The sequence below is a fragment of the Ascidia mentula genome, chromosome 7, assembly GCF_947561715.1.
Source record: "Ascidia mentula chromosome 7, kaAscMent1.1, whole genome shotgun sequence".
NCBI lineage: Eukaryota > Metazoa > Chordata > Ascidiacea > Phlebobranchia > Ascidiidae > Ascidia > Ascidia mentula.
The window spans coordinates 9,533,891-9,777,683 of NC_138572.1; the positions used below are offsets into that span (position 1 = coordinate 9,533,891).

Genomic DNA, 243,793 nt, shown 5'->3' on the forward strand with positions numbered 1-243,793 from the left:
TGATGCGACGTCTAATCAAAAAGGTCGTGTGTTTGCTTCATATAAACACAAATTTACTTTTCATTTTGGAAAACCAAACATTACATCCTTATTCATGTTCGTGAAAAGATTTAATTAATCTGAAAAGAATTACAATGATATACACATGTAGGCCAATAATGCATTCAAACCGCAATATTTTTACCACACATGCGCTGCTCTAACTAAATAGAAAGAATAAACGCCTTGGTGTTCTCCTGGGAATATATGTGCTTTGATAGCAGTTTACACTTACAAGGAAAAAATGTATTGTCGTATTTCTTATACATACGTGATCTACATTTTATTTCCAGTACATTGTACTAAGCCTCGAAACTAAAGTTTTTATTTGCCCTCGGTAAGCAAGAACCGCACACGTTGTAACTGTCATGTGCTACTAGACAGTTGCCGTCAACCATTTGGTACAAAATAGGTGCAATCCTCCGAAGACAAACCAAGATGGAAATACTATAATAAACTTGTACAAACTTGTAAACTTACCATTTAATTAATGCAATGTGACAAACTTAACAAAACCTCACACCTTAAAAACCGCTTGTATTTGTCTGTTCTCCAAGTAACATGAAAACAAAGGGTATTCAATTCCATCCTTAGAACGGATTGAGCGCGAGAGCAATTGAGTGCGCCCGCGCTCCTCGTGCGCATCAAACGGAAGGAGCGATTGAACGAAGTTAATTAGAACTCGCTGTATTTGTTTGTCGATACCTGGGTTTCGATTCGAATTCTTTCTCGAATGAACCTTTATTGCGCGTGTCAAAAAACAAAAAGGAAAGAAGGCACTAAATCCGCTTCGGCACACCCTCCGGCAAACCACAAGCCCCACACTCGTACAATAACGTCAGTAAGAGTGAATTAAAAGTACAAATTTACGTGTGCAGAACATCCTAGATGCTCCATAACGGGCTTAGCGAACGGCCATGTGCCAGACTCATATACCAAGAAGAAAACCTGACCGGGATTCGTGGTTAAAATCTCATCGCAAATCTTAACGATATTTCTCTTTACAACACACGATAATCATTCGTAGTTATATAATGCGATAGGTATTGTAAAAAGGTACAGCACAGAAAAAGTAACCGAACTAGAATAACCTTCCATAGAGGATACCGATTCTTGTCTGTTTGCGCTAGGGCAAGCTATAGCACAATTACCTTAAAACACTGGAATATTTTATTTGGTATCATTATCGTGCAATACATTTTACGGCAGCACTAACGATAAACAGTACATCAGCTTAAGTGAAACAAACGTTTTGTTGGCAACATTTTTTACAGCAAAAAAGTTCGTCGTTCCGTCGCATTTTGGTTGAAAACCCTTTACATAAAATGCGCTATAGAATATGGCACTAAGCTAATCTTTTTTCAAAACAACACGTCTATCGCAGCAACATGATGTTACCTTAATTATTTGAGCTTTGTAGGTTAGGGAAATGTTTCTAAACTATTGTTTCTTTGCTTATTGCTAGAGACTCCATTTTATTCCTAATAACTCCGCAACCAAAACACGTAAATAAGGTAAGTAGTATTATACAAACTACTCGAAGCAAACAAAATATTTCGACAGTGTAGCAAACTTGTTACACAATAGGTACCCAAAATGACTCAGGCTGGGACGATAACTATGTTACAACTACTTACTGATAAACTGTTTTAATAACGTAACTGCAGAGGCTTTTCTCTGCATCAACCCGTGTGTGTAAATCTACATCTGTAGCGCTTAAGTTACGACAAGGTTTGATCGTAAAGATTGACTCAACGCTGAATTGTATATTTGTGTACGGTACGAAGTCCGTTAAACACAGTTGAACTAAGTTTCCTTGTAGCGACGAAACAGAGATTTTTATTTGCGCCGGACAAACAATTCGTCCGACGCCCAACTCGCAAGCTTCAAGACAAAATCGACTGATGCATAACAGGAATTTATTCTTCTTCACTTGCCCATCACACATTTTTTTAACAACACAACGACCCACAAAGTGCTGGAATTTCTGCCACTTCGCTATGTCTAAATATTTTGCAGGAGTGAGCGCTGCCACCATAAATTATATCCGCCACTACGAAACCTTTGTTTCTATTTGTACCAAGCAAACATGATCTCGTTACATACGACGGTGGGTCGTCGTCGTTTAAACGGCAATTGGTTATTTAGTGCTTGATGGAATGCGTTTACCGTCTGACTTGCAACATCCCAACCTTTACTTTCCGTTATAGGTTTATCGCATTGTCGTCGGGCATAAGACCATTTTACAACGGCCGGACACGAAGCGTGATTTGTCTTAAAAAATCTTTAGAAATCTGTTACTGCACTCGCAAAAAATTACCGATGTTTCAATACACGTGACCAGATGGTCATTGTGGGTTAAACGGATAAAAATTTCAAAAGATATTCTCAGTACTTTGGCGCTAACTATCTTACAAATGATCAAAACGTCACGTACACTAGACTCGAGAGAGAGACAAGGAAAAAAGGCACTAAATCCGCTTCAGCACAACCTGCCGGCAAAACACAAGTGCTACACAGCTCCCCTCCGAAAGGGGATGTGGGGTAGATGGTCATCTCAAAAACATACACATAAAAGAAATTGTTGCCTCTACGTAGGTGGCCCTCTGCGGGGTGGTTGGTCCAAAGCTGACACAACGTGGTGGTGCTTCGGCCGATGCAAATTGTGCCTCTGCTCGGCTAAACCAAATACAAGGCTAAGTGGTTTTAGTCATTTAGAAGGAAGTCATTATACATCACCATATGTTGCTCCTGAAAATTTTTATAGTAAGGTAGATATTGTGGCATACTGCATTTGCATACAGTTATATATCACAGGGCTCATTTGGAAGCGCTGGCAGTGTGATTGTGAACATGAGATCAATTCACAGCAAAATAGAGCTTCTGTAACTAATAATGAGGTGTTTAAATAAAAGTTTTGGACATATCACATAAAGATGGGTGTCCTAAGCTAGAGTTTTTTTACTAAATAACTATTGCCGTTATGTAAAATTTTCAACTTTAACTCATTAAACTCATGATTTTTGGATGTCGCTTTAACCCGTCAAGAAAAAAAAACGCTTCCACCTAGAATGGGTGAAATGCCAGTGAAACCTGAAAACATCATATATAATCAACATGTAACTCGTCTATGCTTGACTCCCAGCAAAGTTCTTCAATATTTAAATCCCACCACTGCTTAAAATATACACAACGCTATACAGCTGTAACTGGTATTGGTGGCAAAAAGTAGCAAAACGACAACATACAATAACCACAACAAATTTGCAATATCTTTTGCAACCCTTTCAGGTAACTACTGAAATGCCGAAATGAAAAACTAGTTGGAATTTCTTTTTCCGTTCGCACACCTACTTCCTTTTCGTGCAAACCAGCTCTGTCGAAATTAAGGATACACTTGACTGCATGGCGTGGGCGACTGTACAAAACCACGTTCAAATAAATTCTACGTCGTACCTTGCGCAGCTGGATTTCCTCGGTCACGATCATATACGACCAACACGTCAACGATTGGCATTAAAGCTATGTAACCAATATGTTTTCAATAGTGAGCCGTAACCAAGGCCACTGTTTCTACATAATAGGTCCTACAATGATCTTGTATGTGAGCAGTCAAGCAAGACATCCAATTTGTGGTGACTACAGCACAGTCGCCGTCAACCATTGGGTACAAAACTAAGCGCAACCCGCGGAAAACAAACCAACATGGTAGTGCTAAGAAAAACTTGTACAAGCTATAGGGCCTAAAAAACAACTATAAAAGCAATTTCAAGCACTTCTTGTCTTTCAATGTTTATCATTTATCTGATGCAATGTGACAAAGTTAATAACCTAAAAACCGGTTGCATTTGTTTAAAAGCGAAGTGGTTTGAAAGCGATTCGAATTCAATACACCTCATTCGAACCGGTTAAACGCAAGAACAATTGAGTGCGCCAGTGCTCCTCTTGCACATGAAAAGGGAGGAGCGATTGGGCGAAGCGAATTCGAATTGGTTCTTCACGTACAAATTTACGTGTGCAAAACATCTTAGATGCTCCATAACAGCACGTTCAGCGAATGAAAACACAAAATCAATTACCCGGACGTGGGGGCTGTTAAGCTGTTCTAGTTATGAGTTAATGGTCGATGAGCAATTGGGGCGGGTGATTGGCAGCATTGGCCATGTTCCTGACCCATATACCAAGAAGAAAACCTGATCAAGATTCGTGGCGAGGATATCCTATGGGTTAAACCTCGATGTGGTAAAAAAAGATAATCAATTGGCAGCATCATTTAAGAAGCCCCGACCCATGTAGACTCGTAGCCGAGATAATCTGGATTCGAATCTCGGTGTGGTCGAAAATTAAAAAAAATAAAGAATTTTTAACCTGTATTTACTCACGTTAAAATCGCATCGCATAACTTGACGTTATTTCTCTTTACCGTTCACGATAATCATTCTGTAGTTGTTTGCGATAGGTATTGTAAAAAGGGACAGCACAGAAAAAGTAACCGATCACTGACGATAAACAGTACACCAGTTAATGTGAAACAATCGTTTTGTTGGCAAGATTTTTTACAGCAAAAAAGTACTTCAGTCCGTCGCATTTTTGTTAAAAACCCTTTACATAAAATGCCCTTGAATTTCTTCTGACGTTTTTCCCTTGTTGTCGGGCACGTAAAAGATTTGGAAAAACAAGAAACAAGCATGAAAATCTATCGCTTTGTAAAAAGTACTACCTCGCGATATTAACAAATTCAGAGTGTATTTGTATGTTGATGTTTGTGTGAAACACATGCACTGGTAAGCAACCAGTCAACTGCAGGTGCGCGATTGAATCATTTTTCTCAGTCGGACAAACATTAAACATGTGCTCAAAATTGATTTCTTGAAATCTCAACGCAGTCTATTTTGTTCGTTCGCGTGGAATTCTCTTGCGATTGTTAGCGTTTGTGTTATCGCGCGAAACACCTTTTGTTGTTGCTCAACCATTTTGTCAAGTTATATCCTCCACATCGCGACAATGCGCAGATCTTCTTCAATAACTTGTTTCCTACCGAGATTCTGGAAACTGGGAAAAACTAAGCAGTCGTTTGTATTCAAAAAAACAGTGTCTGCCTCTTTGCTGTGCTCCCTTTTTACCCTTTTCCAAATATGCAACCTCCTGTACCGTTTTGTTCTTGTGCGTTTCAGCGCTTTGCAGAGATCATAAAAGTACGATTTGATTCTCCATGTTGTCAACAAAAAGTGCAGAAATGACAATTCTTATCTTCCTGACACAATTAAATGAACAAAAAGTCAAAAAGCAGACAGAGAACTTCACAAATCTGTTTATGTCGATAATCCAGCACGAAATGCATTTCACACATTCCATAGAAAGCAGCAACACAAAACCAATTTCATAAGTATCGCACAAAAAAACACCTAAATCTTAACCAAGTTAACATCAACTTTAGTTATTAACTGCAATCTTGCCGATTACATAATATATAATTTTACCTACGACATCTAGGCACGGTCGCCAGAGCCCACTTCTGACCGGTTTGCTGGCCTTTGAGCGCCTCTAGTGGGCTTAGTTCTCGTTTTAAGGCCGGGTCCACACTCAAGCTTTGCGCCGGCGGATTCTTTGTTCGTTTCATTATACGCCGGCGTGCGGGCGTACACTCGGGACAAATCAACAAATCAATAAGTCAAACTACCGATGTTAAAACTAATGTATATCAAAATGTGCAGTCAAACCTTTAGACAATAGTCTTTAAATTGTCAAATCTAGGTTTGCATAAACCCATTACTCGCTGGAGCGACCATTCTTTCGGTTTTGTGACGAAGCGCATTTTCTGCACATCCGCTTCGACAACCCAAGATTTAAACCATAGTTTAACATTCCTGAAGAAAACGTGGGCGTCTTGAAGGGTTTGGACATAGATTGTTTTGTGAAACAAATTCACTTTTTCCCATTTTGCTAAATTAGATTTTAATTCCGATTTTAAAGCTGCATGTTTTTCCTTCCTAATATCAGCTGGTAAGTTTTCTATGAAAGCTTTGCCTATGTTTTCCACTTTGTCACGAAATAATCCCATTTGGGAACCGGTCATTTTTGTTCCAGAAAGCATCTAATAAAGATTAGGAGTTTTAAATATTACTTTTTTTAAACAAGTTTGGACAACAAAAGATGTTATTGTGGAATTTAAGGAGTGGAAAAGTAAACACAAAAATATTCCCACCCATTGCATTTCTTCATTCCATTTCTTCAAATGGAGTTGTAATAGAACTGATGATCTTTTTCGTTGAAAATTCTGGCATAAATAGATCAGCGTCTAATTATTAAATTACAAATAATTTACACAGTATGCCAATTCTCACCAAGTACAATTCATTGTATTTTTGCTGTGTTTCTATCCAATTTTGAACAGTTTCCTTTGGACAAAGAGAAAGTATTTCCTCGGTATTTGCCGAACTTCTCCATTTATTTAAACTTTTCTCGGAAATGGAAAACAGGGCCTCAAGTCGAAACATCTTAAAATTATACTGCAATAATCTGTTTGGCAAATGAACAGAAATGTTTTTTTTTATGTTTACTTACCGATTTTGTACAAGCAATGTTTTGCTTGCACAAAGAATGAATGCTTTGCATTGCCTTTTCCAATTCAACACGATTCTTTGTCTAGGAAAAATACATGTAAGTACTTACATTTTTGCAAAAATGAACACAGGAATGTAATGCCCCACGTATTCTTTCAGTTTAGATTCAACGTCATTATGATCACTGGAGGTTAAAAACTGGGCGAAGTAGTGTTTAACGATGTTGTCCATCGCAGAATCAAGTTTTCCTTTGAAATAATCCTGCCACGTTGCTGGAAGGTTCATCAAATGATCAACAACAAAATTGCCCATCATTTTATTTTTTATACTCAGGACGTTTCTCTCAAGTATGCCTTTACTTTTTACCTGAGTAAGCGAAAAGGAAAAAATGCAGCAAGGCCTTTAGCTTTTCATGTACAAAGTTTTCTTACCTTTTTTTGAAAATTTTGAAGCACATTTTCAGATTCTTTCAAAACAGCGATAGCAGTGTTTACCTACAATATACACAGTTACTTGCATTGGACGTGGCATAAAAAATTCGTAATTGCTGCCAATCTTTGATAAACGTGTGTGTGTTTGTCTGAGTGAGGTAAGTTTCGTCACCCTACTGTTTTTCATGTTTGACTGAACTTGTTTTCTCTTGCAATACACTTGTATCATCGTTTATGACACTTTAGGCTACACACTCAAATCCATGTAACAACTGATAAAAGAAAAAAGTTTGTTTGCTTTTACCTGTTGTAGTTCATTATCCTCCAAAAATATCCTTAATAATAGGTCAAGTTTCTTTCCCAGTTCAATCAGCAGTTCTGTTTCGAAAGTTTTGTCCACCACATTGTCGGCTGCAACGTCCTTGAATAATTGTATTGCGTTGTCTTTTATTTTACCAAATTCTTCCTTTATTTTATCAGCAGACAAGAAACAACGTTGGTTCACGTGTCTTCCGTATATTCTCTAAAGTCATTTGATTAGCGTTAAGCTGTTTGTAACGTACTGTTCTGTCTTCTTCACACAAACCTTAAACTCATCAAGGCATGCATCGAAACAGTCTTCCATCAACAAGCGGTATAGCTCCCACACACCTTCCTGTGCGTGAAAAGATAACAACAAATGTTTCGTTTTGTTAGAACAAACATCAAATAAATTAAATATTATCTTATGATGTTAATGAAAATTTTTTTGAATCACAACGATAAAATAACGTCCCGGCTTATATACTAAAGTGTGCAAAATGCAAAGGCAGCACAATGCCGCATTGCCAACAACCTTAAAATATATACAGCCAATATACCCTTGAAATATTGTTGAGATTTTCTGCAATAAATATTCTTTCTTCAAGACTCTTTTTCAAATCAAGTCGACTTTGTAAAACAAAGTGCTGTAATCCAGGATTTAGTCTGTTGTCAAACAATTTCATCACTTTATTAACAATTTTTGAATGAGTATCCTTTAAAACTTCATCGGACATGTATTTGTTTTCATGTGAGGCAACCTGAAAAATATACATCCTTAAAAGTTCACAGCAGTAATGATTAAGCGCAAGTCTGGGACGGACCTTTATTCCTGTGTAGAAAACATCTTCACTGCTCTTCAGAAGATTTGCAACAATTGTGGTTGATAATGCCTGAATATAGTCTTAAAATTTAAAGGAATAGTTTTAACAACGTCAGACAAAAAACCTGCAAGATTTCCTTCGGACCGAATAAGTTTTTTTCAACTGTTTCCGAAATTGCCATTGCCATATTGATAAAATCCTCTCCCTTGAGCGTCGTACCATTAAGTTTCTTCACTTCGATATTGTCAAACATTTTTTTTAGAATATTATCAGTTGCTTCCAAAAACATTGAGTCAATATCTGTGTTTAAAAAAATTTTGAAATAGTTTTTTAAACCGAAACAAACTTACAAAACTGTAATTGATGTTACAGAAATATTGGGATACAGCAAATAAAATATGGTGCTTCGTTTTTCAGCTTGGGAATTTGGTAAAACGTTTGGCATGAAAATGCATAAGAATAAAAAACATACCTTTTATACAAGCTCTAGTGTTGGTTTTGTTTCTGTATCCTATATTATTTCCAGGGTGCGGAAGAAGAGCGCAATTTACTTCTTTGAAAGATGTTTGGATATTTCTGCATAAAGATTGGTACTCTGCAGACTTTTCTTCATGTTGTTGCATTGCTTCATTTAGATGAAGTTTACCACCTTCAAAACCGAGTTCATAATCTGCGGTTGACCAGTCCCTCACAAGAAAGAGCAACGTCTACCGATTTTAACAATGCATTGTTAATGTTTTTGGTGCGTTGAAGGCAAGATTCGTCGCACAATATTACTTAAAGCAACCATCTTACCTGGTAACTTTCACACAGGTTTGCACCAAACACATGACTTCCACAATCTGAAAACGTCTGAATACAAATATTAGATTAAAAAGTGAAAGTTAGTTACGAATATTATCAATATATGTAAAAACCGACCTTCAGTTTATTCAAATGTGATGAATCTATAATGCTCATTACATTGTAAATCTGACATGAGCTTAAAAAAGTACTTAAATAGAAGACAACAAAATCGGAAAACTCCGAATTTTTCCCGTCAAAAACACCTTGTGTATCCATGAGAAACACAGCTATCTGTAGATCCAAAAACATACATATAACCGCAGAATATTTTTTTTAAGTGTTTGTTTAATGCTGTTGTTGTTTATGGTAACTACAACACTAAACAAGGAACAGACCCACAAGGTGAAACTACACATTATAGATTGAAAATCGTTTATATTTATTACCCTGAGGAAGCCCATAGCTGAATAGCAAGTAAAACGTCGGTCAATAAAAGTTACGTTTAATTGTGCCAGAAGGACAGATTATTAGAATAAATTCAATTCAGCTGCAAACCTTTGGGTTTTCGTTACTTTTTAGCCAAAACGGTTCACTCCAAACCAATATTCCTTCAGTGTGAGACTCAGTTCCCGGGCGCCATTCAAAATTCTTGTTTAGTTCGGCATTTTTGTCCTTTGTCCACTCGTCTTCCTGTATCCGAGGTTCAAGTTTAAAGGAAACTGAGGGAAATTTAACAAAAGAAATGTACAAAACATTTTTGGAAATATAATGCACAAACTTTCTTTAAATGCATTTGACGGTGATGTCCTGTTTGATAAAATATATTGTCATATGAGCTAACCTGGTTTTTCACAAGAAAGTCCAAGTATCTTGACACCAAGTTCATAAAAAAGGACTTTCCCTTTCTTAAGCATCCTGCAATTGAGTAGATTGCAACAGGGGAGTTTCGAACATCGTTTCTTCCAAACACTTTTTCGATTTTATTTTGGTCAATCACGTGCACATATTCCTTGTTTACTTCTTTCTTCTTTGTTATTGTAACCGCTTAAATACGACCAGACTAGTTTAAAAAATTTATTTAGTGTAGTTATTAAGAAGGAAGTCATTATACATCCACATATTCTGCGCCCGAATATTTGTTCGGTAGATAATGTTTAATACTGCATTTGCATACAGTTACTTACCACAAGGCGCACTTGGAAGCGCTTGCAGCACGCTTCGGAACATCAGATCACTTCACAAACTAAAGCTTCTGTAACCAATAACATAAGTTGCTTAAATAAAAGTTTTGGACATATCACATAACGATGGATGTCCTTTACTAATAAGCGAATTGCCGTGATGTAATATTTTCAACCTTAATCGACAGAGCACAGTAGCCCTACGTGTCCAGGATAATATGATTTTTTGGATTTCGCTTTAACCCGTCAAGAAAAAAACACTTCCATTTAGCTTGGGTGCAATGTCGGTGAAATCTGAAATATCTAAAGCTATATCTGCAAATACCAGTTCGCGTACTGGTTTAGTCACTCTCCTTGTAGGGTGCAAAGGTAAATATATATAAACGCATGTGACGTCATATCAATCCAACATGCAACTCGACTTTGCTTGTTACCGTTTATGGGTATGAGTCTGAACTAAAGTACTGAAGCGAGCAACCCTTTATTCTACAAGCGTGTTTTATAAAACTATCGCAAACCAGGAACACGTAACACAAAGCAAGGGAACGTAAGAAAGAAGGCAACATATCCGCTACGTTACACTCCGCCACACAACCCACCTCCAGAAACGACTTTAAGACTCAAAAAGGAAAACGCTCAGGAGGAGGAAGAACAATACGACCAAACCCTTAGATACACAATAGGGAAAATACGTTCGAGCAGTACGAGGTGGAAAATGATGATTGAGCGTTTCGCGCATGTCATTCTTCTGCAACTGGCACGCTTGCGAGGGTTTACCCTGTTTAGGCGGTTGTGCCACTGCAACCGGCTCGGTGAGGTCCACGTTAGCCGGTTTGATTGCGCCCCGGAAACTTTGTGGTGGCGTCCCGCCAAATCAAGCGTGAAGGTGTTTCGGTCCCTTTTCACAACGCGAGAAGGTCCTTCGTAAGGCAATGTTGAAGGTGGGCAAAGTTTGTCCGTTGGAAGAAACTTATAACGACACGTTTGTGGGTTCTGTATGTGATTGTAACTTGTACTGTGGCCACTTTTATTACAGTCAGTAGCGTAAGGTGCTGTATTTGAAAAGGTTAGCGCAAATTTATTGTACCTTTTATGTTTACAGTTGAGACAAATACGTGTGTCGTAAATCATTTAAAAAGGTAAATTGACGTTGTATAACGTTGTATAATTTCTCCTTTAATGGACTTGCGTCATTTAGCAGCAATGTTAAAACTGCACTGAATTTCTACCATTGTCCTATTTCATATAAGTTTATTATCAATATCATGTAGAAAATGTGTTTTGGATATAATACAGTTTGAAGTTTTCCTTTTGTTGAACACATTTAGTAAATTTGCATTTAATCGAAGTGTTCAGGTTTGATTGCTGGTAAATGTTGCTCACATTGAAAATCTATGTACAGGTGTATGTGAAACTATGCATAGACATGTGTGATTTGGTACGGTTATGTTTAAAGCTGTGCACAAAACTCTGCCTGGTTACAAGGTACTATATATAAAAAACCCTACAGTAGTGGTTCTCAACTGTGGTCCTCAGTAAAGCTGAAGCCATATGACCCCTGCACATCCATATAAAGGATTTTTAACACAGTACGGGCACCCTCCGTGGCCCCCTTAAAAACGATTCGTGGCTCTACAAGTTGGCCATAGACCACCGTTGAGAAATCTTATGGCTCACAGACAAACGTTGCACAGAATATAAAACTAATTGTCTTTTAACGCAGGATGTACCGTAAAGGGCAATGAAACATCATTCGAAAATGAATGGAAAAAATTATGGACAGTATTGCAGATAAAAACATAATTGTAAATTGCACGAGCAAATATTCAGGAGCACACACTCCTGTGGTGATCGAGACATAATACAGTTCAAAATAAGGGGCCTGTCTGAAGCTTCCGTAAACATTATTAACTCTATAATTGCTAATGAATAATAAAATCTGACGCGTTTCTCAACTATACTGAACATTTTAATTTTGCACTGCCAAAGATCCTGTGAAAAGCATTCAAAAAAATTGATCGTTGTTTTAACGTTATTGGTGCGCTATCTGACTCAAGCTAACCGCAGTAAGTCGCGAAAAAAACGAACCATCCCCTCGACTCAACATAGGACGGAAGTATAATTAAAATTTTTTATCTGTTTCTAACCAGGTTTATATCTGCCAATATAAATTGATCAGTACATATAATCCAACCTGTGCAGAGACTGTGCATTACAAATGGATCAGCGTGTATATTACGCAGGCCCATATTTATTACGTTTAAGTGTCGGTACAAAGCGATTACCATAAATGCACCAAAACAACTTCAGAAGCCTCACTGCAACATTGCTGTAATTTGTGAAACCACTAAAAACATCCCACAAAAAGCAGGCAACGCATATACATAATGCAACGCATCATGCATCGACCGATTTGTGTACTAAACTACTTTGGCATGACTTGTACACTGACACTCCCTACGGATGGCTTTTGTCGTAAAAATAAATGACTATAGTTCCATGTACGTGCGAAACCAACGAAAGTTTACTCTGGGTTGTTACAATGAGTTTGTCACTATGACCTTATAAGGACGTTTTGCGCTGTGACCTGATGCATACAATGCTGTCGCACCTACTGTACAAGGAAGAATTTACTGCGCGGTTTGGTGGTAAACAGAAATCGAATGTTTGTCATTGCAATAAAACCCAACATACAAGGCTCTGTTGTTGCGCAGTGTGATTAAAAGCAGTTTGATACTGACTGTACCATGCACTGCCCAATATACGATATCTCGAAAAATGAATTCAAAAGCTTGATTGTAGGCAATTATTTGTCGTTACGCTTTAATGTATATTTGGTCAAGTAATGTTTAATGGGTGACTGTCGCAAATAAATTTGCACGCATCAAACGAACCTCAGTCCAAATACGCTGCCCATGTTTGGAACTTTAATGGATGACTTTGGTTTTTCGCTTTATGTGAACAAAAATAACGTTATTATTGTCATAGAAACCGAACTTTCGTCCACCATCCGGCGAGATGTCTTGTAGCAACGATATGCATATATTTATCTTCGTTACTTAAATTCCCAAGTCGTAAAAGAAACCTTTGACCACACATATAAACTTTTAGGGATGGGTCAACAAGCGGATCCAAACCACTTCCTACCTTCACAAATCAAAGCAAATTAAATCTTTTTTTTTGACGATGAAGATTCAAAGGAATTGTGACTCATTGTTTAAACTCGGAATGTGATATCACTCCCTGCCTGTGGAGCTGGACAAGCTGCTCACGACCTTGTGGAGGTGGTTGGCAATCTCCAAGAATAACCCGGAGTAGGGGAGAGTGCGGTTACTGCAGATTGCCAAGCTCGAGATCGTGCAACATCCAGTGTTGTCGAGGTAATGAAATAAAGAGCTGGTCCCCCTTATTTGTTGTTTAGTAGAAAATAAAGTTAAGTTTGCTTTTAATTGATGAAACTGATCATTGTGATTACCAAACCATGTTGTTGTGTTGGTACTTTCGCCAATAAGTTACAGCGATACAGATATTAGCTGCATATCATTAAACGCACTGTCACGACGAATCAGTTCATATCTGTGCAGCTGCTGACTGGCAATTGCCTTTTCGCTAACTGGCCAGACTATTTCACTTTGTTGTGTCTTTGCATAGGACACGGTTAGGTACCAAACTAAGTAGGAACTTCCGGAGACGAATAACAGCAAAACACACTATGCCATCGTAAACAACAGGACTTAAAATTGTTTCGATTCGACTGAAAACAATCTCAGTGTTTCTTTGTGGGTAAACTCACGACCTACTGCCAGAGAAGGATGGTGTGAAGTTTTTTAAATGACAACCCGGAAAGACCTTATTTTTTTCATCATTGCATCTTATACGATTTATCATCTCTTAATACATTTTGATGAAGCGTGCAATTATCAATGTATCGATTTTGTTTTTGAAAACCTATGAAGTCAATTGAAAAACTCGAAATTTTCGCATGTTGTGGTCTAGTTTTATGAAGATTAATACTTTATGACAGATTGTAACAGGATTTCAATTCTTTCAGTTCGCAGTTCAAATTTCGCGGTGACACATTTTAAATCATTGTTCATTGTGATGAAGTTGCTCGCTAATACAATTTGATGGAAATGTAACAATATTTACGGAGAATCGTTTTCAGCTACGTTTTAACACCTGAAACGTTTGACACCAGTTTTTGTATAGATTTACGAACATTATGTTGAACAACATGACCAACAAAATTGGATCCTATAAATTAAAGTGCTCATAATTTTTTTAGCCCTCGGTTAGGCGTTGTTTATTTATCTGCAACAGCATAATAACTGTAGTTGATGTATGTAGTGAAGCAACAAGCCTTTGATTTACGTCAGCAGATTATATGCAGTGAAACTTATTTTATTGTTAAATTTTCGGTAATCATGGATCACAAGGCAAGTTTTGATCGTAAAATACATTCCTCAACTAATAAATAGAGTTTGAATCTATTAATAATTTTTTTATTTTATTCTTATTATTGCACCTGGAACACAGTTTGTCCATTCCTTTTTTTAACCATTCCGGGATTCGAACCCGGGACATCCTGGCCACGAATCCCGATCAGGTTTTCTTCTACGTATGTGGGTCGGCCGATAAACCAATTTTATTGGTCTGCGACTGTTAATCTTTTACGTATCCATAGGGATATAGGTCCTTCATGCGGTCGGTTTATTTTTGACAATATGTCGATTATTTTGTATCAGAGCGTAAAATATGACTTGTTTTCTATTATTTCTCCCACGACCTCAAGCGCTTGTATTACAACAATTTTAGGTGATTGATGTAACCACATTAGATAAAATGCTACGTGTTGACTAATTTTGCTTTGTTCATATTTTTGGCCATTGTCACGAGGGTGAGGTGCGCTTGCGGTTGGGCTGCTCTGCTGAGGTATTTTCCAACTGCACAACTTCCTAAATTTCTATGTACAACATCCGTTGTAGTTATATTTGGGCGATGTCCAGTGTATTGAAATTGTAAAATATCGTTTTTCACATTTTCTTGTAGTGTAGCACTGTAAGTTCATTCACTATTCTGTTTATTATTTTTGTTTACACAATCCAAGGTCATCCATTTAGTTCGCAAGTCGTAAAAGAAACCTTTGAGCACAAGGTGTGTGTATGTTTTCGAACACTGTTTAATGTGGATAGGTCCCTGGTCTATTTAAGAGGAATATTTTCCAAAAAAATTAGATCTTAGAATTGAGACTTAAACGTGACGCCATGGGGTGCGATTTGAATAATTTTTTAGTCATGTTGCAAGTTTTTGGTCACTTTGCATTTCTTGATCACGTATATAGATTTCTATGGGTTTCTTCTAGGATTCTGTAGGTTGTATTCCATTATATCTTTAACACCGTTCATTACGCTGGTTAACAAAACGTAAAGAACACTTTTGCCGATTAATAAAAAGAAGTCAACAACAACAACAGGTTTTGTGCAAACTATCATAAGGCGCAAAATCACGGCTTTGATTTCTTTGAAAGGTATTTTTTTCGAATAATTGTTGATTTTTGACGCCAGGACCAATTGAAACAGAATGGGGAATGATTGCCAAAATCACTTAACAAACAATGTCGATGTGTCAAATATTTTAGAGACAATGTCAGTTATTTGTTATGGTGTATATTAAACATGCTGCAAAATATCAGGAAACTCCCTGATTTGAAGGAGGATGATTCATGTTTTGTAATGAACGTCTTGTTTTCCCACATTATAGCTTTCAGTAAATGTCGATAAGAAACTGGTTGATTTGAAAAAAAAAGTGTCAAAAAACAACGATATGGGCGAAAAATATACAAAAGATTTATTTGCAAACAACACATGCGAGGTCATCTTTCAATGTCAAAAGTGTCACAGTCAGATGTTAAAGATCTTCGTCATTAATTTCATCGTGAGATGGATTTGTCAACAAATTGGTCTTTGAATTTGCTAATCTTTTGTACACCTTATACAATATATTGGTTAAAAGCACTACATAACATGGCTTACAAAATTACAATCTGTTACAGTCGGCAAAAAGGGTACTGGAATACATAGTAACATATCAGAGGCCTTTAGTAGTCAATATATATCTAAGATTTCATAAAATAGAAATCGTAATTTGTTAAAATATAAAATGTGCAACTATGCAACTAAGGCGTTCAATCCCTGTGATTTACCCAATATTCCATTTGCGTTAATCTATTGACTCTTAAAGAAATCCATACAATCATTCTCCATACAAATTCATGTACTATTTATGCCCTTGAAATGTTACTTTACCTGCAATGCCCCAAATACGAGCAGTAGGACCACCACGCTTCCTGAAAGCACGTAAAGCAACAACATTTCAATTCTGGTTCTGCCAGACGCTGACGGTTCTTTCTTTTTCTCCCTCATCCTCGAAACAAAGTTTGGCGGAAGTTCTAAACCGAAAGTTTGTCACATGCCAGTTGGGGTAATTAGATTAGATTATTAGATAAAAATAATTAGATTATTCAACAATGTCGCATGATTTGTATTTGTAAATCAATATACATTATTACACAAAAGGTTTATGATAGCTTTGGTTGTAAATGTCTACGCTAAATCCACGCTTTTTACACTGAAATAAAAACTTGCACAGTAATTCTTACCAACGCAGTTTCCACCTTGCAGGTCCATGTATGCTGGACAAGTACATTGAAAACTACCGACTGTGTTTTGACATTCCATGTAATTACCGGTGCAAGGTTTCTTCTGTAGGTCGCTACATTCGTCAATGTCTGAAAGGCAAAAGCGTTTGAATAAATCTTAACTGAAGCCAACCAGCAAAACCCTGATAAACCACTTCAAAAAATGGATGGTGGCATAGGTGTGGCATGCACATACTGGACTGTATTTACATCATTACTACGAAAATCCCCAATAAACCGTGATATTTGTGATGAATGAAACGCGAACTTAAAGATAACGTGTGTTGTCCAGCAGATGTTTAATTTTTTTTGTTGTTTCATGTTGTTGAGGCCTGAAATATTTTATCAAAAAATATGATATTGGTGGTTCTTTATACCATTCTTTACATATTCAGTTGAATATTTCGTTTCAAATCACCAGTAGCCGAACAAGCAAACATAAGCAAGTTTAATTCTTACCAACGCAAGTCCTTCCGTCCCCGTGCATTCCTTCCTTGCAGAAGCATTTGTACGAACCGAATATGTTTTCGCAAGTTGCGTTGACAGCGCACCCGGCATTTCCTTTCTGGCAGTCGTTAACATCTGTTCAACAAAATATAACAAGCTAATATTTCTGAAATAATGCATACTTTTTCCATGCTAAAGTCGCCCATATGACCAACGCTTAACTTGGCTATTACAGCTATTACTTGGCATGTGCTGACAAAACAGTCTCCAAAATTGTTCAATGCTTTACATATTGAAAAATGGTGAACTGTTTTTATTTTAAAAACTAACATTAACTAACAAATAACGATCACTATTTTGTTACTACGAACCTAAACATATCCCCAATTGAGACACGAAGCCAGTTAGACAAGTACATGAATAATTTTCTTTAGTGTTGACACATATGGTGTTGTCTGGGCAAGTTTATAGCTACCCGAAAAAAATACATAAATTTAAACTTTTTTTATTAAGTTTGGTTTCCTACAATTAAAAGCAAGGAATCTGTATCATGAATGCTTGTTCTTGATTTGTTGTCTTACTTAAAATTGCTATTAACATTTTGTAAGTGTTCTGCAGCCGAGATCATTGAAGGAAGGACCAAGGGCATACCTGAACAGACTGTTCCATTTCCTGTAAATCAAGGCTCGCATAAGCAAAGAAAACTTCCATCAGTGTCAACGCATCGACCGTTTTGGTGGCAATTTGAAATTTGGCTTGTACATTCATAAACATCTGTGACTTACGTTTAAGAATTTGTGGTTGTTCGAGACAAGTGTGTGTCACACTAAACTTTTGTTGCATGGACGCTAAGAACAAGCGAAATATTGAGTGCTTAAACACTAAGTAACCAATTTGGAAGTAAACATGTATTTTCAAACACTGGTTCGGGTGCAGAAGTTTCGGTGTTTTTCACAATGAATTGCAACACGAGCTAAAAACCTACTTTCACATTCCATGTTGCTGTTTTTCTGGAAGCCTGAGACGCACACATATCGGTAACTTCCTTCTGTGTTGACGCAGACTGAATTCAAGGGGCATGAACTACTTCCTTGTTTGATGCACTCGTCAACGTCTGGAAAAACAAACAGTGACGTTTTTGTATTTTACTATTGATAACCACCAAGAAATGGCTAAGGAGATACGATATTACTACAGAAAATATGTACCTTGATCACAACATAGACCGCTCCACCTTGGTTGACATAAACAACCTGTAGCATTCGCAGTGGCTCCATTGTAACAATCTTCAAGGAAGTAAAATTTAATTAAGTTCGCGTTCCAGTTCACAAGACTGCGTTTTGGTGCCAGCAAGCCCTCGTTGCCAACGGACACCAAAAGACTAAAGTCAGAAGAAGTTAAGATGCCAAAAAGTCACTAAGCGAGTTTTTAATTTCCCAACAAGCTACATAATATATTTAACTTTTTGTTGAAATATGATTTATCCATCGCAAACAAGTATATATGCAAAGGAGTTTTGACATCTTACCATCTTGGGACTAAAACCTATAAAAAGAAATTTCTTGTGTTTTAATGGATGACTTTGGTTTGCCGCTTTACGTGAACAAAAATAACGTTATTATTACTATTGTAACCGACGTATCGTCCACCATCCGACGAGACTTCCTGAGTGTCTTGTACAACTATATACACATTATTTTTCGCATACATTTTATTTTCGTAAAGTAGTAAACGAAAAATTTGATCACACAAATAAATTTTTAAGAATGGGTCATGGCATCAACAAATGGATCCAAACCACTTCCTACCTTCACAAATCCAACCAAATTAAATATCGACAACGCCTAAAGATATTATGTAACAAAAGTGGTAAAATTCCCTAAAATGTGGTTGCATTCAATTTAATAACATCCATAATTTTGCGAACAACTTGGTTCGTGACTTGTGCAGGACTTGGAGGTGGTGGAGGTGGTGGAGGTGGTGGAGGTGGTGGAGGTGGGGGAGGACCACCTACAGCCACAGAAGGAGTGATGTGAAGTCTGACCTTTAAATCACAACCTGGAAAGACCCTCATTTTTTTTCATCATTGCATCTTATATGATTTATCATCTAATTAAGCGTGTCATTATCAGTCCATCGATTTTAGTTTATAAAAATCTATCAGGTAAATTGACAAACTCGAACTCTGCGCAGGATGTGGTCTAATTCTCAAAAAATGGATATTTGATGAGCATCCAACTGATTGTAACGAATTTCAGCTCTCTCATTTCACAGTTCATATATCGCCGTGAAACAGTTTTAATCTTAATGCATTGTGATGAAGTTAAACTCGATAATAAATATGCTGGAAATGTAACAGTTTTAAGGAAAATGTTTTTATCTACTCAAAGGTTGGTTGCCCACGAAAAGTTGAAACATAGTACGCTGCTGTAAAACTATGAACTTTTTTCCGAAAAACAATGACAACTGTTTAGTGCGAGTTCTCAAAAAAATGCCCTAAAGTTTGCAAACCATAACGTCCATGTGTGCAGTGGTTTTTGAGACATCGCAGTTTAGGAAAGTTTGTGATGTATGAAAAAGCGGCCTTGATATATATTTTTCTCATCGTACAGGGACACAGGATATCCTGGCCACGAATCCCGATCAGGTTTCCTTTTGCGTATATGGGTCGGGCGCTAACCCGATGTTAATGGTCTGCAATTGTTGATCATTTACATATCCATACAGCTATAGCTCCATCATGCGATCGGTTTATTTTTGACAATATGTCGGCAATTTTGCAACAGAGCGTAAAATATGATATATCTGACAGGTTTTCTCCCACAACCTCCAGCGCTTGGATTCCACAAATTTAGGTGCTTTCTGTGACCACATTAGAACGAATGTTCCGTGTTATTAGATGGCAATGTAAGAACTAGGTTTTGCTTTGTTAATTTTTGGCCAATGTCATGAGGGTGATGTGCGTTTACGGTTGGGCAGCACTGTTGAGGTTTACTACCAATCTCACCCCATAAACCAAATCTACAATCTATGGGACACGGACGAGTATTGCACGAATAATAGGAACATGGAAAGCCAAAACAATAACCCTTACAGGATTCCTGTGCCAATTTCATGCGATGTCATAGATTTGTTCTCCGCCGCATCTTGTTGAGCATGTTCCAACGCTGAACGAAGCACGCCACACATACGACTGGACAGCAGCTCATTTTACAGCTTTGCAACGAATCTCAAGAGTTTGACGTCAACTGTAATAGTTGATAAAATGCTCATGGTTTGGTGCTTTAGTAAATGTGTGTTAGGAACACTTCATATTGCGTTAATGATATAAAGCAGAACGTTTCAAATTATTAACTTTTAATCCTTTAAATTCTGACCAAATTAAGGAACCAGTCCTTCGTATTGCGTAGGTTTATTACGTCGAATATTAGTTTATAGGTTTAAACGAGTGATAGCTTTCTAAATGTCTTGCCATTTTTTAAGTTTGAAGTGCAAGTCTAATAGTAATTGAAAAATTTAATCATCGATTTCAAACGATGGAAGACATACCATGAGAAACCTTGAATATGGACGCAAAGCAAATATAAACGTAAACTGCTTTGAAGGTTAACATTACAGATCATATATTTCTGCACCTACTTGCCAAAATATTTTTCGAACACTACTTGGTCTAGCTGGGTGCCTGATCAGCCACCTTTTTTACAAAGAAAAATTTCCAGGAAGTTAACCTTCAAGTTTTGTGCCTGAGTTTCTTCTAGAAATATCTGTGTTGCATTTCCCAACGACGAAATTGACAAAACCAAGGAATAGACGAAAATTTTTAGCTTTTTTTTGGCAAACAATACATGTGGGGTCATATTTCAATCTCAAAGGTGTCTCAGTCAGACGTTAAAGATCGTTGTCATTAATTACGTCCGGTTTCATCGTGTTGTCTTCACCGTGAGATGGATTTGCCATACTTTCGGTCTTTGAATTTGCCCATTTTTTGAACACCTTATACAATATGTTGGTTAAAAGCACTACATGACCAGCATGGCCTACAAAATTACAAGGTAATACAGTTGGCAAAAAAGGTACTGGAATACATATTAACATAACAGAGGGCTTGAGCCTAATATGCAACATTTCATCAATAGATGGTTGCTAAAAATAAAATATGCAACTATAAAATTAAAATTTAATACTTGTGATTTACCCAATATTTAATTTGCATAATCAATCAACTCTTAAAGAAATCCGCACAATCATTCTGCATAGATATCCCAGTACTATTTAAGCCATTTAAAATGTTTCTTTACCTGCAATGCAACAAATACGAGCAGTAGGATCGCCACGCTTTCTGAAAGCACGTAAAGCGCCATTTTTAATTCTGGTTCGGCCAGACGCTGTGAAGGTACGCCGCGCTTTCTGTATATCTTAAACCAGAAGCGGTTGATTAAATGTTAACTAATGTCAATTAGCAAAACCTTAATAAAACATTGCAAAAATGGATGGAAGCATATAGGCTTGACAGGAACATATCTGGACTGTGTTTGCTCCATTACTATCAAAGGGTTATAGAAATCCCCAATGAAACGTGGTATTTTTGATGAATGAAACGCAAATTAAACTCAAGGATTCCTTTATTGCAGAAACATTTCTACGAACCGAATATGTTTTCGCAAGTTGCGTTGACAGCGCACCCGTATTTCCTTGCTGGCACTCGTTAACATCTGTTTATTAATAAAAAACAAAAAGCAAAAATATCTGAAATAATGCCAACCAACGAGACAGCATACTGTTTGTTGATTAGAACTTTTAATATGAGCTTTCGTAAACATCTTACCGATAGTTTTGAAAAGCATCGAATGACATAAAATACCATATGCAGCTTCCTTCTTTGACTTCGCTACGCAAACTGTTTGCTTAAAATATCTCATGTGAAGTTAATTAGAAGACATTGCTGGATAACAATTATTTAACGTAACGTTTGCCAAATTTATCACTATTAACCCATTTCAGCAGCTCTTACACGAAACGACCAAAAAGCGTTTGAGAGCAGCTGCAAAATTTTAGCTTGTTCTAGGTCTAGAATAAAGTTTCACATAAAATGTGTATTTGAAAATTGTTATTTTTGTTAGGCCGATCTCTGATTAAAACCAATTTGACATATTAAATAAGCAAATACATAGACTTGATGTACAAAAAATATCAACTCGTGGTATTGTAGCGCAAAAGATATTGCCCACTTTCATTTTCAAGTAGCACGCTTTGTTATATCACGTATTCTTTTACGCCACGTTCTTTTTCACCTTTTGTTATTTCACCTTCCACCTGTTCATTTAAATGTTTTGTGTTGATTTATATTTTTATTTACGAAGTGTCTCGAACGCACCAGTCACCGCACGTTGATTTTATATCGCAGCGCTAGCTCCCTTCCTCTCACGTGACACGGTTGGGCCAATGACGGGGGAGACAAAAGATAAACCGGGCTAACACGAGCCTCTAAGAGAAAATCGCGACACAGACCGTTTTTGGCAGATTGTGATTGGTCTGTGGTATTTTTAGAGTTTTTATGAACAAGATTGAATTGAATTGTTTAACCGTTGTGCTGGAACAGGCTTGTGGTTGGCCGTTAATGCAGCGTCCTGAGGACCTTGGAAAGCGTTTATTTAAGAAGCGTAACAGTATCTCTGAAATAAGATAAGGAAGATAAGAAAATCATCTCAAACATAACACGTGACATGATTCACGATTTCAAGTCCAAAAATGCAGAGCAACACAAAATTTATATGCTTTAAGTAAGTTATATTACAACATGAGAACTACTGTATTCTCAATTTTAGTTAACTTTAATTTTGAAAGCCATCATAGTTACTGACATTAAAATGCGATTGCACTTTTTTCTATTTTTTGTTTTGCTGATATAGCAAATTATTTTGGGAATGTTATGAAAACAATATTTTTGAACAGGTAGACTCAAAGTTTCAAAAAGAATGTTTTTGGAGTTAATTAACGTAAATTCGCATGCGTCGTTGTTTCAGGACAGAAAACAATGTAAATAAAAAAAATGTAAAAGATAAAAAACTATGTAAATTCGCATGCGTCAAATGTCAATCGGTTACACGCTTTTCGTCGCAACTCTTATAGATTATTGCAGTTGTATAGTTTTGTGGTGGCTTCTCGTTCGTTCTTTTGACTCTTGCGTATTTCGCAGTTCTACCTTCCCACGATGTTGGTTCACATTTTTCAATACATCCTGATGAAGGTTGCTGTACGACAACCGAAACGCCGGAAAAAACAAGTAAGGTGTTTTGTATTGTCAGAAGAGCTTTTTAGAATTGTCAATATGCGTGGTAGTGTGGTTTAATCTAAACATTGACAAGTCATATGCAATGTAATTTTAAACCACAGCCGCGGGCAATGCAAAATGCCGACGAAATGGGCACTCCTCGGCCTATGTTCACTGTGGGTATCGGGTTACCCTCGCTACTTATTGCATCTCACACGATTTATCATCTATTAATACATTTTGATAGACTTTTAAGTTACGGCGGAGAACACAGCTAAGACATCGAATGAAATTGACATAGGAATCCTGTAGGGACTATTGTTTGACTTACCATGTTCCTATTATTCGTGCAATACACGTCCGTTTCCTATAGATTGCACATTTGGTTTATGGCGTGAGCTAGGTAGTTGTTCAGCAACCTGTGTGGAGAAAAGAAATGGAGAACAAAGAATGTGGATATCAAACTGCAGCCAAAAATGGCAAAACATTGCAAATGTAACGCAAAATTGCCAAAATATTGCAAATTTATTATGTGAGGTAGGTGTGGTTTTGATCCAGTTGTTGATGCCACAATAACCCATTTCTTTGTGTGTTCAAAGGTTTCTTTTGCGACTTGAAAACTAAGTGGATGACTTTAAATTGTCGCATTATGTAAACAAAAATAATAAACAATCAACCTCAGCTTGGATATCGTCCCAATATTAATGCAACGGATGTTGTTCATACAAATTCAAGATTCTGAGCAGTTGGAAAATACCTCAGCGGAGCTGCCCAATCTCAAACGCACCTCACCCCCTCATGACAATGGCCAAAAATTAACAAAGCAAAACGTAGTTCTTAAATTGTCTTCTAATAAGACAAAACTTTCTAATGTGAGATAAACCGACCGCTTGTAGGGGGTGCAGCACTATAGATATGTAAAAGATTAGCGATCGCAGACCATTAGAATCAGTTAAGCCACGACCCATATGTACGAAGAAGAATACCTGATCGGGATTTGTGGCCAGGATATCCTGGGTTCCGGTGCGATGAGAAAATTTATATTATGTCAGCTTTTTCATACTCAACAAACTTTCCTAAACTGCGAAGTCTCCAATACCGCTGCACACTTGGACGTTGGTTTGCGAACTTTAAAGGGCATTTTTTTGGTTTGCGAATTTTAGGGAAGATTATTACATTTCCAGCATATTTATACAGACTTAAAACTGTGTCTCCGCGATATATGAATGAAATGGGAGAGCTGAAATTTTGTTACAATAAGTTGGATGCTCACAAAATTTTAATCTTCTGAGAGTTAGACCACAGCCAGCGCAGAGTTCGAGTTTGTCAATTGACTTGATAGGTTTTTATAAACTAAAATCGATAGATTGATAATGACACGCTTCATTAAAATGTATTAATAGATGATAAATCATATAAGATGCAATGATGAAAAACAAATTAAGGTCTTTCCGGGTTGTCATTTAAAGGCCAGGCTTCACATCACCCTTCTCTAGCAGTAGGTCACAAAGTTCTGAAAAGAAAATCTTGAGTTTACCCACAAATAAACACTGAGTTTGTTTTCAGTCGAATCGAAACAATCCTGTTGTTTACGTTACCATAGTGTGTTCTGTTGTTTTCATCTCCGGAAGTTTCCACGTAGTTTGGTACCTAACCATGTCCACTGAAAAGTCACCACAAAGTGAAATAGTCTGGCCAGTTAGCGACAAGACAATTGTCAGTCACTAGATGCACAGATGTGAACTGATTTGTCGTGACAGTGCGTTCAATGAAATACAGCTAATATTTGTATCGCTGTAGCTTATTGGCGAAAGTACCAACATGGTTTGGTAATCACATCGATAAGTTTCATCAATTAAAAGCAAACTTAACTTTATTTTCTACTCAACAACAAATAAGGAGAAACCAGCTCTTTATTTCATTACCAGGGCAACACTGGTTGTTGCACGATCTCGGCCTCGGCAATACGCAGTAACCGCACGCTTCCCTACTCCGGGTTATTCTTGGTGATTGCCAACCACTCCGCTTGTTCAGCTCCACAGGCAGGAAGTGATATCACATTCCGAGTTTAAACAATGAGTCACAATTCCTTTGAATCTTTATTGTCAAAGAAAAAAGATTTAATTTGCTTTGATTTGTGAAGGTAGGAAGTGGTTTGGATCGACTTGTTGACCCATCCCTAAAAGTTTATTTGTGTGGTCAAAGGTTTCTTTTACGACTTGGGAATTTAAGTTACGAACATAAATATATGCATATCGTTGCTACAAGACGTCTCGCTGGTTAGTGGACGAAACGTCGGTTTCTATGGCCATAATTACGTTATTTTTGTTCACATCAAGCGGAAAACCAAAGTCATCTATTAAAGTTCCAAACATGAGCAGCGTATTTGGACTGAGGTACGTTTGATACGTGCAAGTTTATTTGCGACAGTCACCCATTAAACATTACTTGACCAAATATACATTAAGGCGTAACGACAAATTATTGCCTACAATCAAGCATTTGAATTCATTTTTCGAGATATCGTAAATTGGGCAGCGCATGGTACAATCAGTATCAAACTGCTTTTAATCACACTGCGCAACAACAGAACCTTGTATGTTGGGTTTTATTGCAATGACAAACATTCTGTTTCTGTTTTCCAGGATACCGCGCAGTAAATCTCTTCCTGATACACTAGGTGCGGCAGCATTGTATGCATCAGGCCATAGCGCAAAATGTCCTTATATGGTCATAGTGACAAACCCACTGTAACAACTCAGAGCACACTTTCGGTGGTTTCACGTACATGGAACTATAGTCATTAATTTTAAAGCCGTCCGAAGGGAGGGTGTAGGTGTACACAAGGGAAAGGCACACCAAAGTAGTGTAGTACACTAATCGGTCGATGCATGCGTTGCAGTATGTATATACGTTGTTTATGCCGTGATTGTTTCCTGATTTTTGTAGGATGTTTTCAAATAGTTTCAAACATTACAGCTATGTTTGCTTCTGAAGTTTTAGTGCATTTGTGCTAGTCGTTAAAAAAATTGAACTATATTTCCGTCTTATATTGAGTCGAATGGATGATGGTTCGTTTTTTTCGCTACTTACTGGAGTGAGCTTGACACATAGCGCACTAATAACGTTACAACAACGATCGAATGTTTTAAATGCTTTTCACAGGGTCTTTGGCAGTGCAAAATAAAACGTTCAGTATATTGGGGAACGCAACAGATTTTATAATTAAAACCAATTATAGAGATAATAATGTTTACGGGAGCTTCACATGGGCCCCTTATTTTGAACTATATTAGGTGTCAATTAACACAGGATTATATAGAGTGTGCTGCTAAATATTCGTTTGTGCCATGCACAACTATGTTTTTTATCTGCAATACTGTCCATGAATTTTTTCAATCATTTTCGAATGTTATTTCATTGCCCCACTTCACGGTATATTCTGCGTTAAAAGACAATTAGTTATATTCTGTGCAACGTTTGTCTGTAGGCCATAAGGTATCTCAACGGTGATCTACGGCCAATTTGTGGAGCCACGGATCGTTTTTAAGGGGGCAACGGAGGGTGCCCATTCTATATTAAAAATCCTTTTTATGGATGTTCAGGGTGTCATATGGTTCAGCTCTACTGTAGAGAGGACCACGGTTGAGAATCACTGCTGTAGGGTTTTCTATATACCTTGACGTAAAGTTGAAATAACATAACTCCCTCAGAACTTAGCACAAAAACAGTGACATTAATCGGCTGTCTGTGTCGGGGGTAGGATATACCGGACCGATTCCGAATATTCGGAATAGGCCGAATAGTATTCGTTTTTTAATATCCAATTTCGAATTCTACATTATTGTGTTTATTCAAATTTAAACAAGAATACTTAGAATCGCGCTTTGTCGTTGGGATTTAAACACAATAATGGGATTATGTGAAGCAAAGACTGGCAAATTTAACGCATAAACAATTTTGATATAAAATTAAGCGGAAACATAAACGACGCATGTGATTTTTTACGACCAGGATGTAAACTTATGACGTCATTGAATATTCTGATTCGGCCGAATATTGGGTGCAGATATTCGGATTCGGCCGAATCTGAATCGTTTTTGTTTGAGCACATTAATAGCCTACATGGCTGAGGTCATACTACGACAAAAAAGACAGAATGAAAAAGCACTTACATGATCCTTTACAGAGAGGCAAACCATGAGCTATGAACACGTTTTTTCAAATATTTCATTGATTGACAGGTAACAGATGGTCATAGAGTTGATCAGTTGGTTATATAAGCCTTGTCACTCCAAGGCACCAATCATCAATGATGCTAATTTCCACTAACGCTACTTAATGATGTTACATAATAGCAAGCAAAATAATTGAGATTATTGGTGAGGTGGGGTAAAGCGTTTAGTAATCGTCCATACCGGTGTGCTAGTAGAACTCCATCAAAAAATAGGGAATCAATTAACTACAATAATGGTCATACTGCAGTATACACTGATCTGAAAGAGTTTAAGCATATAAAAATTTTCTTATTATTTTCCAGTCTTTTTGTCGGAATCAGCAAACAAATGGAGTGCCTTGAAGCCGTTTACTCTTTTATCAACAACTTTGCTCTAAAAATGTATTTACAGTAGCACATTTTAAATTCTTCCATGTAAAATTGAACTCATGGAAACACAATAAAAAACAGTTCAAAACGTTTGAATACAGCATGAGTAAAACGCAGTTATGATTTTGTCACCATATTTAAAGGTTTGTGTGAAGAACACAAAATATGAGGTATCTGGTTCAATGGACATGTCTTATGGTTTTTCCTGTGGTTCTCAAACTTTTTGCACTTACTTTTTGCATCGTTAATGTTTTAAAAATTGCTTTTGCGGCCCCGGAGGTTTATTAAATCAAAGTTAAAATGCACCGAAGTGAACATTTAAACAAAAAAACTCAAAATTGCACACCGCATCAAGAGAATTCGTGTTAAAATAATATATATAGGACAAATGGTAAAAAATATCATTTAAATACACACACAGTTATTTTGTTGATTTTAGAATAGGAGTGTAGATCAGAGCTTATCAACCAAGGTTCCGCGAAAACGTAGTGTTCTGGGAAGCACTCCCTGGGGTTCCCATTGAATCTCACGGACGGATGTTAGTTGTTGAAAACAACCGATCAGAGCATCACACCTCTGTCACACAGGCACGAAAACTCGAGCATACAAAGTAAAACGTTAAACAAATTCACATAAAAAACATCAATCTATGTAGATTACTCATTGTCTAGTTCATAAAATGAATGTGGTATTCCACTATCAGGTTCATTGTAAGGATTATCCTCGCGGTGGATATCGCAAATGCGTTCAGGTGTATCGTAAATGTGATCAGTAAGATTTTCTTTCCATGTAATTGCACTCAGCGTTTGTTCAAGGCATTCTGTCAAAATTATCAAGAAGTCACGACATGCTTCTTCTTTGCAAGGTTGAGATTGGCATTCTTGCATGAGTTTTCGATATCGTTCGAAGTAAGGGCAAAAATCCATCGCCTGTTCAAGATAAAGCCAGGCTTTCTCTAGTTTCATTTCCATCATGCAGCACTGACTAAGGTTCTTTAAGCACCACGCTTTATTCCTAAAATAAAAATATTTTTCCGTCTTTATACCCAATGTTAGACCTTTCACGACTGTTTGGATTTTTGTAATGCACTTTTAACTGGTAAATACAGCATTTGCATCATGTTGCCTAAAATCGCAGCCAATTTTACAAATTTGCTCAGTTCCAATAATACTTGCCAGTTGACGTTTGACACCACAGATTCTTCTTCGTCTATTAATCGCCATAAAGCAAAATTCAGGCAACTCTCAGCATCGGCATAAAATTTCATACTCTCGTACATCGTCGCTATAGCCAAAAGAATATCCAGCACGATTACACGGTGTTTCATAAATGACACAAACGCCTGAAAAATTGATCAGTAAAGGCATTTACATTGCAAACAGTGATAAGGAAACAATTCAAAATGGTTTCTGCGTAATGCTAAAAGTATAGACCAACCAGACAGCTCTATGGATGTTTAATTGTAAAAAGGTTGTTTAGAAAGAGTGGATAAAATTTCAGTTGACTCCCACAACACATTACAATGCGCCATTTATTTATTAGGTAATTTTGAGTGACAAACAATTTGTTTGCAAATGTGACTTACCAGTGCAATTTCAACTTTCGGAACAATTGCCAATGAAATTAGAGGATGTTGGCATATTTTCTACAAGGCTGCCCCCAAAGGTACAAAATCCATTTCTTGCACATTTTCTTGCGGAAACATAAATATTATTTTGATCAGTAATGTAATAACGTCTCTGGTGATTGCGGTGTCACTTTCGTCTTTTATCCAACTTTCAAGTGCAGGTGACAAACTTATTTGGAATAAAATCCTGGATAGGCATTCTGCTATATCATCGCAAGGTGGACTAATAAGTCGGAGAAGAACATATGTGTAACGGATATCAAGCGGAACAACGAAACTGGGATGGTTTACCAAAATGTTCTTTTGAATCCGCAGATCATATGAAATTTCAAAATATTCCAATCCCAATGCAATTCCCAAAAGTACTGAGCTATATTTGCTAAACGTGGTTGTTACTGAAATTTCATGCAAGGTTTCAAGGTAGCCCAGACCATGTTGATACGCAAGTTTTGCGTAAATCGTTACGTTTTGTTCTCTCCAAAATCTTCCGCATGTTTCCATCAAACCAGCTAAATTGAGTTTTCTGTCTGATACAGAAGCTTTATCAAGATCACTGAGGTTTACAGCAAAACAGAAACTTGCTTCGAGCAGTTTGTCGTAATTTTCAACACATGTGATCCTGCATAATGACATCAACATAATTTGTAAAACATACATGGAAAACATGTTGTTGTCATTTTTCATCAGAGTTTCAATCAAAAGACTAAAGAGCAAGTCATGAAACTCACTTCTGTCGTAGAGTTTGTTTGAAAATTCCAACACTTTCATGAAGAGTTCCAATAGATCTTCAGATGTTAATAACCCACAAAACTTCGTTGATTGTCTTAAAATGGAAACTACATTCGATCCCATTTGTATCACAAAATAATTTTGGACAACAACGTTTACAGTCTTTGTTTAGCATTGAAAAGGTGTGATAAATTTTACCATAAATAAACCTTTCTTTCAAAAAGCTAACGTATGCTTTGCTGTACAAGTTGGCTTCTTCATACACCTTACCCAAAATTGAACAAAAATTTGCCAAAATTCTATCCCGTAGAACACGATTTTTTTCGTTTAAATTCCATGAATCAAAGAAGCAAACCAGTTTCTCACAAATACTAATCCTAGTGTCAAGGTTCTTTACCCCATATACAGCCGCCTTAATTTCACATATATTTTTTCTCACTGATGATAGCGGACTATATTCCCTTTGAACCGAAATATTTATTGTTTCATCGATTGACATCGTTTTCAATCTTTGCAATAATTCCAACCACAAATCAACAGCCGTATCAAAATGACCCATTTTTCCTTCGCAAATGGCGACAGATTCCATGACATAGAAATAAAGTATTACGTGTCTTTCGTCTTTGTAATATTTGTCCATCTGGTAGAGTGCGTTTCGGTATTGCTGAAGAGCAACAAACGGAAGCTTGGCTTCTTTTAACAAACGATCCCCGGTAATAACCATAACTTCAATCAATTCCGGCACCAAACCTGAATCTTCCTGGCAAACTTGTTGCAGCATTCCAGCAAATGATTGTATGTAGTATTCATCTTTATTTTCTGGGTCACTATCAGATACTTTAAAACATTGTTGGGCTTCTTTTAATAAATGTTCAGTGTCCACTCCTTTCAACTTTCTCTCGGCTAAAGCTCGAAAAAGCAATATTCTTCCTCGAGAAAAACCTCCACTTTGACAAAAGTGTTGAGCTTTTGCAATATGAAAGCAAGCTTTATCAAATGTTCCCAAGCTATAGTAACATCTGCCAAGCATTAGGTGTGTATGAGATTTTTTCTTCAGATTATTATAATCCTCTTCTACTGTATTTTTCAGTTCTTCTAGAAAATGTCTAATCGCTTCATCATACTGCTCAAAACGAAACAGCAAATTTCCCAGTGAAAACTCTTTGCCACTTCGTTCCAGAATAAAATGTTCTTTTTCATTCATTAAATTGCTATTACGTATCGATTCGTGAAACTCAAATCCTACACGATACAAATGTTGAATTGCAGGCATGGACAAAGTGTCCAGGATGGAGGTTTGATTATCCGAACGTGTAAGAGAAATTCCTCCAGCTACTGTGTCCCATTGTGCACCTTTTTCGAAGTAGGTTTTAGATCTAGCGTAATTTGCAATCGCGACGGCAGTCATGAGATCATGATAAAAACTTTGGTCGATTGCCCGGAAATCCGCAAACTGGCGAACAATGTCGTAGGAGGATCTAAGAGGCCGGTCTGACATCAGCATCGCCAACGAAGGAAGCAAAATTGTGATGCCACGATATAAATTCTTTTTCACGTGAACAGCTTTGCCGTGCTCTAACGAAAGATAGCTGTATGTCCTAATGTCTTTCAATAGGCCTTCAACTGCTTTTTGTTTGTAGCTTTGCAACCTCATTTTGTTACGAATCTTCTCCCACACAATATCTTGAAATTTTGTTCCCACACTTTTACCATCTGGTTGTCCTTCCCTATTTCCACCCGCGACAAAAATCGACTGAACAATTATTTCAGCCAAGTGATATCCTTCCTTTAGCTCGAGATCCTCATCGACAAAACGCAACATATTATCAACTGTTTGAATGAGTTCTGTGCTCCACGGTTTTTTTTCAGTTGGCATTCTGCCAAGAGGATTTTTACAAGCATGTGGAATAAGGCCGTCAAATGAAATACCGCGTTTTGTGATTACATCCACAAACCAATCACCTCCTTCTTTTTCAAAATCGTTCAATGACTTTATCGCCATTGACGGAAGAATAGTTTCCCCCAATCCGATTACAACAAGCTGGGCTAGCATTGCGTAATTCCGAAAATACTCCATATCTGACTCGTTTAAATCACTTTGGTTTTCTAGCACAATAATACTTTCAAAATCAGAGTAGGGCGTCACTTCAAATCGAGCCAAAGATCCCAAACCCACCAGTGCAAATGAACAAGGTGGTTCGCCGCTTAAAACTTTTGCGGAACATTCAGTAAAGATATTTCTCACTAAATCTGTGAACTTAGTTGTCACTGAAATTTGATACTTTTCCATCAGGTTGTAAAATGTTGCTTGAACATTTTTTGTAGTATTTTTTCCTTCCGCAATAAACGGATTTTTAATTAAATTAAAATCTGTCTGAGTTTCATTCCTCAGGTTTTGCACAAGTTGTTTAGTTTTTTCAATCATGGAAAACAATATTAAAGGATTTTCAATTATTTTGAAATTTTCAAATATAGCTTTGTAAAGACTTTGTAACTTTGTTTGTGCTTGTGTAATGCAATAATATTTTTTCAGTATGTTAAACCTTTCCATGGCAGCTTGGTATAATGCAGCACATTTCAACGCATCAAACCTCGATTGTAGAACTTGTTGGTTACGAAAAGCTTTCTGGAACTTCTCAAAATAAATGTCTCCCAGTTTTTGTATAGTGAAAGCTGATTGATCAATTACGATTTCTCTTCCATCGTCGCCACAGGAAGCTTTCAACTTAAGTGCAAGTTTGAGTTCATGGGAATCTAAAATACATGTACAAGTGCAAAAATTACCACCTGGCCAAATATAATTCATTAGTTTGTTGCTGATGCTGCCAGGCATATCACTTGGTAATGTAAGGCTCTTCTAGCAAAAAGAAAAACTTGTTCGGTCGACGATTCGGTCGTTATTCTACTAAGTTTTGAAAGGAACACAATAATTCATTTAGTTCGTATTCTCACAAATAGGTGAAGTATATCATTTTCGATTCGTCTTACCTAAATCGTCTCCTTCCATTTTTATTGTGTTCCTTTTAACTTTCCAATTTTATAGTAAATGTGGGTTTAAAGACTGATCACTTCAAAATAGCAACACGGAATCGGGACATTTTCCTGCTGCGACAAAGTATAGCGACAGAGATATATATATGTACATTGAAATTCTTCATTAAACTTCATCGGTCTATAAACATAATAATAATATGTAATGTGATGCAGAACTAGCGTCAAGCGAAAGTCAGTTCGAAGGAAATGATTAAACATAAAAAATTACTGCTTGCAAAATATACACGTTTAAAAGTACACTGAATCACGCAGAAGTAATGCCATGCTTACGCATAGCGAGCTGTGATCGCCAAATATAAAGGGCCTGCGCAGTGGGGCGATCCCGCCTTGCTATGCGTAAGCATGGCATTACTTCTGCGTTGTCTGATTACGGTGGTGGAGATCCTCTACGCATGTGAAGGTCGCCTGACAAGTTGTGCGCTTGCGCACCAGTGTACCTCGGCCACAATATACCCCGTGAAGCCACTGAGCTCCTGTAGCTCAGTTTGTAGAGCGTTGGGCCTGGTTAGCCCAGGGTCGTGAGTTCAAACCTCACCGGGAGCTTGATTTTTCAGATCTCGCTCCGACTTGTCGGGAAAAGTGGCTGATCCAGCTTGGCTGCAATGCCTTGGCTGCGAAGCCTGTGAACCTCATACACTGAATCACAATACAAAAATTTTTTTCTTGGCTTTATTAAAACACTTTTGACTGCTCTGACCATCACTAAACAGTAGTCAATTGAAGCGTTAAACTAAGAACGGTGATAGATATGCCGCTATCAATTGAATAAAATAATAACAAATCTAGCTCGTCGTCCTGTAGTGCACTGTCTCTGAAGCGTTGGCGCAGCTCTTTTCAGCATCACACTTCTTTCTGTCATTGTTTGGAACTATTTTGCGCAGGAGGAGTGCCAGAGCGCCTAATCGCTCTCGCGCTCCATCCGACTAAATTAGCTTCGCTTTCAATCCACTTCGAGAACAGGCTAATGTGTATCAACCACGTTACAATAATTGTTGCGGTGACCACAAATTCACAATCTTTGTAAGTACGTTTCGTGTCGTGCATTAAATACAACAAAACATTTCGATACATAATGCTAACGTAGTCTTGCCGTTTTTTCTGGGAACAAACTGGTAATTGGCACGAACCCGTTCATTTTCGTCGTCCGAATTACGCCTAAAAGTGACTAATTGTTTTAAGCAGTTATAATGTAAGGAATGAACTGTCTGACGTCACTACATGCACATTCATGGGCGTATACAGGCAGTGGCGGGATCAAAATATTTCAGCATCCGGTTCTCCCAATAGCAGCATGTCATTACACGCGGGAATACGGTGCAGGAAGTGAAACACATGCCTACACATACGGTTGTTAACAACGGGTTCACTTAGGTCATAAATTTTCAAAAACAGGTTCGCGAACCGGCTAAATCCCACCTCTGCATTCGGGCTTGAATCAGGCACGATTTGTATCTAAGCCTCTTCTATCAATTATATCAAAGGAGTGTGCAGGGCAGGCGTTATGTATTGAGGTTTTAGTCTAGAAGTTTTGGTAAACTATCAGGTAAACTTGATGGTAATTGCTAAAAACATATGAAGTTATTTTTTTAATTTTCCCTACCAGCAGCGTTACTGCCACACATTCAACCACGAACACGAGAGGAGAAAAATAGATTCCTAAATAAAGTATGTAACGGTTGTTGCACCTATAGCGTAATTTAAAACTTTAAAGTCTGGTGTGCCGTAACCCCCCAAAATTTCCCCTGGTTTATAGGATAGTGTCAAAACTAGCATAGTTTCCCTCATATGACAACCACATCGGCTCCAAACCAAAAACAAATTTAGGGATATCGTTCAACGTTAAGTGTCACTTGTGATAAAGTTGAAATACTTTGAAGTTGGAACTTCTGGTAAATTTTGTATATATATATGGTACTTGCTGGTGAACTGTTTTGATAAGAGACTGAATGTTAAGCAACTCTATTTGCACGAGCTTTCGCGAGTGATATCTTCAAGGAAGTAAATTTAATTAAGTTCGCGTTCCTGTTCACAAGACTGCGTTTTGGTGCCAGCAAGCCCTCGTTGCCAACTGTCACTAATAGACTAAAGTAAAAACATGGTATAGATGCCAATAAGTTACAAAAAGATTTATTTTAGAAATTTCCCAACAAGCTACATATTTAACTTTTTGTTGAAATATGATTTATCCATCGCAAACATGTATATAAGGAGTTTTGGCATCTTACCATCTTGTTGACTTTAGTTTTTATGGAGAAGCAGAACACATTACGGGCCAAGTTTCTAATCTTGATTTTATTCTTCTCGATTTTACGTAGCTTTGATTTCGTGTTGAATAAAATCCGCTGGATTAATTTTGTTGTTATCGCGTAGAAACTTTTTGAGGTCGACACCGAATTGCAAACTTATTGTGCAAACCAAACTAAATTTTTTGCTGCTTTTAAAGTCGACAAAGTTTCAAACTTGTGGGCAAATGCCTCCGGTCTAACAGTTAGAGCAATGAACTCTACATAATTTTAACCCCAGTGTGCAGACAAGTGTCGGGGCCAAAGCAAAACCGAAAAAGAAGAAATTTCTTGTGATTTAATGGATGACGTCAGTTTGCCGCCTTATGTGAAAAAAATAACGTTATTATTGCTACTGTAACCGACGTTTCGTCCACCATCCGGCGAGACTTCCTCAGCGTCTTGTAGCAACGATATGCACTTTATTTTCGTAACTTAAGTTCCCAAGTCGGAAAAGATACATTTGACCACACAAATAATTTTTAAGAATGGATCATTGATGGCATCAACAAGTGGATCCAAACCACTTCCTACCTTCACAAAGCGGAGCAAATTAAATATCAACAAACTCCCAAACATATTATGTAACAAAAGGGGTAAAATTCCCCAAAATGTGGTTGCATTCAATTAAATAACATCCAGAATTTTGTGTAGAACTTGGATCGTGACTTGTGTAGAACTTGGTTCGTGACATGTTGCCAGAAAAATTCAACGCGTCGCTGTTTCCACAGATGAGTCATATGGTTTGGCTTGAGTTGCAATTCATAACTCAAATTCCGTCTTTTTTCTTTGACAAAGAAGATTCGAAGAAATTGTGACTCAATGTTTAAACTCTTTAAAAACTAACGCGGACAAGTTGATGGTTAGTTCATGTTTTTGAGCAAAACTTTCCACAAATTACAAGCAGCAAAAGTTATGTTGAGAACTCTTTGCGTTTGCCTATGTTTGCTTGCAATTATTCACGGGACATCGGTATGGTAAGTACTTCCAAAATTGTATTGATATTATTTGCAGATTATTTTAATACGTATAGCAAATAAAAATCATCTTTGGGTTTTATAAGTTGTACTCTCCTAAAGCCGCCTATAATTAGCGTAAATAAACCGGATGAAGAAAGTTTGATTGTTACTGGCATAAATATCGAACTCAATTACGTAATTTTGTAGTTGTACGGAGTGAGGTTAGTGATGTTTCTGTACATCTAATTTTGTCTTCAAATAAAAATGCAAATTTCAACAAAATGTTCATTTGCAGGTACGCTAGTGGAAAAATGCCGGAATGTAATACCAATCCCTGCCTATGGAGGTGGACAAGCTGCTCACGACCTTGTGGAGGTGGATGGCAATATCCAAAAATAACTCGGAGTTTGGGACGGTGCGGTTCGTGCAACTTGCCGAGCCCGAGATCATGCAACAAACAAAGTTGTCCAGGTAATGAAATAAAGAGCTTGTTTCTCCTTGTTTGCTGTTGAGTAGAAAATAAGATTAAGTTTATTTTAAACTTTTGAAACTAATCGATGCGACTACAAAACCATGTTGTTGTGTTGGTACTTTCGCCAATAAGTTGCAGCGATACAGATATTAGCTGCAGTCCGTTCAACGCACTGTCACGACGTATCAGTTCACATCAGTGCAGCTGGTGACTGACAACAGTCTTGTCGTTAACTGACCAGACTATTTCACTTTGTGGTGACTTTGCAGTGGACATGGTTACGTTAGGTACCAAACTAAGTGGGATCTTCCGGAGACGAATAACAGCAGAACACACTATGGCAACATAAACAACAGAACTTAACATTGTTTCGATTCGACTGTAAACAATCTCAGTGTTTCCTTGTTGGGTAAACTCACGATTTTCTTTTCAGAACTTCCGCCTGACTTACTTGACCTAATGCTAGAGAAGGGTTTGGTGAAGTCTGGCCGTTAAATCACAACCCGGAAAGACCCTAGTTTTTTTTTCATCATTGCATCTTATATGATTTATCATATATTAATACATTTTAATGAAGCGTGCCATTATCAATCTATCGATTTTAGTTTATAAAAACCTATTAAGTCATTTGACAAACTTGAACTCTGCGCAGGCTGTGGTCTAATTCTCGGAAGATTGATATTTTATGAGCATCCAACTGATCGTAACAAAATTTTAGCTCTCTCATTTCACAGTTCATATATTGCCGTGACACAATTTTAATCGTGATTCATTGTGATGAGGTTAAACTCGGTGATGAATATGCTGGAAATGTAAAAATTTTTGCGGAGAATTTTTTTATCTACGAAAATGTTGGTTGCCCGAGAAAAGTTGAAACATAGTTCGCTGCTTTGGAACTATGAACTTTTTTCCGAAAAACAATGACAACTGTTTAGTGCGAGTTTGCCAAAAAAATGCCCTAAAGTTCGCAAACCAACGTCCAAGTGTGCTTTGGTTTTTGAGGCTTCGCAGTTTAGAAAAGTTTGTTGAGTAGAAAAAAGCGGACATAATATAAATTTTTCTCATCGTACAGAGACCCAGGATATCCTGGCCCCAAATCCCGATCAGGTTTTTTTCTACGTATATGGGTCGTGCACTTAACCGATGTTAATGTTCTTTTACATATCCATAGAGCTATAGCTCCTTCATGCGGTCGGTTTATTTTTGACAATATGTCGGCAATTTTGCATCAGAGCATAAAATATGATATGTCTGACAGATTTTCTCCCACAACCTCGAGCGCTTGGATTTCCACAAGTTTAGGTGATTTCTGTGACCACATTAGAACGAATGTTTCCTGTTATTAGATGCTTTGTTACTTTTTGGTCATTGTCATGAGGGTGAGGTGGGCTTGCGGTTGGACTGCTCTGCTGAGGTACTTTCCAACTGCTCAGGTTGTTGAATTTCTATGTACAAGATCTGTTGCATTTATATTTGGGCGATGTCCAAGCTGAGGTTAAATTGTTTATTATTTTTGGTTACAAAAAGCGGCAATTCAAAGTCATCCATTTACTTCTCAAGTCGTAAAAGAAACCCATGAGCACACAAAGAATTTGTTTGGATGGGTCATTGTGGCATCAACAACTCGATCTAAACCACATCTACCTCACATATTAAATTTGCAACTTTTTTGGCATTTTTGGCAATTTTGGATGCAGTTTTGACATCCACATTCCTGTTCTCCATTTCTTTCCTCCACCACAGGTTGCTGGACAACTACCAAACTCTATAGAAAACGGGCGCGTATTGCACGAATAATAGGAACATGGAAAGCTAAAACAATAGCCCCTACAGGATTCCTATGGCAGTTTCATTCGATGTCATAGCTGTGTTCTCCGCCGCAACTTAATGAGCATGCTCCAACGATGAACGAAGTACGCCACACAGTCGACTGGAAAGCAGCTCGTTTTACAGCTTTGCGACGAATCTCAAGATTCAGTGCAATATCTGCCTCCGCAAGAAAAGGATCGGGTTCTAATACGGCTCCATGTCTGTGTTCCCCATCCACAGGTCTTGGAGCATTGTCCCCAACTATTCCAAGAGCTCCAAACACTTTCGACAGGAACACAAATGTATAACAGACTTCTAGACAACGATAAACCTACATAGGATTGCATTGCTTAACAAAATAGTTCAACAAATGCTGAGTATAGTCATTACGTCCACACTACGTGTAGAATATTAATCATTATATATATTGATAACTATCGCTTGCAACGTAGGCCACAGTGTTTGCCACTTTTCAAATCCCCTTGTTTTGTCTCATATCCCAGAAGTTTGACGCCACCTGTAATAGTTGATGAAATGCTCATGGTTTGGTGTTTTGTTAAATTTGTGTTAGCAACATATTCCGTAAATAATATAAAACAAAACGTTTAAGATTATTTTAATTTATGATCCTGATATAGGTTGGTGTTGCAGGTGGGAAGACAATGCTCAGTACAGAACTAAATTCTGGCCAAATTAAGGAACCACAGTCCTTTATATAGCGTCCTAGGTTTATTGCATCGAATTTTACTTTATAGTTTTAAACGAGTGATAGCTTTCTAAATATCTTGCCATTTTTAACGTTTGAAGTGCAAGTCTAAATAGTAATTTAAAAACTTGTCAAACTTTGATTAAAGTTTTTAATCAACGATTTCAAACGATGAAAGACATACCATGAAAATCCTTGAATATGGACGGAAAGCAAATGTAAACGTAAACTGCTTTGAAATTTAGCATTACTGTTGCTCATATACTTCTACTCCGACTTGCCAAAAAATTTTCGAACACCACTTGGTCTAGCTGGGTGCCTGATGAGCCACCTTTTTCACAAAGAAAAATTTCCAGGATGTTGACTTTCAAGCTTTGTGCCTGAGTTACTTCTAGAATTCTGTGGTTTACATTTCCCGACGACGAAATAGACGAAAAATATTCCAAAGCTTTATTTGCAAATAACACATGTGTGGTCATATTTCAATGTCAAAAGTGTCACAGTCTGACGTTAAAGATCTTTGTCATTAATTTCGTCCGGCTTTATCGCGTTGTCTTCATCGTGAGGCGGATTTGTCAACCTTTCGGTCTTTGAATTTGCCCATCTTTTGTACACCTTATACAATATATTGATTAAAAGCACTAAATTACTCTGGCCTACAAAATTACAACATTTGGCAACTATATATATGCAAGATTTCATCAATAGAAATTTGGTAAAATATGTAACTCTAAAGTTAAGATTTAATCCTTGTGATTTACCCAATATTTAATTTACGTAAATCAATTAACTCTTAAAGAAATCCGCACAATCATTCTGCTGAATTAAAAATGCTTTTTTACCTTCACTGCAACAAATACGAGCAGTAGGACCGCCGCGCTTCCTGAAAGCACGTAAAGCGCCAACATTTCAATTCTGGTTCCGCCAGACGATGACGGTTCTTTCTTTTTCTTAATATCTTAAACCAGAAGCGGATGATTAAATGTTAACTAATGTCAACTAGCAAAACCTTAATAAACCACTTTGTAGCTTACAAAAAAATGTCATTTTATTTATCGCGCATAGCACAAACAACGCTCTAAATTTCTAAGAAACCAAACAACAAACTGTAAAAAGACTTGTTGTTTTATATAAGTTCAATATAGGTTTAGACCCTTCCTTTAAAGTATTGGAACACAAGCCAAAATCCTACTTTCACATTCCAAGTTGTTGTTTTTCGTATATCCAGGCTCGCAATTGCAGCGGTAACTTCCATTTGTGTTGGTGCAGATTGAGCTGGTTGGGCATGAACTACTTCCTGGATGGCTGCATTCGTCAACGTCTGCCAAAGCAATTCTGTCAATTGCACGATTGCATTGATCCACTAGCCTTTATTTAGCCAAATGTATGCCCTATTCTTCAGCACTCTTCATTGCAATGACCGAACATGTTTGTTTGCTCCATGGTATTAGTTACAAATCATTGCAAAATTCTATTTTCAGATATATTTTTGTATTCAAACCCTCGAAGATGTATTTTGCCAGTTGGCTCAATGCCTAGATTAAATAATTTACCTTTGTTACAACACAGACCCCTCCACCCTGGTTGACATAAACAACCTGTAGCATTCGCAATGGCTCCATTGTAACAAATCACTTCACAACTCTCAACTTCCTGCAGGGTCGGACACTTCTTCTATTTGAATAAGTTTCAGGAAGCTAGAGTTGCATAATTATATGTGTTTAAATGTTACACAAAATGCCACATACACCGAAAAAAATGACAGCAAGTTCAACAATAAACAACAAACTTGATATTCTCATCACACAATTTACGGAATACAAGGAAAGTAATTCATTGAAATTAAACACTGTGCTAAATGAACTTGAAGACATAAAGCACAGTCAAGAGTATTTGGCGAAAAAATATGAAATGATAGAAAAAAGAATGGAAACAACATCACAAGAAATCAAAGAACTTCAAAAAGAAAACATGGAACTGAAAGAAATATCTACAAAACTTCAAAAAGAAGTGGAAAAGCAAAAAAGTGACATAAATAATCTTGAACAATACAGTAGAAGAGATTGTATTGAAATTAGAGGAATACCTGTCACAGACGAAGAAAGCACAGATGAAATAGTAATTGCAGTTGCCAAGAAAGTGGGAGTTGCAATACAAAGAAACGATATTAGTATCTCACACAGGATTGCAATGAGACCATCTAGTGTTCCAGTCAAACAAGCCCCACCAATTATCGTGAAGTTCATCTCCAGGAAAACTCGTGATCAGGTCTACTTCAATAAATCAAAGCTCCGTAGCTCCAACATGACAGGCTCCAATTCACAAAAGGTATTCATAAATGAGAGTCTCACAAGAGAAAACAGAAAGATCTTCAGTATTTGCCTACAACACAAAAAGAAAAACGATTTCAAGTACATTTGGACAAGGAATGGAGCAGTTCTACTTCGCAAGTCGGAAACAAGTAAGGTTATGGCCATAAACTCATTTGCTGATTTGGAATCTAATAACATTGAATTTCAACTCCACGAATAAAAAAAACGCATAAATCATATTTTGTTGCCTCACATAGAAGATGAGTGATAACATCGAAACTGCAAGTTACTACACTACATGTGAATTGTTAAAACTTTATCAAAGTGTCAAATCAAAGTTGTGCATGATACACATGAATGTGAGGAGCCTAACCAAAAACCTTTCAAAAATAACAGACTTCTTGCGTCTTTGTGATATGTGTCCTGAAATTATAGGAATTTCTGAAACAAAGCTAAACAGCAAAAACTGTGATAGTATATCATTACAAGGATATGATTTTCTTTATTGTAACTCACAAACCAGAGCTGGTGGTGTGGGTATATTTGTAAAACAGTCCCTAAATTACCACAAAATCACTGGTGAACTCTTTGATAACATGATAGGTGAACAAATTTGGGTTAAAGTAAAATTGTCCAACAAAGTAAATGCCATCTTTGGTGTAGTTTATAGGCATCCTGGTCCACAGTTAGATGACTTCTTAAATTTCTTTGAAAATGTGCTTTTTCAAATCCATAAAACAAAAAGTGAGGTTTATATATTGGGTGATTTCAACATTGACGTAAGCAAACAAAACAGTGCTGCAGTTCAACAATACAAAAACATGGTAAGTAGTTTTGGTCTAAAAATATCAATAAATAAGCCGACACGCATTACTCACACTACACAAACAACTATTGACAACATTTACACCAACAATACTACTGATAACATTGTTCCAGGAATTTTATACTTTGATATATCAGACCATCTTCCCTGCTTTTTAATTGCCAAAAATAAAACTGTACATCACCATATCCCTCACATACAATGCAGGCAATACTTAAATTTTCAAATTGATGAATATTTAGAAGAAATTTCACAGTCTCAACATCAATTAAACACAAATTTAAATGCGGATCAAAATATGTACAACTTCATTACAACATTCCAAAATATCATAAATACTCATGCACCATACAAATTATTATCACGTTCACAACAAATGCGGAGAGACAAACCCTGGATCACCAAAAATATATTAAAACTTATAAGAAAGAAACATAAGCTTTATAAATACAAAATTGAGATGAATAACAATATTTCCAGTGAATTATATAAAAAATGTTGCAAAGACATAAAAAAACAAATCCAACTTAGCAAAAAACTATACTATCATCGTGAATTTGTAAAACATATTCATGACTCAAAACGAACATGGTCACTAATCAATCAAATAGTGTGCAAATCAAACAAACACACCTCCAATATCAAAGAACTTCAAATAGATGGCAACAAAATCACAGATCCACATCAAATAAGTGAAGCACTAAACCATCATTTTGCAACAATTGGTGAAACAATGGCCCAACAAATCCCTGACTCTGATAACTCCTCGATATCATACCTGAAACAAATTAGAAATTCCTTCGTATTTTATGATATTGATATAAATGAAATTGTGTGGGCCATTTCCTGTCTCAAAACAACCAAAGCCACTGGTGTACATGATATACCAGTTCAGCTTGTAAAGATTGCTGCTGAACAGTTAGCACCCACCTTATGTTCTTTGTTCAATCACTGTCTTGAAACATCCTGCTTTCCTAAATGCCTAAAAATATCCAAAGTTATACCACTTCATAAAGGTGGAAATAAGGATGATATAAATAACTACAGGCCAATATCATTGCAACCAGTATTTGCAAAAATATTTGAAAAAATCATACACACCAGAATGGTCAAATACTTGGAAAAATTTAATTTAATTACCTGTCATCAACATGGATTCCGATCAAAACATTCAACAATAACAGCATTGACAGAGTTTCACAATCACATCACTTCAGCACTTGATCAACGGCAGCACTCCCTGGCAGTTTTTCTAGACCTCGCAAAGGCATTCGACACCGTAGATCACTCAAAACTGTTACTAAAAATGCAAAGCTATGGTTTTCGAGGTAAGGTGTTTCATTTCTTCAAAAACTACCTACAGGGCCGCAGTCAATATACCACAATAAACTCGGAGCAATCCACATTAAAAGATGTATTATATGGAATTCCTCAAGGCAGCATCCTGGGGCCATTGCTTTTCATTATTTACATCAATGAAATACCTGACGTCACCTCCATGCACTCAACCATATTCGCTGATGACACCTGTCTTTGGTTATCAAACTCAGACCCAGTAAAATTAAGCCAAGAAGCTAATTTACAAATGAACCGCATACACCAATGGCTTTGTGCTAATAAATTATCATTAAACTGTAAAAAAACAAAATTCGTGATTTTCACAAAAAACAAGAATTACAACTGGTCAACTGTTCAGGTGCTTGTAAATGGGAGTCCTCTCACACAAATATCCAATGTGCAGTATCTTGGTATAACAATAGATAATAATCTAACATGGCAAAATCATACAACAAAAGTTGCAAAAAAGTTGGCACAGTCTGCAGGAGCTATGACAAAGCTGAAAAATTATGTAAATAAATCAACGCTTCGTACAGTTTATTTCACTTTAGTTCATCCTCATTTGCTTTACGGACTGCGAATTTGGGGTTTTGCACCCTCCACATACTTACAACCAGTTTTATCCCAACAAAATAGAATCATAAAAATAATGTCAAACAGCCCTTACAGAGCACATCTTGGGCCCTTGTTTCACCAACTCAACATATTGCCTCTTAAAAAAATGCACATCTTAGAAATCTCTATGTTTGCCTTTAAATATTTCAACCATACCTTGCCGTCAGTTTTTAATGAAAAATATTTGCGTATCAAACAAGTCCATCACCACAACACACGTTTCGCCACAGCAACAGCTCTACACCTCCCCAGTGTGCGAACAACCACCTGTCAAAAATCATTAAATTATTTTTCAGTTATTGTTTGGAATCACCTACCAGAACAAATTAAAAAGTACAGCTTACATAGTTTTAAAAGAGGGGTTATTTCATTGTTGGCCAGGGATGCCTTACCACACATTGTTATACAACCTCATTTCCTGTAATTTCCACGTGGTCTTGTTTCAACTTGTTTTTGTTTTGATTACGAAATTCATGCTTTAGGGACTATTTACTTTGTTTACTTCATTATTGCCTTGTTGTACTCGTTGCCTCCAACTCTACTTTACATCAACTGCTAATTATTTGATTATACTGGATAAGAAAATTACTTTCGCTTCAGGCTGTATTTTAAACTTAAACTGATGATTTCTTTTTCGCAAAGTGAGTTTTCACAACGATTCGCCAATGCAATTATTTGTGCTTTGTTTTTTTTTTTTTTTTTTTTTTTTTTTTTGTTTTTTTTTCTAAATTACTGTGCTTTATTCAGCAATTATGATGCTTTCTTTATTTTTTTGCAATTTATTCTTGTAATTTTTTTCTGTGCCTCATTTTGGAATTATTGTGTTTGTTTTCTTTTGAAACTAGCGTAATATCTGCTTCCTAGAAATCAGTGGTGCTGGCGGTTGATAAAGGATTTTTGTGTCCTATAGTCAGCATCACCCGCTGTACACAAAATATGCACATTACTTTATTTTATTTTAATTCGCGGAAATAAACTGACTGACTGACTGACTGACTTCTCCCCTCCACACGTGTTATTAGTGATCACTGATCTGTTCCTGACTTTGTTGTTCGTCACACCACATGTTTGTGGACAAACGCTCCAGTTTTCCCAATCCGATACAATGCAATCGACTAAACAAAAATTTGCCCAGCAGATTTTTTAAAGCGAGGTGGTTAATTAAGTTACAATAATCGGACTAGTCAATCACACAAGGTTTTTAAAAGAAAATCGTACTCAAAGAATTGTTGCAATGTTTTTCTGAGGGAAACACTTTTAGATTATACGGCATAACACAGAAAATCGTATCACGTCATTGGTCATATCTTTAAAACAAGAGTGAACAAATCTAATTGCTAAGCATTTAGCACGAGATTCTGAACTGCCATTTAAATATTCCGAGACAGCATACCTAGGCAACACTGAGAGTTGCATTCTCTTTCCTCCAAGTTATCACCAATGCAATCCTCTCCGTTGCAAGTCATGTTCAAGTGAATATCTCTTTCCCGTACCTTCAAGCCAGTGCCGCAAGTTTTGCTGCATCTGGACAAATTATCATCCAGTTTTTAGCATAACTTCAACTTCATTACAGTTATTTTATACATCCTATGTAACAATGCTGTGTCAAACTTAGGCTTCGGGGAAAAACGAATCATTATGGTATCAATTAGATGGTACAACAACCAAAACCATTACTTACTCTCCCCAAGCTAACCATTGGCCCCACACACAATCTGCAGGACAGCAAACATCATTGCACGTTCTTTCTTCCGTGAAGCTGCCATTGCAAGGAGAACCACCGCAAGTTTGCGTCACGCTGACATTTCTAAACCTTGATTGTGTTCCTTTAAACAAAATATTTTATTAGGTATATTTTTAGTAGATACTAGGAAGCACACCGAAGCACAACCAACCGTTTTCGCACGTTTTGGGCATTGTCCAAACACTCCAATTGGTCCAGACACAGTCGACTGGGCAACAATTTTGATTGCAGATTCTGCAAATAATTGTTTATAGTTGTAGAAAGAAGCAATGAGCAATGAACTTTACTAGATTTAGCGAATTAGGAACGGGGAATTTAGCGACTGGGAAAGAAACATGTTTAGTGATATCTGGTGCCAACACGAAATTATATTATGTTGTTGGCAAATCACCACCTTCCCACTTAGAAATATGACAAAAACTTCTTGCATTTCGATTAAATAAATACTTACTCTGACTCATCTGAATGGCCTTCACATTCGAATCCCCCATACTGAGGTTTTAGGTCAACCTTTCTTGATCTTAACCTAGATCCACCACCGCAGGTAACATTGCAGTTACCCCACACACCCCAGTTACCCCAGACACAATCCACAGGACATGGGTGTGTGTTACACGGTGTTGAGTCAATATCAGAACCATTGCAGGATTTTCCCCCACACGCGAGCTCCATGGAAATTTGGCGTTGACGATGTTTTTTGCCTCCACCGCATGGGACAGAACACTCGCCGAAGTAGCTCCACTCTCCCCATTGACAATCGATGGGACAGCAGTGAGTGTTACAGAATTGTGACGAGGTATCTTCGCCCATACATGCTTCACCACCACAATTAGCTGCAACCAAAACCTGTCGATTGCGAAACTGTGTACCATTACCACATTCAACAGGACAATCGTTAAATTTGCTCCACTGTCCCCACTGGCAGTTAACCGGGCAACAATGGGTGTTGCATCTTTGCGACTCCTCGGTTGTTCCTGTGCAATTTAAACCCCCATACCTTGGGAATCGAGCAATGTTCCTAAGTTTTGTTTGAGCTCCCCGACCACAACTTACAGAGCATTTGCCGTAATTGCTCCATTCTCCCCATAAACAATCTATAGGACAAGGCCGAGTGTTGCAGGATTGGTTAAAGGATGTCTCGCCCGCACATGTTGAGCCACCATGTTGTTCCTTTACTTGCACCGATCTTGTTTTCATCTCATTTCCACCGCCACAACTCACAGAACATTTTCCAAATTCGCTCCACGCTCCCCAGATGCAGTGTATTGGACAGGGGTGGGTGCTACAACCTCGTACGGATGTCGACAAGCCGAAACAAGTTACTCCTCCATGCCTGGAACTTACAGAGATGTTTCTTGACCTCACCTGTGTTCCTCCTCCGCAAGAGACAGAACATGTCCCGTATTCACCCCACGAACTCCAACGACAATCGATAGGACAAGGCTGAGAGTTACAAGTTTGGAATAACGTTGGCGACCCAGAGCAAGATGCACCTCCGTTCCTAGCACTTACGGCGACAACCCTTGATCTCCTCTGCGTTCCACCACCACAAATTGCTGAACAATTACCGAACTTACCCCATGAACCCCAAAGGCAATTTACAGGACAGGGGTGAGTATTACACGAGCGAGACGAAGACGAAGATCCAGGGCAAGAACCTCCGCAAGCATGAGATCTTGTTTTAGAGCGAGATCTAGACTGTGTTCCTCCGCCACAATTGGCGGAACATGATCCGTAACTCCCCCATGGTCCCCAGGTGCAGTTCACCGGACAACATGTTGTGTTGCAAGTCTGCGACGTAGTTGAGCTCCCAGAGCACTGTCGGCCTCCGCAACTAGCACTCGGACTGTGTACCCGGGTCCGTGTCCTGATTCCACTTCCACAGCTCGTAGAGCATCCTCCCCAACTCCTCCATGATCCCCAATGGCAGTTCACTGAAACATCCGTGATATTAATAGTCGAAATGCGATCTCTATAAATAAAGAGGTGGAATAAAATTTCATTGCGGTACAATTCAATGTACATATGTTGTCAAGCAGTACTACTAACTTCCAATAGGAGTCTATACTATAACTATCATTTTCACAACTACTTTATATCAGGTGCAAGCAATGAGCCAATGATGTTTTTGATACCAAACCGACAACACTATTGGTTCCCAAGCAGTTGCTTGGCCGTAGTGTGTTCTGCTGTGATTCGTCTCCGGTCGTTCGTACCTAGTTTAGTACCTAACGGAACGACACCCAGTGCAAAGTCACCGCAAAGTGGAATAATTTCTCTCTGGCTAGTTAGCCGATAAGACTGTTGTCAGTCACCAGTTTCACTGATGTGAATTAACAGGTCGAAGCAGTGCGCACAATGGTCTGCTAATATCTGTGTCGCTATAACTTATTGGCGAAAGTATCAATACAGCAATATGGTTTTGTAGTCGCATCAATGAGTTTCATAAATTTAAAACAAACTTAACCAGAGGAGAAACCTGTTCTTTATTTCATTACCTCTACAACACTGGGTGTTGCACGATCTCGAGCTTGGCAATCTGCAGTAACCGCACTCTCCTCTACTCCGAGTTATTCTTGGAGATTGCGTTCCACCTCCACAAGCTCGTGAGCAGCTTGCCCAGATCCATAGGCAGTCCCTGCTATTACATTCAAATAACCTGCAATCGTACATAGAGTTTTTGCTGAAGTTTGTAGTTCTCTTTTGCAAAAACATCATAAACCTCACTCCGCACAACAATAAAAAATGTAATCAACTACAAATTCATGTGATTCAGTGTGATGCATATATCAGAAACAAACACCCGTTTATTTACGCTAATTACGTTCTGCTGGATCAGCTTGATGCTAGCGCAATGAGTCTCAATGAAGGTCGGTCGAGCGGTTTGCTAGTTGCCACTGAATATTCTATTCACCTGTGCTCTCGGCTGATACAGAATAATTCAAATTATAGGTTATTGACAGAATCAAATAGAATAGAATAGAATGGTCAGAAAGGCGAAAGCATTACCTTATAAACTGGAAGTCACGTGATATGCGATATTGTGAGAGAAAGGCAGTGTGGTCGTAAATACCACGTGGATAAGTCTCTAGGGCATCATTTAAGATAAAGTGTCTTATCAAAGCAGCTTCCAGTTGTGGCGTTGTCCCACATGCGGCATTGTAATGCCATTGCTCCCTCAAAACACTTACTCGCACATCAAAGGACCACACACGACCACAACTCCAAACGAATGACGCTGCATGAGCAAGCGCACAACTTGCCAGGCGACCATCACGTACGTAGGGGATCTCCAACACCGCAATCAGACAATACAGAACTACTGCCATACTAGACAGGCCCGACCCTCTGCGCAGTCCCTTTATATTTGGCGATCTCAGATCTCGTATTTTGATCATTAGGTTCAAAGCGATCCTGCCTTGCTATGCGAAATACTTTAACGCTAATGAAACGGTTTTAGGGAAGTCCAGCTTACAACACCAAAACATGATTTGTTTTTGCCCATGTACGTATACATCCTAAAACAATGCACAAATAATATGAATAAAATTTTGGATTTAAACGTGAATGATTCATCCATCAAATTTCTTTTTGCGATCAAATGTTTCTTTTACGACTTTGTAACTAAACAAAAACTTTTGATGGTCACATTATGTGAAAAAAAACTGATAAACAGAAGTGAATGATTTTGCAGTGCCAGAGTGCAAGAAAGTGTGAAGGAAGATAATTCACAATTTTAATAGAATAAACCGTAGCTTGGACATCGTTTAAATATTAATGCAACGGATGTTGTACATAGAAATTCAAGAACCTAAGGAGTTATACCTCAGTAGAATATACCTCAGTAGAGCAGCCCATCCGCAAACTTACCCCAACCTCATGATACAATGGCCAAATATGAACAGCTAACATAGTCAATAAATTGCCACCAAACAACATTTGGTCTGGTATGGTAACATCAAGCACCAAGCGCTCGAGGTTGTGGGAGAACAGGCAAACAAATCATATTTTTAAATCAGATGCAAAAAATCGACTTACAATAAAAAATAAACCGAACTCACGAGGGAGCTCGATATGTAAACATAGCCTTCTAGATAAGTGTCTAACTTTAATGTTTAAGGCGTAAGCCTAATTTAAAAAAAATAGTTTGTCGTAACTTCGTTTGTAGCATCACTACTGTTGTGTATGTTATCTATGGAACATTGTAACGGTATTTTTGTTTTAAACAATTCATTAATTTTTTTATTAACGATGGTGCAAATTTTCAAATTAAAAAGAGAGTTTGCACACCCGACGCTTTTCTGCAACCAGTTCATTGTAGTAGTACTGATGATGAACCCAGTATGAGTTCGAAACGTTTACTTAGAATATGATTAACAGCATTCTAGTTTTGGCTTTCCTTTTCAAAGTTTGCACACTTGCACATTAAGAGAATTTCCATTAAATTACAAATTTAAGAAATAAAAAACAATCTTACCATGAGGCTCCAGTGTTGATAAATGCCAAAAAGCAAAGAACAAAGCAAAGAACTTTTAAAGCCAACATAACGACCTTGCAGAAACTACAGTAGGCTTTGCAAAGTTGGTCCTTTGCTGCACTCTCACCCAATAGTAAACTCATCACCTTACTAGGGCTTATTTCAAATACCATTTGGCCAATGAGTCATGTCATGCCATGCGCGCGATGCATTGTTATAAGTTTCTTTGCAATCTCGTGCCAATCAAAACATCGGAGTCGGTTAAGGAAACGGTGCATTCGTCTCGATTTTGCCTCGATATATTTGCTAGTGCGTGGACACAAACTTTCCCAAAGACTGTATTACGTCACTGTACCACAGAACGCACAGATTGATTCAATCTTGGAGTTTCCACATTCACCGTGAAGGAAGTTATGACGTTTGAGAAATATTGAAATTTTTAGTTTCACCTTCTTTTGCGGCAGCGAAACCGCAAGTATGTGATTTTTTTAAATCTTCCACAAACTTTCAAATAACCCCAACTCGTTCTTCACGGTCATTTCGTTGAACGTTACTTCAAAGCCAAATTTTTCGATGAGTGTGCGTATTGGCACATCTGTAAATAGAAAACAGCCGTAAGGTACTTAATTGTATTTACAATTTCCGAGTGCAATAAAGCAGCTCTCCCAGGTCCATTCACAAGGCGTGGAATCGCATCATCGTTTTCTTCGACGACGCCACCTGCAAAAGTATATTGAATGCATATAATCTCATTTTTTAAGCGCATGGTTTCTGATGGTTGGTGGAAGGACACCTTAGAAATTTGTAAATCCGCAAGTCGTTTTTTTATTGACAATTAACTATGTGTGTTTTTTTCTAAAGCAAATGAGAAATATAGCCCAAGCAGGGTCGCCAACCCCAACTTGGTAAACGTCCAGGTTACTCTGCACTGACGGCTTACAGCAAAGACCTGAATCCGCGTGTTCAATGTAGCTACATTTGTATTTGAAAAAGGACACTTACACATATAAAAGGATAAAAAGATAAAAGCGCAAACAAAACAATGTTTGTTCTATGGTTTACACACAACGGTTAATTTAGCACCCGACAGGAAATCAAAAAACAACCAAACGGTTGAACAGAAAATGGATAACATTCTGCTATGTGTGTTTGTGTTATTTATCGCAAGGTGTCGCCCCGTTAGCAGCACAAAAGCGCCCGACCCATATACCAAGAAGAAAACCTGATCGGGGATTCGTGCCCAGGATGTCCTTGGTTCAAATCCCGGCATGGTCAAAAAAAAGAAAAAAAAAATTGAAAAAAAATATACCAAGAAGTAAACCTGATCGGGATTCGTGGCGAGGATATCCTGGGTTCAAATCCCGGTGTGGTAAAAAAAGCTGTGCAATTTAAAGCACTCATGTTTGAGAGTTACAACAAGTTTTTGCATTCATAACAAAAATATATGTAAATTTTAATGATATGCTGCTCATTGATCACGAATACCCTCAGTCATCCAACAGAGCCCTCTGTGTCCGCCAACCGTAGGTTGAACACCACTATATTGGATTTTGATCATTCCCAGTCGACTTCAAACAAACCATCATAAAAAAGCAATAGAAAAATTCATGCGGATCGAACAGTTGAAAATGACATTGCAGAGTTCTAATTTGGCTGGCACGACGAAGAAGATTCAAGAAATTTCCAAAGAACATCATCTTATTTGGTATCAATCCAGAATGACAGTTACTGTAATGTCTTGTCTACGTAAAATGTTCCTCATCTGGCAAGAATGTCAGCCAAAACGTGGGTAGTGACAATTTGAACTGATGTAACTTGAAAAGTCAAACAAATGTCACTGTCTTCTGTTCTATTTGCCCTGCGAATTAAATTTTTTGAATTAAAACCAAACAATAATGAAGACTTGCGTTTGACCTACATGCACCCTAATGACAATATGTATTAAAACATCCAAATAAGACTCTCTGGCAAATCTAAACGTGTTTAGGCCAAGCAAGGACCTGAGCATTGGGGCGATACTGCCAATCATGCCTTTGCATGGAATATAACTGCGTTGTCTGATATGATGGTAGAGATCCCCTACGTATATGTGAAGGTTGCCTGGCCAGTTTACCTTGGCCACAATATACCACGTGACACCACTGAGCTCCTGTAGCTCAGTTGGTGAAGCGTTGGGCCTGGTTAGCCCAATGTCTTGAGTTTAAACCTCACCGGGAGCTTGATTATCCAAATCTTGCTCCGACTAGTCAGGAAAAAGTGGCTCATCCAGCTAGGCTGCATTGCCTGGGCTGCCAAGCCTGCAAACCTAATGTTTCCGGTAATATATATATATATACCTTATCTTAAAAAGATGGAACTTTAAATAAGTAACGGAATTGCCAAATAGTGTTATGGGCAACAAAGATTTTATCGATCAGAATTTTACGAACACAATGGTGAAACCAAGGCAGAATAATAATAAGGACATGGCATATAATTGGTACTAGGGTTATAAAAGCGGAAAGCAAGGCAAGGAATTGGTCTATTTCGTCCCAATATCACTGTTCTGTTTTCCTGGATATCGTGTATCAAACTTATGTAAGGGCGTCCTGAAGTATTTTGATCGGTTTTGTTCTAAAGTATTTGTTTATTTAACTGGACAACAAACCAAAAAAGTAAGGGAATAAACCTATGTTGCCAATTGCCACGAAAGGCGCTTAACCTATGTTAATAGTCTGCGACAGTATATATTTTTTTTTATCTATAGAGCTATAGCTCCTTCATGCGGTCGGTGATAAAGTTCTTGGATTTCAATGTAAAAATTCCGTTGCATTAAAATCTGGGCAATGTCCCAGCTGGTGGTCATTGTTGGCATCAACAACTGGATCGAAACCACTTTTACCTCAAAAATGGAAGCAAAACAAATCTTTTTGAAATCAAAAAACGGCTGAAAACGTATTATGTAACAAAAGCGGTGAAAGTCCCTAAAAATGTGGTTGCATAAAAATAAATAATACCGGAAATTTTGTGTAAAACTTGTTCAGTGTCTTACCCAGCAAAAATTCCAAGTACGATTTACTCCAGGTTCCATTGCGGGTTTTGGATATGTGGCACCACGCCCTGTGAATGGAGCTGGGCAAGTTGCTCACGACCTTGTGGAGGTGGAACGCAATCTCCAAGAATAACTCGGAGTAGGGGACAGTGTGGTAACTTTGGATTGCCGAATTCGAGATCGTGCAACAACCAATGTTGTCCAGGTAATAAAATAAAGAGCCGATTTCTCCTTATTTGCAGTTCAGTAGAAAATAAGTTTAAGTTTGATTTAAACTCATGAATCACATCGATGCGACTACAAAACCATGTTGTTGTGTTGGTATTTTCGCCAGTTATAGCGATACAGACATTAGCTGCAGATTGTTGTGCGCACTGCTTCGACCTATCAATTCACATCAGTGCAACTGGTGACTGACAACAGTCTTGTCGGCTATTTAGCCAGACAGAGACTATTCCACTTTGCGGTGACTTTGCACTGGGATTCGTTCCATTAGGTACCAAACTAGGTACGAAAGACCGGAGACGAACTGCTATGAAACATACCATCGTCAAACAACTTCTTGGATACCAATAGTGTTGTCGGCTTGGTATCACGAACATCATTGGCTCATTGCTTGTACATGATAAGTTGTAATTGTCAATATAACAATTGTAATCTACACTCTAAGTTGGAAGTTAGTAGTTCTGTTTGAGAACATATGTACATTGAATTGTACCGTAAAGAAATTTTATTCAATCTCTGTTTTCAAAGATATCGCATTTCCACTACTATCATCATGGTTGTTTCAGTGAACTACTATTGGGCATCCTGGGGGAGTTGGGGAGGATGCTCTGCGAGCTGTGGAAGTGGAATCAGGACACGGACCCGGGGATACAGCCGCAGTGCAAGTTGCGGAGGCGGAGGGTGCTTCGGGGGCTCAACTTCGTCACAGACATGTAACACAAGATGCTGTCCGGTGAACTGCGCCTGGGGACCATGGGGGCGGTACGGATCATGCTCCGCCAATTGCAACGGAGGAACACAGTATAGATCTCGCTCTACAACACGATCTCATTCTTGCGGAGGCTCTTGCTCTGGTTCTTCTCGCTCGTGTAATACTCACTCTTGCCCTGTAAATTGCCGTTGGGGTTCGTGAGGTAAGTTTGGTAATTGTTCAGCAACTTGTGGCGGTGGAACGCAGAGAAGATCAAGGGTTGTCGAGGCAAGTGCTAGACACGGAGGTGCATCTTGTTCTGGGTCACCAACGTCATTCCAAACTTGTAACTCTCGGCCTTGTCCTATTGATTGTCGTTGGAGCTCGTGGGGTAAATACGAGACGTGTTCTGTCTCTTGCGGAGTGGGAACACAGGTTAGATCAAGAAATATCTCTGTAAGTTCCAGGCATGGAGGTTTAACTTGCAACGGTTTATCGACATCCGTAAGAAGTTGTAACACCCACCCCTGTCCAATACACTGCTTCTGGGGAGCGTGGAGCGAATTTGGAAGATGTTCTGTTAGTTGTGTTGGGGAAACTCAATCAAAACTTAGGTAAATAGCTCGATACATAAGGCACGGGGATTTAAATTGCACAGGACCAAACGAGAAGTCGCAAAGTTGCAACACCCAATGTTGCCTGGTTAACTGCCAGACAGTGGAGCAAATTTAACGACTGTCCTGTTGAATGTGGTAACGGTACACAATTTCGCAACCGACAGACTCTGGTTGCAGCTAATTGTGGTGGTCAACCATGCATGGGCGAAGATACCTCGTCACAATTCTGTAACACTCACTGCTGACCGTCGATTGTCAATGGGGAGACTGGAGTGATTTCGGCGAGTGTTCTGTCCCATGCGGTGGAGGCGAAAAACACCGTCAACGCCAAATTTCCATGAAGCTCGCGTGTGGGGGAAAATCCTGCAATGGTTCAAGTATTGACTCAACACCGTGTAACACACACTCATGTCCTGTGGATTGTGTTTGGGGTAACTGGGGTGTGTGGGGTAACTGCAATGTTTCCTGCGGTGGTGGATCTAGGTTAAGATCAAGAAAGGTTTACCTGAAAGCTCAGTACGGGGGATTCGAATGTGAAGGCCAATCAGATGAGTCAGAGTAAGTGTTTATTTCTTGAATGGAAATGCAAGGTGTTTGGTTCTTGTCATATTTATAAGTGGGTTGGTGGTGATTTTCCAATACAATTTTTTTGATTTTGGTGTTGACACCAGATACCACTAAACATGTTTCTTTCCCAGTCGTTAAACCCCGTTCCAAATTCGCTAAATCTAGTAAAGTTTATTGTTCATTGCTTCTTTCTACAACTATAAACAAATATTTGCAGAATCTGCAATCAAAATTGTTGCCCTGTCAACTGTGTCTGGTACAATTGGAGTGTTTGGACAATCTGCTCCAAAACGTGTGAAAATGGTTGGTAATGATATGGTATGATTCCTAGTATCGACTAAAAATAAACAAAATATTTTATTTGAAGGAACGCAGTCAAGTTTTAGAAGTGTCAGCGTGTCGCAAATATGCGGTGGTTCCCCTTGCAATGGCAGTTTCAAGGAAGAAAGAACGTGCAATGATGCTTGTTTTCCTGCAGATTGTGTGTGGGGCCAATGGTTAGCTTGGGGAGAGTAAGTAATGATTTTGGTTGTTGTACCATCTAATTGATACCATAATGATTCGTTTTCCCCCGAAGCCGAAGTTTGACACAGCATTGTTACATAGGATGTATAAAGTAACTGTAATGAAGTTTAAATGATGCTAAAAATCCGCTTGATAATTTGTCCAGATGCAGCCAAACTTGCCCAGAAACAGCCAAACGGGAAAGAGATATTCACTTGAACAAGAATTGTAACGGAGCGGATTGCATTGGTTATAACAGGGATGAACAAAAGTGCAACTCTCAGTGTTGCCCAGGTATGCTGTCTCGGAATATTTAAATAGCAGCCAAGAATCTCGTGTTAAATGCTTGGCAATTAGACATGTTCACTCTTGTTTTAAAGGTATGACCCATATCGTAATGCGAACTTTATGTTGTTATACCGTATTACATTTGACTTTGAGTAAAAGTGTTTCATTCTGATAAACACTGCAACAATTCTTCAAGTGGGATTTGCTGTTGGAAAACCTTGCCTGATAGACTAGTCAGATCACTGTAATTCGAATCAGTAACACAAATTTTTGTTACAATGGAGCCACTTCGACTGCTACGGGTTGTTTATGTGAACCAGGGTGGAGTGGTCTGTGCTGTGACACAGGTAAATTATTCACCTAAGCATTGAGTCAAATGTTGCTAAATGTTAAGATATTTCTGAAAATTGATTTTTGCAATGATTAGTAACTAATAGCCACCAGTTATGTAGATTATTACGTGGGTCATAGAGAAAATAAACACTTTCGTTCATTGCAATGATAAGTGCTAAAGAATAGGGCATACATTTAGCTAAATAAAGGCAAGTGTATCAATGCAATGCTGAGAATACTTGACAGGCTTGCTTTGTCAGACGTTGACGAATGCATCCAGCCAGGAAGTAGTTCATGCCCGGAGAGGTCGAACTGCGTCAACACGGATGGAAGTTACCGCTGCGATTGCGAGTATGGATATACGAAAAACAACGACTTGGAATGTGAAAGTAGGATGATGACTTGTGTTCCAATGCTTTAAAGGAATAAGGGTCGAAACCTAATGGAACAGATCCCACTTCTAAAACAACACGTATTTTTACAGTTTGTTGCTTGGTGTCTTAGGAATTTAGTACGTATGGTTTGAGTTTTGTTCAAATAAAATAACGTATTTTTGTAATAACACTTCAAGCGACAATATAATTAATGAAAACTCTGGTTTAGACATCGATGAATGCACAGTGCAGATTACCAATTGCCACCAGGACGGTCGATGCGTTGACACTGATGGAAGTTTTCTTTGCATATGTCAGGCTGAATATTCAGGAAATGGAACAGTCTGCTCAGGTATATCGCAACTGATAGAACATTAAAGCATCCATGATTTAAATTCTTTGTTGCTTTGTAATATAGTTTGTGTATGTTTGGTTTAATTTGTTTAGCATCATTTCTGCCTATATGCTTACAATACAAGTTCAGAATTATATTTTATCTTGCAGATATAAATGAGTGTGAAACGGGCATTGCTACCTGCCCAGACAACACCGTATGTGTGAACAATAAAGGAAATTACTTATGTCCGTGTCTAACTGGCTTTGAGTCTGAAGACGGACTGTGCCTGGGTTTGTATTGACAAAATGTTGATCTTTATTTTCGTAGAACCAATATATATAAATAAATACAACTTTTATAACTGTGTAAAGTATTTGAAACACTTTTCGGCAGCGTTTTGGCAGTTTGAAGATTAACGGTGCCTACTTTTTTGTTTATATGCGGTTTTTACATATAAGTGGCTTTAATCAGATTGTCTGCGATTCCAAATCATTGGCTAAGAAGTATACTGTTTGTGGGTGATCCAATTGTAGCTTGCTATTTTTGCTAAGTTTTTCATCCAACAGATGTCAACGAGTGCCAGTCAGGAAATACCGGTGCGCTGTCAACGCAACTTGCAAAAATACCTTCGGTTCGTACAAATGTTTCTGCAATGAAGGAATGTCCGGGGACGGAAGGACCTGCGTTGGTAAGAATTAAACTTGCTTATGTTTGCTTGTTTGGTAACTGATGTTGTAAACGTCTACTTAACGACATTCATTACCCTTAAGTTTAGTTTGCGTTTGTTCTTTCATCAAGAAAAACATTACTTTTTTATCACTGGATGCAAATACAATCCGGTATGTGAATGTCCACCTATGCCACCATCCATTTTCAAAATGGTTTATTAAGGTTTTGCTGGCTATGTTCAGTTAAGATTTATTCAACCGCTTTTACCTTTAAGGTATCGACGAATGTAGCGACCCAAAGAAGAAACCTTGCACTGGTGACTACATGGAATGTCAAAACACAGTCGGTAGAATGTACTTGTCCTTCCTACATGGACCTCCAAGATGGAAACTGCGTTGGTAAAAATTAATTTGCAAATTTTCATTTAAATATCTGAATAATTTGGCATGAACGTTAAAATTTAGGGACCAAAACAAACATAAACCCATAGTGTAAATTGATTTAAAATTTTGTACAGACATTACAAGTACAAATCAAGCAGCATTGATAGCTAATTCAATTGTGTCACACGCAAGTATTTGCCATCGGTTGGTATGCTTTAGAAATGTTCAATTTTGCAACTTAAAAACAAACTATTCCAACCTTCAAAATTATCAAACTTTGTTAAATATTAGCCTACACGCATGTTGCTCCTAAACTGACGTGAATCACATGTTGTTGTTGCAACATTCGTATTGGATTCACTTCCAACTCGTATGTGACAAACTTTCGTTTCAGAACTTCCGCCAAACTTTGCGTCGAGAATGAAGGAGAAAAAGAAAGATCTGTCAGCGCCTGGCGGAACCAGAATTGAAATGTTGGCGCTTTACGTGCATTCAGGAAGCGTGGTTGTCCTACTGCTCGTATTTGCTGCAGTGCAGGTACTTGACTTTCTATGGAGAATGATTGTACGGATTTGTTTAAGAGTCAACTGATTTGCGCAAATTAAATAGTGGTTAAATCACAAGAATTAAACGCCTTATTTGCATAGTTACACATTTTATATTTTTCATAAATTACGATTTCTATGTTATCTTTCATATATAAGTTATATAGGTTCATACAGCCCTCTGTTATGTTACTGTGTATTCCAGTACCTTTTTTTGCCGACTTTGACAGTTTGTAATTTTGTAGGCCAGGGTCATTTAGTGCTTTTAACCAATATATTGTATAAGGTGTACAAAAGATGGGCAAATTCAAAGACCGAAAGATTGACAAATCCGTCTCACGGTGAAGACAACGCGATGAAAACGGACGAAATTAATGACAAAGATCTGACCGTGACACTTTTGACATTGAAATTTAGTACAACATCACAACAACACTTGGCCTCCGGCCTAATTGCTCTCGTCGTGTGTGCGTGCACTCGCCAAACTTAAATTCGCAACAATTTACCAAAATACAATCGTGCGCTACAAAAAATAAACAAACAAATTCTTGCTATTATTTTAGTTCTATTTGTTTCGTTAAATGCATAATGATTGTTGATTTTCTTTTCTACACTCTGAAAAACAGCCAAATTTTCCTTGCAATATCGCCTCACCCAAGGGTCGGTTTCAAATAACCATTGCGATTTTTACCGGCCCCACGTCCTTATCCAATCTGTTCCATTTATCGTGTTTAACTGTGCCGAGTTTTTATTGTTGTTTCATGTTTATTGTCACCATTAAACATGTTTTACAATGAATTTTAAAAAATTGATTGGTTGTTGTCCGAAAACATCGGAAAATGCATACTTAAAATTTTGGATTAGAACAAGTACGTAACATGCCGATGCGCCGTGAATAATTGGCAGCAAACATACGCAAACGGAAAGAGCATAACAATTGCTGTTAAAAATTTCTGCAAAGTCTTGCTAATATATACGTTTGAACACTCTTTGGTCTAAAATAAATGCACGAACCACCAGCTTGCCTTCGTTAATTTGAAGATTTTTAAGGGTGAGAAAAATATTTATTCTGCTCCGATATGTGAGGTAGACGTGGTTTTGATCCAGTTGTGAATGGCACAAAGATCCATCCAAACATATTCTTTTTGTGCTCAAAGGTTTCTTTTACGACTTGGGAACTAAATGGATGACTTTGAATTGCCGCTTTATGTAAAAAATAAAATAAACAGAATAGTGAATGAATTTACAGTGCTACACTACAAGAAACACGATATTTCACAATTTCAATACAATAAACCTCAGCTTGGACATCGTCCAAATATTAATGCAACATATATTGTACATAGAAGAACCTGTGCAGTTGGAAAATACCTCAGCAGAGCAGCCCAACCGCATGCGCACCTCACCCTTATGATACAATGGCCAAAAATATGAACAAAGCAAAATAGTCAATTGCTTTCCTAAACTGTGAAATCTCGAAAACCACTGTGCACTTGGAACGTTAAGAAAACTTGCATATTTGCAATTTCGCACTAAACAGTTGCCATTGTTTTTTCGGAAGAAAAGATATTTTGTGTACTTGTTTGAACAACATCAGTTGCCGAACAAGAAAACATAAGCAAGTTTAATTCTTACCAACATAAGTCCTTCCGTCCCCGAACATTCCTTCATTGCATAAACATTTGTACGAACCGAAGGTGTTTTCGCAAGTTGCGTTGATATCGCATTTAGCATTCCCTTGTTGGCACTCGTTAACATCTGTTTACCGAAATAGAACTAGCAAATATTTCTGATATAATGCCAACTTTTTCCATGCTAAAGTCTCCCGCTTTACAAACGCTTAACTTGACGATTTCAGCTATTACTTTGCATGTGCTGACAAAACAGTGTCCAAAATTGTTGAATGCTTTACATTATTAAAAAAGGTGAACTGTTTTTTACAAACCTAACATTAAATACCAAATAACGTTCACTATTTCGTCAGTACGAACCAGAACATAGCCCCAATTGAGACACGAAGCCAGTTAGACAAGGACAATAATTTCTTTTAGTGTTAATATTTTTGTGAAGGTTCGGTAGCCATTTGTATTTCGAGGATTGAAAAAAGGACCATTGGCATACCTGAGCAGACTGTTCCATTTCCTGAAAATCCAGGCTCGCATACGCAAAGGAAACTCCCCTCAGTGTCAACACATCGACCGATCAAGTGGCAATTGGTAATCTGCACTGTGCATTCATCGAAGTACAAATCAGAGTTTTCATTGATTTTATTTATCACGCATAGCACAACCAACGCTCTAAATTTCTAAGACACTACACAACAAACTGTAAAAAGATTTGTTGTTTTATATAAGTTCAATAGGTTTAGACCCTTTCTTTAAAGTATTGGAACACAAGCCATAATCCTACTTTCACATTCCAAGTTGTTGTTTTTCGTATAGCCAGGCTGGCAATCGCAGCGGTAACTTCCTTTTGTGTCGACGCAGTTCGATACAATGCAATCGACTAAACAAAATTTGCCCAGCAGATTTTTTAAAGCGAGGTGGTAAATTAAGTTACAATAATCCGACTAGTCAATCACACAAGGTTTATAAAAGGAAATCGTACTCAAAGAATTGTTGCAATGTTTTTCGGAGGGAAACACTTTTAAATAATACGGCATAACACAGAAAATTGTATCACGTCATTGGTCATATCTTGAAAACAAGAGTGAACAAATCTAATTGCTAAGCATTTAGCACGAGATTCTGAACTGCCATTTAAATATTCCGAGACAGCATTGTACCCTGGCAACACTGAGAGTTGCATTCTCTTTCCTCCAAGTTATCACCAATGCAATCCTCTCCGTTGCAAGTCATGTTCAAGTGAATATCTCTTTCCCGTACCTTCAAGCCAGTGCCGCAAGTTTTGCTGCATCTGGACAAATTATCATCCAGTTTTTAGCATAATTTCAACTTCATTACAGTTACTTTATACATCCTATGTAACAATGCTGTGTCAAACTTCGGCTTCGGGGGAAAACGAATCATTATGGTATCTATTAGATGGTACAACAACCAAACTCATTACTTACTCTCCCCAAGCTAACCATTGGCCCCACACACAATCTGCAGGACAGCAAACATCATTGCACGTTCTTTCTTCCGTGAAGCTGCCATTGCAAGGGGAACCACCGCATATTTGCGTCACGCTCGCATTTCTAAACCTTGACTGCGTTCCTTTAAACAAAATATTTAGTTTGGTACCTAACGGAACGACACCCAGTGCAAAGTGGGAATAGTCTCTCTCTGGCTATTTAGCCAACAAGACTGTTGTCAGTCACCAGTTGCACTGATGTGTATTGATAGGTCGTAGCAGTGCGCACAATGTTCTGCTAATATCTGTATCGCTATAACTTATTGCCGAAAGTAATAACGCAACAACATGGTTTTGTAGTCGCATCGATGTGTTTCATAAATTTAAAACAAACTTAATCTCATTTTCTACTCAACAACAAACGAGGAGAAACCTGCTCTTTATTTCATTACCTCGACAACACTGGGTGTTGCACGATCTCGAGCTTGGCAATCTGCAGTAACCGCACTCTCCCTTATTCCGAGTTATTCTTGGAGATTGCTTTCCACCTCCACAAGGTCGTGAGCAGCTTGCCCAGCTCCATTGGCAGGACCTGCTATTACATTAAAAAAACCTGCAATAGTACATGGAGTAAATTGTACATGGAATTTTTGCTGAAGTTTGTAGTCCTCTTTGACAGCAAAACTCGATTTACAGACACATCATAAACCTCACTCCGCACAACAACAAAAATGTAAACAACTACAAATTCATGTGATTCAGTGTGATGCAAATATCAGAAACAAACATACATCCGTTTATTAACGCTAATTAGGTTCAAAGGCATTGCAGCCAAGCTGGATCAGCCACTTTTTACAAGTCGGAGTGATATCTGAAAAATCATGCTCCCGCTGAGGTCGGACCCTGGGCTAACCAGGCCCAACGCTCTACCAACTGAGCTACAGGAGCTCAGTGGTTTCACGGGTATATTGTGGCCAAGGTACACTGGTGCGTGCAGGGTACGCGGCTTCCCTGACAATTTGTCTCGATGATGCTAGCGCAATGAGTCTCAATGAAGTTCGGTTGAGCGGTTTGCTAGTTGCCACTGAATTGTCTGTTCACCTGTGCTCTCGGCTGAGATTCGGGCAGATAGAATAATTCCAATTATAGTTTATTGATAGAATCGAATGGAGTTCAGAATTAGACTGGTTAAAAATAGAGTAAAATCGAATGGAATAGAATGGTCAGAAAGGTGAAAGCGTTACCATATAAACTGGAAGTCACGTGATATGTGATATTGTGAGAGAAAGGCAGTGTGGTCGTAAATACCATGTGGATAAGTCTCTGGGACATTGTTTAATATAAAGTGTCCTGTCAAACAAAAACTCCCCGAATGATGGAACACGGGAAAAAGTTCTTATCAAAGCATCTTCCAGCTGTGGCGTTGTCCCACATGCGGCATTGTGATGCAATTGCTCCCTCAAAACATTTACTCGCACATCAAAGGCGGTTGACCACACACGACCACAATTCCAAACGAATGACGCTGCATGCATGGGACGTATGTTATAAACAACACATGTTAAGCATATTTGAAAAATTGAAAATATCACAGTCGGACGTTAAAGTTCGTTGTCATCAATTTCGTCAGCAACAAACCCGGCGTTGTCGGAGGTCTTGTTCGTCCCTTTGTGTCAATCCATCGTTTGATATGGCATTTGTCCGTCTTTTGTGCACCTGGAAAAAGAGTTATTGTTAATTGGTCTGATAAGCAAAGTGGAGCCAATAATATGCATTGTGTAAGCTGCATACAGAAACAGATGGCCACTGTTTCTGTATGCAGCTTACACAGTTAATTGGTTTGTTCGGCAGTAGTATGATGATATATCTATTGGTGGCATCAAATACATTGAGGGTTAAGCTCAGTTTCTGGCATTCAGCTTGAAGTTCGAAATTCGAATCATTTTTAAAAAGGAAACTTTAAATTGTCAAAAACATAAGTTCTTTCAACATGATGTTTGCAATTGCTCAGCCCTAATGGACATGCTCAATCGATTAAAAATACAAATAATTTGCTCTTCAACATAAATACTTCCATTAAAACCGCAACTTCAAACACATAAACACGTGCAATTATTGTCTGTGTCCAAAAAATAACATTCTTACTATAAGTGATACTAAGAAAGACTTTAAAAACTATACTTTACCCGCAGTGCAATTAGGACGAGCAACAGAACCGCTGCGCTTCCTGAAAGCACGTAAAGCGCCAACTTCTGAACTTTGATTCTTCCAAGCATTGAAGATTCCTTCTTTTCCTCCCGTATTCTCAAACCAAAGCTTGAAGGAAGTTCTGAAATGAAAGTTGTCACATGTCTGTTGGAAAGAAATCTAATTAGGTTGTTTCGCTGCAACCGAAACTGAATAACAATGGATGTGTCATTTTAGCTTGGAAAATAATTAACATTTGAGGCATGAAAATTTGCATTTAGAAAAGTAAATGCTTGCATTTCGACTATCTTTGTGTTGTTAAATACCAACGTTCTGGACAGTGTTTTTTGTTTGCAATATCCAATATTCAATTAACGCTGTTTGCATAACATATGTTAATTTGTTTTAGATCTGTTAACGCCCGCAATCACTCCAAGTATAATTTACAAAGATTAAATGAAAATTCGCTGACAGTTTTACCAACGCAGTTTCCATCTTGAAGGCCCATGTAGGAAGGACAAGTACATTGAAAACTACCGACTGTGTTATGGCATTCCATGTAATCACCGGTGCAAGGTTTCATCTGTGGGTCGTTACATTCGTCGATGTCTTGAAGGAAACATGTGTTGTTTTCAACCTTGCAGATCTCAGTCAAACTTAACCAGCACCGTTCTAAGCCCTTTAAGTTATTGTAGCGACGCAGAATAATATTTTATTGGTGCGGATCTTGTCTAACGTTTCCGCCCACAAATTTACAACAGTTATTAGATTTAATGTTGAATGCGTTGTTAATTTTTTTCCTCCGCATAGTAATTAACATGGTCTCTTATGTTTATTGTTGTTAACTTGCACATGTTAACTACTCGAAATCAAAAGGCTTACCGCTGCATTCCAGGAAACCATTGCCGGTAAAACCTGCCATGCAGTCACACTGAAATCCAACCGGTAGATCTGTACATAGGGTGTTTGGTAGACATGCTTCGTCATCGAATTCAACACATTCGTCAATCCCTGTGCACAAATGAGTTTTAACATTTAAACGTATATTTCATTCGTGGTATATGCACAAAACTTTGATTTGCATGCTGTGCACCACGAGTTTTCTGCATGTCTTAAAATTACATTTTAACAAAAATTGATAAGTTTGTCATAAATTTAGTTCTAGTGACCCGGAAGCAATATTGTCAGGAATGTCATAGGTGTAGTGAGCTGAATTCTCACCAACCAAGCCTCGACATACAATTCCAGAATTATTAATGTTCAGTTGTTACGTTAAGTTCTTACCAACACAAGTCTTTCCGTCTCCTGACAACCCTTCATTGCAAAAGCATTTGTACGAACCGACGCTGTTTTCGCAAATAGCATTGGTATCGCATTCAGCATTCCCTTGTTGGCATTCGTTGACATCTGTTGGTTCATAAGTTTCAGCAATGATCAGTCAAATTATTTATGAACAACACGTTTCGTGCGCAAGGTCATATGAAAGAGCAACCAGATTAACAAATGTTTATTTTTAAATATGTGTAATTTTATTCTGATGCTAAAAACTTTATGTTTTCGAAATCTGACGGTGTTTATTGAACATAGTTTTGAACAGAATGTAGTTCAAGAATAAATAACAAACAAAATTCCAACAGAACAAACCAGAACATTGCCCGTCTTTTAATACGAAGCCAGGCAAACATGGGCAGGAATAACTTCCTTGAGTGTTGACGCATGCAGTGTTGTCTGGGCAGGTAGCAATAATGCCCGCTTCACACTCGTTTATTTCTGCATAGTGAAAAACGTGTGATTTAAAATTTGTGTCATGTCATATGATGTGAAACAAGAAAAACACACTCTGCTACTAATTAAAATGTCAAGAATTCTTGATGTTGAATGTTGACATGAACTTATTTTTTTCTACAGCCTCATTGTTCTATGTGGAACATGAACAAAGTACGAGATATTTAACAACAACGGAAAGCAATAATTGATCAACCATATTCCGACAATATTTCTGTAGCCAATATAAATTAGACTAAAGACAAAATAGGCAATTGCATACCTAAGCAGACTGTTCCATTTCCTGAATATCCAGTCTTGCACACGCAAAGAAAACTTCCCTCAATGTCAACGCATCGACCGTTTTGGTGGCAATTTGAAATCTGGTTCGTGCATTCATTAATATCTGTAACAAAGGGTTTAGAATTTGTTGTTGTTCGAAACAAATGTATGTTATACCAAACTTTTATTGCATGGACGCTAAGAACAAACTGTATGCTTAACCACTAAAAAAAACAATTTGGAAGTAAACATGTATTTCTCAAAAAAAGTGGTTCGGGTGCACAAGTTTCGAATTTTTTACACGAGCCAGAAACCTACTTTCACAACCCAAGAGGCCGTTTTTCTGGTAGCCTGGGTCGCAATCGCATCGGTAACTTCCTTCAGTGTTGACGCAGACTGAATTCAAGGGACATGAACTACTTCCTTGTTGCGTGCATTCGTCAACGTCTGGAAATGCAGACAGTCACGTATTCACCCTGCTTCATTGCTGCAGATTATACTTGTTACGCCTTTGCTGATTTTTTTTTTTTGATTTAAAGAAATTTGTTGTTTTTGGTTAAAAAGAGATTAAAACACCCCCAAAAGCTTCAAAAGCTTTTATTACATCACAAAAGTATACATTACCTCTTGTCTAGTGCAAATAACAAATAAAATAATTTGAAAAGTACCTTGATCACAACACAGACCGCTCCATCCTGGTTGGCACAAACAACCCGTAGCAGTCGCAGTGGCTGCATTGTAACAAATTACTTCACAACTCTCAACTTCCTGCAGGGTCGGGCACTCCTTCCCTCCACACGTGTTATTAGTGATCACTGATCTGTTCCTGACTTTGTTGTTCGTCACACCACATGTTTGTGGACAAGCGCTCCAGATTTCCCAAACCGAAACGGCACAGTCAACTGTGAAACGAAATTACGTTTTAGTCATTTTTGTACGGTGTGCGTTTCCCTGCTTATATTTGATATAGAAAAAAAAATGGTGTAACATATTTTTGTGTTCATTTGACATTTGCAATGAAAGCTAAGTGCCATTAAAAATTACATTTGAATCAGTTTTACGATAATCAGATAATATTTAAACTAACCAGGACAACATTGAGTGTTGCACTGTTGTTTCTCCCCGTGTTCGCCAATGCAATCCGCTCCGTTGCAGGTTTTGTTTGAAGAAATATCTCTTGTCCTTACCTTTAAACCAGTTTCACAAGATTTGCTGCAGCTGCAAGTACAATATAACGTTAATGCCAATGACCAACAAATTTTGGGCGGTATTTTGATCAAGCATATCGACTTTAAGTAGCATGTGGATCTCAAATTTTTGTTAGTATATCTACTTGTATTGGAATTGAGCAAACCCGGAAAAAATCAACTTACTCTCCCCAAGCCGACCACTGGCCCCACACACAATCTGCAGGACAGCAAACATCATTGCACGTTCTCTCTTCCGTGAAGCTGCCATTGCAAGGGGAACCACCGCAAAATTCAAATATGCTGTTGCTTCTGAACCTGGACTGCGTACCTGGAAACACATTTATATTTGTGGTGTGTTTGTTTTGACATGGGTAATATTGTTATGCCACTAACCCCTTTCGCAAATTTTTGAGCAGCTTGACCAATCACTCCAGTTCTCCCAGACACAGTCGACAGGGCAACAGTTATCGTTGCATGGTCTGCAGGAAAGTCAAAAACATAACAAGTTTAGAATCTAAATATTATGACAAAATAAGATTTACCTGTCTAGATGCAATGAACATTCTCAAGTTTATTTAAGTTCAACATTAGAAAACAAACGAAACCTTCGCGTTAAAAAGTGGCAAATAACCGCTTACTCTGTTTCCGCCATTAGGCCCATGCATTCGACTCCGCCATGTTGGGCGGTCACATCGAATTTCCTCGATCTTTTCTTCGTTCCGCCGCCACAGGTGACATTGCAGTTGCCCCACATACCCCAGTTATCCCAAACACAATCCACAGGACATGGGGGTGTGTTACACGGTGTTGAATCAATATCAGAACCATTGCAGCTTTTTCCGCCACACGCGACTTCCATGGAAACTTGGCGATGGCGGTGTTTTTCGCCTCCACCGCATTGGAGAGAACACTCGCCGAAATCACTCCACTTTCCCCATTGACAATCGACAGGACAACAATGAGTGTTACAGAATTGTGACGAGGTATCTTCGCCCATACATGCTTCACCACCGCAATCAGATGCAACCACAACCTTACGATTGCGAAACTGTGTACCACTCCCGCAGTTAACTGGACAATCATTAAATTTGCTCCACTGTCCCCACTGGCAGTCAACTGGACAACATTGAGTGTTGCAACTTTGTGTCTGATCACTAGGTCCAGTGCAATTTGATCCCCCGTGCATGAAATTTCGAAAGATATTCCGAGATTTCGTTTGAGTTCCCCCACCACAACTCACAGAACATTGGCCGTAATCGGTCCATTCTCCCCATAAACAATCAACAGGGCAAGGCTGAGTATTACACGATTGGATAAACGACGAAGAGCCAGGGCAAGGAATGCCACCATGCAGAGCATTTAACAATACCGACCTTGTTTTCCTCTCATTTCCTCCACCACAACTCACCGAACAGGCCCCGAATTCACTCCACGGTCCCCACGTACAATGTATGGGGCACGGATGTGTGTTGCAACTTCTTCTATTGGTCTTTGATCCAGTGCAGGCAATTCCCCCGTGTTGCGCGATTACGGTAACCTTACGTGTACGTGTCTGACTACCTATGCCACAAACAGCAGAGCAAACGCCAAACTTGCTCCAGTTTCCAAGCTCGCAGTCTATAGGACACAGATGGCTGTTGCAAGTACGCGATGACGTTGTCGAACCACTGCAGGGAGTTCCACCGTGTTGGGATTGTACAGCAACGCTCCTTGTCCTTGCCTGTGTTCCAATTCCACATGTGAGAGAGCAACCACCATATTCTCCCCACGAATTCCAGAGACAATTTATTGGACATGGCTGAGAGTTACAACGTCGTGAGGACGTTGAAGAACCTGGACATTCTGCCCCTCCGTGCCTAGCTCTAACAGTGACACTCCTTGACCTTCGCTGCGTTCCAACGCCACATGGAAGGGAACACGAATCAAATCCGCCCCAGTCGCTCCAGAGACAATCAATCGGACAAGGTTGTGTGTTGCAATCTCTTGAAGAAGAAACCGATCCGGAACAAGCAGCACCTCCGTACTGAGCGTTAGTTGCAATGCTTCTTGACCTCGTCTGTTTTCCTCCACCACAACCTGCGGAACAGCTTCCAAACTTACCCCATGAACCCCAACGACAATTTATGGGGCAAGAGTTGGTATTGCACGGGCGAGACGAGGCAGAAGAGCCCGAACAAGAACCTCCGCAAGAATGAGATCTGGTTTTAGAACGGGACCTTGATTGTGTTCCACCACCGCAATTATCGGAGCACGATCCGTAGTTTCCCCAAACACCCCAGGCGCAATTTACTGGGCAGCATCCTGTATTGCACTTTTGCGACGAAGTTGAAGACCCAGAGCAACCTCTGCCTCCGCAAATAGCGCCCCTGCTGTGTCCGCGACTTCGTGTCCTGGTTCCGCTTCCGCATGTTGTTGAGCATCTCCCCCAATTTCCCCACGATCCCCATACGCAGCTGACTGTGTGCAGAAGTATATTTGTGTGATAAGATTCTTGCGAAAAGTGTATTTAAAGACAGTACAAAAGCATAAGAAAATTATCCACAGAAAGGAATTACTCGAAAGAATGATTAATTACTGCACAAACCTAAGTATATATTTAAATGTGTATAAAGTTTGCGCAACACTGTATATAGATGGCGTAGTATTCATAGAATTTCTCTTGCACTTAATTTGTTTCTTTTACCTATGAAAGTCAAAACATACACAAAAAAAAGATACACACAAACCTGGGCAACATTGGGTGTTGCACGACCTCGCGCTGGATAAATTGCATGCGCCACACCATCCTTGTCTTCTAGTTACTCGGGGAGATTGGATTCCACCACCGCATATCCGTGAGCAGCTTCCCCAACTCCATTGACATGGCGTGGAGTCGCATCTTGGTACGATTGAGGGCAATGGATAAGTTTCCCTATCTTCTTCGTGTGTGTAATCCAATATGTTCTTCGCACGTTTACTTGTCAAATCACCTATAGCCCTGTTTACATAAAATGGTTTGCGAGCGAGCTTGCGCCGTTGAACCATGAAAAACAAACAGACCATAACGAGTGAGCTTCGGTCATCAATTTAGCTCTGATGTTTTGAAAAATGCGCAAAATGGGGTTTATAGTAAAATTACTGTTGTAGTTCATAATCATGCCGGTTGGAAAAAGTTTTTTTTTGCTTTTGTAACGAATTTTATTTCCTCCACGTCACCTTACACTTTTGTTAGTTATGGTTATAGTTTGTATTTCATTGTTTTCACCTTTCTTCCTGACACCTAACAATTTCACTGTTTTCTTTCGTTGTTACCACTTTTATTTATTATATTTTTTTACCCACGTATATCGCTTTTAGGGCTCGCAATTCACTTTCACCACACTATTTTATTACCTTCGTCTCCCCTCCCTTTCCTATTATTTAACGCTCCACTTATTTTTGTATGCCCCGGATGTGCCGCGTGTCGGAGAGGCGCATCCTGATTGGTTAGCGTTTGTATGTAACGAACGATTGCCCTAAAACGGGCGAGTCTTCTTCTGGGCGTCGCGTTGTGAACATCTCTGGTACAGTGTTGTATGTGAGTTGTCGGGATCTTTGCCAGTAACGTCTCGTATTGTTTTTGGTCTCTTTGAGTTTAACACGACGTCCAATAAGTTAAATCAGCCTGGGTAACTTTGGCTTTGTGGTGAGCCGTTATTGCAGGGTTCTGGGCAGTATCTGAATTAGGGAGGCAGTTTTGTGCAAAGTACCGAATTAGGTAGAAGGGTTAATTGGGGGATAACATCGCCACCCAAAAACATCTAACCGCATAATTGCGAAGCTGCCGAAATAATTCCTTAACACTTTTGTTACATCCTGGTACGTAGCATTCTCTAAGGCGAAGATTTTGGCGACCTTTTTGTAGGCAAAGGTATTTTTGCTTGGAATGACTGCACCTTTTCAGATCTGTAGTTAAACATTTGCTTCTGTTTTACGTCAGGTCAGTTGTTAATTTCAGAATAAACAAAGTATGTTTGTTTGTGACGAAATAAACCTAATTTATGCTAAATTATGCAATCAGAACCAACTTATTCAATGATCAAAAGTATATTACTTCGGCATTCCTATATGTCTATGCAATATGTAACTAAAAGCTGGTTGTGGTACTTTAATGCAATTTATCAATACAATTTTTACCTACTCCTTTTTGCTGTTTTTTTTGACATACCTGATAGTTAATAAAAAGCACTACTTCAGAAAATCTAAATCAAATTGTTTTGTACGTGTGGTAGAGGTAAAAAGTTGTGAAACACAAGAACATAGCAATAACACACACTTCGTATAAATAGTCTTTCCATCATAGCCTCAGCATTCTTTTGCAGTCAATTGTTTCAGGTGATTCATTCCAAGTGTCCAAGTCGCAGCCCATTTTTACTTGCATTTAGCTCAAATTCGTGACAGAAATCTAACCAAACTTGACTTTTTCGCCATATTTTTTGCTGACAGGCAAAAAAGAAGCTAGTTCGCTCAACTAGCTTGGGCTGTGCTGTGTAACGCCTTTTCCGATAATTACGGGAAGCGGGTGAGAAGCGTGCCGCGAACCCGCATTAGACGTCCATGTAAACAGGGCTTACAGTTGTTTTTGGATCATTGTAGCAGTAATTTTGATTTAAACAAGTGCCGTAATTAACGATAGTGCGAATTTTGATTTTGATACGAATTAAAATTGTTTTTTACTTTGCAGATATTTAGAATATTCATTTAATAACCAGTTTAACAAATAAAAAACAATCTTACCATGAGGCTCCATTGTCAATAAATGCCAAAAAGCAAAGAAAAAAGCAAAGAACTTTCAAAGCCAACATAACGACCTTCCAGAAACTACAGTAGAGGCTTTGTAAAGTTGCTCCTTTGCTGCACTCTCACCCAATTGTAAACGCATCACGTTACGAGGGTTTATTTTAAGTACGCTTTAGTCATGCCATGCGCGTGATGTATTGGCATAAGTTTTTTTGCAATCTCGTGCCAATCGAAAACATTGGTCGCCAACCCCAACTAGGTAAACGTCAAAGTTACTCCGCACTGACGGCTTACAGCAAAGACCTAAATCCGCGCGGCCAAAGTTGCTGCATTTGTATTTGAAAAAAGGACACTTACACATATAAGAGGATAAAAACGATAAAAGCGCAAACAAGACAACGTTTGTTCCATGGCTTACACACAACGGTTAATTTAGCACCCGGCAGGAAATCAAAAAACAACCAAACGGTTGAACTGAAAACGGATAACTGTGTTATTTATCGCAAGGCCCGACCCATTGGCAGCATTAGTCAAGCGCCCGACCCATATACCAAGAAGAAAACCTGATCGGGATGCGTGCCCAGTATATATATTATATTGATATCGTGAAATATCGTCTTTTGCAGTGTAGCAGTGTAAAATTATTCATTATTCTGTTGATTATTTGGCGACAAATTATTTATTTTCATAATTCGACAATCCAAATTCATCCATTTAATTCTCAAGTCGTAAAAGAAACCCTTAAACACACAAAGAATTTGTTTGGATGGGTCATTGTTGGCATTAACCACTGAATCAAAACCGCTTCTACCTCATATATTTGAGCAAAACAAATACTTTCTAAAACGTAACAAAAGCGATAAAAATCCGTAAACAGGAGTTGCATAAAAAAATAATACCTGGAAATTTTGTGTAGAACTTGTTCAGTGTCTTACCCGGAATTTCAACGATGGCAGAGAAATTAGATGCCGTGTTGTTTCCAGACATGTGTCATAAGTTTGGCTTCATTTGAAATTCGCTTCCATGCTCAAGTCACGCATTTTTCTTTTAAGAATAGGTAAAAACGTGACTTATTTTAGCAAAAACGTAGCAGAAATATATAGCAGCAACAGTTATGCTGAAAACTATTTGCGTTTGCATATGTTTGGAGGCAATTATTCACGGCCCATCGGCATGGTACGTACTTGTTGTGTTTTTTTTGGATGTATACGTTCATGGGCAGCAACTAATCATTTTTATAATTGAAGTAAATAAACTAGGTGACGGGTGCAAGATTGTTACTGACATGTGCTTCAAACTGAATTACAGGATTTTGTAGTTGTTAACATTTTTTGTTGTTGTACGGAGTGAGGTTGGTGATGTTTCTGTAAATCGAGTTTTGCCGACAAACAGAAATGCAAATTCCGGTAAAATCTCCATGTATTATTGCAGGTTGATTTGGAAGAATCGAATGCGTGCATGTAGCACCACGCCCTGTCTGTGGAATTGGGCAAGCTTCTCACGACCTTGTGGAGGTGAGAGGCAATTTCCCCGAGTGAGTCGGGGTAAGGATCCTGCAATTTGCCGGAAACGAGATCGTGTAATATAGATGTTGACAACATAGTAAATATAATCCACATTCTGAGTGGACGTAAGTAACACTGCTTGGCAAATTATGTAGTACATTGAATTGTTTCGTAATTTACTTGTTATTCAAAGTCTTTGTTTAAAGATATCGCATTTCGACTATTATCCTCATCGGTGCAAGTAAAGGAACAACATGGTGGCACAACATGTGCGGGAAAGACATCCTTTAACCAATCCTGCAACACTCGGCCTTGCCCTGTTGATTGTTTATGGGGAGAATGGAGCAATTGCGATAAATACTCTGTAAGTTGTGGTGGGGAACTCAAATAAAACTTAGGAGAATCGCTCGATACGTAAGGTTTGGGGGTTTAAATTGCACAGGACCAACCGAGCAGTCGCAAAGATGCAACACCCAATGTTGCCTGGTTAACTGTCAGTAGGGACAGTGGAGCAACTGCAATGTTACCTGCGGTGGTGGATCCAGGCTCAGATCAAGAAAGGTTGATATGGAAACTCAGTATGCGGGGTTCGCATGTGAAGGCAATTCAGATGAGTCAGAGTAAGTGTTTATTTGTTGAATAGAAAAGCAAGGTGTTCGCTTCTTGTCATATTTAAGTGGGAAGGTGGTATTTTTCAAACAACATAATACAATTTCGCTTATTTTTGTGTTGACACCAGATACCACTAAAAATGTTTCTTTTCCAGTCGTTAAATTCCCCGTTCCAAATTCTAGTAAAATTTATTACTTATTGCTTCTTTCTATAACAATGAACAATTATTTGCAGAATCTGCAATCAAAATTGTTGTTCTGTGTCTGGAACAATTGGAGTGTTTGGACAATCTGCTCCAAAACGTGTGAAACCGACTGTTAGATTGCTTTGGTATGTAATAAAATATTTTTTTAAGGAATGCAGTCAAGATTTAGAAGTGTCAGCGTGACGCAAATATGCGGTGGTTCCCCTTGCATTAGCAGCTTCACGGAATAGAGAACGTGCAATGATGTTTGTTGTCCTGCAGATTGTGTGTGGGGCCAGTGATCAGCTAGGGGAAAGTAAGTATTGATTGGACTGTTGTACCTATTGAAATGATACCAAAGTGATTCTTTTTCCGTCGGAGGCGATTTTCTTGACCAGAATTACTGTCAAATTTTGACACTGCATTGTTACGTAGTATATATAAATTAATTTAACGGTAATGATGCCAAAATCTGGTTGATAATTTGTCCAGATGCTGCAAAACTTGCGGCACCGGCTCTAAGTAACAAGAAAGAGATATTCAATTGAACAAGGCTTGTAACGAAGCGGATTGCATTGGTGATAACTGGGAGGAAAAGTATGCAACTTTCAGGGTTGCCAAGGTACAATGCTGTATCGGAATGTTTTAATGGCAGCTCAAAATCACGTGCTAAATGCTCAGCAATTAGTCATGTTTATTCTTCTTTTAAAGATAAGACCAATGACGTAATACGAACTGTTTGTTGTTGTGCCGTATTACATTTGAGTTTTTAGGTGCGATTTGCTGTCAGAAACCTTTCGTGTTAGACTAGGCAGATCACTGTAACTCTCATCTGTAGAAAAAAAAATTATTTCACAGTCGATTGCATTGTTTCGGATTGGGAAAACTGGAGCGTTTGTCCACAAACATGTGGTGTGACGAACAACAAGGTGAAGAACAGATTAGTGATCACTAATAGCACGTGTGGAGGAAAGGAGTGTCCGATCCTGCCGGAAGTTGAGAGTTGTGAAGTGATTTGTTACAATGGAGCCACTGTGACTGCTACGGGTTGTTTATGTCAACCATATATCACCTAAAACATTGAATCAAATGTTGCTAAATGCTAAGATACTTCTAAAAAATGAATATTTGCAATGATTTGTAACTAATAGCCACCAGTTTGTGTCACACGCAAGTATTTTCCGTTGTTTGGTATGCTTTACAAATGTTCAATTTTGTAACTCAAAAACAACCTATTGCAACCTTGTTCAAAGTCATCAAACTTAGTTAATTATTATCCTACACGCATGTTGCTTCCAAACAGAGGTGAATTATATGTTGTTGTTGCAACATTTGTATTGGATTCACTTCCAACTCGCATGTGACAAACTCGTTTAGAACTTCCGCCAAACTTTGCGTCGAGAATGAGGGAGAAAAAGGAAGAGCCGTCAGCGTCTGGCGGAACCATTTTTCAGTTGGCGCTTTACGTGCTTTCAGGAAGCGTGGTTGTCCTACTGCTCGTATATGTTGCAGTGCTGGTAAAATAGCATTTTTAATTCAGCAGAATGATTGTGCGGATTTCTTTAAGAGTTAATTGATTTACGCAAATTAAATATTGGGTAAATCACAAGGATTAAATTTTAATTTTATAGTTACATATTTTATATTTTAGCAATCATCTATTGATGAAATCTTGCATATTAGGCTGTAGCCCCCTGTTATGTTATTGTGTATTCTAGTACCTTTTCTACCAACTGCAACAGCTTGTAATTTTGAATGCCAGTATAATGTAGTGCTTTTAACCAATACATTGTATAAGGTGTACAAAAGATTGGCAAATTCAAAGACGGAAAAGTTGACCAATCCGTCTCACGGTAAAGACAACGCGATAAAATCGAACGAAGATAATAACAAAGATCTTTAACATCTAACCGTGAAACTTTTGACATTGAAATTTAGTACTAGTTCACAACAAACAATTGACCTCCGGCCTAATTGCTCTCCCCGTGTGTGCGTGCACTCGCCAAACTTAAATTCACAACGATTTGTCAAAATACAATCGTGCGCTGCATAAAACAAACAAACCAATTCTTGCTATTTTTGTAGTTTTATTTGTTTCTTTAATTACATAATGATTGTTGATTTTCTTTTCTATACACTGTAAAACAGCCAAATTTTGCTTGCAATATCGCCACACCCAAGGGTCAGTTTACCAGCCCCAAGTCCTTATCCAGCCTGTTCCATTTATCGTGTTTAACTGTGCCTAGTTTTTATTGTTTCCGGATAACGACGAAACAAAAATGAATTGAATTGAAATTGAATTGAAAGATGACCTCGCATGTGTTGTTTGCCAATAAATCTTTGGAATACTTTTCGCTTATTTAATTTGTTTTTTGACATTATTCTTTTCAAATCAACCAGTTTCTTAACGACATTGACCGAAAGCTATAATGTGGGAAAACAATGCGTTCATTACAAAACATGAATAATCCTCCTTCAAATCAGGGAGTTTTTTGATATTTCGCAACATGTTTTAAAATACAAAATGGCAAAGAATTTTACAAATTTGATTGGTTGCTGTCCGAAAACATCGGAAAACCAACATCCGAAAATGCATACTTAAAGTTCGCCGTGAATAATTGCCAGCAAACATATGCAAACGTAAAGAACATAACCATTGCTGCTATAAATTTCTGCAAAGTCTTGCTAAAATAAACGTTTGAACTCTATATGTCCAAAATAAATGTACGAACGCTAATTTAAGGATATACTGCTATTTTTGTTGCTAGGCATACTAATTAATCGGAATTGCTCTTCTGGCACTTAGTTTCTAAAGTGTTTCTAAAGCTAATTTAAGGAGTTTTAAGCTTGAGTCACGCATCTTCCTTCAAAGTAAAGGTGGAATTTGAGTATGGAAGCATTAAGGTAATTAAGAAATCGAGATTCAAGAGCAAGGAAGTGAAATTAAAATGAATCCAAGCATATGACGCATCTTTGTAAACAACGACTCATTTAATTTATCTGGCAAAGTTGAAATTCAGGGTAAGAAACTGATCAGTTCTACACAAAATTTCTGGTGTTTTTATTGTTACATAATATGTTTAGCCGTTTGTTGAAAAATATTTATTTTGTTCCGATGTGTGAGGTAGACTTGGTTTTGATCTAGTTGTTAATGGCACAAAGACCCATCCAAACATATTCTTTGTGTGCTCAAAGGATTCTTTTGCGTGTTAGGAACTAAATGGATGACTTTTAATTGCAAAAAATTGTCAACGAAAATAATAAACGGAGTAGTGCCCAAAAATATGAACAAAGCAAAAAGGAGTCAATCACTTTCCTAAACTGTGAAGTCTCGAAAACCACTGCGCACTTGGAACGTTACGAAAACTGGTTTTGGGCATATTTACAATTTCGCACTAAACAGTTGCTATTGTTTTTTCGGAAGAAAAGCTCATAGTTCCAAAGTACACATTTAGATTTTGAGGAATGTATTTTACAATCAAACGTGCTTTGTGATCCATGATTACCGAAAAATTAACAATAAAATAAGTTGCCCTGCAAACTATACGAAAACGCTAAATTCATGACATTTAATTCCTTTAAAATTATGAGCACACAATTCAACTTTGTTGATAATGTTGTTCAAAATAATGTTCTAAAATCCATACAAAAACTGGTGTCAGACATTTCAAGTATTAAATCGAAAAACGATTCTCCGTCAATATTGTTACATTTCCAATAAATTGTTTCCCGATTTTAACTTAATCACAATGAATCACGATTAAAATTGTGTCACGGCGTAATATGAACTGTGAAATGAGAGAGCTAAAATTTTGTTACATTCAGTTGGATGCTCGTAAAATATCAATCTTCTGAGAATTAGACCACACCCTGCGTAAATTTCGAGTTTTCAAATGAGTTAATAGGTTTTCATAAACTAAAATCGATAGATGGATACTGGTACTTTAAAACTACATTAAAATGTATCAATAAATGATAAATCATATGAGATGCAATGATGAAAAAAACTAGGGTCTTTCCGGGTTGTCATTTATAGGACAGACTTCACCGTTCGCTAAAGTAAGTCAGGCGGAAGTTCTGGAAAGAAAATCGTGTGTTTACTGTACAAGGTCTGTTGATGTAGTTTTGGCAATCACAACACCAAAAAGTATTCCCAGAAACTTTCGAACAGTTTCTTACCTATGCATTCGCCACTTTCCAATTCCATGTGATCAGGACAAGCACAAACGTAACTACCAACCGTGTTTGTGCATTCCATGTGGTCCACTGTACACGGATCTTCATCGCATTCGTTGATATCTTCACATAATTTTCGCCAAGAATCATTAGGAATCGTGCAGCATAGAATCTCATATATGGTGGGCTGACTAACTTAACATCACAAGCAATATATAATGCAGTGTACGCTGATTTGCCTAAAGGATTTCGATGTGAATGCAAACCCGGATTTACATTTACACCGGAATCCTTGAGGCAAATTACCGCACACGGCGTTATCTGGACACGCATCTTCGCCAAATTCAGCAGAAATCCTATCATAAATTTTAAGCTTTCAAACAAAAGTTTACTTTTAATTTGGAAACTTATCGATTCTGTATGACCACATAACAAATTTGGGTCATAGAAAGACTTGTCATCAATGTGTATGACAGAAAAAACAAATAAACATGTTTGTTTATTTCTCACCAACACAGGTCCTGCCGTCCCCTTTGAAACCTTCAACACATCGACAATCGTACGACCCGACTTTATTTTCACAAATCGCTCTGATGTGGCAATTTGCGGTTTCTTCGGTACATTCGTTGATATCTGTAGATTAACGTTAAAAATAAAAGGCAATGCGCATATTCCATATGTTTATCATCATTTACATGTTTGAGATAAAGAATAAGTGTGAAGGGTTATTTACACGAGGAAGTGGTTTACACACGAGTGAATAACGTTGAGACACGTTTCTTTTTTTCATAGCATAATTATCTATTACCAACACAGCTATATTGCAATTGGCTGCTATATTTAATATTAATTTGCGCGTGAGACGAAGATGAAATAAAGTTTCTCATTAATTCGAACCAGAGCATTGTCCGTCTTGGGATACGAAGCCAGGAAGACAAGGACAAGAAAAACTTCCTTCAGAGTTGACACATTCAGTGTTGTCTGGGCAAGTAGCTGTGCCCGCTTCACACTCGTTTATTTCTGCAAAAGTAAGTTTCGGGCGCAATTTGTACGTATCAACGTAGCGCAATTGAAAATTTTTATCATGTAACCTAATGCCTAATATTTGTAGAATTTAATTTTGTATGTATGTCTACACAAAGAGATGGGACATGAGATGCAGTCCTTTACCTGAGCAATGAGTACCGTTTCCTGAGTACCCTTGATCACAAGCACAGTAGAAGCTTCCATCAGTGTCGATACACTGTGCGTTTTGGTGGCATGTGTAACTCTGATCATCGCATTCATTAATATCTGAAACAGACATCATTGAATGGGTCTTATGGGCGAATATATCAAACTATGTAATGCAAAGTTTTTATAGTGGATTTTTGGATTTCGGAAAACGCAATTTTTTTTCTAATTTGGTTTGGACATGTCCTTGTTAACTGCTGTGTTCTAGCAATTTCCTGATGACGTACTTTCACATCCAAAATCGTTGTTTTTCTGGTAGCCTGGGTCGCAATCGCATCGGTAACTTCCTTCTGTGTTGACGCAGACTGAATTCAAGGGGCATAAACTACTTCCTTGTTGGGTGCACTCGTCAACGTCTGGAAAAGCAAACAGTGAAGTTTTTTTTGTGACCACCAAGAAATGTCTAAGAAGATACGGTTTCACTACAGAAAATATGTACCTTGATCACAACACAGACCGCTCCATCCTGGTTGGCACAAACAACCCGTAGCAGTTGCAGTGGCTCCATTGTAACAAACCACTTCACAACTCTCGACTTCTTGTAGGGTCGGACACTCCTCCCCTCCACACGTGTTTTTAGTGATCACTAATCTGTTCCTGACTTTGTTGTTCGTCACACCACATGTTTGTGGACAAACGCTCCAGTTTTCCCAATCCGATACAGTGCAGTTCACTAAAACCAAAAAAAATTTAGTCACTGGGGAGTTATATATTAAATTCCACAAAGCGATATGTGGACAGCTCAGAAGGATTTTTCTTGAGAAAGATATATTTCGCCTAAAAAGGCATCATCAGTTTCTTTAATTTAGCTGTCAACACTTTGTGGAATTTAATATATAACTATAACGATATGGTGTGCGATCGACAGCCTGTCAGGGGACTTTGGCTTTTAAATAGATCCAGTTTTTTTATCTTTAATCATATTAGCCACCGGGGATATCGTACAATGTTACGTGTAACTTGTGTTTAATTTGATTACTTGAAATTTTTTGTTCGATGCTAAAACGGTTTTAACTCACGGGAAGGATTGCTGCACGAGCGAGACGAAGTTGAAGATCCAGAGCAAGAACCTCCGCAAGAATGGGATCTTGTTGTAGAGCGAGATCTAGACTGCGTTCCTTCGCCACAATTGGCGGAACATGATCCGTAACGCCCCCAAGGACCCCAGGCGCAGTTCACCGAACAGCAGTTTGTGTTGCAAGCCTCCGACATAGTTGAGCTCCCAGGACACTGACTGCCCCCGCAACTAGCACTCCGGCCGTATCCCCGGGTTCGTGTCCTGATTCCAATTCCACATATCGCAGAACATGCTCCCCAACTACTCCATGCTGCCCAATAGCAGTTCACTGAAACAATCATGAGAAATGTGATATCTGGAGTTTGAATAAATAGTACATTACGGTGCCGCACAAGGTACATACGTTCTCAAACAGTTCCACTCGCAGTGTAGATTATAATGATTACACTGACAGCTACAGTATATCATGTACAAGCAATGAGCCAATGACTTTCGTGATACCACGCCGACAACACTATTGGTTCCCAAGCAGTTGTTTGGCCGTTATGTGTTCTGCTGTGGTTCGTCTCCGGTCGTTCGTACCTAGTTTGGTACCTAACGAAACCGTGTCCACTGCAAAGTCACCACAAAGTGAAATAGTCTGGTCAGTTAGCGACAAGACTGTTGTCAGTCACCATCTGCACTGATGTGAATTGATAAGTCGTGACAGTGCGTTCAACGGAATGCAGCTAATGTCTGTATCGCTGTAGTTTCTTTGCGAAACTACCCACACAACAACATGATTTGTAAACGCAATGATCAGTTTCATTAATTAAAAACAAACTCAACTACTAAACAACAAACGAGAAGAAATGGGCTTTATTTCATTACCTCGACAACACTGGTTGTTGCACGATCTCGGGCTCGGCAAATTGCAGGAACCACACCGTCCCTTATTCCGAGTTATTTTTGGAGATTGCGTTCCACCTCCACAAGGTCGTGAGCAGCTTGCCCAGATCCATTTGCAAGAAGTGGTACTACATTCCCGTCTTCTTCGTCTATTCCAAAACAACCTGCAAATGAACATTTTGCTGAAATTCGTATTTGTATTTGACGGCAAAATTAGATGTACAGAAACATCAATATTAACTCACTCCGCACAACCACAAAATCAGGTAACTAAGTTCGATGTATATGCCAGTAACAATCAAATTTTCGTCATCCGGTTTATTTACGCTAATTATAAGCGGCTTTAGGAGAGTTTAAATATAAGCGGCTTTAGGTGACTTATCAAACCCAAAGGTGATTTTTGTTTGCATCTATACGTATAAAAACAATGTACAAATAATACTAATAAAATTTTGGATTTGAACAAGTACGTACCATGACGATGCCCCATGAATAACTGCAAGCAAACATAGGCAAACGCAAAGAGTTCTCAACATAACTTTTGCTGCTTTAAATTTCTTAAAACTCTTGCTAAAATAAACGTTCGAACACTCAAACACATGTACTAACCACCAACTTGCCCGCGATAATTTTTAAATAGTTTAAACAATGACTCACAATTCCTTCGATTCTTCTTTTTTTTAAAGAAAATACGGAATTGGTCTCATGAATCGAAACTCAAATGAAGCCAAACATATGACACATCACTGGAAACAACAACGCGTTTCTCTGGCAACGTTGGAATTCCGGGTAAGTCACTAACCAAGTTCTACACAAAATTTTCGGTATTATTTTGTTTAATGCCGCGACGTTTTTAGGGATTTTTACCGCTTTTGCTACATATTATGTTTAGGATTTGGTTGATATTTAATTTATATGTGATGGTAGAAGTGGTTTGGATCCGAGCAGCGTACGATGTTTCGTCTTTTTTGAACAACCAACTTTTTAGTAGCTAAAAACAATTCTCTGAAAAATTGATACATCTCCAGCGAATTTATAACCAAATTTAACATCATCACAATGAATTACGACTAAAACTGTGTCAACGCAGTATATGAACTGTGAAATGAGAGGGCTGAAGTTCTGTTACAATCAATTTGATGCTCACAAAATAATAATCTTACGATAATTAGACCACAACCTTCGTAAATGTCGACTTTGTCAATTGATTTAAGGAGAGACAAAAAAGATTGTTTAAAAATTAATTTTTTATCAAAAAAACAATGACCACAGGTGTATCTTTTAAATATGTAGGGTTTTGTGGTTTAATTTTTTTTCTTTTTTAATTTATCCACCAATGGTCACAGTAACCACAAGACAAAATTGGTTTTATCAACAAACTTACGCACAAAAACATGTGTTTAAAACTTATTTGTTTGTGTCTGGTTTGCAAACATGACATAACGCATGTAACTACTGGCAACACAAAACCACATCTTCCAAAATAGAAACGTGTTGTTGACTGTATGTTCTTTAAAAGTAGACAGATGGGCTGAAATGGATAAAGAAGCATGTCCCAAGAATATATTGTATGCCCTGCATTTTTATTACTAATACGGTCCTTGTTCAAAGTTGTCAGACTTATTTAAATATTAGCCCACACCCATGTTGCTTCCAAACTGACGTGAATCACATGTTGTTGTTGTTGTAACGAAACATCCGCATTGGATTCACTCCCAACTGGCATGTGACAAACTTTCGTTTTAGAACTTCCTCCAATCTTTGCGTCGAGGATGAAGAAAAAAAAGAAAGAACCGTTAGCGCCTGGCGGAACTAGGATTGAAATGTTGGCGCTTTACGTGCTTCCGGGAAGCGTGATGTGAAGGTAAGTGGGGCAGTTAAAGGGCATAAATAGTACTTGGTTTTCTGTTAAAGAATGATTGTACGGATTTCTTTAGTTGTCAATTGATTTAAATACTTAAATTACAAAGATTACAAGGACCTGAATTACGTAGTTATTATGGTTGTAGTTTTTTGAATATTTATACTTTACTCAAATCATAAATTCAAAAAAATCCTACAAACATTTAGGCTACCAAAGCCATCTATTATGTTACTATCTATTCCAGTACCTTTTTGCCGACTTTAACAGCTTGTAATTTTATAGGCCAGGGTCATGTAGTAGTGCTTTTAATCAATATATTGTATAAGGTATCATAGGGCAAATTCAAAGACCGAAAGTTTGATAAATCCGTCTCACCATGAAGACGACGCGATAAACTTGAAATTCGAATACTCCGGTTTCGTTGCTAACGAAATTACTGACAATGATCTTTAACGTCTGATTGGGATACTTCTGGCATTGAAATATTGCTTTACATGTGTTTGTTTGTCAATAAATCTTTGAATTTTTTTCGCCTATTTCGTCACTCTTTAGACTTTTTTATGTTTTCATATCAACCAGTTCCTTATCGACATTGACTGAAAGCTATAATGTAGTAAAATAATTTTCGCGAAAAATGTAACTTGATACGACCACTAGATTCTGAGATACAGCTGATCAAACTTACATTTAAACCGCTGTGATCGTGCAAAAGCTAGATAATTATTGTGTGACGTCATAAAATGCGCTATAGTTGTGTAGGAATGGGAAACAGTGTGGGATTAACTAACAGTAAACAACAAGTGAACAGTGTAATGAACGTTGCCATCATGGAATTAAACTTTTGGAAATCATGCACAAAGCTTGAAGTTCAACTTCCTGAAAATTTATGTACGTGACCAAACATGATTAAATCATCACTTTCTGGTCTCGTGCTCGTCACGTTCAAGTCTCCATTTTAACTTCGCTTGCTTCACTTGTAAGTTTTTTTGGATAATATTCTGGCTCCACGCTCAATAGGCCAGGGACTCAACCAGAACAAATAGTGTTCGAAAACATTTTGGCAAGTTTGAGCAGATAGATATGAGCAACAGCAATGCTAACGTTCAAAGCAAGTTTACATTTGCTTAACGTCCACTATTCAAGGCGGATTTTCATAGTGTGCCTTCGACTGCTTTAAATCGATGCTTCAACAGAAGTTACGACAAATTCAAATTTTTTTGTTTAAGCTCACGCTTAAAAAGTTAAAGTTAAAACAGTCGTTTAGAAAGCTATGTTACCATGCGTTTAAATAACTAAAACTGAATACAATGCACCTAGGTTTACAGGCTTAATTCGCAGCCCAGGCATTGTAGCCTAGCTGGATCATCCACTTTTCGGAGCGAGATCTGAAAAATCAAGCTCCGGTGAGGTTTAAACTCACGACCCTGGGCTAACCAAACCCAACGCTCTACAAAATGAGCTATCCCTGTAGTCGGCAATGCCTGGACTGCGAAGCCTGTGAACCTAATGATCTTGATATGATAGCTGAGATCGCCAAGTAAGGACCTGCGCAGTGGGGCAATCCTGCCAATCCTGTCATTGCATGAAATATTACTACAATAAACCTAGGACGCAATTTAAGTACAACACAAAATTATTAAACAATGCGCATATTTGTTTACAGATATTAGTTGGTGGGGATTGTTATGGTCACCACCAAATCACTGATATTCTGAATCACTGTAACTTTTACACGTCGTGCAGGTTCGTCCAAGCGCACCGAAACTAATTAGTGTTGGATACTTATTCACATTATTATCAATAATGAGCTCCATAATGATCGCTTTGGGGGGTGAATAATCACAAGTTGCGCTGATGATACCGAAAGTGTTAAGTGCTGGATATTTGTGCACATTACGGTATTGTCCATAATGTGCTTGCCCTATACCTATGGAACCAAAACAGTTCGGTAAAAGATTCACATGGATCCTCTGTCTTAGTAAAAAATTAGTCGCAGTTAAAGTTGTTGTCGGAAGGTGTCGCTACAGAGCATTTTGGTTCCGGCTGCGTGAGGAATCCTGGGTTCAAATCCCGGTGTGGTCAAAAAAAAAAAAAAAAAGATAGTGCATTCATTTGTTTAGGCTGAAAATTTGAATTTTTGTGCAGCTTTTTTAACTCTGAGAATTACGTATCAAGCCTTGTATTGCACATATGGCTGCTGCATATTTGGATTAAGAAAGCTAAATAAATTATGTAGCTTAAGAAGCCTAAATTTTGATATTTGGTGTGCAACTCCTTAGTGTCTTGGAAGCAATTTCATCGTGAAGAAACATGTTTAAGTTTTGTGACCAGAGATGCCTCACGTTTTTGGCATTCATTATGGCACGTGCTACAAAATCGGGTCTCAAAATATGAAATATAATATTCACTTACTTTTGTTGTCCAAGAACATAAAGCATTAAAGAACAAGTCCGTCAACTCATATGGTTTAGAATTCCAGGTTGTAAATGAATATTTCTTCAACGCACTGTAGAATGCTGAACTAACGTTTTAAAGTTTTTTAGGTGCTCTTGGGTTTTGATCTTCCCTGAGGCATGCTCCGTGCTTATTGCCGATTGGTTAATCCGGTATTGGTTAGCAATTCCCACTACAGCACAAACGGCAAACTTATATTTTTGTTCACTCTTGATTCAACCAAAAACAGACCTAGTGTTTCCTTGTGTTTAAAAACATTAATTCCTTTTAATAACCATCGTCTAACTTACTGTAGAGGAATGGAGGTTTCAGAACCGATGTATTTCCGAGATGTTTTTGAAACATTTTCGTTGGTGCATTATGAAGCATTTGTAAATATTGATGCAATATGCAATGGCAGTGATAATGCAGATGTGTCCGTTTTGTGGTTTTGACTGTTAGTTCACATTAGTTCAATTTGTGACAGTTCACGTTTTAATTTTCGAAACAAACTCCATTTCACGTTTTGGTGACTTCATTGTCATTTCAAATTCTTACTGCACGTCGTGTAAAAGCTTCGGGACAGACTGGGGCCATGCATGTTCTTGGAACCGACCTTGTCGCATTCCTCCAAAAAAGTCACTGGTCACGAGCAACGTTCAATTGTCTGTACATAGGTTATTACGGTGCACTGGACAGATTAATACAAATATTGAGACGAATAGTAATACGCAATAAACGTTGATTAACACTCGCCATCGCAACAAAAGATTGTCCGCTTAGACATTTCTCAGTAGCATTCCGTTTTCTAATCGGCAAAATATTGTGGAAACAGAAACTGTAAAAAACTGTGTTTAAAAATCGAGTCTCGCAATTATTCCCAATTCTAATGCAATTATCGTAATAATGTCTACCTCTTACTTTATATCACAAAAATGGAATCATTAACCCATTATTTTTTTCGTTTGTTGTCAAGTGAAAAAAAACAAATACTGTTAAATAAAACCAAAACAAAATACTTAAGGTTACCCTTACACAAGCTTGATACACGATTTCCAGGTAAATTATCTGCACGATTTTGGTGTCTAAGAAAGACCTTGCAACGTGACCAAAGGAAGATTAATTGGCTTTCCTGTCGCCTGGTGTGCGTCACGTTTAAGCACGATTTCAACTTCACTATTTTGTGTGTAAAAATCTTGATTTGATCAAATCTGGCTAACCGATAAAAAGCTTTAAATGGGGACTGCTTTGTTGTGATTCATACATTTGCCGAAGACGAAATACCTTACGTGGACATTTACAATCAATAACTATGCTGAATTTAAGATCGGTCTGCGTTTGCATTTGTATGCTGGTTCTTCTTCATGGTGGGTTGGCAAGGTATGTTTTTAGAGCCTTTGCTTTGATTAAATTTGATGACCTGATATAAAATAATTTTTTTCATTAATAAATGATCAAAAGGCAAAATCGAAACAATTTTTGTTCATGTAACGATTTAGTCTGTTTAATTTTCGTTTAAAATTACGAGAAACAATTAAAATCATTTGTTGGTTATACCTAATCGATTTTACGACTTTTGAATTGCTAACGGTTTCGCCGGCTGTAAAGTTTGGTTCCAGATGTGAATGAGTGCGTCAAAAGAGGAAATCTGTGCCACTCTTATGCACAGTGCTATGAAAAGGAAGGAAATTACTATTGTTTATGCAATCAAGGGTACACTGGGAACGGCTTTGCCTGCATTGGTATGAACCAATGGTTACTGGTCATGATTCATAGAACATAACAGACTTTACAGCGGTTTGATGTATGATCGACCATACAATACAATATAATAGATCATCATAGATACTGCTTGGTACATCTTGTATCTTTTAGTTACAAACGATTTCCAGCTTTGATTTTTGTTCATTCCTGTGACTACGCTTACATGTAGAAGCGATTGGACACACAAGGTTACTAAACAACATGAAGCACAAAAGTCCATGCTTTAACTAATCTTTATGTATCGGATTTCCAAACTCTCTCACCTATAGAACAACATTTGTCTTGCAATAGATTAGCACGTGAACATGAAACGGAATTGAAGTACATTTTGAACTTCATTTTTCTAAGGAATAGACAAGTGTGCAAAATTGTGTGATGATGCATTTCCAAAAACATAACTTCGTACAATACATTATTGACAAGACTATGTCGACCAAAACATCTGGTGTTTCATTAAACACATCGAATTTTCTTTGCAGCATCTCAAGGCTGACGTTCAAATGTCCTTCCCAGAATGTTCTTGATACAACACCCCTTCATCATTCATGCATTTAAACATTTTGATGTTGTGCTAAAATTATCGTGCCATTCTGTACCCATGTTTAGGAAGGATTATTAATTGAACTCTAAGCAATAAACATGAAAAATCAGTTACATTTCTCAGCAGTTTTTTTTCAAGTAAACGATTGTAATAAAAATTTCTTCATCTCACTGAATGTTTCACATTTCATAAACATATGTGATTCTTTGTGATTACGTTACACCATTATTAAACTGTTGGCAGCATCATTCTAGTCACACAGTATGAGACAATAACGCTTGTACTATATGTAAAAGTGTTTTGGGATTTTTTCGCTCACGCAAATACAACAACTGTTCTTTTGTCAAGTTATAAGCCATCATCAAACCATGCAGTCTACTTTTTCATTTAACCACAGGCGTTTATACGTCAGTGAAGCAATTGCAAACCAAATTTAAATCTGTTTTTGAAATATATCTATATTTGCGTTATTAGTTTGAGAGATCAGTCCCTCAGAAATGTTACCACTATTCGATGACTTAATAATTTCAAGCATATGACTTTAAATGGCATGATAAAAATGAACATTAATTGCTCTTTGGTTTACTTTACGTTTGCTAAAATATCACCCCCAAAAATCGTTATTATTGCGTTACAAACCGCCCACAACCGCAAAGCATTGTCAACTTGGGTGATCCCTAAATAGGGCCCCGCATCGACATATTTTAAATCTTCCCACGTGCTCTGATCATGAGTACGACTGGCGGGTCATATTCGACTGACAGCGGGAATGAAATGCAGTTGAACTTATTGAGCATATCACAAATAAACGAAGTGTCACTTTGCGATAGAAAATGTTGATTAAGGCGCAAATAGTGTATAAAAGGCATTAACTGCGTTGTTCTTGGGATTAATACCTGAAACTTATTTACTATAGACTTATTTACTATTAGTTTTGTCGACCCGTGCACATAAAGGTGATATTGGGACGAAATAGACCAATTCCATGCCTTGCTTTCGACACTTTAGATTTAACCTCCATCCTGCAAAGTTTCATAACGCTAGATATACGAAGTGTGTTCTGCCTTTGCTTTCACCACAGTTTATGTAAAAATATGATCGAAAAAAGGTCTTTGTTGCCCATAAGACTATTTGGCAATTCCGATACTTACTTAAAGACTATATTTTCCAGGTTAAGGTATATATATATATTACCTGAAAAACGTTTAGATTCATCAGAAAGATTCAGTTGGATGTTTTAATATATATTGTCACCAGAGTCTTAGATTATTGTCCTTTGATGTTTCATCACGTATTCATACATTTTTGATTCAGTGTTAAATTCGCATGGCAAGTAGAACAGAAGACAGTGACATTTGTTCGACCTTTCATGTTACATCAGTTCAAATTGTCTCTACTCACGTTTTGGCTTAACTTCTTGCCAGACGAGGAACATTTACGTAGACATGACATTACAGTAACTTTCATTCTGGATTGATACCAAGCAAGATGATGTTCTTTGGTGATTTCTTTGAATCTTCGACGTCGTGCGAGTCATACCGTGCGACCGACCGCAACTCTGCAATGTAATCTTCAACTATTCGATCTGCATGAAGTTTTTCTATCGCTTTTTTATGCTGTGTTGTTTAAAGTCGATTGAGAATGATCAATATCCAATATAGTGGTATGTTGGCGGACCTATGGTTGGCGGACTTAGGGTGTTCCGTTGCATAACTCAGGTATTCGTGATCAAGAGCAGCATAAAAGATGCATATATTTTTCTTTTAACAGCAAAAACTTGTTGTAACTCTCAAACATGAGTGATGTAAATTGCACGAATCACCAGCACTAATATTTTGTTCTGCTACCGGGGCGACACCTTGCGATAAATAACACAAACACACATAGCAGAAATTTACCCATTTTTGTTCACCCATTTGGCTGTTTTAACATATCCTGTTGGGCGCTAGATTAACCGCTGTGTGTAAGCCATTATCTACACGATTTTGGAGTCTGCAAGGACTTTGCAACGTGACCAAAGAAAGAATAATTACCTTCCCAGAATTTTGTGCAGAACTTGGTTCGTGACACGTTGCCTGAAAAATTCAAAGCGTCGTGGTTTCCTGAGATGTGTCATTTGTTTGGCTTCATTTGAGTTGCAATTCATCACTCAAATTCCGTGTTTTTTCTTTGACAGAGAGCATTCGAAGAAATTGTGACTCATCGTTGAAACTCTTTAAAAACTAACGCGGGCAAGTTGGTGGTTTTGACCACAGAAATGAATTCGTTAGACTGGATCATTGATGGCATCAACAAGTGGATCCAAACGTCTTCCTACCTTCACAATAGAAAGCAAATTAAATATCAACCAACGCCTAAACATATTATGTAACAAAAGCGGTAAAAATGCCTAAAATGTGGTTTCATTCAATTAAATAACATCTAGAATTTTGTGCAGAACTTGGTTCATGACTTGCGTAGAACTTGGTTCGTGACACGTTGCCTGAAAAATTCAAAGCGTCGTGGTTTCCTGAGATGTGTCATTTGTTTGGCTTCATTTGTGTCGCAATTCATAACTCAAATTCCGTCTTCTTTCTTTGACAAAGTAGATGCGAAGAAATTGTGACTCATTGTTGAAACACTAAAAAAACCAACGCGGGCAAGTTGGAGGTTAGTTAATGTGCTTTAGCAAGACTTTTCACAAATTACAAGCAGCGAAAGTTATGTGGAGAACTCTTTGCTTTTGTCTATGTTTGCTTGTAATTATTCACGGGACATCGGCATGGTAAGCACATACAAAATTTTATTGGTATTATTTGTACATTGTTTTAACCCTACGGATAGATGCAAATAAAATCAGCTCTGGGTTTTATAAGTTGTACTCTCCTAAAGCCGCTTATGATTAGCGTAAATAAACCGGATGAGGAAAGTTTGGTTGTTACTGGCATAAATATCGAACTCAATTACGTAATTTTGTAGTTGTGCGGAGTGAGGTTAATGATGTTTCTGTACATCGAATTTTGTCTTCAAATAGAAATGCAAATTTCAGCAAAACGTACATTTGCAGGCTTCTGTCGAGAAGAGGAAAAATACCGGAATGTGATACCACTTCCTGTCTATGGAGCTGGCCAAGCTGCTCACGACCTTGTGGAGGTGGATGGCAATCCCCAAAAGTAACTCGACGTAGTGGAGAGTGCGGTTCCTGCAGATTGCCGAGCCCGAGATCATGCAACAACCAGAGTTGTCCAGGTAATGAAATAAAGAACAGATTTCTCCTGATTTACTGTTCAGTAGAAAATACGGTTTTGTTTGTTTTTAATTGATGAAACTGATCATTGCGTTTACCAATCCATATTGTTGTATTGGTACTTTCGCGAATAAGTTATACAGCAATACAGATATTAGCTGTAGTCTGTGGATCGCATTGTCACGACGTATCAGTTCACATCAGTGCAGCTGGTGACTGACAATAGTCTTGTCGCTAACTGGCCAGACTATTTCACTTTGTGGTGACTTTGCAGTGGACATGGTGCCGTTAGGTACCAAACTAAGTGGGAACTTCCGGAGACGAATAACAGAAGAACACACTATGGCAACGTAACAGAACTTAATATTGTTTAGATTCAACTGAAAACAAACTCAGTGTTTCCTTGTGAGTAAACTCACGACTTTCTTTTCAGAACTTTCGCCTGACTTACTTGACCTACTGCTAGAGAATGGTAATGTGAAATCTGGCGTTTAAATGACAACCCGGAAAGACCCTAAATTTGTTTTCATCATTGCATCTCATACGATTGATCATCTATCAATACATTTTAATGAAGCGTGCCATTATCAATCAATCGATTTTTGTTTTTAAAATCTTATTAAGTTAATTGACCAATTCAAACTCTGCGCAGGCTGTTGTCTAATGCTCAGAAGATTGATATTATATAAACGTAACTTATTGTAACAAAATTTGAGCTCTATCATTTCACAGTTCATATATCGCCGTGACACAATTTTAATCGTAATTCATTGTGATGAGGTTAAACTCGGTAATAAATTCGCTGAAAATGTAACAATTTTTACGGAGAATTTTATCTAAAAGATTGGTTGCCCAAGAAAGGTTGAAACATAGTACGCTGCTTTGGAACTATGAACTTTTTCCGAAAAACAATGACAACTGTATAGAGCGAGTTAGCAAAAAATGCCCTAAAGTTCGCAAACCAACGTTCAAATGTGCAGTGGTTTTTGAGACTTCGCAGTTTAGGATAATTTGTTGAGTATAAAAAAGCGGACATAATATAAATATTTCACATCGTACCGGAACCCAGGATATCCTGGTCACGAATCCCGATCAGGTTTCCTTCTACGTATATGGGTCGTGCACTTAACCGATGTTAATGGTCTACGACCGTTGATCTTTTACATACCATAGAGCTATAGCTCCTCCATGCGGTCGGTTTATTTTTGACACTATGTCGGCAATTTTGCATCAGAGCTAAAAATATGATATGTCTGACAGGTTTTCTCCCACAACCTCCAGCGCTTGGATTTCCACAAGTTTAGGTGCTTGCTGTGACCACATTAGAACGAATGTATCGTGTTATTAGATAGCAATGTGAGAACTACGTTTTGCTTTGATAAGTTTTTGGCCAATGTCATGAGGGTGAGGTGCGCTTGAGGTTGGGCTGCTCTGCTGATGTATTTTCCCTGCCTCAGGTTCTTGAATTTCTTTGTACAACATCTCTTTTTGTTTGGATGGGTCATTGTGGCATCAACAACTGGATCAAAACCATATGTACCTCACATATTAAATTTGCAATTTTTTGGCAATTTTGCGTCAAGTTTGCAATTTTTTGGGCATTTTTTGCTGCAGTTTTGACAGCCGCATCCTTTTTTTCTTCATTTCTTTCCACCACTACAGGCTGCTGAACAACTATCAATCTCACCCCATAAACCAAATCTTCAATCTATAGGACCCGGACGTGTATTGCACGAATAATAGGAACATGGCCAAAACAATAGCCCCTACAGGATTCCTATGTCATTTTCATTCGATGTCATAGCTGTGTTCTCCGATGCAACTTAATGAGCATGCTCCAACGCTGAACAAAGAACGCCACGCAGTCGACTGGACAGCAGCTCATTTTACAGCTTTGCGACGAATCCCAAGATCCTGTGCAATATCTGCCTCCGCAAGAAAAGGATTGGGATCTAATACGGGTTCATGTCTGTGTTCCCTATCCGCACAGACTTCTAGACAACGATAAACCTACAGAGGATTGCCATTGTTTAAGAAAATAGTTCAACAAATGCTGAGTATAGTCATTACGTCCACACCACGTGTAGAATATTAATCATCATATATAGACAACTATCCCTACATCGTAGGCTACAATGTTTGCCACTAATCAAATCCACTTGTTTTGTCTTCAATACCGTTTCTTGTTAGACACCAACATGTCGATAACGATTTTTCTTGATCGTGCAACAACCATGATTGTGACTCGGGCCCGGCAATTTACAAACTCCACGCTCCAGTCCTCCTTGTCATACGAGATATTGGATTCAATTACACGTTCGTGAACAGCTTTACCAATCCCATTCACATGATGAGGTATCACATATCCCAGAAGTTTGAAGCCACCTGTAATAGTTGATGAAATGCTCATGGTTTGGTGCTTTAGTAAATTTGTGTTAGCATCACTTCATATTGCGTTTATAGTATAAAGTAGAACCTTTCTAGATTATTAACTTATGATCCTGATGTAGGTTGGTATTGCAGGTGGGAAGACAATGCTCAGTACAGGTATAGATTCTGGCAAAATTAAGGAACAAGTCCTTCCTAGGTTTATTGTATCGATTTTTAGTTTATAGGTTTAAACGTGTAATAGCATAGCGTTCTAAATGTCTTGCCATTTTTAACGTTTGAAGTGTAAATAATCATTGAAAAATTTGTCAAACTTCCACGTAAGTTTTTAATCATCGACTTCAAACGATTGAAGACTTACCATGAAAAACCTTGAATAAAGGAAGGAAAGCAAATGTAAACGTAAACTGCTTTGAAATTTAGCATTACTGTTCATATATTTCTACTCCGACTTGCCAAAATATTCTTGGAACACTACTTGGTCTAGCTAGGTGATTGATGAGCCACCCTTTTTCCAAAGAAACATTTCCAGAGCTTGCCTGAGGTTCTTCTAGAGTTCTCTGGGTTACATTTTCCGACGACGAAATAGACAAAACGACGAAAAGCATTTTTGCGAACCTACGTTATTTTCGCAAGTTGCGTTGACAGCGCACCTGGCATTTTCTTGCTGGCACTCGTTAACATCTGTTCCACAAAATGGAGCGAGCAAATATTTCTGAAATAATGTATGCAATTTCTTTACAAATGCTTAACTTAGCGATTTTAGCTATTACTTTGGGGCTGTCAAAACAGCGTCCAAGATTGTTAAATTATTTACATCATTGAAAAAGTTGAACTGTATTTTTCATACCGACCATGAACGATCACTATTTTGTCAGTACGAACGAGAAAAAAGCCCCAATTGAGACACGAAGCCAGTTAGACATGGACATGAATAATTTCCTTTAGTGTTGACACATATGGTGTTGTCTGGGCAGGTAGCAGTGTTTACTTCACACTCGTTAATATCTGCACGAATAAAATATATAATTTTGAACTAGTATCATTATCTGTGGTGACCTACAATTAAAAATAAGGAACTTATATTGTGAATTCTTGCTCTTTTTTGTCGTCTAACTCAAAATTGCTGTAAACATTTTGTAAGGGTTTTGTATTCATTGAAGGAAGGACCAGTGGCACACCTGAGCAGACTGTTCCGACCGTTTTGGTGGCAATTTGAAATATGGTTTGTGCATTTATCTACATCTGTATCATACTTTTTTGAATTTGTGGTTGTTCAAGACAAATGTGTTTGTTAAACTAAAGTTTTATTGCATGGACGCTATGAACAAGCCACATAGTGAATGCTTAAACATTAAATAACTAATTTGGAAGTAAACATATTTTTTCAAAAAGTTTCGGTGTTTTTCACAATGAAATGCAACACGAGCCAAAAACCTACTTCCTCATTCCATGTTGCTGTTTTTATTGAAGCCTGGGTCGCAATCACATCTATAACGTGTGTTGGAACAGACTGAATTCAAGGGGCATGAACTACTTCCTTGTTGGGTGCACTCGTCAACGTCTGGAAAAGCAAACAGTGACGTTTTTGTATTTCACTGTTGATAACCACCAAGAAATGGCTAAGGAGATACGATTTTGCTACAGAAAATATGTACCTTGATCACAACACAGACCGCTCCACCCTGGTTGGCATAAACAACCTGTAGCATTCGCAGTGGCTCCATTGTAACAAATCACTTTACAACTCTGTATTCCTGCAGGATAGGACAATCCTCCACTCCACACGTGTTATTAGTGATCACTGATCTGTTCCTGACTTTGTTGTTCGTCACACCACATGTTTGTGGACAAGTGCTCCAGTTTTCTTAATCCGATACAGTGCAGTTCACTAAAACCAAAAACAAATTTAGGGATATCGTTCAACGTTAAGTGTCACTTGCGATAAAGTTGAAATAATTTGAAGTTGGAACTTGTGGTAAATTTTGTATATATATATGGTACTTGCTGGTGAACGGTTTTGATAAGAGACTGTATGTTAAGCAACTCTATTTGCACGAGCATTCGCGAGTGATATCTTCAAGGAAGTAAAATTTAATTAAGTTCGCGTTCCTGTTCACAAGACGGCGTTTTGGTGCCAGCATGCCCTCGTTGCCAACGGACACTAAAAGACTAAAGTCAGAAGAAGTTAAGATGCCAAAAAGTCACTAAACAAGTTTTTAATTTCCCAACAAGCTACATAATATATTTAAGTTTTTGTTGAAATGTGATTTATCCATCGCAAACAAGTATATATGCAAAGGAGTTTTGACATCTTACCATCTTGTTGACTTTTTGGAGAAGAAAATATACAAGTTTCTAATCTTTCGATTTTCATTCTGCTCGATTTTACGTAGCTTTGATTTCTTATAAAATAAAATCTGCTGGATTTCTTTCGTTACCGTGGCGTAGAAAATGCTTGGGGCCGACACCGAATTGCAAACTTATTGCGCAAACCAAACTATATTTTTTGCTGCCTTTTTAAGTCGGAAAAGTTTCAAACTAGTGGACAAATGCCTCCGGTCAAACAGTGAAAGCAATGATATCTCAAGTAATTTTAATCCGAGTGTGCAGACAAGTGTGGGGACTAAAACCTATAAAAAGAAATTTCTTGTGTTTTAATGGATGACTTTGGTTTGCCGCTTTACGTGAACAAAAATAACGTTATTATTACTATTGTAACCGACGTTTCGTCCACCATCCGACGAGACTTCCTGAGTGTCTTATACAACTATATACACTTTATTTTTCGTATACACTTTATTTTCGTAAAGTTTCTAAGCAGTAAACGAAACATTTGATCACACAAATAAATTTTTGAGAATGGGACATGGCATCAACAAATGGATCCAAACCACTTTCTACCTTCACAAATCCAACCAAATTAAATATCGACAACGCCTAAAGATATTATGTAACAAAAGCGGTAAAATTCCCTAAAATGTGGTTGCATTCAATTTAATAACATCCAGAATTTTGCGTACAACTTGGCTCGTGACTTGTGCAGGACTTGGTTCGTGACATGTTCAAGGCGTCGTTGTTTCCAGACGTGTGTCATATGTTTGGCTTCATTTGAATTGTAATTCATGACTCAAATTCCGTCTTTTCTTTGGCAAAGAAGATTCGAAGGAATTATGACTCATTGTTTAAACTCTTTTAAAAACTAACGCGGGCAAGTTGGTGGTTAGTTCATGTGTTTGAGCAAGACTTATCACAAATTACAAGCAGCAAAAGTTATGTTGAGAACTCTTTGCGTTTGCCTATGTTTGCTTGTAATTATTCACGGGACATCGTCATGGTAAGTACATCCAAAATTGTATTGATTTTATTTGTACATTGTTTTAATATGTATAGATGCAAATAAAAACCACATTAGGGATTCTAAGTTGTACTCTCCTAAAGGCGCTTGCAATCAGCGTAAATAAACCGGATGAAGAAAGTTTGCTTGTTACTGGCATATACATCGAACTTAATTACCTGATTTTGTAGTTGTGCGGAGTGAGGTTAATGATGTTTCTGTAAATCTGCCGTCAAATAGAAATACGAACTTCAGCAAAATGTTCATTTGCAGGTTGTTTCGGAATAGACGAAGAAGACGGGAATGTACCACTCCTTGTCAATGGAGGTGGGCAAGCTGCTCACGACCTTGTGGAGGTGGAACGCAACCTCCAACAATTACTCGGAGAAAGGGACGGTGCGGTTCCTGCAGCTTGCCGAGCCCGAGATCATGTAACACCCACGGTTGTTCAGGTAATGACATAAAGAACCGGTTTCTCCTTATTTGTTCTTGAGTAGAATTGATGAAATTGATCAATGTGATTACCAAACCATGTTGGTTTGTTGATATTTTCGCGATACAGACCATTTCACTTTGTGGTGACTTTGCAGATGGTGGAGGTGGTGGATGTGGTGGAGGTGGTCGAGGTGGTGGATGTGGTGGAGGTGGTGGAGGTGGTGGAGGTGGTGGAGGTGGTGGAGGTGGTGGAGGTGGTGGAGGTGGTGGAGGTGGTGGAGGTGGTGGAGGTGGTGGAGGTGGGGGAGGACCACGTAATACCACAGGAGGAGTGATGTGAAGTCCGAACTTTAAATCATAACCTGGAAAGACCCTCATTTTTTTCATCATTGCATCTTTTATGATTTATCATCTAATTAAGCGTGCCATTATCAGTCCATCGATTTTAGTTTATAAAAATCTATAAAGTAAATTGACAAACTCGAACTCTGCGCAGGATGTGGTCTAATTCTCAAAAAATGGATATTTTATGAGCATCCAACTGATTGTAACGAAATTTCAGCGCTCTCATTTTACAGTTCATATATCGCCGTGAAACAGTTTTAATCTTAATGCATTGTGATGAAGTTAAACTCGATAATAAATATGCTGGAAATGTAACAATTTTAAGGAAAATGTTTTTATCTACTCAAAGGTTGGTTGCCCACGAAAAGTTGAAACATAGTACGCTGCTGTAAAACTATGAACTTTTTTCCGAAAAACAATGACAACTGTTTAGAGCGAGTTCTCAAAAAAATGCCCTAAAGTTTGCAAACCATAACGTCCATGTGTGCAGTGGTTTTTGAGACATCGCAGTTTAGGAAAGTTTGTGATGTATGAAAAAGCGGCCTTGATATATATTTTTCTCATCGTACAGGGACACAGGATATCCTGGCCACGAATCCCGATCAGGTTTCCTTCTGCGTATATGGGTCGGGCGCTAACCCGATGTTAATGGTCTGCAATTGTTGATCATTTACGTATCCATAGAGCTATAGCTCCATCATGCGATCGGTTTATTTTTGACAATATGTCGGCAATTTTGCAACAGAGCGTAAAATATGATATATCTGACAGGTTTTCTCCCACAACCTCCAGCGCTTGGATTCCACAAATTTAGGTGCTTTCTGTGACCACATTAGAACGAATGTTCCGTGTTATTAGATGGCAATGTAAGAACTACGTTTTGCTTTGTTAATTTTTGGCCAATGTCATGAGGGTGATGTGCGTTTACGGTTGGGCAGCACTGTTGAGGTTTACTACCAATCTCACCCCATAAACCAAATCTACAATCTATGGGACACGGACGAGTATTGCAAAGCCAAAAGAATAAACCTTACAGGATTCCTGTGCCAATTTCATGCGATGTCATAGATTTGTTCTCCGCCGCATCTTGTTGAGCATGTTCCAACGCTGAACGAAGCACGCCACACATACGACTGGACAGCAGCTCATTTTACAGCTTTGCAACGAATCTCAAGATTCAGTGCAATATCTGCCTCCGCAAGAAAAGGATTGGGTTCTAATACGGGTCCATGTCTGTGTTCCCCATCCACAGGTCTTGGAGCATTGTCCCCAACTATTCCAAGAGCTCCAAACACTGTCGACTGGAACACAAATGTATAGCAGACTTCTACACAACGATAAACTTGCAGAGGATTGCCATTGCTTAACAAAATAGTTCAACAATTGCTGAGTATAGTCATTACGTCCACACCACGTGTAGAATATTAAACATTATATATTGACAACTATCGCTTGCATCGTAGGCTACAATGTTTGTCACTAATCAAATCCCCTTGTTTTGTCTGTCAATACCCTTTCTTGTTAGACACCAACATGTAGATAACGACTTTACTTGATTGTGTAACAACAATGATTGTGACTTGGGCCCAATTACAAACTCCACACTCCACTCCATCCTGTCATACGAGAATATTGGATTCCATTATATGTTCGTGAGCAGCTTTCCCAGGTCCACTTACAAGATGAGGTATCACATATCCTAGAAGTTTGACGTCAACTGTAATAGTTGATAAAATGCTCATGGTTTGGTGCTTTAGTAAATGTGTGTTAGGAACACTTCATATTGCGTTAATGATATAAAGCAGAACGTTTCAGATTATTAACTTTTAATCCTTTAAATTCTGACCAAATTAAGGAACCAGTCCTTCGTATTGCGTAGGTTTATTACGTCGAATATTAGTTTATAGGTTTAAACGAGTGATAGCTTTCTAAATGTCTTGCCATTTTTTAAGTTTGAAGTGCAAGTCTAAATAGTAATTGAAAAATTTAATCATCGATTTCAAACGTTGGAAGACATACCATGAGAAACCTTGAATATGGACGCAAAGCAAATATAAACGTAAACTGCTTTGAAGGTTAACATTACAGCTCATATATTTCTGCACCTACTTGCCAAAATATTTTTCGAACACTACTTGCCTGATCAGCCACCTTTTTTACAAAGAAAAATTTCCAGGATGTTGACTTTCAAGTTTTGTGCCTGAGGTTCTTCTAGAAATATCTGGGTTGCATTTCCCGACGACGAAATTGACAAAACCAAGGAATAGACGAAAATTTTTAGCTTTATTGGCAAACAATACATGTGGGGTCATATTTCAATCTCAAAGGTGTCTCAGTCAGACGTTAAAGATCGTTGTCATTAATTTCGTCCGGCTTTATCGCGTCGTCTTCACCGTGAGATGGATTTGCCATACTTTCGGTCTTTGAATTTGCCCATCTTTTGTACTACATGACCAGCATGGCCTACAAAATTACAAGGTAATACAGTTGGCAAAAAAGGTACTAGAATACATAGTAACATTACAGAGGGCTTGAGCCTAATATGCAAGATTTCATCAATAGATGGTTGCTAAAATATAAAATAAAATCAACTATAAAATTAAGATTTAATCCTTGTGATTTACCCAACATGTAATTTGCATAATCAATCAACTCTTAAAGAAATCCGCACAATCATTCTGCATAGAAATCCCAGTACTATTTAAGCTCTTTAAAATGTTTCTTTACCTGCAATGCAACAAATACGAGCAGTAGGACAACCACGATTCCCGAAACCACGTAAAGCGCCAACATTTTAATTCTGGTTCGGCCAGACGCTGTGAAGGTACGCCGCTTTTTCTGTATATCTTAAACCAGAAGCGGTTGATTAAATGTTAACTAATGTCAATTAGCAAAACCTTAATAAAAACATTGCAAAAATGGATGGAAGCATATAGGCTTGACAGGAACATACTGGACTGTGTTTGCTCCATTACTATCAAAGGTTACGGAAATCCCCAATGAAACGTGGTATTTTTGATGAATGAAACGCAAATTAAACTCAAGGATTCCTTTATTGCAGAAACATTTGTACGAACCGAATATGTTTTCGCAAGTTGCGTTGACAGCGCATCCGATATTTCCTTGCTGGCACTCGTTAACATCTGTTTAAAAAACAAAAAGCAAAAATATCTGAAATAATGCCAACCAACGAGACAGCATACTGTTTGTTGATTGGAACTTTTAACATGAGCTTTCGTAAACATCTTACCGATAGTTTTGAAAAGCATCGAATGACATAAAATACCATATGCAGCTTCCTTCTTTGACTTCGCCTACGCAAACTGTTTGCTTAAAATATCTCATGTGAAGTTAATTAGAAGACATTGCTGGATAACAATTATTTAACGTAACGTTTGCCAAATATATCACTATTAACCCATTTCAGCAGCTCTTACACGAAACGACCAAAAAGCGTTTGAGAGCAGCTGCAAAATTTTAGCTTGTTCTAGGTCTAGAATAAAGTTTCACATAAAATGTGTATTTGAAAATTGTTATTTTTGTTAGGCCGATCTCTGATTAAAACCAATTTGACATATTAAATAAGCAAATACATAGACTTGATGTACAAAAAAATATCATCTCGTGGTATTGTAGCGCAAAAGAATTTGCCCACTTGTTCCGTTTCATTTTCAAGTTGCACGCTTTGTTATATCACGTATTCTTTTTCGCCACGTTCTTTTTCACCTTTTGTTATTTCACCTTCCACCTGTTCATTTAAATGTTTTGTGTTGATTTATATTTTTATTTACGAAGTGTCTCGAACGCACCAGTCACCGCACGTTGATTTTACATCGCAGCGCTAGCTCCCTTCCTCTCACGTGACACGGTTGGGCCAATGACGGGGAAGACAAAAGATAAACCGGGCTAACACGAGCCTCTAAGAGAAAATCGCGACACAGACCGTTTTTGGCAGATTGTGATTCGTCTGTGGTATTTTTAGAGTTTTTATGAACAAGATTGAATTGAATTGTTTAACCGTTGTGCTGGAACAGGCTTGTGGTTGGCCGTTAATGCAGCGTCCTGAGGACCTTGGAAAGCGTTTATTTAAGAAGCGTAACAGTATCTCTGAAATAAGATAAGGAAGATAAGAAAATCATCTCAAACATAACACGTGACATGATTCACGATTTCAAGTCCAAAAATGCAGAGCAACACAAAATTTATATGCTTAAAGTAAGTTATATTACAACATGAGAACTACTGTATTCTCAATTTTAGTTAACTTTAATTTTGAAAGCCATCATAGTTACTGACATCGAAATGCGATCGCACTTTTTACTATTTTTTGTTTTGCTGATATAGCAAATTATTTTGGGAATGTTATAAAAACAATATTTTTGAACAGGTAGACTCAAAGTTTCAAAAAGAATGTTTTTGGAGTTAATTAACGTAAATTCGCATGCGTCGTTGTTTCAGGACAGAAAACAATGTAAATAAAAAAAATGTAAAAGATAAAAAACAATGTAAATTCGCATGCGTCAAATGTCAATCGGTTACACGCTTTTCGTCGCAACTCTTATAGATTATTGCAGTTGTATAGTTTTGTGGTGGCTTCTCGTTCGTTCGTTCTTTTGACTCTTGCGTATTTCGCAGTTCTACCTTCCCACGATGTTGGTTCACATTTTTCAATACATCCTGATGAAGGTTGCTGTATGACAACGGAAACGCCGGAAAAAACAAGTAAGGTGTTTTGTATTGTCAGAAGAGCTTTTCAGAATTGTCAATATGCGTGGTAGTGTGGTTTAATCTAAACATTGACAAGTCATATGCAATGTAATTTTAAACCACAGCCGCGGGCAATGCAAAATGCCGACGAAATGGGCACTCCTCGGCCTATGTTCACTGTGGGTATCGGGTTGCCCTCGCTACTTATTGCATCTCACACGATTTATCATCTATCAATACATTTTGATAGACTTTTAAGTCACGGCGGAGAACACAGCTAAGACATCGAATGAAATTGACATAGGATACACGTCCGTTTCCTTTAGATTGCACATTTGGTTTATGGCGTGAGCTAGGTAGTTGTTCAGCAACCTGTGTGGAGGAAAGAAATGGAGAACAAAGAATGTGGATATCAAACTGCAGCCAAAAATGGCAAAAAATTGCAAATGTAACGCAAAATTGCCAAAATATTGCAAATTTAATATGTGAGGTAGGTGTGGTTTTGATCCAGTTGTTGATGCCACAATAACCTATTTCTTTGTGTGTTCAAAGGTTTCTTTCACGACTTGAGAACTAAGTGGATGACTTTGAATTGTCGCATTACGTAAACAAAAATAATAAACAATTAACCTCAGCTTGCATATCGTCCCAATATTAATGCGACGGATGTTGTTCATACAAATTCAAGATTCTGAGCAGTTGGAAAATACCTCAGCGGAGCTGCCCAATCTCAAACGCACCTCACTCCCTCATGACAATGGCCAAAAATTAACAAAGCAAAACATAGTTTTTAAATTGCCTTCATCGTCAAAGAAAAAAGATTTAATTTGCTTTGATTTGTGAAGGTATAGGATGTGGTTTGATCCACTTGTTGACCCAGCATCCTAAAAGTTTATTTGTGTGGTCAAAGGTTTCTTTTACGACTTGGGAATTTAAGTTGCAAAAAGAAATATATGCATATCGTTTGCTCTCGCCGGATGGTGGACGAAACGTCGGTTGCTATAGCAATAATAACGTTATTTTTGTTCACATATAGCGGAAAACCAAAGTCCTCTATTAAAGTTCCAAACATGAGCAGCGTATGACGATCGAATGTTTTGAATGCTTTTCACAGGGTCTTTGGCAGTGCAAAATAAAACGTTCAGTATATTGGGCAGTATATTATATTTTATTATTAAAATTAATTATAGAGTTAATAATGTTTACGGGAGCTTCAGATGGGCCCTTGTTTTGAACTATATTAGGTGTCAATTAACACAGGAGTAGTGTGTGCTCCTAAATATTCGTGTGTGCCATTCACAACTATGTTTTTTATCTGCAATACTGTCCATGAATTTGTTCAATCATTTTCGAATGTTATTTTATTGCCCTACTTCACGGTATATTCCGCGTTAAAAGACAATTAGTTATATTCTGTGCAACGTTTGTCTGTAGGCCATAAGGTATCTCAACGGTGATCTACGGCCAATTTGTGGAGCCACGGATCGTTTTTAAGGGGGCAACGGAGGGTGCCCATTCTATATTAAAAATCCTTTTTATGGATGTTCAGGGTGTCATATGGTTCAGCTCTACTGTAGAGAGGACCACGGTTGAGAATCACTGCTGTAGGGTTTTCTATATACCTTGACGTAAAGTTGAAATAACATAACTCCCTCAGAACTTAGCACAAAAACAGTGACATTAATCGGCTGTCTGTGTCGGGGGTAGGATATACCGGACCGATTCCGAATATTCGGATTAGGCCGAATAGTATTCGTTTTTTAATATCCAACGTCGAATTCTACATTATTGTGTTTATTCAAATTTAAACAAGAATACTTAGAATCGAGCTTTGTCGTTGGGATTTAAACACAATAATGGGATTATGTGAAGCAAAGACTGGCAAATTTAACGCATAAATAATTTTGATATAAAATTAAGCGGAATCATAAACGACGCATGCGACCAGGATGTAAACTTATGACGTCATTGAATATTCTGATTCGGCCGAATATTGGGTGCAGGTATACGGATTCGGCCGAATCTGAATCTTTTTTGTTTTAGCACATTAATACATGGCTGAGGTCTTACTACGACAAAAAAGACAGAATGAAAAGCACTTACATGATCCTTTACAGAGAGGCAAACGATGAGCTATAAACACGTTTTTCAAATATTTCATTGATGGACAGGTAACATACGGTCATAGAGTTGATCAGTTGGTTATAGAATCCTTGTCACTACAAGGCACCAATCATCAATGATGCTAATTTCCACTTACGCTACTTCATGGTGTTACATAGCAGCAAGCAAAATAATTGAGGTTATTGGTGAGGTGGGGTAAAGCGTTTAGTAATCGTCCATACCGGTGTGCTACTAGAACTCCATAAAAAAATAGAGAATTAATTAACTACAATAATTGTCATACTGCAGCATACACTGATCTGGAAGAATTAAAGCATATGAAAATTTTTACAAAGTCTTATTATCGGAATCAGCAAACAAATGGAGTGCCTTGAAGCCTTTCACTCTTTTATCAACAACTTTGCTCTAAAAATGTATTTACAGTAGCCCATTTTAAATTCTTCCATGTAAAATTGCATTCATTAAAACACAATAAAAAACAGTTTAAAACGTTTGAATACAGCATGAGTATCATTGAAAAACGCAGTTATGATTTTGACGCCATATTTAAAGGTTTGTGTGAAGAACACAAAATATGAGGAATCTGGTGCAATGGACATGTCTTATTCCTGTGGTTCTCAAACTTTTTGCACTTAGTTTTTGCATCGTTTATGTTTTAAAAATTGCTTTTGCGGCCCGGGAGGTTTATTAAATCAAAGTTAAAATGCACCGAAGGGAACATTTAAACAAAAAAACTCAAAATTGCACACCGCATCAAGAGAATTCGTGTTAAAATAATATATATATAGGATGGTAAAAAATATCATTTAAATACACACACAGTTATTTTGTTGATTTTAGAATAGGAGTGTAGATCAGAGCTTATCAACCAGGGTTCCGCGAAAACGTAGTGTTCTGGGAAGCACTCCCTGGGGTTCCCATTGAATCTCACGGACGGATGTTAGTTGTTGAAAACAACTAATCAGCGCATCGCACATCTGTCACACAGGCACGAAAACTCGAGCATACAAAGTAAAACGTGAAACAAATTCACATAAAAAACATCAATATATGTAGATTACTCATTGTCTAGTTCATAAAATGAATGTGGTATTCCACTATCAGGTTCATTGTAAGGATTATCCTCGCACTGGATATCGCAAATGCGTTCAGGTGTATCGTAAATGTGATCAGTAAAATTTTCTTTCCATGTAATTGCACTCAGCGTTTGTTCAAGGCATTCTGTCAAAATTATCAAGAAGTCACGACATGCTTCTTCTTTGCAAGGTTGAGATTGGCATTCTTGCATGAGTTTTCGATATCGTTCGAAGTAAGGGCAAAAATCCATCGCCTGTTCAAGATAAAGCCAGGCTTTCTCTGGTTTCATTTCCATCATGCAGCACTGACTAAGGTTCTTTAAGCACCACGCTTTATTCCTAAAATGAAAACATTTTTCCGTCTTTATACCCAATGTTAGACCTTCCACGACTGTTTGGATTTTTGTAATGCACTTTTAACTGGTAAATACAGCATTTGCATCATGTTGCCTAAAATCGCAGCCAATTTTACAAATTTGCTCAGTTCCAATAATACTTGCCAGTTGACGTTTGACACCACAGATTCTTCTTCGTCTATTAATCGCCATAAAGCAAAATTCAGGCAACTCTCAGCATCCGCATAAAATTTCATACTCTCGTACATCGTCGCTATAGCCAAAAGAATATCCAGCACGATTACACGGTGTTTCATAAATGACACAAACGCCTGAAAAATTGATCAGTAAAGGCATTTACATTGCAAACAGTGATAAGGAAACAATTCAAAATGGTTTCTGCGTAATGCTAAAAGTATAGACCAACCAGACAGCTCTATGGATGTTTAATTGTAAAAAGGTTGTTTAGAAAGAGTGGATAAAATTTCAGTTGACTCCCACAACACATTACAATGCGCCATTTATTTATTAGGTAATTTTGAGTGACAAACAATTTGTTTGCAAATGTGACTTACCAGTGCAATTTCAACTTTCGGAACAATTGCCAATGAAATTAGAGGATGTTGGCATATTTTCTGCAAGGCTGCCCCCAAAGGTACAAAATCCATTTCTTGCACATTTTCTTGCGGAAACATAAATATTATTTTGATCAGTAATGTAATAACGTCTCTGGTGATTGCGGTGTCACTTTCGTCTTTTATCCAACTTTCAAGTGCAGGTGACAAACTTATTTGGAATAAAATCCTGGATAGGCATTCTGCTATATCATCGCAAGGTGGACTAATAAGTCGGAGAAGAACATATGTGTAACGGATATCAAGCGGAACAACGAAACTGGGATGGTTTACCAAAATGTTCTTTTGAATCCGCAGATCATATGAAATTTCAAAATATTCCAATCCCAATGCAATTCCCAAAAGTACTGAGCTATATTTGCTAAACGTGGTTGTTACTGAAATTTCATGCAAGGTTTCAAGGTAGCCCAGACCATGTTGATACGCAAGTTTTGCGTAAATCGTTACGTTTTGTTCTCTCCAAAATCTTCCGCATGTTTCCATCAAACCAGCTAAATTGAGTTTTCTGTCTGATACAGAAGCTTTATCAAGATCACTGAGGTTTACAGCAAAACAGAAACTTGCTTCGAGCAGTTTGTCGTAATTTTCAACACATGTGATCCTGCATAATGACATCAACATAATTTGTAAAACATACATGGAAAACATGTTGTTGTCATTTTTCATCAGAGTTACAATCAAAAGACTAAAGAGCAAGTCATGAAACTCACTTCTGTCGTAGAGTTTGTTTGAAAATTCCAACACTTTCATGAAGAGTTCCAATAGATCTTCAGATGTTAATAACTCACAAAACTTCGTTGATTGTCTTAAAATGGAAACTACATCGACAGCTTTGTCAATGTCATTAGTTTCAATTCCATTTGTATCACAAAATAATTTTGGACAACAACGTTTACAGTCTTTGTTTAGCATTGAAAAGGTGTGATAAATTTTACCATAAATAAACCTTTCTTTCAAAAAGCTAACGTATGCTTTGCTGTACAAGTTGACTTCTTCATACACCTTACCCAAAATTGAACAAAAATTTGCCAAAATTCTATCCCGTAGAACACGATTTTTTTCGTTTAAATTCCATGATTCAAAGAAGCAAACCAGTTTCTCACAAATACTAATCCTAGTGTCAAGGTTCTTTACCCCATATACAGCCGCCTTAATTTCACATATATTTTTTCTCACTGATGATAGCGGACTATATTCCCTTTGAACCGAAATATTTATTGTTTCATCGATTGACATCGTTTTCAATCTTTGCAATAATTCCAACCACAAATCAACAGCCGTATCAAAATGACCCATTTTTCCTTCGCAAATAGCGACAGATTCCATGACATAGAAATAAAGTATTACGTGTCTTTCGTCTTTGTAATATTTGTCCATCTGGTAGAGTGCGTTTCGGTATTGCTGAAGAGCAACAAACGGAAGCTTGGCTTCTTTTAACAAACGATCCCCGGTGATAACCATAACTTCAATCAATTCCGGCACCAAACCTGAATCTTCCTGGCAAACTTGTTGCAGCATTCCAGCAAATGATTGTATGTAGTATTCATCTTTATTTTCTGGGTCACTATCAGATACTTTAAAACATTGTTGGGCTTCTTTTAATAAATGTTCAGTGTCCACTCCTTTCAACTTTCTCTCGGCTAAAGCTCGAAAAAGCAATATTCTTCCTCGAGAAAAACCTCCACTTTGACAAAAGTGCTGAGCTTCTGCAATATGAAAGCAAGCTTTATCAAATGTTCCCAAGCTATAGTAGCATCTGCCAAGCATTAGGTGTGTATGAGATTTTTTCTTCAGATTATTATTATCCTCTTCTACTGTATTTTTCAGTTCTTCTAAAAAATGTCTAATCGCTTCATCATACTGCTCAAAACGAAACAGCAAATTTCCCAGTGAAAACTCATTGCTACTTCGTTCCAGAATAAAATGTTCTTTTTCATTCATTAAATTGCTATTACGTATCGATTCGTGAAACTCATATCCTACACGATACAAATGTTGAATTGCAGGCATGGACAAAGTGTCCAGGATGGAGGTTTGATTATCCGAACGTGTAAGAGAAATTCCTCCAGCTACTGTGTCCCATTGTGCACCTTTTTCGAAGTAGGTTTTAGATCTAGCGTAATTTGCAATCGCGACGGCAGTCATGAGATCATGATAAAAACTTTGGTCGATTGCACGGAAATCCGCAAACTGGCGAACAATGTCGTAGGAGGATCTAAGAGGCCGGTCTGACATCAGCATCGCCAACGAAGGAAGCAAAATTGTGATGCCACGATATAAATTCTTTTTCACGTGAACAGCTTTGCCGTGCTCTAACGAAAGATAGCTGTATGTCCTAATGTCTTCCAATAGGCCTTCAACTGCTTTTTGTTTGTAGCTTTGCAACCTCATTTTGTTACGAATCTTCTCCCACACAATATCTTGAAATTTTGTTCCCACACTTTTACCATCTGGTTGTCCTTCCCTATTTCCACCCGCGACAAAAATCGACTGAACAATTATTTCAGCCAAGTGATAACCTTCCTTTAGCTCGAGATCCTCATCGACAAAACGCAACATATTATCAACTGTTTGAATGAGTTCTGTGCTCCACGGTTTCTTTTCAGTTGGCATTCTGCCAAGAGGATTTTTACTAGCATGTGGAATAAGGCCGTCAAATGAAATACCGCGTTTTGTGATTACATCCACAAACCAATCACCTCCTTCTTTTTCAAAATCGTTCAATGACTTGATCGCCATTGACGGAAGAATAGTTTCCCCCAATCCGATTACAACAAGCTGGGCTAGCATTGCGTAATTCCGAAAATACTCTATATCTGACTCGTTTAAATCACTTTGGTTTTCTAGCACAATAATACTTTCAAAATCAGAGTAGGGCGTCACTTCAAATCGAGCCAAAGATCCCAAACCCACCAGTGCAAATGAACAAGGTGGTTCGCCGCCTAAAACTTTTGCGGAACATTCAGTAAAGATATTTCTCACTAAATCTGTGAACTTAGATGTCACTGAAATTTGATACTTTTCCATCAGGTTGTAAAATGTTGCTTGAACATTTTTTGTAGTATTTTCTCCTTCCGCAATAAACGGATTTTTAATTAAATTAAAATCTGTCTGAGTTTCATTCCTCAGGTTTTGCACAAGTTGTTTAGTTTTTTCAATCATGGAAAACAATATTAAAGGATTTTCAATTATTTTGAAATTTTCAAATATAGCCTTGTAAAGACTTTGTAACTTTGCTTGTGCTTGTGTAATGCAATAATATTTTTTCAGTGTGTTAAACCTTTCCATGGCAGCTTGGTATAACGCAGCACTTTTCAACGCATCAAACCTCGATTGTAGAACTTGTTGGTTACGAAAGGCTTTCTGGAACTTCTCAAAATAAATGTCTCCCAGTTTTTGTATAGTGAAAGCTGATTGATCAATTCCGATTTCTCTTCCATCGTCGCCACAGGAAGCTTTCAACTTAAGTGCAAGTTTGAGTTCATGGGAATCTAAAATACATGTACAAGTGCAAAAATTACCACCTGGCCAAATATAATTCATTAGTTTGTTGCTGATGCTGCCAGGCATATCACTTGGTAATGTAAGGCACTTCTAGCAAAAAGAAAAACTTGTTCGGTCGACGTTTCGGTTGTTATTCTACTAATTTTTGAAAGGAACACAATAATTCATTTAGTTCGTATTCTCACAAATAGGTGACGTATATCATTTTCGATTCGTCTTACCTAAATCGTCTCCTTCCATTTTTATTGTGTTCATTTTAACTTTCCAATTTTATAGTAAATGTGGGTTTAAAGACTGATCACTTCAAAATAGCAACACGGAATCGGGACATTTTCCTGCTGCAACAAAGTATAGCGACAGAGATATATATATGTACATTGGAATGCTTCATTAAACTTCATCGGTCTATAAACATAATAATAATATGTAATGTGATGCAGAACTAGCGTCAAGGGAAAGTCAGTTCGAAAGAAATGATTAAACATAAAAAATTACTTGCAAAATATACACGTTTAAAAGTACACTGAATCACAATACAAAAATTTTTTTCTTGGCTTTATTAAAACACTTTTGACTGCTCTGACCATCACTAAACAGTAGTCAATTGAAGCGTTAAACTAAGAACGGTGATAGATATGCCGCTATCAATTGAATAAACTAATAACAAATCTAGCTCGTCGTCCTGCAGTGCACTGTCTCTGAAGCGTTGGCGCAGCTCTTTTCAGCATCACACTTCTTTCCTGTTATTATTTGGAACTATTTTGCGCAGGAGGAGTGCCAGAGCGCCTAATCGCTCTCGCGCTCCAACCGACTAAATTAGCTTCGCTTTCAATCCACTTCGAGAACAGGCTAATGTGTATCAACCACGTTACAATAATTGTTGCGGTGACCACAAATTCACAATTTTTGTAAGTGCGTTTCGTGTTGTGGATTAAATACAACAAAACATTTCGATACATAATGCTAACGTAGTCTTGCCGTTTTTTCTGGGAACAAACTGGTAACTGGCACGAACCCGTTCATTTTCGTCGTCCGAATTACGCCTAAAAGTGACTAATTGTTTTAAGCAGTTATAATGTAAGGAATGAACTGTCTGACGTCACTACATGCACATTCGTGGGCGTATACAACCAGTGGCGGGATCAAAATATTTCAGCATCCGGTTCTCTCAATAGCAGCATGTCATTACACGCGGGAATACGGTGCAGGAAGTGAAACACATGCCTACACATACGGTTGTTAACAACGGGTTCGCTTAGGTCATAAATTTTCAAAAACAGGTTCGCGAACCGGCTAAATCCCACCTCTGCATTCGGGCTTGAATCAGACACGATTTGTATCTAAGCCTCTTCTATCAATTATATCAAAGGAGTGTGCAGGGCAGGCGTTATGTATTGAGGTTTTAGTCTAGAAGTTTTTGTAAACTATTAGGTAAACTTGATGGTAATTGCTAAAATATGACAAAAAGCATGACATATGAAGTTAATTTTTTAATTTTCCTTACCAGCAGCGTTACTGCCACACATTCAACCACGAACACGAGAGGAGAAAAATGGATGTCTAAATAAAGTATGTAACGGTTGTTGCACCTATAGCGTAATTTAAAACTTTAAAGTCTGGTGTGCCGTAACCCTCCAAAATTTCCCCTGGTTTATAGGATAGTGTCAAAACTAGCATAGTTTCCCTCATATGACAACCACATCGGCTCTGTTTGAACGTTTTTAGTTGCGAAGGCAAATAGCATAGTTTCAAACGTGGCAATCTTGGCGTATATTAAAAAAAATCAAAAAAAAAAAGGTTTATTCTTGTTTCGAATGTAGCTTCATTTCTAGTTTTCAGGAAATTAGTAATTTCAATATAATACAAACACTACTAAAAATATAGTTGTTAAAGCGGCGAATTGAGAAGATACAAGAGGGATTTACTGCACAATCTGAAAGATATATTAGCTGAAGTCGGTGAATCAATTTAACCCCGTTTACATAACGGTTTTAAGACAGACCCTCTCGTTTTCGGCGAAAAGGCAAGCAGTTTGCGGCAAGTGCATGCATAAAATGAAAGTTACATTTACATCAAACATATTTCCAAAGTTTTTCGGATCTACGTTAAAGAAAGGAGAAAACAGCATTAAAAGTCGACAAATAATCGTAAACCTTTTTCGCTGTTGCGATTTGGACGTCATACAAGCAAAGCGCCTTTTACTGTAGATATGAGCGTCAAAATTTAATTACTTATCTTTTGCCGGGAGTAGACAAAACGACAAAATAAACCAATAATGGTTTGTCTTAGTCGTGTTTTTGAAAAGTTTATACATGACATTAGCAATCATGTCTTGACTTTAAAAGAGTGGAAAAATATAAAATCATAAATGCTTTGACCACAAAAACACCTTGTCGTCTGAAGCCCAAATAAACAATCAAAATCCGTTTGTTGCAATAATTAAGCTTCGTTGGCAGATCTGAAACGACTAAAGTGCCTTCTATGACGTCACGTAACTATATTCTTTGCGTTCGCAACGGTTAAAACGTAACTGTGATCGGCTGTATCTCAAAAACCTGTGCGTGCCCGCAACGAGCTTTTTATCGCCAAAATTTCTTAATAGTTATGAGTAATATTTCATGCAATGGCATGATTGGCAGGATCGCCCCACTGCGCAGGTCCTTGATTGGCGATCACAGCTAACGTACGTGTGAAGGTTGCCTGGCAAGTTGAGCGCTTGCGCTTCCAGTGTGCCTTGGCCACTATATACCCCGTGAAACCCCTGAGTTGCTCAGTTGGTAGAGCGTTGGGCCTGGTTAGCCCAGGGTCATGAGTTCAAACCTCAACAGAAGTTTAATGTTGAACTCTGAAATTTGACGCTGCTGGCGAGCAGACCAAGGGTCGGCAGCCTTCCTGAATGCGAAAGTAAGGGGTTTGTGGTCGGTGTACGCAGTAAACTTGCGCCCTTCCAGAAAATAGCGGAAGTGCCTGATAGCCAGATGCAGCGCAAGAAACTCGCGGTCAAAGGCGCTGTACTTCGTTTCGTCTGCTGTGATCTTCTTTGGCGCAAACTGCGCCTCGGCTTGTTGCAACCAAACACGTGGTTGGGTGGGCCAGAACGTGGGGAGCTTGAACGCGACAGCGTGTTCAGTCTGCATGACCTCCATATAACGATTTTGGAGCCTCGGGGTCACCAATAAAGCGGTTGATGCTTTATTGCGAGAATTAGAAGAGCGAGCAACACAAAAAAACACGAGTATATAAGTCGGCAATCGCGACACGAGAAAACGGCAATATCACGCTTCAATGCACAGGCGAACACTACAGTTCGGTCGCCACAACTTACACATATAAAGGGATAAAAAGATAAAAGCGCAAACAAAACAACGTTTGTTCCATGGCTTACACACAACGATTAATTTAGCACCCGACAGAAAATCAAAAAACAACCAAACAGATGAACTGAAAACGGATAACATTCTGCTATGTGTGTTTGTGTTATTTGTCGCAAGATGTCGCCCCGGTAGCAGCACAAAAGCCCCGGACCAATAGGCAGCATTGGTCAAGCGCCAGACCCATATAAAAAGAAGAAAACCTGATATATTATATCGTAAAATATCGTCTTTTGCAGGTTGCAGTGTAAAAAAAATATATGATCTGTGGATTATTTGGCGACAAAGTTATTTATTTTCATAAAGCGGCAATCCAAAGTCATCCAATTTAATTCTCAAGTCGTAAAAGAAACCCTTGAGCACTCAAAGAATAAGTTTGGATGGATCATTGTTGACATCAACAACTGGATCAAAACCGCTTCTTCCTCATATATCCGAGCAAAACAATTATTGTTTAAAACGACTGAAAAGGTATTATGTAACAAAAGCGACAAAAATCCGCAAACAAAAGTTGCACAAAAAATAATTCCTGGAGATTGTGTGTAGAACTTGTTCAGTACCCGAAAAACCATGCCAGAAAAATTAGATGCCACGTTGTTTCCAGAGATGTGTCACAAGTTGGGCTTCATTTAAAATTCGCTTCCTTGCTCAAGTCACGCATTTTTCTTTTACGAATAGGAAGAAGAGTGATGACTTATCATTTAAACTTTAAATTAACAAGGGCAACGTGGTTGTCTGACATGTATTTGAGTGTTCGAACGTTTATTTTAGGAAAACGTTGCAGAAATATATATCAGCAATAGTTATGCTGAAAACTATTTTCTTTTGCATATGTTTACGGCCAATTATTCACGACACATCGACATGGTACGTACTTGTTCAAATCCAAAATTTTAATGATAATATTTGTGCATTTTTTTCGGATGTATACGTTCATGGGTAACAACTGATCACTTTTGTGTGGTGTTTGTATATAGTCGTTTATAATTAGCATAAATAAACTAAGTGAGGGGTGCATGATGTTACTGACATGTGCTTCAAACTGAATTACAGGATTTTGTAGTTGTTTACATTTTTTGTTGTTGCACGGAGTGAGGTTGGTGATGTTTCTGTAAATCGAGTTTTTCCGACAAACAGAAATACAAATCCCGTTAAAAACTCCTTGTATTATTGCAGGCTGATTTGGAAGAATCGAATGAGTGTATGTAGCACCACGTCCTGTCTATGGAGCTGGGCAAGCTGTTCACGACCTTGTGGAGGTGGAAGGCAATCTCCCCGAGTGAGTTAATTATGAAACCAATCAAACTAATCAGTCTTTAAGTATAACCAGACAGAAAATATTCCACTTGTGGTGACTTTGGAGTCGACGTGGATCCGTTCGATCGATACCAAACTAGATGCGAACTAATGGTAGAACATTGGAACCAATAGTGTATTCAGTGAATATACTCCACATTCTGAGTGGACGTAAGTTACACAGCTTGACAACTTCTGTACACTAAATTGTTTCATAGTGTGCTTGTTATTTAAGTCTTTGTTTCAAGATATCGCATTTCGACTATTATTCTCACGATTGTTTCAGTAAATTGCACGTGGGGACCATGGGGGCGTTACGGATCATGCTCCGCCAATTGAAACGGAGGAACACAGCATAGATTTCCCTCTAAAACTAGATCCCACTCTTGCGGAGGTTCCTGCCTTGGGTCTTCGTCTTCATATCGCTCGTGTAATATATACTATCGCCCTGTAAATTCCCGTTGAAGTTCATGGGGTAAGTTCGGTAATTGTTCAGCAACTTGTGATGGTGGAACGCAGAGGAGATCAAAGACCCAAGAACACTCTTGCCCGTCGCCGTAAGTTCTAGCCACAGAGGTGTATCTTGTTCTGGGTCGTCAACGTTATTCCAATCTTGTAACTCTCAGCCTTGTCCGATCGATTGTCATTGGAGTTCGTGGGGTGAATACGGGACATGTTCTGTCTCTTGCGGAGGGGGAACACAGGTTAGATCAAGAAATATCTTCCAGGCATAGAAGAGTAACTTGCTCCGGTTCGTCGACATCCGTACGAGGTTGTAGCACCCACCCCCTGTCCAATACACTGCATCTGGGGAGCGTGGAGCGAATTTGGAAACTGTTCTGTGAATTGTGGAGGCGGAAATGAGATGAAAACAAGATCGGTGCAAGTAAAGGAACAACATGGTGGCACCGCATGTGTGGGCGAGACATCCTTTAACCAATCCGGCAACACTCGGCCTTGCCCTGTTGATTGTTTATGGGGAGAATGGAGCAATTACGGCAAATGCTCTGTAAGTTGTGGTGGGGGAACTCAAACAAAACTTAGGAAAACCGCTCGATACGTAAGGCATGGATGTTTAAATTGCACAGGACCAACCGAACAGTCGCAAAGATGCAACACCCAAGGTGGCCCGGTTAACTGCCAGTGGGGACAGTGGAGCAAATTAAACGATTGTCTTGTTGAATGTGGTAACGGTACACTGTTTCGCAATCGACAGGTTTTGGTTCCAGCTAATTGTGGTGGTCATGCATGTATGGGCGAAGATACCTCGTCACAATTCTGTAACACTCACTGCTGTCCCATTGAAAAATTTCACAATTTCCTAAAAAATATTGCTCATTGCTTCTTCTGTCACAATAACCAATTATTTGCAGAATCTGCAATCAAAATTGTTGCCCAGTCGACTGCGTCTGGAACAACCGGAGTCTTTGGACAATCTGCTTCAAAACGTGTGAAAACGGTTGGTAGTGCTTTGGTATGTTTCCTAGAATCGATTAGAAATGAACCTAACAAAACATTTTTTACTGGTCATGATTCATAGAACATAACCGACTTTACAGCGGTTTGATGTATGATCGACCATACAATACAATATAATAGATCATCATAGATACTGCTTGGTACATCTTGTATCTTTTAGTTGTAATCCATTTCCAGCTTTGATTTTTGTTTATTCCTGTGACTATTATTACATGTAGAAACGATTGGACACACAAGGTTACTAAACAACTGAAACACAAATGTCCATGCTTTAACTAACTTTCATGTATCGGATTTCCAAACCCTCCCACCTATAGAACAACCTTTGTCTTGCAATAGATTAGCACACGTAAACATGAAACGGAATTGGAATACATTTTGAACTCCATTTTTCTGAGGAATTGACAAGTGTGCAAAATTGTGTTATCATGAATTTCCAAAAACATAACTTCGTACAATACATTATTGACACTACCATGTCGACCAAAACATTTCATTAAACACACTCAATTTTCTTTGCAGCATCTCAAGGCTGATGTTCAAATGTTCTCCCCGGAATGTTCTTGATACAACACCCCTTCATCATTCCTGCATTTATACATTTTGATGTTGGGTTAAAATTATCGTGCCATTATGTACCCATGTTTAGAAAGGATTACTAATTGAACTCTAAGCAATAAACATGAAAAATCAGTTACATTTCTCAGCAGTTTTTTCAAGTAAACGATTGTAATAAAAATTTCTTCATCTCACTGAATGTTTCACATTTCATAAGCACATGTGATTCTTTGTGATTACGTTACACCATTATTAAACTTTTGGCAGCATCATTCTAGTCACACAGTATGAGACAATAACGCTTGTACTATATGTAAAAGTGTTTTGGGATTTTTTCGCTCACGCAAATACAACAACTGTTCTTTTGTCAAGTTATAAGCAATCATTAAACCATGCAGTCTACTTTTTCATTTAACCACAGGCGTTTATACGTCAGTGAAGCATTTGCAAACCAAATTTAAATCTGTTTTTGAAATATATCTATATTTGCGTTATTAGTTTGAGAGATCAGTCCCCTAGACACATGTTACCACTATTCGATGACTTAATAATTTCAAGCATATGACTTTAGATGGCATGATAAAAATGAACATTAATTGCTCTTTAGTTTACTTTACGTTTGCTAAAGTATCACCCAAAAAAATCGGTATTATTACGTTACAAACCGCCCACAACCGCAAAGCATTGTCAACTTGGGTGATCCCTAAATAGGGCCCCGCATCGACATATTTTAAATCTTCCCACGTGCTCTGATCATGAGTACGACTGGCGAGTCATATTCGACTGACAGCGGGAATGAAATGCAGTTGAACTTATTGTGCATATCACAAATAAACGAAGTGACACTTTGCGATAGAAAATGTTGATTAAGGCGCAAATAGTGTATAAAAGGCATTAACTGCGTTGTTCTTGGGATTAATACCTGAAACTTATTTACTTTAGACTTATGAAAAAACAATAAACAACACCGGATCGGTGAACCAAGCCACCCTGGTAGGCTGTCGATCGATACCGTATCTGTAGTAGCTGAGTAAAACTTTCAAATCAATCTTTCAGACAGCTCTTTTAAAGATTAATACCTGAAACTTATTTACTTTAGACTTATTTACTATTTCTTTTGTAGACCCGTGCACATAAAGGTGATATTGGGACGAAATGGACCAATTCCATGCCTTGCTTTCGACACTTTAGATTTAACCTCCATCCTGCTAAGTTTTATAACGCTAGATATACGAAGTGTGTTCTGCCTTTGCTTTCACCATTGTTTATGTAAAAATATGATCGAAAAAAAGGTCTTTGTTGCCCATAAGACTATTTGGCAATTCCGATACTTACTTAAAGACTATATTTTCCAGGTTAAGGTATATATATATATTACCTGGAAAACGTTTAGATTTATCTGGAATATTCAGTTGGATGTTTTAATATATATTGTCACCAGAGACTTAGATTATTGTCCTTTGATGTTTCATCATGTATTCATACATTTTTGATTCAGTGTTAAATTCGAAGGGCAAGTAGAACAGAAGACAGTGACATTTGTTCGACCTTTCATGTTACATCAGTTCAAATTGTCTCTACTCACGTTTTGGCTTAACTTCTTGCCAGACGAGGAACATTTACGTAGACATGACATTACAGTAACTTTCATTCTGGATTGATACCAAGCAAGATGATATTCTTTGGTGATTTCTTTGAATTTTCGACGTCGTGCCAGTCATACCGTGCAACCAACCGCAACTCTGCAATGTAATCTTCAACTATTCGATCTGCATGAAGTTTTCTATCGCGTTTTTATGCTGTGTTGTTTAAAGTGGATTGAGAATGATCAATATCCAATATAGTGGTATGTTGGCGGACCTATGGTTGGCGGACATAGGGTGTTCCGTTGCATAACTCAGGTATTCGTGATCAAGAGCACCATAAAATATGCATATGTTTTTCTTTTGACAGCAAAAACTTGTTGTAACTCTCAAACATGAATGATGTAAATTGCACGAATCACCAGCACTAATATTTTGTTCTGCTACCGGGGCGACACCTTGCGATAAATAACACAAACACACATAGCAGAAATTTACCCATTTTTGTTCACCCATTTGGCTGTTTTAATATATCCTGTTGGGCGCTAGATTAACCGCTGTGTGTAAGCCATTATCTACACGATTTTGGAGTCTGCAAGGACTTTGCAACGTGACCAAAGAAAGAATAATTACCTTCCCAGAATTTTGTGCAGAACTTGGTTCGTGACACGTTGCCTGAAAAATTCAAAGCGTCGTGGTTTCCTGAGATGTGTCATTTGTTTGGCTTCATTTGAGTTGCAATTCATCACTCAAATTTCGTGTTTTTCCTTTGACAGAGAGCATTCGAAGGAATTGTGACTCATCGTTGAAACTCTTTAAAAACTAACGCGGGCAAGTTGGTGGTTTTGACCACAGATATGAATTCGTTAGACTGGATCATTGATGGCATCAACAAGTGGATCCAAACATCTTCCTACCTTCACAATAGAAAGCAAATTAAATGTCAACCAACGCCTAAACATATTATGTAACAAAAGCGGTAAAAATCCCTTAAATGTGGTTGCATTCAATTAAATAACATCTAGAATTTTGTGTAGAACTTGGTTCGTGACTTATGTAGAATTTAGTTCGTGACACGTTGCCTGAAAAATTCAATGCGTCGCGGTATCCTGAGATGTGTCATTTGTTTGGCTTCAGTTGAGTTGCAATTCATAACTCAAATTCCGTCTTCTTTCTTTGACAAAGTAGATGCGAAGGAATTGTGACTCATTGTTGAAACACTTAAAAAACCAACGCGGGCAAGTTGGAGGTTAGTTCATGTGCTTTAGCAAGACTTTTCACACATTACAAGCAGCGAAAGTTATGTTGAGAACTCTTTGCTTTTGACTATGTTTGCTTGTAATTATTCACGGGACATCGGCATGGTAAGAACATACAAAATGTTATTGGTATTATTTGTACATTGTTTGAACCCTACGCATAGAAGCAAATAAAAATAAGCTCTGGGTTTTATAAGTTGTACTCTCCTAAAGCCGCTTATAATTAGAGTAAATAAACCGGATGAGGAAAGTTTGGTTGTTACTGGCATAAATATCGAACTTAATTACGTAATTTTGTAGTTGTACGGAGTGAGGTTAATGATGTTTCTGTACATCAAATTTTGTCTTCAATTAGAAATTTCAGCAAAACGTACATTTGCAGGCTTCTGTCGAGAAGAGGAAAAATACCGGAATGTGATACCACTTCCTGTCTATGGATCTGGCCAAGCTGCTCACGACCTTGTGGAGGTGGATGGCAATCCCCAAAAGTAACTCGACGTAGTGGAGAGTGCGGTTCCTGCAGATTGCCGAGCCCGAGATCACGCAACAACCAGAGTTGTCCAGGTAATGAAATAAAGAACCGGTTTCTCCTTATTTACTGTTCAGTAGAAAATACGGTTAGGTTTGTTTTTAATTGATGAAACTGATCATTGCGTATACCAAACCATATTGTTGTATTGGTACTTTCGCGAATAAGTTATGCAGCAATACAGATATTAGCTGTAGTCTGTGGATCGCATTGTCACAACGAATCAGTTCACATCAGTGCAGCTGGTGACTGACAATAGTCTTGTCGCTAACTGGCCAGACTATTTCACTTTGTGGTGACTTTGCAGTGGACATGGTGCCGTTAGGTACCAAACTAAGTGGGAACTTCCGGAGACGAATAACAGCAGAACACACTATGGCAACGTAACAGAACTTAATATTGTTTCGAATAAACTGAAAACAAACTCAGTGTTTCCTTGTGAGTAAACTCACGATTTTCTTTTCAGAACTTTCGCCTGACTTACTTGACCTACTGCTAGAGAATGGTAATGTGAAATCTGTCGTTTAAATGACAACCCGGAAAGACCCTAAATTTGTTTTCATAATTGCATCTCATACGATTTATCATCTATCAATACATTTTAATGAAGCGTGCCATTATCAATCTATCGATTTTTGTTTTTAAAAACCTGTTAAGATAATTGACCAATTCAAACTCTGCGCAGGCTGTTGTCTAATTCTCAGAAGATTGATATTTTATAAACGTAACTTATTGTAACAAAATTTCAGCTCTATCATTTCACAGTTCATATATCGCCGTGACACAATTTTAATCGGAATTCACTGTGATGAGGTTGAACTCGGTAATAAATTCGCTGGAAATGTAACAATTTTTACGGAGAATTTTTTTATCTAAAAGATTGGTTGCCCAAGAAAAGTTGAAACATAGTTCGCTGCTTTGGAACTATGAACTTTTTCCGAAAAACAATGACAACTGTATAGAGCGAGTTAGCAAAAAATGCCCTAAAGTTCGCAAACCAACTTTCAAATGTGCAGTGGTTTTTGAGACTTCGCAGTTTAGGATAATTTGTTGAGTATAAAAAAGGGGACATAATATAAATTTTTCTCATCGTACAGAGACCCAGGATATCCTGGCCCCAAATCCCGATCAGGTTTTTTTCTACGTACTAGGGTCGTGCACTTAACCGATGTTAATGTTCTTTTACATATCCATAGAGCTATAGCTCCTTCATGCGGTCGGTTTATTTTTGACAATATGTCGGCAATTTTGCATCAGAGCATAAAATATGATATGTCTGACAGATTTTCTCCCACAACCTCGAGCGCTTGGATTTCCATAAGTTTAGGTGCTTTCTGTGACCACATTAGAACGAATGTTTCCTGTTATTAGATGCTTTGTTACTTTTTGGTCATTGTCATGAGGGTGAGGTGCGCTTGCGGTTGGACTGCTCTGCTGAGGTATTTTCCAACTGCTAAGGTTGTTGAATTTCTATGTACAAGATCCGTTGCATTTATATTTGGCCGATGTCCAAGCTGAGGTTAAATTGTTTATTATTTTTGTTTACAAAAAGCGGCAATTCAAAGTCATCCATTTAATTCTCAAGTCGTAAAAGAAACCTTTGAGCACACAAAGAAATTTGTTTGGATGGGTCATTGTAGCATCAACAACTCGATCTAAACCACATCTACCTCACATATTAAATTTGCAATTTTTTTGGCATTTTTGGCAATTTTGGATGCAGTTTTGACATCCACATTCCTTGTTCTCCATTTTTTTTCCCCCACTACAGGTTGCTGGACAACTACCAAACTCTATAGGAAACGGACGCGTATTGCACGAATAATAGGAACATGGAAAGCTAAAACAATAGCCTCTACAGGATTCCTATGTCAGTTTCATTCGAGGTCATAGCTGTGTACTCCGCCGCATCTTGTTGAGCATGTTCCAACGCTGAACGAAGCACGTCACACATACGACTGGACAGCAGCTCGTTTTACAGCTTTGCGACGAATCTCAAGATTCAGTGCAATATATGCCTCCGCAAGAAAAGGATCGGGTTCTATCCACAGGTCTTGGAGCATTGTTCCCAACTATTCCAAGAGCTCCAAACACTGTCGACTGGAACACAAATGTATAACAGACTTCTAGACAACGATAAACCTCCATAGGATTGCCATTGCCTAACAAAATAGTTCAACAAATGCTGAGTATAGTCATTACGTCCACACCACGTGTAGAATATTAATCATCATATATTGACAACTATCGCTTGCATCGTAGGCTACAGTGTTTGCCACTTTTCAAATCCCCTTGTTTTGTCTCATATCCCAGACGTTTGACGCCACCTGTAATAGTTGATGAAATGCTCATGGTTTGGTTCTTTAGTAAATTTGTGTTAGCAACATATTGCGTAAATAATATCAAACAAAACGTTTAAGATTATTTTAATTTATGATCCTGATATAGGTTGGTGTTGCAGGTGGGAAGACAATGCTCAGTACAGAACTAAATTCTGGCCAAATTAAGGAACCACAGTCCTTTATGTAGCGTCCCAGGTTTATTGCATCGAATTTTACTTTATAGTTTTAAACGAGTGATAGCTTTCTAAATATCTTGCCATTTTTAACGTTTGAAGTGCAAGTCTAAATAGTAATTCAAAAACTTGTCAAACTTTGATTAAAGTTTTTAATCATCGATTTCAAACAATGAAAGACATACCATGAAAAACCTTGAATATGGACGGAAAGCAAATGTAAACGTAAACTGCTTTGAAATTTAGCATTACTGTTGCTCATATACTTCTACTCCGACTTGCCAAAAAATTTTCGAACACCACTTGGTCTAGCTGGGTTCCTGATGAGCCACCTTTTTCACAAAGAAAAATTTCCAGGATGTTGACTTTCAAGCTTTGTGCCTGAGTTACTTCTAGAATTCTGTGGGTTACATTTCCCGACGACGAAATAGACGAAAAATATTCCAAAGCTTTATTTGCAAATAACACATGTGTGGTCATATTTCAATGTCAAAAGTGTCACAGTCTGACGTTAAAGATCTTTGTCATTAATTTCGTCCGGCTTTATCGCGTTGTCTTCATCGTGAGACGGATTTGTCAAGCTTTCGGTCTTTGAATTTGCCCATCTTTTGTACACCTTATACAATATATTGATTAAAAGCACTAAATTAGTCAGGCCTACAAAATTACAACATTTGGCAACTAAATATATGCAAGATTTCATCAATAGAAATTTGCTAAAATATGTAACTCTAAAGTTAAGATTTAATCCTTGTGATTTACCCAATATTTAATTTACGAAAATCAATTAACTCTTAAAGAAATCCGCACAATCATTCTGCTGAATTAAAAATGCTTTTTTACCTTCACTGCAACAAATACGAGCAGTAGGACCGCCGCGCTTCCTGAAAGCACGTAAAGCGCCAACATTTCAATTCTGGTTCCGCCAGACGATGACGGTCCTTTATTTTTCTTAATATCTTAAACCAGAAGCGGATGATTAAATGTTAACTAATGTCAACTAGCAAAACCTTAATAAACCACTTTGCAGCTTACAAAAAAATGTCATTTTATTTATCGCGCATAGCACAAACAACGCTCTAAATTTCTAAGACACCAAACAACAAACTGTAAAAAGACTTGTTGTTTTATATAAGTTCAATAGGTTTAGACCCTTCCTTTAAAGTATTGGAACACAAGCCAAAATCCTACTTTCACATTCCAAGTTGTTGTTTTTCGTATATCCAGGCTCGCAATTGCAGCGGTAACTTCCATTTGTGTTGGTGCAGATTGAGCTGGTTGGGCATGAACTACTTCCTGGATGGCTGCATTCGTCAACGTCTGCCAAAGCAATTCTGTCAATTGCACGATTGCATTGATCCACTTGCCTTTATTTAGCCAAATGTATGCCCTATTCTTTAGCACTCTTCATTGCAATGACCGAACATGTTTATTTGCTCCATGGTATTAGTTACAAATCATTGCAAAATTCTATTTTCAGAAATATTTTTGTATTCAAACCATCGAAGAAATATTTTGCCAGTTGGCTCAATGCCTAGATTAAATAATTTACCTTTGTTACAACAGAGACCCCTCCATCCTGGTTGACATAAACAACCTGTAGCAGTCGCAGTGGCTCCATTGTAACAAATCACTTCACAACTCTCGACTTCCTGCAGGGTCGGACACTCCTCCCCTCCACACGTGTTATTAGTGATCACTGATCTGTTCCTCACCTTGTTGTTCGTCACACCGCATGTTTGTGGACAAACGCTCCAGTTTTCCCAATCCGATACAGTGCAATCTACTAAACAAAAATTTGCCCAGCAGATTTTTTAAAGCGAGGTGGTTAATTAAGTTACAATAATCGGACTAGTCAATCACACAAGGTTTTTAAAAGAAAATCGTACTCAAAGAATTGTTGCAATGTTTTTATGAGGGAAACACTTTTAGATTATACGGCATAACACAGAAAATCGTATCACGTCATTGGTCATATCTTTAAAACAAGAGTGAACAAATCTAATTGCTAAGCATTTAGCACGAGATTCTGAACTGCCATTCAAATATTCCGAGACAGCATTGTACCTTGGCAACACTGAGAGTTGCATTCTCTTTCCTCCAAGTTATCACCAATGCAATCCTCTCCGTTGCAAGTCATGTTCAAGTGAATATCTCTTTCCCGTACCTTCAAGCCAGTGCCGCAAGTTTTGCTGCATCTGGACAAATTATCATCCAGTTTTTAGCATAACTTCAACTTCATTACAGTTATTTTATACATCCTATGTAACAATGCTGTGTCAAACTTCGGCTTCGGGGAAAAACGAATCATTATGGTATCAATTAGATGGTACAACAACCAAAACCATTACTTACTCTCCCCAAGCTAACCATTGGCCCCACACACAATCTGCAGGACAGCAAACATCATTGCACGTTCTTTCTTCCGTGAAGCTGCCATTGCAAGGAGAACCACCGCAAGTTTGCGTCACGCTAACATTTCTAAACCTTGATTGTGTTCCTTTAAACAAAATATTTTATTAGTTATATTTTTAGTAGATACTAGGAAGCACACCGAAGCACAACCAACCGTTTTCGCAAGTTTTGGGAATTGTCCAAACACTCCAATTGGTCCAGACACAGTCGACTGGGCAACAATTTTGATTGCAGATTCTGCAAATAATTGTTTATAGTTGTAGAAAGAAGCAATGAGCAATGAACTTTACTAGATTTAGCGAATTAGGAACGGGGAATTTAGCGACTGGGAAAGAAACATGTTTAGTGATATCTGGTGTCAACACGAAATTATATTATGTTGTTGGCAAATCACCACCTCCCCACTTAGAAATATGACAAAAACCAAACTTCTTGCATTTCGATTAAATAAATACTTACTCTGACTCATCTGAATGGTCTTCACATTCGAATCCCCCATACTGAGGTTTCAGGTCAACCTTTCTTGATCTTGATCTAGATCCACCACCGCAGGTAACATTGCAGTTGCTCCACACACCCCAGTTAACCCAGACACAATCCACAGGACATGGGTGTGTGTTACACGGTGTTGAATCAATATCAGAACCATTGCAGGATTTTCCCCCACACTCAAGCTCCATGGAAATTTGGCGTTGACGATGTTTTTCGCCTCCACCGCATTGGACAGAACACTCGCCGAAGTAGCTCCACTCTCCCCATTGACAATCGATGGGACAGCAGTGAGTGTTACAGAATTGTGACGAGGTATCTTCGCCCATACATGCTTGGCCACTGCAATCAGCTGCAACCAAAACCTGTCGATTGCGAAACTGTGTACCATTACCACATTCAACAGGACAATCGTTAAATTTGCTCCACTTTCCCCACTGGCAGTTAACCGGGCAACAATGGGTGTTGCATCTTTGCGACTCCTCGGTTGTTCCTGTGCAATTTAAACCCCCATACCTTGGGAATCGAGCAATGTTCCTAAATTTTGTTTGAGCTCCCCGACCACAACTTACAGAGCATTTGCCGTAATTGCTCCATTCTCCCCATAAACAATCAACAGGACAAGGCCGAGTGTTGCAGGATTGGTTAAAGGATGTCTCGCCCGCACATGTTGAGCCACCATGTTGTTCCTTTACTTGCACCGATCTTGTTTTCATCTCATTTCCACCGCCACAACTCACAGAACATTTTCCAAATTCGCTCCACGCTCCCCAGATGCAGTGTATTGGACAGGGGTGGGTGCTACAACCTCGTACGGATGTCGACAAGCCGAAACAAGTTACTCCTCCATGCCTGGAACTTACAGAGATGTTTCTTGACCTCACCTGTGTTCCTCCTCCGCAAGAGACAGAACATGTCCCGTATTCACCCCACAAACTCCAACGACAATCAATAGGACAAGGCTGAGAGTTACAAGTTTGGAATAACGTTGGCGACCCAGAGCAAGATGCACCTCCGTTCCTAGCACTTACGGCGACAACCCTTGATCTCCTCTGCGTTCCACCACCACAAATTGCTGAACAATTACCGAACTTACCCCATGAACCCCAAAGGCAATTTACAGGACAGGGGTGAGTATTACACGAGCGAGACGAAGACGAAGATCCAGGGCAAGAACCTCCGCAAGAATGAGATCTTGTTTTAGAGCGAGATCTAGACTGTGTTCCTCCGCTGCAATTGGCGGAGCATGATCCGTAACTCCCCCATGGTCCCCAGGTGCAGTTCACCGGACAACATGTTGTGTTGCAAGTCTGCGACGTAGTTGAGCTCCCAGAGCACTGTCGGCCTCCGCAACTAGCACTCGGACTGTGTACCCGGGTCCGTGTCCTGATTCCACTTCCACAGCTCGTAGAGCATCCTCCCCAACTCCTCCATGATCCCCAATGGCAGTTCACTGAAACATCCGTGATATTAATAGTCGAAATGCGATCTCTATAAATAAAGAGGTGGAATAAAATTTCATTGCGGTACAATTCAATGTACATATGATGTCAAGCAGTACTACTAACTTCCAATAGGAGTCTATACTATAATTATCATTTTCACAACTACTTTATATCAGGTACAAGCAATGAGACAATGATGTTTTTGATACCAAACCGACAACACTATAGGTTCCCAAGCAGTTGCTTGGCCGTAGTGTGTTCTGCTGTGGTTCGTCTCCGGTCGTTCGTACCTAGTTTAGTACCTAACGGAACGACACCCAGTGCAAAGTCACCGCAAAGTGGAATAATTTCTCTATGGCTAGTTAGCCGATAAGACTGTTGTCAGTCACCAGTTTCACTGATGTGAATTAACAGGTCGAAGCAGTGCGCACAATGGTCTGCTAATATCTGTGTCGCTATAACTTATTGGCGAAAGTATCAATACAGCAATATGGTTTTGTAGTCGCATCAATGAGTTTCATAAATTTAAAACAAACTTAACCTCATTTTCTACTCAACAACAAACGAGGAGAAACCTGTTCTTTATTTCATTACCTCTACAACACTGGGTGTTGCACGATCTCGAGCTTGGCAATCTGCAGTAACCGCACTCTCCTCTACTCCGAGTTATTCTTGGAGATTGCGTTCCACCTCCACAAGCTCGTGAGCAGCTTGCCCAGATCCATAGGCAGTCCCTGCTATTACATTCAAATAACCTGCAATCGTACATAGAGTTTTTGCTGAAGTTTGTAGTTCTCTTTTGCAAAAACATCATAAACCTCACTCCGCACAACAATAAAAAATGTAATCAACTACAAATTCATGTGATTCAGTGTGATGCATATATCAGAAACAAACACCCGTTTATTTACGCTAATTACGTTCAAAGGCATTGCAGCCAAGCTGGATCAGCTTGATGCTAGCGCAATGAGTCTCAATGAAGGTCGGTCGAGCGGTTTGCTAGTTGCCACTGAATATTCTATTCACCTGTGCTCTCGGCTGATACAGAATAATTCAAATTATAGGTTATTGACAGAATCAAATAGAATAGAATAGAATGGTCAGAAAGGCGAAAGCATTACCTTATAAACTGGAAGTCACGTGATATGCGATATTGTGAGAGAAAGGCAGTGTGGTCGTAAATACCACGTGGATAAGTCTCTAGGGCATCATTTAAGATAAAGTGTCTTATCAAAGCAGCTTCCAGTTGTGGCGTTGTCCCACATGCGGCATTGTAATGCCATTGCTCCCTCAAAACACTTACTCGCACATCAAAGGACCACACACGACCACAATTCCAAACGAATGACGCTGCATGAGCAAGCGCACAACTTGCCAGGCGACCATCACGTACGTAGGGGATCTCCAACACCGCAATCAGACAATACAGAACTACTGCCATACTAGACAGGCCCGACCCTCTGCGCAGTCCCTTTATATTTGGCGATCTCAGATCTCGTATTTTGATCATTAGGTTCAAAGCGATCCTGCCTTGCTATGCGAAATACTTTAACGCTAATTAAACGGTTTTAGGGAAGTCCAGCTTACAACACCAAAACATGATTTGTTTTTGCCCATGTACGTATACATCCTAAAACAATGCACAAATAATATGAATAAAATTTTGGATTTAAACGTGAATGATTCATCCATCAAATTTCTTTGTGCGATCAAATGTTTCTTTTACGACTTTGTAACTAAACAAAAACTTTTGATGGTCACATTATGTGAAAAAAAACTGATAAACAGAAGTGAATGATTTTGCAGTGCCAGAGTGCAAGAAAGTGTGAAGGAAGATAAGTTCACAATTTTAATAGAATAAACCTTAGCTTGGACATCGTTTAAATATTAATGCAACGGATGTTGTACATAGAAATTCAAGAACCTAAGGAGTTATACCTCAGTAGAATATACCTCAGTAGAGCAGCCCAACCGCAAACTTACCCCAACCTCATGATACAATGGCCAAATATGAACAGCTAACATAGTCAATAAATTGCCACCAAACAACATTTGGTCTGGTATGGTAACATCAAGCACCAAGCGCTCGAGGTTGTGGGAGAACAGGCAAACAAATCATATTTTTAAATCAGATGCAAAAAATCGACTTACAATAAAAAATAAACCGAACTCACGAGGGAGCTCGATATGTAAACATAGCCTTCTAGATAAGTGTCTAACTTTAATGTTTAAGGCGTAAGCCTAATTTAAAAAAAATAGTTTGTCGTAACTTCGTTTGTAGCATCACTACTGTTGTGCATGTTATCTATGGAACATTGTAACGGTATTTTTGTTTTAAACAATTCATTAATTTTTTTATTAACGATGGTGCAAATTTTCAAATTCTAGTTTTGGCTTTCCTTTTCAAAGTTTGCACACTTGCACATTAAGAGAATTTCCATTAAATTACGAATTTAAGAAATAAAAAACAATCTTACCATGAGGCTCCAGTGTTGATAAATGCCAAAAAGCAAAGAACAAAGCAAAGAACTTTTAAAGCCAACATAACGACCTTGCAGAAACTACAGTAGGCTTTGCAAAGTTGGTCCTTTACTGCACTCTCACCCAATAGTAAACTAATCACCTTACTAGGGCTTATTTCAAATACCATTTGGCCAATGAGTCATGTCATGCCATGCCATGCGCGTGATGTATTGTTATAAATTTCTTTGCAATCTTGTGCCAATCGAAACAGCGGAGTCGGTTAAGCAAACGGGGCATTCGTCTCACTTCTGCCTCAATATATTTGCTAGTGCGTGGACACAAACTTTCCCTGAGACTGTATTACGTCACTGTACCACAGAACACACAGATTGATTCAATCTGGGAGTTTCCACATTCACCGTGAAGGAAGTTATGACGTTTGAGAAATATTGAAATTTTTAGTTTCACCTTCTTTTGCGGCAGCGAAACCGCAAGTATGTGATTTTTTTAAATCTTCCACAAACTTTCAAATAACCCCAACTCGTTCTTCACGGTCATTTCGTTGAACGTTACTTCAAAGCCAAATTTTTCGATGAGTGTGCGTATTGGCACATCTGTAAATAGAAAACAGCCGTAAAGTACTTAATTGTATTTACAATTTCCGAGTGCAATAAAAGCAGCTCTCCCAGGTCCATTCACAAGGCGTGGAATCGCATCATCGTTTTCTTCGACGACGCCACCTGCAAAAGTATATTGAATGCATATAATCTCATTTTTTAAGCGCATGGTTTCTGATGGTTGGTGGAAGGACACCTTAGAAATTTGTAAATCCGCAAGTCGTTTTTTTATTAACAATTAACTATGTGTGTTTTTTTCTGAAGCAAATGAGAAATATAACCCAAGCAGGGTCGCCAACCCCAACTTGGTAAACGTCCAGGTTACTCTGCACTGACGGCTTACAGCAAAGACCTGAATCCGCGTGTTCAATGTAGCTACATTTGTATTTGAAAAAGGACACTTACACATATAAGAGAATAAAAACGATAAAAGCGCAAACAAAACAATGTTTGTTCTATGGCTTACACACAACGGTTAATTTAGCACCCGACAGGAAATCAAAAAACAACCAAACGGTTGAACAGAAAATGGATAACATTCTGCTATGTGTGTTTGTGTTATTTATCGCAATGTGTCGCCCCGTTAGCAGCACAAAAGCGCCCGACCCATATACCAAGAAGTAAACCTGATCGGGATTCGTGGCGAGGATATCCTGGGTTCAAATCCCGGTGTGGTAAAAAAAGCTGTGCAATTTAAAGCACTCATGTTTGAGAGTTACAACAAGTTTTTGCATTCATAACAAAAACATATGTAAATTTTAATGATATGCTGCTCATTGATCACGAATACCCTCAGTCATCCAACAGAGCCCTCTGTGTCCGCCAACCGTAGATTGAACACCACTATATTGGATTTTGATCATTCCCAGTCGACTTCAAACAAACCATCATAAAAAAGCAATAGAAAAATTCATGCGGATCGAACAGTTGAAAATGACATTGCAGAGTTCTAATTTGGCTGGCACGACGTAGAAGATTCAAGAAATTTCCAAAGAACATCATCTTATTTGGTATCAATCCAGAATGACAGTTACTGTAATGTCTTGTCTACGTAAAATGTTCCTCATTTGGCAAGAATGTCAGCCAAAACGTGGGTAGTGACAATTTGAACTGATGTAACTTGAAAAGTCAAACAAATGTCACTGTCTTCTGTTCTATTTGCCCTGCGAATTAAATTTTTTGAATAGAACCAAACAATAATGAAGACTTGCGTTTGAACTACAAGCACTGTTCCAGCGAGGCTGCATTGCCTGGGCTGCCAAGCCTGCAAACCTAATGATCACGATACGTTAGCTGTGATCGCCAAGCAAGGACCTGAGCATTGGTGCGATACTGCCAATCATGCCTTTGCATGGAATATAACTGCGTTGTCTGATATGATGGTAGAGATCCCCTACGTATATGTGAAGGTTGCCTGGCCAGTTTATCTTGGCCACAATATACCACGTGACACCACTGAGCTCCTGTAGCTCAGTTGGTGAAACGTTGGGCCTGGTTAGCCCAAGGTCTTGAGTTCAAACCTCACCGGCAGATTGATTTTCCAAATCTTGCTCCGACTGGTCAGGAAAAAGTGGCTCATCCAGCTAGGCTGCATTGCCTGGGCTGCCAAGCCTGCAACCTAATGTTTCCGGTAATATATATATACCTTATCTTAAAAAGATGGAACTTTAATTAAGTATCGGAATTGCCAAATAGTGTTATGGGCAACAAAGATTTTTTCAATCAGAATTTTACGAACACACTGGTGAAACCAAGGCAGAATAATAATAACGACATGGCATATAATTGGTACTAGGGTTATAAAAGCGGAAAGCAAGGCAAGGAATTGGTCTATTTCGTCCCAATATTACTGTTCTGTTTTCCTGGATATCGCGTATCAAACTTATGTAAGGGCGTCCTGAAGTATTTTGATCGGTTTTGTTCTAAAGTATTTGTTTATTTAACCTTACAACAAACCAAAAAAGTAAGGGAATAAACCAATGTTGCCAATTGCCACGAAAGGCGCTTAACCGTTGTTAATAGTCTGCGACCGTATATATTTTTCATATCTATAGAGCTATAGCTCCTTCATGCGGTCGGTGATAAAGTTCTTGGATTTCAATGTAAAAATTCCGTTGCATTAAAATCTGGGCAATGTCCCAGCTGGTGGTCATTGTTGGCATCAACAACTGGATCAAAACCACTTTTACCTCAAATATGGAAGCAAAACAAATCTTTTTGAAATCAATAAACGGCTGAAAACGTATTATGTAACAAAAGCGGTAAAAATCCCTAAACATGTGGTTGCATAAAAATAAATAATACCGGAAATTTTGTGTAAAACTTGTTCGGTGTCTTACCCGGAATTTCAACGATGCCAGAGAAATAAGATGCGACGTTGTTTCCAGAGATGTGTCATAAGTTTAGCTTCAATTGAAATTCGCTTCTTGACTCAAGTCACGCATTTTTCTTACGAATAGGAAGAAGCGTGACTCATCATTTAAACTTTAAATTAGCAAGGGCAACATGGTGGTCTGACATTTATTTGAGTGTTCGAACGTTTATTTTAGCAAAACTTTGCAGAAATTTATAGCAGCATTAGTTATGCTGAAAACTCTTTGCCTTTGCATATGTTCGCTGGCAATTATTCACGGCGCATCAGCATGGTACGTACTTGTTCAAATCCAAAATTTCAAAGATATTATTTGTGCATCGTTTTAGGATGTTTACATCCTGGCAAAAACAAATAACTTTTTGGTGTAATAAGTTGTACTCCTTAAGTTGTAGGCGTTTATAAATCGCGTAAATATATGGGTGTATGTTTGGTTCTAACAAATGCATCACACTGAATTACATGAATTTGTAGTTGTTTAAAAATATAGTTGTTGTGCGCAGTGAGATTGGTGAAGTTTCTATAAATCGAATTTTGCCGTCAAAAAGAAATACAAATTGCAGCAAAAATTCCATGCACGATTTACTCGAGGTCCCATTGCGGGTTTTGGATATGTGGCACCACGCCCTGTGAATGGAACTGGGCAAGTTGCTCACGACCTTGTAGAGGTGGAACGCAATCTTCAAGAATAACTCGGAGTAGGGGAGAGACTTTGGATTGCCGAATTCGAGATCGTGCAACAACCAATGTTGTCCAGGTAATAAAATAAAGAGCCGATTTCTCCTTATTTGCTGTTCAGTAGAAAATAAGTTTAAGTTTGATTTAAACTCATGAATCACATCGATGCGACTACAAAACCATGTTGTTGTGTTGGTATTTTCGCCAGTTATAGCGATACAGACATTAGCTGCAGATTGTTGTGCGCACTGCTTCGACCTATCAATTCACATCAGTGCAACTGGTGACAACAGTCTTGTCGGCTATTTAGCCAGACAGAGACTATTCCACTTTGCGGTGACTTTGCACTAGGATTCGTTCCATTAGGTAACAAACTAGGTACGAAAGACCGGAGACGAACTGCTATGAAACGTACCATCCTCAAACAACTTCTTGGATACCAATAGTGTTGTCGGCTTGGTATCACGAACATCATTGGCTCATTGCTTGTACATGATAACAAGTAATTGTCAATATAACAATTGTAATCTACACTCTAAGTTGGAAGTTAGTAGTTCTGTTTGAGAACATATGTACATTGAATTGTACCGTAAAGAAATTTTATTCAATCTCTGTTTTCAAAGATATCACATTTCCACTACTATCATCATGGTTGTTTCAGTGAACTGCTATAGGGCATTCTGGAGGAGTTGGGGAGGATGCTCTGCGAGCTGTGAAAGTGGAATTAGAACACGGACCCGGATGCACGGCCGGAGTGCAAGTTGCGGAGGCAGTCGGTGTTACGGGGGCTCAACTTCGTCACAGACTTGCAACACAAGATGCTGTCCGGTGAACTGCGCCTGGGGACCATGGGGGCGGTACGGATCATGCTCCGCCAATTGCAACGGAGGAACACAGTATAGATCTCGCTCTACAACAAGATCTCATTCTTGCGGAGGTTCATGCTCTGGTTCTTCTCGCTCGTGTAATACTCACTCTTGCCCTGTAAATTGCCGTTGGGGTTCGTGGGGTAAGTTTGGTAATTGTTCAGCAACTTGTGGCGGTGGAACGCAGAGAAGATCAAGGGTTGTCGAGGCAAGTGCTAGGCACGGAGGTGCATCTTGTTCTGGGTCACCAACGTCATTCCAAACTTGTAACTTTCAGCCTTGTCCTATTGATTGTCGCTGGAGTTTGTGGGGTGAATACGAGACGTGTTCTGTCTCTTGCGGAGGGGGAACACAGGTTTGATCAAGAAATATCTCTGTAAGTTCCAGGCATGGAGGTTTAACTTGCAACGGTTTATCGACATCCGCAAGAAGTTGTAACACCCACCCTTGTCCAATACACTGCATCTGGGGAGCGTGGAGCGAATTTGGAAGATGTTCTGTTAGTTGTGGTGGGGGAACTCAATCAAAACTTAGGTAAATAGCTCGATACATAAGGCACGGGGATTTAAATTGCACAGGACCAAACGAGAAGTCGCAAAGTTGCAACACCCAATGTTGCCTGGTTAACTGCCAGTGGGGACAGTGGAGCAAATTTAACGACTGTCCTGTTGAATGTGGTAACGGTACACAATTTCGCAACCGACAGACTCTGGTTGCAGCTAATTGTGGTGGTCAACCATGTATGGGCGAAGATACCTCGTCACAATTATGTAACACTCACTGCTGACCGTCGATTGTCAATGGGGAGAGTGGAGTGATTTCGGCGAGTGTTCTGTCCCATGCGGTGGAGGCGAAAAACACCGTCAACGCCAAATTTCCATGGAGCTCGAGTGTGTGGGAAAATCCTGCAATGGTTCAGGTATTGATTCAACACCGTGTAACACACACCCATGTCCTGTGGATTGTGTTTGGGGTAACTGGGGTGTGTGGGGTAACTGCAATGTTACCTGCGGTGGTGGATCCAGGTTCAGATCAAGAAAGGTTGACGTGGAAGCTCAGCATGGGGGATTCGAATGTGAAGGCCAATCAGATGAGTCAGAGTAAGTATTTATTTCTTGAATGGAAATGCAAGGTGTTTGGTTATTGTCATATTTATAAGTGGGTGGTGGTGATTTTCCAATACAATTTTTTTGATTTTGGTGTTGACACCAGATACCACTAAACATGTTTCTTTCCCAGTCGTTAAACCCCGTTCCAAATTCGCTAAATCTAGTAAAGTTTATTGCTCATTGCTTCTTTCTACAACTATAAACAATTATTTGCAGAATCTGCAATCAAAATTGTTGCCCTGTCAACTGTGTCTGGAACAATTGGAGTGTTTGGACAATCTGCTCCAAAACGTGTGAAAACGGTTGGTAATGATATGGTATGATTCCTAGTATCGACTAAAAATAAACCTAACAAAATATTTTATTTGAAGGAACGCAGTCAAGTTTTAGAAGTGTCTGCGTGTCGCAAATATGCGGTGGTTCCCCTTGCAATGGCAGTTTCAAGGAAGAAAGAACGTGCAATGATGCTTGTTGTCCTGCAGATTGTGTGTGGGGCCAATGGTTAGCTTGGGGAGAGTAAGTAATGATTTTGGTTGTTGTACCATGTAATTGATACCATAATGATTCGTTTTCCCCCGAAGCCGAAGTTTGACACAGCATTGTTACATAGGATGTATAAAGTAACTGTAATGAAGTTTAAATGGTGCTAAAAATCCGCTTGATAATTTGTCCAGATGCAGCCAAACTTGCGGCACTGGCTTGAAGATACGGGAAAGAGATATTCACTTGAACAAGAATTGTAACGGAGCGGATTGCATTGGTGATAACAGGGATGAACAAAAGTGCAACTCTCAGTGTTGCCCAGGTATGCTGTCTCGGAATATTTAAATGGCAGCCAAGAATCTCGTGTTAAATGCTTGGCAATTAGACATGTTCACTCTTGTTTTAAATGTATGACCCATATCGTAATGCGAACTTTATGTTGTTATGCCGTATTACATTTGACTTTGAGTAAAAGTGTTTCATTCTGATAAACACTGCAACAATTCTTCAAGTAGGATTTGCTGTTGGAAAACCTTGCCTGATAGACTAGTCAGATCACTGTAATTCGAATCAGTAACACAAATTTTTGTTACAATGGAGCCACTGCGACTGCTACGGGTTGTTTATGTGAACCAGGGTGGAGTGGTCTGTGCTGTGACACAGGTAAATTATTCACCTAAGCATTGAGTCAAATGTTGCTAAATGCTATGATATTTCTGAAGATTTTTGCAATGATTTGTAACTAATAGCCACCAGTTATGTAGATTATTACGTGGGTCATAGAGAAAATAAACACTTTCGTTCATTGCAATGATAAGTGCTAAAGAATAGGGCATACATTTAGCTTAAGGAAGGCAAGTGTATCAATGCAAAGCTGAGAATACTTGACAGGCTTGCTTTGTCAGACGTTGACGAATGCATCCAGCCAGGAAGTAGTTCATGCCCGGAGAGGTCGAACTGCGTCAACACGGATGGAAGTTACCGCTGCAATTGCGAGTCTGGATATACGAAAAACAACGACTTGGAATGTGAAAGTAGGATTATGGCTTGTGTTCCAATACTTGAAAGGAATAAGGGTCGAAACCTAATGGAACAGATCCCACTTCTAAAACAACACGTATTTTTACAGTTTGTTGCTTGGTGTCTTAGGAATTTAGTACGTATGGTTTGAGTTTTGTTCAAAAAAATAACGTATTTTTGTAATAACACTTCAAGCGACAATATAATTAATGAAAACTCTGTTTTAGACATCGATGAATGCACAGTGCAGATTACCAATTGCCACCAGGACGGTCGATGCGTTGACACTGATGGAAGTTTTCTTTGCATATGTCAGGCTGGATATTCAGGAAATGGAACAGTCTGCTCAGGTATATCGCAACTGATAGAACATTAAAGCATCCATGATATAAATTCTTGGTTGCTTTGTAATATAGTTTGTGTATGTTTGGTTTAAATTGTTTAGCATCATTTCTGCCTATATGCTTACAATACAAGTTCAGAATTATATTTTATCTTGCAGATATAAATGAGTGTGAAACGGGCATTGCTACCTGCCCAGACAACACCGTGTGTGTGAACAATAAAGGAAATTACTTATGTCCGTGTCTAACTGGCTTTGAGTCTGAAGACGGACTGTGCCTGGGTTTGTATTGACAAAATGTTGATCTTTATTTTCGTAGAACCAATATATATAAATAAATACAACTTTTATAACTGTGTAAAGTATTTGAAACACTTTTCGGCAGCGTTTTGGCAATTTGAAGATTAACGGTGCCTACTTTTTTGTTTATATGCGGTTTTTACATATAAGTGGCTTTAATCAGATTGTCTGCGATGCCAAATCATTGGCTAAGAAGTATACTGTTTGTGGGTGATCCAATTGTAGCTTGCTATTTTTGCTAAGTTTTTCATCCAACAGATGTCAACGAGTGCCAGTCAGGAAATACCGGGTGCGCTGTCAACGCAACTTGCGAAAATACCTTCGGTTCGTACAAATGTTTCTGCAATGAAGGAATGTCCGGGGACGGAAGGACCTGCGTTGGTAAGAATTAAACTTGCCTTTGTTTGCTTGTTTGGTAACTGATGTTGTAAACGTCTACTTAACGACATACATTACCCTTAAGTTTAGTTTGCGTTTGTTCTTTCATCAACAAAAACATTACTTTTTTATCACTGGATGCAAATACAATCCGGTATGTGAATGTCCACCTATGCCACCATCCATTTTCAAAATGGTTTATTAAGGTTTTGCTGGCTATGTTCAGTTAAGATTTATTCAACCGCTTTTGCCTTTAAGGCATCGACGAATGTAGCGACCCAAAGAAGAAACCTTGCACTGGTGACTTCATGGAATGTCAAAACACAGTCGGTAGTTTTGAATGTACTTGTCCTTCCTACATGAACCTCCAAGATGGAAACTGCGTTGGTAAAAATTAATTTGCAAATTTTATTTAAATATGTGAATAATTTGGCATGAACGTTAAAATTTAGGGACCAAAACAAACATAAACCCATAGTGTAAATTGATTTAAAATTTTGTACAGACATTACAAGTACAAATCAAGCAACATTGATAACTAATTCAATTGTGTCACACGCAAGTATTTGCCATCGGTTGGTATGCTTTAGAAATGTTCAATTTTGCAACTTAAAAACAAACTATTCCAACCTTCAAAATTATCAAACTTTGTTAAATATTAGCCTACACGCATGTTGCTCCTAAACTGACGTGAATCACATGTTGTTGTTGCAACATTCGTATTGGATTCACTTCCAACTCGTATGTGACAAACTTTCGTTTCAGAACTTCCGCCAAACTTTGCGTCGAGAATGAAGGAGAAAAAGAAAGAACTGTTAGCGCCTGGCGGAACCAGAATTGAAATGTTGGCGCTTTACGTGCTTTCAGGAAGCGTGGCGGTCCTACTGCTCGTATTTGCTGCAGTGCAGGTACTTGACTTTCTATGGAGAATGATTGTACGGATTTGTTTAAGAGTCAACTGATTTGCGCAAATTAAATAGAGGTTAAATCACAAGAATTAAACGCCTTATTTGCATAGTTTTATACACATTTTATATTTTTCATAAATTACGATTTCTTTGTTATGAAATCTTTCATATATAAGTTATATAGGTTCATACCAGTACCTTTTTTTGCCGACTTTAACAGTTTGTAATTTTGTAGGCCAGGGTCATTTAGTGCTTTTAACCAATATATTGTATAAGGTGTACAAAAGATGGGCAAATTCAAAGACCGAAAGATTGACAAATCCGTCTCACGGTGAAGACAACGCGATGAAAACGGACGAAATTAATGACAAAGATCTGACCGTGACACTTTTGACATTGAAATTTAGTACAACATCACAACAACACTTGGCCTCCGGCCTAATTGCTCTCGTCGTGTGTGCGTGCACTCGCCAAACTTAAATTCGCAACAATTTACCAAAATACAATCGTGCGCTACACAAAAAACAAACAAACAAATTCTTCCTATTATTGTAGTTTTATTTGTTTCGTTAAATGCATAATGATTGTTGATTTTCTTTTCTACACTCTGAAAAACAGCCAAATTTTCCTCGCAATATCGCCACACCCAAGGGTCTGTTTCAGATAACCAATTGCGGTTTTTAGCGGCCCCACGTCCTTATCCAATCTGTTCCATTTATCGTGTTTAACTGTGCCGAGTTTTTTTTTTCTTTTTTCAACAAACGGATCAACGTATTATGTAACTGTGCCGAGTTTTTATTGTTGTTACATGTTTATTGTCACCATTAAACATGTTTTACAATGAATTTTAAAAATTTGATTGGTTGTTGTCCGAAAACATCGGAAAATGCATACTTAAAGTTTTGGATTAGAACAAGTACGTAACATGCCGATGCGCCGTGAATAATTGGCAGCAAACATACGCAAACGGAAAGAGCAGAACTATTGCTGTTAAAAATTTCTGCAAAGTCTTGCTAATACATACGTTTGAACACTCTTTGGTCTAAAATAAATGTACGAACCACCAGCTTGCCTTCGTTAATTTGAAGATTTTTAAGGGTGAGAAAAATATTTATTCTGCTCCGATATGTGAGGTAGACGTGGTTTTGATCCAGTTGTGAATGGCACAAAGATCCATCCAAACATATTCTTTTTGTGCTCAAAGGTTTCTTTTACGACTTGGGAACTAAATGGATGACTTTGAATTGCCGCTTTATGTAAAAAATAAAATAAACAGAATAGTGAATGAATTTACAGTGCTACATTACAAGAAACACGATATTTCACAATTTCAATACAATAAACCTCAGCTTGGACATCGTCCAAATATTAATGCAACAGATATTGTACATAGAAGAACCTGTGCAGTTGGAAAATACCTCAGCAGAGCAGCCCAACCGCATGCGCACCTCACCCTCATGATACAATGGCCAAAAATATGAACAAAGCAAAATAGTCAATTGCTTTCCTAAACTGTGAAGTCTCGAAAACCACTGTGCACTTGGAACGTTAAGAAAACTTGCATATTTGCAATTTCGCACTAAACAGTTGCCATTGTTTTTTCGGAAGAAAAGATATTTTGTGTACTTGTTTGAACAACATCAGTTGCCGAACAAGAAAACATAAGCAAGTTTAATTCTTACCAACACAAGTCCTTCTGTCCCCGAACATTCCTTCATTGCATAAACATTTGTACGAACCGAAGGTGTTTTCGCAAGTTGCGTTGATATCGCATTTAGCATTCCCTTGTTGGCACTCGTTAACATCTGTTTACCGAAATAGAACTAGCAAATATTTCTGATATAACGCCAACTTTTTCCATGCTAAAGTCTCCCGCTTTACAAACGCTTAACTTGGCGATTTCAGCTATTACTTTGCATGTGCAGACAAAACAGTTTTCAAAATTGTTGAATGCTTTACATTATTAAAAAAGGTGAACTGTTTTTTACAAACCTAACATTAAATATCAAATAACGTTCACTATTTCGTCAGTACGAACCAGAACATAGCCCCAATTGAGACACGAAGCCAGTTAGACAAGGACAATAATTTCTTTTAGTGTTAATATTTTTGTGACGGTTCGGTAGCCATTTGTATTTCGAGGATTGAAAAAAGGACCATTGGCATACCTGAGCAGACTGTTCCATTTCCTGAAAATCCAGGCTCGCATACGCAAAGGAAACTCCCCTCAGTGTCAACACATCGACCGCTCAAGTGGCAATTGGTAATCTGCACTGTGCATTCATCGAAGTACAAATCAGAGTTTTCATTGATTTTATTTATCACGCATAGCACAACCAACGCTCTAAATTTCTAAGACACCAAACAACAAACTGTAAAAAGATTTGTTGTTTTATATAAGTGCAATAGGTTAGACCCTTCCTTTAAAGTATTGGAACACAAGCCAGCTAACCATTGGCCCCACACACAATCTGCAGGACAGCAAACATCATTGCACGTTCTTTCTTCCGTGAAGCTGCCATTGCAAGGGGAACCACCGCATATTTGCGTCACGCTCACATTTCTAAACCTTGACTGCGTTCCTTTAAAAAAATATTTAGTTTGGTACCTAACGGAACGACACCCAGTGCAAAGTGGAATAGTCTCTCTCTGGCTATTTAGCCAACAAGACCGTTGTTAGTCACCAGTTGCACTGATGTGTATTGATAGGTCGTAGCAGTGCGCACAATGTTCTGCTAATATCTGTATCGCTATAACTTATTGCCGAAACTACCAGTACAACAACATGGTTTTGTAGTCGCATCGATGTGTTTCATAAATTTAAAACAAACTTAATCTCATTTTCTACTCAACAACAAACGAGGAGAAACCTGCTCTTTATTTCATTACCTCGACAACACTGGGTGTTGCACGATCTCGAGCTTGGCAATCTGCAGTAACCGCACTCTCCTTATTCCGAGTTATTCTTGGAGATTGCGTTCCACCTCCACAAGGTCGTGAGCAGCTTGCCCAGCTCCATTGGCAGGGCCTGCTATTACATTAAAAAAACCTGCAATAGTACATGGAGTAAATTGTACATGGAATTTTTGCTGAAGTTTGTAGTCCTCTTTGACAGCAAAACTCGATTTACAGACATATCATAAACCTCACTCCGCACAACAACAAAAATGTAAACAACTACAAATTCATGTGATTCAGTGTGATGCAAATATCAGAAACAAACATACATCCGTTTATTAACGCTAATTAGGTTCAAAGGCATTGCAGCCAAGCTGAATCAGCCACTTTTCCCGACAAGTCGGAGTGATATCTGAAAAATCATGCTCCCGTTGAGGTCGGACCCTGGGCTAACCAGGCCCAACGCTCTACCAACTGAGCTACAGGAGCTCAGTGGTTTCACGGGTATATTGTGGCCAAGGTACACTGGTGCGTGCAGGGTAGGCGGCTTCCCTGACAATTTGTCTCGATGATGCTAGTAGTTGTTGTGCGCAGTGAGATTGGTGAAGTTTCCATAAATCAAATTTTGCCGTCAAAAAGAAATACAAATTGCAGCAAAAATTCCATGCACGATTTACTCCAGGTCCCATTGCGGGTTTTGGATATGTGGCACCACGCCCTGTGAATGGAGCTGGGCAAGTTGCTCACGACCTTGTGGAGGTGGAACGCAATCTTCAAGAATAACTCGGAGTAGGGGAGAGACTTTGGATTGCCGAATTCGAGATCGTGCAACAACCAATGTTGTCCAGGTAATAAAATAAAGAGCCGATTTCTCCTTATTTGCTGTTCAGTAGAAAATAAGTTTAAGTTTGATTTAAACTCATGAATCACATCGATGCGACTACAAAACCATGTTGTTGTGTTGGTATTTTCGCCAGTTATAGCGATACAGACATTAGCTGCAGATTGTTGTGCCCACTGCTTCGACCTATCAATTCACATCAGTGCAACTGGTGACTGACAACAGTCTTGTCGGCTATTTAGCCAGACAGAGACTATTCCACTTTGCGGTGACTTTGCACTGGGATTCGTTCCATTAGGTACCAAACTAGGTACGAAAGACCGGAGACGAACTGCTATGAAACGTACCATCGTCAAACAACTTCTTGGATACCAATAGTGTTGTCGGCTTGGTATCACAAACATCATTGGCTCATTGCTTGTACATGATAACAAGTAATTGTCAATATAACAATTGTAATCTACACTCTAAGTTGGAAGTTAGTAGTTCTGTTTGAGAACATATGTACATTGAATTGTACCGTAAAGAAATTTTATTCAATCTCTGTTTTCAAAGATATCACATTTCCACTACTATCATCATGGTTGTTTCAGTGAACTGCTATTGGGCATTCTGGAGGAGTTGGGGAGGATGCTCTGCGAGCTGTGGATGTGGAATTAGAACACGGACCCGGATGCACGGCCGGAGTGCAAGTTGCGGAGGCAGTCGGTGTTACGGGGGCTCAACTTCGTCACAGACTTGCAACACAAGATGCTGTCCGGTGAACTGCGCCTGGGGACCATGGGGGCGGTACGGATCATGCTCCGCCAATTGCAACGGAGGAACACAGTATAGATCTCGCTCTACAACAAGATCTCATTCTTGCGGAGGCTCTTGCTCTGGTTCTTCTCGCTCGTGTAATACTCACTCTTGCCCTGTAAATTGCCGTTGGGGTTCGTGGGGTAAGTTTGGTAATTGTTCAGCAACTTGTGGCGGTGGAACGCAGAGAAGATCAAGGATTGTCGAGGCAAGTGCTAGGAACGGAGGTGCATCTTGTTCTGGGTCGCCAACGTTATTCCAAACTTGCAACTCTCAGCCTTGTCCTATTGATTGTCGTTGGAGTTCGTGGGGTGAATACGGGACATGTTCTGTCTCTTGCGGAGGAGGAACACAGGTTAGATCAAGAAATATCTCTGTAAGTTCCAGGCATGGAGGTTTAACTTGCAACGGTTTATCGACATCCGTAAGAAGTTGTAACACCCACCCCTGTCCAATACACTGCATCTGGGAAGCGTGGAGCGAATTTGGAAGATGTTCTGTTAGTTGTGGTGGGGGAACTCAATCAAAACTTAGGTAAATAGCTCGATACATAAGGCACGGGGATTTAAATTGCACAGGACCAAACGAGGAGTCGCAAAGATGCAACACCCAATGTTGCCCGGTTAACTGTCAGTGGGGACAGTGGAGCAAATTTAACGATTGTCCTGTTGAATGTGGTAATGGTACACAATTTCGCAATCGACAGATCCTGGTTGCAGCTAATTGTGGTGGTCAACCATGTATGGGCGAAGATACCACGTCACAATTCTGTAACACTCACTGCTGACCGTCGATTGTCAATGGGGAGACTGGAGTGATTTTGGCGAGTGTTCTGTCCCATGCGGTGGAGGCGAAAAACACCGTCAACGCCAAATTTTCATGGAGCTCGCGTGTGGGGGAAAATCCTGCAATGGTTCAAGTATTGATTCAACACCGTGTAACACACACCCATGTCCTGTGGATTGTGTTTGGGGTAACTGGGGTGTGTGGAGCAACTGCAATGTTACCTGCGGTGGTGGATCCAGGTTCAGATCAAGAAAGGTTGACCTGAAAGCTCGGTACGGGGGATTCGAATGTGAAGGTCAATCAAATGAGTCAGATTAAGTGTTTATTTCTTGAATGGAAATGCAAGGTGTTTGGTTATTGTCATATTTATAAGTGGGTGGTGGTGATTTTCCAATACAATTTTTTTGATTTTGGTGTTGACACCAGATACCACTAAACATGTTTCTTTCCCAGTCGTTAAACCCCGTTCCAAATTCGCTAAATCTAGTAAAGTTTATTGCTCATTGCTTCTTTCTACAACTATAAACAAATATTTGCAGAATCTGCAATCAAAATTGTTGCCCTGTCAACTGTGTCTGGAACAATTGGAGTGTTTGGACAATCTGCTCCAAAACGTGTGAAAACGGTTGGTAATGATATGGTATGATTCCTAGTATCGACTAAAAATAAACCTAACAAAATATTTTATTTGAAGGAACGCAGTCAAGTTTCAGAAGTGTCTGCGTGTCGCAAATATGCGGTGGTTCCCCTTGCAATGGCAGTTTCAAGGAAGAAAGAACGTGCAATGATGCTTGTTGTCCTGCAGATTGTGTGTGGGGCCAATGGTTAGATTGGGGAGAGTAAGTAATGATTTTGGTTGTTGTACCATGTAATTGATACCATAATGATTCGTTTTCCCCCGAAGCCGAAGTTTGACACAGCATTGTTACATAGGATGTATAAAGTAACTGTAATGAAGTTTAAATGATGCTAAAAATCCGCTTGATAATTTGTCCAGATGCAGCCAAACTTGCGGCACTGGCTTGAAGATACGGGAAAGAGATATTCACTTGAACAAGAATTGTAACGGAGCGGATTGCATTGGTGATAACAGGGATGAACAAAAGTGCAACTCTCAGTGTTGCCCAGGTATGCTGTCTCGGAATATTTAAATAGCAGCCAAGAATCTCGTGTTAAATGCTTGGCAATTAGACATGTTCACTCTTGTTTTAAATGTATGACCCATATCGTAATGCGAACTTTATGTTGTTATGCCGTATTACATTTGACTTTGAGTAAAAGTGTTTCATTCTGATAAACACTGCAACAATTCTTCAAGTAGGATTTGCTGTTGGAAAACCTTGCCTGATAGACTAGTCAGATCACTGTAATTCGAATCAGTAACACAAATTTTTGTTATAATGGAGCCACTGTGACTGCTACGGGTTGTTTATGTGAACCAGGGTGGAGTGGTCTGTGCTGTGACACAGGTAAATTATTCACCTAAGCATTGAGTCAAATGTTGCTAAATGCTAAGATATTTCTGAAAATTGATTTTTGCAATGATTTGTAACTAATAGCCACCAGTTATGTAGATTATTACGTGGGTCAAAGAGAAAATAAACACTTTCGTTCATTGCAATGATAAGTGCTAAAGAATAGGGCATACATTTAGCTTAATGAAGGCAAGTGTATCAATGCAATGCTGAGAATACTTGACAGGCTTGCTTTGTCAGACGTTGACGAATGCATCCAGCCAGGAAGTAGTTCATGCCCGGAGATGTCGAACTGCGTCAACACGGATGGAAGTTACCGCTGCAATTGCGAGTCTGGATATACGAAAAACAACGACTTGGAATGTGAAAGTAGGATTATGGCTTGTGTTCCAATACTTGAAAGGAATAAGGGTCGAAACCTAATGGAACAGATCCCACTTCTAAAACAACACGTATTTTTACAGTTTGTTGCTTGGTGTCTTAGGAATTTAGTACGTATGGTTTGAGTTTTGTTCAAATAAAATAACGTATTTTTGTAATAACACTTCAAGCGACAATATAATTAATGAAAACTCTGTTTTAGACATCGATGAATGCACAGTTCAGATTACCAATTGCCACCAGGACGGTCGATGCGTTGACACTGATGGAAGTTTTCTTTGCATATGCCAGGCTGGATTTTCAGGAAATGGAACAGTCTGCTCAGGTATATCGCAATTGATAGAACATTAAAGCATCCATGATATAAATTCTTGGTTGCTTTGTAATATAGTTTGTGTACGTTTGGTTTAATTTGTTTAGTATCATTCTGCCTATATGCTTACAATACAAGTTCAGAATTATATTTTATCTTGCAGAAATAAATGAGTGTGAAACGGGCATTGCTACCTGCCCAGACAACACCGTATGTGTGAACAATAAAGGAAATTACTCACGTCCGTGTCTAACTGGCTTCGAGTCTGAAGACGGACTGTGCCTGGGTTTGTATTGACAAAATGTTGATCTTTATTTTCGTAGAACCAATATATATAAATAAATACAACTTTTATAACTGTGTAAAGTATTTAAAACACTTTTCGGCAGCGTTTTAGCAGTTTGAAGATTAACGGTGTTTACTTTTTTGTTTATATGCGGTTTTTACATATAAGTGGCTTTAATCAGATTGTCTGCGATGCCAAATCATGGCTAAGAAGTATACTGTTTGTGGGTGATCCAATTGTAGCTTGCTATTTTTGCTAAGTTTTTCATCCAACAGATTTCAACGAGTGCCAGCCAGGAAATTCCGGGTGTGCTGTCAACGCAACTTGCGAAAATACCTTCGGTTCGTACAAATGTTTCTGCAATGAAGGAATGTCCGGGGACGGAAGGACTTGCGTTGGTAAGAATCAAACTTGCTTATATTTGCTTGTGTGGTAACTGATGTTGTAAATGTCTACTTAACGACATACATTACCCTTAAGTTTAGTTTGCGTTTGTTCTTTCATCAAGAAAAACATTACTTTTTTATCACTGGATGCAAATACAATCCGGTATGTGAATATCCACCTATGCCACCATCCATTCTCAAAATGGTTTATTAAGGTTTTGCTGGCTATGTTCAGTTAAGATTTATTCAACCGCTTTTACCTTTAAGGCATCGACGAATGTAGCGACCCAAAGAAGAAACCTTGCACTGGTGACTTCATGGAATGTAAAAACACAGTCGGTAGTTTTGAATGTACTTGTCCTTCCTACATAAACCTCCAAGATGGAAACTGCGTTGGTAAAAATTAATTTGCAAATTTTCATTTAAATATGTGAATAATTTGGCATGAACGTTAAAATTTAGGGACCAAAACAAACATAAACCCATAGTGTAAATTGATTTAAAATTTTGTACAGACATTACAAGTACAAATCAAGCAACATTGATAACTATTTCAATTGTGTCACACGCAAGTATTTGCCATCGGTTGGTATGCTTTAGAAATGTTCAATTTTGCAACTTAAAAACAAACTATTCCAACCTTCAAAATTATCAAACTTTGTTAAATATTAGCCTACACGCATGTTGCTCCTAAACTGACGTGAATCACATGTTGTTGTTGCAACATTCGTATTGGATTCACTTCCAACTCGTATGTGACAAACTTTCGTTTCAGAACTTCCGCCAAACTTTGCGTCGAGAATGAAGGAGAAAAAGAAAGATCTGTCAGCGTCTGGCAGAACCAGAATTGAAATGTTGGCGCTTTACGTGCTTTCAGGAAGCGTGGCGGTCCTACTGCTCGTATTTGCTGCAGTGCAGGTACTTGACTTTCTATGGAGAATGATTATACGGATTTGTTTAAGAGTCAACTGATTTGCGCAAATTAAATAGTGGTTAAATCACAAGAATTAAACGCCTTATTTGCATAGTTACACATTTTATATTTTTCATAAATTACGATTTCTATGTTATGAAATCTTTCATATATAAGTTATATAGGTTCATACAGCCCTCTGTTATGTTATTGTGTATTCCAGTACCTTTTTTTGCCGACTTTAACAGTTTGTAATTTTGTAGGCCAGGGTCATTTAGTGCTTTTAATCAATATATTGTATGAGGTGTACAAAAGGTGGGCAAATTCAAAGACCGAAAGATTGACAAATCCGTCTCACGGTGAAGACAACGCGATGAAAACGGACGAAATTAATGACAAAGATCTGACCGTGACACTTTTGACATTGAAATTTAGTACAACATCACAACAACACTTGGCCTCCGGCCTAATTGCTCTCGTCGTGTGTGCGTGCACTCGCCAAACTTAAATTCGCAACAATTTACCAAAATACAATCGTGCGCTACATAAAACAAACAAACAAAATCTTACTATTATTTTAGTTCTATTTGTTTCGTTAAATGCATAGTGATTGTTGATTTTCTTTTCTACACTCTGAAAAACAGCCAAATTTTCCTCGCAATATCGCCACACCCAAGTGTCGGTTTCAAATAACCAATTGCGGTTTTTACCGGCCCCACGTCCTTATCCAATCTGTTCCATTTATCGTGTTTAACTGTGCCGAGTTTTTATTGTTGTTACATGTTTATTGTCACCATTAAACATGTTTTACAATGAATTTTAAAAATTTGATTGGTTGTTGTCCGAAAACATCGGAAAATGCATACTTAAAATTTTGGATTAGAACAAGTACGTAACATGCCGATGCGCCGTGAATAATTGGCAGCAAACATACGCAAACGGAAAGAGCATAACAATTGCTGTTAAAAATTTCTGCAAAGTCTTGCTAATATATACGTTTGAACACTCTTTGGTCTAAAATAAATGCACGAACCACCAGCTTGCCTTCGTTAATTTGAAGATTTTTAAGGGTGAGAAAAATATTTATTCTGCTCCGATATGTGAGGTAGACGTGGTTTTGATCCAGTTGTGAATGGCACAAAGATCCATCCAAACATATTCTTTTTGTGCTCAAAGGTTTCTTTTACGACTTGGGAACTAAATGGATGACTTTGAATTGCCGCTTTATGTAAAAAATAAAATAAACAGAATAGTGAATGAATTTACAGTGCTACACTACAAGAAACACGATATTTCACAATTTCAATACAATAAACCTCAGCTTGGACATCGTCCAAATATTAATGCAACAGATATTGTACATAGAAGAACCTGTGCAGTTGGAAAATACCTCAGCAGAGCAGCCCAACCGCATGCGCACCTCACCCTTATGATACAATGGCCAAAAATATGAACAAAGCAAAATAGTCAATTGCTTTCCTAAACTGTGAAGTCTCGAAAACCACTGTGCACTTGGAACGTTAAGAAAACTTGCATATTTGCAATTTCGCACTAAACAGTTGCCATTGTTTTTTCGAAAGAAAAGATATTTTGTGTACTTGTTTGAACAACATCAGTTGCCGAACAAGAAAACATAAGCAAGTTTAATTCTTACCAACATAAGTCCTTCCGTCCCCGAACATTCCTTCATTGCATAAACATTTGTACGAACCGAAGGTGTTTTCGCAAGTTGCGTTGATATCGCATTTAGCATTCCCTTGTTGGCACTCGTTAACATCTGTTTACCGAAATAGAACTAGCAAATATTTCTGATATAATGCCAACTTTTTCCATGCTAAAGTCTCCCGCTTTACAAACGCTTAACTTGGCGATTTCAGCTATTACTTTGCATGTGCTGACAAAACAGTGTCCAAAATTGTTGAATGCTTTACATTATTAAAAAAGGTGAACTGTTTTTTACAAACCTAACATTAAATACCAAATAACGTTCACTATTTCGTCAGTACGAACCAGAACATAGCCCCAATTGAGACACGAAGCCAGTTAGACAAGGACAATAATTTCTTTTAGTGTTAATATTTTTGTGAAGGTTCGGTAGCCATTTGTATTTCGAGGATTGAAAAAAGGACCATTGGCATACCTGAGCAGACTGTTCCATTTCCTGAAAATCCAGGCTCGCATACGCAAAGGAAACTCCCCTCAGTGTCAACACATCGACCGATCAAGTGGCAATTGGTAATCTGCACTGTGCATTCATCGAAGTACAAATCAGAGTTTTCATTGATTTTATTTATCACGCATAGCACAACCAACGCTCTAAATTTCTAAGACACTACACAACAAACTGTAAAAAGATTTGTTGTTTTATATAAGTTCAATAGGTTTAGACCCTTTCTTTAAAGTATTGGAACACAAGCCATAATCCTACTTTCACATTCCAAGTTGTTGTTTTTCGTATAGCCAGGCTGGCAATCGCAGCGGTAACTTCCTTTTGTGTCGACGCAGTTCGATACAATGCAATCGACTAAACAAAATTTGCCCAGCAGATTTTTTAAAGCGAGGTGGTAAATTAAGTTACAATAATCCGACTAGTCAATCACACAAGGTTTATAAAAGGAAATCGTACTCAAAGAATTGTTGCAATGTTTTTCGGAGGGAAACACTTTTAAATAATACGGCATAACACAGAAAATTGTATCACGTCATTGGTCATATCTTGAAAACAAGAGTGAACAAATCTAATTGCTAAGCATTTAGCACGAGATTCTGAACTGCCATTTAAATATTCCGAGACAGCATTGTACCCTGGCAACACTGAGAGTTGCATTCTCTTTCCTCCAAGTTATCACCAATGCAATCCTCTCCGTTGCAAGTCAAGTTCAAGTGAATATCTCTTTCCCGTACCTTCAAGCCAGTGCCGCAAGTTTTGCTGCATCTGGACAAATTATCATCCAGTTTTTAGCATAATTTCAACTTCATTACAGTTACTTTATACATCCTATGTAACAATGCTGTGTCAAACTTCGGCTTCGGGGGAAAACGAATCATTATGGTATCAATTAGATGGTACAACAACCAAACTCATTACTTACTCTCCCCAAGCTAACCATTGGCCCCACACACAATCTGCAGGACAGCAAACATCATTGCACGTTCTTTCTTCCGTGAAGCTGCCATTGCAAGGGGAACCACCGCATATTTGCGTCACGCTCGCATTTCTAAACCTTGACTGCGTTCCTTTAAACAAAATATTTAGTTTGGTACCTAACGGAACGACACCCAGTGCAAAGTGGGAATAGTCTCTCTCTGGCTATTTAGCCAACAAGACTGTTGTCAGTCACCAGTTGCACTGATGTGTATTGATAGGTCGTAGCAGTGCGCACAATGTTCTGCTAATATCTGTATCGCTATAACTTATTGCCGAAAGTAATAACGCAACAACATGGTTTTGTAGTCGCATCGATGTGTTTCATAAATTTAAAACAAACTTAATCTCATTTTCTACTCAACAACAAACGAGGAGAAACCTGCTCTTTATTTCATTACCTCGACAACACTGGGTGTTGCACGATCTCGAGCTTGGCAATCTGCAGTAACCGCACTCTCCCTTATTCCGAGTTATTCTTGGAGATTGCGTTCCACCTCCACAAGGTCGTGAGCAGCTTGCCCAGCTCCATTGGCAGGACCTGCTATTACATTAAAAAAACCTGCAATAGTACATGGAGTAAATTGTACATGGAATTTTTGCTGAAGTTTGTAGTCCTCTTTGACAGCAAAACTCGATTTACAGACACATCATAAACCTCACTCCGCACAACAACAAAAATGTAAACAACTACAAATTCATGTGATTCAGTGTGATGCAAATATCAGAAACAAACATACATCCGTTTATTAACGCTAATTAGGTTCAAAGGCATTGCAGCCAAGCTGGATCAGCCACTTTTTACAAGTCGGAGTGATATCTGAAAAATCATGCTCCCGCTGAGGTCGGACCCTGGGCTAACCAGGCCCAACGCTCTACCAACTGAGCTACAGGAGCTCAGTGGTTTCACGGGTATATTGTGGCCAAGGTACACTGGTGCGTGCAGGGTACGCGGCTTCCCTGACAATTTGTCTCGATGATGCTAGCGCAATGAGTCTCAATGAAGTTCGGTTGAGCGGTTTGCTAGTTGCCACTGAATTGTCTGTTCACCTGTGCTCTCGGCTGAGATTCGGGCAGATAGAATAATTCCAATTATAGTTTATTGATAGAATCGAATGGAATTCAGAATTAGACTGGTTAAAAATAGAGTAAAATCGAATGGAATAGAATGGTCAGAAAGGTGAAAGCGTTACCATATAAACTGGAAGTCACGTGATATGCGATATTGTGAGAGAAAGGCAGTGTGGTCGTAAATACCATGTGGATAAGTCTCTGGGACATTGTTTAATATAAAGTGTCCTGTCAAACAAAAACTCCCCGAATGATGGAACACGGGAAAAAGTTCTTATCAAAGCATCTTCCAGCTGTGGCGTTGTCCCACATGCGGCATTGTGATGCAATTGCTCCCTCAAAACATTTTCTCGCACATCAAAGGCGGTTGACCACACATGACCACAATTCCAAACGAATAACACTGCATGCATGGGACGTATGTTACAAACAACACATGTTAAGCATATTTGAAAAATTGAAAATATCACAGTCGGACGTTAAAGTTCGTTGTCATCAATTTCGTCAGCAACAAACCCGGCGTTGTCGGAGGTCTTGTTCGTCCCTTTGTGTCAATCCATCGTTTGATATAGCATTAGTCCGTCTTTTGTACACCTGGAAAAAGAGTCAATGTTAATTGGTCTGATAAGCAAAGTGGAGCCAATAATATGCATTGTGTAAGCTGCATACAGAAACAGATGGCCACTGTTTCTGTATGCAGCTTACACAGTTAATTGGTTTGTTCGGCAGTAGTATGATGATATATCTATTGGTGGCATCAAATACATTGAGGGTTAAGCTCAGTTTCTGGCATTCAGCTTGAAGTTCGAAATTCGAATCCTTTTTAAATAGAAGTTCTTTTAACATGCTGTTTGCAATTGCTCAGCCCTTATGGACATGCTCAATCGATTAAAAATACAAATAATTTGCTCTTCAACATAAATACTTCCATTAAAACCGCAACTTCAAACACATAAACACGTGCAATTATTGTCTGTGTTCAAAAAATAACATTCTTACTATAAGTGATACTAAGAAAGACTTTAAAAACTATACTTTACCCGCAGTGCAATTAGGACGAGCAACAGAACCGCTGCGCTTCCTGAAAGCACGTAAAGCGCCAACTTCTGAACTTTGATTCTTCCAAGCATTGAAGATTCCTTCTTTTCCTCCCGTATTCTCAAACCAAAGCTTGAAGGAAGTTCTGAAATGAAAGTTGTCACATGTCTGTTGGAAAGAAATCTAATTAGGTTGTTTCGCTGCAACCGAAACTGAATAACAATGGATGTGTCATTTTAGCTCGGAAAATAATTAACATTTGAGGCGTGAAAATTTGCATTTAGAAAAGTAAATGCTTGCATTTCGACTATCTTTGTGTTGTTAAATACCAACGTTGTGGACAGTGTTTTTTGTTTGCAATATCCAATATTCAATTAACGCTGTTTGCATAACAGATGTTAATTTGTTTTAGATCTGTTAACGCCCGCAATCACTCCAAGTATAATTTACAAAGATTAAGTGAAAATTCGCTGACAGTTTTACCAACGCAGTTTCCATCTTGAAGGCCCATGTAGGAAGGACAAGTACATTGAAAACTACCGACTGTGTTATGGCATTCCATGTAATCACCGGTGCAAGGTTTCATCTGTGGGTCGTTACATTCGTCGATGTCTTGAAGGAAACATGTGTTGTTTTCAACCTTGCAGATCTCAGTCAAACTTAACCAGCACCGTTCTAAGCCCTTTAAGTTATTGTAGCGACGCAGAATAATATTTTATTGATGCGGATCTTGTCTAACGTTTCCGTCATAGGTGTAGTGAGCTGAATTCTCACCAACCAAGCCCCGACATACAATTCCAGAATTATTAATGTTCAGTTGTTACGTTAAGTTCTTACCAACACAAGTCTTTCCGTCTCCTGACAACCCTTCATTGCAAAAGCATTTGTACGAACCGACGCTGTTTTCGCAAATAGCATTGGTATCGCATTCAGCATTCCCTTGTTGGCACTCGTTGACATCTGTTGGTTCAAAAGTTTTAGCAATGATCAGTCAAATTATTTATGAAGAACACGTTTCGTGCGCAAGGTCATTTGAAAGAGCAACCAGATTAACAAATGTTTTTTAAATATGTGTAATTGTATTCTGATGCTAAAACTTTATGTTTTCGAAATCTGACGGTGTTTATTGAACATAGTTTTGAACAGAATGTAGTTCAAGAATCAATAACAAACAAAATTCCAACTGAACAAACCAGAACATTGCCCGTCTTTTAATACGAAGCCAGGCAAACATGGGCAGGAATAACTTCCTTGAGTGTTGACGCATGCAGTGTTGTCTGGGCAGGTAGCAATGCCCGCTTCACACTCGTTTATTTCTGCATAGTGAAAAACGTGTGATTTAAAATTTGTGTCATGTCATATGATGTGAAACAAGAAAAACACACTCTGCTACTAATTAAAATGTCAAGAATTCTTGATGTTGAATGTTGACATGAACTTATTTTTTTCTACAGCCTCATTGTTCTATGTGGAACATGAACAAAGTACGAGATATTTAACAACAACGGAAAGCAATAATTGATCAACCATATTCCGACAATATTTCTGTAGCCAATATAAATTAGACTAAAGACAAAATAGGCAATTGCATACCTAAGCAGACTGTTCCATTTCCTGAATATCCAGTCTTGCACACGCAAAGAAAACTTCCCTCAATGTCAACGCATCGACCGTTTTGGTGGCAATTTGAAATCTGGTTCGTGCATTCATTAATATCTGTAACAAAGGGTTTAGAATTTGTTGTTGTTCGAAACAAATGTATGTTATACCAAACTTTTATTGCATGGACGCTAAGAACAAACTGTATGCTTAACCACTAAAAAAAACAATTTGGAAGTAAACATGTATTTCTCAAAAAAAGTGGTTCGGGTGCACAAGTTTCGAATTTTTTACACGAGCCAGAAACCTACTTTCACAACCCAAGAGGCCGTTTTTCTGGTAGCCTGGGTCGCAATCGCATCGGTAACTTCCTTCAGTGTTGACGCAGACTGAATTCAAGGGACATGAACTACTTCCTTGTTGCGTGCATTCGTCAACGTCTGGAAATGCAGACAGTCACGTATTCACCCTGCTTCATTGCTGCAGATTATACTTGTTACGCCTTTGCTGATTTTTTTTTTTTGATTTAAAGAAATTTGTTGTTTTTGGTTAAAAAGAGATTAAAACACCCCCAAAAGCTTCAAAAGCTTTTATTACATCACAAAAGTATACATTACCTCTTGTCTAGTGCAAATAACAAATAAAATAATTTGAAAAGTACCTTGATCACAACACAGACCGCTCCATCCTGGTTGGCACAAACAACCCGTAGCAGTCGCAGTGGCTGCATTGTAACAAATTACTTCACAACTCTCAACTTCCTGCAGGGTCGGGCACTCCTTCCCTCCACACGTGTTATTAGTGATCACTGATCTGTTCCTGACTTTGTTGTTCGTCACACCACATGTTTGTGGACAAGCGCTCCAGATTTCCCAAACCGAAACGGCACAGTCAACTGTGAAACGAAATTACGTTTTAGTCATTTTTGTACGGTGTGCGTTTCCCTGCTTATATTTGATATAGAAAAAAAAATGGTGTAACATATTTTTGTGTTCATTTGACATTTGCAATGAAAGCTAAGTGCCATTAAAAATTACATTTGAATCAGTTTTACGATAATCAGATAATATTTAAACTAACCAGGACAACATTGAGTGTTGCACTGTTGTTTCTCCCCGTGTTCGCCAATGCAATCCGCTCCGTTGCAGGTTTTGTTTGAAGAAATATCTCTTGTCCTTACCTTTAAACCAGTTTCACAAGATTTGCTGCAGCTGCAAGTACAATATAACGTTAATGCCAATGACCAACAAATTTTGGGCGGTATTTTGATCAAGCATATCGACTTTAAGTAGCATGTGGATCTCAAATTTTTGTTAGTATATCTACTTGTATTGGAATTGAGCAAACCCGGAAAAAATCAACTTACTCTCCCCAAGCCGACCACTGGCCCCACACACAATCTGCAGGACAGCAAACATCATTGCACGTTCTCTCTTCCGTGAAGCTGCCATTGCAAGGGGAACCACCGCAAAATTCAAATATGCTGTTGCTTCTGAACCTGGACTGCGTACCTGGAAACACATTTATATTTGTGGTGTGTTTGTTTTGACATGGGTAATATTGTTATGCCACTAACCCCTTTCGCAAATTTTTGAGCAGCTTGACCAATCACTCCAGTTCTCCCAGACACAGTCGACAGGGCAACAGTTATCGTTGCATGGTCTGCAGGAAAGTCAAAAACATAACAAGTTTAGAATCTAAATATTATGACAAAATAAGATTTACCTGTCTAGATGCAATGAACATTCTCAAGTTTATTTAAGTTCAACATTAGAAAACAAACGAAACCTTCGCGTTAAAAAGTGGCAAATAACCGCTTACTCTGTTTCCGCCATTAGGCCCATGCATTCGACTCCGCCATGTTGGGCGGTCACATCGAATTTCCTGGATCTTTTCTTCGTTCCGCCGCCACAGGTGACATTGCAGTTACCCCACACACCCCAGTTACCCCAAACACAATCCACAGGACATGAGTGTGTGTTACACGGTGTTGAATCAACACCTAAACCATTGCAGGTTTTTCCGCCACACGCGACTTCCATGGAAACTTGGCGATGGCGGTGTTTTTCGCCTCCACCGCATTGGACAGAACACTCGCCGAAATCACTCCACTTTCCCCATTGACAATCGACAGGACAACAGTGAGTGTTACAGAATTGTGACGAGGTATCTTCGCCCATACATGCTTGACCACCACAATCCGCTGCAACCACAACCTGACGATTGCGAAACTGTGTACCGCTTCCGCAGTTAACTGGACAATCATTAAATTTGCTCCACTGTCCCCACTGGCAGTCAACCGGACAACATTGGGTGTTGCAAGTTTGTGTCTGATCACTAGGTCCAGTGCAATTTGATCCCCCGTGCATTAAATTTCGAAAGATATTCCGAGATTTGGTTTGAGTTCCCCCACCACAACTCACAGAACATTGGCTGTAATCGGTCCATTCTTCCCATACACAATCAACAGGGCAAGGCTGAGTATTACAGGATTGGATAAACGACGAAGAGCCAGGGCAAGGAATGCCACCATGCAGAGCATTGACCAATACCGACCTTGTTTTGCTCTCATTTCCTCCACCACAACTCACCGAACAGGCTCCAAATTCACTCCACGGTCCCCACGTACAATGTATGGGGCACGGATGTGTGTTGCAACTTCTTGTATCGGTCTTTGATCCAGTGCAGGCTATTCCCCCGTGTTGCGCGATTACGGTAACCTTGCGTGTGCGTGTCTGGCTACCTATGCCACAATTAGCAGAGCAGACTCCAAACTTGCTCCAGTTTCCAAGCTCGCAGTCTATAGGACACGGATTGCTGTTGCAAGTACGCGATGACGTTGTCGAACCACTGCAGGGAGTGCCACTGTGTTGGGATTGTACAGCAACGCTCCTTGTCCTTGCCTGTGTTCCACTTCCACATGTGAGAGAGCAACCACCATATTCTCCCCACGAATTCCAGAGACAATTTATTGGACATGGCTGAGAGTTACAACGTCGTGAGGACGTTGAAGACCCTGGACATTCTGCCCCTCCGTGCCTAGCTCTAACAGTGACACTCCTTGACCTTCGCTGCGTTCCTACGCCACATGGAAGGGAACACGAATCAAATCCGCCCCAGTCGCCCCAAAGACAATCAATCGGACAGGGTTGTGTGTTGCAATTTCTTGAGGAAGAGGCTGATCCGGGACAAGTCGCACCTCCGTGCTGAGCTTCAACAGTGACACTCCTTGATCGTCGTTGTGTTCCACCGCCACATGGAAGGGAACACGAATCATAACTGCTCCAGGCGCTCCAACGACAATTAATCGGACAGGGTTGTGTGTTGCAATCTCTTGAGGAAGAAAACGATCCGGAACAAGCAGCACCACCGTACTGAGCGTTAATTGCAACGCTCCTTGACCTCGTCTGTTTTCCTCCACCACAACCTGCGGAACAGCTTCCAAACTTACCCCATGAACCCCAACGACAATTTATGGGGCAATGGTGAGTATTGCACGGGCGAGACGAGGCTGAAGAGCCCGAACAAGAACCTCCGCAAGAATGAGATCTGGTTTTAGAACGGGACCTTGATTGTGTTCCACCACCGCAATTATCGGAGCACGATCCGTAGTTTCCCCAAACACCCCAGGCGCAATTTACTGGGCAGCATCCTGTATTGCACTTTTGCGACGAAGTTGAAGACCCAGAGCAACCTCTGCCTCCGCAAATAGCGCCCCTGCTGTGTCCGCGACTTCGTGTCCTGGTTCCGCTTCCGCATGTTGTTGAGCATCTCTCCCAATTTCCCCACGATCCCCATACGCAGGTGACTGTGTGCAGAAGTATATTTGTGTGATAAGATTCTTGCGAAAAGTGTATTTAAAGTCAGTACAAAAGCATAAGAAAATTATCCACAGAAAGGAATTACTCGAAAGAATGATTAATTACTGCACAAACCTAAGTATATATTTAAATGTGTATAAAGTTTGCGCAACACTGTATATAGATGGCGTAGTATTCATAGAATTTCTCTTGCACTTAATTTGTTTCTTTTACTTATAAAAGTCAAAACATACACAAAAAAAAGATACACACAAACCTGGGCAACATTGGGTGTTGCACGACCTCGCGCTGGATAAATTGCATGCGCCACACCATCCTTGTCTTCTAGTTACTCGGGGAGATTGGATTCCACCACCGCATATCCGTGAGCAGCTTCCCCAACTCCATTGACATGGCGTGGAGTCGCATCTTGGTATGATTGAGGGCAATGGGTAGGTTTCCATTTCTTCTTCGTGTGGGTGATCAAGTACGTCCTTCACACTTTTTCTTGTCAAATCACCTATAGCCCTGTTTACATAAAATGGTTTGCGAGCGAGCTTGCGCCGTTGAACCATGAAAAACAAACATATCATAACGAGTGAGCTTCGGTCCTCAATTTTGCTCTGATGTTTTTGAAATATGCGCAAAATGGGGTTTATAGTAAAATTACTGTTGTAGTTCATAATCATGCCGGTTGGGAAAAGTTTTTTGCTTTTGTTACATCCTGGTACATAGCATTCTCTAAGGCGAAGATTTTGGCGACCTTTTCGTAGGCAAAGGTAATTTTGTTTGGAATGACTGCACCTTTCCAGATCTGTAGTTTAACATTGGCTTCTGTTTCAAGTCAGGTCAGTTGTTAATTTCAGAATAAACAAAGTATGTTTGTTCGTGAGAAAAAAAACCTAATTTATGCATGAATCAGAACCAACTTGTTCAATGATCAAAAGTACATTACTTGCGCGTTCCTATATGTCTATGCTATATGTAACTAAAAGCTGGTTGTGGTGCTTTACTGCAATTTATCACCAAGAGATTTTGTTTAATACTTTTTTCTACTCCTTAGAGGTAAGAAATTGTGAAAAACAAGAACATAGCCACAACACACACTTCACAAAAATAGTCTTTCCATCATAGTCTCAGCATTCTTTTGCAGTCAATTGTCTTCAGGTGATTCATTCCAAGTGTCCAAGTCGCAGCCCATTTTTACTTGCATTTAGCTCAAATTCGTGACAGAAATCTAACCAAACTTGACTTTTCCGCCATATTTTTCGATAAGCTGACAGGCAAAAAAGGAGCTAGTTCGCTCAACTAGCTTGGGCTGTGCTGCGTAACACCTTTTCCGATAATGACGGGAAGCGGGTGAGAAGCGTGCCGCGAACCCGCATTAGACGTCCATGTAAACAGGGCTTACAGTTATTTTTGGATCATTGTAGCGGTAATTTTGATTTAAACAAGTGCCGTATTTAACGATAGTGCGAATTTTGATTTTGATACGAATTAAACTTTTTTTTTAGTGCAGATATGCAGAATATTCATTAAATAACCATTTTAACAAATAAAAAACAATCTTACCATGAGGTTCCATTGTTAATAAATGCCCAAAAGCAAATAAAAAAGCAAAGAACTCTCAAAGCCAACATAACGACCTTCCAGAAATTACAGTAGAGGCTTTGTAAGGTTGGTCCTTTGCTGCACTCTCACCCAATTGTAAACTCATCACGTTACGAGGGTTTATTTTAAGTACGCTTTGGTCATGCCATGCGCGTGATGTATTGGCATAAGTTTTTTTGCAATCTCGTGCCAATCGAAAACATTGGACGCCAACCCCAACTTGGTAAACGTCAAAGTTACTGACGGCTTACAGCAAAGACCTAAATCCGCGCGGCCAAAGTGGCTGCATTTGTATTTAAAAAAAGGACACTTACACATATAAAAGGATAAAAACGATAAAAGCGCAAACAAGACAACGTTTGTTCTATGGTTCACACACAACGGTTAATTTAGCACCCGGCAGGAAATCAAAAAACAACCAAACGGTTGAACTGAAAACGGATAACTGTGTTATTTATCGCAAGGCCCGACCCATTGGCAGCATTAGTCAAGCGCCCGACCCATATACCAAGAAGAAAACCTGATCGGGATGCGTGCCCAGTATATATATTATATTGATATCGTGAAATATCGTCTTTCGCAGTGTAGCAGTGTAAAATTATTCATTATTCTGTTGATTATTTGGTGACAAATTATTTATTTTCATAATGCGACAATCCAAATTCATCCATTTAATTCTTAAGTCGTAAAAGAAACCCTTAAACACACAAAGAATTAGTTTGGATTGTTCATTGTTGGCATCAACCACTGGATCAAAACCGCTTCTACCTCATATATTTGAGCAAAACAAATACTTTCTAAAACGTAACAAAAGCGATAAAAATCCGTAAACAGGAGTTGCATAAAAAAATAATACCTGGAAATTTTGTGTAGAACTTGTTCAGTGTCTTACCCGAAAAACGATGGCAGAGAAATTAGATGCCACGTTGTTTCCAGAGATGTGTCATAAGTTTGGCTTCATTTGAAATTCGCTTCCTTGCTCAAGTCACGCATTTTTCTTTTAAGAATAGGTAAAAACGTGACTTATTTTAGCAAAAACGTAGCAGAAATATATAGCAGCATTAGTTATGCTGAAAACTATTTGTGTTTGCATATGTTTGGAGGCAATTATTCACGGCCCATCGGCATTGTACGTACTTGTTGTGTTTTTTTGGATGTATACGTTCATGGGCAGCAACTAATCATTTTTGTGTGTTGTGTGTACTTCTGTATAGCCGTTTATAATTGAAGTAAATTAACTAGGTGACGGGTGCAAGATTGTTACTGACATGTGCTTCGAACTGAATTACAGGATTTTGTAGTTGTTAACATTTTTTGTTGTTGTACGGAGTGAGGTTGGTGATGTTTCTGTAAATCGAGTTTTGCCGACAAACAGAAATGCAAATTCCGGTAAAATCTCCATGTATTATTGCAGGTTGATTTGGAAGAATCGAATGCGTGCATGTAGCACCACGCCCTGTCTGTGGAATTGGGCAAGCTTCTCACGACCTTGTGGAGGTGAGAGGCAATTTCCCCGAGTGAGTCGGGGTGAGGGTCCTGCAATTTGCCGGAAACGAGATCGTGCAACACCCAATGACTTCAAGGTAACGACTAAACAGCCGGTCTATCCTTGTTTGCTGTTGAGTAGAAAATATGGTTTTAAGTTTGTTTGAATTTTATGAAACTAATTATTGTGATTACCAAAACCATGTTGGAGTATTTGTACTTTCGTTAATAAGTCATAGCGATACACATATTATCTGCAGACCGTTGTGGGCACTGCTTCGAACTATCAATTCACATTAGTGCAGCGGGTGACACAATAGTCTTTTGGGCTAACTATAGCCAGATACAGAATATTCCACTTTGGCCCATTGCTTGTTCATAATATAGATGTTGACAACATAGTAAATATAATCCACATTCTGAGTGGACGTAAGTAACACTGCTTGGAAAATTATGTAGTACATTGAATTGTTTCGTAATGTACTTGTTATTCAAAGTCTTTGTTTAAAGATATGGCATTTCGACTATTATCCTCATCGGTGCAAGTAAAGGAACAACATGGTGGCACAAAATGTGCGGGAAAGACATCCTTTAACCAAATCCTGAGAATCGCTCGATACGTAAGGTTTGGGGGTTTAAATTGCACAGGTCCAACCGAGCAGTCGCAGAGATGCAACACCCAATGTTGTCCGGTTAACTGTCAGTGGGGACAGTGGAGCAACTGCAATGTTACGTGCGGTGGTGGATCCAGGCTCAGATCAAGAAAGGTTGATATGGAAACTCAGTATGCGGGGTTCGCATGTGAACGCAATTCAGATGAGTCAGAGTAAGTGTTTATTTGTTGAATAGAAAAGCAAGGTGTTCGCTTCTTGTCATATTTAAGTGGGAAGGTGGTATTTTTCAAACAACATAACACAATTTCGCTTATTTTTGTGTTGACACCAGATACCACTAAACATGTTTCTCTTCCAGTCGTTAAATTCCCCGTTCCAAATTCTAGTAAAGTTTATTACTCATTGCTTCTTTCTATAACAATGAACAATTATTTGCAGAATCTGCAATCAAAATTGTTGTTCTGTGTCTGGAACAATTGGAGTGTTTGGACAATCTGCTCCAAAACGTGCGAAAACGGCTGTTAGATTGCTTTGGTATGTAACAAAATATTTTTTTAAGGAACGCAGTCAAGATTTAGATGTGTCAGCGTGACGCAAACATGCGGTGGTTCCCCTTGCATTAGCAGCTTCACGGAGAAGAGAACGTGCAATGATGTTTGTTGACCTGCAGATTGTGTGTGGAGCCAGTGATCAGCTAGGGGAAAGTAAGTATTGATTGGGCTGTTGTACCTATTGAAATGATACCAAAGTGATTCTTTTTCCGTCGGAGGCGATTTTCTTGATCAGAATTACTGTTAAATTTTGACACTGCATTGTTACGTAGTATATATAAATTAATTTAACGGTAATGATGCCAAAATCTGGTTGATAATTTGTCCAGATGCTGCAAAACTTGCTGCACCGGCTCTAAGTAACAAGAAAGAGATATTCAATTGAACAAGGCTTGTAACGAAGCGGATTGCATTGGTGATAACTGGGAGGAAAAAGTATGCAACTTTCAGGGTTGCCGAGGTACAATGCTGTATCGGAATGTTTTAATGGCAGCTCAAAATCACGTGCTAAATGCTCAGCAATTAGTCATGTTTATTCTTCTTTTAAAGATAAGACCAATGACGTAATACGAACTGTTTGTTGTTGTGCGGTATTACATTTGACTTTTTTTAGTGCGATTTGCTGTCAGAAACCTTTTGTGTTAGACTAGGCAGATCGCTGTAACTCTCATCTGTAGAAAAAAAAAAATTATTTCACAGTTGATTGCGTTGTTTCGGTTTGGGACAACTGGAGCGTTTGTCCACAAACATGTGGTGTGATGAACAACAAAGTCAGGAACAGATCAGTGATCACTAATAACACGTGTGGAGGGGAGGATTGTCCTATCCTGCAGGAATACAGAGTTGTAAAGTGATTTGTTACAATGGAGCCACTGCGGCTTCTACAGGTTGTTTATGTCAACCATATATCACCTAAAACATTGAATCAAATGTTGCTAAATGCTAAGATACTTCTAAAAAATGAATATTTGCAATGATTTGTAACTAATAACCACCAGTTTGTGTCACACGCAAGTATTTTCCGTTGTTTGGTATGCTTTACAAATGTTCAATTTTGTAACTTAAAAACAACCTATTGCAACCTTGTTCAAAATCATCAAACTTAGTTAAATATTATCTTACACGCATGTTGCTTCCAAACAGAGGTTAATTATATGTTGTTGTTGCAACATTTGTATTGGATTCACTTCCAACTCGCATGTGACAAACTTTAGTTTCAAAACTTCCGCCAAACTTTGCGTTGAGAATGAGGGAGAAAATGAAGAACCGTCATCGTCTGGCGGAACCACAGTTATAAAGTTGGTGCTTTACGTGCTTTTAGGAAGCGTGGTTGTCCTACTGCTCGTATTTGCTGCAGTGCAGGTACTTGAATTTCTATGGAGAATGATTGTACGGATTTGTTTAAGATTCAATTGATTTACGCAAATTAAATAGTGGTTAAATCACAAGAAATAAACGCCTTATTTGCATTGTTACACATTTTACATTTTCATAAATTACGATTTCTATGCAGAAGTAATGCCATGCATTCGCATAGCAAGGCAGGATCGCCCCACTGCGCAGGCCCTTTATATTTATATCGGGAAAATGGCTGATCCAGCTTGGCTGCATTGCCTTGGCTGCGAAGCCTGTGAACCTTACGATTTCTATGTTATGAAATCTTTCATATATAAGTTATATTGGTTCATACAGCCCTCTGTTATGTTATTGTGTATTCCAGTATTGTGTATACCGGACGAAATTAAAGACAAAGATCTTTAACGTCTGACCGTGACACTTTTGACATTGAAATTTAGTACAACATCACAACAACACTTGGCCTCCGGCCTAATTGCTCTCGTCGTGTGTGCGTGCACTCGCCAAACTTAAATTCGCAACAATTTACCAAAATACAATCGTGCGCTACATAAAACAAACAAACAAATTCTCGCTATTGTTGTATTTCTATTTATTTCGTTAAATGCAAAGTGATTGTTGATTTTCTTTTCTACACTCTGAAAAACAGCCAAATTTTCCTTGCAATATCGCCACACCCAAGGGTCGGTTTCAAATAACCAATTGCGGTTTTTTCCGGCCCCACGTCCTTATCCAATCTGTTCCATTTATCGTGTTTAACTGTGCCGAGTTTTTATTGTTGTTACATGTTTATTGTCACCATTAAACATGTTTTACAATGAATTTTAAAAATTTGATTGGTTGTTGTCCGAAAACATCGGAAAATGCATACTTAAAGTTTTGGATTAAAACAAGTAGGGGAGACCGGGGATAGCTCGGACGGTTTTGGGAAAATTGCTCATATTTTTTTTAAATTATGAACCACATTCTTAAATTTTATTTTGTTGTAAGTAGTAAAGCATTGCTCAAAAAACAAAAGGTTTTTCGTTCGTTTTAGCTCACTAAAAATGTTTATTCAGCCCATTTTATTCAGTTTATTCAGCCCACAGGTCTCAAATGTCCGAAGTCACCCCGGCACCGGGGTGACATCGGACGTCACTGGGGATATCTCGGACAGCAAGTTTTAACAGAGTTTTTTTTTGTTTATTTAACAAATAACTGAAATCAAACTTGGCGCAATATCAGCATTGGGGCATTAGCGCATAAAATATCATTCAAGCTTTCAGGAATCGGGGCGTGGCCACTTATCGTTTCGACCCTTCCACACGTTCATGCTTTGGGGTAAATCGTGTACGTTGAACGGCAGCACGGATATCTTAGATTTTAGAGTCCACAAACGATTTTTTCTCTTTGGGACTTTTTCTTACTGCCAAAATTCAATCATTTCATCCAGCATCTGTGTATTCTCTACTATGACCGATAATTTTTCATAAAATTCAAAAATTGTTGCCTTCTCGCGATTTTTTGCCATGATGTCCGAAGTATCCCCGACCACGTGACGACATAAAAATTCTTAAACTATGGCCGTATTTTTAAAGGTTACACAAAAATGGTGTTTTTTTTTTGGCAATTCTATTTTAGAGATGATTATACAGCTTTTGTTACATAATATGTTTAGCGGTTTGTTGAAAAACATTTATTTTGCTCCGATATGTGAGGTAGACGTGGTGTTGATCCAGTTGTGAATGGCACAAAGATCCATCCAAACATATTCTTTTTGTGCTCAAAGGTTTCTTTTACGACTTGGGAACTAAATGGATGACTTTGAATTGCCGCTTTATGTAAACAAAAAAAATAAACAGAATAGTGAATGAATTTACAGTGCTACACTACAAGAAACACGATATTTCACAATTTCAATACAATAAACCTCAGCTTGGACATCGTCCAAATATTAATGCAACAGATATTGTACATAGAAGAACCTGTGCAGTTGGAAAATACCTCAGCAGAGCAGCCCAACCGCATGCGCACCTCATCACCCTCATAATACAATGGCCAAAAATATTAACAAAGCAAAATAGTCATTTGCTTTCCTAATCTGTGAAGTCTCGAAAACCACTGTGCACTTGGAACGTTAAGAAAACTTGCATATTTGCAATTTCGCACTAAACAGTTGCCATTGTTTTTTCGGAAGAAAAGCTCATAGTTCCAAAGTACACAGTTAGAATTTGAAGAATGTATTTTACGATCAAAACGTGCTTTGTTATCCATGATTACCGAAAATTTAACAATAAAAAGAGTTGCACTGCAAACTGTATGAAAACGCCAAATTCATGACATTTAATTTCTTTAAAATTATGAGCACATAATCCTTTGTTGATAATGTTGTTCAAAATAATGTTCTAAAATCCATACAAAAACTGGTGTCAGACGTTTTAAGTATTAAATCGAAAAGTACCTTAAAACGATTTTCCGTCAATATTGTTACATTTTGAATTTGATTTCCCGATTTTAACTTAATGACAATGAATCACGATTAAAATTGTGTCACGGCAATATATGAACTGTGAAATGAGAGAGCTAAAATTTTGTTACATTCAGTTTGATGCTCATAAAATATTAATCTTCTGAGAATTAGACAACAGCCTGCGCAAATTTCGAGTTTTTCTGTTGAGTTAATAGGTTTTCATCAACTAAAATCGATAGATTAGTACGGGCACGCTACTTTAAAGCTCCATTAAAATACATTAATGGATGATAAATCATATGAGATGCAATAATGGAAAAAAAATAGGGTCTTTCCGGGTTGTCATTTAAAGGCCAGACTTTACATTACACGTTCTCTAAAGTAAGTCAGGCGGAAGTTCTGGAAAGAAAATCGTGAGTTTACCCACAAGGAAACACTGAGCTTGTTTTCAGTCAAATCGAAACAATGTTAAGTCATGTTGTTTACGTTGCAGAGAAGTTTACCAAGCACATGTTTCAACACTGTAATAGGTCTGTTGATGTAGTTTTGGCAATCACAACACCAACAAGCATTCACAGAAAATCGAACTTTCGAACAGTTTCTTACCGCTGCATTCTCCATTTTCCAATTCCATGTGATCAGGACAAGCACACACGTAACTTCCAACCGTGTTTGTGCATTCCATGTGGTCCACTGTACACGGATCGTCATCGCATTCGTTGATATCTTCACATAAATTTCCCCAAGAATCATTAGGAATCGTGCAGCATTGAATCTCATATATGGTAGGCTTACTAACTTAACATCACAAGCAACAGATAACGCCGTGTGCGCTGATTTGCCTAAAGGATTTCTGTGTGAATGCAAACCCGGATGTACATTCACACCGGAATCCTTGAGGCAAATTAGCGCACACGGCGTTATCTGGACACGCATCTTCGCCAAATTCAGCACAAATCCTATCATAAATTTTAAGCTTTCAAACAAAAGTTTACTTTTAATTTGGAAACTTATCGATTCTTTATGCCCACATAACAAGTTTGAGTCATAGAAAGTCATCGCCATGTATGATAGGAAAAATAAGATAAACATATTTGTTTATTTCTCACCAACACAGGTCCTGCCGTCCCCTTTGAAACCTTCAACACATCGACAATCGTACGACCCGACTTTATTTTCACAAATCGCTCTGATGTGGCAATTTGCGGTTTCTTCGGTACATTCGTTGATATCTGTAGATTAACGTTAAAAATAAAAGGCAATGCGCATATTCCACATGTTTATCATCATTTACATGTTTGAGATAAAGAATAAGTGTGAAGGGTTATTTACACGAGGAAGTGGTTTACACACGAGTGAATAACGTTGAGACACGTTTCTTTTTTTCATAGCATAATTATCTATTACCAACACAGCTATATTGCAATTGGCTGCTATATTTAATATTAATTTGCGCGTAAGACGAAGATGAAATAAAGTTTCTCATTAATTCGAACCAGAGCATTGTCCGTCTTGGGATACGAAGCCAGGAAGACAAGGACAAGAAAAACTTCCTTCAGAGTTGACACATTCAGTGTTGTCTGGGCAAGTAGCTGTGCCCGCTTCACACTCGTTTATTTCTGCAAAAGTAAGTTTCGGGCGCAATTTGTACGTATCAACGTAGCGCAATTGAAAATTTTTATTATGTAACCTAATGCCTAATATTTGTAGAATTTAATTTTGTATGTATGTCTATACAAAGAGATGGGACATGAGATGCAGTCCTTTACCTATGCAATGAGTACCGTTTCCTGAGTACCCTTGATCACAAGCACAGTAGAAGCTTCCATCAGTGTCGATACACTGTGCGTTTTGGTGGCATGTGTAACTCTGATCATCGCATTCATTAATATCTGAAACAGACATCATTGAATGGGTCTTATGGGCGAATATATCAAACTATGTAATGCAAAGTTTTTATAGTGGATTTTTGGATTTCGGAAAACGCAATTTTTTTTCTAATTTGGTTTGGACATGTCCTTGTTAACTGCTGTGTTCTAGCAATTTCCTGATGACGTACTTTCACATCCAAAATCGTTGTTTTTCTGGTAGCCTGGGTCGCAATCGCATCGGTAACTTCCTTCTGTGTTGACGCAGACTGAATTCAAGGGGCATAAACTACTTCCTTGTTGGGTGCACTCGTCAACGTCTGGAAAAGCAAACAGTGAAGTTTTTTTTGTGACCACCAAGAAATGTCTAAGAAGATACGGTTTCACTACAGAAAATATGTACCTTGATCACAACACAGACCGCTCCATCCTGGTTGGCACAAACAACCCGTAGCAGTTGCAGTGGCTCCATTGTAACAAACCACTTCACAACTCTCAACTTCCTGTAGGGTCGGACACTCCTCCCCTCCACACGTGTTATTAGTGATCACTGATCTGTTCCTGACTTTGATGTTCGTCACACCGCATGTTTGTGGACAAACGCTCCAGTTTTCCCAATCCGATACAGTGCAGTTCACTAAAACCAAAAAAAATTTAGTCACTGGGGAGTTATATATTAAATTCCACAAAGCGATATGTGGACAGCTCAGAAGGATTTTTCTTGAGAAAGATATATTTCGCCTAAAAAGGCATCATCAGTTTCTTTAATTTAGCTGTCAACACTTTGTGGAATTTAATATATAACTATAACGATATGGTGTGCGATCGACAGCCTGTCAGGGGACTTTGGCTTTTAAATAGATCCAGTTTTTTAATCTTTAATCATATTAGCCACCGGGGATATCGTACAATGTTACGTGTAACTTGTGTTTAATTTGATTACTTGAAATTTTTTGTTCGATGCTAAAACGGTTTTAACTCACGGGAAGGATTGCTGCACGAGCGAGACGAAGTTGAAGATCCAGAGCAAGAACCTCCGCAAGAATGGGATCTTGTTGTAGAGCGAGATCTAGACTGGGTTCCTTCGCCACAATTGGCGGAACATGATCCGTAACGCCCCCAAGGACCCCAGGCGCAGTTCACCGAACAGCAGTTTGTGTTGCAAGCCTCCGACATAGTTGAGCTCCCAGGACACTGACTGCCCCCGCAACTAGCACTCCGGCCGTATCCCCGGGTTCGTGTCCTGATTCCAATTCCACATATCGCAGAACATGCTCCCCAACTACTCCATGCTGCCCAATAGCAGTTCACTGAAACAATCATGAGAAATGTGATATCTGGAGTTTGAATAAATAGTACATTACGGTGCCGCACAAGGTACATACGTTCTCAAACAGTTCCACTCGCAGTGTAGATTATAATGATTACACTGACAGCTACAGTATATCATGTACAAGCAATGAGCCAATGATTTTCGTGATACCAAGCCGACAACACTATTGGTTCCCAAGCAGTTGTTTGGCCGTTATGTGTTCTGCTGTGGTTTGTCTCCGGTCGTTCGTACCTAGTTTGGTACCTAACGAAACCGTGTCCACTGCAAAGTCACCACAAAGTGAAATAGTCTGGTCAGTTAGCGACAAGACTGTTGTCAGTCACCATCTGCACTGATGTGAATTGATACGTCGTGACAGTGCGTTCAACGGAATGCAGCATAATGTCTGTATTGCTGTAGCTTCTTTGCGAAACTACCCACACAACAACATGATTTGTAAACGCAATGATCAGTTTCATTAATTAAAAACAAACTCAACTACTAAACAACAAACGAGAAGAAATCGGCTCTTTATTTCATTACCTCGACAACACTGGTTGTTGCACGATCTCGGGCTCGGCAAATTGCAGGAACCACACCGTCCCTTATTCCGAGTTATTTTTGGAGATTGCGTTCCACCTCCACAAGGTCTTGAGCAGCTTGCCCAGATCCATGTGCAAGAAGTGGTACTACATTCCCGTCTTCTTCGTCTATTCCAAAACAACCTGCAAATGAACATTTTGCTGAAATTCGTATTTGTATTTGACGGCAAAATTAGATGTAAAGAAACATCAATATTAACTCACTCCGCACAACCACAAAATCAGGTAACTAAGTTCGATGTATATGCCAGTAACAATCAAATTTTCGTCATCCGGTTTATTTACGCTAATTATAAGCGGCTTTAGGAGAGTTTAAATATAAGCGGCTTTAGGAGACTTATTAAACCCAAAGGTGATTTTTGTTTGCATCTATACGTATAAAAACAATGTACAAATAACACTAATACAATTTTGGATTTGAACAAGTACGTACCATGACGATGCCCCATGAATAACTGCAAGCAAACATAGGCAAACGCAAAGAGTTCTCAACATAACTTTTGCTGCTTTAAATTTCTTAAAACTCTTGCTAAAATAAACGTTCGAACACTCAAACACATGTACTAACCACCAACTTGCCCGCGATAATTTTCAAAAGAGTTTTAACAATGACTCACAATTCCTTCGAATCTTCTTTTTTTTAAAGAAAAGACGGAATTGGACTTCGAAACTCAAATGAAGCCAAACATATGACACATCACTGGAAACAACAACGCGTTTCTCTGCCAACGTTGGAATTCCGGGTAAGTCACTAACCAAGTTCTACACAAAATTTTCGGTATTATTTTGTTTAATGCCGCGACGTTTTTAGGGATTTTTACCGCTTTTGCTACATATTATGTTTAGGATTTGGTTGATATTTAATTTGCCACGATATGTGATGGTAGAAGTGGTTTGGATCCGAGCAGCGTACGATGTTTCGTCTTTTTTGAACAACCAACTTTTTAGTAGCTAAAAACAATTCTCTGAAAAATTGATACATCTCCAGCGAATTTATAACCAAATTTAACATCTTCACAATGAATTACGACTAATACTGTGTCAACGCAGTATATGAACTGTGAAATGAGAGGGCTGAAATTCTGTTACAATCAATTTGATGCTCACAAAATAATAATCTTACGATAATTAGACCACAACCTTCGTAAATGTCGACTTTGTCAATTGATTTAAGGAGAGACAAAAAAGATTGTTTGAAAATTAGTTTTTTATCAAAAAAACAATAACCACAGGTGTATCTTTTAAATATGTAGGGTTTTGTGGTTTAATTTTTTTTTCTTTTTTAATTTATCCACCAATGGTCACAGTAACCACAAGACAAAATTGGTTTTATCAACAAACTTACGCACAAAAACATGTGTTTAAAACTAATTTGTTTGTGTCTGGTTTGCAAACATGACATAACGCATGTAACTACTGGCAACACAAAACCACATCTTCCAAAAATTGAAACGTGTTGTTGACTGTATGTTCTTTAAAAGTAGACAGATGGGCTGAAATGGATAAAGAAGCATGTCCCAAGAATATATTGTATGCCCTGCATTTTTATTACTAATACGGTCCTTGTTCAAAGTTGTCAGACTTATTTAAATATTAGCCCACACCCATGTTGCTTCCAAACTGACGTGAATCACATGTTGTTGTTGTTGTAACGAAACATCCGCATTGGATTCACTTCCAACTCGCATGTGACAAACTTTCGTTTTAGAACTTCCTCCAATCTTTGCGTCGAGGATGAAGAAAAAAAAGAAAGAACCGTTAGCGCCTGGCGGAACTAGGATTGAAATGTTGGCGCTTTACGTGCTTCCGGGAAGCGTGATGTGAAGGTAAGTGGGGCAGTTTAAGGGCATAAATAGTACTTGGTTTTCTGTTAAAGAATGATTGTACGGATTTGTTTAGTTGTCAATTGATTTAAATACTTAAATTACAAAGATTACAAGGACCTTAATTACGTAGTTATTATGGTTGTAGTTTTTTGAATATTTATACTTTACTCAAATCATAAATTCAAAAAAATCCTACAAACATTTAGGCTACTAAAGCCATCTATTATGTTACTATCTATTCCAGTACCTTTTTTGCCGACTTTAACAGCTTGTAATTTTATAGGCCAGGGTCATGTAGTAGTGCTTTTAACCAATATATTGTATAAGGTATCATAGGGCAAATTCAAAGACCGAAAGTTTGATAAATCCGTCTCACCATGAAGACGACGCGATAAACTTGAAATTCGAAAACTCCGGTTTCGTTGCTGACGAAATTATTGACAAAGATCTTTAACGTCTGATTGGGATACTTCTGACATTGAAATATTGCTTTACATGTGTTTGTTTGTCAATAAATCTTTGAATTTTTTTCGCCTATTTCGTCACTCTTTTGACTTTTTATGTTTTCATATCAACCAGTTCCTTATCGACATTGACTGAAAGCTATAATGTGGTAAAATAATTTTCGCGAAAAATGTAACTTGATACGACCACTGGATTCTGAGATACAGCAGATCAAAGTTAAATTTAAACCGCTGTGATCGTGCAAAAGCTAGATAATTATTGCGTGACGTCATACAATGCGCTATAGTTGTGTAGGAATGGGAAGCAGTGTGGGATTAACTAACAGTAAACAACAAGTGAACAGTGTAATGAACGTTAGCATCATGGAATTTCACTTTTGGAAATCATGCACAAAGCTTGAAGTTCAACTTCCTGAAAATTTATGTACGTGACCCAAAATGATTAAATCGTTAAAATATTTCTGGCCTCGTGCGCGTCAAGTCTCAATTTTAACTTCGCTTGCTTCACTTGTAAGTTCATTTGGAAAATATTCTGGCTCCACGCTCAATAGGCCAGGTACTCAGCCAGAACAAATACTGTTCGAAAACATTTTGGCAAGTTGGAGCAGATAGATATGAGCAACAGCAATGCTAAGGTTCAAAGCAGGTTTACATTTGCTTAACGTCCATTATTTAAAGTGGATTTTCATGGTGTGCCTTCGATTGTTTTAACTCGTTGCTTCAAACGAAGTTACGACAAATCTGTTTTGTTTTGTGTAGACTTACGCTTTAAACAGTCCTGGAAAGCTATGTTATCACGCGAACGAAAACTGAATACAATAAACGTAGGTTCATTAGGTTTGCAGGCTTGGCAGCCCAGGTATTGCAGCATAGCTGGATCAGCCACTGTTTTGTAGCGAGATCTGAAAAATCAAGCTTCCGGTGAGGTTTGAACTAACGACTCTGGGCTAACCAGGCCCAACGATCTACCAACAGAGCTACAGGAGCTTGGATAAATGGAAATGCAGCCACCTTGACCGCGCGGTTCCAGTTCTTCGCTGTAATCCGTTAGTGCTGAGTAACTTGTTTACCAAATTGGGGTTGGCGACCCTGCTTGGGTTATATTTCTCATTTGCTTCAGAAATAAAAACACTTAGCCAAGATTTTCTTAGCTTTGTATTTCCTTAAATATATGCTTCAAAAGAAAGAAAAAGTCCTTGACAGGACGTAAAGTTTGACATACAACTACCTGGAAACTTGCGTATATCCACTTCGTAAGCTACTATGGCTTTGCAACGTAACCAAAGACAGATTAATTGTTGTGGCATCTTGTATGTCACGATTTTAACTTCACTGCTTTGTGTGCTAAATCCTGTGTGATTTTTGGAAAGTTAACCTGGGTCATCGTCAAATGCCCAAACAAATATAAAAAAAAAATTGTCACCAACTAATATCTGTAAGCATATGCGCATCGTTTAATAATTTTCTGTTGTGCCTAAACTGCGTTCTAGGTTTATTGTAGTAATATTTCATGCAATGACATGATTGGTAGGATTGCCCCAATGCGCAGGTCCTAACTTGGCGATCTTAGCTATTGTATCACGATCTACAGGTTTACAGGCTTCGCAGCCCAGGCATTGCAGACTACAGGGATAGCTCAGTTGGCCTGGCAAGCCCGGGGTCGTGAGTTCAAACCTTACCGGAAGCTTGACTTTACAGATCTCGCTACAAAAAGTGGCTGATCCAGCTATTTTGCAATACCTGGCTGCGAAGCCTGTTAACCTAATGAACCTAAGTTTATTGTATTTAGTTTTCGTTCCACACGTTTAACCGCGTGATAATATAGCTTTCTAAACGACTGTTTAACTTTGACGTTTAAAACGTAGGCCAAAACAGAACAACAAATTTTAATTTGTCGCAGCATTGGTTAAACAAACGATTTAAACCATCTAGGGCTCACAATGAAAATCCACTTTGAATAATAAACGTTAAGCGAATGCAAACCTGCTTTGAAAGTTAGCATTACTGTTGCTCATATCTTTGACTTACCATAATGTTTTCGAACACTATTTGATCTGGCTAAGTACGTGGTCTATTGATCGGTGAGTCTGAATATTGCCAAAGAAACTTACACGAGAACAAATCACACAATCAAGCAAAGTTAAAATGGAGACTTGAACGTGACGCGCACGAGACCATAAAGTGACTATTTAATCATTTTTGGTCACGTACATAAATTTTCAGGAAATTAAACTTCAAGCTTTGTGCATGATTTCCATAGGTTATATTCTATGATGTCTTCAACAACATTCATTTCACTGGTTGAGAAAACAAAAATTAAAAAATACGCCTGTTGGTCCATTCAGGCCACAAACATTCTTAGGACTTTGTAATTTGTTGCATCTGTATTATACAACAACCGATTTTGTGTAGGCGCTAAACCTACTTCCACGTTACCAAAAATACGAAATATGGAGCAAATAATATGGATTATGTGAGCTGCAGACAGATGGCCACTGTATCGACCTATTAGGTCCCATCATTACCAATATTTTGCCCGGAGTGGACAAAACGACAATCTTTCTATAAATACTAATTGCGCGATAAACAAATAATTGTTTGTCTGCGTCTCCCTAAGTCGTAATCTGTGAATACAATATGCGTGGCGTTAGCAATCATAACTGCCTAGACTAAAATCCACAAAAAGTACCCTGTCCAGGTAACAATTGTCTTATAAAGCAAGTAAACATTCATGATTCCTCTGCTGCTCTTGTTTATGCAACGATCTACCAGGCTCAATTATAAAGTACATCCTGTGTCCCATGTGAATGGTTAAATGCTAGTTCAAGTGACAGCGTAATTTTGTTTTCTCTTTTCCTGACTGTCTGCGTTGCAGTTGGTCATTCTAGTCTGACTACTATCGTGTGACAAGTGCACGGTGTGCCTCGGTCCACCGTAAGGACCGGTGTAGGGCATTCTATTCTATACTCTATAGGTTGCCACGCAAACTACTTATGTGATAAAGATTGAAGTTAACATTGCCTGTCTTGTGTCTTACTATTGGCAATTGTTAGGAATAAAATTGTATATACAAATTGGAAGATTGATTAGTTCGAAACCAGAAGAATAGAGATTGTCAAATTCTAGCCACAAGGCTCTTGTACTCAATTGTGGTGTTGTTTGTTTTATTGTAATAAAAAATCTACTATGATCGCAACGGTATGAACGTAACTTTGATCAGCTGTATCTTAGAAACAAGTGGCCGTATCAAGCTATTATTTTTCGGTAAAAGTCATGATCATTTAAAAGTTTATTTATTTTTTGTTCAAAATTCCCATACCACATGCACTTCAAACTTACAGTAATATTTTACCATGTTATATGTTTCAGTCAATGTCGATAAGGAACGGGTTGATATAAAAACAAAAAAGGTAAAGGAGTGAGGCAATAGGCGAAAAAAATCCAAAGGTTCATTTACAAACAAACACATGTAAAGCAATATTTCAATGTCAGAAGTATCACAATCAGACGTTAAAGATCTTTGTCAATAATTTCGTCAGCAACGAAACCGGAGTTATCGAATTCCAGGTTTATCGCGTCGTCTTCATCGTGAGATGGATTTATCAACAATGTGGTCTTTGAATTTGCCCATCTTTTGTGCACCTTATACAATATATTGGTTAAAAGCACTACATGACCCTGGCCTACAAAATTACAAGCTGTTAAAGTCGGCAAAAATGGTACTGGAATATATAGTAACATAATAGAGGGCTTTATTAGCCTATATGTATCTAAGATTTGTATAGAATTTATGATTAGGGTAAAATATAAATGTTTGAAACTATAACCATAATAACTACGTAATTCAGGTCCTTGTAATCTTTGTAATTTAAGTATTTAAATCAATTGACTCTTAAACAAATCCGTACAATCATTCAAGTACTATTTATGCCCTTAAAATACCCCATTTACCTTCACTGCAACAAATACGAGCAATAGGACAACCACGCTTCCTGAAAGCACGTAAAGCGCCAACATTTTGATTCTGGTTCTGCCAGGCGCTGACGGTTCTTTTTTTTCCTCTTTTGTTCTCGACGCAAAGTTTGGCGGAAATTCTAAAACGAAAGTTTGTCACATGCCAGTTGGGAGTGAATCCAATACGAATGTTTTGTTCCAACAGCAACACACGATCCACATCAGTTCGGAACAACTCGGGTGTAGGCTAGTATTTAATTAAATCTAATAATTTTGAAGAAGGTTGGAATAGGTTTAGGTTGCAAAATTGAACATTTGTAAAGCATACCAACCAATGGTAAATATATGCGTGTGACACAATTGAATTAATCATCAATGCTGTTTGATTTATACTTGTAATATCTCTAAAAAAATAAATCTATTTGCATTAGTTTAAGTTAGCTTTGCTTCCTAAATTTTAACGTTAATGCCAAATTATTCACATATTTAAATGAAAATTTGCAAAGTAATTCTTACCAACGCAGTTTCCATCTTGGAGGCCCATATAGGAAGGACAAGTACAATGAAAACTTCCCACTGTGTTTTGACATTCCATGTAATCACCGGTGCAAGGTTTCTTCTGTGGGTCGCTACATTCGTCAATGTCTTAAAGGCAAAAGTGGTTGATTAAATTATAACTTAAGTCAAAGAGAAAAACCTTAATAAACCATTTTAAAAAAGACTGGTGCCATAGGTGTGACATACCAGATTCTATTTGCATACAGTGATAACAACGTAAAAGAACAAACGCAAACTAAACTCGAGGGTAATATGTGTTGTTAAGTACACGTTTACAATGTCAGTCACCGAACAAGCAAACACGTTTGAATGAAGCAAAAATCTCCCACTGACGAATTTGATCGAATCGTACACAAACAGTATTACAAAGCAATTAAAAATTATTTTATGGATGTCATAATGTTCTATCAGTTGTGATATACCTGAGCAGACTGTTCCATTTCCTGAAAATCCATGCTCGCACATGCAAAGGAAGCTCCCCTCAGTGTCAACGCATCGACCGTTTTGATGGCAATTGGAAATCTGCTCTGTGCATTGATCGATGTCTAAAACAAATTTGTCATTAATTATTATTAACTTGACATAACATTAAACATAGAAAATGTTGTTTTATTTGTCGCACGTAGCACAAACAACACATTAAATTCCTAAGACACCAAGTCACAAACTGTAAAAATAAAATCTACTGTGATCAGTTCCAAAAGGTTCTGACCCTTCCTTTCAAGTATTGGAACACAAGCCATAATCCTACTTTCACATTCCAAGTCGTTGTTATTCCTATAGCCAGACTGGCAATCGCAGCGATAACTTCCCTATTGTGCTGACGCAGTTCGACGTCTCCTGGCATGAAGTACTTCCTGGCTGGCTGCATTCGTCAACGTCTGCCAAAGCACGCCTGTCAAGTTTTCTCAGCATTGCATTGATACACTTGTTTTTATTTAGATATTTGCATTTCCTCTTCATTGTAATGAACGAACATGTTTATTTGCTCGATGAACCACGTAATATTCTACATAACTGGTGGCTATTAGTTACAAATCATTGCATAAATGTATTTTCAGAAATATTTTAGCTTTTAGTAATATTTGGCTCAATGTAATTTACCTAAGTCACAGCTAACACCGTTGATTTTAAACTTACCTTGATCACAACATAGACCGCCCCACCCTGGTTGGCATAAACAACCTGTAGTAGTCGCAGTGGCTCCATTGTAACAAACAACTTCACAACCCTGGAGTTCCTGTAGGTTTGGACACTCCTTCCCACCACACGTGTTATTAGTGATCACTGATATGTTCCTGACCATATTGTTCGTCACACCACATGTTTGTAGACAAGAGCTCCAGTTGCCCCATTTCGAAACAATGCAGTCCACTTAAAAATAAAATTTATCCTTCAAGTTACGGATCTGATTAGTCAATAACGGTTTCTAACAGCAACTTTTAGACACAGTCAAATGTAATACGACATAACAATAAAGAGTTCGTATTGTGTTGTTGGCCAAATCTTTCAAACAAGAGTTTGGCCGCTAAACATTTAACACGAGATTCTGAGGTGCTATTTAAATATTCCGTGACAGCTTACCTGGGCAACACTGAGAGTTGCATTCTTGTTCATTCCTGTTATCACCAGTGCAATCCGCTCCGTTGCAGGTCTTGTTCAAGTGAATATCTCTTACCCGTACCTTGGAGCCCGTGCCGCAAGTTTGGCTGCATCTGGGCAAATTATCAACCAGTTTTTAGCATAATTACTGTTAATTTATACATCGCCTCGGACGGAAAAAGAATCACTTTGATATCATTTAGATAGATACAACATCCAAAATCAATACTTACTCTCCCCAAGCTGACCACTGGCCCCACACACAATCTACAGGACAGCAAACATCATTGCACGTTCTCTCTTCCGTGAAGCTGCTAAAGCAAGGGGAACCACCGCAAATTTGCCTCACGCTGACACTTCTAATTCTTGACTGCGTTCCTTTAAAAAAATATTTTGTTTATTTTTAGTCGATACTAGGAATCATACATATCACTACAAACCGTTTTCACACTTTTTGGAGCAGATTGTCCAAACACTCCAATTATTCCAGACACAGTCGACTGGGCAACAATTTTGATTGCAGATTCTGCAAAAAAAAATTTTTATTGTTACAGAAAGAAGCAATGAGCGATGAACTTTACTAGATTTACCGAACGTGGAACGGAAAATTTAACGACTGAGAAAAAAACATGTTTAGTGGTATCTGTTGTCAACACAAAAATAAGCGAAATTATATTATGTTGTTGGCAAATCACCACCTTCCCACTTAAATATGACAAGAACCAAACACCATAAACCTATTCAATAAATAAACACTTACTCTGACTCATATGATTGACCTTCACATTCGAATCCCCCATATTGAGCTTCCACGTCAACCTTTCTTGATCTGAACCTGGATCCACCACCGCAGGTAACATTGCAGTTGCTCCACACACCCCAGTTACCCCAAACACAATCCACAGGACATGGGTGTGTGTTACACGGTGTTGAATCAACACCTAAACCATTGCAGGATCGTCCGCCACACGCTAGCTCCACAGAAACTTGGCGTTGGCGGTGTTTTTGGCCTCCACCGCATGGGACTGAACACTCGCCGAAGTAGCTCCACTCTCCCCATGTGCAGTCGACGGGACAGCAGTGAGTGTTACAGAATTGTGACGAGGTATCTTCGCCCATACATGCTTGACCACCACAATTAGCTGCAAACAGAATACGTCGATTGCGAAACTGTGTACCGTTACCACATTCAACAGGACAGTCGTTAAATTTGCTCCACTGTCCCCACTGACAGTTAACCGGGCAACATTGGGTGTTGCATCTTTGCGACTGCTCGGTTGGTCCTGCGTAAAATTCTTTGTTATAGTGTATATTAAACTTGATGCGAAATATGATAATATTCCCTGATTTGAATGAGGACGATTCATGATTTGTAATGAAAGCAATACCACACTGTAGCTTTCAGTAAATGTCGAACGAACCGGTTGGTTTGAAAGAATAGTGTAAAAAAATGACGAAATGGGCGAAAAATATACCAAAGATTTATTTGCAAACAACACATGTTGGTTCATATTTCAATTGAATTTCAATTCAATTCAGTTTATTTTCGTCGTTATCCGAAAACAATAAAAACTCGGCACAGTTAAACACGATAAATGGAACAGAAGGACCTTGGGCCGCTAAACTGACCCTTGATAGTTTTACAGTGTGTACAAAAGAAAATCAACAATCACTATGCAATTAACGAAACAAATCAAACAAAAATAATAGCAAGAATTTGTTCGTTTGTTTTATGCAGCGAACGATTGTATTTTGGTAAATCGTTGTGAATTTAAGTTTGGCGAGTGCACGCACACACGAGGAGAGCAATTAGGTAGCAGGTCGAATTTAAGTGTTGTTGTGATGTTGTGCAAAATTTCAATGTCAAAAGTTTCACTGTCAGACTTTTAAGATCTTTGTCATTAATTTCGTCCGGTTTTTCCCGTTGTCTGTACCGTGAGACGGATTTGTCAATTTTTCCGTCTTTGAATTTGCCAATCTTTTGTATACCTTATACAATATATTGGTTAAAAGCACTACATATCATGGCTTACAAAATTACAAGCTGTTACAGTTGGCATAAAAGGTAGTGGAATACACAATAACATAACAGAGGGCTGCATGAACCTATATAACTTATATATGAAAGATTTCATATCATAGAAATCGTAATTTATGATAATATAAAATGTGTAAATATGAAATTAAGTCGTTTAATTCTTGTGATTTAACCACTATTTAATTTGAGCAAATCAATTGACCATTAAACAAATCCGAACAATCATTATCCATACAAATTCTAGTACCTGCACGGCAGCAAATAAAGCAGTAGGGCCATCCACGCTTCCTGAAAGCACGTAAAGCGCCAAAATTTCAATTCTGGTTCCTCCAGGCGCTAACGGTTCTTTCTTTTTCTCCTTCATCCTCGACGCAAAGTTTGGCGGAAGTTCTGAACCGAAAGTTTGTCACATGCCAGTTGGGAGTGAATCCAATACGAATGTTGCTACAACAACATATGATTCACGTCAGTTTGGAAGCAACATACGTATAGGCTAATATTTAACTAAGTTTGATCATTTTAAACAAGGTAGGTTGTTTTTAAGTTGCTATTCAAATACCTAAATAAAATTTGCAAAGTAATTCTTACCAACGCAGTTTCCATCCTGGTGGCCCATGTAGGAAGGACAAGTACATTGAAAACTACCGACTGTGTTTTGACATTCCATGTAATCACCGGTGCAAGGTTTCTTCTGCGGGTCGCTACATTCGTCAATGTCTTGAAGCTAAAAGCGGTTGAATAAATCTTAACAGAACATAGCCAGCAAAACCTTAATATACTTTTTTGAAAATGAATGGTGGTATGTTTACATAACGGATAGTACTTGCTTACAGTGATAACGTAATATATTTTTCTTGATGAAAGAACAAACGCAAACTAAACTTAACGCAGGAGGAACAGCAAAATTATATTCGCTTATCAGACACAAAATTAACCCATCAAAATATCTAAATGTCGTGAATAACGATTTCAATCTTTCGAGTACCGACGACGCACTCAACCAAATTTTGTGACGATGCGCCGAAAGTTGGTCGGATTGCTTCATCTTGAGAGCCGGAGTGTTACAGAGAATATTGGTAAACTAACTTGAACAGCATGACGAGGGTCGCACGTTCCTGAAAAATAATTGGTGCAGTTATTCCTATACAGCTCTCAAGGACATGGTGGCATTTGGTTTCCACTGTATACACAGAAATATCGGCTCTTCTGCGTACCAAAAATGTCATTCACACTCATCAGTACCATGTTTGCCGTCGGCACTACATATTTTCATATTCGCTCTAGTGCGGATGGTTCCACAGTTTAAGCAGCAGTGGCCCAGCGTGTTTACAGGGCGATCGCTTCGTTAATGCTTGCCTTTGCATCATGTGACGACAAACGGTAATTGTAGCAAGTTTTGCAACGTGAAATTTGCGCAGTACTTTATCTTAATCTAGTTGATAAACAACGGTATATTGCTTATAATTTTGGTTGTTTTTTGCTGCTAAAATTATTCAAGTGCAAAAACAATAAGTAGTATATAGGTGACCACTAGGAGGCGATAGTGGTACAAAGAGGTTTGTCTGTTCTTGGTCATTTTGTTGCTAAACTACGATAAACACATTTCCCAAACTTTTCGTGCATCCGTGTTATTTAGAACTTCTGTACTGTTGACATTTTATCAGGAATCACAATCTTTTATTGTTCTTTTTGTAAAAAATCTGTAAAAAAAGTCCTCCGTTAAATTCTTCGACAAATCCTTTCCTCCATAAGCACCTGCACTTTGTTTGTTGCATGTACTTTGTAGTTTATTCGGTCATAATGGTCAACAAATGCTTCCATCCACCAAATTGGATGTCAAATCTTTCCTTCCGTTGAATTCTGCGACAAATTCTTCCCTTCATAAGAACCTGTGCATTGTTTGCTGCATGTACTTTGTAGTATATTCGGTCATAATAGTCACCAAATTCTTCCCTCCGTCGAATTGTGCGACAAACCTTTCCCTCCATAAACGCCAGTACATTGTTTGTTGCATGTATTTTGTAATATATTCGGTCATAATGGTTTTTAGTTTCAGTGTTTGCTTAGATTGCTTACAGCACTTGACTGTGTTAAAAATTTACAAACGAAAATAACAAAAACGTTTTTTGCCGAAATGTTATTCTGTAAAATCTGGTTGTCGACACATTTCAAACCTTTGTTAAACATAGTAGACGTAGTTTTAACATTGTTGGTCAAATTTGTGTCGTAGAACATAAGAATAACGGAACATATACATTCAAAAATTAGAGTACAGGCATTCAACATACTATTGTAGAGGCGTATTCGAATGAAACAACGATGCGATTCCATGCCTTGTAAATGGACCTGGGAGAGCTGCTTCATTGCACCCGGAAAATGTAAAAACAATTGACTACTTAACGGCTGTTTTCAATCACCAAACGTGTTCGCTTAGGGTTTTCATCATATTAGTTGTGCTGTATTTGTTAGCATAAACATTTTCTCTGTTCGCTTGTGTTTGGTGTTTTTTAATTTAATTATTAACCTGCTGACAGCAGGTCTGTCTATTTTTTGTCTGTTGCGGGGCTTAAAGGGATTGCTGGGCTTAAAGGGTTAAGCAGTCTGAACAAATAACAGGCAATGTCGAAAAGATATGATATTCGCACATTTTTGATGACATCAGTCGTGTTACTTTTGGGCTTAACCCATCTAGGAAAATATTGTTTGTCCAAACGATAGTAATTACGCCGAGCCGGGCTATTGTGCCAATATAACGAGCATTGGGTTGTAAACCTGAAGAAATATTTCATTTGAGGTTGTGTAAACGTTAAGCGCTGTCCTTTTGCCGTTTTGCAACGGTTAAGTTCCTATAATCTGTTTAAATCACTATGCATGGGGTGCCAACAATCCTGCAATAAATATAAGCTCATGATTTCTGATGGTTTGTGGAAGGACCTTAGAAATTTGTAAATCCGCAAAACTTTTAAAGTTTACAAGATATTGTGTATACGTTTTAAGCACACACTCTTGTCGACAAATTTGGCTTCGAAGTAACGTTCAGCGATAAATGACCTTGAAGAACGAGTAGGGGTTATCTGAGAGCGAAGTTTGTGCCTTTTTGAAACAAAATCACATACTTGCGGTTTCGCTGCCGCAAAACTAGGTGAAACTGAAAATTTCGAATCTCCAAACGTAGGCAAAATTTCTCAAACGTCGAAACTTCCTTCACGGTGAATGTGGAAACTCCAAGATTGAATCAATCTGTGCGTTCTGTGGTACAGTGACGTAATACAGTCTCTGGGAAAGTTTTTGTCCACGCACTAGCAAATATATTAAGGCAGAAGTGAGAAAAAAGCTCCATTTCCTTAATCGACTCCAATGTTTTCGATTGGCACGAGATTGCAAAAAAACTTATAGCAATCCATCACGCGCATGGCATGACTCATTGGCCAAAGGGTATTTAAAATAAACCTTCGTAACGTGATGAGTTTACAATTGGGTAAGAGTGCAGCAAAGAACCAACTTTACAAAGCCTCTACTGTAGTTTCTGGAAGGTCGTTATGCTCGCTTTGAAAGTTCTTTGCTTTTTTCTTTGCTTTTTGGCATTTATTAACAATGGAACCTCATGGTAAGATTGTTTTTTATTTGTTAAACAAGTTATTTAATAATATTCTGAATATCTGTAAACTGAAAATTTTTTTAATTCGTTTCAAAATCAAAATTTGCACCATAGTTAACCACGCCACATGTTTATATCAAATTACTGCTACATTGTTCCAAAAATAAACAGTGGTGATTAGACAAGTCGAAGTTTGTTTCAGAAAGTATTTGATCACACGCACAAACAAAGAAAAAAAACTTATCCATTGCACTCAATGTTGCAGGAGGCGTCGACGAAGACGAAGAAGATGCGACTCCACGCCTTGCCAGTGGACCTGGGGAGGCTGCTCACTGACTTGTGGAAATGGATCCCAATCTCCCCGAGTAACACGAAGACAAGGAAGTTGTGGCGCATGCAACTTACCCGGCGCGAGGAGGTGCAACACCCAATGTTGTCCAGGTTTGTGTGTATCTTTCTGTGTGTATGTTTTGATTTTCAAAGTACAAAGAAACAAATTAGGAGCAAGACGAACATTTTCAACACCATAACTCTCTTTATATGCAGTGTTGCGCAAACTTTGTACACATTTAAATATATACTTAGTTTTGTACAGTGGTTAGTTGTTTTCGAATATTTCCTACTCAATAAATTTTCTGCATGCTTCTGTACGGCCTTTAAATACACTTTTCACATGAATTTTTTCACACAAAGATACTTCTGTACACAGTCAGCTGCGTTTGGGGATCGTGGGGAATTTGGGGGAAATGCTCAACAACATGCGGAAGCGGAACCAGGACACGAAGTCGCGGATACAGCAGGGGCGCTAGTTGTGGAGGCAGTGGTTGCTCTGGGCCTTCGACTTCGTCGCAAAAGTGCAATACAGAATGCTGCCCAGTAAATTGCGTCTGGGGTGCTTGGGGAAACTACGGATCCTGCTCCGCTAACTGCGATGGTGGAACACAATCAAGGTCCCGTTCTAAAACCAGATCTCATTCTTGCGGAGGTTCTTGTTCTGGCTCTTCAGCCTCGTCTCGCCCGTGCAATACTCACCATTGCCCCATAAATTGTCTTTGGAGTTCGTGGGGTAAGTTTGGAAGCTGTTCCGCAGGTTGTGGTGGAGGAAAACAGACGAGGTCAAGGAGCATTGCAACTAACGCTCAGCACGGGGGTGTTGCTTGTTCCGGATCGGTTTCTTCCTCAAGAGATTGCAACACACAACCTTGTCCGATTGATTGTCTCTGGAGCGACTGGGGCGGATTTGATTCGTGTTCCCTTCCATGTGGCGTAGGAACACAGCGACGATCAAGGAGTGTCACTGTTGAAGCTCAGCACGGAGGTACGACTTGTTCCGGATCAGCCTCTTCCTCAAGAAATTGCAACACACAACCTTGTCCTATTGATTGTAGCTGGAGCGCCTGGAGCGGATATGAGTCATGTTCTCTTCCATGTGGCGGTGGAACGCAGCGAAGATCACGGAGTGTCACTGTTAAAGCTCAGCACGGAGGGGCAGAATGTTCAGGGTCTTCAACAAACTCACGAATTTGTAACTCTCAGCCATGTCCAATTAATTGTCGCTGGAATTCGTGGGGAGAATATGGTGGTTGCTCTCTCACATGTGGAAGTGGAACACAGGCAAGGACAAGGAGTGTTGCTGTACAATCCCAACACGGTGGCACTCCCTGCAGTGGTTCGACAACGTCATCGCGTACTTGCAACAGCCATCCGTGTCCTATAGACTGCGAGCTTGGAAACTGGAGCAAGTTTGGATTTTGCTCTGCTGTTTGTGGCATAGGTGGTCAGACACGCACACGCGAAGTTACCGTAATCGCGCAACACGGGGGAATAGCCTGCACTGGATCAAAGACCGATACAAGAAGTTGCAACACACATCCGTGCCCCATACATTGTACGTGGGGACCGTGGAGTGAATTTGGGGGCTGTTCGGTGAGTTGTGGTGGAGGAAATGAGAGGAAAACAAGGTCGGTATTGGTAAATGCTCTGCATGGTGGCATTCCTTGCCCTGGCTCTTCGTCGTTTATCCAATCCTGTAATACTCAGCCTTGCCCTGTTGATTGTTTATGGGGAGAATGGAGTGATTACAGCCAATGTTCTGTGAGTTGTGGTGGGGGAACTCAAACGAAATCTCGGAATATCTTTCGAAATTTAATGCACGGCGGATCAAATTGTACAGGACCTAATGATCAGACTCAAACTTGCAACACCCAATGTTGTCCAGTTGACTGCCAGTGGGGACAGTGGAGCAAATTTAATGATTGTCCAGTCAACTGTGGGAGTGGTACACAGTTTCGCAATCGTCACGTTCTGGTCGCAGCTGATTGTGGTGGGCAAGCATGCATGGGCGAAGATACCTCGTCACAATTCTGTAACACTCATTGTTGTCCCGTCGATTGTCAATGGGGAAAGTGGAGCTACTTCGGCGAGTGTTCTGTCCAATGCGGTGGAGGCGAAAAACACCGTCATCGCCAAGTTTCCATGGAGCTCGCGTGTGGCGGAAAAACCTGCAATGGTTCTGATATTGATTCAACACCGTGTAACACACACTCATGTCCTGTGGATTGTGTTTGGGGTAACTGGGGTGTTTGGGGTAACTGCAATGTCACCTGTGGCGGCGGAACGAAGAAAAGATCCAGGAAATTCGATGTGATTGCCCAACATGGCGGAGTCGAATGCATAGGCCAGATGGCGGAAAAAGAGTAAGCGGTTATTTGCCACTTTTTACCGCGTAGGTTTCGTTTGTTTTCTAATGTTGAACTCTAAACTTAAAAACGTTTCTTGCATCTGGACAGATAAATATTATTTTGACCAAAGGTTTAAATTCTAAACTTGTTATGTTTTCAACTTTCCTGCAGACCATGCAACGATAACTGTTGCCCTGTCGACTGTGTCTGGGAGAACTGGAGTGATTGGTCAAGCTGCTCAAAAACTTGCGAAAGGGGTTAGTAGCATAACAATATTGCCCATATCAAAATAAACACACAACTAATATAAATTTGTTTCCAGGTTCGCAGTCCAGGTTCAGAAGCAACAGCGTATTTGAATTTTGCGGTGGTTCACCTTGCAATGGCAGCTTCACTGAAGAGAGAACGTGCAATGATGTTTGCTGTCCTGCAGATTGTGTCTGGGGTCAATGGTCGGCTTGGGGAGAGTAAGTTGATTTTTCCGGGTTTGTTCAATTCCAATGCAAGTGGATATAATAAGAAAATTTGAGATTTATATGCTACTTAACCGCCAAAATGTTTCGACCATAGTCATTAATATGATATTGTACTTGCAGCTGCAGCAAATCGTGTGAAACTGGTTTAAAGGTAAGGACAAGAGATATTACTTCAAACAAAACTTGCAACGGAGCGGATTGCATTGGCGAACACAGGGAGAAACAACAGTGCAACAGTCAATGTTGTCCTGGTTAGTTTAAATATAATCTAATTTCCTTAAACTGATTCAAATGTAATTTTCAATGTCGCTTAGGTTTTATTGCAATCGTCAAATGACCACAAAAATATGTTACTAAAACATCATTTTGTTTACAGTTGACTGTGCTGTATCGGTTTGGAACAACTGGAGCGCTTGTCCACAAACATGTGGCGTTGCGAACATCAAAGTCAGGAACAGATCAGTGATCACTAATGACACGTGCGGTGGGAAGGAATGTCCGACCCTGCTGGAAATTGAGGGTTGTGAAGTGGTTTGTTACAATGGAGCCACTGCGACTGCTACGGGTTGTTTATGTGAACCAGGGTGGAGTGGTCTTTGTTGTGATCAAGGTACTTTTTAAATTATTTCATTTGTTATCTGTACTACACAAAAGGTAATGTATTTTTGGTAATGTAATCTGTCGCTTTTAAAGCTTTTGGGAGTGTTTTATTCCCTTTTCACCCCAAAATCACAACTTTTCCAAAGCAAAGCCGTAAACAAGTAATCTGCAGCAATGAAGCAGGGTGAATACGTGACTGTCTGCATTTCCAGACGTTGACGAATGCACGCAACAAGGAAATAGTTCATGCCCCTTGAAGTCGGTCTGCGTCAACACAGAAGGAAGTTACCGCTGCGATTGCGACCCAGGCTACCAGAAAAACGGCGACATGGGATGTGAAAGTAGGTTTCTGGCTAGTGTGGAAAACTTCGAAACTTGTGCACCCGAAACACTTTTTTTGAGAAAAACATGTTTACTTCCATATTGGTTACTTAGTGTATAAGCATACAGTTTGTTTTTGGCGTGCATGCAATAAAAATCTAGTATAACATACATTTGTTTCGAACAACAACATTCTATACCCTCTGTTACAGATGTTGATGAATGCACAAGTCTGATTTCGAACTGCCACCAAAACGGTCGATGCGTTGACACTGAGGGAAGTTTTCTTTGCGTGTGCAAGACTGGATATTCAGGAAATGGAACAGTCTGCTCAGGTGTGCCATTGCCTATTTTGTCCCTAATCTAATTTATATTGGCTACAGAAATATTGTCGGAATATGGTTTATTGATTATTGCTTTCAGTTGTTGTTAATTATCTCGTACTTTGTTCATGTTCCACATAGCACAATGAGGCTATAGAAAAAAATAGGTTGATGTTAACATTCAACATCAAGAATTCTTGACATTTTAATTAGTAGCAGAGTGTGTTTTTCTTGTTTCACATCATATCACACGACACAAATTTTGAATCACACGTTTTTCACCATGCAGAAATAAACGAGTGTGAAGTTGGCACTGCTACTTGCCCAGACAACACCGCATGCGTCAACACTCAAGGAAGTTATTCCTGCCCATGTTTGCCTGGCTTCATATTTAAAGACGGACAATGTTCTGGTTTGTTCTGTTGGAATTTTGTTTGTTTGTGATTCTTCTTGCAATACATTTGGTTCAAAACTATGTTCAATAAAAACCGTCAGATTTCGAAAACATAAAGTTTTTAGCATCAGAATAAAATTACACATATTTAAAAATTAACATTTGTTAATCTGGTTGCTCTTTTAAATAACCTTGCGCACGAAACTTGTTCTTCATATATAATTTGACTGATCAGTGCCAAACTTTTGAACCAACAGATGTCAACGAATGCCAACAAGGGAATGCTGAATGCGATACCAATGCTATTTGCGAAAACACCGTCGGTTCGTACAAATGCTTCTGCAATGAAGGGTTGTCAGGAGACGGAAAGACTTGCGTTGGTAAGAACCTAACGTAACAACTGAAAATAAGTAATTCTGGAATTATATGTCGAGGCTTGGTTGGTGAGAATTTAGCTTACTATATCTATGGCATTGCTAACAATATTGCATCATGGTCATTAGAACCAAAGTTATGACAAACTTGCTAAGTTAAGTTAAAAAATGTAACTTTAAGACATGGAGAAAACACGTGGTCCACAACATGCAGATCAAAGTTTCCTACCAAAATTACGAAAAAAACAGACGTTTAAATGTTAAAACTTATTTATGTACAGGGATTGACGAATGTGTTGAATTTGGTGACGAAGCATGCCTACCCAACGCCTTGTGCACAGATCTACCGGTTGGATTTCAGTGTGACTGCATGGCAGGTTTTACCGGCAATGGTTTCCTGGAATGCAGCGGTAAGCCTTTTGAATTCGTTGAGTAGACATTGTCAAACATGTGCAAGTAAACAACATTAAACACAAGAGACTAGCATGTTAATTGCTAGGCGAAGGAAATTTGTAAACATTGATTTTATTGAATCTATTGTAAATATTCAGTCCATAACGAGTTTTAAAAGGTAACATACAACCAAATATGTTTACATTACCAACGCATACAAGATTACATCTAAGAACTGTTTGTAAATTTGTAGGCGGAAACGTTAGACAAGATCCGCATCAATAAAATATTAATTTAATAGTCTGTTCTTCTGGTACAATAAAAACGTAACTTTATTAACCGTAATGATACTGGTACAGCACACAACCAACACCAAGAAAACGCATAAAAAAAATAAAATGTTTCATACAAGATATCAACGAATGTAGCGACCCTCAGAAGAAACCTTGCACCGGTGATTACATGGAATGCCATAACACAGTCGGTAGTTTTGAATGTACTTGTCCTTCCTACATGGGCCTCCAAGATGGAAACTGTGTTGGTAAAAACCGTCCGCAAATTTTCATTTAATGTTTGTAAATTATACGTGGAGTGATTGTGGGCGTTAACAGATCTAAAAGAGACCAACAGATGTTATGTAAACGGCGTTAATTGAATTTTGTGGATATTGCAAATAAAAAAGACTGTCCACAATGTTGGTATTTAACAGCACAAAGATAGCCGAAATACAAACATTTACTTTCCTAAATGCAAATTTTCATGCCTCAAATGTCAATTATTTTCCAACCTGAAATGAATCATCCGTTGTCATTCAGTTTCGGTTGCAGCGAAACAACCTCATCAGATTTCGTAACAGACATGTGACAACTTTTATTTCAGAACTTCCTCCAAGCTTTGCTTTGAGAATAGGGGAGGAAAAGAAGGAATCTTCAATGCTTGGAGGAATCAAAGTTCAAAAGTTGGCGCTTTACGTGCTTTCAGGAAGCGCAGCGGTTCTGTTGCTCGTCCTTCTTGCACTGCGGGTAAAGTATAATTTTTGATATTTTAAGTATCGCTTATAGTAACAATGCTTTTTTTAAACCCATACAATAACTGCCCATGTGTTTGAAGTTGCGGTTTTCGTTGGAGTTTTTATATTAAATAGCATATAACCAGCTGCACTTATATTAAATAGCATATGCCGTTAAGTCGGCAAAGTCGTCTGATAGTCACACCAGCTGCACTGATGAGACCTTATAGGTCGAAACAGAGGCCATCTGTATGCAGCTTACACAATGCATATTATTGGCTCCACTTTGGTTATTAGACCAATTACCATTTATCCTTTTTCAAGGTGTACAAAAGACGGACAAATGCCATATCAAACGATGGAGTATCGAATCCGTCTGACGAAGGAGGCGAAGGGACATACAAGGCCTCCGACAACGCCGGGTTTGTTGCTGACGAAATTGATGACAAGGATCTTTAACGTCCGACTGTGATATTTTCAATTTTTCAAATATGCTTAACATGTGTTGTTTGTAACATACGTCCCATGTTGTAAATAAACATTTGATTTTTGCTCCAAACTCATCGCTTTTCATGACAAGTCATGCAGTAATTAATCAACATTGACTGAGAGCTAAAACAACAATAATCCACAATATAGTATAAGGTTGATGGTTTTTGAAATGTTTTCAAATATTTTCAAAGTTCCGGTTTCTTCTCAGACATGGACAAAATTTAAAACTACATATTTTAGTCTTTTCCTTTGCAATACGTGTGATATAAAAGAAAGGATCAGGTGCTTGATCCCTAACTTAAATTCACAAATTTCTCTATATGTGCATAGGCAGCTGCTCATGAACGGCCACTTTGCGTGCGGATTGCATTTCCGAAAAGCAATCGATTGGAAATTGTGACTTGGAATAGGTTGTGCTTCCCATACATATTATGTTGTTGCAGCTTCCAAGAAATAAAATCAATTCGCAGAAGTTTTCCGGATTCTGAAATTAGCGTAAATAGGCGTAATTACTTCAATCTTTTTTCCTTGAATTCATGAATTCATAAATCGAATTATAACACTTTGCTCGCCTACTAACTTAGCCCATTGACCCGCAAGTCAGTCATTTTTCTACTAATTTCTTCCTTGGAAAAACACCAACTCCTACATTCTATTTAAATCTGACAGCATTAATTGCTTTAATTTTGTTTTGGGGATTAAGCTTGCATGGCAACTTTCACTGAACTGCACTCTTCTCTTTAATATCTTCCTTTGGTGCATTGGCTGTGAAATCATAACTGCTCAACATGAACGAACAAAGACAAACTACCATGCATCATTACTTGGTTTTATGACATCGCATATTTATTATGACGAAATGATGCTCGAATACATTCACGTCATACGAATACGCCACAATGAAAATACAGTATGACGGTGAACATTATGAAATGGGAGTAGTTCCTGGGGTTTAAAAATTAAGTGGGAGGATTAAATAAAAATCTTCATCTTCATTTTCGTGCTTAATAGTCTGGAGGTGCACGTTCTGCAAACAAAATCATGTGCCGATCAAATTAATTATATTATCTTTTTGATAAAAATCAACGCACTTAACATATTACTTTATCGCCCCCCACAAAATGTTGGGGAAACAAAGAATAAATTTTATAACAGGAAGGCCTAATTATTTTTAAAAGTGTACAAAAATATGACAGTTAACACATTTAAACGCTTATAACGTCGCTTTTTATGGTAGCGGCATGATTTTCGCCGCAGTCATTTGCACAAATGCTGAGGTATAGCTACCGTCGGCCTTAAATTATTTGCGACAATTATTTAAAACTCCCTCGGGACAAACCTTGGCACCGACCGTCTTCGTAGACCATGTAACTAGGGCAAGCACAGTTGAAACTTCCTGGTGTGTTTGTGCATTCCATGTAGTCGACAGTACACGGGTCCGAAAGGCATTCGTCGATATCTTCACAAAATTTGAACAATAATACAAGAGAAAAAAAGAAGTAATTCTAAAATTAATGTAATTCCACTTGGCACATATGTAAACGTCATAACATTTCAAGTTGGCATGTTAGACTTCATGTTAGGCTCAGAACCACTAAACATAACTGTGAAGAAACGACAAGGGTTCAAACCACGCAAGGAGCGCAATGCTGTAAATGTCGTTTGGTCTTATTGGGTCGATCACGTAGGGTAGCAATGAGCAATGAGTTCAAACATTGACATACAAAGAAAGTACGTTTAGTTCTTGTCAACACAAAGCTTTCTTCGGGCAATCTCGTGCAGAAATATTTAAACAAACCGCATAGGTTTTCGGGAACCGCATTAGTATCGCAAATAACATCTTCTGGCAATCGTTAACATTTAAGAAATTTTGGGACGATAAACTTTGTAGGATACTACTTTCCAGTACAAACCGAAGCATTGGCCGTCTTCGGACTCAAAGCCAGGGAGACAAGGACATGAGTAGCTTCCTTCTGAGTTGACACATATGCTGTTGTCTGGGCAGGTAGCAACGCCAGTTTCACACTCATTTATATCTAAATAAGACCACTAAAATTAATTCACAAATCGTATTAAAATAAATTGGCAAGCGATTGTATTATAGGAATAAGCAATACTGATAATGCTTATTAAAATGGACGAAATACAACGTACGACTTATTAAACATATTATGGCCTATGGCTCTGCTACAACGTATGCAGTGTACTTGAAACGCTTTGTTTTCAAAAAATACTGCAATGTATTGATTCTATGTAGACAGTTTATGTGTCAACAAGAAAAATTCCCTTGCTTGATGCGACAAAAGTTTACAAAATTTCAGTTCAAGCTGTGAGAAAATCCTTTGGAAGTAAAGTTTATACGACGCAGTAATATGCCGCTAACGATTTTTAATCATTACTATACACACAAAGCATGTAGAGTTCTCACCGAAACAAGTTTTGCCATCACCAGTCATTCCTTCTCCTATGCAGTAACATTCGTAGGATCCGAGTAGATTTTCGCAAATCGCGTTAATGTCGCAAGGATTCTCTGGATGGCACTCATTTATATCTGTTTGTTAATAAGTTATACATAGTTATTATGCCAGGGCAAGGCTTAAGCATTTCACAAATTTGACCTTGAAAGGTACGCCTGAAAGTGGGCTCTGCAAATTTTTAGGTGAGAAAGAGGCCCCGCATTTCTTTTGCTAATTGCTAAACACCATTTGGTTTCCTTCATAAAATGGGGCCCACCACAAAAAAAATTGAGAAGCCTAGGCCTAGAAGTGGAACAAAACGAATGTACCCCAACACAAATTTCCGTTTCCAGAAAATCCAGCCTCGCAGAGGCAAAGGAAACTTCCATCGGTGTCAACACAACGACCGTTTTGGTGGCAATTGGCAATCTGCTCGGTGCATTCATTGATATCTAGGAAACGAGGAATACTTGATTTACTTGTGCTTGACAGTATATTGTAATATTTTTATGATTTTTGTAACGCTTTTTTGCCAAATTATGAACAAATATTATTCAAGCCACTGAAAGGCAAAAACGATTTTATTGCAACATTTCCCAGAAACCCACTTTCACATTCAAAGTCGCTGTTTTCCATGTAGCCAGATTTGCAATCGCATCGGTAACTTCCTTCTGTGTTGACGCAGACTGATTTCAAGGGGCATGAACTACCTTCTTGTTGGTTACATTCGTCAACGTCTGGAAAAAGCAGAGAATCAAATTATGAATATGTCTCTACACTACTCTAATGATCTATTTAAATTGATACAGTGACTTTTCTAAGCAAATGAGAATACGCATGCTGATAAATGATGTTAGGAGTTATCTCTCATACGTCATACCTTTTTTGTTGCGTTCAACAAATGAGATAAATATAACATGTACCTTGATCACAACATAGACCGCTCCACCCTGGTTCACATAAACAACCTGTAGCATTCGCAGTGGCTCCATTGTAACAAACCACTTCACAACTCTCAACTTCCTGCAGGGTCGGACACTCCCTCCCTCCACACGTGTTATTAGTGATCACTGATCTGTTCCTGACTTTGTTGTTCGTCACACCACATGTTTGTGGACAAGTGCTCCAGTTTTCCCAATCCGATACAATACAGTCAACTGTGAAATAATATTAATGTTTAGCGGATATCAAACGAAAAACAAAAAAGAAATTGTTTTTGTGCCAATGCCCTTTGGCATATATTTTGTTGACAACTGTATTCCAAATCAAAAATCCTCTTGTTTTTCTTATCATTCATGGTTAAAGCTAAATGACTTTAACGAACTAAAGTATAACAAATGTTTAGGTTTTAGTATTGTTTTTGAACTAACCGGGACAACACTGAGGGTTGCATTGTTGTTCTTCCCTGTTCTGACCAATGCAGTCTGCCCCGTTGCAAGTTTTATTAAAACGAATGTTCCTTGACCGTATCTTAAAACCCGTTTCGCAAGTTTTGGTGCAGCTAGATATAATGTATACAATATCATCAAGATGACACAAATTTGATTGAACAAAAAAAAAAAATTGAAATACTTACTCTCCCCAAGCCGACCACTGGCCCCACACACAATCTGCAGGACAACAAACATCATTGCACGTTCTCTCATCCATGAAGCTGCCATTGCACAGGGAACCACCGCAAAATTCAAATACGCTGTTCGTTCTGAACCTGGACCGCGTACCTGGACACACACGTTTACTGTGTGTTATTGTGTTAAATTTTTTAGATGATTATACTAACGTGATACACACCTGCTTCACATGACTTGGAGCAACTCGTCCATTCACTCCAAGTTTCCCAAGCGCAGTCAATTGGGCAACATTCAGTGTTGCAAGGTCTTGATTGTTTACCTGGCCCAGTGCAATTCGATCCTCCGTACATCGAGGTTTGAACTATTTCTCTCTGTTTTATTTGGATCCCACCTTCACAAGTTACCGAACAATCGCCAAATTCGCTCCATTCGCCCCATATACAATCAATAGGGCAGGGATGGATGTTACAAGATCTTCTATCGACCGTTGGTCCTATGCAGTCTATCCCCCCGTGCTGTGCTCTTACAGCAACCACGCGAGTACGTGTCTCATTACCTCCGCCACAAATAGCGGAGCAATTATCAAATGCACTCCATTTTCCAAGTTCGCAGTCAATGGGGCACGGATGGGTGTTGCAAGACCTTGTATCAGTTTTTGATCTAGCACAGTCTCTACCGCCGTGCTGCGCTATTACATCTACTTCACGTGTGCGATTCTGGCTGCCACCACCACCACAAATAGCAGAGCAATCACCAAATGCACTCCATTCTCCAAGTTCGCAGTCAATGGGGCACGGATGGGTGTTGCAAGACCTTGTATCAGTTTTTGATCCAGTACAGTCTCTACCGCCGTGTTGCGCAATTACAGTTATGCCACGTGTGCGATTCTGGCTGCCACCACCACCACCACAAATAGCAGAGCAATCACCAAATGCACTCCATTCTCCAAGTTCGCAGTCAATGGGGCACGGATGGGTGTTGCAAGACCTTGTATCAATTTTTGATCCAGTACAGTCTCTACCGCCGTGTTGCGCAATTACAGTTATGCCACGTGTGCGATTCTGGCTGCCACCACCACAAATAGCAGAGCAATCACCAAATGCACTCCATTCTCCAAGTTCGCAGTCAATGGGGCACGGATGGGTGTTGCAAGACCTTGTATCAGTTTTTGATCCAGTACAGTCTCCACCGCCGTGTTGCGCAATTACAGTTATGCCACGTGTGCGATTCTGGCTGCCACCACCACCACAAATAGCAGAGCAATCACCAAATGCACTCCATTCTCCAAGTTCGCAGTCAATGGGGCACGGATGGGTGTTGCAAGACCTTGTATCAATTTTTGATCCAGTACAGTCTCTACCGCCGTGTTGCGCAATTACAGTTATGCCACGTGTGCGATTCTGGCTGCCACCACCACAAATAGCAGAGCAATCACCAAATGCACTCCATTCTCCAAGTTCGCAGTCAATGGGGCACGGATGAGTGTTGCAAGACCTTGTATCAGTTTTTGATCCAGTACAGTCTCTACCGCCGTGTTGCGCAATTACAGTTATGCCACGTGTGCGATTCTGGCTGCCACCACCACAAATAGCAGAGCAATCACCAAATGCACTCCATTCTCCAAGTTCGCAGTCAATGGGGCACGGATGGGTGTTGCAAGACCTTGTATCAGTTTTTGATCCAGTACAGTCTCTACCGCCGTGTTGCGCAATTACAGTTATGCCACGTGTGCGATTCTGGCTGCCACCACCACCACAAATAGCAGAGCAATCACCAAATGCACTCCATTCTCCAAGTTCGCAGTCAATGGGGCACGGATGGGTGTTGCAAGACCTTGTATCAGTTCTTGATCCAATACAGTCTCTACCGCCGTGCTGCGCTATTACAGTTACTTCACGTGCGCGATTCTGGCTGCCACCATCACCACAAATAGCAGAGCAATCACCAAATGCACTCCATTCTGTAAGTTCGCAGTCAATGGGGCACGGATGAGTGTTGCAAGACCTTGTATCAGTTTTTGATCCAGTACAGTCTCTACCGCCGTGTTGCGCAATTACAGTTATGCCACGTGTGCGATTCTGGCTGCCACCACCACAAATAGCAGAGCAATCACCAAATGCACTCCATTCTCCAAGTTCGCAGTCAATGGGGCACGGATGGGTGTTGCAAGACCTTGTATCAGTTTTTGATCCAGTACAGACTCTACCGCCGTGTTGCGCAATTACAGTTATGCCACGTGTGCGATTCTGGCTGCCACCACCACCACAAATAGCAGAGCAATCACCAAATGCACTCCATTCTCCAAGTTCGCAGTCAATGGGGCACGGATGGGTGTTGCAAGACCTTGTATCAGTTCTTGATCCAATACAGTCTCTACCGCCGTGCTGCGCTATTACAGTTACTTCACGTGCGCGATTCTGGCTGCCACCACCACCACAAATAGCAGAGCAATCACCAAATGCACTCCATTCTGTAAGTTCGCAGTCAATGGGGCACGGATGGGTGTTGCAAGACCTTGTATCAGTTCTTGATCCAATACAGTCTCTACCGCCGTGCTGCGCTATTACAGTTACTTCACGTGCGCGATTCTGGCTGCCACCACCACCACAAATAGCAGAGCAATCACCAAATGCACTCCATTCTGTAAGTTCGCAGTCAATGGGGCACGGATGGGTGTTGCAAGACCTTGTATCAGTTCTTGATCCAATACAGTCTCTACCGCCGTGCTGCGCTATTACAGTTACTTCACGTGCGCGATTCTGGCTGCCACCACCACAAATAGCAGAGCAATCACCAAATGCACTCCATTCTGTAAGTTCGCAGTCAATGGGGCACGGATGGGTGTTGCAAGATCTTGTATCAGTTTTTGATCCAATACAGTTCCTACCGCCGTGTTGTGCTATTGCAGTTACTTCACGTGTGCGAGTCTGACTACCTCCGCCACATGGAGCAGTACACACACTATATATGCTCCAGCTTCCAAATTGGCAGTTAATAGGACACGGATGGGTGTTGCACATCCTGGCAGAAGTCGGAGATCCCGAACACATTCCACCACAAGATTCATATCGTGTCTTCTGTCTTCTTCTCTCTTGTGTCCCCCCACCACATTGAGCTGAGCAAGAGCCGTTACCTCCCCACCAGCCCCAAGTACATGCAAGCTGACAGCATCGTACATAGCATGTGCTCGGTCCTGGGAGGCAGTGGGCACATCGTTTTCGGCCCCTAATTAAGTAAGGCTCTTGTGTGCCGCTACCACAGGTAGTTGAACAGGATCGCCAATAGATTGTGCATTTGCTTGAGTCACAGCTTAAATTACCGCCACCCCCTCTGCGCCTCCCTCCCCACCATCCACTGTAAAATAAATTTAGGGCTAATCAAAATCGTTTTTTTCTGTGTTTAGCATACAACCTAACATAATTGTTTTCAAATGCGATACATATTTCATTGCAAAATTAGTACATTATGCATTTAGCTCTTGATTTAATTCAGCAGATATGCTATAATTTTGGCTTACCTTTTGCCTAGCGAACTCAAACTCAAGACAATCAGAAATACACTGTATGCTTGTAACACCAACATTGTAGCGCTTTCAAGACCATAGAAGTCCTTTTAATGAATCCCTTCCACGGTATGTGGGGAAAGAGTCATTCTCAAGCACAAAGTAATGGAAACTGAAGTAGTTTCGTGTCAGTTATTTGACGAAATTCGTTTCCGCCTCGGCTCCATCAATGAGCACGTTTTATACGCTACCTACTTTTATACAGACGATTGTTTGGCTATGCTGAATATCGCTGTTAAAATGAATTTTGTAAATCGTGTTTCTAACTTCAATTGCATATCTTATATAAACCTACCTTCTGAGCATGAGTGGAAAGAAACAGAATTCGGGACCAAAACACAACGCTATTTTCGTGTAGCCAGGCTCGCAATCACAACGCTAACTTCCTTCTGAGTTGACGCTGATCGACCTAATTGGGCACGAATTACTTCCTGGCTGGCTGCACTCGTCAACGTCTGCCAAAGCATATCACGTATGCATTCTGGTGCACTTACGGCATTTTTGTGTAGCTATATAAATTTTATGTCGCTTTCGTTTAAAGTTTTATTTACAATGTAGAAAGTCGTTTACTTCCCGAAATACAGACAACACAAAGACAGTTTATTAATAACCATCGATTATATATCTAACGCAATAACCTGATTTCCTGGATACGAAAAAAAACTATTTTACATTAGCATTGCACTAGGTAAATAACCCGTACTAGTCGCAGTGACTTCGTTGTAACAAACCACTTCACAACTCTCGACTTCCCGCAGGGTGGGTCACTCCTCCCTTCCACACGTGTTATTAATGATCACGCATGTTTTCGGGCAAGTGATCCAGTTTTGCAAATCCGAAACAGTGCAGCTTACTCCCGTGGATACAACGTCATTGCGTTGCAGGACGGTGGTTGGTGCGCTGGATCACGTGACGCGGTACACAAAAACAAGAACCAGTGGTGCCTGTGGCTTATCAGGAAAGGGTGCACCTTGGGCAAACCAAGTTTACCGCATCGATATTAAAGTTACCACGTATGTGTGGTTAGTCTGGAAAATTCCTGGGAAACGTTTATCATCATGCGCCCATGTGTCATTGTTTGGAAACCAAATGTCTTTTTTCTTCAAATTTTGGGTTTTGTTTTCTAGAATTTTGTGCCATGCAGAACTTATTAATTCTGCCCTGGCCAAAATACATACCGAACAGAACTAACAAAAAATATTTTGTTATTTACATTTCATTTCCAGCAAATAAAACGAAAAATTTCCTTTTATACCATTTCTCTAACATACTCTAAATCTGGGATACATGCAGACCGCTGGACAGTTTATAAAAGGGTTCCGAAGCAAGAAGTATTAACCAAAGCGTACCCGTAAATCAGATCTATGCTTGCCTCTTCTGATGTGTCTCTTGTGCCCAGAACTTACGTGATTGTTTATTATGCAGAAAAGCTTTCAGAGATTAAAATAGCCTTTTTTTTGGGTGAGCAAAACCAAACATGCTTTAACTCATGGCACAAGTTTGCGTGGCAGTGGCTGGTTTGCCGGATCACGTGACGCAAGTAGCACGGCCACTAGGTCCAATATAGGTATGTCCAATATAAGTAATGTGCGAGCACTTTATGGGAAAATTCCGGAAAAGGAAGAACTCGGGGCATTGAAAAGTGTTTGTTTGCAAACAAAGGGACATCGCATGTAAAAAAGATGTTGGTATTATAATATTATAACGATAGAATTAGCCACTATATGATAATAACGTGCGCATGGTAAATATAATACAATTAGAATAGTTTGTATTTTTTCGACAGATATTGAGCACCTACAATACTGATGTCAACAGTTCAGTTACATAATACAGTTTGTGGACCTGGTCAAAAACATTCAATTTAATAAACACAGATAAAGTTGTTTTTGCAGCTTAATTTGAAGGTTATTTGACCGCTTCTTCTGAAAAGGCCAAAAACGGTGTATTTCAAGGAATGTTATGCACTGACATCGAGTGAGTAAGATATTGTAATGATGATTAACAAATATTTCTCTTCTGTTACTCCCTTCTAAGATGGGGGTTCTTGTTCTGCAAACAAAATCATGTTGTTTATTAGAATTGTTCTTTTGTCCTTTAAAGTTCCGAGACTTTTTATTGTAACTAATGTTCTGTCCACCATCCGGCGATACTTCCGTTAGGGATATATAGCAACTATACATCACGTGTATAAAACACCAAAAAGGCAGGAAAAACGTAAAAAAAACACAAGAAAAGGGAATCGATTCTTTGGCAAAACGTCTGTATGTCGTCGTTTATATTACTTATGTTGCATAAATCGGCATGGAAAGAATAGTTTGCGTAATTCTTCTTTATGTGTATCGTATGTTATAGAATTATGATTGCCCAAATACACGTACGTTAAACCTGACACCCACCTTCGCAGCGGCCGTTTACAAGTTGCATAAAAACTGGACAGGAACATGTGAAACTCCCAACCGTGTTTGTGCATACCATGCTGTCAATTGTACACGGATCGTCAACGCACTCATCAACATCTTCATAAAATTTTAAATCATGATACATACCACTAAAAAGCATTGGAATTATTCCTACTTAAAAATAGGGCCTTAGTCCCTTTCGGATTCAAAAAACAGTTCTAGATATGTGCAACGTTCCATTCGGTAACGTGTGTTTATCTTGAAGATATCTTGTAAAGTCATAACAATTTTCTTTGCTTGTTTGTTCGCGGGGTCACTTAGCTTCCAAGTAAGGTACACTCTCAGAAGGTGAAAGACTTACCAATACACTCTTGGTAGTCATTCTCTGTGAACCCTTCCATGCAGTCACATTGAAAACCAATCGGCAAATCAGTGCAAACAGCATGACGTTGGCAAGCCTCAACACCGAATGTAACGCATTCGTTTATTCCTGCAAACAATTAGTTGCTTTTATAAGAAAAGATTTCATTTCAATAATTATCTGAAACGAACACTTGTTCAGCACTCGTTTTAATTTTTTTTCAAGTTGTAGTCCTGTAGTATTTGACTTTGTTTTGTTAGAAAAATTTGTTCTTACCAACACACGTCCTTCCGTCCCCGGACATTCCTTCCTTGCAGAAGCATTCGTACGAACCGACGGTGTTTTCGCAAGTTGCGTTGACAGCGCACCCGGCATTTCCTTGCTGGCACTCGTTGACATCTATTGGTTGTAAGTTTTGAAAACTAGTTTTAGTTGTATATTTGATGTAAATTCCAAGCGCAATCTATTTTTTGTAAAATCAACCAACGTCAAACTCATAAACGTTTAGCATTGTCGAAAAAGTGTTTCATGAATTAAAATTTTAAGAACTTATAAAATCTGTTAATATCCGGTATGTGGTCAAATAAAGTTTGTCCAAAATGTTACAAATAAACATTTTTTCGGGACCAAAACACAGCGCTATTTATGGGGGTGGCCTACATGTCATTATGTTGACTCGTGCAGTGCGTTTATTGTGGAGAGTTCAAGTGACAATTGAACGAGCACTAACTTAATTTGTTTGAAACGTGGCTTAAGACATTTGTGCAGAAGTTTAAGGTGATAAGGTTGCGTGAATATACTTTGTAAAGTGTTATTATATTCCTAGAACACACACACATACACATATATATATATATATATCGCTTTAATTGCAGAAAGTTAAACGTACACACGTTTGTAATGTATTGGGTGGTATAAATTCAGGACAACAAATGCTGTCATTTGTCTTCTAACTAACATGTCCAGACTATGTTATATAACAATATTTGCAAATTAACTTGCTACACCAGCAACAGCCCATCTAAAAATACCATTATATTCTAGTATAATGCACCTTACAGTTTTTTTGTCATTGTTTGTTGGACAAAATGGCTGTCAGGCCTTCACCCATGCAGGTCTGATTCCTCAGGGTGTGTTGGCATTCGTCTTGTTTGTATAACTGAACAAATACGAAGGTTATTTAAATCTTAAGTCTTAACTAACAGATACGTGGTGCCTATAGGCATCAGAATATTGGGAACAACTTTACAACACAAAACACAAAGAAACTGGCGTTCAGTATTTATACTGTAAAATGTTTCCAAGTTTGACACAAACATATTGTTACATTTGTGAGTCACCAAATGAAATTTCAGTAGACATGCAGATTGATTATTTACCAGTAATCGAACAAGTACAAGAAGAAGGATGCCTGCACTTCCTGAAACCATGTAAAGCGCTAACTTTTCTCTGGGCATTCCACCAATTGCCATAGTTCGTTTGCCATCTTTCCCAACTTTTCTTCCCCAACAAAGTTGGGCGGAAGGTCTGCAAAGAAAATCGTGCGCTGACGCGTCGAGAGAGCATACGATTCCAAATTTTGTTAATCGTATCGTGCGCGGGAGATTGAAACAATGTTTTAAATTAGGCAATCCGAACACGATCGGTTTCCCATCGGCAAACGTATTAAAAACAAATGTAGATTATAATCGTATTTTACCAACTGAACTTGAACACGCTCATGATATGTTTTGTGCTAGTTACGAAAGCAATTTGCATTTGTTAGCATGTGCATCCAACAGTTTAGGCCTACATTTGTGTTCCATTCCCAAAGCCTATGATCATACACACATATTACCCCTATCCTTTGTTTTTAAATTTCTACTAAGATCACGAGACTAATCATTTTGAACTAATTTTCTTCCTATTTCCATAAATAAAAACGAGGTGTTTATGTCCACACACCCAGCGCACAATAGTCACATACGTATCTCAAATAATCACTCACCAATGCAGTTTCCGTCTTGGAGCCCCATGGAGAATAAGGGACAAGAACACTCAAAACTACCGGCTGTGTTTAAACATTCCATGTAGTCACCAGTGCATAGAATGTCCTTGGAGTGACTTCATTCGTCGATGCCTTAAATACATTATTGGGAAGTCATTTATTAAAATATATTTGCGTATGTAGGACTATTAATGATTGGTAAAAGTTTTTAGATTTTAGCAGATCAAATTAAGAAGTGGTGTGTTTGCAAGAGTTTCAGAATTGAAATGAACTTTTATTTTTGTTTGTCTCGAAATTTATAACTATATAACTTTGTTACATTTTAAACAAAATAACGTTAAAGGAAGATGTGCGTTTAAACTCTCAAAGCCTACTATATTCGCAAAAAAAACAAGATATAAATAGGGGCTAAAACGAAATTGTCTTGTGACGATTTTGTAGCCCATTTTTCGAACCTGAGCAGACTGTTCCATTTCCTGAATATCCAGGATCACATGCACAAAGAAAACTTTCCTTAGTGTCAACGCATCGACCGTTTTGTTGGCAATTGGCAATCTGCTCTGTGCATTCATCGATGTCTAAACCCGAAATTTATTAATTTTACTGGCAGTTTTATGAGTCCGTAAGAGTTTATCTTCTCTTAATTTGTATTTTGTGTGGTTAGATCTTATATAACACACACAAAGTACATGATTCATGTGATGTCAACTACCAGATAGCAATAAGTAGCTGAATTGGGCAAAGAGGATGTATCTTATGAGCTTCCGGTAACTAAAGTATATTTTCAGTATCCGTGAAACTTTAATTGAATACAATTTTTTACCTAAACGCAAGTGACCAAAACAATAGTTATTAATTACAGCAAATGCAAGAGCCCCATTTTTCACATTACTGTGCTATTGTGTCTGCAGGCGCTACATTTTACAGTTACATAGGGTTCATGTTAAGAGTAACTGCAGGAGCCAACATCCTACTTTCACAATCCAAGTCGTTGTTTTTCGTGTAGCCAGGCTCGCAATCACAACGGTAACTTCCTTCTGAGTTGACGCTGATCGACCTAATTGGGCACGAATTACTTCCTGGCTGGCTGCACTCGTCAACGTCTGCCAAAGCATATCACGTATGCTTTTTGGTGCACTTACAGCATTTTTGTTTAGCTACATAAATTTTATGTCGCTTTCGTTTAAACTTTTATTTACAATGAAGAAACTCGTTTACTTCCCGAAATACAGACAACACAAAGACAGTTTATTAATAACCATCGATTATAAATCTAACGCAATAACCTGATTTCCTGGATACGAAAAAAAACTATTTTACATTAGCATTGCACTAGGTAAATAACCCATACTAGTCGCAGTGACTTCGTTGTAACAAACCACCACTCTCGACTTCCCGCAGGGTGGGTCACTCCTCCCTTCCACACGTGTTATTAATGATCACGCATGTTTTCGGGCAAGTGATCCAGTTTTGCAAATCCGAAACAGTGCAGCTTACTCCCGTGGATACAACGTCATTGCGTTGCAGGACGGTGGTTGGTGCGCTTGATCACGTGACGCGGTACACAAATACAAGAAGTATGGGGCCAGTGGTGCCTGTGGCTTATCAGGAAAGGTTGCACCTGGGGCAAACCAAGTTTACCGCATCGATATTAAAGTTACCACGTAAGTGTCGTTAGTCTGGAAAGTACCTGGGAAACGTTTATCATCATGCGCCCATGTGTCATTGTTTGGAAACCAAATGTCTTTTTTCTTCAAACTTTGGGTTTTGTTTTCTAGAATTTTGTGCCATGCAGAACTTATTAATTCTGCCCTGGCCAAAATACATACCGAACAGAACTAACAAAAAATATTTTGTTATTTACATTTCATTTCCAGCAAATAAAACGAAAAATTTCCTTTTGTACCATTTCTCTAACATACTCTAAATCTGGGATACATGCAGACCGCTGGACAGTTTATAAAAGGGTTCCGAAGCAAGAAGTATTAACCAAAGCGTACCCGTAAATCAGATCTATGCTTGCCTCTTCTGATGTGTCTCATGTGCCCAGAACTTACGTGATTGTTTATTTTGCAGAAAAGCTTTCAGAGATTAAAATAGCGTTTTTTGGGGTGAGCAAAACCAAACATGCTTAAACTCATGGCACAAGTTTGCGTGGCAGTGGCTGGTTCGCCGGATCACGTGACGCAATTAGCACGGCCACTAGGTCCAATATAGGTATGTCCAATATAAGTAATGTGCGAGCACTTTATGGGAAAATTCCGGAAAAGGAAGAACTCGGGGCATTGAAAAGTGTTTGTTTGCAAACAAAGGGACATCGCATGTAAAAAAAATGTCGGTATTATAATATTATAACGATAGAATTAGCCACTATGTGATAATAACGTGCGCATGGTAAATATGATACAATTAGAATAGTTTGTATTTTTTCGACAGATATTGAGCACCTACAATACTGATGTCAACAGTTCAGTTACATAATACAGTTTGTGGACCTGGTCAAAAACATTCAATTTAATAAACACAGATAAAGTTGTTTTTGCAGCCTAATTTGAAGGTTATTTGACCGCTTCTTCTGAAAAGGCCAAAAACGGTGTATTTCAAGGAATGTTATGCACTGACATCGAGTGAGTAAGATATTGTAATGATGATTAACAAATATTTCTCTTCTGTTACTCCCTTCTAAGATGGAGGTTCTTGTTCTGCAAACAAAATCATGTTGTTTATTAGAATTGTTCTTTTGTCCTTTAAAGTTCCGAGACTTTTTATTGTAACTAATGTTCTGTCCACCATCCGGCGATACTTCCGTTAGGGATATATAGCAACTATACATCACGTGTATAAAACACCAAAAAGGCAGGAAAAACGTAAAAAAACACATGAAAAGGGAATCGATTCTTTGGCAAAACGTCTGTATGTCGTCGTTTATATTACTTATGTTGCATAAATCGGCATGGAAAGAATAGTTTGCGTAATTCTTCTTTATGTGTATCGTATGCTATAGAACAATGATTGCCCAAAAACACGTACGTTAAACCTGACACCCACCTTCGCACTGGCCATTTACAAGTTGCATGAAAATTGGACAGGAACATGTGAAACTCCCAACCGTGTTTGTGCATACCATGCTGTCAACTGTACACGGATCGTCAACGCATTCATCAACATCTTCATAAAATTTTAAAACATGATACATACCACTATAAAGCATTGGATTTATTCTTGTTCAAAAAATAGGTCTTTTTCAAAAACAGTTCTAGATATGTGAAACTTTCCATTCGGTAACGTGTGTTTATCTTGCAGATATCTTGTAAAGTCCTAACAAGTTTCTTTGCTTGTTTGTGCGCAGGGTCACTTACCTTAGAAGCAAGGTATACTCTCAGAAAGTGAAAGACTTACCAATACACTCTCGGTGTTCATTCTCGGTGAACCCTTCCATGCAGTCACATTGAAAACCAATCGGCAAATCAGTGCAAACAGCATGACGTTGGCAAGCCTCAACACCGAATGTAACGCATTCGTTTATTCCTGCAAACAATTAGTTGCTTTTATAAGAAAAGATTTCATTTTAATAATTATCTGAAACGAACACTTGTTCAGCACTCGTTTTAAATTTTTTTCGAGTTGTAGTCCTGTAATATTTGACTTGTTTTGTTAGAAAAATTTGTTCTTACCAACACACGTCCTTCCGTCCCCGGACATTCCTTCCTTGCAGAAGCATTCGTACGAACCGACGGTGTTTTCGCAAGTTGCGTTGACAGCGCACCCGGCATTTCCTTGCTGGCACTCGTTAACATCTGTTGGTTGTAAGTTTTGAAAATTAGTTTTTGTAGTATATTTGATATAAATTCCAAGTGCAATCTATTTGTTGTAAAATCAACCAACGTCAAACTCATAAACGTTTAGCATTGTCGAAAAAGTGTTTCATGAATTACAATTTTAAGAACTTATAAAATCTGTTAATATCCGTTATGTGGTCAAATATAGTTTGTCCAAAATGTTACAAATAATTATTTTCCCATTTGACTTTTAAAATGTCAAGATATTTTGTCACATAACTCGACATTTTAAAATATTTTAATGCTGCTTTTCAATACTTACCGGAACATATTCCGTCTTGAGATTCGAAGCCAGGTGGACATGGACAGGAATAGCTTCCTTCTGAGTTTACGCATATTCTGTTGTCTGGGCAAGTAGCAGTGCCCGCTTCACACTCGTTAATATCTGCGAAAAGTAAGGAAACAGGTTAATGATCCAGAAAGTGCAACTTGCTATTCATTATATAAACTGATATAAACGCTAATTAACAGTTTTTAGTACATACCAGAACATTGTCCACCGTTGGATGCGAAGCCAGTTAGACAAGGGCAATAGTAATTTCCTTCAGTGTTGACGCATTCACTGTTGTCTGGACAAGTAGCAGTGCCCGCTTCACACTCGTTAATGTCTGGAATAAGTTAATTTACAAACATAGACTAACACGAAACAAAAATGCAGTGAAAGGTGCACCTGTGCAGACATTTCCGTTTTCTAAATATCCAGCAATGCATAAGCAAAGGAAACTTCCCTCAGTGTCAACACATTGACTATTCTGATGACAATTAGCCGCCAGGTCGGTGCATTCATTGATATCTAAAACAGTGGTATCGGCAATGTTACAGTATACAAGACTATGTATTTTTTCCTTCAAAATTTTTACTGTATTGCACAGGAATCTAGGGAATAATGCTTTGATTTGAGAATCTGGTGTCCTGCGCCAGGTTTTCAGATTTTTCAAGAAAACGAATCTTGCGAAATTATTCAAAACTAACTTAATATCCGAAACGCTGATTTGGTGAATTAAAATATAGACGGAGAGCAGTTTATTGCTTATATTTCTGCTGGGTTTTAATGACATACGTATAAAAACATATATAAAACTTTTAAAATAAAAGAAAAAGTTGGCAGCACTAGCCACAAACCTACTTTCACATGCAAAATCGTCGTTTTTCTGGTAGCCAGGCTTGCAATCGCATCGGTAACTTCCTTCTGTGTTGACGCAGATTGAATTCAAGGGGCATGAACTACTTCCTTGTTGGGTGCACAAGTCTAGAAAAACAGACAGTGACTTATTTATTTTGCACCATTGCTTCAATATACGTTGCGGTCCTTGTATCCAATTTTTAAATTTGCTATTCTTATTTCTCTAGTTATACCAAGCAAATAGGTCCGTTATTCAAGCTGTTGTTGCCTATTTTCACGTTACACTACCTCTCGACACCACAATCTTTCTATTGCATGTAGCAAAAAAGACGAACATAAAATTTACCTTGTTCACAACACAGACCACTCCACTCTGATTGGCACAAACAACCCGTAGCAGTCGTATAAGTGCCTCCATTGTAACAAACCACTTCACAACTCTCGACTTCCTGCAGGGTCGGACACTCCTCCCCTCCACATGTGTTATTAGTGATCACTAATCTGTTCCTGACTTTAATGTTCATAACGCCGCAGGTTTGTGGACAAGTGCTCCAGTTGTCCCATTCAGAAACAGCACAGTTAACTAAAAAACATTACTGTTTAGAAGAAGGAAGAAATTTGTTGTCATTATATTTTTAATTTTCAGTGCGTTATTTTGTTTTGAATCCTGAAACTGACCTGGACAACACTGAGTGTTGCATTGTTGATTTTCTCTGAGTTCACCAATACAATCTGCTCCGTTGCAAGTTTTGTTAAAAAGAATGCTCCTTGTCCGTGTCTTTGAACCCACATCGCAAGATTTGCTGCAGCTGAAAAAGATGCATGGGATAAAAAAAGTGCAAAATCCACTTACATCTAATAAAAGTGTTCAAAAAATCTTTAATCAGCGATTTTTATAAATGGCGGCTGTTTTTAACATAACCGAAACACATTACAATTTTACACACTTACTTTCCCCAAGCTGACCATTGGCTCAACACGCAATTCACAGGACAGCAAACATCATTGCACACTCTTACTTCAGTAAAATTGCCATTGCAAGGTAAGCCACCACAAAATTCAAGCACACTGTTTCTAAACCTTGACTGTATACCTAAAAACAAACAAATATGTTGTTTTGATATGTAGAGGCATAGTTAGACTTTGATAAATACCTTTTTCGCAAGTTTTCGAGCAACTCGTCCATTCACTCCAAGTTTCCAAAGCGCAGTCAATTGGGCAACATTGAGTGTTGCAAGGTCTTGATTGTTCACTTGGTCCAGTGCAATTCACCCCTCCGTACATCGAGGTTCGAACTATTTCTCTCTGTTTTCTTTGGATCCCACCTTCACAAGTTACCGAACAATCGCCAAATTCGCCCCATTCTCCCCAAATACAATCAACAGGGCATTGGTGTGTGTTGCAGTCCCTTGAATCGGTCGTTGGACCGCTGCAGGCCCGTCCCCCATGTTGCGCAATAGCGACAACTCGTCGTGTGCGAGTCTTGATACCTCCACCACAAGGAGCAGAGCAAGTTCCAAATGCACTCCAGTCTCCGAGTCTGCAGTTAATTGGACACGGGTGAGTGTTACACCGGCTGGAAGAAGTCGGGAATCCAGAACACCTCCCTCCACAAGATTGGTGTCGTGTCTTCTGTCTTCTTCTCGCTTGTGTTCCCCCGCCACATTGAGCTGAGCAAGAATTGTATTCTCCCCATAATCCCCACACGCAATTGACCGGACAACATCGTGTGTTGCATGATGTTGGTTTGGGTAGGTAGCCCGCACATTTACGCTGGTTTTCCCTTACGTAAGGTTGTTTTGTGCCACTATTGCAGCTCTTTGAACAGGGTCTCCAGAGAATTTTGCATTTCTTGAAATCGAATTTTTTATGATGGTTATCTCTATGTCTGTTTCCGTGTTCGCTTGCGCCCTTGCTTCCGCTTCTGCTTTCGCCATTGCTTCCGTGTCTGCTTCCGCCACTGCTACCGCGTCTGCTTCCGCGTCTGCTACCTTCCGTGCTTCCGCTTCTTCCTCTTCTTTCGCCTCTGCTCCCGTGTCCCCTTCCACTGCAGAAACACATTTGAAATTGATTGTGGATAAAATCTAAGCTTGAGTTTTTTAGTAGCACAATATTGAGTTTTCTAGTGAAAAACTTATCCATTCAAATGTTAATATGGTACAGATTACATGGCTCAAAATTAAACAATGACGTCGTTAAACGTCACGGATTCAGCGTCACGGATTCAGCGACAGTTGACATATAGAATGTTATAGAACATATACTTTGAGGTCTGCAGACAGGGTGTACACACTGTTTCGACCTGTAAGGTCTCATCAGTGCAGCTACTGACTGTGGTACTGCGCTAGCTTTCACGCTAGGCACACAGATTACCACTTTGTGGTACCTTTCGACCAACGTTGATTCGTTGGGTACCAAAACTAAGGACCAAAAGAACAGAGACGAACTACTGTGGAGCGCACTATGACCGGAAGGTACCACAAAGTTGCACTGATATGACCTTACAAGTCGAAACTGTGTATACAACTATCTACAGCTCTCAATGAATATTATGGGCTATTTTGCACATATACTCTTTCATGATCTTTCGTCATCGTTTATGTGACAATTATAATGCTATGTACAAAGCTGCCATTATACTGTAGGTTATACTTACTTTGATTCACCAAAATCCAGAAGAACCATCAACACCACAAGCAAAACAAATACTCGAAAGGCCAACATTTCTTCGCATTCAAGATCAACGTAGTCCTTTGGTTTGAAGCCATTTTACACTTTATAGGGAAACTGCCATACAGTTCGTTGAAAGTAATCGGAAGTACAGTATCGTTTCCACGAATTGGATTGGCGAACTTGGCACAGGACAAAAATTACGTCAATTTGAGTTCTTCACAAATTATGCGTGAAATCTGTTTCAGACTCTCCACTGCAATTACCAAGGAATTGGAAAAGGAGGCAAGAACATACGTCGAATTCTCAGAAATGGTCCTTGGACGTTACACTTGAACAAGGAATTGTTCATGGATTACCACAACACAGTTTCAATCAAATTAATTTCCAGGTAAATGAGCAATCGAGTGGATATTGGCCTTTAAGGAGTCTGTGCTTCAAAGAAGTTTTATGATTACTGTTTGCAGGCAATAAGTTTATTTCGCCAAAGAATTGTTTCAACAATAGCAGTGTCATTGTTTTCATAATTTTGGTCCTTGCAAATATCACGGATAAGTTGTCACGGAATTATTTCGGCAACCAAACGCTGCCTCCCTAATCAGAAAAGGCCCTATGTTACGGTCCGGAACATTTTTTATTTCTTGAAACGAAATTTCGTTTCCAAGTGTTTGGAGCATAATTTGACAATTTCGTTCCGGAACCAGTTTTTGTTTTGTGCATCTTTTTACCACAAGGTGCTGCTATAGAACCGCTCGAAAAATTTAATTGCACGTGTAGATGAAATTATTAAAAACTGCTTTGCCAACTTAGAAATAGAAGCGATATTGTAGATTTAAATTGAAAAAACGTTCGATGACATTAACTTTTTATATGAATTATTTGAAATTTTAGTCGTTAAATCGCTGTAGGAAAAATCAAATCGTTAAATCGTTCATAAAAGAGCTTTGTAGTCGATTTTCTGTTGTTAGCATTGCAAATGTGTATTGGTGTTATCGTTCCCACGCACAGAACCTTTTGCAAATTGGTCGATGTAAAACAAAGCACAACACTCACTTGGTGCCAAAGTATCGTGTAAAGTAAACCAAGTTGAAATTTTAAATACAAATATGTAACATGTTATTTATAGTAATGGTCTATTTATAATTGTGTATAAAAACACAATTTAAATAAATATACAACCAAGAAATAACAAACGCCTCATGCTAAAATAAAACATACACTACATGATGATTTTCTCTAAACATATTAATAGCATTGATCGAAAATGTTGCGGATTATATTGGAATTTTCCGCTTTAAAAATTACCATGATATCGACAGTGATAAACAGCATCAAAATTCGGGACACACAAAAGTGCAAAAAGGCGCGTGGTCGTCTTATCAGAACTAACAACTCCCAAAGGAGAGGCGTCATCAGAGAACTTCAAAAAGCGAAGAGAGAAAAGTCCGTATCTCAATTCCCAAGATAGGCGCCTCCCACAACGAAATTTTACTGCTCACACACAAATCTGATCTCTTAAGATCGTTTAATTATTGCTCCCGAATTTTATTAGGAACATAGATAAACTGCTCATACAGCAAGCATCAAACATAGCAATTAACAAGTGAAAACATGTTTAAAACGCGTCATTCGCCAAAACAGTATAAAAGAACGCCTTTAAATATATCAAAAAAACGGATAGTCGAATACGGTTCAATGGGACCGTTTACAACATACCTAGAGAATTTAAGAGCTAAATTTATTTCGTTTGGCCATATTATTTCAAAACAAAAACAAGTAAATACCTGTCAAAGACAAGCTTAAACCGTGCCGTCGGTTCGCCAAAACAGTTTTAAGAACGCCTTTTCGTATGACAACAAAAAACTAAAGCATATAGTTAAATAAAGTTTAGAGGTATCTCCTTCTACATGGCTGTAGTATTTAACTGCCAAATTTTAATTCGCTTGGATGTAAAACAGAGATTTGGCAGGCGAATACCTCTCAAAGACAAAAATAAACCGCGCCGCAAGGGCGAAATTAACTAAATTTGACAGTAGTCTGCCTGTGTTTGAAACAATTTTAAATCAAGCGACTTGAAATTTTGCACACAAATATTAGATGTCAGTACAAAACGAAAAATGAAAAATAATTGGCGTCTGTCCTGTAGAATTTTATTGCTTGCCGAAAACGCATGTTTGAAACTATGGTGGCTAAGGTTCGGCGGTTTTAACTAAATTTGACAGTTGTCCGCCTGTGATTTCAACATTTTTCTATCAAGCGACTTGAAGTTTTGCACACAAATATTAGATGCCACTACAAAACGAGCAATGAAAAACAAATTGGACAATGTCCTTTAGTTTCTTATTGCTGCGCGAAAACGCATGTTACAAACAATGGTCGCTAAGGTCGTGCGGAATTAACTAAATTTGAGAATTCACGACGGCAATATACACAATTTTAAATCAAAAGACCTGAAATTTTGCACACAAATACTAGGTGCCACTACAAAACGAGAAATGAAAACCAAATTGGCGTATGTCCTTTAGAATTTTATTGCTTGCCGAAAACGCATGTTTCAAACTATGGTGGCCAAGGTTCGGCGGTTTCAACTATATTTGACAGTTGTCCGCCTGTGATTTCAACATTTTTCTATCAAGCGCCTTGAAGTTTTGCACACAAATATTAGATGCCAGAACAAAACGAGAAATGAAAACTAAATTGGCGTCTGTCCTTTAGAATTTTATTGCTTGCCGAAACACATGTTTCAAACTATGGTGGCTAAGGTTCGGCGGTTTTAACTAAATTTGACAGTTGTCTGCCTGTGATTTCAACATTTTTATATCAAGCGACTTGAAGTTTTGCACACAAATATAAGATGCCACTACAAAACGAGCAATGAAAACCAAATTGACGTAGGTCCTTTAGTTTCTTATTGCTGCGCGAAAACGCATGGTTGAAACTATGGTGGCTAAGGTTCGGCGGTTTTAACTAAATTTGACAGTTGTCCGCCTGTGATTTCAACATTTTTATATCAAGCGACTTGAAATTTTGCACACAAATATTAGATGCCAGTACAAAACGAGCAATGAAAACCAAATTGACGTATGTCCTTTAGTTTCCTATTGCTGCGCGAAAACGCATGTTTGAAACTATGGTGGCTAAGATTCGGCGGTTTTAACTAAATTTGACAGTTGTCCGCCTGTGATTTCAACATTTTTATATCAAGCGACTTGAAATTTTGCACACAAATATTAGATGCCAGTACAAAACGAGAAATGAAAACTAAATTGGCGTCTGTCCTTTAGAATTTTATTGCTTGCCGAAAACGCATGTTTGAAACTATGGTGGCTAAGGTTCGGCGGTTTTAACTAAATTTGACAGTTGTCCGCCTGTGATTTCAACATTTTTATATCAAGCGACTTGAAATTTTGCACACAAATATTAGATGCCAGTACAAAACGAGCAATGAAAACTAAATTGGCGTATGTCCATTAGTTTCTTATTGCTTGCCGAAAACGCATGTTACAAACAATGGTCGCTAAGGTCGTGCGGAATTAATTAATTTTGAGAATTCCCGCCGGCAATATACACAATTTTCAATCAAGCGACCTGAAATTTTGCACACAAATACTAGGTGCCACTACAAAACGAGAAATGAAAACTAAATTGGCGTCTGTCATTTAGAATTTTATTGCTTGCCGAAAACGCATGTTTGAAACTATGGTGGCTAAGGTTCGGCGGTTTTAACTAAATTTGATAGTTGTCCGCCTGTGATTTCAACATTTTTGTATCAAGCGACTTGAAGTTTTGCACACAAATATTAGATGCCACTAGAAAACGAGCAATGAAAACCAAATTGACGTATGTCCTTTAGTTTCTTATTGCTGCGCGAAAACGCATGTTACAAACAATGGTCGCTAAGGTCGTGCGGAATTAACTAATTTTGAGAATTCCCGACGGCAATATACACAATTTTTAATCAAGAGACTTGAAATTTTGGACACAAATACTAGGTACCAATACAAAACGAACAATGAAAACTAAATTGGCGTCTGTCCTTTAGAATTTTATTGCTTGCCGAAAACGCATGTTTCAAACTATGGTGGCTAAGATTCGGCGGTCTTTACTAAATTTGACAGTTGTCCGCCTGTGATTTCAACATTTTTATATCAAGCGACTTGAAACTTTGCACACAAATATTAGATGCCACTACAAAACGAGAAATGAAAACTAAATTGGCGTATGTTCTTTAGTTTCTTATTGCTGCGCGAAAACGCAAGTTTGAAACTATGGTGGCTAAGTTTCGGCGGTTTTAACTAAATTTGACAGTTGTCCGCCTGTGATTTCAACATTTTTATATCAAGCGACTTGAAAGTTTGCACACAAATATTAGATGCCAGTACAAAACGAGCAATGAAAACCAAATTGACGTATGTCCTTTAGTTTCTTATCGCTGCGCGAAAACGCATGTATGAAACTATGGTGGCTAAGGTTCGGCGGTTTTAACTAAATTTGACAGTTGTCCGCCTGTGATTTCAACATTTTTCTATCAAGCGACTTGAAGTTTTGCACACAAATATTAGATGCCACTACAAAATGAGCAATGAAAACCAAATTGACGTATGTCCTTTAGTTTCTTATTGCTGCGCGAAAACGCATGTTACAAACAATGGTCGCTAAGGTCGTGCGGAATTAACTAATTTTGAGAATTCCCGACGGCAATATACACAATTTTTAATCAAGAGACTTGAAATTTTGGACACAAATACTAGGTACCAATACAAAACGAACAATGAAAACTAAATTGGCGTCTGTCCTTTAGAATTTTATTGCTTGCCGAAAACGCATGTTTCAAACTATGGTGGCTAAGATTCGGCGGTCTTTACTAAATTTGACAGTTGTCCGCCTGTGATTTCAACATTTTTATATCAAGCGACTTGAAACTTTGCACACAAATATTAGATGCCACTACAAAACGAGAAATGAAAACTAAATTGGCGTATGTTCTTTAGTTTCTTATTGCTGCGCGAAAACGCAAGTTTGAAACTATGGTGGCTAAGTTTCGGCGGTTTTAACTAAATTTGACAGTTGTCCGCCTGTGATTTCAACATTTTTATATCAAGCGACTTGAAAGTTTGCACACAAATATTAGATGCCAGTACAAAACGAGCAATGAAAACCAAATTGACGTATGTCCTTTAGTTTCTTATCGCTGCGCGAAAACGCATGTATGAAACTATGGTGGCTAAGGTTCGGCGGTTTTAACTAAATTTGACAGTTGTCCGCCTGTGATTTCAACATTTTTCTATCAAGCGACTTGAAGTTTTGCACACAAATATTAGATGCCACTACAAAACGAGCAATGAAAAACAAATTGGACAATGTCCTTTAGTTTCTTATTGCTGCGTGAAAACGCATGTTACAAACAATGGTCGCTAAGGTCGTGCGGAATTAACTAAATTTGAGAATTCACGACGGCAATATACACAATTTTAAATCAAAAGACCTGAAATTTTGCACACAAATACTAGGTGCCACTACAAAACGAGAAATGAAAACCAAATTGACGTATGTCCTTTAGAATTTTATTGCTTGCCGAAAACGCATGTTTCAAACTATGGTGGCTAAGGTTCGGCGGTTTCAACTATATTTGACAGTTGTCCGCCTGTGATTTCAACATTTTTCTATCAAGCGCCTTGAAGTTTTGCACACAAATATTAGATGCCAGAACAAAACGAGAAATGAAAACTAAATTGGCGTCTGTCCTTTAGAATTTTATTGCTTGCCGAAACACATGTATCAAACTATGGTGGCTAAGGTTCGGCGGTTTTAACTAAATTTGACAGTTGTCTGCCTGTGATTTCAACATTTTTATATCAAGCGACTTGAAGTTTTGCACACAAATATAAGATGCCACTACAAAACGAGCAATGAAAACCAAATTGACGTAGGTCCTTTAGTTTCTTATTGCTGCGCGAAAACGCATGGTTGAAACTATGGTGGCTAAGGTTCGGCGGTTTTAACTAAATTTGACAGTTGTCCGCCTGTGATTTCAACATTTTTATATCAAGCGACTTGAAATTTTGCACACAAATATTAGATGCCAGTACAAAACGAGCAATGAAAACCAAATTGACGTATGTCCTTTAGTTTCCTATTGCTGCGCGAAAACGCATGTTTGAAACTATGGTGGCTAAGATTCGGCGGTTTTAACTAAATTTGACAGTTGTCCGCCTGTGATTTCAACATTTTTATATCAAGCGACTTGAAATTTTGCACACAAATATTAGATGCCAGTACAAAACGAGAAATGAAAACTAAATTGGCGTCTGTCCTTTAGAATTTTATTGCTTGCCGAAAACGCATGTTTGAAACTATGGTGGCTAAGGTTCGGCGGTTTTAACTAAATTTGACAGTTGTCCGCCTGTGATTTCAACATTTTTATATCAAGCGACTTGAAATTTTGCACACAAATATTAGATGCCAGTACAAAACGAGCAATGAAAACTAAATTGGCGTATGTCCATTAGTTTCTTATTGCTTGCCGAAAACGCATGTTACAAACAATGGTCGCTAAGGTCGTGCGGAATTAATTAATTTTGAGAATTCCCGCCGGCAATATACACAATTTTCAATCAAGCGACCTGAAATTTTGCACACAAATACTAGGTGCCACTACAAAACGAGAAATGAAAACTAAATTGGCGTCTGTCATTTAGAATTTTATTGCTTGCCGAAAACGCATGTTTGAAACTATGGTGGCTAAGGTTCGGCGGTTTTAACTAAATTTGATAGTTGTCCGCCTGTGATTTCAACATTTTTGTATCAAGTGACTTGAAGTTTTGCACACAAATATTAGATGCCACTAGAAAACGAGCAATGAAAACCAAATTGACGTATGTCCTTTAGTTTCTTATTGCTGCGCGAAAACGCATGTTACAAACAATGGTCGCTAAGGTCGTGCGGAATTAACTAATTTTGAGAATTCCCGACGGCAATATACACAATTTTTAATCAAGAGACCTGAAATTTTGGACACAAATACTAGGTACCAATACAAAACGAACAATGAAAACTAAATTGGCGTATGTCCTTTAGTTTCTTATTGCTGCGCGAAAACGCAAGTTTGAAACTATGGTGGCTAAGTTTCGGCGGTTTTAACTAAATTTGACAGTTGTCCGCCTGTGATTTCAACATTTTTATATCAAGCGACTTGAAAGTTTGCACACAAATATTAGATGCCAGTACAAAACGAGCAATGAAAACCAAATTGACGTATGTCCTTTAGTTTCTTATCGCTGCGCGAAAACGCATGTATGAAACTATGGTGGCTAAGGTTCGGCGGTTTTAACTAAATTTGACAGTTGTCCGCCTGTGATTTCAACATTTTTTCTCAAGCGACTTGAAATTTTGCACACAAATATTAGATGTCACTAGAAAACGAGCAATGAAAACCAAATTGACGTATGTCCTTTAGTTTCTTATTGCTGCCCGAAAACGCATGTATGAAACTATGGTGGCTAAGGTTCGGCGGTTTTAACTAAATTTGACAGTTGTCCGCCTGTGATTTCAACATTTTTTCTCAAGCGACTTGAAATTTTGCACACAAATATTAGATGCCACTAGAAAACGAGCAATGAAAACCAAATTGACGTATGTCCTTTAGTTTCTTATTGCTGCTCGAAAACGCATGTTACAAACAATGGTCTCTAAGGTCGTGCAGAATTAACTAATTTTGAGAATTCACGACGGCAATATACACAATTTTAAATCAAGAGACCTGAAATTTTGCACACAAATACTAGGTACCAATACAAAACGAACAATAAAAACTAAATAGGCGTCTGTCCTTTAGTTTCTTATTGCTTGCCGAAAACGCATGTTTCAAACTATGGTGGCTAAGGTTCGGCGGTTTTAACTAAATTTGACAGTTGTCCGCCTGTGATTTCAACATTTTTCTATCAAGCGCCTTGAAATTTTGCACACAAATATTAGATGCCACTACAAAACGAGCAATGAAAACTAAATTGGCGTCTGTCCTTTAGTTTCTTATTGCTGCGCGAAAACGCATGTTACAAACAATGGTTGCTAAGGTCTTGCGGAATTAACTAATTTTGAGAATTCCCGCCGGCAATATACACAATTTTAAATCAAGAGACCTGAGATTTTGCACACAAATACTAGTTACCAATACAAAACGAACAATGAAGACTAAATTGGCGTCTGTCCTTTAGAATTTTATTGCTTGCCGAAAACGCATGTTTGAAACTATGGTGGCTAAGATTCGGCGGTTTTAACTTAATTTGACAGTTGTCCGCCTGTGATTTCAACATTTTTATATCAAGCGACTTGAAATTTTGCACACAAATATTAGATGCCATTACAAAACGTGCAATAAAAACTAAATTGGCGTATGTCCTTTAGTTTCTTATTGCTGCGCGAAAACGCATGTTACAAACAATGGTCGCGAAGGTCGTGCGGAATTAACCAATTTTGAGATTTCCCGCCAGAAATATACACAATTTTGAATCAAGAGACATGAAATTTTCCACACAAATACTAGGTGCCACTGGAAAACGAGTAATGAAAACCAAATTGGACTATGTCCTCTAGTTTTTTGTTGCTGCGCGAAAACGCATGTTACAAACAATGGTCGCTAAGGTCGTGCTGAATTAACTAATTTTGAGAATTCCCGCCGGCAATATAAACAATTTTAAATCAAGCGACTTTAAATTTTATATACAAATACTATAGATGGCATTGCAAAACGGGTAGAGAGAACCAAATTGGTTTATGTTCCCTAGTTTTTTATTGCTGCGTGAAAACGCATGTTACAAACAATGGTCAGTAAGGTTGTGCGGAATTAATTAATTTTGAGAATTCCCGCCGGCAATATAAACAATTTTCAATCAAGCGACTTTAAATTTTGCACACAAATACTAGATGGCATTGCAAAACGGGTAGAGAGAACCAAATTGGTTTATGTTCCCTAGTTTTTTATTGCTGCGCGAAAACGCATGTTACAAACAATTGTCGCTAAGGTCGGGCGGAATTAACTAATTTTTAGAATTCCCGCCGGCAATATACACAATTTTCAATCAAGTAATTTCTTCCAATTAAGAGATTTGTATAAAAATTTTGGTGCAGCTAACACTTTTGGTAACGAGATCCAATTGATATACTTTACACCATGTATGAAAAAATCGTCATCTAATGCACAAAAAAATATGGTAACAAATTTTTTGTTACAGCAAATTTAACGATATATTTCACTTCAAAAATTTTTTTTGCGAGATACCAGAAATTTAACAAAATTTTCCGAAACGAAATTGTTCAATTTGGAACGTAACTTTGTTACTCAGAACGGTTTTGTTAACGGTATTTCAGAGTGAATGGAAAATTGCATTATGACCCATTACCGTCTAAAAAGTCTATCCGAGGAACGAAAATATGTTCCAACATCAAAAATTATGTTCTCCGAAACGAAAATTCAGTTCGGGCAAAAAAAATTCAGTTCCTGAAACGGTAATTCCGTTCCGGGAACGAAAATTCTGTTCAAGCAAAAAAAATTCTTTCCAGTATCGAAAATTATGTTCCCCTAACGAAACTTATGTTCCAGTAACGAAATTTCTGTTCCAGTAACAAAAATTCTGTTCCTGTAACGAAAATTCTGTTCCCGTGACTAAAACTCTGTTCCAGTAACGAAAATTCTGTTCCAGTAACGAAAATTCTGTTCCAGTAACGAAAATTCTGTTCCCGTAACGAAAATTCCGTTCCAGGATCAAAAAGTCACATTTTCGAACGACATTTATAGGTCGCATATCAACAATTTTCTTGAAAGAATGACAATTGTTTCCTTGGATCGAAAAGGTACCTTCAACGGGAATGTAATTATTCCTCATAGTACGATAATTATGTTCCAAAAACGAAATTTCCCGTAACTAAAATTCTGTTCCAGTAACGAAAATTTTGTTCCCGTAACAAAAATTCCGTTCCCGTAACGAAAATACTGTTCCAGTAACGAAAATTCCGTTCCCGTAACTAAAATTCTGTTCCCGTAACTAAAATTCTGTTCCAGTAACGAAAATTCCGTTCCCGTAACGAAAATTCTGTTCCAGTAACGAAAATTCCGTTCCCGTAACGAAATTCCGTTACTGTAACGAAAATTCTGTTCCAAGATCAAAAAGTCACTTTTTTGAACGAGATTTAGGTCGCGTATCAACAATTTTCTTGAAAGAACGACAATTGTGTCCATGGATCGAAAAAGTACCTTCGACAGAAATGTAATTAATACCTCATAGTACGATAATTATGTTCCAAAAACGAAATTTCTGTTCCAGTAACAAAAATTCTGTTCCAGTAACGAAAATTCTGTTCCCGTAACGAAAATTCCGTTCCCGTAACGAAAATTCCGTTCCAGTAACGAAAATAACGTTCCTGTAACGAAAATTCCGTTCCAGTAACCAAAATTCTGTTCCAGTAACGAAAATTCTGTTCCAGTAACGAAAATTCCGTTCCCGTAACGAAAATTCCGTTCCAGTAACGAAAATTCCGTTCCCGTAACGAAAATTCCGTTCCAGTAACTAAAATTCTGTTCCAGTAACGAAAGTTCTGTTCCAGTAACGAAAATTCTGTTCCCGTAACGAGAATTCTGTTCCATGAACGAAAATTACGTTCCAGTAACGAAAATTCCGTTCCCGTAACGAAAATTCTGTTCCCGTAACGAAAATTCCGTTCCAGTAACGAAAATTCTGTTCCAGCAACAAAAATTCCGTTCCCAGAATAAAAATTCGGTTCCAGGAACGCAAATTCTGTTCCGGGAACGAAAATTATGTTCCATGCATATTTTCATCTTATCGTAAATGTCTACGTTTGAAAACATATATTCGTAATAAAATCAACCTCATACTCGTGAGCAAAACCACGTTTTCTTCGTCTCTTTGTCGACATCTAGTGGTGATTTTTGGCTTGGTCGATTTTCGGAACACAATTTTTAGTGCGATATTACCCAAATTGTGATTTTGGAAACACAATTCAAAAACCAAAATATGTTCCTGAAACGAAATTTTGCGCAAAAATAATGTTCCCGAAACGGTTTTTCTCATTTGGGAACGAAATTTTGTTTCTCGGAACGGTTTTGTAACGAAATTTCGGAACAAAGGCAAAAACTGTATTATGACTTTACCCGGGCCCTGCAATAACGACTCACCACAAAAGCCAAAAAACCTCACACTGGTTTTACTAAATGGGCGTATGATCTTAATAAACGAACTATAGTTAAAAACGACGATAAAACGTACGTGCATACAATACCAGTAAACTCCAATAAACCCTTTAATACTAATTACTTATTTGGCGACAAAACAACCGCACAGCACGACGCCTATCTCAGGACTAACGGGTCATACACACCGCACTTCTTGCAACGTCCAATCAACCAATGAACGACTTGCACGTGAACCAATGGAGCGTTACGGGATGTGGCAAACACAGAAAACGGCTATAGTGCGCAAATAACATCAAGGGAAATTGGACAAAACGTGAGTGCAAGAAACAGAATAAAAATAAAAGCATATTTTGATGTGTAGTCACATATGTGTAATAAGGAGTGCTTTGAAAGCATTAGTGCCGTGTGTCATTTTCGCCACACAAGCAAACTTAAAATTTACCCGGAATGTAAAAACGTTGCCCGGCGGGTAAAATTTGGCATGTTGAATCTTTAATCGGTAGATAGGATCACTGTTCTTTCTGCACTTGAATGAAAACGTTTGTAGCAAGTAATTTGATGAAAAAACGTGGTGATAAGACTCTTCACCGGCTTTATAATGTCATTGTCGATTGGACAAATATTTGCCACTGAAAAAAAGCGTTATGCATGTTTAATTATCATCAATTCTTCAAAGTGGCGTCGTTTCAAATCGTTGTATTGTAAACGTCGTTTTTTATCTTTGCGGATCTGATGTGTTGTTAGGTTTACGTAAAGTATTTGCTGACATCCTAGAGTAAAGTAAATTTCCATTATGTGCCTTTCCTGTTAGAGCGCGGACTGTAACTTCTCAAACAAGCTAATGAAACCAAACTAACCATTTTTATTTTATTTTTTTTTCGAAATCGTTCACGAAAACCTCAGCCTACAGGTCATACAAAATATCGTGATGAAAATGATAGAAGTATGCGGTGAACAAAATACAGAAATTTTTTTTTCGATTTTTACGTGTTACACCACCACCTCAACCGACAAGTCTCACGAATAAACATAATAAATATATAATTAGTTTGCGGACCATGACGCAAGTAGTATTTAAGCCTTAAACATAATCCATACTGTAAGACTTGTCGGTTGAGGTGAGTTCAAATAAGCTTTAAACAAAAGCCATACTGGTGTTTAATTTCGAATCATTGCAAAGTATTAGAATAAAAAAACAAGGCTATAAATGCTCATGCCTGAAAGGGTAGGTAATTGCATTAAAATACCACACACGCACTAGTAATAATGACGCAGAATGGATTGCGACACATTCCACAAAACTCGAGACTGTGACATGCAATCGCAATGTTGCTGCAGTGCGTGTGTAATGAGGCGTGACCACGATTGATGAAACCAACAATGCAGTAAGGAATACAAAATCCATTAATAGAAACCTTTCAGGTTATTCACTGATCCGATTTAGGATGTGTCCCGTTTGTAAGAACCCGTATTGTAAGGTTTTGAAACAAGCATTCCTAAATAAACTTTTTTAATTGCTATTAACATTTCACTAAATGTGAATGACCAATATAGGGTCAAACATTGAGAAACGTGACAGATTTTGGAGAAAAGTCTTTTGTAAGAAATAAAGAATTTTGCAAACTGCGTATATTTTTCGCGGCTTCAAATTTTTTGTCCAGAAAACGCTAAGTTCTATGCCTCATTTCTTCGCAATCTCTCTCCCCATGCAATTATTCGTTTCATGCTTTTTGGTCATCCTGATTTAACTTATGCAAATACCTTGTCTCTGTTCAATTTGTCCTCCAAAAAGCAACTATACCATTACACAAAAACATGTTTAAAAATAGATGTTGAACTACTTCGATGTCATCTACAAATACATTTGTGGTGAAGAGAAATAATTTCTTTAGCAAAAATTGCCGACCAGTGGTAAATAATCCGATGACGATTTCTTCTTCGAAAATGTATAGCTTTTTGGCAGCACGATAATTTTTTTTATTGATAACAAACAAATTTTGCTTGCATTAGTAAATTGACGACTTGCTTGAATTAGTGCTGCTTGAATTAGTGCTCCAACGGTGAAGGGCTCAATCTCGGGCAGTTGGTTTCCATACATGAGAGACAGATAGATTTGAAATTTCCAGCTAAAATGTTGTACGTTATAAACCAAATTTCTAATTTGACAACGTTGGTTTTAAAACAAATATCAAAATACTTACGGAATACTCTACAAGACAAATACTTATAGGACTTTCCCGTTTCGTCAGTCTGACAGTAAACAGGACATAAATTGCTGCGAATCCACGTAGCGTAAATCTGGGCATGTGTTTGCTGAACACCTGAAACGATATGCTATTGTAATAATCTAAAATAAATATGTTTGGCTTACGCAGTAATATTAAATACAATGGCATGATAGGCAGGATCGCCCCACTGCGCAGGTCCTTGCTTAGCAATCACAGCTAACGTATCGCGATCATGAGGTTTGCAGGCTTGGCAGCCTAGCTGGATCAGCCACTTTCTCCTGACAAGTCGGAGCAAGATTTGAAAAATCAAGTTCCCGGTGAGGTCTGAACTCACGACCCTGAGCTAACCAGGCCCAACGCTGCACCAACTGAGCTACAGGAGCTCTGTGGTTTCACGGGGTTGTGGTCAAGGTACACTGGTGCGCAAGCGCACAACAGTTATTTGGCTAAGCTTGAATGTCAAATCATTTTACAATAAGCACTCCTCTCCAAAAAATTGCATGTTTCTACACTACACATGCAGTGAAGTTTTGATTTATTTTATCTGTACTTACCAACAGCAGCAGTTCCTTGTGATTGTTTGACAAACGAAAGCATCATGAACAAAGCAAAAGTAATCAAAACCTTCATCTTAACCAATACGCAAATTTGAATGCACTACAAAATGCTTGCGTTTATTTTTGGCCATCAACGTAGCCTTACACACTGCCTGGCGCTCGAGGCTATATCGCAAATGTCAAAATTCGTTTATCGTGTGGCTATGCGACAATAATTGACACTGTGTATTGATTTATTCTTGTGCTGCATTTTTATATTTATACAGAACCAAAACGTTTGAAGTCAATTAAATAAAGCACTTTGTTGCTGATATAACTGCCAAGTATGGCACCCAAGCAAAGGGTGTTTTTGAGAGAAAATCTTTAACTGTTTGGAAAAAATAAAACGCTAAATTCATAAAAAAACATTTCCCACTTTGGTAGTAAACTAAATGTATTTTTTTCTTACTTGATAAATATTAATGTTTCTTATGCAAGGCTAAAAGGTCTGACAGACATCAACAACTTGTAATATTTTATTTCAGAACATGGCAAAATTTGTTTGTGGACCATATTTCCAATGTATGTAGGTCGGTGATGCATTCCACGTTACAGCTAACTTTCGATTAAAAAGGCATTTGTAATTACAGTGCCCGTAGAAGGTCATTGTTGTGCAATTTTCTGACAATTCAAACGGTACAAATAGGTATTTATGACGCAAGCACATCGCTGAGTATTGATGGGGGCAAGTTTATTGTATTGTGCCTCAGGCTATAACGTCATCTAAGTCTGTGGATGATTTCTCCGCAGATAGTTTTATAATTTCAACATCAGTTGTCTCGGTTGAAACAAATGTGTTTTTATGTGATTCTTAATTTGTCACAAAAAACTTATGCTTGTACTTTGAATGCTTAAAATTCTAAAAAAAAACACCAACTCTATAAAGTTGTGCGTATATTATGCAAACATTTGATCCTACAACTGTACGCTGCACTATTGGATTACTTAAAGCATAGCTGGTCCTAACAACATAATTGCCGCGTCGTGCATTCTGCTACGTGATGCAGCATTACTGCTTCTTAAAGTAGTTTTGATTTAACACATTAAACTTACAATTATGGCTAAAATGAACGCAGGCAACATGAATTATGTCTACAGTGATTGCCTGTTTTTTTTACGTGTTTGTAAGTGATCCCGGAACAAAGGTCAAACAGTGACAGTATTTCCGGGAATTGTATGAATTTACTCCTTGATAAAAATTATATTAATATAGTGAGGCGGCCGCGTCGCAATGGTGAGTAAAAGAAATGTCCACCCCTTTTTGAAGTGTAAATGTACATTGGTCATACCAATGTTGTGAGTACACTGACTCTGTTCATGTTGCAAAATTATGATGCAGTAGGATGCCAAGTGACACGAGCTGTTTATTTTTAACCTTCGGCATGCCAAGAAATTACACAAAATTTGGTCACGTTTGTTGAAGATTGCTCTAAACTGGAATTCTAAAAAATGCAATCGTACGCCCAGATCGACCTTTACATGGTGAAAGCTATAGTAAGTTTTCTTCTTTAAAAGCAGTGAAAAATGTTCTTCATTGCTACAATTATATGTGTAATATATAATCAAAATTGACCCTTTGCTGTGATTCACAACACACAAGATTTGCGCGGTCTGCGTTTCTCTTTGTCATTAACGTACACAGCTTGACGTTTGAGGCTATTTCGTAAACGTGTAAACTGCGAATGGATCTGTTTACTGCAATAAAGGACTTGCTCAAATGATTTTATCGTGAAATGTGTTGTTTGCTACATATGTACATATCTACACACAACGATGAGGTTTAAACTAAAACATTTTAATCACGTTGTTGTCGGCGTTGTCAAGCATGCTGCCCATGAAAAACCTTTTTCATTAAATTTTTCTCTTCTACGTTCTGGAAAGTGAAAACGGCGAAGAGATATTATCCAAAACTTTGTACACATCAACAAATATAGTAGTTGGTGTGTTTCAGTGATCAAGTTTGCTTATCATTCATAGTTTTAAGGTCGAAGTGCGCATACAGGTATTGGCTACGGTGTCAACTTTGATAAGAAAATGTGTTTTTCTCCTCAATTTTGCCAAAGGCTACTTTTACCCTTCGTCATGTTTACAGCTACGTGACACAGCGTTGATCATTCCTAATTCGTATATATATCATCCTTTTTGTAAAAGTCCAATATTTAAATAACTGCTAAATTGCTGGTATCCTAAGTAAATACGGCAATTTTCAAACAAATGTTTTAAATTCCATTCAAACACGATAAATGTTTGGTTGCTTTTGCACTCGTTTTTTCGCAGCCGTTTGTTTGCACTCTTGTTTGTCTCCGTTTAACACAGACCTGCAATCAATACCAGTCTGACCACAGCCTGGGACATCGGTGACAATATTACGGATGACAATTGTAAATTATGGTGATAAAATTGGTCGTGCACCCCAAAGGTAAAGTTCCATATAGTTCTGGTAACAATTTATCAATGCGGTTTGTATTTAATTACGATGTTTTACTTCACGTTTTGTATACATGTTCCATGTCAGGCAAATACAGCTTTCATCGTGAACTACTGGGACACAGTGCAGAAATATATTGGATTTTAATTTATTCTGACATTTGTATCTTCAAGACAACACAAAATTTGCAAAGGCATTGATTTGGTTAGCAATGAATTAATGTTCATGCAAAAGTTGTATTTTATTCAATTGTTAAAAATTTTGTTTTCTGTTTCTTAAAATATTTGGTAAACTGTTTCATTCGAAATGAATTTTTATGAAACCCGAAATTTATTTTTTAAATGTACAGTTGTTTGTTCGAAAAAATCATTTTGGTTCATTCAAAAATTGTTACACGGGATCCGGAGCATACATGGGGGCTTCGGTAACCCGGGCAAAGATGTTGATATCTCGTTGTATGATTCTCGGGCATTTGTGTTCAAGGCAATATGTGCAGACCGTTTTAAAAAATCCAGCTGAAAACAATTTAGTCTGTTTTAATATGCTTTGCAAAGTGAAATTAGACCTGATTAGCTACGTTATTTAATTTTGAACACACAATGACACTTTCTTTAAGTAACAATCAGTTAAATATTTCTGCAATTAAAAAACATCTGTATACCAAGCACGTTTAATTGTTGCTTTAAAAATCTAGCAAAAATACTCACAGAAATTTACACAAGACGAATATGTGTACCTCCCATTTTTCTTCATGCAGAAAATCGGACAAAATGTATTGCCAAACATTCCTGCAAATATCAGAATCATTTATTGCTAATCGATACCAATACGATATTGTAATATCTGAGAATACATTTCGATACAAATAAATCGTATATTTTATTTATCTTAGCGGGAATATTAAACCAAATACATGTTTGTCCACGCTCCTTATCAATTTATTTATGTAATTTTTGTTTTGCTTATACTTACGGATGGTCCAAAATCCTGGCTCAACAAACGAAAACATGACAAACAACGTCAAGATTATTAAAATTCTCATTTTGGGTTTATTCTTCCTATGAGATCTTCAGCAAATTTTTACCAAGCAACCAATGGTGACCAGCTTGACAATGCTCTTCCATTTAAAGGATTATTGGCATGCGATCAGTTTCAAAACAACCCAAGGTCATTTTCCGTTTAGAACGAAGAATGCTGAATAGTGCTTACCATCCGAAAAAGGGCAACCACTGCACACGTTAACCGTGTGTGTCTTTGACATAATCGTATACAACTTCGGCTTTAGGCTATTTCACAGAGCTTTTGGTTGTGTATCTGTCTTCAGCAACATTGAACTATTGGAAATATTGTTTCGCACGCGACGTAGCAGTTGTTTGCCAATACACATGAATACATGTGGAAAATACTCTTACTATGTTTTTAGTGAAGGTGACAAGCGTGCTTGCGACCTCAATGTATAACAGTACACGACCATTAAACATTATTCATCAGATTGACATAAATCCCACAATAACAAACACAATTTTCGGAAATATGCGTTTCTTGTAACTTATTCCGAATCGTGTGAATATGCAACAATATTAGAAGGAAATAGCTCTTTTACTCGATTTACAGCACAATTGACCCTTGCTTTTCTGAGTTTGTTGAGATACTCAGTATTTCAAAAAGAGTGCAGTCGATTAGCAGCATAAGAAAGTTTGAGTAACACTCATGTAGAGTACCAAGGAACGTCGTAAATTCATTCATTAGTTAATTTGCCCTCACGAACACCAATTGAAACACATTATTTCGGAGCAATTACTGAAGTTAAAGCTGTGACGATGTGGGCAGGGAGACGCTGAAGTAACCCGAGGGTTTTAAAAGTCAAGCGCACCTGGAGGTCTATTTGAAACTTACATTGTAATAACACAAAAATAATTAAAGGAAACAATGGTGACTACCTTGACAATGCTCTCCCATTTAAAGGATTATTGGCAGCATGCGATTAAAAAACCATCCGAAAAAGGGCAACCACTGCACACGTTAACCGTGCGTGTTTTGGACATAATCGTATACAATTCCGCCTTTAGGCTATTGCGCAGAGCCGATGTTTCGGTGGTATATCTATCTTCAGCAATGATGAACTAATGGAAAAATTCTTTCGCACGCGAAGTAGCAGTTGTTTGCGAATACACATGAATGAATGCGGAAAATACTCGTATCACGTTTCTAGTGAAGGTGACAAACATGCTTACAAACTCATTGTATAACAGTAAGCGATCATTAATGATTTTTCATCACATTGACATGAATCAAACATTGACAACACATGTTTCGGTAATATGCTATTATTGTAGCTGATAACGAGTCATGTGAATATGCCACACTATTAGAAGGAAGTAGCTCTTTTCTCGATTTACAGTACATTTGACCCTTGCCTTTCTGAGTTTGTTCAGATTCTCCGTATTTCAAAAAGAGTGCCGTCGATTAGCAGCATAAGAAAGTTTGAGTAACACTCATGTAGTACCAAGGAACGACGAAATTTACTGAAAAATATACTTGAGTCTCCTTGAATCGCTAAATCATGGACGAAACCAGTTGACCTTACGGTGTATCTTTATCCAGAAGCGAAATATATCGTTACAAGGTTAAGCAGTTGCAAATCATAATCGCTTGGTTGGTATGAATTTTGTAATTTCGCTGTTAAATCTGTGACGGTGAATAAGCTAATTACGATATGGTGATAGATTGCGTGATGAAGGTATCCTATAAAAACAATCAAATGCCTTGGAGCTTTTTTCTGTTGTGTAATTTCTTGGCGTTGGAAAAGGTCAAACACTTGACAGAAAGTTCAACGTAACCGAGCTCTATTTACATCCGTTGTGCTTCAGGCTATTAGCAAAGGTTCACAAAACTTTTGAAAAAAATCTGTAACGATCCGCTTCTTGCTTTCCGGACGACTTGCATTCTATAAAGACGAAAGAATACAATTCTGGAATTTTTATGTTCAAACCGTCGCAGTCTGGTACCTCGCGCCATAATAAAGGAATATCGCTCGTTAATGGTACAAAGGTATTCCACATAAATTAACAACTACGATATTTGTACTCTTTTTCGATGTGGAATTAATTTACAATCACCTATAGCTCCACGCGGTCCCGCAGAAATCGCTTCTCCTATGAAACCACGAATTCCACTTCGAGAAAGATTGGTCTGTGGCGTCACTCTTGCGCTGTGGGCAATCTAGCATGCGGTAGATGCGATAGAGCGAAAACGTTTCGAGTCCGATAACGCCTACATGATGTACTTAAAAACACGTTAACCAGACAACCGTCATTTTCCACCTTTCTTCCTCAGATTGCTGTGGGGTATGAAATAGGCACCTAACACTGTAGTCACTTGATTTGTGGTCATTATACTGTGCTCTAAATGTTTAGTTAGGCAATTAACTTAACCTACAACAGATTTAAGATCACAGTATGGTGAAAAAAGTGACGAAAAAATAGTACTAAATAAAATACAAAAAATGCACGAGATAACCAGAGTGATAAAAAAAATCACAGAATTTATTAAAGTAACGTTAAATTGTTTTCCTCACGGTGGTGTTTCATCCGCGCAAGTTTCAAGTGCGTGACCGCAAATGTTGATGCAGAAAAGCAAGGAAATTATTTATCGAAGTAAACTGAAATTTACTGATCCACTGTGGCAATAACGACACCCGTTTGAATTACAAAGCACACATACGACATTGTTAATTTGCTTTGGTTTGGTCTGTTTTTTTGTCAAAAAATGTTTTTAACTAAATAGATTTCAAAGAAAATTTATCGACTAATTTGCGCTAATTTCGGCATATTCATTCACAATTCTTACAAAATATTATAGCTCTGTGAAGAATTTCCCTTCGTAAAATAATCCAGCCTGAGTTCGTCGCTATACCTATGATCGATTGTGAAGTTTGTTACTGCCCTCTCCTGGTCTGAAGAGGTTGCATATAACCTGATCGTTATTTCGTCGTTTATCGCCCTACAGTGTATCGTACTCTTATAGGACATATTAATATTCAACTATTATTACACGCGCAAATCAGCCTTAATAATCATTGACCGAAAGGTACCACAAACTGGAAATCTGTGAGTCTGCCAGTCAGCCTTTGCCACAGTCACCAGCTGCACTAATGAGATCTTCAGGTCGAAACAGTGTGTAGGATGACACGCCTTCCTGAAAGCCCAAAATGGCGAAGAGACATTATCAAACAGATTTGCCACATAAGCGGATAAAGCAATTGGTGTGTTTCTGTGATCAAGTTAGCTTATTATTATTTATATTTGAGAGGTGTCTACAGACAGGATCCGGCTGTGTTGTCAACTTTGCTGAAAAAATGTGCCTTTCTCCTTTTTTGCTTTAAATTTTACACTTCGGACACAAAAATAAATTTCTGAATTATTTCTTTTGTGCTACCTGGGAGCGAAAGGCACCCGAGCAAAGTAGGTAAACTGCAGTTGTCTTCGTCTTGGGCATTCGTGTTTAAGGCAGAAGTCACAGACCAGTTTAAAAAGTTGGAAAATGAGGAGCACGATCGAACTTCCAAGCCAGATTGTCATTGAGTAAGAACCAAGTGCAATCTGTGAGAGCAACACACGAAATACGTAAACACCAAATTTTATCAATCATTCAAACAAAGGATTGGAAAAGAAGTGTCATCGAATTGTCGTAAGCAGTGGTTCGCAAACTGCACGTGGTTTCGACTTTCCATGGCGTCATGTCGTTATCGAAAGCAATCGTTATCATAGAGTTATAACAAGTAAGTGGCAATAGAGTTGAATCTTTTCAAAAAAGTCGCATGAAAAAAAGTTTGAGAATCACTGGCCTAGAGTAAAATCTTTGTTACTGTTGTGCATTTGTATGTTGCGGTTGCAAGGGTACAGACAAAACTAAGTAGGCATCTAAAAGCTTTGGCATTTTTTACTTTAAATCACAGTAGAATGAGGATGGTGCCACAGCCATATGATCTTACTAAATGACAATAAAGTTTGTTGATTTTTCGCGGTTATTTTCTATACGATTTGTGATCTGTGGCGACGGTCTGTGGCGACGCTCTTGCGCTGTGGGCAAGCTAGCATGCGGTAGATGCGATATATCGAAAACTTTTCGAGTCCGATAACGCCTACATGATGTACTTAAACACACGTTGACCAGACAACCGTCATTTTCCACCTTTTTTCCTCAGATTGCTGTGGGTATGAAATAGGCATTGTAGTCACTTGATTTGTGGTCATTTTACAATGCTCTAAATGTTTAGTTAGGCAATTAACTTAACCTACAGCAGATATAAGATCACAGTATAGTGTAATAAGTGACGGAAACATAGTACAAACTAAAATACGAAAAAGCACCAGATAACCTGGTTTTAAAACAAGGTTTTGAAACAAGCATTATTAAATAAACTTTTTTAATTGCTATTAACATTTCAATAAATGTGGATTTATATAGGGCTAACATTGAGAAACGTGGCAGATTATGGCGAAAAGTCTTTTGTAAGAAATAACGCATTTTGCAAACTGCGTATATTTTTCGCGGCTTTAAATACTTTGTCTAGAAAACGCTAAGTTCAATGCCTCATTTCTTCGCAATCTCTCTCCCTATGCAATTGTTCGTTTTATGCTTTTTGGTCATCCTGATGTAACTGATACAAATACCTTGTCCCTGTTCAGTGCAGTTCGCAAGAATCTGCGAGTTTAAAAAATTCTTTGATATCAACCCCAGATAGTTTTGTTATTTGGTTTGTTTGGTTTTTACCCTTCGTGTATATAAATATCGCTTATTCTTTTTCTCAAAATACCTTTACTTTCCTTGTATTATAACACGACAAAGGACACTATTTTAAGTTTTCGGACTGTCGTCTGATTGTCGTTAAATAATAATAAAAAAAAACGCAAACTGCGTAAAAATATTTTTGCGTTTGTTTCTGATACAACTAATTATTCTGATCACTTAATGACGAAGTCAAAAAAATGCAAAATCTATTGATTTATTGTAAAAGTTGAATCGAGTTCGTCATAAACTATTATATGAGAACTCAAGCAATGTATTTTTGTGAGAAACTTATTCTTCACGTAGCATCACAAAGCGCCATGGGCAATCGGTTTCGACAATTTTAGAAGCTACGCAATATTGAATGAAGGCAATGGCCTTTGGGCGAAAACAACTGCAGTCCGTCGCATTACCAGTAATTTATTCAATTGAAGAGTAAATATGTCCTCCACAACTATACCATTTCACAAAAACATGTTTAAAAATAGAAGTTGAAACACTTCGATGTCACTACCAATACACTCTGTGGTAAAGAGAAATAATTTCATCAGCAAAAATTGCCGACCAGTGGTAGATAGTCCGATGATGTTTTCTTCTTCGAAAATGTATAGCTTTTTGGCAGCACAAAAGTTTTTTATTGAAAACAAACAAATCTTGCTTGCATTAGTAAATTGACGACTTGCTTGCATTAGTAAATTGACGACTTGCTTGCATTAGTAAATTGCGAAGGCGTCCAACGGTATTAGCCCGTTCTGGGGCAGTTGGTTTCCATACAGTAGAGGCAGATAGATTTGAAATTTCCAGCTAAAATTTTTTACGTTATAAACCAAATTTCTAATTTGACAACGTTGGTTTTAAAACATATATCAAAATACTTACAGAATACTTTACAAGACAAATACTTATAGAACTTTCCCGTTGCGTCAGCCTGACAGTAAACAGGACATAAATTGCTGCGAATCCACGTAGCGTAAATCTGAGAATGTGTTTGCTGAACGCCTGAAACGATATGCTATTGTAATAATCTAAAATAAAATAAATCTGTTTGGCTTACGCAGTAATATTACATGCAATGGCATGATAGGCAGGATCGCCCCACTGCGCATGTCCTTGCTTAGCGATCACAGCTAACGTATCGCGATCATGAGGTTTGCAGGCTTGGCAGCCCAGGCAATGCAGCCTAGCTGGATCAGCCACTTTTTCCTGACAAGTCGGAGCAAGATTTGAAAAATCAAGCTCCCGGTGAGGTCTGAACTCACTACCCTGGCCTAACCAGGCCCAACGCTCTACCAACTGAGCTACAGGAGCTCAGTGGTTTCACGGGGTTGTGGTAAAGGTACACTGGTGCGCAAGCGCACAATTTTTATTTGGCTTAGCTTGAATGTCAAATCATTTTACAATAAGCATTGCTCTCCAAAACATTGCACGTTTGCACACTACACGGGTAGTTAAGTTTTAATTTACTTTATCTGTACTTACCAACAGTAGCAGTTCCTTGTGATCGTTTAACAAACGAAAGCATCATGAACAAAGCAAAAGTAATCAAAACCTTCATCTTCACAAACTCGTAACTTTGAAAACATCACATAGCGTGTAGCATAGCGATACGCTCTTATTTATACAAAATGACACTGACGCCGTGAGCCCGAAAACCACCTAAAGTAATTTTCTCTTTTGAATATCCTTGAATGGTGAAACAAATTTCGCAAAATGCCTACCTTTCTTTTTGGCCATAAACTTACCCTATACACCCTGCCTGGCGCTGGAGGCTATATGGCAACTGTCAAAATTCGTTTAGCGTGTGGCTGTTCGACAATAATTGGCACTTTGTGATGATTTATTCTTGTGCAAAGTTGCTACTTTGTGTACCTTTTCAGAATGAAAACGTTTGAAGTCAAATAAATAAAGCACTTTGTTGCTGATATAACTGCCAAGTAAGGCACCCAAGCAAAGCGTGTTTTTGAGAGAAAATCTTTAACTCTTTGGAAAAACAAAACCTTGATTCATAAAAAAAAAACATTTCCAACTCTGACAGTAAACTAAATGTGTTTTTTTCTTACTTGATAAATATAAATGTTTCTTATGTAAGGCTAAAAGGTCTGAAAGACAACAACAACTTGTAATATTTTGTTTCGGAAAATGGCAAAATTTGTTTGTGGACCATGTTTCCAGTAATATGTAGCTCGGTGATGCATTTCACGTTACAGCAAACTTCCGATTAAACAGGCATTTGCAATTACAGTTCCCGCAGATGGTCATTATTGTGCAATTTTTCCGAGATTTCAAACGGTACAAATAAGTATTTATGACGCAAGCACATCGCTAAGTTTGGATGAGGGCAAGTTTATTGTATTATGCCTCAGGCTATAAAGACATCCAAGTCTGTGGATGATTTAGATAGTTTTATAATTTCAACATCAGTTGCCTCGGTTGAAGCAAATATGTTTTTATGTGATTCTTGCCACAAAAACTTATGCTTGTACTTTTGAATGCTTAAAATTCTAAAAAAACAACAACTTTATAAAGATGTGCGTATAATATGCAAACATTTAATTCCACAACTGTACACTGCCCTATTTCATTACTTAAAGCATAGCTGTTCGTAACTACATAATTGCCGAGTCATGCATTCTGCTACGTGATGCAGCATTACTGCTGCTTAAAGTAGTTTTGAATTAACACATTAAACTTACAATTATGGCTAAAACGAACGCAGGAAACATGAATCATGTCTACAGTGATTGCCTGTTTTTTTACGTGTTTGTAGTGCACCCGGAACAAAGTTCAAATAGTGACCCTATATCCGAGAATTGTATATATTTACTCTTTGATAAAAATTATATTAATATAGTGAGGCGGCCACGCCGCAATGGTAAGTAAAAGAAATGTCCACCCCTTTTTGATGTGTGAATGTAGATTGGTAAAATCAATTTTGTAAGTGAGTTGTACACTGGCTCTGTTCATGTTGCAAAATTATGATGCAGTAGGATGCAATGATACGAACTGGTACAACATTTAACGCAGTTGAAATCGTGCATATCACCGATCAAATAGCCTTGAGCGCTATGCAACGCAACTACTTGACACGAGCTGTTTATTATTTAACCTTCGGCATGCCAAGAAATTACACAAGCGAAAAATGTTCGGGGGAATTAAGTCACGTTCGTTGAAGTTTGCTCTAAACTGGAATACTTTGTAATGCAATCGTACGCCCAGATCAACCTTTACATGGTGAAAGCTATGGTTGTTTTCCTTTACTCATATCAATGATGGTTACAGATTTTGTTAAAGACCAACTAATTTTATCTATGCTATGAAAATGCACACGAACTAATACAAAATCAATTATGCTTGAATTGAAGTTTTTAGTTGTTCAGCTAAACATTCTAGCACAAAAAAGCAGTGAAAAATGTTCTTCATTGTTACAATTACATGAATATAATCAAAGTTGCCCTTTGCTGTGACTCACAACACACAAGATTTGCGCGGTCTGCGTTTCTCTTTGTCATTAACGTACACAGCTTGACGTTTGAGGCTATTTTGTTAGCGTGACTGCGAATGGTTCTATTTACTGCAAAAAAGGACTTACTGAAATGATTTAGTCGTGAAATGTGTTGCTTGCTGCATATGTACATATCTACACACAACGATGAGGTTTAAACTAAAACATTTTAATTACTTTGTTGTCGGCGTTGTCAAGCATGCTGCCCACGAAAAAGACCTTTTTTATTAAATCTTTCTCTTCAACGTGCTGGAAAGTCAAAACGGAGAAGAGGTATTATCCAAAACTTTGTACACATAAACAAATATAGTAGTTGGTGTGTTTCAGTGATCAAGTTTGCTTATCATTCATAGTCTTGAGGTCGAAGTGCGCATACAGGATTTGGCTACAGTGTCAACTTTGATAGGAAAATGTGTTCTTCTCCTCAATTTTGCCAAAGGCTATTTTTTCTTTTGTCATGTTTACAGCTACGTGACACAGCGTTAATCATTCTTAAACGTATATATATCACCCTTTTTGTAAAAGTCCAATTTGAATAACTGCTAAATTGCTGGCATCTTAAGTAAATATGGCAATTTTCAAACAAATGTTTTAAATTCCATTCAAACACGATAAGTGTTTGGTTGCTTTTGCACTCGCTTTTTTCGCAGCCGTTTGTTTGCACTCTTGTTTGTCTCCGTTTAACACAGACCTGCAATCAATACCAGTCTGACCACAGCCTGGGACATCGTTGACAATAAAAAACATAAAAAAAGAGAAAAAGAATTTCGTTTTCTGTTCCTAAAAAAATATTTGGTAAACTGTTTCATTCGAAATGATTTATTATGAAACCAGAAATTTATTTTTTAAATGTACAGTTATTTCTTCGAAAAAATCATTTTGGTTCATTTAAAAATTGTTACACTTTGGCAACAAAAACAATTCTTCTGTATTACTTTTGCGAAATTCATTACGGAGCATACATGGGGGCTTCGGTAACCCGGGCAAAGATGTTGAATTGTCGTTGTATGATTCTCGGGCATTTGTGTTCAAGGCAATAGGTGCAGACCGTTTTAAAAAATCCCGCTGAAAACAATTTGCCTGTTTTAATATTGTTTGCAAAGTGAAATTATACCTGATTAGCAACATTATTTAATTTTGAACATGTAATGACACTTTCCTTAAATAACAATCAGTTAAATATTTCTGCAACTAAAAAAAATCTGCATACCAAGCACGTTTATTTGTTGCTTTAAAAATCCAGCAAAAATACTCACAAAAATTTACACAAGACGAATATGTGTACATCCCATCTTTCTTCATGCAGAAAACCGGACAAAAACTATTGAAAAGCAAGGCTGCAAATATCAAAATCATTCATTGCCAATCGATACTATTACGATATTTTAATATATGAGAATACATTTCGATACAAATAAATCGTATATTTTATTCATCTTATCGGGAATATTAAACCAAACACATGTTTTGTCCACGCTCCTTATCAATTTATTGAGGTCTTTTTTGTTTTGCTTATACTTACTGATGGTCCAATTTCCATCTGATTGCTCAACAAACGAAAGCATCACAAACAACGTCAATATTATCAAAATTCTCATTTTGGGTTTATTCTTCCTATAAGTTCTTCACCAAATATTTACCAAGCAACAAATGGTGACCAGCTTGACAATGCTCTCCTATTTAAAGGATTATCGGCACGCGATCGGTTTCAAAACAACCCAAGGCCTTTTTTTTTGTTTTGAACGCAGAATGTTGATTGAAAACCATCTGAAAAAGGGCAACCACTGCACACGTTAACCGTGCGTGTTTTTTGACATAATCGTATACAATTGCAGCTTTAGGCTATTGCGCATATTCTTTCGCACGCGACGTAGCAGTTGTTTTGCCAATACACATGAATAAATGCGGAAACGACTCGTATCACGTTTCCAGTGAAGCTGACAAACATGCTTACAAACTCATTGTATAACAGTGAGCGTTCATTAATGATTTTTCATCACATTGACACGAATCAAACATTAACAACACATGTTTCGGAAATATGCGATTCTTGTAGCTGATAACGAATCATGTTAGGAAGTAGCTCATTTTCTCTGTTTACAGTACAATTGACCCTTGCTTTTCTGAGTTTGTTCAGATTCTCAGTATTTCAAGAGTGTGCCGTCGATTAGCAGCATAAGAAAGTTTGAGTAACACTCATGTAGAGTACCATGGACGCCGAAAAATGGTTTTACTGAAAAAAAACTTGAGACTCCTTGAATCGCTAAACCATGAACAAAACCAGTTGACCTTACGTGTATCTTTGTATACAGAAGCGGCGAGAAATTTCGTTACAAGGTTAAGTAGTGGCAAATCATAAGTAGTTTGTTAGGTATGACTTATGTAACACAGTAATTTGTCTGTTAAATCTATGATGGTTATTAAACTACGTACGATATGATGATAGATTGCGTGATGAAGGTTTCCTATAAAAACAATCAAATGCCTTGGAGCTTTTTTCTGTTGTGTAATTTCTTGGGATTGAAAAAGGTCAAACACAGAAATATACTGCTATTTTTGTTGCCAGGCATACTAATTAATCGGAATTGCTCTTCTGGCACTTAGTTTCTAAAGTGTTTATTGGAAACCAACGTTTCGTCTGCCATCCGGCGAGACTTCTTCAGGGTTATGTCAACAGTGAAGCATCACGCACTTGACAGAAAGTTCAACAAAACCGAGCTTTATTTTCATCCGTTGTGCTTCAGGCTATTAGCAAAGATTCACAAAATTTTTGAAAAAAATCCGTAACGATCCGCTTGTTGCTTTCTCGACGACTTGCGTTCTATAAAGATATAAGAAAAGGATTCTGGAATTTTTATGTTCAAACCATCGCTGTCTGGTACCTCGCTCCATAATAAAGGAATATCGCTCGTTAGTGGTACAAAGGTATTCCACATAAACTAATAATTACGACATTTGTGGACTTTTTCGATGTGGATTAATTTAAAATCACCTATAGCTCCACGCGGTCCCACAGAAATCGCTTCTCCTAGGAAACCACGAATTCCACTTCGAGAACGATTGTTCTGTGGCGTCACTCTTGCGCTGTGGGCAAGCCAGTATGCGGTAGATGCGATATATCGAAAACTTTTCGAGTCCGATAACGCCCACATAATGTACTTAAACACACGTTGATCAGACAACCGTCATTTTCCACCTATCTTCCTCAGATTGCTGTGGGTATGAAATAGGCACCTAACCATGGGTTTTTGTGTTAAGGCATTCTATAGGTAGCGTCTTGTCCAGCATCTCATTTCAAAATGTATAGCAACGGTTGCTTTGTCACGTGATTTGATCTCGTTACTATTTTCTACGCAACAGCTGTGTTTTTATGTGATTGTATTGACCAGCTTAAATGTGTCGCCTTAGAGAAGTTCTTCATTGTTTTGTGTGACAGTGCGTCTTTTGTTAACTGTTCGCTGACCGTTAGTCCTTGGATCGCCCTTCTTTTTACGACACTTCGTTCGCTTTGTTTCCCTCCGGTTTAAATAATGAAACTTTCCGTGTGCGTTTAGCTGAGGCGGAGCGGGGCAGCGCAGCGGTACTGTGCTCTCCTCAGTTCGTAAATTCACTTAGTTTGGCGTTGGTATAATTGCGCATGTTAATTTCGAATCCAAAATAAAAAGGTAATAAATATTGGTGTAGTGTTTGCATCGAGAGTTAATAAAGTCAGGTTAGGAAAACACAACAATTAGAACTCACGTGCGATCTTATGCCAAATGCGTTAATCAAATAGGATTTCCCATCAATCATTAAAAATTGTTAAGACCCGGATTGAGACTCATATTTGACATAACAGATTGCAACAAAATGTTTAGTTAGGCAATTAACTTAACCTACAGCAGATTTAAGATCACAGTATGGTGAAATAAGTGACGAAAAAATAGTAGAAAATAAAATACAAAAATCACCAGATAACCAGGTTTTGAAACAAAGGTTTTGAAACAAGCATTATTAAATAAACTTTTTTAATTGTTATTAACATTTCAATAAATGTGAATGAACAATGACAGACGTGACAGATTATGGCGAAAAGTCTTTTGTAAGAAATAACGAACTTTTCAAACTGCGTATATTTTCCCGGCTTCAAATATTTTGTCAGAAAACATTCGATTTATTGAAAAAATTGAATCGAGTTCTTCATCGAGTTTATCATATATGAGTACTATGGAATATATTTTTGTGAGAAACTTATCCTTCACGTAGCATCACAAAGCGCCATGGGCAATCGGTTTCGACAATTTTACAAGCTACGCAATATTGAATGAAGGCAATGGTCTTTGGACGAAAATAACTGCAGTCCGTCGCACTCTGGTACTAGGAATTTTCCTCAATTGAAGAGTAAATTTGTCCTCCAAAGCGCAAACTATACCATTTCACAAAAACTTGTTTAAAAATAGATGTTGAAATACTATATTCACTACCTACCAATACACTCTGTGGTAAAGAAAAATAAATTCATCAGCAAAAATTGCCGACCAGTTGTAAATATTCCGATGACGTTTTCTTCTCCGAAAATGTTTAGCTTTTTGGCAGTACATAATTTTTTTGTAGATAACAAACAAATTTTGCTTGCATTAGTAAATTGATGACTTGCTTGCATTAGTGGATTGGGAAGGCGTCCAACGGTGTAGGGCTCGTTCTCGGGCAGTTGGTTACCATAGAGTAGATGCAGATAGTTTTGTGAAAAAAAATTATAATTTGACAACGTTGGTTTTGAAACATATTTTAAAATACTGAATACTTTACAAGTCAAATACTTCAGTCTGACAGTAAACAGGACATAAATTGTTGCGAATCCACTTAGCGTAAATCTGAGCATGTGTTTGCTGAACGCCTAAAACGATATGCTATTGTAATAATCTAAAATAAAATATATATGTTTGGCTTACGCAGTAATATTACATGCCATGGCATGATAGGCAGGATCGCCCCACTGCGCAGGTCCTTGCTTAGCGATCACATATAACGTATCGCGATCATGAGATTTGCAGGCTTGGCAGCCCAGGCAATGCAGCCCAGGCAATGCAGCCTAGCTGAATCAGCCACTTTTTCCTGACAAGTCGGAGCGAGATTTGAAAAATCAAGCTCCCGGTGAGGTCTGAACTCACGACCCTGGGCTAACCAGGTCCAACGCTCTAACAACTGAGCTACAGGAGCTCAGTGGTTTCACGGGGTTGTGGTCAAGGTGTCAAATCATTTTGCAATAAGCACTCCTCTCCAAGAAAATGCATGTTTGTACACTACACATGTAGTTAAGTTTTAATTTATTTTATCTGTACTTACTAACAGTAGCAGTTGCTCGTGATTGTTTGACAAACGAAAGCATCATGAACAAAGCAAAAGTAATCAAACCTTCTGGCGCTCGAGGCTATATCGCAACTGTCGAAATTCGTTTAGCGTGTCGCTATGCGACAATAATTGACACTGTGTATTGATTTATTCTTGTGCTGCATTTATATTCTTGCACAGAACTAAAACGTTTGAAGTCAAGTAAATACAGCACTTTGTTGCTGATATAACTGCCAAGTAAGGCACCCAAGCAAAGGGTGTTTTTGAGAGAAAATTGTTAACTTTTCGGGAATAAAAGAGCGTTAAATTCATAAAAAAAAACATTTCCAACTCTGGCAGG

The 243,793-nt window shown here is 38.4% G+C and overlaps 16 protein-coding genes and 9 long non-coding RNA genes across 29 annotated transcripts; 9 read left to right on the forward strand and 16 right to left on the reverse strand.

Annotated features, from left to right (window-relative positions):
* The first annotated feature begins 36,685 nt into the window (after nucleotides 1-36,685).
* On the forward strand, nucleotides 36,686-38,072 carry LOC145908017 (uncharacterized). The gene is made up of 3 exons (XR_014402914.1): nucleotides 36,686-36,814; nucleotides 37,092-37,267; nucleotides 37,702-38,072. It is a non-coding gene; the product is annotated as an uncharacterized LOC145908017 (long non-coding RNA).
* A 2,221-nt stretch (nucleotides 38,073-40,293) lies between these two features.
* On the reverse strand, nucleotides 40,294-41,657 carry LOC145909514 (vitamin K-dependent protein S-like). The gene is made up of 5 exons (XM_082996902.1): nucleotides 41,598-41,657; nucleotides 41,337-41,457; nucleotides 40,976-41,104; nucleotides 40,626-40,741; nucleotides 40,294-40,398 (listed from the first exon to the last, which is right to left on the reverse strand). The coding sequence occupies exons 1-5, from the start codon at nucleotides 41,655-41,657 to the stop codon at nucleotides 40,294-40,296; spliced, it is 531 nt and encodes a 176-aa protein (XP_082853028.1).
* Nucleotides 41,658-41,694: 37 nt separating this feature from the next.
* LOC145909515 (uncharacterized) lies at nucleotides 41,695-42,315 on the forward strand. Its single transcript, XM_082996903.1, has one exon. It carries the CDS (start codon nucleotides 41,695-41,697, stop codon nucleotides 42,313-42,315), a length of 621 nt encoding a protein of 206 aa, XP_082853029.1.
* Nucleotides 42,316-43,636: 1,321 nt separating this feature from the next.
* LOC145908016 (uncharacterized) lies at nucleotides 43,637-44,420 on the reverse strand. The gene is made up of 4 exons (XR_014402913.1): nucleotides 44,279-44,420; nucleotides 44,062-44,221; nucleotides 43,852-43,903; nucleotides 43,637-43,699 (listed from the first exon to the last, which is right to left on the reverse strand). It is a non-coding gene; the product is annotated as an uncharacterized LOC145908016 (long non-coding RNA).
* Nucleotides 44,421-44,833: 413 nt separating this feature from the next.
* LOC145908015 (uncharacterized) lies at nucleotides 44,834-45,527 on the reverse strand. Its single transcript, XR_014402912.1, has 3 exons — nucleotides 45,285-45,527; nucleotides 45,031-45,141; nucleotides 44,834-44,971 (listed from the first exon to the last, which is right to left on the reverse strand). It is a non-coding gene; the product is annotated as an uncharacterized LOC145908015 (long non-coding RNA).
* A 207-nt stretch (nucleotides 45,528-45,734) lies between these two features.
* Nucleotides 45,735-51,268, reverse strand: LOC145909516 (coadhesin-like). Its single transcript, XM_082996904.1, has 8 exons — nucleotides 51,096-51,268; nucleotides 49,117-49,277; nucleotides 47,070-48,552; nucleotides 46,770-46,852; nucleotides 46,556-46,700; nucleotides 46,268-46,398; nucleotides 45,856-45,989; nucleotides 45,735-45,797 (listed from the first exon to the last, which is right to left on the reverse strand). The coding sequence occupies exons 1-8, from the start codon at nucleotides 51,266-51,268 to the stop codon at nucleotides 45,735-45,737; spliced, it is 2,373 nt and encodes a 790-aa protein (XP_082853030.1).
* Nucleotides 51,269-55,996: 4,728 nt separating this feature from the next.
* On the forward strand, nucleotides 55,997-60,397 carry LOC145909517 (uncharacterized). Its single transcript, XM_082996906.1, has 12 exons — nucleotides 55,997-56,108; nucleotides 56,444-56,544; nucleotides 56,594-56,723; nucleotides 56,990-57,024; nucleotides 57,248-57,365; nucleotides 57,612-57,740; nucleotides 57,955-58,077; nucleotides 58,230-58,352; nucleotides 58,629-58,750; nucleotides 59,006-59,129; nucleotides 59,509-59,651; nucleotides 59,946-60,397. The coding sequence occupies exons 1-12, from the start codon at nucleotides 55,997-55,999 to the stop codon at nucleotides 60,147-60,149; spliced, it is 1,464 nt and encodes a 487-aa protein (XP_082853032.1). The 3' UTR covers nucleotides 60,150-60,397.
* A 3,533-nt stretch (nucleotides 60,398-63,930) lies between these two features.
* On the reverse strand, nucleotides 63,931-68,846 carry LOC145907988 (uncharacterized). The gene is made up of 13 exons (XM_082995145.1): nucleotides 68,796-68,846; nucleotides 68,551-68,636; nucleotides 68,341-68,485; nucleotides 68,055-68,185; nucleotides 67,636-67,869; nucleotides 67,286-67,414; nucleotides 66,969-67,091; nucleotides 66,566-66,691; nucleotides 66,206-66,328; nucleotides 65,804-65,932; nucleotides 65,402-65,530; nucleotides 64,921-65,063; nucleotides 63,931-64,450 (listed from the first exon to the last, which is right to left on the reverse strand). The coding sequence occupies exons 1-13, from the start codon at nucleotides 68,816-68,818 to the stop codon at nucleotides 64,361-64,363; spliced, it is 1,611 nt and encodes a 536-aa protein (XP_082851271.1). The 5' UTR covers nucleotides 68,819-68,846; the 3' UTR covers nucleotides 63,931-64,360.
* A 19,239-nt stretch (nucleotides 68,847-88,085) lies between these two features.
* Nucleotides 88,086-89,446, forward strand: LOC145908018 (uncharacterized). Its single transcript, XR_014402915.1, has 3 exons — nucleotides 88,086-88,208; nucleotides 88,437-88,570; nucleotides 89,072-89,446. It is a non-coding gene; the product is annotated as an uncharacterized LOC145908018 (long non-coding RNA).
* Nucleotides 89,447-91,755: 2,309 nt separating this feature from the next.
* Nucleotides 91,756-93,001, forward strand: LOC145908022 (uncharacterized). Its single transcript, XR_014402919.1, has 3 exons — nucleotides 91,756-91,897; nucleotides 92,180-92,361; nucleotides 92,793-93,001. It is a non-coding gene; the product is annotated as an uncharacterized LOC145908022 (long non-coding RNA).
* Nucleotides 93,002-124,315: 31,314 nt separating this feature from the next.
* On the reverse strand, nucleotides 124,316-130,779 carry LOC145907974 (SCO-spondin-like). 3 transcript variants are annotated; one of them, XM_082995122.1, is made up of 10 exons: nucleotides 130,662-130,779; nucleotides 128,779-128,939; nucleotides 126,710-128,192; nucleotides 126,405-126,487; nucleotides 126,191-126,335; nucleotides 125,903-126,033; nucleotides 125,388-125,618; nucleotides 125,027-125,155; nucleotides 124,679-124,794; nucleotides 124,316-124,451 (listed from the first exon to the last, which is right to left on the reverse strand). In XM_082995122.1, the coding sequence occupies exons 1-10, from the start codon at nucleotides 130,727-130,729 to the stop codon at nucleotides 124,347-124,349; spliced, it is 2,652 nt and encodes an 883-aa protein (XP_082851248.1). In that variant the 5' UTR covers nucleotides 130,730-130,779; the 3' UTR covers nucleotides 124,316-124,346. The 3 variants fall into 3 exon arrangements, with proteins under 3 accessions (XP_082851248.1, XP_082851247.1, XP_082851250.1); XM_082995121.1 differs by having other exon boundaries at nucleotides 125,388-125,621; XM_082995124.1 differs by having other exon boundaries at nucleotides 124,345-124,451; nucleotides 125,027-125,169; nucleotides 125,388-125,621.
* A 5,310-nt stretch (nucleotides 130,780-136,089) lies between these two features.
* Nucleotides 136,090-140,504, forward strand: LOC145909518 (uncharacterized). Its single transcript, XM_082996907.1, has 12 exons — nucleotides 136,090-136,279; nucleotides 136,505-136,594; nucleotides 136,660-136,804; nucleotides 136,963-137,093; nucleotides 137,408-137,434; nucleotides 137,677-137,805; nucleotides 138,019-138,141; nucleotides 138,294-138,416; nucleotides 138,693-138,815; nucleotides 139,071-139,199; nucleotides 139,578-139,720; nucleotides 139,997-140,504. Exons 1-12 carry the CDS (start codon nucleotides 136,090-136,092, stop codon nucleotides 140,198-140,200), a joined length of 1,557 nt encoding a protein of 518 aa, XP_082853033.1. The 3' UTR covers nucleotides 140,201-140,504.
* A 3,535-nt stretch (nucleotides 140,505-144,039) lies between these two features.
* On the forward strand, nucleotides 144,040-145,872 carry LOC145909519 (coadhesin-like). The gene is made up of 4 exons (XM_082996908.1): nucleotides 144,040-144,627; nucleotides 145,143-145,338; nucleotides 145,583-145,683; nucleotides 145,738-145,872. Exons 1-4 carry the CDS (start codon nucleotides 144,040-144,042, stop codon nucleotides 145,870-145,872), a joined length of 1,020 nt encoding a protein of 339 aa, XP_082853034.1.
* Nucleotides 145,823-149,787, forward strand: LOC145907990 (uncharacterized). 2 transcript variants are annotated; one of them, XM_082995151.1, is made up of 8 exons: nucleotides 145,823-145,882; nucleotides 146,041-146,887; nucleotides 147,102-147,224; nucleotides 147,376-147,498; nucleotides 147,774-147,896; nucleotides 148,152-148,280; nucleotides 148,660-148,802; nucleotides 149,102-149,787. In XM_082995151.1, the coding sequence occupies exons 2-8, from the start codon at nucleotides 146,725-146,727 to the stop codon at nucleotides 149,303-149,305; spliced, it is 1,008 nt and encodes a 335-aa protein (XP_082851277.1). In that variant the 5' UTR covers nucleotides 145,823-145,882; nucleotides 146,041-146,724; the 3' UTR covers nucleotides 149,306-149,787. The 2 variants fall into 2 exon arrangements, with proteins under 2 accessions (XP_082851277.1, XP_082851278.1); XM_082995152.1 differs by having other exon boundaries at nucleotides 145,862-146,512; nucleotides 146,759-146,887.
* A 3,294-nt stretch (nucleotides 149,788-153,081) lies between these two features.
* Nucleotides 153,082-161,140, reverse strand: LOC145907968 (SCO-spondin-like). The gene is made up of 14 exons (XM_082995116.1): nucleotides 161,023-161,140; nucleotides 159,728-159,978; nucleotides 157,472-159,458; nucleotides 157,227-157,312; nucleotides 157,017-157,161; nucleotides 156,731-156,861; nucleotides 156,312-156,545; nucleotides 155,962-156,090; nucleotides 155,645-155,767; nucleotides 155,245-155,367; nucleotides 154,889-155,011; nucleotides 154,535-154,663; nucleotides 154,054-154,196; nucleotides 153,082-153,607 (listed from the first exon to the last, which is right to left on the reverse strand). The coding sequence occupies exons 1-14, from the start codon at nucleotides 161,088-161,090 to the stop codon at nucleotides 153,518-153,520; spliced, it is 3,762 nt and encodes a 1,253-aa protein (XP_082851242.1). The 5' UTR covers nucleotides 161,091-161,140; the 3' UTR covers nucleotides 153,082-153,517.
* A 6,430-nt stretch (nucleotides 161,141-167,570) lies between these two features.
* On the reverse strand, nucleotides 167,571-171,859 carry LOC145909520 (uncharacterized). Its single transcript, XM_082996909.1, has 10 exons — nucleotides 171,732-171,859; nucleotides 171,240-171,421; nucleotides 170,368-170,694; nucleotides 169,788-170,021; nucleotides 169,576-169,704; nucleotides 169,286-169,408; nucleotides 169,013-169,135; nucleotides 168,626-168,748; nucleotides 168,123-168,242; nucleotides 167,571-167,915 (listed from the first exon to the last, which is right to left on the reverse strand). The coding sequence occupies exons 1-10, from the start codon at nucleotides 171,791-171,793 to the stop codon at nucleotides 167,893-167,895; spliced, it is 1,446 nt and encodes a 481-aa protein (XP_082853035.1). The 5' UTR covers nucleotides 171,794-171,859; the 3' UTR covers nucleotides 167,571-167,892.
* Nucleotides 171,860-176,946: 5,087 nt separating this feature from the next.
* Nucleotides 176,947-178,727, reverse strand: LOC145908002 (uncharacterized). Its single transcript, XM_082995173.1, has 4 exons — nucleotides 178,523-178,727; nucleotides 178,059-178,187; nucleotides 177,540-177,682; nucleotides 176,947-177,230 (listed from the first exon to the last, which is right to left on the reverse strand). Exons 1-4 carry the CDS (start codon nucleotides 178,563-178,565, stop codon nucleotides 177,099-177,101), a joined length of 447 nt encoding a protein of 148 aa, XP_082851299.1. The 5' UTR covers nucleotides 178,566-178,727; the 3' UTR covers nucleotides 176,947-177,098.
* LOC145909521 (coadhesin-like) lies at nucleotides 178,526-182,985 on the reverse strand. The gene is made up of 12 exons (XM_082996910.1): nucleotides 182,955-182,985; nucleotides 182,827-182,855; nucleotides 182,329-182,464; nucleotides 181,988-182,130; nucleotides 180,922-180,985; nucleotides 180,463-180,844; nucleotides 180,143-180,228; nucleotides 179,936-180,080; nucleotides 179,685-179,815; nucleotides 179,241-179,474; nucleotides 178,852-178,981; nucleotides 178,526-178,645 (listed from the first exon to the last, which is right to left on the reverse strand). The coding sequence occupies exons 1-11, from the start codon at nucleotides 182,983-182,985 to the stop codon at nucleotides 178,878-178,880; spliced, it is 1,485 nt and encodes a 494-aa protein (XP_082853036.1). The 3' UTR covers nucleotides 178,526-178,645; nucleotides 178,852-178,877.
* A 2,221-nt stretch (nucleotides 182,986-185,206) lies between these two features.
* Nucleotides 185,207-192,816, forward strand: LOC145907966 (SCO-spondin-like). The gene is made up of 16 exons (XM_082995115.1): nucleotides 185,207-185,347; nucleotides 185,604-185,779; nucleotides 186,048-188,034; nucleotides 188,191-188,276; nucleotides 188,342-188,486; nucleotides 188,616-188,746; nucleotides 188,872-189,105; nucleotides 189,308-189,436; nucleotides 189,629-189,751; nucleotides 190,029-190,151; nucleotides 190,391-190,513; nucleotides 190,789-190,917; nucleotides 191,313-191,441; nucleotides 191,780-191,922; nucleotides 192,234-192,331; nucleotides 192,732-192,816. The coding sequence occupies exons 1-16, from the start codon at nucleotides 185,280-185,282 to the stop codon at nucleotides 192,799-192,801; spliced, it is 3,894 nt and encodes a 1,297-aa protein (XP_082851241.1). The 5' UTR covers nucleotides 185,207-185,279; the 3' UTR covers nucleotides 192,802-192,816.
* Nucleotides 192,817-193,214: 398 nt separating this feature from the next.
* On the reverse strand, nucleotides 193,215-200,035 carry LOC145907965 (SCO-spondin-like). Its single transcript, XM_082995114.1, has 11 exons — nucleotides 199,946-200,035; nucleotides 196,649-199,782; nucleotides 196,434-196,578; nucleotides 196,228-196,358; nucleotides 195,781-196,014; nucleotides 195,466-195,594; nucleotides 195,187-195,309; nucleotides 194,830-194,952; nucleotides 194,315-194,437; nucleotides 193,741-193,860; nucleotides 193,215-193,428 (listed from the first exon to the last, which is right to left on the reverse strand). Exons 1-11 carry the CDS (start codon nucleotides 200,008-200,010, stop codon nucleotides 193,406-193,408), a joined length of 4,350 nt encoding a protein of 1,449 aa, XP_082851240.1. The 5' UTR covers nucleotides 200,011-200,035; the 3' UTR covers nucleotides 193,215-193,405.
* A 1,414-nt stretch (nucleotides 200,036-201,449) lies between these two features.
* On the reverse strand, nucleotides 201,450-212,455 carry LOC145907983 (SCO-spondin-like). 2 transcript variants are annotated; one of them, XM_082995138.1, is made up of 13 exons: nucleotides 212,359-212,455; nucleotides 210,857-211,749; nucleotides 210,654-210,795; nucleotides 210,381-210,511; nucleotides 210,049-210,285; nucleotides 209,706-209,828; nucleotides 209,250-209,372; nucleotides 209,065-209,187; nucleotides 208,842-208,964; nucleotides 203,030-203,152; nucleotides 202,754-202,882; nucleotides 202,390-202,509; nucleotides 201,450-202,042 (listed from the first exon to the last, which is right to left on the reverse strand). In XM_082995138.1, exons 1-13 carry the CDS (start codon nucleotides 212,424-212,426, stop codon nucleotides 202,023-202,025), a joined length of 2,355 nt encoding a protein of 784 aa, XP_082851264.1. In that variant the 5' UTR covers nucleotides 212,427-212,455; the 3' UTR covers nucleotides 201,450-202,022. The 2 variants fall into 2 exon arrangements, with proteins under 2 accessions (XP_082851264.1, XP_082851263.1); XM_082995137.1 differs by lacking the exons at nucleotides 201,450-202,042; nucleotides 202,390-202,509; nucleotides 202,754-202,882; nucleotides 203,030-203,152 and adding exons at nucleotides 206,802-207,442; nucleotides 207,789-207,908; nucleotides 208,140-208,268; nucleotides 208,415-208,537.
* Nucleotides 212,456-225,596: 13,141 nt separating this feature from the next.
* LOC145909258 (uncharacterized) lies at nucleotides 225,597-226,453 on the reverse strand. The gene is made up of 3 exons (XR_014403127.1): nucleotides 226,361-226,453; nucleotides 225,780-225,899; nucleotides 225,597-225,704 (listed from the first exon to the last, which is right to left on the reverse strand). It is a non-coding gene; the product is annotated as an uncharacterized LOC145909258 (long non-coding RNA).
* Nucleotides 226,454-229,119: 2,666 nt separating this feature from the next.
* On the reverse strand, nucleotides 229,120-229,927 carry LOC145909211 (uncharacterized). Its single transcript, XR_014403119.1, has 3 exons — nucleotides 229,803-229,927; nucleotides 229,538-229,618; nucleotides 229,120-229,345 (listed from the first exon to the last, which is right to left on the reverse strand). It is a non-coding gene; the product is annotated as an uncharacterized LOC145909211 (long non-coding RNA).
* Nucleotides 229,928-234,900: 4,973 nt separating this feature from the next.
* LOC145909072 (uncharacterized) lies at nucleotides 234,901-236,193 on the reverse strand. The gene is made up of 3 exons (XR_014403056.1): nucleotides 236,100-236,193; nucleotides 235,500-235,619; nucleotides 234,901-235,424 (listed from the first exon to the last, which is right to left on the reverse strand). It is a non-coding gene; the product is annotated as an uncharacterized LOC145909072 (long non-coding RNA).
* A 2,483-nt stretch (nucleotides 236,194-238,676) lies between these two features.
* On the reverse strand, nucleotides 238,677-239,778 carry LOC145909069 (uncharacterized). Its single transcript, XR_014403055.1, has 3 exons — nucleotides 239,645-239,778; nucleotides 239,379-239,459; nucleotides 238,677-239,187 (listed from the first exon to the last, which is right to left on the reverse strand). It is a non-coding gene; the product is annotated as an uncharacterized LOC145909069 (long non-coding RNA).
* Nucleotides 239,779-243,793: the final 4,015 nt, after the last annotated feature.

What these genes read in the sequence shown, in the direction of transcription:
- LOC145909514 (XM_082996902.1), bottom strand. Translation starts at nt 41,657, where the DNA reads ATGTCTTCAAGTTCATTTAGCACAGTGTTTAATTTCAATGAATTACTT. An exon ending in AATTACTTTCCTTGTATTCC is followed by an intron (nt 41,458 to 41,597) that starts GTAAATTGTGTG and finishes TTATTCAAATAG; the next exon opens with AAGAAGTGTCCGACCCTGCA. An exon ending in GGGTCTGTGTTGTAACAAAG is followed by an intron (nt 41,105 to 41,336) that starts GTAAATTATTTA and finishes TTGCTTTGGCAG; the next exon opens with ACGTTGACGAATGCAGCCAT.
- LOC145909515 (XM_082996903.1), top strand. Translation starts at nt 41,695, where the DNA reads ATGATAGAAAAAAGAATGGAAACAACATCACAAGAAATCAAAGAACTT.
- LOC145909516 (XM_082996904.1), bottom strand. Translation starts at nt 51,268, where the DNA reads ATGGTATTTGAAATAAGCCCTAGTAAGGTGATGAGTTTACTATTGGGT. An exon ending in GCCCAAAACGTGCGAAAACG is followed by an intron (nt 46,701 to 46,769) that starts GTTGGTTGTGCT and finishes TTTTGTTTAAAG; the next exon opens with GAACACAATCAAGGTTTAGA. An exon ending in CAATGGTTAGCTTGGGGAGA is followed by an intron (nt 46,399 to 46,555) that starts GTAAGTAATGGT and finishes TAATTTGTCCAG; the next exon opens with ATGCAGCAAAACTTGCGGCA.
- LOC145909517 (XM_082996906.1), top strand. Translation starts at nt 55,997, where the DNA reads ATGAAGCTCGCGTGTGGGGGAAAATCCTGCAATGGTTCAAGTATTGAC. An exon ending in TGAAGACGGACTGTGCCTGG is followed by an intron (nt 58,353 to 58,628) that starts GTTTGTATTGAC and finishes TTCATCCAACAG; the next exon opens with ATGTCAACGAGTGCCAGTCA. An exon ending in TCGTATTTGCTGCAGTGCAG is followed by an intron (nt 59,652 to 59,945) that starts GTACTTGACTTT and finishes ATATTGTATAAG; the next exon opens with GTGTACAAAAGATGGGCAAA.
- LOC145907988 (XM_082995145.1), bottom strand. Translation starts at nt 68,818, where the DNA reads ATGGGCCTAATGGCGGAAACAGA. An exon ending in CTCAAAAATTTGCGAAAGGG is followed by an intron (nt 68,486 to 68,550) that starts GTTAGTGGCATA and finishes ATGTGTTTCCAG; the next exon opens with GTACGCAGTCCAGGTTCAGA. An exon ending in TCAAGATGGAAACTGCGTTG is followed by an intron (nt 65,064 to 65,401) that starts GTAAAACTGTCA and finishes CTTTCATTTCAG; the next exon opens with AACTTCCTTCAAGCTTTGGT.
- LOC145907974 (XM_082995121.1), bottom strand. Translation starts at nt 130,729, where the DNA reads ATGTTGGCTTTAAAAGTTCTTTGCTTTGTTCTTTGCTTTTTGGCATTT. An exon ending in GACCATTCAGATGAGTCAGA is followed by an intron (nt 126,488 to 126,709) that starts GTAAGTATTTAT and finishes AATTATTTGCAG; the next exon opens with AATCTGCAATCAAAATTGTT. An exon ending in TCGTATTTGTTGCAGTGAAG is followed by an intron (nt 124,452 to 124,678) that starts GTAAAAAAGCAT and finishes ATATTGTATAAG; the next exon opens with GTGTACAAAAGATGGGCAAA.
- LOC145909518 (XM_082996907.1), top strand. Translation starts at nt 136,090, where the DNA reads ATGGTTCAGGTATTGATTCAACACCGTGTAACACACACCCATGTCCTG. An exon ending in GGCCAATCAGATGAGTCAGA is followed by an intron (nt 136,280 to 136,504) that starts GTAAGTATTTAT and finishes AATTATTTGCAG; the next exon opens with AATCTGCAATCAAAATTGTT. An exon ending in CAACTCTCAGTGTTGCCCAG is followed by an intron (nt 137,094 to 137,407) that starts GTATGCTGTCTC and finishes TATGTGAACCAG; the next exon opens with GGTGGAGTGGTCTGTGCTGT.
- LOC145909519 (XM_082996908.1), top strand. Translation starts at nt 144,040, where the DNA reads ATGGTTGTTTCAGTGAACTGCTATTGGGCATTCTGGAGGAGTTGGGGA. An exon ending in CGGGGGATTCGAATGTGAAG is followed by an intron (nt 145,339 to 145,582) that starts GTCAATCAAATG and finishes AAATATTTGCAG; the next exon opens with AATCTGCAATCAAAATTGTT. An exon ending in AAACGGTTGGTAATGATATG is followed by an intron (nt 145,684 to 145,737) that starts GTATGATTCCTA and finishes TTTTATTTGAAG; the next exon opens with GAACGCAGTCAAGTTTCAGA.
- LOC145907990 (XM_082995151.1), top strand. Translation starts at nt 146,725, where the DNA reads ATGCTGAGAATACTTGACAGGCTTGCTTTGTCAGACGTTGACGAATGC. An exon ending in CAACGACTTGGAATGTGAAA is followed by an intron (nt 146,888 to 147,101) that starts GTAGGATTATGG and finishes ACTCTGTTTTAG; the next exon opens with ACATCGATGAATGCACAGTT. An exon ending in TGAAGACGGACTGTGCCTGG is followed by an intron (nt 147,499 to 147,773) that starts GTTTGTATTGAC and finishes TTCATCCAACAG; the next exon opens with ATTTCAACGAGTGCCAGCCA.
- LOC145907968 (XM_082995116.1), bottom strand. Translation starts at nt 161,090, where the DNA reads ATGTTGGCTTTGAGAGTTCTTTGCTTTTTTATTTGCTTTTGGGCATTT. An exon ending in AAATGGAACAGTCTGCTTAG is followed by an intron (nt 155,368 to 155,644) that starts GTATGCAATTGC and finishes TTCACTATGCAG; the next exon opens with AAATAAACGAGTGTGAAGCG. An exon ending in TCGTCCTAATTGCACTGCGG is followed by an intron (nt 153,608 to 154,053) that starts GTAAAGTATAGT and finishes CTCTTTTTCCAG; the next exon opens with GTGTACAAAAGACGGACTAA.
- LOC145909520 (XM_082996909.1), bottom strand. Translation starts at nt 171,793, where the DNA reads ATGTTGAGAACTCTTTGCGTTTGCCTATGTTTGCTTGCAGTTATTCAT. An exon ending in CAACGATTTTGGATGTGAAA is followed by an intron (nt 169,409 to 169,575) that starts GTACGTCATCAG and finishes TGTCTGTTTCAG; the next exon opens with ATATTAATGAATGCGATGAT. An exon ending in CCAAGACGGACAATGCTCTG is followed by an intron (nt 168,749 to 169,012) that starts GTTCGAATTAAT and finishes GTTAATCTACAG; the next exon opens with ATATCAACGAATGTACCGAA.
- LOC145908002 (XM_082995173.1), bottom strand. Translation starts at nt 178,565, where the DNA reads ATGTGCGAGCATGGATTTTCAGGAAATGGAACAGTCTGCTCAG. An exon ending in AAATGGAACAGTCTGCTCAG is followed by an intron (nt 178,188 to 178,522) that starts GTATATCACAAC and finishes TTTGCCTTTAAG; the next exon opens with ACATTGACGAATGTAGCGAC. An exon ending in TCGTATTTGTTGCAGTGAAG is followed by an intron (nt 177,231 to 177,539) that starts GTAAATGGGGTA and finishes ATATTGTATAAG; the next exon opens with GTGCACAAAAGATGGGCAAA.
- LOC145909521 (XM_082996910.1), bottom strand. Translation starts at nt 182,985, where the DNA reads ATGGTACTGATGAGTGTGAATGACATTTTTG. An exon ending in CAGTGGTCAGCTTGGGGAGA is followed by an intron (nt 179,816 to 179,935) that starts GTAAGTATTGAT and finishes TAATTTGCCCAG; the next exon opens with ATGCAGCCAAACTTGCGGCA. An exon ending in CGGTCTATGTTGTGATCAAG is followed by an intron (nt 178,982 to 179,240) that starts GTAAGTTTAAAA and finishes GTGCTTTGGCAG; the next exon opens with ACGTTGACGAATGCAGCCAG.
- LOC145907966 (XM_082995115.1), top strand. Translation starts at nt 185,280, where the DNA reads ATGCTCGCTTTGAAAGTTCTTTGCTTTTTTCTTTGCTTTTTGGCATTT. An exon ending in CAATGGTCGGCTTGGGGAGA is followed by an intron (nt 188,487 to 188,615) that starts GTAAGTTGATTT and finishes TTGTACTTGCAG; the next exon opens with CTGCAGCAAATCGTGTGAAA. An exon ending in CCAAGATGGAAACTGTGTTG is followed by an intron (nt 191,442 to 191,779) that starts GTAAAAACCGTC and finishes CTTTTATTTCAG; the next exon opens with AACTTCCTCCAAGCTTTGCT.
- LOC145907965 (XM_082995114.1), bottom strand. Translation starts at nt 200,010, where the DNA reads ATGTTGGTGTTACAAGCATACAGTGTATTTCTGATTGTCTTGAGTTTG. An exon ending in CAACCCTCAGTGTTGTCCCG is followed by an intron (nt 196,015 to 196,227) that starts GTTAGTTCAAAA and finishes ATTATTTCACAG; the next exon opens with TTGACTGTATTGTATCGGAT. An exon ending in TGATGGCAAAACTTGTTTCG is followed by an intron (nt 194,438 to 194,829) that starts GTGAGAACTCTA and finishes GGTCTTATTTAG; the next exon opens with ATATAAATGAGTGTGAAACT.
- LOC145907983 (XM_082995138.1), bottom strand. Translation starts at nt 212,426, where the DNA reads ATGTTGGCCTTTCGAGTATTTGTTTTGCTTGTGGTGTTGATGGTTCTT. An exon ending in TGGTCTGTGTTGTGAACAAG is followed by an intron (nt 209,829 to 210,048) that starts GTAAATTTTATG and finishes CTGTTTTTCTAG; the next exon opens with ACTTGTGCACCCAACAAGGA. An exon ending in CAACGGTGGACAATGTTCTG is followed by an intron (nt 208,965 to 209,064) that starts GTATGTACTAAA and finishes TACTTTTCGCAG; the next exon opens with ATATTAACGAGTGTGAAGCG.